The sequence below is a fragment of the Nomascus leucogenys genome, chromosome 14 (genome assembly GCF_006542625.1).
Source record: "Nomascus leucogenys isolate Asia chromosome 14, Asia_NLE_v1, whole genome shotgun sequence".
Classification (NCBI taxonomy): domain Eukaryota; kingdom Metazoa; phylum Chordata; class Mammalia; order Primates; family Hylobatidae; genus Nomascus; species Nomascus leucogenys.
Window position 1 is genome coordinate 20,778,910 of NC_044394.1, and position 288,358 is coordinate 21,067,267.

General features: G+C 38.7%; 1 protein-coding gene across 7 annotated transcripts; it reads left to right on the top strand.

Moving 5' to 3' along the window:
• The first annotated feature begins 10,869 nt into the window (after positions 1-10,869).
• Positions 10,870-213,681, top strand: CCDC85A (coiled-coil domain containing 85A). Of its 7 annotated transcripts, none has more exons than XM_030827276.1 (7): positions 10,870-11,882; positions 19,333-20,305; positions 171,359-171,435; positions 199,824-199,958; positions 203,320-203,439; positions 207,249-207,347; positions 211,771-213,681. In XM_030827276.1, exons 1-7 carry the CDS (start codon positions 11,592-11,594, stop codon positions 211,858-211,860), a joined length of 1,785 nt encoding a protein of 594 aa, XP_030683136.1. In that variant the 5' UTR covers positions 10,870-11,591; the 3' UTR covers positions 211,861-213,681. The 7 variants fall into 7 exon arrangements, with proteins under 7 accessions (XP_030683136.1, XP_003262452.2, XP_030683138.1 ...); XM_030827277.1 differs by having other exon boundaries at positions 11,506-11,882; positions 210,543-211,918; XM_003262404.3 differs by lacking the exon at positions 207,249-207,347 and having other exon boundaries at positions 10,872-11,882.
• The last annotated feature ends 74,677 nt before the right edge of the window (positions 213,682-288,358 follow it).

The following is a 288,358-nucleotide window of genomic DNA, read 5'->3' on the forward strand; positions in this document are numbered from 1 at the left end:
CAGAAGCAGATCTCAGTCAACTCTTCAGGTTTATCTTTACTTGACCTGTCACTGCTTACCAACTTTCCAGTTCTAGTTCACAGGGCTGCACTCTGTAAGAACAAGAAGTTTAATGAACACTCCCTTGCTCCGGTGAGCTTATACTCTCCTTGAGGAGCTGAGATGCTCAGGAATGAGAGAGTGGTTTGTTTCCCCAGTCAAATTACCCTTGCATGTGACTGAGGTTTGGATAAGTTCATAGTAGAATTTCCCCCAAGCTAAGAAACTTCTTAAATTTTAAGGGATTTTTCTCTAGTTCTCCATGTCTCTACGGCACTGGCTTAGGTCAGTGCTTGCTAAACTCTGATGTGCTTACAAATCATCTGGAGATCTTGTCAAAAGGCAGATTCCATTCAGTAGCTCCAGGGTGGGGACACAGACTCTGAATTTATAACACGTCTTTAGTGAAGCTGATGCTGCTGGTCCATGGAACACAGGCTGCATAGTTAGGACCTAGAGTAAAGACTGCTTCTCAGGTACTCCATTTCTTTCCTGCTCTTTTATTTGATGCCACCTCCATGTGGCTACAGTCCCTGCTCCCTACTGCTGCCATTTCTAGCTTCATTCTCCAGCTACTGCTAAAACGGGTTTTAAAGTTGGTTTCCTCTCACTCAAGCCTGTGTCAAGTTCATTTAGCCAACGTTAGGTGGTCTAGCTTCTGAGAGAATGAATTCTTTTGTAACCTTCTAGAGGATGTGTGTTGCTTTTAGGTTCTAAGGAACTTAGAATGAGTCTTCTAGAAAGCGGAAGTCCTTGGCTGCCCTGAATATTCCCCCCAAAGATTGTGGTGGCCCTTGTCTCTCCTTCTTCCTTGGGAATGTTTACTCACGGTGTATAGGAGGTAACAGTAGGCCTAAAATCTCATTCATGGATTCTGATGGGTAGACAAATGGCATAAATGCAAACAGGATTCAAAGGATACTCCCAGGGACCCCAAAGACCCAGAAATGAATGTGTGAATTATTGTTGCTGCCATGACTCCCACTGCAAAGACAACAAGTAAAGATTGTGTGAGGGAGGCAGGTACAGGGGTCCCACATGTTCTACTGACTGCATCAGAAGCAGCCTTCAGTTACACTTTTCCAGGGTCCCACTCCTGACCAATGGAATCAGAGTTCCTGAGGGGAATTTGTACTGGGATAAAGCACAGCATGGCCAGGAGCTCACTATGTGCTGATCAGCAAATATTCAAAACCTGCGATCCATCTATTCAACAAAAGAGTTACTGAGGACCTAGTACAGGTCAGGCATAACACAAACACAGCTCTTCCCCTCATGCCTTCCACAGCTGAAAGCAGAATATGAACAAACAAAATAGAAAATAACTGCAAATGGTAAGTGGTATGAAGGAAACAGACAAGGTGATGAACTCCAGATAAAGTAGGCACTTTAGATAAGCCAGTCAGTGATAGTATATCTGGGGCAATGCCCTTAAGGCTGAGACGTGAAGGTGTAGGAATTATCCAGCAGCACAGTGGTGCTTAGGCACAGAGCATGGTATGTGAACATTCCCAAGTGGGAAAGAGCATGTTTTGGGAACTTCCATAGATGTGACCAGAGAAACCGGAATCAAGTTATGACTCCCTTCTATGAAAATTATCCTACGATTAGGACTCCTTTCCCAGGTGACAAAAACATAGTGACTCCTTTTCTGTCACTTTCAGAACCTGTTCTCATTCTTGGCTTGCTCCACTCCAAATGCCTAAAACTTGGATCTCACTGCATATGCCACTGTGGACCCCCTTTGTCACTCCTTGAAGGCTGCCATAGAGGTCAGGGTCCTGAGAGCCACCTACAGTCCTCAGAGCACTCCTGCCTTTTGTGATGAAGGTGATCATCAGGATGCCACTCAATGTTAGCTACATCTGTCTGGCCTGAGCCTCAGATTCCTCTTCTGCAAAATGGAATAATAATGTCTGTTCCATAGATGGTTCCAAAAGATGATGTGCCTCATCCATGATAGTTCTTGTCCAGTCACAATATGACCATGGCCCCTTGGAAGGTTTCATTCTGAAAGGCAATGAGTGTACCTCAACTTTTGGTTTATCATTTATAACTTTTGATTATATGGGGGGCATTTGAAGCAAATACCTTAGGGGTGACACTGATTCTGTCAGGGCCTGAACTGTTTGAGAAATAGGCAAGAGCAGACTCCCTAATCAAACTTGCACATCCTCAAGGCAGCTGATTTCTGTGTTAGGAGAAAAGCAATCTTGAGCAAATGTGTGAAGAGGAATTTTCACTTCTGAGGCTCTTCATTAAGTCTATTTCAGGAATTTAGCAAAGGGACTGAAAAATTCCAGATCCTATGGGGGTGGGATTGCACTGGGACAAGCAGAAGCTGGCCAGGCCTGCCAGGAATTTGCCTTGCAAGTCAGACCTGTTAGGCAGCCCCTGCTTTTTAGCATTTTCTTCCCTTTGCTATTCTTGGAGTTATGGCTTCTCAAAAATACAAGTGACCAGGCAAGCAGGCGTTACAATGGCTGTGTGGGTTGTTTGTGATCTGCAGCTCTTCCATATGGAGATCTCTTCAGGAAGCAGCCTTCCCTTTGTGCTTTCCCTGTATGCACACAAGAATATGGGCACCCCAGAGACTGAGCTTCAGATCCATTTGAACAACCTTTACTGCACTCCTATGGCAAACACTTTAGTTCCCAGGTGCAGCAGAGTATTCATTCATGAATAAGACAGATCCCTGCCCTCTAAAAAAAAAAAATCAATAGGTATCCATCAGGTATAAAGTAAGAAAGACAGTGATAACTATGCTAATACAGATAAAATCATAGTGATTTGTTATAAATGGTGCTATATTAGTTTATTATTGTGGTCACAAACTTTGTGGCCTAAAACAACAGAAATTTATTCTCTCATATGCAGCCTAAAGTCTGAAATGAGTCTTATAACGCAAAAATCAAGGTGTCAGAAGGGCTAGGTTTTCTCTGGAGGCTCCAGGGAGAGTCTATTCCTTGACTCTTCCAGTATCTAGTGGCAGCTAGCATTCCCTGACTTGCAGCCATATCTCTCCAATCTTTGCCTCTGTGGTTCTTGCCTTCTCCTCTTTCTTTGTGAAATCTCCTGCTTATAAAGAAATATGCAATTGCATTTTGGTCCCACCTGGATAAGGAAACATGCAATTGCATTTTGAGCCTATCCGGATAAGCTAAGGGAATCTTACCATTTTAAGATACCTAAAGCAATCACACCTACTAAGTCCTTTTTTGCTATACATGAGAACAATCACAGGTTCTAAGGATGAGCTGGTGGTGGTGGATACCTTTTGGATGGAGGGCATTATTTAGTCCACTACAGGTGCCACCCTCATTTTGCTACTCACCCCTCAAATAGTCTCTAGCTATGCTGTCCAATATGGCAGCCACTAGTCACATGTAGCTACTGAGCACTTGAAATGTGGCTGGTCTGAATTGAGAAGTGTCGTAAGTGTAAACTACACACTCCATTTTGAAGTGTTGGCCGGGCGTTGTGGCTCATGCCTGTAATCCCAGCACTTTGGGAGGCCGAGGTGGGTGGATCACCTCAGGTCAGGAGTTCGAGACCAGCCTGACCAGTATGGTGAAACCCTGTCTCTACTAAAAATACAAAAATTAGCCAGGCGTGGTGGCAGGTGCCTATAATACCAGCTACTTGGGATGCTGAGGCTGGAGAATTGCTTGAACCTGAGAGGTGGAGGTTGCAGTAAACCAAGATCGTGCCACTGCACTCCAGCCTGGGCGACAGAGTGAGACACCATCTCAAAAAAAAAAAAAAAAAAAAAAAAACAAACTGAAGTGTTAATAAAAAAGTATAAATTTCTCAATAATGTTTATGTTGATTACATGTTGAAATAACATTTTAGATACATTAGGTTAAAGAAAATATATTATTAAAATTAGTATCACTTTTTTTTTTTTACTTTTTAAATGCAACTACTAGACAATCTAAAATTACATGTGCGGCTTGCATTTGTGGCTTGTATTATATTTCTACAGGGTGGTGTTCTATACTATCCACAACAGTAATTCTCAAATTGCTGCATATTAGAATCACGTGGACAGTTTTGAAGTACCTAGTGTCCAGACTGCACTCCACACGAACTAAATCTAGTGAGGGGCCATCTGAAACTCCCCAGGTAATTCCAATATGCAGCCAAGATTGACAGTCCATGCAGTAGAGACCTGGAGGAAAGTTAATAATACAGATAGCATTACTGGTCCAGGGATTATTACACAGAGATATGCCAATTTTCTTTACAAACAACAGAAGATACAGGCTCCTAAAGTACCCTCTGCTTTAGGCTTTTCTCTCTGGAATGCATGCTTCAACCTACCCACAGAGTGTAGCTGTGAGTCTAGGGTTGGGGAGGGGGCAGAACAGCTGTTTCCATGAGCCAAAAGACACCTGGCATCTTAACAATCTGAGAGGCAGGCTGGCTGGACCTCTCTTCTTTGGGTACTCCTGGTGGTTAGATAAACCCTTCCCTGGCCCTTTCTGCCATAGTACCTGGGGGAACAAAATAGGATAAAAGGCAGCAAGCTCCTAAATGTTCAGTTTGTAGGGCTAGATAAGGCAAAGCACTTTGGGAGTAGCTCACGGTGGAAGCATCTTTGGGGCCATCCATCAATAACATCACCACCAGAGGTTTCTGTTATTTTGGGGGAATTCCCAGCTACTTACTAGTTCCATACGATGACTGTGTTCTCTGGATCTCAACTCAGAATTAGGTAACAAAGCTAAAATTGAATGTACTTCTATTGAGTTTTGAGGTATTGCCTGGGAAATTGGTTCTTGATGGAGCAAGATAGGGCATTTCAGTGGCTGCCTGTGTTATTTGATGCAACACAGAAAAATGAGATAAATCTCAGCCTTGTTCGTATATATGATTATTTATGCCTGGCATCAACAGCAAATAAACTCATTGCCTGAAGTGCATTTTTGCAGAGATTTGAGGCTAGCTTGTTAAAGCATCATATTATCCAACACTTAAACAATTTTGAACCACTAAAAAAGTTTCTGAACTACGTATCACTCTTGTGACTTCCAAAATAGCATATACTGAACAGTAATGATATTTTCAAAAGGAACAGGTCTTGTGTATGTGTTTGGGTGGTGACCCAACCCAAACAAGAAGGATATTTAAAAAAATCTGAATGAAGGCCCTTGGAAAACTTGTTCTCTCCTCCCTTCCCCTTCTTTCTTTCCTCCTTCCCTCCTGTATTAATTGAATACTAACTCTGTGTTAGGAAATAGACCTTGTCCTCAGGGACCTTAGGAGCTAAAAGAGGAAAAAGACATTGTCTTAGCCCATTTGTTCTGCTATAAGAAAATACTTTAGACTAGGTACTTTATAAATATTAGAAATGTATGTCTTATATTTCTGGGGGGCTGGGAAGTCCAAGATCAAGAGTCCAGTAGATTCGGTGTCTGGTGAAGGCTCACTCTCTGCTTCACAGATGGCCCCTCTTACTGTGTCCTCACATGGTGGAAAGGCAAAAGGGGCAAAAAGGGACAAATGCTGTTTCCCCATCTGGTAGAAGAGAAGGGTGGGCAAAAAGGGACAAACTTGCTCTCTCAAGTCCTTTTATAAGGGCACTAATCCCATCCATGAGGGCAGAGCCCCCATAGCCTAATCACCTTCTCAAGGCCCCCTCTTAATGCCATCACCTTAGGGTTTAAGTTTCAACATACGAATCTTGGAGGGATACATGTTCAAGCCAAAGCAGACACCAAAGTAAGCGAGAGACAGAAAACATTATAGGGTCTATAACTGAAGATGAGACTCTTCTCCCCCTCCCTCCCTGCCTCCCTGCCCTCCCTCCCTCCCTCCCTCCCTCCCTCCCTTCCTCTCTTTTCTGCCTTACTAAAAATGCCAACAGTAACTTGCAAAGATACATACACACAAGTTTAAAAAGAAGAAATCATGAGGGAGAAATTTGAAAGTGAGAAAATGATGGAAGTCAGGTTAGTCGACAGATTACATTCCTTACGTTTTCTCTAAATTACTGAAGGTGGGCCGCAAATTTAGATCTAACTTCCTAGAAGCCAGCACAAAGAGGAATACATAACCAATTGCAAAATTCAGTGTCCATAGGATGAAAATTATGTAGTTCCCCCAAAGAACCACAGGGATTAGGTGCAGTCTTTATAAGGCATTATGGGATGTCGTGAGTAATGTCCTCAATAACATCCCTAATGGCACCAAGGAGTTCCGTAGAGCATGACAAAAATCTGTATGGTTTGGAGAAAGCAGAAAAGCGATAATATTAAATCCTGGCTGGAGCTAAACCCTTTTGTTGGGATTGGACTGGATTAGTCTGAGCCTCTGCTTATATTTTCCTGTAATTCAGCATTCTATTTTAGGTACTGCACTAGAGGTATGCACTGGAGGTTATGGGAGTGGAGAGGGACACTCACCTTTACCTCTGCCAGGGAAATGTGGGTTGATGCCAGCACTCTGGAGAAGACGATGCCTTTTGAAGGATCTGGTTGGAAGTTATTCAGAAGGATAAGGCAAGGAAGGCATTCCATGCGTGAGAAAAGAGCATCAGTGTGGCACAGAAGTATATTGAATGCTGACAGGGAGCTACAGGCAGTTTGGAACTGAAAAAGTATGAAATATGAGGCAAAGTATGGTAGGAGGTGGTGCTGAAAAAGTAAGCAAGCATCAGACTGTGTCCGTCTTATATGCTCTGCTAAGAAATGTAGCTTCACTCCACAGAAAGGTGCTGAGATGCCACCAAAGGGATTTAGGCAGGGGAGTTGTATCTGCTAACTATTGCATTAGTAATGCTGCATAATAAATCTCCCCAAAAGTCAGTAGCTTAAACAACAGTCTTGTTTTCTCACACACAGATCTGTGAGTCTGTGAGCATGGCTCTGCTTCACGCTGCAGGTCTTCAGGTTGGCTGGGGTGGCTGAGTGTGTGGCTCAGACTGAAGGAACAGCAGCTACCCAAGGTTAGCTCTTCTCCTGGTGAAGCGTAGGAAGAACAGACGGGCGAGTGGGCAGACAGATGCCTTTTGAGACCTCTTCAGAGAAGGGGTACATTGTCAGGTGCACACACATGCATTAGTACAGCAAGTCATATGCCTGCAATACGATTTTCAATACCAGTGGGGAGGGGAGAAAAACTGCCCCCTGTAGGGGAGGCACTACATCACATGGTGGAGGGTGATGTTAATTTTTTTTTTTTTTTTTTTTTTAAGACAGAGTCTGGCTATGTCACCAGGCTGGAGTGCAGTGGCGCGATCTTGGCTCACTGCAAGCTCTGCCTCCTGGGTTCACGCCATTCTCCCACCTCAGCCTCCCGAGTAGCTGGGACTACAGGCACCTGACACCACGCCCGGCTAATATTTTGTATTTTTAGTAGAGACGGGGTTTCACCATGTTATCCAGGATGGTCTAGATTTCCTGACCTTGTGATCCACCCGCCTCGGCCTCCCAAAGAGCTGGGATTACAGGTGTGAGCCACCACGCCCGGCCGATGTTAATTAATTTTGTAGGGAGGTTATGAAAAATTATCAGCAATAATTCAATCTATCTCAGGGGTAAAGTAGCTAGACTTGACTTTTTGAGATGATTCACTTGGGAAGTTGTGTGGAAAGCAGATTCGAGAGAGATGATGCTGTAGTCAGAGGGACCAGTGAGAAGGGTCAGGTGAGACTTAGTGAGAACCTAGGCTGAGCAACAGTGAGCTGGGATGAAATACAGTTGACTCAAAAAAATCATGTGATATAAAACCATCAGGACTAAAGACTTAGGATCATTTATGGCTGGTTTTCAGAAATCTCCATTTAACTTACTCAGAGTTCAGATTGCATAAGAAACTGCTAAGGTTTGCATAAGAAACTGTTAGTTGCCTACCTAATATTCATTTTATTCTTTCTTATTAAAACAACCCAGATTTTACTTGTGACATTAACATACCCAACTTAGAAAAATGTCCTAGCTTCCCTTGCAGCTGGGAGGTGATCATATGGTAAGCTCTGCCTATTAGAACATAAACAAAATTCACTGGGTCAATTACCAGGAAAACTGTTTTTTTTTTTGTTTTGTTTTGAGACAGGGTCTCACTCTGTCGCCCAGAGTGGAGTGCAGTGGCACGAACCTCCGCGTCCCAGGCTCAAGCAATTCTCCTGCCTCAGCCTCCCGATAGCTGGGATTATAGGCATGCACCACCATGCCCAGCTAATTTTTGTATTTTTAGTAGAGATGGGGTTTCACCATATTGGCCAGGCTGGTCTTGAACTCCTGACTTCAAATGATCCACCTGCATTGGACGCCCAAAGTGCTGGGATTACAGGTGTGAGCCACGGCCCCCGGCCACCAGGAAAACTTTTTAAAGGGGCATGTGCCCCTTTGCAGTTGTTATTATCTTCTTCCTGCCTTACATGTAGCTTGATGGCTAGAGTTCCAACAACCATGTTATGGACACGAGGCAATCATCTCAAAGGGGACTGAGCAGAGAGAAGGAACCTAAGATTTTGACGACCTCATGAAGACACCATACCAGCCCTCAGCTGCCTCTCTTTAGAATACCAGGTAGGTGAGAAAAAATAAATGACTTTTTTAAAGTGACTGTTTGAGTTTCTGTTTTTAGCAGTCAAATGAAGCTCTTGACACCATATATGACCTTAGCAACATGAAGCAAGATTATTCATTCATGCAGAAAATTATTATTCTGAATCAATGACCAAAATTAGAAACATCAAAACCTTAAGGTGATCTAGCTCAACTGTAATCCACTGCTAGTGTATATAATTTGTGGAGACTTTTTTTTTTTTTTTTTTTTTTGCTTTCCTTCTTCCTTGTCCTCCCAACACAAGTCTAATTTCTCCTCTCAGCCATCTATCTGATTTCTCATATCTATTAGGTGTTAACTGATCTGAGGGAGTTAGCAGAGAAGGGGGCTGGCTGTTTCATTTTAGAATAGGACTCTTGAAGAACCCCCTGATGGAAGAATAAACAGAAGTCCTGGTTCCTATTTCTAGACAAGAGGCTGCCCAATGTAATATGTAATATCAGTAATAATAAGGTTGCATTTCTGTAGGGAGGCTCGATCAAGCGCTTCGTGTATATCATATCATTAGCTGCCCGAGGGCCAGTAAGGTCAGATGATTTGTTCAAGGACAAGAACTAACAAGTAACAGAGATAGGACTTATCTTTTTCTGACCTTCACTTTCCCCTTCTGTGACAAAACTGGTCTTAGGAACTGTGTTGAGCAGAGCCTTCTGTGGGCATGAGAGCCGCTTGGAGGTGTCAAAGAAAAATTGCATCCGATATAGTTAAACAGACAAGGGGGATTTATTCAAGGCTATTGCAATAGGGATGAGAGAGAGGGAGGGAGAGGGGAACTAGGAGAAGACTAGTGGAGGAGGAGATTAGGATGGGAAGTTGGTCAGTGTAATGAGGCCATTTGTGTTTCCTAATTGGAACTTACTAAAGTTAGGCTCCTCCTCTCCACAAACACTGGGAGATAGGGACCCTTTTTTCCTTGATGATTACATTTCAAACGGATGCCTCACAGATCCCTGAGAAAGATCCCCAAGCTGTAAAACCCAGCAAGAGGCAGAGAGATTTACATGTCAAAGGGTCAGAGGAAACATTCATCAATGGAAGTTTGCTAAAGTAAACGCTCTGAGAAAAGGAAGGTCTGGGGTCTACAGTTAGGAAGAAACCTGTCTAAAGTTTAGTCAAGCTGAGGGGAATGTTAAGGCCATCTTGGTCACAGTAAGCAGTACCACCTTTCCTTGCCTCTCCTGGGAGCCAGGTCTCAGTGTCCCCAATAGGGGACACACACTGACCGGCGGGTGAAGGGACTGATTTCGATTATCATCCTACCAGCTAGAGATTATTCCCTCTGCACCCGGGTTAACTGAAACCCGGTGGGGGGTAGGTCCTTGCCATTTTCCGGCCCCGTCCCCCACTGGAAATAACATGCGGTGGTCAAGGGCATCCCTCTTTAGGCAAAAGCATGTTTTCAGCCCAGAGACGATTCCACCCAACTTTACAAGAGGATAGCCCAAAGATAGAAGCCAGGGACTCAGACTTCCTCCTTCCAGAAATAACCATCACAAAAAAGCCGACCCAGTAAACGCCTGGCAGCCTGCGGCACAGAAGAAAATGGAAATCTCCTTGGCTGGCATTTCAGCTTGCCTGAGGGGGCTTGCTTTGCTCCGAGGGGAGGTGACTGTGCTGACCTTAAAATCCAGGTTTCAGGAAGCAGGAGATGAAGGTATTTTATTTTCGCCTAAAGGCTTTGATATTTTTCAAATAAAAATTTAAAAGATCCAGTACCTTCTTCCGAAGCTTCTTCATAGAGTAGTGGATTTTTAGAAAAGACAAAGGCCTAGGGATGGGGCGAGAGTCGGGGGTGGCGATGGGTAGTCCCATAAGAGCAGTGCCCTGAAGCCTCTTTTCCCCCTTTTCAGACCATTTGGATTTTCTTAAGCTCCCCCTTCCCCCAACCCCTGTTTTTGCCATTTGCCTCTCCTCCCATTCTCCAAAGTGCAAATAACTGGTTATCCCTCAGGTCCTGCTACCCTATCTTTCTTGATCCCCAATGCCTCCAAATACCAAGCACCTCGCATTTGGGTCAGCAGCTGTTTTCCCTGCCTGGTGACAAGGCCGGTGTGCAGAGGGCAGAGGAGGGAGCTTCTTCCGCCACACGGTGGTGCCCGCGAGCCTCCCAAAGCCCGGGCGGCCACAGCTCCTCACCTTCTCCCCATTCCAGCCCCACCCGCGCCCGGGGGCAGAAAGAGCCGCGCCCCCAGCCCTCCCGGGCAGGACAGCGGGGGGCGCACCTCGGGGGCCCGGGCAGCGGTCGAGTGGCAGCTGCGTCCAGCCCATGCGGGAGCTGCTGCGGGTTACGGGTGGCCCCAGCTCCAGGCTCCTCCTCCAGCCGGTCCCCCACCCTCCACCCCTTCTCGACTCGGCTCTGCAAATCGAAGGCTTCCCGGAGCAGCCTAGGAGCGGCCGCGGGCGCAGCGAAGGCGGCAGGAGGAGCGCAGCAGCCTTCGGGCAGCTGCGGCGGCATCGCTAGAGCAGCCGGGGAGGCGCCGCGGAGCCCGGCGCGCCCTCCGAGCTAGGAGAGGGGAGAAGCCGGGGGCTGCAGCTGGGCAAGGGGGAGGAAAGTGCGTGTGCGTGCACGCCTGTGTGCAAGGCAGAGTGTGCGGGGGAGCGACAGTCTCGGCTTAGGGCGGAGGACAGGGCAGGGGAACGGGGGTGCAGCTCCCCCGCTGTCCCCGAGGTTTTCCCGTGGCAGCCCCGGGCTCCCCAGCGCCCCTCACCATGGACTTGCGCGGAGTTGGGACGGGCCTCGGCAGCAGCCAGCGGCTGGCTGCCGGGCCCTGGGGGAGCGCGGGCGCGCGCGCGGGGATGGCGAGGTAGGATGGCCACCCAGCGCGACCCCCGCCGCCCCAACCCAGCGGCCCCTGGGCGGTGCCGCTGACTCGCTGGAGCGCACAGGGGTGTGGGCGGAGGCGGCCCCGCCGCGCCCGCGCCTTCGGGAGTCGCCTCGCTTCTTCCACCCACTTGCACCTGCCACCGCGCGGATACCATGTCGAAAGCGGCCGGAGGCGCGGCGGCGGCTGCAGCAGCAGCGGCGGCGGCGGAAAGTTGTTCCCTAGCCCCGGCCAGCTCGTCCGCGGCCGCGCCCGCGCCCGCGCCCGTTGAGGACCTGGCCAAAGTGTCGGACGAGGAGCTGCTGCAGTGGAGCAAGGAGGAGCTGATCCGCAGCCTGCGGCGCGCCGAGGCGGAGAAGGTGAGCGCGATGCTGGACCACAGCAACCTCATCCGCGAGGTGAACCGCCGCCTGCAGCTGCACCTTGGCGAGATCCGCGGCCTCAAGGTGAGCGCGGGCCAGGTGGGGACGCGCGGCGCGGCTGGGAGCGGGGTGCCCCGAGGAGGAGGCGGGGCCAGGCAAACTTTCCCTCCCTCCCTCAACAGGTGACCCTCCCCTTCTCCCTGTCGGCACCCCCTACCCCCAGTCCCCAGCCCCTGTGAAACTTTTCCAAACTTTGGAGGCGTCTGCTCCCCTCCTCTCCTCAACACGGGGCGCGCCACTGTCTGGCTGTTCGAGGTGTACTGCGGCGAGAGGCGCGGAGGACGCTGGAATGCAGGGAGGGAGGTGAAGGGCACGCGAACCTTTCATTTCTTAAGGAGGCTGGAAAATCAGTGCTTGGGGAGCCGGGTTTCAGTCAGTTAGGGGGAAAGGCCAGTGAGGGGGTGAATCCAGGGGATCTTCGCCTTGGAGGGTCGGGAATGCGGCTGCTCTGGGCCAGCAGCTCTTGGGCGGGCAGAGGGCGAGGAAAGGGCGCCACTGCCAGGGAGAGTGGCTGGCGGGGCGCCCGGGAGAAGCAGCGGGCGCCACCCTCACAGCAGTCTTATGTCACCGGGTACATAGGAGTTCAAGCTCTGCCTTCACATCTTCTACCAATTTCTGTGCTTTTCCTCTCCCGGAGTTTGGAAGGCATCGCCTGGAGTTGCCTTACTCCCCTTCCCACTTAACCCCAGGTTGACTGGGAGAAAGAGGAGGAGCAAAGAGACTCAGTATGGAAGGAGCAGGGTTTTGACAGGGTACCCCAAGTGTTGGTCAGTGATGCTTTCTTTCTGAGCCAGCCCCCCTGCCACCCTCTTCTAGGAAAAGAAGGGAAACGTTCCCCAAGCCCACTAACTTTTTTTTCTCCTTGGAGAGCGCTGGGTCTGCGAGGAGTGTGCCTGCCCAGCTGCAGTACACGGGTGGCCGGGAACCGCCCTGCTGGCGAGCACCGCAAACTTCCTCTCCTTCCAGCTAGCGCTGGTGCCTCCTGGTATTCCTTCCTCTCATTGTTCTGCTTTGTTTATAGGAAGCCAGACACAAACGAAATCACTGCAGGGACTTCAGGGAGCAAATTCCTGAAGGCACAAGCTGTTCTTTTCCCCTTTCCACTCCTATCCCCACACATCAGGCAGTAGATGCTGTTCCTGAATTGCCTCAGTGCTTCAGCTCTGGGATTCTGGGGCAAGGAAGAGTGGGAAGGGTGGAATGCTCAAGGCTCACCTATGTGCTGGGCCCAGTTCAAGTGGAGATGGCCCTCTCCTGAGGCCGGAACTCATTGTCATATAGTCCCTAGTGTGGGTGCAGGTAGGAAGATTCCTCCAGTCAGAAAAATGCCAAGGCTTACTCTCTCCTTTGGTTGAATTCATTACTAACAGTGTGTTTATTGAGTGCCAGGCTCTTTGGGGAATAGAGGCAGGCTAGTGTAGTAGGCAGATGATCTCGGAGGTGGGTTTGAATTCTAGAAACCTCATTTGCTAGGAGGGTGAGCTTGGGCAATTACTTTCTCAGATCCTCATTTTATTCACCAATGCAATGCAATGATAATAACTTTCTGAGGGTGTTATGGCAATAAGTTATGATTATGTAGGGAAAGGTTTAATACTTGACTATAAAATGGTAGTTACTGTCATCAGGAAAGGACTTACAAATCTATGGCTGTGTGTCTCCAAGATTTTGGTTTCTTAGGCAGAGCTGGACAAGGGGGCATTAGTTTGTCACCCTCTAATTTGAGTTTCTTCCATGGTCTGAACAATGGTGTGATTTAGAAGAGTTGGAAGAGTTATTATTAAATGCTTTAATAGTATGGAGCATCAAAATAATAGCTCAGAAACACTTGAAAGTTCCTTTAGGTTGTGTGGATTGACTGTGTGTGAGGTCTATGTGTGGGTAGGGGAGGGGGATGGTAGAGTGGGTTGGTAGAGTGCCTGGGCTTCATTCCAGTAGCTTCATGTAGAGAAGTAGCTATTAGGTCAGCTAAGGGCACTTACACCCAAGTAGGAAAGTCTCCTTGTGATCTAGATTCACGACCTGGCGTTAAAAGACTTTCCAGTCTACTTCCTTATCAAGTTCAGAAGTGACAGGGTCAGGTTGCTTTCTGATGCAGCCTCTACTCTTCTCATGTCATCCCTGGGCCGCTGCAAGGAGCTGACTCCCAGGCTTCTGACCCACCCTGAGTGTGCTGTGGTTTTACTCTTCGGAGAGGCCAGCCTTCTCCCTTCTCTTTTTTATTTTGGCTCAGAGCTTCCTTGGACACCATAGTAATCCATACATGTGGCTCACTGAATAAATGATAGGTACATATGTTTATTTTGGCTTAACTAGAAGAAAAGAAGTATTTTTTTTTGTTGAGGGTGGGGGGTGGGGAGCGTCTGAGTGCTTGACATTCTCAGTTGAGAACTATAAATGTAGGGGAATTAAGACCATAATACATTTTCTTTTTTATGCCTCTTTCTATGAGCTGACTTTGAAATTGCATCTAAATATTTGTAAGGCTACTAGGTGTTATTGTAGCTGTGGACACAGGAGATGACAGCATCAGTTCTTTACTTTTCAGGGGCCTGTGGCCGGGTCCTAGCACTGATTGACTTGTTTGTGTTTAAATATTTGGGAGGCAGGGCAGTGTAGGGGCCCCGAGAAGTGGAAAGACAAAGAATTTGGATTCTGATAATTTGGGCAGCTTTGGCCAACTGTTAAACTCTCTTGTCTCTCGGTTTTCTCATCTGCTCGTGGGGATTTTAATTCCACATGAGGTTTTATGAGGATGAAGTATACTATAGATGAAGAAACCCCAGTGAAGTTAGGTAGTTTTCTCAAGGTCACGGAGACATAAAGTGTTCAAAATCGGCCTGCTTTCCTTTTCTTTTGGCTAGTTGACATTCTTTGCTTAGAATGTGTGGTCCTGGAAGGGGTGGACAAGGGAGATTCTAGTTAGGGTTATGTTGTAAGGAACTGGATTCCTGAGAACCATGTCTTTGGACTGCTGAGTATATACCAACACTTCAGGCTGCTCTGACCCAGTATCCCGGTTGGGGGCTGATTTGGGATGAATCTCTGTAGATTTGTTTTCTGCATTGCATTAATTTCCCTCCTTGGTTCCTAACCCAACCACCCACCCGCCCACCACCCTGCTCTGCAATGAAGCAAAATAACAAATTACAACAATTATTTAACTGTAGATACAGTACTTGATAGTCTTCAGGCATAAGATTGAAATTTTGGTTGGTGTGCTACGAAGTGGACTTAAACTTTTAAAAGTCCACTTAGACACTTGGATAATTTCTGGTGGCCAGTGGCAATGTTAAAAGGACACCTAGTGTTTTGCAAAAGAAAGCCCAAGTCTTAATGAGGCAGATTTGAAGAAGCTGGATCACAAGGTTATTATCAAGCTGGCTGCTTAGCTGTTCATCAGAAGGCAAAGGAAATAGCTCAGAACTGAATAGTAAATAATATTCTCAAGAAAACTAATAATAGAAAGAAGGAACTGTGATATAGAAATGGGAGTGGGCCAATACTCACTCCTATCTACTCCATCTGGAGTGCTGAGAAGTATATGTTTCACTCCTTTTGGAAAAGGCATTAGCTTCATGAAGCCGAGGGTAGCACCAGTCCTGTTTACTTTCCAGCTCTAGAGAAATCAGAAGTAGCTGTAGGATAGTCAAAGGGAAGTGTTTTCATATGAAAATTTGTTTAGATGAAAGAGAACGTGACTTGAGCTTTCTATCAAATGCCAGGATTAAACTAAATGTTGAATAATTTTTGGAGCTTAGAAAGATTAATTTTGTTTGTTATTGTTTTCTCCAAATATCCACAGCTTCTGATTTCCTCTAAAGCATCAGTATCAAGGGATAGTTTATTCTCTTACTACTGTACACTCTGACATAGCTAGTGCTTGCTGAAAACAATAAGAAATTCTTCTCAGTAGCTATAGCTGTAGCCTGTTTTGGCCAGAGGCCTGGGGCTTTATATGGTTGATCAGTCCATAAACACATATGGAGTGTCCACTGTATGCAAGGCACCATGCCAGATATGTTGCATATTCAAAGAAAGACTTTTGGAATAGACCCTGCCCTCCAGAAGCTAAGATGTCCACATTAGAAAGGAGAAAAAATTGATGTCTAGTGATTGTTCTAGCTAGAGTGTGATACAGGCCTTAAACAGTGAGTGGGAAAGTTACTTCGTTCGTTCATTCACGGGTACTTTTCTGTGCCGGGGGAAACTTCTCAGAGGAATCTCTCCTGTTAGGTTCATATGGGGTAGAAGATGATATTTTCTAGTTGGAATGCACAGATGTAATCGTAGCTCATAATTAGCTGACAGCTAAAGGTGGAAAGGCAGGGGACAGCCTTTCAGGCCTGGCTGACGGGTTTATTCATTTTCCCTGGCAAAGGAAAGGTGATGGGGATTGATAAACAGGAGAGGCAAGTATTTTTGGTGTTTCTTTTCTTTTTTTTTTTTTTTTGAGACAAGGTCTCACTCTGTTGCCCAGGCTGTAGTGTATCGTGATCTTGGTTCACTGCAACCTCCTCCTCCCAGGTTCAAGCGATTCTCCTGCCTCAGGCTCCTGGGTACCTGGGATTACAGGCACGTGTCACCATGCTTGGCTAATTTTTGTATTTTTAGTAGAGACAGGTTTCACCACGTTGGCCAGACTGGTCTTGAACTCCTGACCTCAAGTGATCTGCCCACCTCCGCCTCCCAAAGTGTTGGGATTACAGATATAAGCCATTGCACCCAGGTGTTGTTGCTTTTTGTTTATTTTAAATTTCAACTTTTATTTTAGATTCGGAGAATACATTGTGTGATGCTGAGGTTTTGGGTATGATTAATCCTATCTTCCAGGTACTGAGCATAGTATCTAATAGTTTTTTAACCCTTACCTCCCTTCCTACCCCCCAATAGCCCCCAGTTTCTGTTGTTGCCATCTTTATGTCATGACTAGCAGGGAGTATTTTTGAAGGTCTGATTGAGGAGTGCTTGTATTGGAGTGGGTGAGGGGAAGGAGTGGATGGCGCAAACGAAGGCAGGGAGGCTGCCTGGGAGGCTATTGGCAAAGGTCAGGCCTGAAAACAGAAAGTGGCAACGAGAAGCAAAAAGGAGAGGTAGGAATTAGAAACAAAGAAACAGAATTATTGGTGATGCCAAGAGTTAGAACTGGAGTTAGAAACTAAGCTGCATAAGCTTCTTCCTAATACCCACAAATTCACTCCCATGACTGCAGGAAGTGGAGGATGTGGTTGACAGGTGTTTTATAATTTGCTTTTTAGTCTGAGTTAGGGGCAGTGTTGAAATCAACCTGAGTCTAAGTGAATTCAGTCCCCTTTCTGAGTACCTCTAGTTCTGGATCGGTTCGCAAGACCAGAGATTTTCAGGCTTTTTGAAGCAGTGAAATCTTAGGTAGCAGCCCTGTAGCTGCCCCTGTTTCATCCTTACCAAACTACAGTGCCTCAAGGAACTGCTGGCTCCTTGACTGTGTGCATAAATGGAGAATAGGTGGGAACTCCACTAGTCATCTTAAAAATTCCTTGGCTTCAGGTATTTACACAGGGAGTGCTGTGTTCTCGATACACAGAAGTAAATAGATGAGGTCTTTGTTCTTGTGACTCTAGAGAAGATGTAGTCGAGAATGAATGGTCATACTCACACATTTCTTCTTACAAATTGTAGTAAGTCTGAGAGATGATGGTAGACCATAGATTGGGGGTGGACCTTCTATAGAATGGTGTCTATGGGGAAGTGACTTATAAAATGAGACCCGATGGTTGTCTAGAAGGCTGGGGAGAGCATTCCAAGTGAGAGAGGGAAAGGCCTTGCCCTTTGCGGACCTGAAACACAGCCTCAGTGCATGATGAGGAGGGGTGTTCCCACCTTCTCCACTGCTACCACACGTCCAAGCCACCATCATCTCCCTCTGCCTGGACCAGCCCCGGAGCCTCCTTGTTGATCTTGCAGCTTCCACTTTATCCTGACCCTCCCTTCTTTCCTCCCCTACCCTAGTCAGTCTGTTTTCCACACAACTATGGAGATTCTTTACAAAAGGAATCATGTAATGTCACTCCTCTATCCTCAGCTCCCTAACAACCCAAAGTCTTTCCCGTCGCTGACCATGCCCTGCATATTCTAGGCTCTGATGCCTCTCAGATCCCCTTTCCCATGTCCGTTGACTTGCTCTCTGTTGTTTAGGTATGCTCACCTCCCTGTACTTGAGCTCTTGCTCTCATGCTGGTCTCAGCTCTCATGCTGCTCTCATGCTGATCCCTCTCCCTGCCTGGGATCATCTTCTCTCAAATGTTGGCTCCTTCATTCCACCCAGGTGTCTGCTCAAATGTTTCCCTTCTCTGTAGCAGTATCTTCTCCTGAAAAAGAGTATTCTTTAATCTGCTTCAATTTTCCTTCCAGAACTTTTCACTGCATGACATTATGTTCTATAGGTGTTTTTTGCCAGTCTTTCCCACTGCAATAAAAGCTGTACCATGTCAAGGTCTTTGCTGTGTCCACTGATATATCCCTACCACCTGGACTGGTACCTGGTACAGTAATAGATGCTTACTGAATATTTGTGAACAAACAAGTGAATCATCATTCATGCAGGAGAAGTAGGCAGAATCAATGTATCTGGGGCCTTGTGTGACTTAAAGGATTTTGCATTGTATCCTAAGGACCGTGAGGTTAAAGGATTTCAAAGATGGGAATGACAAGATGAGCTAAATTTTGGAGATAGAGCTCCAAAGCCTTGTTTGGTTTTGAAATGGAAGGTTGAAGGAGAAGGAGATGCCAGAGATGACCCCAGGTTCATATAAAGAACAATGGAACAGAAAGAGGAAGCATTTGCTGAGAGGTGCAGTTTGGGGAGAGAGGTCTCTTAATTTAAGGCTCAGGTTGCTTGAAATAAGTGAGAGATGCCTGGGAGATGTTCAGGTGGGTGTGGCAAGTAGGGGTTGGATGTGCAGGGCTGAAATGCCACTAGAGGGCAATTGTGCCTTTCCCTACCAGGGGAATTGGGGCTGCATATTCCATGTCAGGGCTGAAGATCTAAGCAGTGCTTGCTGTTTACTCTGTTGAAAGGTCTGTTGTCTCAGGGCTTTTAAGCATTTCACAGGTCACAAGCAGTTATTTTTCTTTCTTGAGGGTGAGGCAGGGGAGCCTTGTTTTTATCTAGTGACTGATTTCTTGATAATGAGCTGGTTGTGAGGTCCGGTTTCCTCTTCTGTATAAGAGCCATAATAATTATTATCCCCTAAATGTTTGGGTAAAAATTAGATGACATAATGCAAGTAAAGTATTGTGCAGGGATAGAACTGATACTTAAGTTAGTTTAATTTTTATGGACAGCTACAAATCTTCAGCTTCCTCCTACTCCCTCACCTCCTCCCCTAACCTCACAGGTAATTCGCCAGTTACAGGCTCTCCCTTTCCAGGAAGTCTGAGCCTGCTGACACCTCAGATGTGTACTTCCCTTGAATGGTTGTGTCTCTCTTTTCAGGATATCAACCAGAAACTCCAGGAGGACAACCAGGAACTGAGGGACCTCTGCTGTTTCCTGGATGATGACCGGCAGAAAGGCAAGAGGGTGTCTCGGGAGTGGCAGAGACTGGGTCGCTACACTGCCGGGGTGATGCACAAGGAAGTGGCCTTATACCTGCAGAAGCTGAAAGAGCTGGAGGTGAAGCAGGAGGAAGTGGTGAAGGAGAACATGGAGCTCAAGGAGCTCTGTGTGCTACTAGATGAGGAGAAGGGTGCAGGCTGCGCCGGCAGCCGCTGCTCCATCGACAGCCAGGCCAGCCTGGGCCAACTCACAGCCTCCACCGCACCCTATGTGCGGGATGTGGGTGACGGCAGCAGCACCTCCAGCACTGGCAGCACTGACAGCCCGGACCACCACAAGCACCACGCGAGCAGTGGCAGCCCGGAGCACCTGCAGAAGCCCCGGAGCGAGGGCAGTCCGGAGCACTCCAAGCACAGGAGCGCCAGCCCCGAGCATCCACAGAAACCCAGGGCCTGTGGGACCCCAGATCGCCCCAAAGCACTCAAAGGACCTAGCCCTGAGCACCACAAACCCTTGTGCAAGGGCAGCCCCGAACAGCAAAGGCACCCGCATCCGGGGAGCAGCCCCGAAACGCTGCCCAAACACGTGCTGAGTGGGAGCCCGGAACACTTCCAGAAGCACCGGTCAGGGAGCAGCCCTGAACACGCCAGGCACAGTGGAGGGAGCCCGGAGCATCTTCAGAAACACGCTCTCGGGGGGAGCCTAGAGCATCTCCCCAGAGCCAGGGGCACCAGCCCGGAGCACCTCAAACAACATTATGGAGGGAGCCCTGATCACAAACACGGTGGAGGCGGTGGAGGAGGTGGAGGAGGTGGAGGCAGCGGCGGAGGCAGCAGGGAGGGCACCCTAAGACGGCAGGCGCAGGAGGACGGGTCACCCCATCACCGGAATGTCTACAGTGGCATGAACGGTGGGTCAGTATGTGCTGGGGTGCTGCTTGGGCTGGGGAACTCAGTAGAGAGTTATGAATGATGATGGGCCTTCCAGCCATGTAAGAAAGTGCAGGCGCTAGCTAGGGAGTGGGTTTGGGGAAGGAGCAAATGTTGGACCCAAAATCATGATTTGGGGTTCTTCTCCTCCATCTGTTTTTATTCTAAACAGTTATAAGTCAGTGTGAAGAAGTTTGGGACGAGGGTTTATGGGAGGGAGAGGAACAGTAATTCCTTAGGACCCTGAGTTGTCAAAGGGAAATCTTTGGGTATTGGTGATAAAAAATAGAACCATTCTAAGAGTCTTTCATCTTAAACCTGAGCATTTTCTTAGTGGTGTGTGCTGTTTCCTACTAGAGCTTGTTTGTAGAATGGTTGCCAAAAGGATTTTGAATCCAGTTAATAGGTTATGTACAAGAAGAAATGAATATTTCTATGAAAAACCAATAACATTAAAAAAGAAGTGTGATGTTTCTAAACAGGCTTGATGCTGGTTTGCCCAAATGGCTATAAATATGCCTGACTTCACCTTAAGGATTTTTTCCATTGTGTTGGAGGCCTGAATCTGTGACATTTGTTTGCATCTAAAACGCATCAGCTTATTCCCTTTCTACTCACTCAAAATCCATCAACACTGTCATCAAACTCCCTTATACATATTCCAAATAATGTGCTCTCTTACACTGCAAGAGACATCTTTCCTGGTTGTTCGAAAGTACCTTTTTAAAATGTACAGATGTGTTTGGACACTCTTTTGGTTTCTAAAGCATAACATCCACTACATTTGCTGAGGCAGTGCTAAACCTGAGCTTTTAAACCTTTTCGAAGAGGTTTAATTTTCTGCGTCTTGGATCTGAAACCACTTTGAACTTAAGAGAGAAAAAATCATTTCTTAAAGAATAAAAAACAGAAAAACTCCACAATCCTTTTATGTTACCTATGGTTGAGTTGGAGCTAAAACGATTGATTTTATATACTGTGGGGTTTTGTTTTCATTGAAAATATCTGAGGGTTTTTGCTTTATTTAAAAGGTGCTCTGGAGTCTGCAGCCAGCTCCAAGCAGTAGTGGAGGAGGCTGGCAGTTTTAGCAGTGACAAGAAGGGGTAAATTTCAATATCGTATCTGGGGATTTACCTGTTGGATTCCATTTTATCCTAGTCCTTTTCTCATAGTGCTGAAAATCGACTCCTGAAACTTGACTTCAAATGCATGCAATGTTCTTTTAAGCAGAAGTTGAAATAAAAAGGTTGGGAAAGATGGGAGGCTACTGCTTTCTCTGTCGTTGGGAGGTGGAGGCCCAGAGAAGCCAATTCACCTGTTGTGTTGAGGCGTCCTGGCTGGTGCCTTTCCAATGTTGAACCTTCACTCACTCTTTCCAAGAGCTGTGGAGATGCTGCCCCCACCCCCACCCCATTGCTGTAGGCAGTCTTGGCTGCCCAATTCTGTACAAGAGATGCAAGTCATTTAAAAAGAAAGTTTGGTTGTGTTACTATCATGAGATTGGTCATTGGACATGAAGCTTGTCTTTGGAGGAGGGATAGTGGAATAATGGGAAGGTAAAGTTAATGATTTTTCCATTTCTTGATTACTTTTTAATGAGCTTGAGAAGTAAATATGTGCACCATTAAAAGGAAACTTTGTCTCTGAAACTAAAAAGAAAATATTAGGGACAAGTGGGTCACTTAAAAAACAATTTCTCTTTACAAAAGGGCTTCTTTATATAAAGAACTCTAGTTTAATCACCATATGATTTGACTTCTAAGAAAAGTTTTTAGATGCAGCTTTTAAACAATGCCTTGCATTGTAGGTAAGGTGTATCTCCTAGTAAAGATGGCATTACATGATAGCTTATTGCCTGGATACAGATAAACTTAGTGGGCAGGTAAATGTTTCTTAAAATTTAACAATTTAATTCAGTTAAAACTGATGTAATAGAATGATAGTGAAGTTCAAATCTTATGTCTACTTCAAGTTTTCTCATTCTTATGTGACCAATCTTATGCTGACAGTTGATATCCTCAGAGTATATTTGCAGTGCATTTGCATTGTATTTTAATTTCAGTAATTAATTGGTAAACGAAGTGGCACAATAAGATGTTTATGGATCATCAGCCTATAAACATGGGCATTGGTAACTTGTATTTATCCTTCCATTACAAATTAATTTTTGATACGGATGGTAAGACATGCTTTTTCATATTTTTAAATCCTCACACAATTTGTTTGAATCATTTGTGTGTAAATAGATAGGAAGCAGTATCAAGGTTAATTCAGAATTGCAGATTTGCTGACTCATTTCCAGAGTCATTCTGCTTGGGGTTGGTGTGAAATACGAGTGTTTTGGATGAGCACTTGCATGTTTTTACGTGAACAAAAAGCATGTGAAAACAAATGGGAAGTGTGTGTGCATTATGGCAGACTGAAACAGAAATGAAATATACATTGGCAGGATATTGTCCTACCTGTGAAGATATGCATTTCCTCCCAAAACACACACATATGCACACTGAGAGGACATCAGTGAAAAAGATGACTGTTTTCGTTGACTATGCCTTGAGCATTTATAAATCTTCTTGTGCTTATAATTACAAACTCAGTGGATGAAATAATTGAATTCATTCAAGAGTTTCTTTTGGGAATGCAAAGATAAATTTTAGCTATTTTTTCTCTCTTAAAAACATCTTAAGTCTCTATAATAATTTCTTAATTAGTAGGTGTTTAGAAAACAACAAAAGCAAAAGCAAAAGAAATATTTAAACAAATCTCCAAACTAAACAAAATTCTCAAAAATGCATGTAATTCTTTAGAAGTTACTGTTCAATGATTTCTTTCTAGTTTGTGTAGAGTTCCATTTTCAGATAGGAAGTAGATTCAACACTTACCACATCTAGGCATTCAGGCATTTGTCCATTCATTCAAATTGCTTGCTTATTTCATATTTGTAAATTAAGTAATTAAATAACCATTGCCATTTATAAATGTTCATAAACTGACAGCCTCAACTATTGAGAATGGGGGTTTGACTTACTTGATTCCATTGACATCCAAGGTTGAATGGAATTTTCTTAGGTGAAAGTGTTTCCTTCCACAACAAAATGAAGTTTTGCTTCCAGATACTAGCTGGCAGGGCTTTGCTTTTAAACAGGTAACTATTTAGCTCAGGTCATGGATGTCTTGGATGATTTAGGCTCTTCTAGCCATAGCTGTGTTTGTTATTGGCCGTCAAGACAAAGAAGATTCTGATGATCACAGATCCTTACAAGTAGTTCGCCCACTGGACATAACGAATGCAGAAGAAAAAAGAGTAAAAATAGTTTGATATTAATTCTAGAAGCACATATTTCTGGTGACCGGCAAATGACAAGGAATAAATAGATGAAGAAATGGTACTCTTCATTATCTTCTTTCTTCTTCTCCATCTTCTAAAAAAAAAAAAAAAGGAATTTGTTTAATTATCCTGGTGGGTCTGATTCCCTTTGCCTTGTTAGAGCAAGTTTCAGTGAGCAGTAACATTGCGCTCTCCTTAAACATCACTCCAGCCAATGAGAGCAAGCATGAGGAAATCATTCACCTGCATTAAACAAGGTCCATTTAGAAATACTTTGGTCTTGCTGAATGGAGTGTCAGGGTTGTAAGTCTTCCTCCTGAAAGCTTCCTATTCATTCTTTTCTTGTTTTGTGAGGGTATCTCTAGAGATGGGAAGAGCAGGCTGTTTCTCCCAATGAACTCTTCTAGTTTAGGGTTTCTTTACAGCAACACTATTACTATTTTGGACCAGATAATTCTTTGTTGTGAGATGCTGCCTTATGCATTTCAGGAGGTTCAGCAGCATCCCTGGGCTTTATCTCTGAGCATCCCCCTAGTTGTGATAATAAAAAATGTCTCTAGACACTGCCAGACGTTCCAGGGTTGCGGGGGTGGGGGGGTGGTAGGCAAAATTGCCCCTGGTTCAAAACCATTGCTTTAGAGCAGTGGTTTTCAATCTAGCTGCAGATTAAAATCACTATGATAGCTTTGAAAAAATACTGGTGGCTGAGCCCTACACTGCACTCTGAGATGCAAATTGAATTGGTCTGGCCCTGGACTTGGGCACGTTGCAAAAAGAGCTCTCAGGTGATTCTGATAAGCGGACCAGTTGGAAACCATTGCCCTCAGTGAGTGATTTTGCTTCAGGTGGGTTGGTGTGAGTGAAGGTTTCAAACACTCAGGCTTCCTGGGAAGAAGAAAACTTCTCCTTTTCCTTTGCTTAACTCCAGGACTGAGAAGGACTGATCCCAGCTGTTACCGTAAAACTTCACTCCATTCTAGACTAAAGTTGTCTAATAACATACTATTTTGGGATATGGGTTGAAAATGTGTGTTTTTGTTGGGTGGAATTGTTAGGCTAATTTGAGGGAAACTCTGGCATATGATTAGGCTCATGACTGCTTTACTTTTTAAAGCCTTTACATCCAGATGGAAAAAGAAGCACATGAGTTTCTAACCTATTTACGGCGGTTGTCGGTGATGCCTGCCCTGCCTGCAATGCTAGTGGGTATTTCCCACAAGAGAATATTGCATTTCAAATCTCCCACTTCATAGGTTTCACCCTGAGTTTTAAGACTGCTCCTTATTCTCTGTGGAGGTTATTAATGAGTAAACGAAAAATGTTAATAACACAAAGTGGACTTGTCTACGAGGGGTCAGATAACCTGTGTGTGGAAGACCCCAGCAGTATTTCTCTGAAGCGGAATTGTCTGTGAATTAAGTAGCGTGTGCTGTAACATGAATAATTACTCTCATAAATCTTTTATTTTGCTTAAAAAAGTCAGCACATCACTTGTGAATGAATTTGGACAATAGAAATTGAACGCCTCCTGGGAGAAAAATTTTAACAGTTACAATTATGGAACACCAGAACTGATTTTAATTCAGGCCCTCTGTGTGTGTTTTCTATTGTGTGAACTGACAGATGGTTAAAGAAATAAATAATGGTTTTTCTTCTTCAAACTTCAATACTGTAATTTGGTAACCTTATGCACACTTTGATAAGACATCAACTTAAGTTTTTGATAAAACTGATTTATTGTACCATACTTGTATATGCAAAACATATTACATTTATCATAAGGATACGTTTTGACTTAATGACATAGAAAGCTTAATATTGAAAATGTAGTTTAAGAAAATTGCAATATATATCAGAGGAAAACTATTGGAAAACCTAGATGGCTTAGAAAGGTATTTTCTAGTACAATGTAAGGTTTTCAACTCCACTGACAATGATAGCACAATGCTATAAACGTAATTTAAATCTGGAGGGTCATTTTCATCTTTTTCCTATGGAGATTGCCTATCAACTTTGTATATATATGTGTATACATATGTTTATATACATTTCAGTAACTTTAATATTGCATCTGCACAGTGCCAAACATTCAATTGATTTCTATTTGGTCAAACTAATGTTCAAATGCATCTGGCATCCTGTCACATAAGCTAGTTGCTGCCATAAAGTAAACCAAGAATCTCTTTCAACTGATTATGATCCTGTCCTTTAGACTCAGTTGAAACCAATGAAATGTTTATATCTTCTGGCTTGTTGCAATTTTTCAGAAGATATAATAGAAAAAAATGTGACCATTGAATTAGTGATGCGTTTATCATTTCATTTTACCTGAAATTGGTTAGGACAAAGGTTGGGGAAGTGAAAAGCTATGGTGAGTTATTCCATTTCATCAGGTCACAGCCTTTCACAAGTGTCAAATGAATCAGACACGTGAATACAAATGCATAAGTACATGAATAAATGAATGCAATACAAATACAAAATGTCTAGGGCTATACAGTTAAGTCATAGTAATGATAGATTATTCTGGAGGCATGGATGTAGGGATGTTAGTCGATCTCCACTTTACACTCAGAAATAACAGTGTAAAGTCAAAGTTTGCCAAAGCTTTAAGAAAATAAATAATTATAATGTTTTACTTGTGTCGCAACTTTGGGCCAGTGTATCTGTGATTGGAGTAAGTTTTCCAGGCTGAAATTTATCACCTTAGGCTCTACGACTTACTTTTGATGGTTAGAGATAGAACTGTGGATTCCTTCATTAAATGGCCCTATATGAGTATTCTTTTTTTTTAAGTCTCCTAAAAATAGATTTCCAGTCACTTCTAGTACTGCCATGATGTCAGCTGCCCTCCTTGCTGACCTCAGCAGGCCTGACTTTAACTCATTTTCTCATTGTTTCTAAATTCTATTCTGCTGTTTCCAGTGGCTGGCCATAGCTTGGGAATGCAGATAACTGCCCTGCTTAGAAATGTGTTTAAAATAAATAACCATGAGGTGTCCTTCTAAGAGTAAACTGCATGAGCTTCAGTGTATAGTCCATGTGCCATAAGTATTTTAGATTTTCAAGGTTCATTTTTGCTTGCTTTTTTTTTTTTTTTTAATTTGAGATGGAGTCTCGCTCTGTTGCCAGGCTGGAGTGCGGTGGCGCAATCTCGGCTCACTGCAACCTCCGACTCCCTGGTTCAAACGATTCTCCTGCCTCAGCCTCCTGAGTATCTGGGATTACAGGCGCATACCACCACACCCAGCTAATTTTTGTAATTTTAGTAGAGACGGAGTTTCACCATGTTAGCCAGGATTATCTCCATCTCCTGACCTGGTGATCTGCCTGCCTCTGCCTCCCAAAGTGCTGGGATTACTGGCGTGAGCCACCGCGCCTGGCCCATTTTTGCTTGTTTGCTGAGTCTTGACTACAGATAAGTGAGGCACTATGTTTCTATAATATTATCAACTGAAATATTTGCTTCTTGGATACTTTGGTATAACCAAGTTGCCCTTGATAGTACTTTAATACATAATATTTATGGTGAGCATTGAGCATATTTGGAAAATATATTTATTTTGAATTTGATTTTGGGACCTATTAAGAATTGTTCCATGTTCTGAAATGGGCTGATTTTCAAGAGAGCTGGGAAATTTGAGATTCAATATCAAGAGTAGACCACGGGACACTTGAGGATACAGACATAAAATCTCAGCTCTAATTTATAAGTCTCTAATCTGCAAAAGAGTGAGGTTCAAGTTACTGCTGCTCCTGACACAAATTGCTTTCTCTTTAGAGTGCCATTCAAGTGTTTCCAATAGAAAGAACCTCTGCTCTTTCTTAGATAGAGGATACTTTAGCAGCAGAGAGGCAGAAGAGGTGTTTTCAAAAAGGGAAAATGGCAGAGGAGTAGCAGGTTACATTGTCATCCTTATAAAGGCAATACTGGTTTGGTGTTCCAGAGATAAAAGGCAATAACTGGGTTATTCACAGATGGCTGTTCATTTACCATTTTTACATAATAATATTTATGTGTATTATGGAATTTTTGTCTGAAATCATTATGGAAGAATACAAGAAGTCTTGGGACTTCGTTCTGGCTCCTGATCAAAATTAGGCAAATATTCAATTACCGGATAAATGAAACTTCAGGAATTATATCTAGTAGTTTTATTTTTTTATTTAAAAATTTATCAGAATCTTAGTTGTTTAGGCCTTCTGTAGGCTTTTCCGTGAGACGGGAGATATCTAAGGGAAAAAGAGTGGATTTGGTAATTGCTCAAAAACTATATTTCAATTATTTCATCTCTCTCTCCACACACACACACACACACACACACACGCACATACACACAGCATTTAGTGTTCTTGTATGTATATTTAAGAATGTTAAATGCATTACATTTAAAGATATTGAATGGCTTTTTTTATACCTCCTTCACCTTCATTTTCAGCCATATGAAGGAAAGTAAATCCTTTAAAAATTTTAAAACCTGGCAAACAAAATTTTTATAGCACCAGTTTTGCCTGCTGTTATGGTTGAGGAATAGAACCTTTAGATTAACTTTGGAAGACTAGGCATTTGAAAGTGGTCTCTGATACTCCCTGGTGAGCTGGCTTTTCCAGTGAGATCTAGTCAGATATAGTCATTGTTGCATTAAACTCAGAATTTTGCCTTCTGGTCTTGATTATAAAGAAAAGTGAAAAGTCTTCTCATCTTTCTCCTAATTATTGAGGGACTTTTTGGCTTTTAGGGAAACCCCTGATCTAGGCTGTATATAGCTGTAACTTCCTAAGTGTGTCCATAATTGCTAGTTCTTAAATAATGTTAAAAAGCATGAATTGCTTTTGGGGTCATGGTGTGTGTTTTCTTACCAGTAGGAAAGAAACCCAGTTGGTAGTCAATATGTACATGCATATTTATATATGCACATGTTGATGCATATAGTTATTCAGTTAAATGAGAATAGATGTATATATTAATGCTAAAGAATAGCTAGAAATGAGGGCAATATACCTGTATTTAGTTTAGAACATCATAGAATCATAGAACTTAAAGCCATAAAGTATACTCTATGTTAGAGCTGTGACGTACTCAACCCGCCCATGTTCTGAATGAAATGATTGACTTCCAAAGAAGGTTAGTGAATTGTCCAAGGCCAGATGTCAGTTAGTAGAGGACTAGAAAGAATCAAGCTGACTCCCAGGGCACGGGGTCAGTGTCTAAAGAAGACATTTATTCTTCTAGACATAGAGGCCACTTGAGGTAGAGGTAATGTTAATGATAGAGACCCTAAATGGAATAAGGAACCAGTTTTTCTCAATTCTTATTGGAAATCCCAGAAAATTAGACACATGCAGTGATGAGAGTGTGAGATAAGATGAGTATCACTAGCCTCTGGCTTAGAAAAGTATCAGAGAAGACCTGGTGATCTATTAGGTGAACTCAGAGCTATTGCCTGGAAACCTCTGATTCAGCCAGATGGGACACACAGTTCACAGCTGGACGGACAACTCCCAAAATGCATTTTTAATAGAAGGAGTGTTCCTATTCCTAACCTGGGAGTTCAACAACCTTAGTATCCTTTTTCCTCCCACACAGACTCTCCTTACCCCAGGGCCATATTCCTTCCAGATAAACATTCTTGAGAAGATGGTCTGACCTTAGTCTGGTCCTTACATAGCCACTTGCATTCACAGCCAAAGTGCCGTGTCTGGGGAAGTGTTGGTTTCTGGAATGCAAGAAACAGAAGGGAAAGAGACCAGGAGCAAAGGGATGGGCCAGATGGCAACACCAAATGCTCTCAAGGAGTTGCGTTTTTTTAATAACCCAGCTTACTGCAAACAAAACTAATTAAGCCAGTTATTCTGATTTATGCTACTATAGGCAGAAGTAAAGTACACTTACATTCCTCTTTTGAAGGCATTTAAAAGGTCAGAATACCTGAGTTGCAGATTTTTGTTCATAGCAGCCTGGTCTGTTGAACCACTCTTGAGAATTCAAATTAACCAAGCTCATTAATTCAGCATCTCTTCTGTTTCCCTAGACAGCAAGTGCCAATTCACCCATCCACCCAAACAGGATAATAAGACCCTGAAAGGCAAGCCATTAGTCATATCTGCGGATGATGGATTAGATGTGATTTAACAGGAAAGTGAGGTAAGAGTCAACTTATAGTAAGGGAGAGTGAAAATAACAGACAAAGGCAATTGTGAGACATCAGTTTTTGAGGGGGATGCTGTGAAGAATTTAAAGGAATCTGTTTGGCTGTGCGTGTTGTTAATTGTCTTATGTTGATTGGCAGGGAGTCCTCTTCACTGTTACAAAAGCTGACCAGAATTGCTCTGGTTATGGAGTCATGGGAGAAAGTGGCTGAATTTAGCTGCTTATTTTACATATGAGGACACTTACGAAGAGAGTACATTTATAATTATGATCAATTTGAGGTCTAGGAATAAACGTTATCCAGGTGGTTTGCCATGAATAGCTCCCCCAGTATAGTGACTTTCATGAGAAACAGTTTGGAATCAAGCTTTTCAAAATCTTGAAAGAACAGGCTTGAAAATTGTGTGTGTGTGTTTTTTCTATATCTCTTTACCACTTAAATGGAGATCAAGTTCGAGTCTTCAGTCCCTTATTCTAAAACTGTGTGCCATGTGGTTTTCATCTTTAATTTCTTTGGCTTTTTTCCCATTGCAGTCTCAAAATTGCCCACTTTGGGGCTTATTGGCCTAGCACGTAAATCTATCTTCAGTGGAACCATTTTTGCCAGAGTCTGCACAGCCAGGTATACAAAAGACATTGATTTGAAAAAGGGAGCTAAGCTGGTTCAATTATTTCTATTCGCAAAGCATATGTAGTTATTTTTACATTTCGAGTATCCCTGCGGACTTTCACCCATATATTAAGGTAATATGTGGTTACCTTAAATTGACATATGGCATCTAAGCTTTATTTACAAGCTTTACAGCAATGAAAAACAATTTTATAAACCTCCTTTAGATAAATTCTATTTTAATTATGAATAAAAATGACATTTATTAAAATGTGTTTAAAACACTTTAAAATAAGTGACTTAAATTCCCATGGAGTTTAAAAAGAATAGTGTGATGTACCAACTTCCTAAAGGGCTTGATAATGGCATGCCTACCCAGCTGGAGTTTTAGATTCGGAACTGGCTTTGCCACTTTCTTGCTGTGCAGCCTTTAGTACACCATCAACCTCTGTGGGCAAAATAATTTATCCATCAAGCAAGGGGCTTAGAACAGGAATTTTTCTGAGTCAGTAGTACCAGAATTTAGATTTCACAGGTAAATAAAACCTGAGAATAAACCTGGAATTGCCAACTTTTTACTTCATTAGGTGTAGATGGTAAAATAATCATCTGTTAACATCATAATTTCATAGAAGAAGATCCTTTAAACACTTACAGTGAAAAATTACATACATTTACTAAAGGGCAATCTTTTTCTCCAAAGAAATACTGATAACATTGTATTCTTACATGTCTATTCATTGTTTTGGAATAATAACAACATATAATGAAGTGTTCAGATTCAACAATGCAACAAAGTTCATTTATAGTGCTGAATACGTTTTAAGACCTTATTTCTTAAATCTCATCCATCATAGAAAGTCTGATTTCAAACAGGTTTGTATGTTGATAAACATAGAAGCCACAGTGTTAACTCAGTTTTATTTAGGCAGGTTTTGGGTGAGGAAGCCAGAAACCACAGTCCATGCTGCTTCCAGCTTCTTGCCCTTCCTCTTCCAAGGAAAGGAAGAAAGGAGATTAGTCTACCTGTATGTCTAATTGGCTTGGACTGGCGGCTTTTCTCCCTACCTGCTACTCACCTGACTTCCTCCAGGGGTTGTGCATCTGGGCCTGGACTTCTGACATGGAGCAATGAGGATATGTTTGTTCTGACAGGAATTCTGTGTGTAGGTGGAAAGTTCACCATGCATGGCATGGCCTATAAAGAACCATTGTTCTACATTCTCTCTGCACTCCTGTGCCTGGTCAGAAACCTGTCAGGATTGCAGCAATTCATCTAGCAATATCTGAATAAACTGAATCCTCTTTGAAGCACCACAGTGATGAGTCTGAACACCTCTCGGCAAACAGGGAGCTAAAGAGGCTATAGTAGAAGTGACTTGGGATTTGTAATTTGTATACTTCCAAAATCTGTGGATAATAGCTTTCTTTTGCTTGGTCAGGTCTCAGATGGCAGACAACAAATGGACTGGCCATGTGTATAACATGTGCATTCTATGTCTAGTCTCTTACATAGTGCTCCACGTTGCTTAGTAGGATGGTGCACTGGAAAAGAGAGAAGGATTTCACTTTCTACTCCATTGTAGATCTGATTTTCTCAGGCCTCTTTACTGTCTTTGTACTAGATGGGAGAGTGTGGCTTATCAACTAAAGTTTGGAAGAGAGTAATCTAATGATGAAACAGTGGCACCAGGCTCTTTGTATGTTTTAGTTATGTCCCATTTAAATGGGTTTTGATGATTTTTTCCTGGAAAAGACCAGACATTTTCTCCTTTCTTTGGCACTTTACTTCTATTACTTTACAGCTGACATTTGAACTAGTTTGGAGTAAGGCTCTTCAGTGAAATGGGGAAGGTAGCATTAACTGAAGGGAAGGGCAAAATCTATGGCAATTTCATTATAAATCATTGCCTTGACTAATTAGGCAGCCATGCATGCTAAATAATGTCAGGGATAATAGAGATTTATTACAACAAATTAAAGACTAGTCAGAGTGTGTCCTGAGATAAACAACATAGTAAAAGAAACATAAATGGCAATAAGGGGAAGCATAAGCTGATAAGACTCATGGATGTGAGTAGTAGTAGGAGACCAAATTATGTTCGTATTTCATTTGCTTTGTATAAATCTCTGCACTGTTCCATGTGTAGATGAGAGATTGAGAATAAACACATACTCATTTATTCAACAAATATTTATTGTGTATTCCATGTGGGTACAGCATGGTAGTAGGTATTATGTGAGGTGTTCATGGTCTGACATGTCCATGGAAGGAGGTAAGTAACAATAAAGATGTGTGGTTAAGCAAGAAAATGGACAGAATTAGCAATTGGTGCTGTGAGCCTGGGAGATGCGTCATTGGCTGCCATTGTCAGGGATGGCTTCTGAAAGGTTGGTTGTGAGGTTGATTGTTAAGGAATGCTTGAATTTAGATAGGCTGGCAGGAGGGGTGAGGAAGTCTGGGAGAGAAAGTGTAGAGGTGGAAATGAGAAAATTGTGTTAAAAGAACAGTGAGGAGATGAGTAGGTCTGTGCTTAGGTATTTGTTAGGTGGTGGCAGATAATTTTGGAAAGTGAGTCAAGGCCAGATTACCTAGGGAATGAAATACAATCCAAGAATGTTTTCTAATAGCAACATTAGTTTCTCATGCAGATAGGAATATAAAATGTTTGTCATTCTTTAAACTTTGTGATTAAGTGGACAAGGAAGGCTAGTTCCTTAGCATTAAAAAAATCTTGTTGGGATTTTAAATTGAACTCCAAGTTGAATAGTTTGTTTTTAAAATTTCTTTTCAATGTCTTAGTTCATTTTGTGTTGCTATTACAGAATACTACAGACTGGGTAATTAATAATGAACACACATTTATTTGGCTCATGATTCTGGAGGCTGGTAAGTCCAGGAGCATGACATCTATCCAGGGCCTTTGTGCCGCATCATCCCATGGTGGGAGGCAAGAGGGCAAGAGGGCACAAGAGAGAAAGCAAGCAAGAAGGGGCCAAACTTGCTTTTATAACAGGCCCACTATCTTGATAACCCACTCCCATGATAACAATATTAATCCATTCATGAAGGCAGAGCCCTCATGACCTAATCATCTCTATTAGGCCCCATCTCCCAACACTGCTGCACTGAGGATTACGTTTCTAATATGTAAACTTTGGGGAACACATTCAAACCATAGCATTAAGGGTTCCTGAACAAAGAGATTTTACAATGATCAGTGCTTGAGGGCTTTGTATACCCGGATTTGTACCATGATTTAATCCCTTTTCACTTATTTTATTTTTCTGTAAAGTTTATGCTGAATTACTGGAGAGTTTTTACAATGAAGAGTCATCAGTTAAGAAAATCTATCTTCTGACTAATATCTTCTGAGTCAATAATGAAGATGTACTGTTTTTTGGGGAAATAGGACCTAGTTGCCTGGGAGGCAGAAATATTCTAAATATTCTGCTAAGTGAAAATCAATAAACTAATTCTGTTAAAACAATAAAGGTAAACAAATAATCTTGCAACCTTGTGGACCCTTTGGCTAGTCTAGTGTAGTAAAATTAATTTAGCTTTTACATTTCATTTACTTTGATGTTTTTCCACTTTAGTATTTTGACCTCATTTTAGCTTGTTGTGTTCTATCTAAATCTCAGATTGTTTTCAAACTGTGCTCTTTTCAGCCCTGGAAGGTCTGTGGAGCCTCCCTGGGGCTCTTAGGAGTGCATAGGGAAGAGTAGGCAGGCTCTGCCACCCCATTTATCCCTAGCACAGCTCCAGCTTCAACTGGAGCAAACTCTACATTTGACTGGTTTGTTTGTTCCCATTTCTGCTTAAGCTCTTAATTGAACAAAGCTGACTTTACAAAGCTGACTTGAAAACCTCTAGTGTTACCCAGTGACACCAAAAGAAGCAAACATTTTGGACACATCGGACATATTTCTAGTCCAGTAAATGGATGGTCCCACATAACATTATTTTTTGATTCTCCTTGTCACCTGATTTCAGCTGCAATGATAGGTGTGTTGTGAAAAACATACAGTCAAGTTAATTTTCAGGCATAGGGCTTTTGTTTTTCAGAGACAGTTACATAAATTGGTGTATCTTTGAAAACTTTCACCTTCAGTTTCTCCTCCTTCATGTCCACCATCTGTTCTTTATTTCCTCATGCCTTATGGGGCTGTAAAGGAAACAAAATATAAATTCTTTAAAGGAAACCAAGCTTTTGCTGTTTTCTACCTATAGCTGCTGAGGTGCTGATAATCTTGAATGATCACTGTAAGAAACAATAAACTTTTACTAAGAAACATATTTATATTTGAATCCACCAACTCAGCCTTTTTCTCCATTATTCACTCTGGAATTCTTTGGACATAATTCATGTTTTATTGGCTTAATTAGATAAAGGTGACTTTTATTGTGACATCAGTAGATTGCCATTCAAAAATGGTGAGTTCAAGTTTAGGTTTCTTAGTCACATGTCTGCTTTCAATTCTGAGTTCTTATAAGAATATGTTATATTATTTCTTAAGGACTGGTTTTTACAGTATTCAAGATACCAAATTTCATTAGCCCAGAAGAAACTAAACTAAATTTCTAATTGTATCCATACAATGAAGTTTTGTTTTAGCACAATCTCCCACTATCACCCCATTGCACACACATCCAGATATACACATCAACCGACACTGACTTTGGTAACTCACTGAAGATATAGTTCCACTGCAGCAGAGTATTTTGAAGTAGTGGTATAGGTTACAACACATATTTTATTCCCTGTAGTCTCATCTCCTGGAATCCTGTGTTGATGTAAATCAAGAAGTGCCTGGTTTGGTGAGCAGGATCTTGGGATCATTTATTGGGCACATGGTGAACCACTTGCCTGCAATAGGGTCGAGGAATGTCTTAAACCCAGCTTGGTTCAGAGAGAGAAGCTTTCACAGTGATTTTATAGGCTTCAGACTAATTTTTTTTTCAAGTTTTCCCTTACTTTTCCTCCTCTAGGCTCACCCAACACATGTGATAAAGGGCAGGCACAGCAAAAGGAACATTATTAGAAGAGCTGGCAGCCTGGGATTTGTCTCAGGATGTTTCATCTCATCTGCTTGTAAATTCTTAACATATCATGGTCTTTAGCATTCATTTATAAATACCATATAAAACAAAATTTCCTTGGTACCCCATAGCAGACCTCAAAAACTCTTCATTTATAATCCAGCTAAGGGGAAGCAGGCAATCTTCATCTTTCTCAAGGATGTCTTCGTGCATACTGGCCCAGGGTCTGGTTTAACTCGAGCAGCCCAAAAGGGAAGGAAGGAATCTTTTGGTCATGGTGTCAAATCTGGCCATTGTGAGCCACTCTGCTGTGAAGGCCTGGTGGTAGATTTGAATTTGCTGCCTGAGTACATGTCCAAGTCTTTTTAAATATTCAATCTTGATATGATAATTTATATCATAGCTCACTAGTACAGATGGCTGTGGTACAGTGATTTCACGGAAAGTAAATAGAATGCTAATTTGTTGAACGCAACCTATTTGAAAGTAAACACTCTTCCCAAGTCTCATGTGACTTCTTTTCTGTGCTCCTTATAAAGGAAATTAAAACAAACAGACGAACAAATAGAACCCTAGTCACTTACAAGAAGATTAATTTAGGCCTGGATGATATTTGGGGAAAATTGCAGACATGCAAATAGAAGTCTGTTCCTTCTTTTTTTTTTCCTTTTTCTTTTAGCACTAAATGTTGACTTGTATGCAAAACCTTCAACTGAATTGTTCACGGAGAATGGCCTTTTTTGTTGGTTGCTTAATACTTTGGGGCAAAGGTTTTAATCTATAGTGGTCTATAAAGAGCTAGTTGTACGGATAGGTCTGCATTGGTAGTAGGAACTTCTGAGAATTTGTAGCTTCTGTTTTACAGAGTTAAAAATTTACATTTGTTTAAGACTGAAGGGGACCTAAGTTAGGTTGCGATTTTGACTTTGTGGAGATGCCAAAGTACAGTGTAAGGGAAGGTAAGATCAATCATTTGTTGAGATGGTTATTTCTTCATTCATTTATTTATATATTTATATTTTGTTGAGTTATTGTTATGTATGAGGTTCACTTTTTATTCAACAGTGAAATTCCTGCTTTATAGGTTCCAGGCATGCCACTTGAGCTTTTATTTATGACTTCCAAACTTACCGGCCCTTGATGTCTGTTGCCATCATCATGAGTTTAAGGTGTCAGCAAATGGACCTTCAAACCCATTAGAGATACAGAACTAGAGCACATCCTGGAATGTTTTTGGAAATATCTCACTCTTCACTAGAGATGATTCTTGCCTAACATTATCTAAAGAAAAACAACAACAAAAGCCTGTGTGGTACAGAGTAGTAATGGCAAGGTGGTCTGAACCACTGACTGTATCTCGTTGGAAGTAGCTGTCTGTGAAGACACATATCTGCCTCTATGTAATCTACGTACTACATGAGGAGTTGCAACTGTGGTCCAAGGGCCAAATACCGTCACAGTCATGTTTTATTTGTCCCAAATGGTGTTTTGACAATTGGAAAATTCATATACAAATCTAAGTGTCTGTTTCCTGTTGGTAAACTGGAAGATCACCTAACACTGGCCGGGCATTGCCACATGGCTACAGTCAGTGGAAAGAGTACAGTGGCTGCCTCTTTAGTGGAGGTGTTCTGGTTTTCTGTTGCTATGTGACAAACCATCTCAATACTTAGTGTTGTGAAACATCAGCCTTTCATTACGTTCATAGATTCGGTGGCTCAGGAATTTGGACAAGGCATAGTAGGGATGGTTTGTTTCTACTCCACAATGTCTGGGGCTTCTGCTGAGGAGACTTACATTCTGAAGGCTGGGACCATCTGGAGGTAACTTTACTCATGTATCATATGCCTGGGCTGGGATGGCTTGGAGTTCCTTGAGCATCCCCCAAATTTCGATGCAGGTTCCAGAATTTCCATGTGTTCTTTTCATGTATCTTTTGCAACATGGTGCCTCAGGATAGTCAGGGCTCCTACAGTGTGGCTCAGTGATCCAAGGTCAAGTGCCATAGCAGAATAAGGCAAAAGCCACCTGGCATTTTGTGACCTAGTCTCAGAAGTCATACTGTGCTACTGTCTTGTACTGTATTGATTGAAGTAGTCATAAGCCCATCAAGATGCAAGCAGAGTGGTCACAGACACCTCTTCTTGATGAGCTAAGTGACAAGGAGTTGCAACTATGTTTTAAAACCACTGATGTAAGGGACAAGCATGTTTTCATTTGCTGTAGTCTTCACTACTCCCTATTACATTGCATCCAGGCTGCTTTACCAACTTACGTTATCTGACCATTGTCAAGAGCATTTGAGTTAGAGATCACTGTTCTTCCTTGGTTCTTCCAAATTTAGATAAACTCTAAATTCTAGTTAGGGTTTGTTTTTATCAGTGTTCATAAGGAGGATAAATCTGAATGTTCCCTTTGGGGAAAAGAGTGGGAGGCAGCATGGACTTACAGTGCAAACTTCCTGTGGGAAACTGAATATGAATTTTGGCTGAAGAAGGTAAATCCACTGAAGTATGAGTCATGCTCATTTTGGTCCTGTCTTGTATTTGCACTTGCAGAAATATATTCTTCATATACTTATTTCTTATTCTTGGTTATGTGCATTTCCTCCTGCGTTTCTTTATTCTGGGGAGTATGGGCAAAACCATTTGCTTGACTATTATTTTTAAAACATCCTGTGGGTGTTATCACTATCATTGTAACTAATGGAGTCTTATTTAGTAGTGCTACACTACTAGGAATGTTAGAAATAAAGCAATCAGAGTTTTTTTTAATTAAGGAAAAACAACTGAAACTAAAGATATTCCTTTTCCTTTTTACCAAACTCTGTTCTTTGAGAGAAGGCATCACAATTTCCCTGGTTGGAATGCTGCATGTTATCCCAGACTCTTCCTTATCCATCATCCTAGAATGTCAACAAATTTGGGCAACTTATTCTCCAAAATACTCCTTCTACGTGTCCCCTATCCCCTGTTACTCAGATGCACACAATCAGCCTAGACCCACATAATTTTTCACTTGGGACTTCCAGTATTAGGGCACCTACCTTGATGTTCTCCTCATCACTAGTATCTCCCATACTCCAAACGGTTCTCTGTTTTAGAGCAACCTTCCTAAAACCTCCCAGTTTGTGCTTATTCTCTGGTAACAAGGCAGCAGTCCCATCTCTGTGCCTCTGCATAAAACTCAATGTCTTTTTGTAGGTGACACAGGAGGGCCTATAATATCTGGACTCAGCTCAGCTCATAGACCTTATATCCAAATTGCTTCCATATCCTCTAACACATTCACACCCCAAGTTGGTCTGGTTATAACTGGCTGCTTGCTTCTGAGGACTTGCCAGCTATGCTTGGCCAAATTCTGCACTGGAAGCCTCTGCTGGTATTCTGTCATTTTCATTGTGTGGTAAAGGCCTCATCTTTGAGTTTTTGTGGCATTCCATAGCATTTATCCCAGTATAATAGTTTGTTTACTGTGTATCTTCCCAATTCTAATTCAGATTTTTTGAGAGTAGAAGCTATATTTTGTCTACATATCCCAGTGCTTGGCTTGGCATAAGTAGGGCTCTTGGTAAATGTTTATGGAATGGCCAACTGATTGAAGCCCATGAACCCATTCCAAAATTACTGTTGTTGAATGGCAGTGTTCAGAGTATTCATAATGGGAGAGAGGACCCTTTGGCTTCATAGTTGACAGGGAGAATGCATCACTTCCCGTGCTTTCCACACCGAAAGAGAAAACATAAATATATATTTGGGAGGAAAACTATGAAAGAGCTTTATCTAAAATTTATGTATCTTGATTATATATTTGTGTGTATTTCAAAAGTAGAAAGTCTTAAATACACTCCTCATTGGTATATGTCAAGAAAAACATCCTTTCTGTGTACCCACACTGGTGACACATTTCTTAGTGCCCTCAGTGTGCAGGCAGAATTTTCCCAAAAATCCTATCAGAAGTCACCTGGTATAGTGAGAGAGACATGAGCTTTGGAGCCACACGCACCCTGTACAGATCTTGTTTCCAGCTTCTTCCTAAGTTTCATGTTATTGGGGACAACTTATGTCACTTCTCAAAACCTCACCTTATCTATAAAGTGTAGGTAGCAGTTAATAGTGGCTGTTGATAAATGTTAGGTCCCTTACTCCGTCCAAAGAGGAAATAATAGTCTGCCTAATTTATATTTGTTTGACAATTAGATAGCCATCTCATTTATCTCTTAGCTCCCTATTTTTGCATTGAAATCTCAGCAACTTAGAAGTGAATAAACCTCATATGCCAGGTAATTATTATTAACTATGTGTAAAGGAGATATAATTTCCCAGAATCAAGGAAACGAGAAGTGAAGAGCTCTCAACTGATTCCAGTCTTGGTTAGGCCTCCATATTTTTATGTCAGCTCTGACAGCTTTCAAATGGATCACCTTGGTCACTATTATTTATAAAAGAAGAAATCCGCACTTAAACAAGCTTTCAGTGTGTCCAGAACTTCACAGTTTCAAGCTCACTTAGTCCTTGGACCCCTTTTGCCTGCTATTAGGGTGTTAGGTCAATACCTCAAATTAATTTGTATTATCTCACACCTTATAAATACATGTTCAGAATGGCTTGGGTGGCAAGGTAGTACTGCAGCGATTGTGATCCACAATCTTGTTTTATGAAGAGTTCAGATTTGTGTGTAACTTGGAGCAGGTTCTTTACCAAGTCAAAGATAAAATTACCTATGTTTCAGACAAAAAGAGTTGTTCTAAGAGGTTGTTCTGCATTTTTCTAGGAGGTTAGGGGAAAAGGGGAGATAAATGAGTTTGGCTTGAATCCCCAGGCTCTAGGATCTAGGCCAAACAGAGATTGAACTGCCTCTTGAAATTTTTATTATTGTGCACTCTAGGAACCCCTCGAACAGAGACTAATGTACTTTTAATGACTGGATATTAAAGAATATTTATTTCAAGTATAAAAATTTGCTGTTAAAGTGATTTTCTTTTCTCCCTTGCCTCAACTCAGGCATAGAAGGAGCAAAGTCTAATAACTGAAAATAGAACAACCAAAAATACCCCCCTCTCATAAATATGACATGATTATAGATGGCACAGTTTTGATAGGATAACCCTGTATAGTGAATTGTAATTTGGGGAAGGAAGATATACAGTCAGCAGCAGGATATGACAGATGAGTAGAGGGCCAAGATGTGGCAGCAGACATGTTCGGTGAGGCTGGAGAGACATTGGGGACCAGGTTTGGCTGATAGTAGGTGGTGACCTTGAACACTTTACTGAGACAAGACTACACGGATAAGTACAGCCTTCTAAGGAAAAAGTTGACATTAGTATATATAATATGTTAAGAGTATGAGATCTGGGGCCAGACAAGGTTTGAATCCTAGCTTATCCACTTGCTACTGTATGACATTGGACAAGTTATATAACCTCTTTGGGCCTCAGTTGTCTCTTTGTAAGAAGAGGATGGTGATAATTCCTACCTCATAGGGATATTAAGTGAGTATGAAGAGAGTCAATAGTCAATGTATGTAAAGCATTTAGTTTGATACCTGTGCACAGTAAGTGCTGCATAGAAAATGTCTACTTTGAATTATTAGGATTTTCCATTGATTACCCCACCACTTGGACACTGTAGATGAAGATCAGTGGTCATGTATTTGAAAGACTTTGCCAGGATGCTTATAATCTAGTGAGTGATTTTGCAGTGTAATTTCTTGAGTTAATTTTTGTAAAAGATATAAGGTCAGTGTCTACAATAATTGTGTGTTTTTTTTTGGAGGGGGGAGCGGTACAGGTGGACATCCAATTATCCCAGCACCATTTGTTGAAAGGACTTTACTGAATTGACTTTACTTCTTTGTTAAAGATCAATGGACTGCATTTGTGTGAGCTCTCTGTCCTATTTCATTGACATATGTGTTTGTTCTTTCACTAATTCCACACTGTCTTGATTACTGTAGTTTGAAGTAATTACAGAAATTGGGTTGTGTGATTTCTCCAAATTTGTCCTTCTGTATTGTGTTGGCGATTCTGGATCTTTCGTCTTCCCACTTAAACTTTAGAATCAGTTTGTTGATATGTATAAAACAGTTTGCTGGGATTTTGGTTGGAATTCCACTGAACCTACAGATCAAGTTGGGAAGAATTGATACTTTAACAGTATTGAGTCTTCCAATCCATGAACACAGAATGTCTCATCTCTCTGTTTATTTAGGTCATCTTTGATTTCTTTCATCAGAGTTTTGTAGTTTAGCACATATAGACCAATTTTATTGGGTTTATACCTAGGTATTTTATAGCTTCTTTGGTGCTATCATAAATTATATTTTTTTCTTACATTTCAAATTCCAGTTGTTTGTTGCTGGTATATAGGAAGGCAATAGACTTTTGTATGTTAACCTTGTATCCTCTGACCTATACTCGCTTACTAGTTTCCGTTCCAAAAGGTTTTCTTATTGTTGTTGGCTTGTTTTTTGTCATTTCTTTGAGATTTTCTACATAGGTAGTCACATCATCTGCCAGTAAAGATAGTGTTATTTCTTGCTTTCCAGTTTTATACTATTTATTTGCTTTTTTGGTCTTCTTGTACTAGTAAGACTTTCAATACGGGGTTGAATAGGAATGGTGGGAGAGGACATTTTTGTCTTGTTCTGAATCTCAGGGGGAAGACATCCAGTTTTTCACTGTTAACTGTGATGTTAACTGTGGATTTTTAAAAAATCAAGTTGAGGAAGTTCCCTTCTATTCCTAGTTTGCTGATAGTTTTTTTTTTTTCATACTGGATGTTGGATTTTGTAAGATGCTTTTTCTATGTCAATTGATATCATGGTTTTTCTTCTTTAGACTATATTCTCTTTGAACTTCATCACTTTTTAAAATAACCCAATCTTGTGTTTGAAGGTTCATTAATCTTGTGGAGATAGTTGTGCTTTGTATATTTTTGTATTGCTGTATAGCATGGGTCAGTAAATTATGGCCAGTAGGCCATGTTTAGCCTGTTGCCTGTTTTTACATGACTTGTAAGCTGGGAATGGTTTTTACATTTTTAAGTGGTTGGAAAAGAGCTAAAGAAAAATAATATTTTATGACATGAAAATTATGACATTTAAACTTCATTGTCCATAAGTAAAGTGTAACTGGAACACAGCCATGTGCATTGATTTATTTATTCACTGTTGCTACATTTGCACTACAGTGGCAGAGTTGAATATTTGCAACAGAGATCACAGACTTTCAAAGCCTAAAAAACTTATTTAGTGTCTGGCTCTTTATGGAAAAAATTTGCTGACCTCTGCTATATAGTATCCCATTGGATGAATATTCCACAAAATGTGTAGTTTTGGCAATTGCAAAAAAAGCTATCATAAGATTTTCCCATGTGCATACTTGTGCATCTAAGCATGTATACCTTGAAGTGGCATTGCAGGGTCATAACAATGTGTCTATCTTCAGCTTTACTAGATAATGCCACATGTTCTGGAGTGGATATTCAGGATTACATTCTCACTAGCTGTGCCTGAAACTCCTTATTGTTCTGTGTCCTCACCAACAACGACTATCATACTACTTAAATTTTTTTGCCAATATGATGGGTGTAATCTAGTATTTCATTTAGGTTTTAATTTGTTCCTTCCTGGTCGCCAATGAAGCCTTTTATATATTTGAATGTTTATCCACATTAATTCTTTTTCTAAAATACCAATTATCTATGTTTGTTGTCTTTTTTTCCTTAACCTCCCATTTTGATGACTGTATCCTGTCTACCTTGTTTTTGATTTTGAGTTCAGTTGTATTCATTTCATTTATTTCTCCTTCTAATATGTTTTTTCATTTCAGTAATATTTTCGTCTTTCTATTTTATTTTTTATTTGAACTTTGCCACATTATTTTTATCTTTTTTTTTTTTTTGAAACTTGTTTCTCCTTTTATGAGCTCTTCTAGCTAAAATATATCTGTGGTCATGGAGAACTATTTGCCTGAAATTTTTCCCTGTTTCATTGTGTTTTTCTTTTTGCTATGTTCTTCATCTTTTGCTCATGGGGCCAAGGGAATGTGAACTTGGGCAATCTGAAGTTTCAGTTTTGACTTTAGTTCAAGGCAACCAAATTGTTGCATTTTCTTTGCCCTGTGGGTTTGTGTTGCCTTAGCATTTAGCCTTTAACAGGTGATGTCATGCGCAGCAAAGTTGCCAATGTCAAAGGCTGACTTTATAATCTCATGGTCTTGCTGCTTTTCCTCTGTCAGACTCACCTCTCAAAAGTTAGGTTAGAGGTAATACAAATGAGGATGTAAAAAAAGGTTTAAGTTTTATCTATCTCTCCCCTGATATTCTGTGACTTTTTCTGTGTCTTTTTATTGCTACCAGATATAGTCCCTGTGATTATCACCTAGTCCTTTTGTCCCCAGACATACACCTCTTCGTCTCCCTAATCGTTGGGTGGGCCTCCCCCTGGAGGCCTAATCTGTGTTGAACTTTTAGGAACACCTATTTCCCCTGATGCCGGAGGAGTATGTAGTAACAGCACCTTCCATTGTTTAGGTGTGCTTCACAGTTTGCATTTTGTAGTTGTCACTGTGTAAGTTTCTTCTATCTTTAATTTTTTGATTTATTTTTTGTTGGTTTTGAAGGAGGGGAATTCCTTTGCATAGCCATTTTTAACTGGAAGTCATGACATACTTTTTTTGGTGCTTTAAAATAGGAAGACAAAATAAGTAGACAATTGTTTTATTTCACTTTTTTATCCATATTTGTTGATGTCATGTAAAAAGAGCCAGCATTGGTAAGGTGCTTTTTTTTCTAAAGGCATAAATATCTGGAATGAAGGGAAATTCTTTTTCTATAAGCAATAAAAGCAAAGTGCCCAGAATATTGATTTTCCTTCTAAAAGCTTGATGTAGTATGTCTTAATTATGTAGGAATTAAAGCATATGATGTAGTTATTATATTAATTGTACATGAAAATCGTGGCAAACATTCGAATATACATCTCTGAATGTGATTTGCCAGCTTTTTTGTTAGTCATAATTATCTCTTTCTTAATTAGGTTTGCCTGATTACTGGTTTCTTAAAATATGTGCATATTTTAATGATCCTAGGGAAGTCAGTTTATGGAAAAGCACCATTAAATTGGTTTTACAGACTCTGAGTTGCTCCTGCTGAGGTTTGGCAACATATGGTACCTTGTCTGATACAACATCTTGTGTGAAAAATCATGCTCAGAAACCAAAACAAAAACAACAGGAAATAAGAATAAACTACAGCAACATAAAATTTTCCTCAGTGAAAATGCTCTTAAGTAATTTCAGCAAATCTATCATACCTTGTGACTGCAGATAAACAGTGCTAAATATCCTCTTTTTATTTATGAGAAAGAAGAGTTTAAAACAAACTGGACACAGTAATCTACCATATTTTAAAGCAGAACTATATATGTAAGAGAAAGAATAAGTTATGTAGTTCTCTATTTTTTAAAATAAAAAATAACCTTTTAATTATGCCAATAGTAGTAGGTATACATTGTAGCAAATTAGAAAAAACACTTAAAATTCAAGAAGATGAAAACACCATCTTTCAATCACACAGACAAGATGAAAACACCATCTTCCAGCCACGCAAACATAACCATTGTTAGTAGCCTATCGTACATTTTTCATATTCATTTCTATATACATATGTTTTATAAACAAAAGTAAAATGATACTCTATATGCTGTTTTGTAGTCTACTTTTAAGTTAATAATCACCAACTTTATAATATCACCACCATGTCAACAAATTTACATCTTACTTATTACCTGGTCCATATTTAAAATTTAACATTTGTCCCCCAAATATCCTTTAGAGCTTGTTTGACCAGCCAGGATTCTATCCCAGACTACCCTATCATCATCTAGTAATGATGTCCCTGAAATTTCTTTCATCTGGTGCAATTCCTACATCTTTCCGTATGGCACCAACTTATTGAAGAGGCTGGGCAAGGAGAGATTGGGCAAAATTTACAGATTTTTGACATTAAATTTTTCTAAGGTAGTATTTAACCTCTTGAGCAATTAAAGACTCACATCTTAAAAGGTTTAGATATAAAAAAAATAGTCCATGATCTTGCATTTTAAAGTCAGTTGTATTGAGTTACATTGACATATAATGAAAATTGCAACCATTTTAAGTGTCTGGGCTCATTTTGAACCCCTATTCTGCTGCAATGACAAACTGCTTGTAAAGTTTCCTACAAATCCCATCTTTCCTTTGCCTTCCAACTATTCAGTATACTATGTGCTTGCCTATTTCCTCTGTCTAGAATGCCCTCCTTCCCACTTGCTTTGCAAGTTTCACCCCTGGATGCTTACCCTCCCCCATGCTTTTAGAGATCCATGTGTATAATACCTTTTACCAAAGAAAGTGAGTGAACAATGTCCTTCCACCTCACTTGAATAATATTTTAACTTCACTTTGTCCCCTATTACCAAACATTTTCATTTTTCTTTTTCTATTTCATCCATTTTATAATATAGTTTTCCATTGACCATTATATATCAGGCTTGCTGCCAGACCCTGGAGCAGATAAAACTTAGACCTTGTCCTTGCTTTCATGACACTAAAATATAGTAGAAATGACAGAGCCAGAAACAATGACAGTACAGTGTGGTAAATGTAATAGAGATAAGTGCAGTGATCTATGGAACAAGGAGTAGGAGGTGACCACCATATGGGGAAGAGGGAGAGCTTCACTAAGGTGACAACTGAGTTAAATCTAGAGACAAATGTGATTTGCCAGGTAGAGAGACAAGGTCATTGGTGTAGAGGGAACAGTATGCATGCATGGTGGTCAGAAGTCAAGCTCTATTTGGGGAATTCTGAGATGTTAGTGTTCTTGGAACATCCTTTCGTGCATATGAGTATATTTGTCAGTACAGGCACAAATACTCCCTTCCATAATCCCTTTTGATTTTGCTTTCTACTTAATCTTAAACTCCTTCACTCCAGTGCATTATTATATTCTTTCTTTAAAAGGCTGTTAAATCAGGTATACTACACATGCTGAATAGGTATTTTAGGATTTTTTAAAATGAAGTCATGCTTGTGTTATATAAGGATAAAATACTAAACTATTAACATAAGGGAACAAGATGTGATTATTTATAGAAATTCAGTAAGCTGTCATTAAGCTTTTGAAAACAGTTTACCTTTATAATAATGATTCTAAAGAAAGACAATTGTACTTTCAACGAATGAGGGCAGAAAACCACAGACAGGGAGTGGTTCTTTGTTCTCCAGAAACTTTATCACTCCGTATTCCTTAAATTGCACATAGTTTAGCAGGTCAGACATTTCCGAGAAAGGAAGCTTTGTACTTCATTATTTCTTCTCTGTAGTGAAATGACATTCCGGAAGATCAGACATCAGAAATGTCAGTGTGCTTAATGATAGGACAAAGCCACAAATACATTGTCTAAAAGCTAAGTAAGATTGGCTTAACCTACAAAATAGTGATAAAAGTTAATTTCCATTGATATCCTCTTTGATACATTCTCTTTTGTCTCCTCATTACCAAAAATAGCACGTAATAAAATGTTCCATAAATCTAGAGGAAAAAATATGCAGGTGGTCAAGGATGTAGGGTCTCTTGATTGGCTCTTAAATGGTCTCTCCATTCCCATGAAATTCCCAAAGCCTCCAGCCCTGCTCCCCATCAGTACCACATTTGGCCCACTGGATTGGACAACATGCTTTTTTTGAAACAAATTCCCATTTTGTAAAAAAGTCTGTGTTGAAGGTCCTAATTTTCTTGGCATTTTATGTGATTATTTGCTTTTCTGATTTCATTTCCTAGTATACCAATGGCAAACACTAGCTTATGAATAAGCGATTAGCCACGTAGAACTGTCTTAAGTGGGTTTGGATTCATAGATGGCTACTCAAGAATAGAATCAGCCTGTGTACAAGGTTCTCTTGGCATCATGAAGTTTTATACCATATATAAACTTACTATGTAGTAGATGTGCACTTAACCAGCTTCCATTTAACCTATTTAACAGATTAACTGATACTTCCTATTTTTTTCCTGTGAAACATACTGACTGATGCCCATGGAACTCATAATACTTGCAGCTAGAAGGAGAAACTCTCTCTTATGTTTGCACACTTTTCTCCTGAGTTGAATTTTGCTTACTAAGAGTTAACTGTATGTATTCCCAAACCTATTTATATCAGTTGCAGTTATTATTGTAATTTTGTTATATAATGAAATAATACATAGCTGATGAACTATAATTGTAACACAAGAGTTATTTTTCTATGAAAAGTAAATCAAATGCTAAGGAAATATTCAGTAAAGGTACTTCATTTCATGGTAATTGCTATCAAGTTAGAGATATGAAAGAAAATAGTAAAATATTTGAAAACAGAATCATAAAAATCTAGAATGAATTTGTTAGGTTATAAATTTCTCACCCCACATTTAAATTTTTCAGTGTTTTTAATTTCTTACTACATGTGTTATCTTGTTTTCTGCTGCTATAATAGAATACCACAACAAAAATTTATTTCTTACACTTCTGGAGGCTGGGAAGTCCAAGAGCATGGCACTGGTATCTGGCAAGGGTCATTCCATGGTAGAAAGGTAGAAGGGTGGAAAGTGGAAGCAAGTGCACAAGACAGAGGAAATTGGGCCAAACTGTCTCCTTTTATAATTAACCCACTCTCATGATAATATTCTTAATCCATTCATGAGGACAGTGCCCTCAAAAATCTAACCATCTCTTAAAAGCCCCATCTCTTTACACTGTTGCTTTGGGGGTTAAGTTCCCAACACATGAACTGTGGGGGACATATTCTAAGCATATCACTATACTTTAAAGAATAAAGCAAAACTGGAAAATCTAGGTGATGCATTTTGCATTGGTTTATATGAGTATTACAGTGTAGACACTGAGAAAAAGTTTTTGCTTTTATATATCATTTAAAAAAGATTCCCAATTTAAAAATTTGTCATTGACATTGTACATATTTAAGGTATATAGCATAATGTTTTGATATACGTTAAAAATGACTTCCAACTTTTAAAATTAATGGAATAACCCATTATGCCATATCTTAGACAAAAGACTTGGAATGCTTCTGAAATACAAAACCTTCCTATTTTTATGTGCAGTCATACAAAGAGGAGTATTCCCTGTTAGACCCACTGGGCTGGAATTTTTCACTTTTATTGAAGAATGAATTTCTGGACCTAGTCAGAGAAGGAGATGTACAGGCCCTCCAGCTATTAGGGAACCCATCATGGGTAATTGAGCCATGGAGAGTTAATGTCTTTGTAAATCTGTTTTCTTGGCACAGAATATTCAGGGGCATATCAGACACATTTTCCCACCCGTTGATAACAAATATATTCTAAGTCTCCAGTATGAGATGTGACTGGGAAGTAAAGAGACAGATGTAACCAATATTCCAGAATTTATATATCCAAATGAACTTTCTTTTTCAAAATAATGACAGTAGGAGGTTCAGTAATTATTCCAAAGATGCTATCTCTACTCAAAATCATTTTTGGAACTCATTTGAAATTGCTTTCAAAGACAATTTGCATGCTTCATGGGAATGCCAGCCGAATTGCTTCAGATACATTCCTGATTTTAAACCAATGATAGTTTTACCTATCTTGATTTACCATGTTGATTCCAAATAACTACCCACCTACACATAAGTGCCAAGGTTTTCCATTGGTAGGATATGAAAAAGCATGTATTTAAGACCTTAAAGACAGTAGTCCACAAAGGGAATTTCAGACAAGCCTTGAGCAATGGCGGCATCACTGAAATAAATATAAATTATTGAGGTGAATGCTTTGAAGAGTTTTCATTTGGATGTATAAATTTTTAATTGTTAAAAAGCTGAATCAGTCATATTTTTCTAGAGAGAGGGGTTAGCAAACATTTTCTGTAAAGGGCCAGATAGTTAGTATTTTAGACTTTCTGTGCTGTGTATGTCTGTGTCACAACTATTCAACTCTGCATGCAAGAGCAGATATAGATAGTACATAAATGAATGTGCATGACCTGTTCCAATAAAACTTCATTTACAAACACAGCCACCAGGTTGAATTTGGCCTCTATGGACCATTGTTTGTCAACTATTGCTCTACAAATTGGAGTCCCGAAAAACAAATGATCCTCAATAATTCTATCTCACTTTCATCCACTAAAAATACAGATTCGAATCATTGCTTTCATGTTTGATACAATAATCACCATTTTACAGGACAGTTACTTGTGTCAAAGAAGGCAAACATTTCCTGACCAAACTAACATATAATTACAACCTGATATGCTTAGCCTGTAGCCTAAAGCGTAATAAGTCTAAAGGAGAACTTACTTCTGTATTTAATCGGCGAAAAGTGCTCACTACCTCTATATTATTCTGACCATCAATGTTTTTGCCCCAAAGCCTGGCCATACAAATACCTGGAATGGCTACGTTGGGGATTTGAAAAGATATGAGGGGTCAGGTCTTTCCATTTCCCTAAATAACGCTCTGTGATCCACTTCAACTCTCTGATGGCACCTTTAGGCTGCTGACTGGCTTTCCCTACTTCCCTCTTTCCTTCTCTTCCTTTTCTCGCTTAATATCTTTGTTAAGATATAATTCACATATCATAACATCTACCAATTTAAAGTGTACAGTCCAATGGCTTTTAGTATATATTCAGAGTTGTACAACTATCACAAATGACTTAGAACATTTTTATCTTCCCAAAATATCATTTGCATTTAACCCCATACCCATTAGTAGTTATTTCCCATCTTCTCTCACAATCTCAAAGAAACAACTAGTCTACTTTCTGTCTCTATCAATTTTTCTATTACAGACATTTCCTATAAATGGGATAAGATGCTATATGGTCTTTTGTGACCATCTTCACTCATTTAATATGTTGTTTTCAAGGTTTATTCATCTTTAGCATGTATCAGTACCTCATTTCTTTTCATTGGGGACTAATATATTATATGCATATACCGCATTTGAAAAAATCCATTCATTGATTGATGAACATTTAGGTTGCTTTCACTTTTGGCTGTTATGAATATTGCTATTACAGATATGAACACTTATATACAAATGTTTTCGTATTTCTTAGATAAATACCTAGGAGTGGAATGTCAACATGTGGCAGCCACATGATCTATGTTTAACATTTTGAGAAACTGCCAGTTGTTTTCCAAAGTGGCTGTACCATTTTACATTCCCATCAGCAGTGTATGAGGGTTCCACTTTCTCCACATCCTTGCCAATAGTTGCTATTTTTTGCCTTTTTATTATAACCTTCATAGTGAATATGATGTGGTATCTCATTGTGGTTTTGATTTGTATTTCCTTGATTAATGATGTTAAGCATCCTTTCATGTGTTATTGATTGTATATTCTTTGGAGAAATGTCTATTCAAGTCTTTTCCCATTTTTAATTGGTTTGTCTTTTTATTATTGAGTTATAAATGTTCTTTATGTATGTTTTAGATATAAGTCCCTTATCAGATATATGATGTACAAATAGTTGTTTCTCATTCTGTGGGTTGTGTTTTCATTTTCTTACAAGCACAAAAGCTTTTAATTTTGATGAAGTCTGTTTTTTCTTTTATTGCCATGCTTTTAAAGTCATAGCTAAGAAACCATTGCTTCACCTAAGTTTATGAAGATATATGCCTATTATTTCTTCTAAGATATTTATAGTTTTAGTTATTATAGTTGGGTCTACAATCCACTTTTGTTCATTGTTTTTTTTTCATGAAGTGCAAATTCATTTGTTTGTGTGTGGATATCCAGTTGTCCCAGCACCATTTGTTGAAAATACTATTTACTCCTGATTGAATGTTGAGGCGGGCGGATCACGAGGTCAGGAGTTCGAGGTCAGCCTGGCCAATATGGTGAAACCCCATCTCTACTAAAAATGTATAAAAAAATACCTGGGCGTGGTGGTGCCTGCCTGTAATCCCAGCTACTTGGGAGGCTGAGGCAGGAGAATCACTTGAACACAGGAGGCGGAGCTTGCAGTGAGCCAAGACTGAGCCACTGCATTCCATCCTGTGCAATAGAAGGAGAGTCTGTCTCAAAAAAAAAAGATTATTAACCGTAAATGTCGGGGTTTATTTCTGACTCTTTATTCCATTCCATTGACCTATATGCCTCTCCTTATGCCAGTACCAGAGTGTCTTTATTACTGTACCTGTGTGGTAAGTTTTGAAATCAGGAAATATGAGTCTTTTAACTTTTTACCCCACACCAAGGTTACTGTGGTTATTCTGGGTCTTTTGAATTTCCATATGTATTTTAGTGTAGGCTTGTCATTATCTGCAAAAATGGCAGTTGGGATTTTGAAAGGGATTGCATTGAATCTGTAGATGAATTTGAAGACTATTGCCATCCTAACAATATTAAATCTTCTGACTTGTTAATATGGGATGTCCATCTTGCTACTTGCTTCCCCCTCTGCATTATTTTCTCTCCTTGATCCTGCTCTTGTCTCAAGGCTGCGTAGCGTAAATCTCATGCTTTGTGTATGTAAAAATCCTTCTGTTATGTAAAGATGCTTATCATATTTCCAGCTAACTCTTCTCTTGTGGTTAAACAATGAGGAGAATTGATATGTTTTCCAGATATTTCATTTTCCTGCTCAACACATTGGAATATATGGAGAGGAACTCAGTGCCTGTCTTAAAATGTGTTGCATAGAACTGAACACAGTTTTCCAAGTGTGATATCATTGCAAGCTGCAATGGGATTATCACCTCTTGCATTCAGGGCATGTGTAATGAACTGTGGTTAAGACTCCAAGTTTTGTAGTCAAACGGACTTGAGTTAAAATTCCAAGCCAGCCATTTACTTGCTCTGAGAGAAATTTACTTGACATTCCTTAATTTCCTCATCCATAAAATAAATGTAATAAACCTTGAAGCTTCACTCAATAATAGATGTTATGAGGGCAAGGACTGTATCTGTTTTGCTTTGCTTACCGTTGGTTACCAAGTTCTTAGTACAGTGCCTGGATCATAGTAGACACTCATTGAATATATTTTGAATGGATGAGAGGGTAGATACCTGTCCCAGATAACTAAGGCTGAAAGGACTTACCACAATGTCCAGCACTTAGTAAGCATTTAGTCATTTTCTAAAAGGCTCTTTTAGCAACTGTGTCATACTTTTGTTTTCCTATTAAACCTCCTTTCAACTGAAACTGCATGATTCTTTGCAACTGAACTTTTAAATTGTGTTTTCCCAATTCCTGCATTTTAGCTTCATTACATTTGGTGTGTTGTGAACCTTGGTATTATGAATTTCATCTCTTCCTTGTGTTTTGTTACATCTTCATCTTTATGTCTCCCAAATGTAGTAATGGCAGCCATTCCCCAGCCCTCCTACTCTTCCCATCCGCTTCATAGGATTAAGGAATTTAATGGCCATGCTAGTCACACCTTTAAAATATCTCTCTTACATTTCTGCTACAGTTTGGAAATCTGAGTTCCTAGCACAAGTAGAAGGCTCTTGGGATGGACTAGATCTGCATCTTTGGAATTTTGTAACTGAGTATTGGTGGCTTTTTCTTTGTTCTAGAAATACTGAGAGGGGATGCATCCTGAGTAATTTCAATAGGCAAATTTTAGCACCTTTTATTCTGAGAAAGGGGTAAAAGCTAATGAAAACCATTCAATAACTAAAAATTTTAGCTAATGTGGGAAGAGTGACATTGTTCTGTTTTTATGTCTTTAGTAACTTGAGTAGCTGCATAGAATCTTCTTTTATTATTAGTCAGGCTTCTGAAATCCGAGAACCAATGGCTTGTTGTTTCTAGTGTAAAAACCCACTGATTTGATATGAGTTCTATGTCTTTACATTCTTTTTTCTTCCATTTATTTATTTTTAAAAGTCTCATTCTGTAATCAAGCTATCCTGTTTCTATATCCTTTCTGTACAACTGAGAATGTTAATCAAGGTCTCAGATTGTATTGTAGCTGAAATGTGTTGCTTGGCAACAGAGGGAAGGATACATGTTTTCAGATTTTAAAAATAATTCAAGGTTTTATGCTTTTTTATTAAATGATTTTATTAGTTGTGGAAAAATAGCCTGGAGGGGAAGAGAAATGGACCATGGCAGCAATATCTTTCTTATGTTTGTCTTTTAAGAAATGTTCTAAGCGGGAATTGGTTTTTGTCCTTTCGGGCTACATAGATAGCATGTGTGGATCTCAGGTTTATTCTCTGAAGACTTGTCCAGTCTACCTGTGTGTGTGGAGGAATATTCTTTTACTTTTCACTGTTCTCTTCTGAAATATTATAGCCCACAAACCCTCTTTCTCCAGGAAGCCTTCCTGGAATTATTCATAGCCATTGTTTGACACATGGAACCACCCCCATTTTTTTTTGGTGTATTTTAATAGCTGTGTGTTTATGGTGATTACCTGTTGGTCCAGTCTCTCTTTCCTGTCAGAGTTCACGGCCTCTGAGGTCGGTTTCACAAGGCCCTGTGGGTTTGTTAATGGTCTGATTGCCCTTGTCCAGTGATGCTCATCTAGATTTCAAGAGCTGTGAAAGATTCTATAATTTGGAAACCAGTGCTCTCTGCATAGTACTTATCACTCTGTTGTGAGCCTATACTGTGACTTATAAGACAGATCAGTCCTATTTCACAATTGCAGAAATGACTGAGTTGCTGAAAGATTGAAATACTTTTTCCAAGGACATAGCACAGAGTAGAGCTGAAGACTAACATTCCCTCATTGGGCATCAGAGAATAACTCTTAACTGAGAACTTCCTTTGTGAAGTCAGCCAGTCCAGCATTATTTTCTGGCCGTGTCACCTACAAGCTCTGTGATATGGGCAAGTCTCTTAACTTCACTGTGACCTAATGTCCTTATCTGTAAATTGACGAGTTGATGGGTGCAGCACACCAACATGGCACATGTATACATATGTAACAAACCTGCACGTTGTGCACATGTACCCTAAAACTTAAAGTATAGTAATAATAATAAAAAAATTGAGGATAATAATAGTACCCATCTTACAAGGTTGTTCTCAGGATTAAATGAGACAATACTAGTTGGCACATAGCAAGGGTACAATAAATATTTACTTTTATTATTGCTGGTGTTAGTATTTTCATGCAATAAAAGTCTATACATTGTCTTTCTTCCTCCTCTTTCTCCCCTTTATTCTTTATTTTTTTATTTTTTTTGAGATGGAGTCTCGTTCTGTCCCCTAGGCTGGAGTGCAATGGCACGATCTCGGCTCACTGCAAGCTCTGCCTCCCAGGTTCACGCCATTCTCCTGCCTCAGCCTCCAGAGTAGCTGGGACTACAGGTGCCCACCCCCACGCCTGTCTAATTTTTTTTGTATTTTTAGTAGAGACGAGGTTTCACTGTGTTAGCCAGGATGGTCTCAATCTCCTGACCTAGTGATCCGCCCGCCTTGGCCTCCCACAGTGCTGGGATTACAGGCGTGAGACACCATACCCGGCCCTTTCTCCCCTTTATTTCCACTATACCTGGCCATATTAAATTTCAAACTCAAGTTGAGATATGTTTTTAACTACCTTCTAAACTTCCATTTATTGGACAATAATACATTTAAATAACAAGCCTTCTCATTAAGGTTTTCCAAATGCACAGTTGAAATACAGGAACTGGATACCTGTGATTGCAGTCTTCTGAAGATCCTTTGAACTTCTGCTGGCTTTTGAGTCTCTTTATGAAAAACCAAGCCACTAACAGGATTTTTCTACCACAGTCTATGATTGCTGTGACATGGGTACATGGGTACTTTTACCAGCAGAGTTCAGGACCTAGTCCCTTTGGCAATTTTGTTTTCCTTGGATAGGTATATCCAAAGCTTCGTTTGTCATTTTATTTCCAGTGTTTTTCCCGCTTACCGTATTAGCTTATGAGGAGCTTAATTATATGTGATTAAGATGTAGACTTATGTCTGTAAATTTGTACTGTTGTGCATTTTAATTTTTCCTTTGATTGGCTGAGTTTTTTGGACATGTGTAATGTTTTCTTTAGTTTTTATAAAGGACTTTAAAGAAGTATTTTTAAGGTAAGACTAGTAACATTGTTGCTTGTAATTATGGAAAAAGCTGTGGGTCAGTGATTGCCCACCATTTTAGACCTTAGTTCTTCAAGCTTTTCTAAGACTTTGGTACTGGTAGCAAGCCTGGGCTATAGGAAGAAGAGAGAAAAAGATAACTGAAAAGGAAAGAGAGAAAGAAAAAGAGAAAAAGGAGAGGCAAACTTGGTGGTATCATGGACCTCTGGTTTCTGCTGTAGGTGGCCATAAATTTTTTTTTTTTTGTTTAGTCTATTTGTCTTTAAAGATAATAGAACCATATTGAAGCATAGTCAAAACAGCCGGATCTACATGTCTAGATATTTTTTTCTAAATGAAACATGAAAAATGATCAATTTTTCAAAACAATATAGAGTACAAATTAGTCAGAAAGAGCCTACACTGTGTTTTGTCTGAGGCAAAGATGAATCAGCTCCAACAAATGGGTTTTCACCAGGGAATTAATATGACTTTCACCTTGAGGTAATTTTGCTTTAGCATAAGCAGGATATAGATGAATTTTGCCTGTAACATTTCACTGGGAAAATTTGTTTCTTTATGCAGTTGCCAGAGAATCTTAGTGAGGTTGATACAAATATTAACGATGTCAGTAAAATTATGCTTGAGTAAGTATTGCTGGGCCAATTTTGGGCAGGCGGCAATTCATTGTCAGATTCAGCAGTGAAAGGTATTTGGCAACATCAAGCCCAGCATATTTAGTACTCTTTGTATCTCATGTTTTACTTGCGTTTTCTGTGTTTTGAACATTTTCTTGAGGCTGGATGAAACTTGCACAATTACTTACACTAATTGAACTAAACCCTTCTTTGCTTATGATATTGGTACTGATGACTGATAATTTAGGAACATAGACTTACTCTAGGGACAGATACCTTGGGCAGATGATGTAATTCCTGAACACAGGCAGTAAAAGTACAAGCAGTTATTTTTTTGTGTTCCCTACTCTCTTAATTAGTCATTGAAAACATCATAAAAGAGATAATGACTCATTCCCTTTTATAGGCAATCCCAGGAGTTCGTATTTATTTTCCTGCTATTAGAAATATTGCTGCTAAACTACAGAGCCCAGCTTATTTTCCAGTGGTTTGAAGCTCTATGTTGGAAATGTGCTTTTAAAAATGTAAATTGAATGCTCTTCCTCACATCTGCCCATGGCTGATCCTCGTTGTCACTGAGGTCTCAGCTCACATGTTACCTCCTCCGAGAGTCCTCTTGTGATCATCCATTTTTAAAAATTCTTTGTGTTCTGATCCTTGTTTGATTATTCTTTTTAAAACAACAAAATGTCTCATTTGAAAATTTATTTCGTTTTTTAACTTTGACTTGTTTATCATCTGAGCCCTGTGAGTGCAGGTACGGTGTCTGTCATTCGTCTCTTGACCTTGGCTCTGGCACCGGCCCTCTGGAAGGGTCTAGTAGGTGAGTGCTGGAGGAAATTAGAAGAATGAATTATTTCAGGTTCACAGTCGACTTTTGTCTTATTCTTTTGCTACTGAGGGTCTGCTTGGGTGCTTAAATGAGCTGCAAAGTATGATCCACATATGCTGTGCTTGTATGTTTCTTACATCTTAGTATTGCTTAGTCTGGAATATTTCCCTTATACTAAAAGGCATAAGATTTAGGAGCAAGCTGGAGGCATAAAAAATTAGTTCCTTGAATACTACTTTGTCTTTATGAAATTCTGACTCTGTAGGATCTGATGATACGATATTCTGGCTGCTCATTCAACTAGCATGACATTCTCTCATGGAAGAATTTGGAAGAATAAAATCATATTAATTGCTTTCATGGTAAAACAGCTTATGCTAATCATAGTGTCTCTAGCCTGAGACGGAAAGAAAAGCAAATTGGTAGCAGGATAAGGTACTGCAGCCTTTTATAGAAAGTCTCTCAGGAGCCTGGCTGTTGCACAGCCTCTTCAGTCTAACAGTGTCCCTTACAGAAATCAGTGAAACAGCTGGAGTCAAGCAGACTCAACTCGCCGTAATTAAGTCTATGGGTTCTGAATCCAGGTAATTCCGTTTGGTGGAAAAGAGACACATTCTTAAAGGAAAGAACTTCTTAGGCAATACAGGAGGCCTTATAAAATATTGGAATTGTCTATAGACTCATGACTCTTGGCTTCAATCTAAGAATGAGTCAGTTGGGTAAAAGAATTTAGCCTTGGCAGTATTTTTTATTTATTTATTTATTTATTTATTTATTTATTTATTTTTTTACTGTCGACCAAGGTTTTTTAAGGGGTGCCTAAAACCTTAGAGAGTTTATGGCTTTAGAGGGGTCTCTCTATAATGTGATCAACCCTAATATTCGATGCTGCATGTATTAGTGTACATTATTATTGTACGAAAAAGATCCTGAACTTCATCAGAGATGTTTGTAGTTACCGTTTTCACTTCTCACTACCTGTTCTTGTCTCATCCTACTCTAGTAGCTCTTCAGTTCCCCCTACTTTACTGAGACAGCTCCATGGTGATCCAGAGGGTACAGCTCTCCTATTCAACCACCCACAGCATTGGACAGGGATGGCCATTCTGTCCTTGTAACACTTCATCTCTTGGTGTTCACGATGTCACGCTTCCTTTGCCTACTTCTCTGGTTGTTTGCTATTACTCCTCTGCTTGAATTCTCAGTGTTGGAAGGTCCCAGGGCTACCTTATGTACATCTTTCTTTTCTTCCTGCATTTTACATAATTTCATCTGGTCCCATGGCTTTAAATTCTAACTTAATGCAGATGACTTCCAAATCTGTACCTATAGCCATGACTTTTGCATAAGACTTTGAGTGAACACCTGATACCTATTCACCATCACTACTAGGATATCTAATTGGCATCTGAAATGTAACATGCCCAAAACCAGACCCTGGATTTCTTCCCCTTAGCTATTTTCCCCCTGAGACTCCTGATATTAGAAAATGGTACCACTCAGTTGTTCAAGCCAAATATCTCCTAGTTGCCTTTGATTGCTTGCATTTTGATATGGTTTGGCTCTGTGTCCCCACCCAAATCTCACCTTGAATTGTAATAATTCCCAAGTATCAAGGGCAGGACCAGGTGGAGTTAATTAAATCATGGGGGCAGTTTCCTCTGTGCTGTTCTTGTGATAGTGAGCCTCAGGAGATCTGATGGTTTTATAAGCCTCTGACATTTCCCCTGCTGGCCCTCATTCTCTCTCCTGCCACCCCTGTGAAGAGGTGCCTTCCACTATGATTGTAAGTTTCCTGAGGCCTCTAGCCACACGGAACTGTGAGTCAATTAAACCTCTTTTTATAAATTACCCAATCTCCGGTATTTTTTCATAGCAGCATGAGAATGATCTAATACACATCCCTTCGCCACTCCACATCCAGGTCATTCCCATATTTCTCCATCTTTATTATAACTACCCTAGTCCAAGGCATCACCATTGTTCTTGCCTGCACAATTTCATTTAATTTCTAGTCTCCCAACTGCCCCTCTTTTGTCTCTATATAACAGGTCACATTGGATCACTCACTGCCTTGATTAAAACTTAATGGGGTGACATAGTAATACCACAATTTGCTTACCTTCCCCTAGAGGGTTCTGCCTTGCCTGCAGTGCTCCAGCCTACATTGTCCCCATTTCTTTTTCCCAAACCCACTGAGCCTTCCCCCTGTAAGGCCTGTCTGCATTAGGTAGTGCCTCTGCCTGGGAACCTCTTTGTTCACTTCTGCAGGACTGTCTCTTATTGTCATTCAGATCTAAGCTTAACTCTCACTTCTTCAGAAAGTACCAGCCTGTCTAGCTCCTGGTACACCTGGGCTACTGATTGGCTGGTGCACATTGACAGTACTTACCCGGATAGGCAAGGAAATTGAGACTGACAGGGTTAAGTCAAATTACGTAACAGGGGACTGAGGGGCCAGGACTGGAACACTGTCTTTCTCACTCCGGAGCTTGTACCATAATGATGAGACTACGTACCTTGCTTGTCTCATCCTTTGAAGAATAGCAGAGGGAATACATGCTAAACATTTGTGTTGAAGAATCATAGCATGCTCAAATTAGACGCAAATATTAGGCTTGCTTTGCAGGGCCAAAAGGTCTCCATTGTAACTACCCAACTCCATTATTATAGTGAAAATAAACTGTAGTCAATATGTAAATGAATGGGTATGACTGTGTTCCAATAAAATTTATGTATACTGAAATTGGAATTTTACATATTTTACGTCATAAAATATTTAAAAAATTTAACCATTCTTAGCCCGTGGGCTGTACAAAAACAAGCAACAGGTTGGATTTAGCCCAAGGGCTGTTGTTTGGTGACTCCCGCTGTAAAATATTTTGTAGTAGTACTCTCATGTTATATTAGTAAATGTGAGAATGGCCTCTGGAACCAACCCCTGAATTGCAGCTTCTGAAAGTTCCTTGAGGGAAGGGCCTTGTATTTCTCTTCCCTTTCTTTCACTGATGCTTACTTGAATTGATTCCATTTTGTTGAGTCCTGTTTTGCAGTCTAGGTGGATAAAAGATGTTCCCTAATTTCTGTCAAAAAGGGGAAAAGTTGGCTGATGCATAATCACATTGGAAATGCAAGGGCTGGGTTGTTTCTCAAGCATAATTTTCAAACTTTTTGAAGGATAAAATTTTTCTAAAAGCTCAGTTATGAGGACACCTGAAAAGTACTGTCTACACTAAAAGGCTAGCTAGAACATCTTTTATTTCTTGGTGTTATTTCTCAGTATTTAAAATAGAGGATGTCTGTCCATGTAGTTAACATCCAGTGCTGCATCACTGCTTTCATGAGGGGGTGAAACCATGAGCCCAGAGACTTTCACTTTCTTCTCCTCATGATCTCTGGCTGCTTCTCTTTTGACAGGCATCTTGATCATGCCATGTATCATCGGTGCAGTGCTAACTTTGTTTTTGTCTTTTCACTGGGCTTCTGGAGGGCAAGGTCTCTTTGGAGGGCAGGATCTGCTCAGCAGCTCTTAGCATGGTGTCTTGCCCTGAGCAGAACCTCAGTGAATAGCCCTTAAATTGAACTGGCTCCTCTTGAGCTTGCCTAGCTTTTCATTTCTCAGCAGCTGCTCTTGTCACTTCAAAATGTCTTGGCTGCAATTATCTTTATGATTAAAAAAAATTAAACCACCACATATTTTCATTGTCTCTTGTATTTCGTTCTTATTCCTGTATCGATTGATCTTGCAACTCCTCAGTCTTTTTCTCGAATGTACCTATTTCACCTTTGTCACTAATTATTTATCCTACCTTTTTTTCTTCTCTGGATTTCATTTCCCTTTCAAATGTTCATGTTCTCCAGAGCCCCCTTAGATCTTCACTAAAGATATTCAGAATCGATTTAGTTGTCCTTACTCCTTGATTACGTATTCATCTTCCTTTACCTGAGTGTTTACACATTCTTTTCTTGTCCTGCCTGTTTGCTGATTTTAGGGAAGACACTGTGTTTTAATTATTTTTGAATAATAATTACCACATTATGAAAGGTTGAATAGTTTTTATCATCTCTTCTGGTAGAGATAGCTTCTTAGTAGATGTTCCATATACCTATAAGCCTGAGTATAAATGAGTTCATCTCAGGTTGTGAAAAACAGTTTACTAAATTCAGAATCTAATCAAAACAGATGTAAGCTTTGAGGATCATTAATTTCCATTAAATTTCCATGGAGACCTATGTAAATGCTAAAAATACCATCAGTGAATTACATGAAATGCTGTCTTCAGTGATGTGCAATGTGGTAAGAGAAAACTATGAAGCTAAATACTTATTCCTAATCTGCAAGCTTGTCTAAATGAAAAAGTGGATAATCTCATTAGTTGGAATTGTTAACAAAGTAGGCATAGGTAGTTTTCGCCCATCCAAGTACTAAGCAGGCCTGACCCTGCTTAGCTTCCAAGATCAGAGGAGATCTGGTGCATTCAGGGTGGTGTGACCGTAGACAGCATAGGTAGTTTTATATACACTTCCTGTAGAACCAACCAGAGCCCTGATTAAATAGCAACCATTAGATGTAGTTTGAAAAATAACTGAATACTGTAGGAGGCTTACCTTGATACGGTTTTTTGTGCATGAATGAAAAAGGTAGATTAGGGAAAAGACTAAAAAAACCAATCAATGAGAGAAGCAGAATGTATAAGACACTGAAAATAGAGACTAAGTTTTCTTTTCAAACTTGGTGTCCATCCATAAGACATTCCTGCAGCAGATGTGTATTGTGCACCTAATGCTGAGCACAGGCATCAATGTCATAATATTCAGTCTCCTGAAAATGGGCTGCCTAGCAGAGGAAAAAGAGATGCACAAAATTCAATGTAAGTCCCATAAAAATGGTACAACAGAGATCTTAAATAATTAAGAGAGAATGTTTAAATTTTGAAAGGAATGTGTAAAATGTGGGTGGAGGGTTAATAAAAAATAAAAATAAATTCTCATAAAAGATCAAGAAGTGTGAGGTCTCTTCTGGCTAAGAAAAGCTGGACAAGACAGATTCTTTTCTCCTTCTGGATAAGAGAAGTCCTGGTGGAGGATATGTGTTTGAGATCAGCTTCAAAAAGGTGATACATTCCTGCTGGAGGGAAAGCCACCAACTAGCAAGGGATCAAAGGGAAAAAAATACAAAATATGAATAAAAAAGAGTGAGATGTTCAGTTTGGTTGGGGTTCAACAAATGATGCTAGAAAAAAGGCTGAAAATACAGATGTGACCAAATATAGTGTTTGAATAATATTAAGAATAATAATACAATAACAGAATTGTAACAGCTTGCTTCCAGTGTCATTGTAAGCATTGGGAATAATGAAGGAACGGCCCCTGTGCAGTACCTGGTACCCAGTGGGCACTCTAGTAGCATACTATAACCGGTATGAGGAAGGCAGTAGGAAGCTGCTCCCTGTGTTTGAGCAGAGAAGCAACACAATCATGACCACTGAAAAAGGTTAGGGAATGTGCCTGACAGATCAGAATGTTGAGAGACTTGAGGCAGCCGGGAGAATGGGACAGATGACAAGGCATGATCTGTGCCTGACTTCTATAATCCTTTTCTGACTTGGCCTTCTTCATAAGGTGGAATTTAGGTACAGCTAACAATGAAAGAGGAGATGAGAGGATTTGCTGCATAGGGAAGAGGAAGAGCAACTAATGAAGGGTAGAGGAGGCGTGAGACCTCACACTTCTTGACCTTTTATGAGAATCCATTTTTATTTTTTATTAACTCTCCACCCACATATTTCACATTTCCTTTCAAAATTTAAAAGTGTCCTGCAGAGTATCAAGGGGTGATAACTCAGGACAGACAAGATTAAATAAGCATTAGACTTACCTAGTGGAGGCATGACGAGAATCCAGATCTCCTGCGTGGTCCTTTTTTCTTTGTAAATGGCTGCTTCATCATTTTTGCCTCACATTTGCACAAATTTGTCAGGTCTCTTATGTCTCCATTATCCTTATTCCTGTTCTTATGCCTGAATACCCAAATGGTGCTGAGTTACCAAAAAGGTATTAGATTGTCTTTCAGGGAAGTAACAAGGTAGGGCCCCTTCCCTGTAAGAATGATGATTCTGTTGTATTCTTTTCTGTCTTGTCCAGCTTTTCTATGAGTTTCTTTTTTACGAGGCTCATCAAAATGTATTTCAGTTGGTTATCTAATTTGTGAAAAATGCTGATTTGATGCGAAAGGGCATTTCTTAATGATGCTTATTTCTGCATTTTTCTTATGTTGGGATTCTCTCTGAGGATAGACTCAGAATCTGATGGCTTCACCAAGATGGCTAACTGCAAAGCTTGCTCATTGTGAAGAGTCACTCACTCAGATATAGCTCATGCACTTCCATCAAAGGCAGATATCCTCTTTAGATTACTGGCATGTCTTAGAGAGTACAGGTAATCTACTAGTAATTCACCAAGATTATCCTTGTTACAGTTATAATTACATAACAGGCAGGCCCAGCTCATTTGGTTGGGAAAGTTGGGTACAGGAGGCAGAAAGCAGGTGTCAGTATCTGTCTTGATGTTGCTTTCATGTAACATCATAGAGATTCAGAAGATTTATACATGAATTCAGAAGAAAAAAAATTTGTTAACAGTCTTGCTAAGTAATAACAATAACCGCCAGTGTATGGCACGCCCTTCGTTAAGCAGCTTACATGAATGTCTTATTTAAACCTCATAACAACCCATTAAAGGAAGTACTTTGTTGTCCCTATTTTAAAGTCAAGGAAACTGAATTTGAGAGGTTAAGAAATTTGGTCTAAATCCACTGAGCAGTATGCAGTAGAGCTAGGATTCAAACTCAGATCTCACCATCTTTTTGCTGGAGCTCTTAACTGTGATGCTGTACTAACCCTAACCATTAATTAATTTTTTTTTTTAAGAGAGAGAGAACAAAGTTTGCTATGATTGAATGCTGAATATAGTGTAATTTCTTTTGTCAATGAAGAGAAGGATATTTATGGGATGCCTATTCTGAATGGTCTAGTAGGGATTGGTGGCTTCATATAGTGCCGTGTGCTGTGTTATGCATGAAAGGTTTCTCTTATTGTATCCTCATGGTAACTTTGAAAGGTAGATACTATCTACACATTACAGAGTTGAAAGCTCAGGGTTGAAGCTTTCCCAGTGACTTTCCCAAATTCATACACAGTTAGTTCATGAAAACTCTGGACTTGAATCCCTGGTCTGCCTGACTGTATTATTCATCTCTGCTTTTTCCACTATGCATACTGCCAGAGGGTATCAGGATAGTATAAAAGTGTGCAGTGGCTCACACCTGTAATCCCAGCACTTTGGGAGGCCGAGGTGGGTGGATCACCTGAGGTCAGGAGCTCGAGACCAGCCTGGCCAACGTGGCGAAACCCTGTCTCTACTAAAAATATAAAAAATTAGCTAGGCATGGTGGTGGGCGCCTGTAATCTCAGCTACTCAGGAGCCTGAGGCAGGAGAATCGCTTGAACCCGGCAGGCGGAGGTTGCAGTGATCTGAGATTGCAGCGCTGCACTCCAGCCTGGGTGACAGAGTAACACTCTGTCTAAAAAAAAAAAAAAAAAAAAAAAAAAAGGGGGCACTCAGCGTTCATTTTTTTAAATTAAAAAACAAACATATTTATGTTTAATATCCTATTAAAAAGGTTTATTATCTATGACTTACTTCTGGCACAGCCTGTGTAGCCCATATTTTCATTTGTTGGACATTGTACAGATCAAACATTTAGAATATAAAAAACATCTTGAAAGTTATTTGGAAGCTTCGTCTTTATGAGGATACTAGGTTAATTGGAGTGACTAAATTGTAAAATTTAAGTTTGTTCCCATAGTCACTGAGATTCTTTCTTGCCAAGGAATTGATCATTTTTCTACTATAAGACCACTATATAAGAGTAAAAAACTCATACTGCTTTTGAAACATGGGCCCAGTCTACATAAAACCAGTCTTATTTATTTATTTATTTATACAGAGCATTGAGCCATTTGATAGATGTCACGTATAACCTTACTTCTATGGGTCTGCGATGGACTTTGCTGAAGATTATTTAACTCTTTTATATCTCTTTAAAATTGCATGTTATCCTTATGAGATGGAGCATGATACTGATATGCTCACTACTTGTCCAAGAGTATAAAGGATTGTTATAATTAAGAATTTCTTTGGCAGCTGAAAATAAATGCAAAGAAGGTTGAAAAGAGAAGACAGGTTTCCTCTCCCAAGTGCACTGAAATTTAAAATGTTGAAGAGAGAAGAGTATACTTTTTGAGGTTCCCTAAGCAGACATTTCAGTGTCATTTTAATCAGCCAGATGTGAAGGTCGTTATATGACTGCAGAGTTTGCACAGTCAGCTTGTTTGGGTCAGAAAAAGAGATAATTAAATGTCCTCATGCTCAAGGTACATGTCATACTATTGTTTGTTTAAAAGTGGTGGGCAGGAAAGAGACACCTCTGGATGATGAAGCCCCAAGGAGAGATGGCATAAAGGGGTACGCTTACGAAACCTGGCGGACTAAAGTCTTGTGTTTGCTAACAAATTACTCCATAGGGTTAATCTGGCCTGTTCCTGTTCCCTCTTTAAAATAACATGGTAGCAAACTACATGTTCCTGGGAGGTAGCCAAGTGCATTTCAGTTTGAATCACTTAGGTTAAGATCTGGAGCCTTGTAAAACAGCTCTGTCCTACACGGAGGCACATTATTTACTTGGGAAATGAATTGGCAGTATTCATTTTTATAATGATGATTCATTGAACAGTGTTTCTGAGGGTGAGTTTTGCTTTGCTAAGGGGGTTCATCAACAGTTATTGAGCTTGATTTTTCAGACCAAAGCAAAGATTATTTCTGGGAATTGGAGTTTGAAAAAGGCATGTTCTGCCCTCATTCAGTGAGGATATTTTCCAGATCCTTCCAGTGGCAGTTACTGGAGAGATGATGTGATAATTTTGTTGGAGAGTTCCCTTGAAAGGCTTCTGAAATCATAGTTTTAGGGCTCATTATAACTTAAGATCTTTTTTTCAACTTGTCATTTTATATATTTATATATGTTTCATGGTAAGTTTATAATGGAATTGCTTGAGTTTTACCAAGATTTACATACTTTAAAGATCTGTATACCTCCCAAGTTTGAATTTTTTTTCAAACTTAGGGTATAATTGGGATGTAATGCATGTATCTTAAAATTCACCCTTTTACAATTAAGTGGTTTTAAGTATATTCACAGAGTTGTACAATGATCACCACTATTTAATTTCAGTACATTTTCATCATCCCAAAAAGAAACATCATACCCATTAGTAGTTGCTCCGTTTCCCCTTCCTTCAGTTCCCAGCAACCCACTTATCTACTTTTAAGTCCTCATTTGCATAGGGTATAAGTTTGTAACTTCACTTCAGCCTCCGATTCAGCCTCCTGTGATCAATCAGATTGGCCGCTGGCTGAGTCTTCATTTACATAGGGTATAACTGAGTAACTAATGGGAAACCTCTAGAGGGTATTTAAACCCCAGAAAATTCTGTAACTAGCACTCTTGAGCCACCTGCTCGAGCCTGCTCTCACTCTGTGGAGTGTACTTTTGTTTCAGTAAATAAGTGCTTTCATTATTTCATTTTTCGCTTCATTCTTCATTCATTCTTCATTCTTTGTGTGTTTTGTCCAATTCTTTGTTCAAAATGCCAAGAGCCTGGATGACTTGTAGTCAGTACCCTCCACCAGTAACACTTTCTGTCTCTGTGGATTTGCCTATTCTGGACATATCATACAAATGGACTCGTGCAATATTATGTGGGCCTTTTGTGCCTGCAACTCCTACTTAGCATACTTAGCATGATGTTTTTAAGGTTCACTGATGTCGCTTTCAATATTTTATTTTTAGGGCTAAATAATAGGTGAATGCATGGATAATATACCATTCATCAATTGATGAAAATTTTAGTTCTTTCCATTTTTTTCTTTTGCTATTATGAGTAAGGCCACTATAAACATTGTGTACAAGTGTTTGTGTGAACTTTTGTTTTAAATTCTCTTGGGAGTGGAATTGCTGCATCATGCAGTGAATCTATATTCAACTTTTTGAAGAACTGATAAGCTTTTCCAAATTGGATGCACCATTTTACATTCCTACTAATAATATATGAGGGTTTCAATTTCTCCATATTCTTGCCAACATTTGCTATTATCTGTCTGGATCATAGGTGGTACCTCATTGTGGTTTTGATTTGAATTTCTCTAATAACTAAGAAACATTCTATTATGTCTTATTGACCATTTGCATATGTTGTTTGGAGAAATGTCTATTCAAACCCTTTGGCCATTTTTTATTTTTATTTTGTGGGAGATATATATATATATATATATATGGCATATGGGATATTTTGATACAGACATACAATTTGTAATAATCACATGATCACATCAGGATAAATGGAGTACCCATCACTTCAAGCATTTATCCTTTGTGTTACAAACAATCCAATTATACTCTTTTAAGTTTTTTAAAAATATTCAATTAAATTATTATTGACTATAGTTGCCGTGTTGTGCTATCAAATACTAGATCTTAGTCATTCTTTCCATTTTCTTGTGCCCATTAACCATCCCCAATTCCCCCCCACCACATCCCCCATTACCTTTCTAGGCCTCTGATACCCATTGTTCTATTCTCTATCTCCATGATTTCAATTGTTTTAATTTTTAGCTCCCACAAATAAGTGAGAATGTGCAGTTTGTCTTTCTGTGCCTGGCTTATTTTACTTAGCATAGTGACCTCCAATTCCATCTGTGTTCTTGCAAATGACAAGATCTTATTCTTTATGATGGCTGAATAGTACTCCATGGTATATATACCACATTTTCTTCTTCCATTTATCTGTTGGTGGACACTTAGGTTGTTTCAAAATCTTGGCTGGTGTGAATAGTACTGCATTAAACATAGGATTGCAGATATCTCTTTGATATACTGATTTCCTTTCTTTTGGGTATATGCCTAGCAGTGGAATTGCTGGATCATAAGGTACCTCTATTTTTAGTTATTCTGAGGAACCTCCAAACTGTTCTCCATAATGTTTGAACTAATTTACATTCCCACCAATAGTATACAAGGGTTCCCTTTTCTCCACATCCTTGCCAGCCTTTGTTATTGCATGTCTTTTGGATAAAAGCCATTTTAACTAGAGTGAGATGATATTTCATTGTAGTTTTGATTTGCATTTCTCTGATGATTAGCGATGTTGAGCACCTTTTCATATGCCTATTTTCCAGTTGTATGTTTTCTTTTGTGAAATGTCTATTCAGATATTTTGTCAGTTTTTAATTGGATTATTACATTTTTTCCCTATAGAGTTGTTTGAGCTCCTTATATAGTCTTGTTATTAATCCCTTGTTCAGATAGTGTATTAGGCCATTCTTGCATTGCTATAAATACCTGAGACTGGGTAATTTATAAAAAAGAGAAGTTTAATTGGCTCTTGGTTCTGCAGGCTTTACAGGAAGCATTGTGCTGGCGTCTGCCTGGTTTCCTCAGAGGCCTCAGGAGGCTTACAATCATGGCGGAAGGCAAAGGGGGAGTAGGCACATCACATGGTGAGAATGGAGCAAGAAAGAGAGAAAGTTGTGGGGGGAGATGCTCCACACTTTTAAACAACCAGATCTCATGTGAAATCAGAATGAGATTTCACTTTTCACTAAGGGAATGGCCTAAGCAATTCATGAGGGATCTGCCCCATGAGCCAAACACCTCCCACCAAGTCCCCACCTCCAACACTGGTAATTACAATTCAACATAAAATTTGAGTGGGGACAAATATCCAAACTATATCAGGTAGGTAGTTTGCAAATATTTTCTCCCATTCTACAGATTGTCTCTTCATTTTGTTGATTGTTTCACTCACCGTGCAGAAGCTTTTTAACTTGAGGTTATCTGATTTGTCCATTTTTGCTTTGGGTACCTCTGCTTGTGGGGTATTTGTCAAGAAATTTTTGCCAGTCCAGTGTCCTGGAGAATTCCTTCAATGTCTTCTGTTACTAATTTTATAGTTTGAGGTATTAGACTTAAGTCTTTAATTCATTTTGATTTGATTTTTGAAAATGGTGAAAGATTGGGGTCTAGTTTTATTCTTCTGCAAATGGATATCCAGGTTTCCCAGCACAATTTATTGAAAAGACTGTCCTTTCTATGTTGTTTTTTTTTTTTCCTCTTGATGCTTTTAGGATCTTTTCTTCATATGTGATTTTTGGGTATTTAGTTATTAAATGCCTTGAAGTAATCTTCTTTGGGTTAAATCTGCTTGGTGTTCTATAACCTTCTTGTACTTGAATATTGATATCCTTGTCTATGTTTGAGAAGTTCTCTGTTATTAACCCTTTGAATAAACTTTCTACCCCTGTTTCTTTCCGTACCTCCTCTTTAAAGCCAGTAACTCTTAGGTTTGCCCTTTTGAAGCTATTTTCTAGATGTTGTAGGAGTGCTTCATTTTTTTTTCTTTTTTTCTTTTATCTCTTCTGTGTGTTTTCAAATAGTCTGTCTTCCAGCTTGCTAGTTCTTTCCACTCCTTGATCAATTCTGCTATTAAGACACTCTGATGCATTCTTCAGTATGTCAGTTGCATTTTTCAATTCCAGAATTTCTGCTTGATTCTTTTTATTTATCTCAATTTCTTTGTTAAATTTATCTGATAGAATTTTGAATTACCTTTCTGTGTTATCTTGAATTTTTTTGAGCTTTCTGAAAACAGCCATTTTGAGTTCTGTGTCTGAAAGGTCACATATCTTTATCTCTCCAGGCTTGGCCCCTGGTTCCTTATTTAGTTTGTTCAGTGAGGTCACGTTTTCCTGTAGGATCCTGATGTTTGTAGATGTTCGACATCTTGGCATTGAAGAGAAGATATTTACCGTAGTCTTCACAGTCTGGACTTGTTTGCACCTACCCTTCTTAGGAAGGCTTTCCAGGTATTTGAAGAGACCTTGGTATTGTGATTTTGGTCACTGCAGCTGTGTCTGCATTAGGGGACACCCCAAGCCCAGTGACACCATAGTTCTTGCAGACTCATAGAGGTATTGCCTTGGTGGTCTTGGGTAAGTTCTAAAATAATTCTATGGATTACGAGGCAAGATCTTTGTTCTCCTCCCTTACTTTGTCTCCAACAAATAGAGTCTCCCTCTCTTTCTTTCTTTACTAAAACCAGCACAGCACTGGGTCTTGCCTAAGGCCAACTATAACCACTACCTGTCTACTGCCTATGTTCACTCAAGACACTAGGGCTCTACAATCAGCAGGTGGTAAATCCAGCCACTCTTGTGTCTTTCCCTTTAGGGCAGAAAATTCCCTTGGGCTCCAGGCAGGTTCAGAGATGTCTAGGAGCCACGGCCTGGAGTTGGAAACCATAGAAATCTACTTGGTGCTCTATTCTGCAGCTAAACTGACCCTGAAACCACAAGACAAAGTTTTTCCCATTCTTCCCTTCCCTTGTGCCAGCAGAGGAATCACTGCCTATGCCTACCACCACTGCAGGCCCATGGGAAGTACTGCCAGGGTACCATTGACAATTCATTTAAGGTACAAGTGCTTTTCAGTCAACTTGTGCTGAATGCTTCTAGGCCTGGGACTCTCCCTTCAGGGACCTAGGCTCTCTTCTGACCCAGCGTAGGTACAGAAGTGCCATCCAAAAGCCAAAGCCTGGAACCGGGGACCCTAAGAGACTGCTGGGTCCTCTCCCCTACTGTGGATAAGCTGGTACCTAGGCTGTAAGACACAGTCTCCTCTGTTTTTCCCTTTCCTTTCTCAAGCACAAGGAGGCTCTCTGCAGTCTGAATATGCTGTGAATATGCTGGGTCACATTTGAAGTCAGCACATCTGAGTCTCACCCAAGCCCCACAGTATGTATTACTTGGTTACTGCTGCTAATTATTCAGGGCCCAAGGGCTTCTTTAGTCAGCAAGTGATGAATCCTGCCAGGATTGAGTCTTTCCTTTCAAGCAGTGGGCTCCCTTCTGGCCAAGGGTGTGTCTAGAAATGTTATCTGAAAGTTAGGGCCTGGAATGGGGGCCTCACAACTCTGCCTGATTCCTTGTTCTACTGTGGCTGAGCTGGTATCCAACTTTCAGAACAAAGTCCTGTTTACTCTTCCTTCTCCTCTCCTCAAGCAGAAGGAAGCAGTCTCTTTTGGAGCTGCAAGCTGTGCTGCCTGTGCTTGTAGAGGGGGTGACAGAAGCACTCCCTTTGCCACCCTGACTGGTGTCTCACTAGGTCATGTGCCCCACAAGTCCACTGGCTGTGAGCCCAGCACAGCACTAGGACATGCCCAGGAGTTGCAGTCCTTGTGGTTTAGACAGCCTTTCAAGTTTATTTAGAATCCCACAGCACTTTAGCCTGCAGTGGTGAGGCTTGCTGAAACTCAAGTTCCACCAGCTGGGATGGGTGATTCCCTTCTTTCCAGGGCTGGTCTAAATGCTCCCTCTATGAGCACCAGCTGAGTTCTGCCCAGTGTTGGCAGCGCTGAATTCCAAAATCCCGCAGTTGCCTGCTCTCCCTCCCACAAGGCCACAGATTCCCTCCTCATGCCACACAGCCTCTGCCAGGGGATGGAGGAGGGGGTGGCCTCAGCAATTCAAGACTATCTTTCCTATCTTCTTCAGTGCCTCTTTCAGTGATATTAAGTTAAAACCAGCTACTGTGATTGCTTACCTGATTTTTGGTTCTTATGAAGTTGCTTTTTTGCATAGATAGTTGTCACATTTGGTGTTCTGCAAGGGGGACCACTGGTGGAGGCTTCTATCTGGCCATTTGCTCTGCCTTTCTCTTCCTGCCCATTTTTAAATTGGGTTGTGCTATGGTTTGAATACGTCTTTCGCAAAATTCAAGTGTTGCCAATATGATGGTATTAGGAGGTGGGTTGTCTAAGAGGTGAGACCTCTTAATAGCCATGAGGCTATTAAGGCCCTTATAAAAGAGGCTTCATATAGCATTTGGGCAGCTTACCCTTCTGCCATGTGTGGATGTATCAAGAAGGCCTTCACCATACCAAATGCCATCTCCTTGATCTTGAACTTCCCAGTTTCCAGAACTGGGAGAAATAAATTTTTATTCTTTATAAGTTACCCAGTCTTGGGTATTCTGTTATAGCAGCTGAAAACGTACTAAGACAAGTTATTTGGCTCACTGCAACCTCCACCTCCCGGGTTCAAGTGATTCTCCTGCCTCAGCCTCCCAAGTAGCTGGTATTACAGGCATGCACCACCACACCTGGCTAATATTTTGTATTTAGTGGAGACAGGGTTTCACCATGTTGGTCAGGCAGGTCTTGAACTCTTGACCTCAGGTGATCCACCTGCCTCAACCTCCCAAAGTGCTGGGATTATAGGAGTGGGCCACCACGCCTGGCCCAAGTTATTTGTCTCTATTGTTTTGAGTTATAGAAGTTCTTAATATAATCTAGATACAAGTTGCTTATCAAATATGACTTGCAAATACATTTTATCATTCTGTGGGTTGTCTTATTACATTCTTGATAATGTCCTTTGAAACATAAAAACATTTTTTGGTGAAATCCAGTTTTTATTTGCTTATGCTTTTGGTGTCATATCTAAAAAAAAAAACCCCCGCATAATCCAAAGTCATGAAGATTTATGCCTATGTTTTCTTCTAAAAATTTTATAGTTTTACCTGCCACTTTTAAGATCTTTGGTCCATTTTGAGTTAACTTTTGTATATGGTATGAGGTAGAATTCCAACTTGGTTCTTTTTTTGTGGATATCCAGTTGTTCTGGCACCATTTGTTGAAAAGACTGTCCTTTCTCCATTGAATTGCCGTGACACTGTTGTTGAAAATCATATGACCATAAATGAGAGGTTTTATTTCTGACTCTCAATTATATTTTGTTAACCTATATGTTTATAATTAGCTTAGGTTTGAACATCTTATTTTCCAGTGCACAGATTTCTTTCATTGATCTTTTCTTCAAAAAAAAAGCTAAAATTTCACTTGTTGGATAGGTTTCTGCCCGGTTTCAGAGGTTGATGGTTTCAGGACTTTTTACTTCTGGCTTCATGGTTTGAAAATATATTTATTTTGAGAAAGGACAGTTCATTCCAATCATCCTTACAATCCAAGTATGTGTGAAGTCCTTGAAGGAGTTGTGATTATTATAATTTTCAACATTTTTCTATGAAAATTCATAAGATTTTCACTCAATGATATTTTTATTATGAAGATTCAGATGTGCTGCACTCTAAATCATGTCCTCTCAAAATGTGGTTATGCTATAGTGCAGGTTCTGCCCAGGAACCAAGACTGTGCTGGATATGTGTAAAGAAAGTGATTGCCCCACATTAGTAGTGTAATTTGAAGGCAACCAGAACACAGTGGTCACTAGGGCTCTCTTGATATTGGGTTGCAATGAAAATATGTTGCTTGAGAAGAGTAATAGTAACCCTCTCATATCCAGTGATAGTGAATACAGCGAAATTTAAAGTTTATTTTAATACTTATCTAGATTGCAGACATGGGTCTTTTTTTTATTCCTGGGAGAAAGAAGAAACACACTTGAAAGATATATTTTCCTTCTGCAATTTTTCCCCTGTGTACATCATGCAACTGGTACTTTTCATAGGAGGTTCTTCTGCAATCTTAAAGTAACTGGAGGGTTTTCCTCCTTTAGCTCCTTGAGACCATTTAGGCTTTTAATGCAATAGGAGCTCACAGAGCAAAATGCGGTCCTTGAAGCCACCTTGTTTAAAGTTGAAGTGTTTCGTTTGAGTGTTTCCAAACTGTGTCTTATTTTGAAGGCAACTGATAAAAGTGGCTCCTTTGTGCTTTGATGAAAATGTGAAATGGAAAAGACTAGGCCGTGAAAAAACATAAACCTATAAAAAGGTATCATGGGGGATGTGAGGGACACAGAAGATAGATGATATATTGTTCCTTCTAATACAATTTTATAAAATACAGCCTTGTTTAATTCTCTCCTTTAGATCACAGGACAAAGAAAAGAATACATTGATTCAAATAAACAAGTGGAAAATTTGAGGATATTGGAATTGGGGCCAATCTTTTGCTGGTACTATAAGCTATTTAGAGAGGCCCAAGCCATTCAGAGAGAAAAGACAGAGTGCTATCAAAATGCTCCAGTGTGCAATGGGGAGCAGGGAGACTTGTCAGGGGTACCGATGCTTTAGAGTCACAGAACTTTATCTTTCTCTCTCACTGGATCATTTCAGAAAGTGATGGGGGATATAAGTGATATTAACCAGATGGCTGTTTCTAGATGTCTCAATTTCTAGAAGTAATGTTATGTCATTGTGATAAATGCTTCTGCTCTCTGAATATTCCGTAGAAACATTGGCACTACAGGAAGAATATTCTGCCAGCCAGCAGGAAGGATGATAGATTTAGGATGGAAGGTGTATTCTGGGGTTGGCTGGCTCTGGAACGGTCTCCCTTACTTGGGTCTCCAGCCTTGCTTACTTCTGTTCTGGGGAAGCCCTGGTATCATAACCAGGGGCCAAGTGGAGCAGTGTACTCAGATGCTCCTTGTACCAGTATGGCCTGCCCTCACAGAGACAGGGAAGCAGACAGGCCCTTGGTGTCTACCCACCTCCCTGCCTGTGCTGTCTTCTCTGCCCTGTGGCTGGCCTATCTCCGGAGGCCTCAGTTTCCACTCAAAGTCCCTGGCATGCTAGGGCTCCCACTGTGGCAATTGACTCAGGCCTGCCTGGGGTGCTTCTGTTTTAACAAGTGGCTTTTGACAAGCAGAGGCTCAACACAAATGTAGCAATTTCAGGCAATAGGGGAAGTCAGAGTGAGGAGTTAGGGCATGGTAATTGTAAATAACAGTGGAGACAATAGTAAGTTCATTTTTATCAAGCACTTTACGTGGCAGGGCTGAGCTGAGTGCCACCTACATGATTTCATTGTCAGGACACTGGTCTGAACTGGGTTTCATTAGAATCCTTATGGTGAGGAAGCCTGAAGAGGGAAGGTCACTGGCCAACGTCGTATGGATATTGATTAGAAAAAATGAGAATTCATGTCAGATAGTCTGATGCCAAAATCCATACCCTTAGCTACCATAGTTGTCCTAAAGATCATATCAGGGAAGTGCCTGTATTGGCAAGAACAGATGGGATTCTAGAAAAGGCTAGGGTGGGGCTGTGACCTTCAGTTAAGGAATGAATGCAGCCCAAGATGACACCGGAGGGAGGAAGTCTGGGAATAAATACCGGGACCTTACTCTCTTCCTTCTGTCTAGTATCCTGCAGATGCTCGCCAGTGACTGAGCCCAGTGGGAAGCTAGCAGTCTGGACAATCCATTGCTGTAACTCATATAGATCAGAGCTGCTGGAACAAGGGGAGGAAGTGGCTGTCACTATAGGAGCAGGGCCGCCAGACATGAGCTCTGCCTTAGGCAGAGGGATGCACCAATGCCAGACCACAGACCGCATTTAGGAAAGAGGAGGAAACCCCCGTTACTTTCTGTTTTTCTTTGCTCCCATCCCTTGCCAGGGACACTTATTGGCCATGCCCAGTGAGATACTAGAAGGCAGGGAAGCTGGTTTGATGCAGCCTCCTGAAGTACAGAACAGGAGGGTAGAGTGAATCTGAAGAAGCACATGAAAACAATCTCATACGGGGCCCATATGTGACTCTGTCCCTGAAGAACAGCCTCAGAAGACACACTGTGGAAGCTTTGAGGTCACTGGGTCATTGGTCAGCAGCTTTATTTAGATCAGCTGCCTTTGCATATGCAGCATCTTTCATTGACACAGAAACTTGACCTTGTTACATATCAGTTTTCTCTGAGCCTTCACGAAGTAGCTTTTATCAATTTTCTTTGCCTTGTAAGTAAAAGCCAGCAAATTTGCAGAGGGGCTGGTCTCCCCACATCTGGTTATCTGTATATTTTGCAAATTCTTGACCTTGAGTGGTCCTGGCATGTAGTTATTCCTCTGTGTCTACACCTGGGCCCTGGGGCATTGGTGTCCTTCAGATGCCCCTTCCTCTGATAAACTTTCTGGAGGTTCAGCATTTTCTGCGTCCCATTAAAATTTAATTTGCTGTAACATTGCCAGGCCCTGCCATAGCTATATTTAAATGGCTTCATTGCCTCATTCTTTGCATTGCCTCTGCTTTTGAGGATCTTGAAACGGTAAATGCCTTCAGTTGTGCCAGCAGCCATGAAGGGCGGGCAGGGGCTTTGTAGATGATATCTGTGTACTCATAGGTTTTGCTTCTCTAAAACGTGTAAGCAAGGACTGTGAGGTTATTGTGAGAGTGAAGGGCATGGGAAGGGCATTTGGGGACAGCAGGAAGCATTTGGAAACAAATGTTAATTCATTTAAGAGTTTGGTGCCTGTTTAATTTTTGGTAAGCCCACTTAAAATATAGTAAGATTTTTAGTTGGAGTGCTTTTCCAAGCATGAGCAATAAAAATGTGCCCTGGACACTATGCTGTAATTGGCACAGAGACTATAGTGGAGTTTTACCATTCATACCCAAGCCTGTGTCTCTGCAACCTTTGGAAAATATTCTTAGTTTGAAGTGAGAAAACAAAGTAAACTGTCTGCTTGAACATTGTTGAAAAAGATATTGTACTAGTCTATCAAGGATAAGATGATACAAACCAGGTCAGGGGAAAGAAGTTAGGAAATGCTTAGTGACATCTGTATGGTAGTCGGCTTTCCTAGGGTAGAAGCTGAGTGAGAGAGTCGGGAATACAGGAGGAGACAAGGGCAGGACATTCTGGGTTTCCTGAGAAGCAGTGGTTGGCAATTTCTCTCCTGAGTTTCCAGAAATGATATATTATAGGAAGGGTTGCAATGTGATTCAAATTGCTAATGTGTGCTTCTTGAAAAAATATCAAAACTCTCCCCCAAATTGAGGTATTTGGTTAATAAACAATCAAGTCTCTGTTCATTGAGTTATCATTTGTCATTGCTAGAGTTGATCTATTGAACTAGAGCAAATTGGGGAATATTAGAAGTACATTTGAAGGACTTTAGATACAGTGGTCTCTTACTGTAAATGTCATCTTTTTTTCTTTCTGTCGTATTCCCAATACTCCTATCTGACCTCTCTTCTCTGCTATTTTGTCTTTCATTCGAGTCCCTTTCTATTTACTCCCTTTCTTTCCATTTTAGTTTAGTTCTGTCTTTTGTGTGTCTATGTTTTCCATTCATTTTATATGTTTCTGGTCTGACACTTTATTACCTAATGTTGTCTGTGGTGTATGTTTCATCAGTTCTTTCCTTCCCCAGAGGTCTCTCCTGGGACCTATAAATAATACTGCCACAATGCGTTGGTAAACTTTGGGTAAACAAAGGGCATGGGTCGCTTTAGACCTTTCTTAAGGCAGCCCTGTATTGAGGGCTCTGCTTTCTCCTGTAGGCCGCAAATGCTTTGTGAGCCCAAGTTTGCCCAGTGCCTGGTATATATTGGGTACTTAGTGAATATTTGTTGAACCCATGGATGTATTATCTGAAAATGTCGGGCCCGTGTGAGTGGGAAATAAGGGTTGCTCTTTGGGAAAAAGTTGGTGAGTTTCATGTGAGTTTTCCTCTGGGAATAGTGGCCTTGCCAGTTTGGTTGCTATTTAGTCTTGACACTTTCTTCTACAAATGCTTATTTTCTGTGGGTTCTGCTGTTTCTTTTTCCTTCTGTATTAATAAATATTGTTTGTATCATGTTGCAACCTCCCCTTTGGCTTAACCTCCCTTGGTCTGTGTTGGTGGTGGCAGGGTCTGTTTGCTCCTTCCTTCATTGCTGTCTCAGTGGCAGCTCCTTTCTTCTTCTTTACCTGCTCTGCCTCTTCTTGCTGTTCCTGTTCTTATTATTGGGACTCCTTGCCTACTGTCCCTTCTTTGGTCCTTTTATTGATTTTTTTTTTTTTTTTTTTTGCCTTCTTGAGCATCATGGGGCTTGGTCTTTTTAGGATAAGGAGCAGGAAGCTCTGCTGCACTACTCCAGGATGGGCACTGGAAGTGAAGGGAACCCCGAACAAGTGGAATGCCCGTAGCAGGGGAGAAGGTGGCTAATTTCTTTTGTTGGATAGTCTGTGCTATTCAGTTTGACCTAGTCTTTTATGTCTCTGTGGGCTTCATCCCCTCATAGTTTCTCTGGCTGTATCATCAACTATTTTTTTTTTTTTTTTTGAGATGGACTCGCACTGTCCCCGGGGTTGGAGTGCAATGGCTCGATCTCGGCTCACTGCATCCTCTGCCTCCCAGGTTCAGGCGATTCTCCTGCCTCAGCCTCCCGAGTAGCTGGGATTACAGGTGCCCACCACCATGCCCAGCTAATTTTTTGCATTTTTAGTAGAGACAGGGTTTCCCTGTGTTGGCCAGGCTGGTCTCGAATGCCTGACCTTGTGATCCACCTGCCTCGACCTCTGAAAGTGCTGGGATTATAGGCGTGAGCCACTGTGCCTGACCTCATCAACTATTTTTTAAGTACTTAACTAGGCCAGGTATTGTACGGTCAATGGCAAGGAAACTCAGCCTGCTTCTGTGGAGCTTAGGCTCTCATGGGGGCGTGTCAGGCATTAATCAAATAACGTAAAATTGCAGCTGTGAAAATGCATAGTATGTAAAAGGAGAATTGCACTGTGATCAGGCTGCTCTGGGTATTTTTTTTTTTAGTTTATTATACTTTAAGTTCTGGGATACATGTGCAGAACGTGCAGGTTTGTTACATAGGTATACACATGCCATGGTGGTTTGCTGCAGCCATCAACCCGTCATCTACATTAGGTATTTCTCCTACTGTTATCCCTCCTCAAGCCCCCACCACCAACTGACAGGCCCCAGTGTGTGATGTTCCCCTCCCTGTGTCCATGTGTTCTCATTACTCAATTCCCACCTATGAGTGAGAACATGTGGTGTTTGGTTTTCTGTTCTTGTGTTAGTTTGCTGAGAATGATGGTTTCCAGCTTTATCCATGTCCCTGGAAAGGACATGAACTCATCCCTCGGTATTTTTAAAAGCCTTTTATGCTACTCGGGAGGCTGAGGCAGGAGAATCACTTGAACTGGGGAGGTGGAGGTTGCAGTAAGCCAAGGTCACGCCACTGCACTCCAGTCTGGGTGACAAAACAAGACTCCATCTCAAAAAAATAAAAAAATAAAAAAATAAATAACCAAAAAAAGTAAAATATACAGAAAGAAGAAGACTGTTCTTATTATAGGTGTATAGCTCAGCAAACTTGCACAAACTCAACACTCCTGTGTAGCTTTCACTCACGTTAAGAAACAGAATTTTACCAGCACCCAGAAGCCCCCTCTTGTTTTCTTCAAGTCCCTACCCCCATCAAGAATAAACTGTGATTGAAACTTCTAACACCATAAGCTGCTTTAGAGATTTTTGTCTAGAACAAGAGGCTAGAAAAGGTTCTTGAGGAAAGTATTGCCTGAGCTGAGAGCTGAAGAATGAGTAGAATAGGAGCTAGGGTGAAGATCAAGGGAAGAGTTTCCAGGCAAGAGATCTCATGGGGGGAGGGAGCAGAAAGCATGTAAAGAACAAGAAGACCAGAGTGGGTTGGAAAAAGAAGGGCTCCTAGTACAGTATGTGGTAGGGTCTCCTGAGCCATAATACAGGTTTTGTCTCATCCTAAAAGCAGTTGAGTTGGGGAGGGGAGAATTAAATTTGAATTTGAAAGAGATCACTCAGAGAGGAGAATGGATTGAGTAGGGGTCAGGGTGAATAAGATAAGACTAGTTAAAAAAGTTATTGCAATATTCTAAGCTGGAGAGGAGGTGGCCTAGTCAAGGCTGATGGTAGCAATGCGTAGAAGAGAGTGGATTCAAGAGATGTTTCGGAGCAAAGACTGATAGGACTTATTGATGGATTAGCCATGGATACCACCAGGAAGAGGTGTCAAGGATGATTTCTAAGTTTCTGCTTGGAAACATGCAAGAATGGTGATGCCAGTTGCTGAGATTGTCTGCTAGCTTAAATAAAATGTTTCCTCAGAATGTAGATTTGGGACAAAGGACAGGTGTGATTGGTTTTGTGCCCATCTGAGTGAACATTGGCTTTGATGGCTATGAGTCATGATTGGCACATTTGGGTATTAAATGAAAGTGCCATGTTTACTTATGTATCCCCTTGCTTATTTCCCTCAACTCTACTCTTAAGGAAGATACATGTGCATGCACACACATATACACATATACATATATGTGCACATACACATATATATGTGTTTCAATGCGTGGTTTACATATATTTTCCCTCTTAGCAGGCAGGGTTAGCTGGAGTAATTGTTCAGGTATTTGAAGAAATGAGAAAGGCTGTTAAATTTGATGAATGTGAAAAAATTAATACCTATCTCCTGTTCATAGTTCATAAAGTCGTCTTAACATTCTCGGAGCGTTCCCAGCAGTTTCTTTGGTGATGCTGTGTAGGTGTTATTGATGCTGTCTCCTTGTTCTTGGGGTGGTGGTGGTAGTGGTGGTATCAAGGACAAAAATGTGGACCCCATCCTCAAACAATTAAATAGAGATAAGACATTTATTCCTATATCTGTCGTGTATGATAATGTCATATTGATTAATTAATTTGTGTGAAAAACCAAGTATTTCACCAAGCACTGTGTTAGACATTGCAGAAACAAAAACGAGCAACATTGTCTCAGTTCACAAGTGTTTATTCCTTTCTTACTTTCTGCTGTTCTAGACTGGGTTTTAATGGTGAACTAAAATATGCATGGTGTCCCTGATCTCATGGAGCCCATGGCTAGAAGAGGAGATGGACATTAATCAAAGAACCAACAAATAAATAACACTGATGTGTACTATAAGGGAAAAATATATGGTGTCATGACAGTGTATAAGTAGGGGACTGGATCTAGCCAGGGACATCAGCAGAGGCTTCCCTGAAGAAGTGATGATTAAGTTGAAAGAAGAATAGTATCACTTGGGCAAGAGAGGATGGAGAGAAGAGCATTTTGTCTGATGGAGTAGTCTGATGAGGCAGGAGTGAAAGCAGGCTAGGTTATATGTGAAGAACACATGAACCCCTTGATTCCAGGGGCTTAGCATCACAAAGGTTTGCTTCTTCCTCTCACTACATGAATGATGTAGCTTGGTGAGGAGGTTCTGATCTTTATAGGTATTCTGGGACACCGCTGATGAAGGCTTCCCTCTCTGAGCATTGCTGTTGGTGTGGCACAGGAGAAAACATGGACTTACCACACCTCGCTCTTCTCTGTTCCCACCCGGAAGTGACCCACATTACTTCTGCCCATGGTCCATTGGCCAGACTGACCACATGGCCCCACTTCACAGCAAGGAACTGGGTAGTATAGTTTTCTGTAAGAGGTTATAATAGCATTTACTGAAGTGATGCTTATGGCTATATGGAAGAAATAAAGCATATCAATGACTATGCAAATAATGTCCCAGAGTGATTTGTTGGCTGCTAAAATGTGGGTGGTGAAGAAGGAGAGGGAGTCAAAAAGAGGGAGGTAGCCTTTAGCTCCTAGGTAAGTGGTAGAATTAAGGAACCATTCACAAGGTTGAGGAAGGGATAGAGGCTTTTGGTAGACAGGGCGATAAGTAAAAGATGGTAAGAGCTGTACCTTGGGGAACACAAAGATATAGCTGGCACCAGCAGAAAAAAGAGTCATCAGAGGAGACAGAAGAGGAGCAAAGGATAGTGACTGGGAGTTTTGACAGCCAGGATAAGGGGCCTTTCAGAAGGAAGGAGGGCCCAGCTGTGTCAAATGCCCTACACGTTAAAGAAGATGGAGAATAAGACCAGGTCATTGGGTTGGGAATCGAGGAGGTCATTGATGATCTTTTAGGAAGGAGAAAGAAATGATGGAATCATGTGAGACTCTTAAAGTCATGGGTTGGGGTTTTTGTTGTTCTTGTTGTTGTTGTTTTGTTTTATGAGGGATAGAGGAGAATAAATCCTGAACATGGTGATAGAGAAAATGAACACAGGAAAAATAAGATTTAGAAGAGACAAGAGTGGAAGAAATACAGGGTTAACATTGGTAATAAGGAGTCACATTTCCTTCTTAGAGGTAAGAGCAATAGATGGGAGGAGAGTTTGGAAAAACAAATATTTGAGATAATGAATGGCTTGAAAGGAGAGATGAACAGATATACATATCCTATGTAGAATTCAAGATCCTTAGAAGTTAACTGCTCATAATCCTGAAAGATACAATAAATTGCATGGCAGGACTGCAAATTTAAGTTAGCTCAAAAAAGGCTCAGAATTCAGATATGCTTTGATTACAGGTCAAAATGCAGAGGACCCTATGAAAGGGCTATTGTTGGAAAATTAAAAACAATAGTAAATGTTGCATTTTCTGTAATTGTGCATTGGTTATTATATTATTTCTGTGGGAATATAGAACGAACCTGCTGGTTGGAATTGACTACACATCTTTTTAAGCAGAGTCAAAGCACCTTTTAGGATGGCATATGAGAATTAATTAATGGGAATATCTTTCAGATGTCAGAAATCTGCTTATTATTACTATTTATTAAGTGGGCACAATGTGTCCTTGGTGGCCTATTGATCAGTGTTAACAGTTTAAACCCTGTCAGTCTAGCTGTGAATTACCTAAAGAAAATTCAATTATAAAGTAGTGCACTAAAATAGCTCATACATAAGGAGGGAATGAATTGTACCGATCAGAATTAATTTGCAACTCAGATATGTTCTAGGGGATAGGTCTTCTTTGTTCGCTGTAAAAATTCAAAGTAGAGCAGGCCCTTTTTATCCTCATTTAGGAGCCCTGCGGTTGACTTAGGTATTGTTTCACTGGATTTGACTCCCTTGCCCAGGCAGATAAATATAACCTTCCTGGCCTAATGTCTAAGTGGCATGAATGACTGCCACTTACATTTGGTAAATTCCCTGTGACTTCAGAAGTTGTGAAAAGACTGAACAGCCCTGCAGACTCATCTGAAAAGATTAAAAAGTAAATCAGTTACCAATTGTAAAGTGTTGCTGAATGAGGGCCATTTATTTTTCGTTTTGTGCTTGAAGGTTTTAAAAATAACTGGTAGTAATTTCAAACAGATTCAAATTGTCAGATATGTTTGAGAGGGAAAGGGAAAGAGCTTGTTTATAGGGGGAACATTCAACTGAAGTCCATATAATACCGCCATTCTGATACCATGAATGTCAATAAGCTCAGTCTCCATGGCTCAGTGTATGATATACCTCAGTTCGCTTTTATTCAGTTTGTAAAACATTTAGTGAATACCCTCCGCGTGAGAGATGCTATGGTGTGAACATTCTGAAAGCACAAACTCAAGTACATTTCAGTCCTTGACATAAGGTATCTTACAGTACTACTGTGTTGGGGAGATGGTGGCAAGGCATTAGTTAATTATAATGCAGTCCAGAATGTGATGGCTGTCACAATGGGACCCAACGTACTGTAGGAGTTCAAAGAATGAAGGCAATATTTTCAATTAAAGGATTAGGAAAACTTTCATGAAGAAGATAGTATTTGAAGTGAAACCTAAATTAAGAGGCGAACCCATGTTATGGTGGGATAGTGAAAGATGAAAATAAACAGCTAGGGGCAAGCATACAATGAGGGGCCAAAAACAATGGAGGAAAACATGAGAGGTGGGAGAAGTTAGGGTTGTGGAGTCAAGCAGTCGAGCAAGTCTAGTGGGGAGGAAGTTACATGAAAAACATCTGGGAGGAAGGTTTGGGCATATTGTGGAGGTCTTAGGTGATTGTGTAAGGAATTTTGACACTCTTCTGAGTGGAGGAGTGAGATAATAAAACATTTAAAAGAAACTCAATCAGGTGATTATTCAGGTGTCTACAAGGCGAATTAGAGAACAGATACTGAAGGCAGGGAGATGAGTTAGGAAGCTATTGTGATGTTATACATGAGAAACGATGAGGATCTGAACAAGGAGAGTCCCTCTGAACCTGATGTAGAGGAGAAGATATAAAAGATGTTGTAGATGCCAAATCTTTGAATATTAGCAACTGATGGAGGGGGAGAGAAAGGTAATGAAGATGGTGGTAAGATGTTGACATCATTTTCACCAACAGAAATAAAAAATCAGCAGTAAGGGCTGTTCTTTAATCAGCTATTATAATGGGTCTGGATTTATACTTTCTTAAATCATAGCCATGTTAGGATGTATCAGAGATGTTCTCCTTTGAGGTGTTGACTTGGTAGCCGTACATGATATTGAAGGAGTGAATTGGCTTCTGAGGAGGGAGTGCGAGGATGTAGGGGATGGAGAACAGGGTCCCACAGCAAACCTGCAGGTAAGACGTGGGGGAGGCCGTGGAAGCACGGCTGTGGGAGAAGATGAAGAAGAACGAAGCTGGTGCTGTGGTACAGAAGCCAATGGAACAAACAGTTTGGAAAAGGAGGGTACTGGAAAGAACATAGAATGAGAAAATGTCTGTTGATTTATTCATTAAAATCTCACTTAAAACCAGGGTGTAAGAAGTTACGGGGTGAGAGGGTGGTGTAAAAGGAAAGACAGTGTGTTTTTCCATGTCAGCAGATAGGCCACACTCTCCCTGCCATACCTCGCCACCCCTCGTCAGACTTCATTATCCGATATGGCCTGAGCTTGACCTGAGTCCTTCTCCACAGAGAGTTATGGAGAGAGTCTACCAGACTTGGCCTGGGATGAGACTGTTTGGCATCCCAGTTTAGACTCTCTCATGCAGAATTTTGGTAGAATGGGATGATAGTTTGAAAAGCAAAGCAAAATCTAGGACAGGAGAGACCGGAATATATCTGTGGCAGGGATAAAGTTTGCAGACAAAATTTAAATTGAATTATAAGAGAAAGTAGTTACCTAATAAAATTAGATGTTTGCAAAGGCAAGGGGGAAAGAGATCAGGTCTGGGTTTGGCTTGATGAGGAGAGGGGCCATTTCTTCTTGAGAAATGAGAAAGAAACTGAAGTACAGAGATTTTGAAGCAGAATGAAAGGAAATATGGAGGACTTCCAGTTGGATTTCTTCAATCTTCTCTGTAAAATATGGAATGAAGTCCTCTGCTGAGAGTGAGTAGGTGGGTAAGATGTGGAGCTAAGGCTTTTGAGAAAATTTAGGATAATTGCTGAAGGTCGGGTGACTTAGGGCCAACACCAAATGAATAAAATAATGGTTGGACCACCTTGAAGGCCCAGGTGAGGTTGGATGTCATATGGTTATAATGACCTAGGTTATGACTTTTTCCTGCAATGATCATTAACTGAGGAGCCGTGCTGTGCTGACCAGTTGGGGTTATCATGTGCTAAGGATGGAAAGAGCAAGGAACTTGACAGAAACAGGAAGCCTAGAATGGTGGGGAGTACATTTTTGACATTGTTTTTGGGTAAGGCTTGTTTTTTTATGGATGAGATCATATGCACTGATTGCCTCACTATCCGTACTCCTAGAGGCTGGCCTATTGGAAGTAAGTCCTTCAGATGGCAAAGAGCAGAGGAGACATGAGAGAAAGCTGTGACCAAGGAGCCAATGGCCCTGGCTTCCCCAGCACCATATCCCAGCCTTTTGCTCCAGTGCCTCCGTCGCTGGGCTCAGGCCTCTCCAATCCCTGGCCATACTGAGTAGGACAAGGAATGTGCCCACTGGGACTTCCAGTCCATGGTGGGTGAAGGTAGAATTAGTTCTGCTTCTGTACTCCTGTGTCTGGTCCTTGGATGCCCATGAGGTTGTAGCCTTCACCTGATCCTCTTGGCATTTTCAGAAGGCACATGCTTCAACTTCAGCTTAGTGTTTCTCTTTGAGTCTGGGACCATTCAAAACTCTGCCTGCATGGCTGGAGCTGTGTCACCTTCCTAGATCTTCCCAGAGCCTATTCTCCAAGGACGAGAAATTTCACCATTAGCCAAAGTTCTGCCCTTAATGGACTTAAAACCAGGAAGCTTCTTTGCCTTTCCTGCCAAATTGGGCCTCTTCAGTACTGATGATGACACATGTCAGACTTGATTTCTCCTTGCCTTTCTGGACACTGAATGCTAAACTTCTCATTACTCATCTTAAGGGCCAGTTTGATAGCTGGATCATCTTCACCAAACTCAAGTGGGGCCTTTTCCTTATGAATCTGTGTTGCAGGGACTTCCTTGGCTATCCTGCTAAAGTGTTGTCATATTTGAATAGGGGGATTTAATCAAGGTAGTTAAGGTAGTGAGTTTAGCACCCAAACTAGCATTTAAGACAATAAAAGGGAAGTAGGATCTGAAGGGAACCAGATGGTCAAAGAGCAGGGAAGACTGATGGGAACCAGAAAAATACACTGTGAAAATCAGTGTGCATCTTGGAGGCTGCACAGGTAGTGTGGGACCACAATAATATGGGAAAATGGACCAAAAAACAGACAAACTCATGCCGTCCCTGAAACACCATTGGTCTCCTGCTGGAGTAGTGATTTTGTTGAGCTTGGCTTTCCCAGGGATCTCAGCTAGAACTGGGGTAAGGGTGGGAGTAAAAAGAATCTGACAGAGAACCACAAGAATCTTTCCTTTGATCAGTGTTCTTTTCAAGAAGATGTTTGCCACTGTCCATAATATAAGTCATGCTTGAAATAAAACCTTAGTGGAAGAAATTTATTCAAATCTGGGCTTACACAAACATGATAAATTTGTCCAATCTTTTTTTAGCTGCTCTAATGTCATGGTAGCTTTTTTTGCCTGCAGGAGTAGCAATGTGATTTGGCTCCATAGTTCAGCCTGTTGAGCAGGACAGGGCTGTATTAGTAGTCACATTACATTCATGACCTTCACTAGGCGTTGCTGCCAGGAAGCATCATTTGAGGGTGACGTTGCCTGGAGTTGGCATAAACCTCATTGGCTGTGGAATGTATATGTGTATGGTACTTACATGTTCAGACAACCTTGTTCAGGTTATTACTTTAGTAAAGGAAAAGGTCATTTAGACATATAAAAGAGTGTCCTCTTTTAGAATAATGATTCTATTTGTTGGCTAACTATCTTATTTAGCCAGAATTGTCTCTCTATTGCTTGAGGGAGTTTAACCTTTGATTATTAGATCCCCTATTTCTTATAGATCTTGCCTTCACAAAAAATAAAAATTTTCAAAATGCACATTGGCATTACAAAAGCATCTTGTGCAAATTTAGTGAGTTCTTTCAAAGACATGAAAACTGTCTGATTTAGTAATGAAGTTGACATAGTACTGAACAGGCATCAGGACCCCTGGGTTTGCATCCTAGATCACTTTTCCCCAGGTGATCTTGGGAAATTTACAAAGCCTCTTGGAGAAGCAGCTTTTTCATCTCTTAAATGGGAATAATGAAACATCAGGGAGAATGTGAAAGAAACTGTGGTAGCACTTTAAAAACCATGATGCCATTCTTATAGAGAGACTCTATACCTTATAGAGAGAAACAGCACTGTAAAATAGGTAGTTTATAAGCCCAGGTGTTCTCTCTCTTTTCCCTTTATTGGTGCTGTGTGCACATCACCAATGCATTTGAATGTATTTTACATCCAAAGTGACTCTGGCACAGCCCTGCTGCCATTTTAAACACTCAAACGTTTATCAGTTAACCAAATTCATATGCTAAGATTGTTCTCATTTAAGCCAGTCTGAAATTCAGCATACATTGCACCCTGATAGTATCACTTTGGTCGTATTCCCACAATGTGTGCTTCATCTTGCTTACTTCCATTTACCTGACATTTACTGAGTGAACATACAGTATATGCAAAATATGGTGTTGGATGGTGTCGAGGATGCAAACAAGCGCATGTCATGGTCCCTGTCCTCAGGGACTTACCATCTGATGAAATGAGAATAAGCTAGCAGTACATTTGCTGTTTGGAAAGAAGAAACAATGCTAGTGACTTGAAGATGCATCACCTGGATGCTGAGGAGGGTGAGGCACCATGGGCACAGCGAGAACTGTCCTGGAGGCTGGTTGGAGGGTGCAAATTGTGTTGTAGGTGAAGTGGGTGTTGGAGCACTCTTCCCACACCCTTTCGTGATATCCTTCACTCATGCACTTTAGCTCTCAACTGCCCAGAGGCCCAGCCTAAGCCAGGTTCTGGCCCTTCTTCCTCAACCACCTTCTTAGGATCCAGTGTCCAGGTGGGCCGCAGTGAAAGAGCCAACGAAATGAATGATTCATTCATTCATCCAATAAGTAGCGAACATCTGCCATAGGATGTGTTATAGGGCTTTGGAGTATTTTCAGTTAAGAAAATACTCTAATTTCAGCCCAATTTCAGGTGGTGAGATTTTTAGGATTGTTGAGGAAATTTGAGAGGTCAGTGGGAAGATTCAGTCTCCTGTGGCTGTGCAATTACCCCTCCTAAAGGTTAAGCTGATTTTTTCTACTTAAGCCTTAATTGAGGTGTGGATAATGGAGGGGTAATTATTCAGAATTTATTATTTGTTTCAAATTTTCTCATTGTTATTTTAGTATGAATAAGAGTACATCAGATGTTCTGGGAATTTACTGCAACCAGAATAATAAGGTTCACGCATAAAGACTCAGTTTTTCTGTAACTAATTGCCAGAAATGTTTCTTTTTCTCAGTCTAATACAAATGGACTTCTGCCCAGATTTCCTTGGCTTCTTAGGGTTTTCTCATGAGAAGCCCTGGATTATGAGAGTAGGTGCTTCTGAATAAGTTGGTGTGACTCAAATGTCCCTAGGTTATCAAGAGGTGTCTTCACCTCACTGGGAGATGCTCATGACCAATGGTAGCCATCAATAAACCATTCACGGATTGCTAGGTTTCATTAAATTCTCTGTGGTATGTCATAGCAAGTGGCAATTGTATTTGTTAGATACTACAGCAGGGTCAGATCTCATGCTCAAAGTCAGTTTAAGGCAGAGTATTGCTAGCTCTTGCCTCTCAAGATTCTGCTTTCCGATAGAGCCATCACAGGCAAGTTCTTTGGAATAGAGAATGTTCATATGATGCCAGCACAACAGTTCACATATAGAAAATACAAGTATTCAGCCACATATATGTAACCAGGGCATTTGGTTTGCCCACTTCTCTTCCCACTGGATTACTCCATTAGTTTGGCAAAATATAACTACAGCTTCAATTCCATTGCTTCAAAAATAAGAGGTGCCTCAGAGAACATTTTTGTTTTCAAGACCACTTAAAGCATTGATTAACAAAGAGACTAGTGGAGACTAAATGAATACTTAGTTAGGAAAAGCACTAGAAATGCTGCCAGCAGCACAAAGCAAGTGAAAATACTTAATTAGAGTGTGTAAAACTTGACCTTTCTTGGGCACTGTGACATCCTGTAGAAATACAGTATAATCCTAAAGACAGAGTTCCTGAAGACAGCCCAACACCCTTAGGATTGCTGTAGCCTGATGTATAAGGGGAGATGATGCCATGGAATTCCTTGTCTTGCACTGCCCATACACATTCAAAGAGAGCTTCTAGATAGTGTTCATAAGTAATAAAACTTGATTAAGAAATCCATTCTTCTTTGAAACTTGAATGAATGCTTGGAGACAAGTAGAATAATTTACTTTTTGCCTTGTGCTCCCTTTGGGAAGACATTCTGTGTAATTGAATTGAAACAGAGCCTCAAACTTCCAGAGTGAGTTTCCATTCCACGCCCCCTCTCTGCCTGTCTGCTCAGAGCCCTGGCTAGGATATTTCCAAGAATGGCCTCCTAAGTTTGCACTCTAGCTGTATATTGGGCTGGTCTTGTGGATGTGCAAGCTGGGTGTGAGGGGGTGTGTATGAGTGTGTTTTCTTGAAAGTCTGTGTCTGTATATATAAGAATATGTGCTAGACTGAAAGATGAGTGGGATGATGTAGACACTTGAGCAGCCTTCTTCCTATAGTAGAGAGCATGGCTCTTAGGAACTGCAAGTTGATTCATTCTCCTTTTACAGTGGGGCAAATAGGATAATTTATGCAGGATTCCTTCCCAGACTTCTTTACTTATTTCCTTTTATCTCCTCCAGCTTACACACTATAACAGTGGGTTACCTGGGGTTTTAGTCCTTGGCCTTCTTCCTTGTTCTATCTTTCTTCATTCCCTAGGTCAGGGGTGTCCAATCTTTTGGCTTCCCGGGGCCACACTGGAAGAAGAAGAATTGTCTTGGGCCACACTTAAAATACACTAACAATAGTGATAGCTGATGAGCTAAAAAACAAAATCACAAAAAACTTTCACAATGTCTTAAGGAAGTTTACGAATTTGTGTTGAGTCTCATGCAAAGCTATCCTGGGCTGCATGTGGCGCACAGGCTGTGGGTTGAACAGACTTGCCTTAGGTGATTTCATCCAGTCTCATGCCATACATCTAATCTTTATATTATTTCTATGCTATCAGTGCTCAAATTTTATCTCCAGCCTGAACTTTCCTTCAGAACTCCAGATTCTTATATCTAACTGCCTATTTGATATTTCTTCTTGAATATCCAGTAGGTTTTCACACCTAACATCTAAAATCAAGCTTCTAATATCCCCATCTTCCCCAAACCTGCTCCCCTGGCTGCCTGCCCTGTCTTAACTAGATGGCAACACCATCTTTTCTACTTCTAAGACCAGGATCCTAGGAGTCACCTTTAATTCTCACGTCTTGTTTATTTTATACCCAAACCACCAGCAAATCCTTTCAGCTCTATTTTCAAAACATATCCAGAATCCATTCACTTGTTCTACCTATACTACCAACACCCTGGTCTATGCCACCATCATTTCTCTCCTGCATTATTACAGTAGCCTTTGAACTGGTCTCCATGCTTCACCCTAGCTTTCTACGGTTTAGTCTGCGTACAACAACCAGAGCCATCCTGCCATTATGTCACTCTTCTATTTACAGCCCTTCCAATTGACTTCAGCTTCTTACAGTCTAAATGCAGAATTTCTTGTAGGACTTAAAAGACAGGCCCTCTGTGATCAGGCCTCTGCCTTCTTTCTGCCTCACCTCCCAGCATGCTCTACCTCACTCATTCCTCTCCAGGCCATCTTTGCATTTCTCTTCTTTAGTCACACGAAGTACGCCCTTGCATGCGCTTTTCCTTCTGCCATTCGCCTGCAGGTACTTGCATGATTCAGGACTTTATGTAATTCAGGTCTCTGGCAAAATGTCACACTTTTAAGGAGACCTACCTGGACTTGCCTGTATAAAATAACACAGTAACAACACCCCCCACCCATCCAGGTTACCTCTGCCCCTTACCTTCCTTTATTTTTCTCCATAGCACTTGCCAGTATGTGACTTTATGATCTGTGGTGCTAGACTTTGCTCATGGATGCTCCTGGCATTCCCAGGCCTTAGACAAGGAATAGGAAGAGGGAAAGGGAAAAATGAAAAGGCATTGAAAGGGGAAGGACAAGCCAGAGAAAAGAAGAAAAGCTGTCTTTCAGATGCCCCTTTGCCAGATGTGTCAAAGTTGCCTATAGTTGAACAAACTAACTAGAGTAATCTCTTCTATGGAGAGTTCTACCTGTGTTCTTAACACAGCTACCTGTTAAGATTAACTGTGCTAATATTGAAAATATATAAGGAACTAAATCTACTTCATAACAAGAAAACAAATAACCCTATTTTAAAAAGGGCAAAGGACCTGAGTAGATATTTCTCAAAAGAAGATATACAAATGGCCAACAGATATATGAAAAAATGCTAATTATCTCATCATCAGAGAAATGCAAATTAAAACCACAGTGAGATATCACCTCATGCCTGTTATATTGGCCATTATTGAAAAGATGAAAAATAAAAGTGTTGGTGAGGATGTGGAGAAAAGGAAGCGTTGCACACGGTTGGTGGTATTGTAAATTAGTACAGACGTTATGGAAAACAGTGTGGAGGTGCCTCAAAAAACTAAAAATAGGATCACCCTTTGATCCAGCAGTCTCACTACAGGGTGTATATCCAAAGAAAATTAAACCAGTATTTTGAAGATATATCTGCACTCCCATATTTATCATAGCACTATTCATAGTAGCCAAAATATGGAATCAATCATCTGTCCAACAGTAGATGAGTTAATTTTAAAAATGTAGACTATATACACAATGGCATACTATTCAGTTTTTAAAAGGTAGGAAATTCTGTCACTTGCCACATCGTGAATGAACCTAGAGGACATTATGCTAAGTGAAATAAGCCAGACACGGAAAGACAAATATTGCATGATGTCACTTACATGTGAAAAAGTAGATATGATAGACAGAGAGAGTAGAATGGTGGTTACCAAAGGCTAGGGGTACGAGAGTTGCAGGATATGGGTGGGGAAAGGGGAAATGTCAGTCAAAGAGTACAAAGTTTCACTTAGGATAAATAGGTTATAGTGCTCTATTATATAGCATGGTGACTGTGATTAATAATAATATATTGTATATTTCAAACTACCTGGAAGAATCTGGTGTGCTGGTGTGCCCCTATAGTCCCAACTACTCAGAAGGCTGAGATAGGAGGATTGCTTTAGCCCAGGGGTTTGAATCCAGCCTGGGCAGCATAGCAAGACCCTGTTTCTAATAAAAGCAAACGAAATAGCTAAAACAATGGATTCTCAGGACAAAGAAATAATAAGTATCAGAGGTGATTGATATATTATTAGCCTGATTTGATTATTCCACAAAGTATACATGTATCGAAACATCACATTATACCCAATAAATATATACAATTGTCAATTAAAAATAACGTGCCCCCCCCTCCCCCCAATAATCTTCTTCCTCCAAAAAAGATCCGTTGTGATTTATGTGAAATGAATTGAAGAAAGCCTTGGGTTTTGCAGATTTCTGGTTTATGATTTTAATTTTCACTGAGAGTCTTACATGGGATGTCAGCTTCCGGATTACTGTTGTTATTTGAGTTTCTCTGTCCCTTTGCCTCCCTGTGGCATCTAGTGTTGCCTACTTATAGACCTGACCCTTAGTTATGTCCTCTTTACTGGAAAGAAATATTATCAAGTTGTTCAAATGAAAGTCTTTAAAATACATTAGCAGTAAATTAAGGCTGAAACTATTAACATTCAAGTGAGTGGTGTGGTTTGCTTTGGAGAAAAAGTGAGTAGCTGCCAGACCCATTCCCTACTGAGAGCAAGATATTTGTGGTTTTTCTATTTGTGAGTGTCCATGTGCTTAGGCAAATGAAGACAGCTTTAGCTTTTTTTTTCTAATATACAATGTAGGGATAGTGTTGTATGTAATTATGGACAATGAAATATGTTCTTGGGCTTGGTTTGTGATATTTCCAACTGAGAAGTAGATGCTGTTCTAAAATGGAACAATTTTCACTGGCCCTAAAAATAGCAATTAACTCCTCCTCTTCCACCCCCCAGACCCCACGGTCTTGCCAGTTCTCCAGTTCTCACCATCCCTAGCCAAGGCTGCAGAATAGATTTCAAGCCAGCTCCCTGGGCAGATCTCTTTAACAACCAGTACTGCTATTTCTGATCCTTTTTTTTCCGAACACGACTAGGATCTATGAAAAGATTGATTAAATATTTTGGGAACGATAGTGTTTCAAGTGCTCATTACCTTTTTACATATGGCGCACACTTAAATCATTTTAACTATGTTTTTATCCATGTTTTAAAAAACTCTTATTTAAAAAGATATTTGGTATATTCAACATAGTACACAGGCCCTTGAGTTCATTCTGACTGGGACCAGATGGGATGACTGTGGAGCGCCAACATAGCTCGAGCATGCTGGCATCCACAGTGAGCCCTGGAGGCTTTTGAGAAGGTTTACTGAGTGCACGTGGCCCTCACGCAGCATGAAACTGGCTGTGTTTTAAACAGTTAACCTCAAAGGAGTGCCAAATAGACCCACATTTCATTGGGAACACTGGAGAGTGGAATTCAGTGTAATTCAAGGCTATTTTGAACTTCTGCCTAGAATTACACTTACAATAAAAACTAACTAGCCAAAATCTAACTATCAGGATTTAGAGACATCTGAAATTTCTCCTTGAACCCAATTCAGAGAAACAGGTGAAATGGGTAGTGGTGTTAGACCTCATTGTGTTTGGTGTGAAGTTTGGTAGGCTCAGAAAAGCTGTATCAACAATTCTTCTTAAAAAGCTATTTCAAGGACAAATCTCATAGACTTTCTATGTTCATATTCTTTTGGGTGATGGTTAAGTGATGCCCCTAAAGCTTTATACATAAATGAAAGAAAATCTTAGATCAAATTATGCTTTTTAATACTTCTCAGGTTAATGTATTCTATATTTTTGGAAGGTTTACATGAGCTGTTCAGTTAACATTAAGTAAGGTCAAGTTTCTAAGTTTTTAAGGCTTTCACATATATATCAGGAATAAGAATCAATTATCTTATGGAACATTGAAGACAAGAATCTATAAGGATCTGCAGAGGCAGATTCAGGTTTCATGGGGCTTGAAACAAAGTTTTGGAGGACCTCTTAAAGAAAAAATTGACAGGCCAGGTGCGCTGGCTCACACCTGTAATCCCAGCACTTTGGGAGGCCAAGGTGGGCTGAGGTCAGGAGATTGAGACGATCCTGGCTAACACGGTGAAACCCGGTCTCTACTAAAAATAGAAAAAATTAGCTGGGAGTGATGGTGGGCGCCTGTAGTCCCAGCTACTTGGGAGGCTGAGGCAGGAGAATTGCTTGAACCCGGGAGGTGGAGGTTGCAGTGAGCCGAGATTGTGCCACTGCACTCCAGCCTGGGCGACAGAGCGAGACTCTGTCTCAAAAAAAAAAAAAAAAAAAAGAGAAAAAAATGACAAAGTTACAAGTAAGTCAGAAAAGAAATCACAACAAATTACAGATTTTCAAAAAACTGACATCATTGTCACAAAATATCTGGGAAGATTGTATAATGTTTTAAATAACCTCTATTGTCCTTTTTGAAAAAAAACATTTTTGGCTCCATACTCTTTGATCATTTCATACAATAACAATTTTTCTAATATCTTCTATAGAGAGAATAGAAAGATAATACAGTATTCCCTTTGACAATATTGATTGAGCTTTTTTTTTGTTATTGTTAGTTTAGAAAATTTTAGCTTTCATTCATACTGCCGTGTACATTTTTTAGGATTGCTGTCAAATTTGGAAAATTATCAGGTTTCTTTCACTGTAAGTATCTTTCCATAAGATTTGGAACAGTTTTCCATAGACTAGTTTTTGGCTCCAAACACTTATTTCAGGCCTTGTTTTCTCTTTTTTTACCTCATCCCTTCTTGGTGCTGAATAACGTAGGCCACGTTTATTTTACATTCTCTGGCTCTGCATCTTTGGGCCACAACACGAGGGGAACTGGGACAGTAAATGGTAGGAGCATCCTCCACCAGGACCCATAGCAATAATTTACCTTACCTGGGGCACGTAAACATATCCCAGTCATTCCCAATTAAATGTTACTCCCAGCTCTGCTGCTCTTCAGCTGGCTCCCAAAATGCCCATGCACACTACCATACTCCTTGGCAAGGGTGTGTGTGTGTGTGTTTGTGAAGGAGGAAAAGTTGGAGTGGAAGGAAGCAATCTTAATGGTTGTGGTAGTAGATTTCATTGTCTCAGGATTTAGAAAAACGTAAGTCTGTGTGAAAACATTGCTAGGGCTCCTTCTGTGTTCTTGGAAGAGGCCCTTACAAGTGCGGGTGCCAAGGCTTAAGCTTCACTATCTTTACAGTAAATTTGTCTTTGCTAACATGTACTGAGGATTCATCAAATTCTCCGGAGAAAAGGTATGGCACTTCCCCTCACCAGCAACTCCATCTCTCAGGCTCACATTCAGTTGTCATAAGTCAAGCATATGCTTTAAAATCTCTGTTTTTAATTGGTGCTGTCTCAATTCTCCTATTAGCACCATCATCCCCCTCACTACAAAAGCCTTTCATTTTTTTTAAGTGAGCATATGCAAATATTAGGCTGACTATGGACATAAGGTAGAGTTAACATCCATTTTCTTTCGTGTTATTTCAGATGATCCATTTCAATAAACGGCACTATTATATTTTCTTTTTTTTTATTATACTTTAAGTTTTAGGGTACATGTGCACAACGTGCAGGTTAGTTACATGTGTATACATGTGCCATGTTGGTGTGCTGCACCCATTAACTCGTCATTTAACATTAGGTATATCTCCTAATGCTGTCCCTCCTCCCTCCCCCCACCCCACAACAGGCCCCGGTATGTGATGTTCCCCTTCGTGTGTCCATGTGTTCTCATTGTTCAATTCCCACCTATGAGTGAGAACATGCAGTGTTTGGTTTTTTGTCCTTGCGATAGTTTGCTGAGAGTGATGGTTTCCAGCTTCATCCATGTCCCTACAAAGGACATGAACTCATCATGTTTTATGGCTGCATAGTATTCCATGGTGTATATGTGCCACATTTTCTTAATCTAGTCTATCATTGTTGGACATTTGGCTTGGTTCCAAGTCTTTGCTATTGTGAATAGTGCCGCAGAAAACATATGTGTGCATGTGTCTTTATAGCAACATGATTTATAATCCTTTGGGTATATACCCAGTAATGGGATGGCTGGGTCAAATGGTGTTTCTAGTTCTAGATCCCTGAGGAATCACCACACTGACTTCCACAATGGTTGAACTAGTTTACAGTCCCACCAACAGTGTAAAAGTGTTCCTATTTCTCCACATGCTCTCCAGCACCTGTTGTTTCCTGACTTTTTAATGATGGCCATTCTAACTGGTGTGAGATGGTATCTCACTGTGGTTTTGATTTGCATTTCTCTGATGGCCAGTGATGATGAGCATTTTTTCATGTGTCTTTTGGCTGCATAAATGTCTTCTTTGGAGAAGAGTCTGTTCATATCCTTTGCCCACTTTTTGATGGGGTTGTTTGTTTTTTTCTTGTAAATTTGTTTGAGTTCATTGTAGATTCTGGATATTGGCCCTTTGTCGGATGAGTAGATTGCAAAAATTTTCTCCCATTGTGTAGGTTGCCTGTTCACTCTGATGGTACTTTCTTTTGCTGTGCAGAAGCTCTTTAGTTTAATTAGATCCCATTTGTCAATTTTGGCTTTTGTTGCCATTGCTTTTGGTGTTTTAGACATGAAGTCCTTGCCCATGCCTATGTCCTGAATGGTATTGCCTAGGTTTTCTTCTAGGGTTTTTATGGTTTTAGGGCTGACATTTAAGTCTTTAATCCATCTTGAATTAAGTTTTGTATAAGGTGTAAGGAAGGGATCTAATTTCAGCTTTCTACATATGGTTAGCCAGTTTTCCCAGCACCATTTATTAAATAGGGAATCGTTTCCCCATTTCTTGTTTTTGTCAGGTTTCTCAAAGATCAGATGGTTGTAGATATGCGGCATTATTTCTGAGGGCTCTGTTCTGTTCCATTGATCTATATCTCTGTTTTGGTACCAGTACCATGCTGTTTTGGTTACTGTAGCCTTGCAGTATAGTTTGAAGTCAGGTAGAGTGATGCCTCCAGCTTTGTTCTTTTGGCTTAGGATTGACTTGGCAATGTGGGCTCTTTTCTATCCACATTAGCTTTGCTGGTGAGTTTTATTTTATACTCAACACAGAGCATGCATAGCTGTCGGTTGTTCTGCTATTACAAGTCCTGTCTGCTATATGCTTTCTCACAGTAGTGGCATTGCCAGGCTGAGTGAGTGTCAGATTCATTTTGTGCAGAAATAGCATGTCAAGTACGCCCTACCTGTTTTCATTTCATTGCAGAAATTATTAAGATCTTGGTGGGTGAACGTATATATGTGTTTATGTCAGTCTGGATTGTTGATTTTCACCTTTCCTTTAGACTAATGAGTGGTAGACTCCAGAGAGTTTTGATGATTTATCTTTGCAAATGGAAATTGGTGAAATTTCAGGAATTGTGGAAAAATTAGCATTAATTTAAAAAATATTATTTATATAATTTCATACTTTGATAGCAAAGAAAAATACCTAAAAAGAAAAAAATTACTAGATATTTTTGAAAGCTGATTTTTTTTTTTTATGAAGAGTCCTGGATAGTCAGTCATGTAGAATGTTGCCACTAGCCAGATTTTCAAAGAAAATGTGATCATAAAATGCCAAAGAAAGGCTTTGAGTTAAATAGTATCTTCACGTTTTCATTTAAACACCCAGGATGAAAAGTAATAGATACTTTGTGGGTATCTGCTATATTATATAAATTACTGGGTACCCCTGAGCGTAGCTGCTTTTTCTATTTAAGTCAAGAACTGTTAAACCTAGAGGAGTCATTTTTGTCGTTGTTTTTACAATTTCAAGTTAATTTTAGTAAACTCTCTTTTTAGGTTTTTTATTTTTTATTTTTAAGGCCCATCGGATATTGCAATGGCTTTCTAAATTTAGCTTTGCATGTGCAGTTGAAGACTGACTGATTTAGAAGTGTCCAGACATCAGCAATAAAGACAAAGATGTTTAACGTAGGAACTCAAGGCAGACAGGGTCCATGTGATGCTTCGTAGGCAGTTTATGCAGTCCACCATGGGAAAGCCACTAAATTTATTACCAGTTCAAGTCAGCTTCGATGGGAGGGGCTAATACATAATCAAGTGCCTTTTCTGTTTCATGCACTGTGTTAATTACTAGTTGCTGTATTATTTCTTCAAATCCTAACAACTTTTGAATTAGGATTTATATTATCTCCATTTTCTAGATCAGGGAAATAGACTCAAAGAAATGCAGTGGCTTGCCCAGTGTCCCACAGCTTGTAAGTGGCAGAACTGCAGTTGAACCCAGATCTGTCTGGCCACAGCATGTAATGTGTTACTAGTACACTATGTCACTTCTTCTGTAGGATTTACTAAACAGAAGTTATGAGGCAGGGGTCAAATGTGGGTCAGTTATGTAGGGCTATAGAGTTTGGTCTTCCGTAGGGATCAGAATAATTTGAGTAAGGAAATACCAGCGAACAGAGCAGGGATTGGCATATAGCATGCGTGTTTAGGTGAGTGAGGAATTGGATCCAGGAAGCTAAGCCAAAGTGAAGAGGGGCAAACAACTATCACTGGCTAGATTGGCTGGACTCAGAGTCCAGGAAGCAGGAGAACTAATTGGAGGTGGGGGGCATTGTGTGTGAGCCAGAGCTGCTTCCTGTCTGTGTTATGCAAGCTGCTTGCTTTGGGTTCACAGGCCCTACACAGCAGGTGTCAGAGGTATACAGGTGAGTTTTAGGACAGAGATGCTGGGGTTGCCTCATAAACTGACAGGCTAATATATTAGGTCATTTTGGCTTTTTTTCGTTCCTGTCAAGCTCCTCCTGATCCATCATTATATCCCAAAGGTTTGGCCCAATTAGGAGGTCTCCAATGCTGAACAACTGTCCATGCCTGATGGGAGGTAAGGCACAGACAAGGGCAATCATTTCCTCTGTTTCTGAGCAGGAGAGATGCACCAGGTCAGGAAGCTAAGTCAAGTACTGGCTGCTTAGAGTAAGCTCAGAGGCAGAAATATATCAGAACTTGGCTAGTCGTATCAGTAGCTTTCTGTCCCTGTCTTTGGCAAATGATGACATTGATGAGGTAAAGGATAGAGACTAGAGTCCCGTACCATTTGGATGTGTGAGCTTCCTTCCAGTCTTTTAATTTCTGCCTAAAGATGGAACACCCTGGTTGAGAGCTAAAGGAGGTGGGTAGTGAGGAGTGTTCATTTCCAAATATGTTTGCTTAGCTCTGGTTGTGAGACTAAAAAGATGGTCTTGGTCCTTTTGTTTAAAAGGACATAGTGTAATGTCACAAATTTACTTCTTGTTTTTAACTCCTTTCCCTCTCCACCTAAATACTACCAGACAAGAGTAAAGTTATGTGTTAATAATAAGTATTAATCCCTAAGGTGAAAGAATATGGGATAGGTGGTGTCAGTGAGTAGTAGGTGTTAATAAAGTTTAACAAGGTAAAAAGCAGAAAGAGGAGTGGTAACCAACTTAAAAAAACAGAGGAAAGTATTACCTACCATCCCACAGAGGGGGATAGAAGCCAGAAGCAAGTAGATTAATATTTTAGAACTCCTAACGGTCTTATAAGTAGTGTGTTTTACAGAAACAGCAGGCAGGTCTGAACACTCCCCAAATGCATTTATTCAGAAGGGTCATAGGAGCAGGGAGTTTTGGGATCCTTGGCCCTCCACCTAACATGGTCATGTGATATTCTCCCAATCACCTCCCATTCTTTTCTTGTAGAATAACTGAAGTTTGTTCTTTGGAGAAATTAACTGGGAAGCTCCACACCCAGGGACATCATATATAGCAGAGAGTAAAAGTAAATTACAGAGCTGAAAACCAGAAGATTCAGTAAGTCTACACAGAAGGTTCAGCACAGGCAGGAGAGCAGAATATTAGCACCTTGGGAAAGAAAGATTCTTGGATAAAAAGTTTTCCAAATCCTTACATCTGAGAGTCTCTCAATAAAAGGCCTTTTTCTGACTGACTACTTTTCAGTGAAGTCTCCAAGGCAACATGCTCAGCCTATATATTCCAACCTTTCAAGGAGAATTTCAGTGGCTCAACTTGTAAATGTGAATATGCAGGCCAATATTACAAGGTATTTGAAGAAAGCTTTCAACATGAAAGACAGACTAACTGACAAATTGGAAAAAGAAAAAGAGAGAGGAAGTGAAGCCAAGAATATGTTAAGATAACCATACTGAATTACTTCGATATAGGATGATGTTACATTTATGAAATAAGAACAGGATGTTACAATAAAAGAGTTATTAAGTAACGGTTAAGAGGTCTTCTAAATAAAACAGTATATAGCCAAAAAATTCAAAGGAAAGTTTGGAAGACAGCAGTCTTAGAAAGTAGACTAAAAGCAAAGATGTAGAAAATATGGTATAAAAGATAAGAAAACTAGGAGATCAATCTGTGAGGTTCAGATCTAATATGAATTCTAGAAAGAGGCCACAAGGGTGGGGGACAGGAAATTAACATAGAAATAATATTTTAAAATTCTCAAAACTGAAAGATGTGTTTCTAAAGGGTGCACTGAGCACCTCAGTATATGGGAGGGGAAATCCTAGCTTGAGGAAAACCATTGCAGTATTCCAATGATGGGAAAAAAGAAAGACGTAAACAGAAAAAATTGGAGTTAGACTTTATAATAATAAAACTGGATTATAGAAAACAAAGGGACAATGCCTTTAAAACTGAGGAAGAATTTAATATTTCATACCCACGAAAATGATCAATCAAGTACGAGATTAATTATATTTTCAGAAATAAAAATATTTTAAAATGTACCTTTCATATAACCTTCTTAGAAGGTTACTGGAGGATGTAACCCAGCAAAATGAATGAGTGAACCAAGAAAAAAGGAGAACATGGGTTCCAGAAAAAAAAAAATATATATATATATATAAATAAATATATATATATATTTCACACTAGAGAAAGGAAAAGGGAAGTCCCAGCATAACAGCTGTATAGCAGAACTGGGGTTGGGAGTAGGAGGACATGGGGTAACTGTGAGGAGGGAGTCTAGAAAAAAAATGGAGTTTGTAGAACATCTGATGTTTGTTCATTATGAAGAAAAATCATTTCTTAGGCATGAGGCATATCTGATGGCAAAGATTAATAAAAAATGAATTACAAACTATGCTAGTGAGAAAACTGGGCAATTGTTATCTCTATGGAAAGCACTAAAATGATACATAAAAACTAAACATGATCAAAGTAGACATTACTAAATGTTTTAATTTAACTGCATCTGGAGGATGGGAGAGGTACTAAATCAGTTGATAAGTATAAAATAGCTATGTTGTACTAGTGAACTCTGTAAAACTACCCAACCCTTGTAGATCATTCATGAAATATCTATATATTGTTTTCTTTACCCCTGCCCCTACCATTGGTCCCAGTCATTGTCTATCCCGTGTTTCTTTTATACTGTTCTGCTTAACCTGTGTATTAGGGTTCTACAGAGAAGTAGAACCAATAGTATGTGTGTGTATGTATGTTGTATGTAAGTGTATATATTAAATATATAGTGGGAGAGTTTGATTTTAAGAAATGATTGTGGGGGCTGACAAGTTTGAAATTTTTAGGGCTAGCTGGCAGACCATACATTTAAGCAACAGTTAATGTTTTGAGTTCAAAATCCACAGGGCAGGACAACAGGCTGGAGGCTCAGGTAGGGTTTCTGTGTTGCAGTCTTGAGGGAGAATTTTTTCCTTTTCAGGAAACCTCAGTCTTTGCTCTTAGGGCTTTCGACCGATTGGATAAGGCCCACCCACATTATGGAGGGTAATCTGCTTCACTTAAAATCTATGGATTGTCAGCATTAATTACATTCACAATACCTTCACAGCAGCATCTAGAGCAGTGTTTCACCAAATGACCGGGCACCATAGTCTAGTCAAGTTGACACATGAAGTTAGCCATCATAATCTATTAAGCGTAAGCTATGTCTTAGTCTGCTCTGGCTGCCATAACAAAATACCATAGACTGTGGGAGTTAAATAACCAGAATGTATTCATCAAAGTTCCAGAGCCTGGAAGTCCAAAGTCAAGACTGCTAGCAAGGTCAGCGTCTGGTGAGGGTTCTCTCTGTGGATTACAGATGGTACCTTCTTGCTATGTCCTCACATGGCCTTCTGGACTTCTTGGTGTGTGTGGGTTAAGCGAGAGAAAGCCAGCTCTCTGGTGTCTGTTCTTATAAGGACACTAATTTCATCATTAGGGCATCATCCTCACGACCTCATCCAAATCTGATTACCTCCCAAAGGCCCCATCTCTAAATACTACCACACTGGGAGCTAGGGCTTCAACCAGTGAATTTTTGTTGTTGGTGGTGGGGGTTGGGGGGGGAATTATTCAGTTCACAGCAACCTGCTTAAACCCACCATGAATCTGTTATATTAATATAAGCCCTCCAGTCTTTATATTAGGCCTGCTGGCCTTGAATGAATGCATCCCCAGCTACATGGCGGCATGAATACAGCAACCTGTATTTGTAGTCCTTTGTAGAGTGCCTGTCTTGGTAAATGGAGTACAGTAGCTCAGCATAGCTAGAAGTTAAAGTTGGAATTGTTTCACTGTGAAATAGATCATCACTGCTAGAGGTGCCATTTAAAGAGAATCAGTTACACCAGCTATTTAACATCATATAGACCTTACACCAGCTATTTAACATCATATAGACCAAATACTCATTTTATTAAATAAATGTTCACTTTTTCGCTGTTTGTCCACATCCTGTATTTACATCACGTGGCAAAGAGTGAAAAATGGAAATTAGGATGGAGCTTTCTACTATTGACCAATACTGAGCCTAAATACAGGGGCCCATGTAATGTTCCAGTTTTAATCTGGCTTTAGAGTGCTGACTGCTTGATGTAATATTTTGTAGACATATACATCCCTGTATACTCTTGGTATTATTTATCTTCATCATGACCTTTATACCTAGATTGATCTGTGATAAGTTAGAGCTTGTTCTGTTATTTTTACCCACAAGCAAAAGCCAAATCCTTTCTCACTTCTGAGAATCAGGAGGCAAAAGTTCATCATGAATCTTCTGAGTAAATCTGCCCTTTTGTTTTGGTATTTTTGTAGGTCCATTTTTGCTAATTAGGAGAAAAGACTGAGCCAGAGCATGAAGATCCTATGGGCTAGCCTCATGATGTTTCCTCACCCTCTATAAGTATCCTGTTTAAATTTGGCTCAAGAAAGAAGGATTTCACAGTTAATCAATTTACTCAGATTGATAGCTTTGAGGGAATTTTACGTCATGTGAAATAGATTTAGGGCATCTCCCCTTCTTATATTCCTATTAGGTAAATTTAGAAACTCATTAATTTTTTTCTTACTGGAACTTCTGAGTATAAATAAAAAATTATTCCCAGGAATATGGCAATTTCCAGGATTGGTTAACGAGGTTATGGACCTAGAAACATATTTTTGAGTGCTTTTTATTTTGCTTACTGGCTCCTGGCATACCACTTTCTGAAGAGGACTGGCTAGAGTGGCCCAGGGTGGTTTTTATGCTTTGGTGAGTGATTCGGTTTGGCTGTATCCCCACCCAACTCTCATCTTGAATTGTAACTCCCGCAATTCCCATGTGTCGTAAGAGGAGCTGGTGGGAAGTGATTGAATTATGGGGGCAAGTCTTTCCTGTGCTAATCTCGTGGTAGTGAATGAGTCTCATGAGATCTGATGGTTTCATAAGGGGAAACCCAGTTAGCTTGGCTCTCATTCTCTCTCTTGCGGCCGCCATGTAGGATGTGCTTTTCACCTTCCACCATGATTGTGAGGCCTCCCCAGCCACTTGGAACTGTAAGTCCAATAAACCTCTTTCTTTTGTAAATTGCCCAGTCTCTGATAAGTCTGTCAGCAGCGTGAAAATGGACTAATACAGTGAGTGTATTTTTTTTTAACTTTTATTTTAAGCTTGGGGTACAAGTGCAGGTTTGTTACATAGGTAAACTTGTGTCATGGGGTTTGTTGTATTTTAACTTGAAGGTTGATGTACATCTGGATTGCAAATGCAAACCAGTGAGTGATGGCTTGCTTAGCCAGGCATCATCTGCTCCAGCAGTGAACTTTGTTTTCAGCATCTAGCCAGTGCTAACTAAGGACACTAGGATCTTAGAATTACTACACAGCCTGAGGAGCAGAGAACATAGTCTTCTAATCCTCCAAGAACAGGCCAGTTCTAAACTGCTTTGAGTTGCTGAGACTCTCTGAGGCTGCACAGTCCTCTCTTTTTGATTATTCTTTTTTCCTTTGATGACTTTTTTCATTCTTTCACAACAGCTCAGCAGCTTAAATGAGGAAGCTGGATCCTGGGTACCAAGTTGGCAATTCTTTGGGAAAATTTCCCCTTGTCTTCCTTGATGGGAAGCCTCTACCTGTACCTTGTATGTCTGTTTTCTAATAATTAGGAAGTGGGAAAGGAGGTAAAATTTAAGAATCATCTTGCATGACCTATCATTTTGTAGGCATGATTAAGCCATTTAGAACAGATCGTTGGTTTTCTCCTGAAAACTCTTTGGGAACAGAAAACCCAAAATGTCCTTCATTTTCTTCTCTTCTTCTTTAAATTAAGCCCCTTTCCATAGAGATCTTGCAAGGACACATAACCATAGAATTTTAGAGCTGAAGAAAAACCTTTAGAGATTCATTTTTCTTTCCATTTGACATTGGAGACATGGACGCATTAAAAAATCACATGACTTGTTTAAAGTTATAGGTCAGTACCCTAACTTTGACTTGCTATATGATGATTGCTTCAGACATTACATTTCATAATTTTCTGAAACTCTCGATAGACTTCATATCTTTATTGGTAAATTCACTTATTCCTTCCTCTAACATTTCCTAAGCACCCTCTGTATAAGGCACACTGCCCAGCATAGGGAATGCTAACATGAGTAAGATGAGACTCTGGCCCTTAGGTGCAGAGTCTCCTAAGGAGCTGTCCCTTAATGTTTTCTTCTTGGAAAATGCCATAAGGTAGTGAGAATAGCACTTACCTCCCCTAGGTTCTAAAAGATGGTGACCCTTGTGCTGAGTTTGGTAAGATAAGCTGGAGTAACTCAAACAAAGACATTAGGAAGGGACGTATTGGACCAACAGAGCAGCATGCATGGAAAGCAACAGAGGCCACAGGTTCCAGACAGCTTGGCATGGGTGGGATTAGGTGAGCACGTGTGAACATGGGGGAGATGAGGCTGGGGAGGCCATACCTTCAAGGACCTTGCCATTGGATATGCTGGCCTAGAGCTCAGGGCATTAGTACTGGCTAGAGATGCAAGTAGGTGACTGTCAGTATAGAAGTGCCATTAGAACCTGTGTGTCTTTAGTATGTTTCCCCCATGCCAGAGTGTCTAGACCCTCTATATTGGTTTGGGTAGTATCTTCACTCTCCTCCCCTTTTTAATGAATAAAATCATGAAAATGATTTCCTCATAAATTAACTGGACTTTTTTTTCTTTTAAGTCTGAATGGGTCTGGGTATATAACATAAAATGGTTTTATTTATTCTTCATTATATCCTTCAACTGTGCTATGTTGAATTGCTTTTTGATGTGTTTTAATGATATCTCAGGTATATCCCAGGGCTTTCTGGCCACTTTTAGACACATAACAAAGTCCAATTCTGTCTTGTCCAGCTGAATACTTCAGTCTGATATCTGACTCAAGGATCATCTTATCATTTTGTCCTTCTCAGCTCAGTCTGAGGGATCAGGCATGGGAGTAGCCCGGTCTGTTTTTATTTTTTATTATTATATTTTTTTGGAGATGGAGTCTCTCTCTGTTGCCCAGGCTGGAGTGCAGTGGCACAATCTCGGCTCACTGCAACCTCTGCCTCCTGGGTTCAAGCGATTCTCCTGCCTTAGCCTCCCCAGTAGCTGGGATTACAGGTGCCAACCATCATGCCCAGCTAATTTCTGTGTTTTTAGTAGAGACAGGTTTCACCATGTTGGCCAGGCTGGTCACAAACTCCTGACTTCAAGTGATCAGCCTGCCTCGGCCTTCCAAAGTGCTGGGATTACAGGCATGAGCCACTGTGCCTGGCCCTGGTCTGCTTTCTTATTTTTCTCATTTCTTCCAGGTTACTTTCTCCTTTAGTGTGTGTGTTAGGGATCAGCAGGAGGCACGAGGGGGAAGGAACAAACCATCTCCTTCTTAACTGATGAAACTGCTGCCAAGGATCAACATTCTTGGGGTGGCCCAAGGCCAGCTGTGATTTGCCAGGGGACCTTTGGAGGCTCTGTGCTCCACAGTCCCCTCTCTTCTGGTCTGTGTCTGTATCCTTGTTAGCATGAAGCTTAATGGACTGTGAACTAGAAAGTCGACCTTCCAGCAGACTCAGTTTAGGTGTGTGGCTAGTATTATCTTCTCAAGGTCTTTGGGAATTTGCATTGCATTTCCAAAGCCCTGGACAGGCTTTTAAAAAAAAATTTTATGGAGTTATAATTCATGTATCATACAGTTCACCCACGTAAAAATATATAATCCAATGGTTTTCAGTTTGTTCACAGAGTTGTACAACCACCACACAATTTTAAAACATATTCATAACCCCCTAAAGAACCTCCATAACTATTAATAGTCATTCGTTATTTCTCCCCCTCCCACCACCTATCTCTCCCCTTCACCCCTGGCTCCAGGCAATCACTTCTCTACTTTCTGTCTCTATAAACTTGCCTATTCTGCAATTTAAAAAATATTTCTCCTATTTTAACTGTAATTATATATCCTTTGATGAGCATCTCCTCCTTTCTCTCCTCTAACCACCCAAGCTTCTGGTAACCATCATTGTATTGTGTTCTTCTCTGAGATCAACTTTTTTGGACTCCACATATGAGTGAGATTATGTGGTATTTATTTTTCTGTGCCTGGGTTATTTCACTTACTATATTGTCCCCTAGATTCATTCCTGTTGCTGCAAATACAGGAATAAAATAAAATAAAAAGAATGAAATCTTTTGAATGACTGAGTAATATTCCATTGGGTATATATACCTGTTTATTCATTCACTGATAGAAATGTAGGTCAATTTCATATCGTGGCTATTGTGAAAAGTGCTATAATAAACATGTGAGTGCAGACTTCTCTTTGATACACTGATTTTAACAAAATTGATGCTGTAACTACAGGTTATTTCCCATGGAGCGAAATTGCCTAATCCTTAAATCTAAAACCTGAAAGAATAAGAAATTCAAAAGGAATATGGCATTTTAAAATTCCTTGTGAACTACATACTATCCTCACCCCCCCCACCTCTAAACACAAGGCATGAATTCACTTAACGTGTTGTGTCTCTCTTAGTACCTTTTCACTCCCTCTAGCACTTTTGAGTTCCATAGAATTTGATGGTTTATTCACTTGTGCTGGCCTAGCATCTAGAGTTGGCTCTCTGTGGGCCAGCTGGGCAAAGGCCCTTCCTTCTTTACTTCAAGGTTATGCAGCTCAGCTAGAGTCATTACCCTTTCTGGACCTTGGCTTTTTAATCCCTTATAAGAGCAATGTAGATCTTATTTAAAGACGTCTCAAGTTCAGTTTACTTGTGTTTGAAAATGCGTCATAGCTTTAGGTGAGCCATTTCTTAGTCAATGAGAGTGAGATGCTTAAAGACCCAAGTATTAAGTTATAAGTAATTATAGTACTATAATTGCTTGACCGTCCATAGTACATGCTGAACCAAACTTCACATTAATTCCTCCTCACCATGCTTACAAGCAAGAACTGAAATACCTTAATTAACTATAACACATCAAATCTAACACTCCAAAGACAATCCCCTCCCCCAAGCATACCAACTAATACGACAAATCCTTAAGAGTTAGGATCCAGCTACTGAGAGAATCACTTGTTCTTTAGTGTTAGAGAGATAGTGTTAAAGAACAATGAGGTGGAGGTGGGAGGCAATGATGTTAGCACATACATCTAACAGATTTTATGTTTCTGGCCCATTCTCTCTCTCTCCCTCACAAACTTTTGGTGAGGAAGTAGTACTACATGTTAATGAAGTTATATTATTGACTAGTTTCACTCATAAAGTAAACTTCAGATTATCCTTTGACATTAGAAATTAATATTTATAAGATGTTGGAGCCACCAGAAATCTTAGATTGTTACTTTTTTTAGGTGAAATTTTAAACAAAGTGAAATACATATATTGTGAGTATACAATTTGATGAGTTTTGGCCAACAGTATGTCCACGTAACCAATACTTAATTAAGGATTTAGAACATTTCCATCACCCCTAAAAGTTACCTTTTACCCTCTTACAGTGAATCTCTAAACCATTTAGGTGACCACTATTCTTGTTTATATCACATATATTAGTTTTGCCTGTTCTTGAGCTTAAAGTAAACAGAACCATACAGTATTTACTTGTGTATCTGGATTCTTTCACTGAACATAATGGTTTTGAGATTAAGCCATGTTGTTGCATGTATTATCTGTTCATTTTTTAAAAAATATTTTTTCTATTCAAATGTGTACCAATTTGTTTATATATGGTTTTGTTGATGGGACTTGGGTTCTTTCTAGTTTTTGGCTATTCTGAATAAAGTCATGGAAATACAAGTCTTTTTGTGGATATTGTATTTTCATTTCTTCTGGATGAGTACCTAGGAATAGAATTACAAGTCATAGGGTAGGTGTGTGTTGAACTTTATAAAAAACTGCCAGATAGCTTCTGAAAGTGGTTATATCATCTTACACTCCCATCGTAAGTGTTTGAAAATTCCAATTGTTCCACATCCCTCATACACATTTGGTATTGTGAGGCTTTTTTATTTTAGCCATTCTAGTGGGTATATAACAGTGTCCTAAAGGTTTTGTTTGCATTTCTCTGATGAATAATGAAGTTGGGCACTTTATATTGTGCATATCAGCCATTTGTGATCTTTTTTAGTGAAGTGTCTGTTCATGGATTTTGCCTTTTTTGATTAGCTGTGTATCTTTTTCATGAATTTTTTGAGTTCTTTATGTATTCTGTAATCAAGTATTTTTTCAAAGCTATATACATATTTGTCAGATATATGTAAATAATAGTGAATAAGAATGTTTTCTCTCAATCTGTAGCTTGACCTGTCATTTTCTTAGTAGTGTTTAGATGAAGAAGAATCCTTAATTTTGATGAAGTTCAGTATATCCATTTAAAAATTTTGTGATCTATACTTGTATCCTAAGAAATCTTTGCATACTCTAAGATTGCAGATGTTATTCCCTATGTTTTTAACTACAACTTTAATTATTTAAGATTTGATCTTTAGGTCTGGGATCCATTTTGTTATTATTATTAGTTCTTAACATGTGAGGAAAGTTTTGAGGGTTTTTTTTTTTTATGGATATCGAGGTACAATTTGTTGAAAAGACTGTTCTTTCCCCCCTTGAACTACCTTGGCATCCTTGTCAAAGATCAATTGGCCATATATGTGTGGATCTTTTTTTAGATTCTGTTGTTATGTTTGTCTGTCCTTACATTAATACAACACTGTCTTGATAACTGTAGCTTTGTAGTAAGTCCTGAAATCAAATAGTGTGAGTCCTCTACATTTTTGTTGTTGTTGATTATTTCAACAATTTGATGTCAAGTATATACTAAAATAATTGTATCAATTTCTACAAAGAAAGACTGATGTTTTGATTTGGATTGTGTTGTGTCTATATATTTTAATAATATGAAATCTTCTTATTGACTATTTATTTATTTATTTATTTATCTATTTATTTATTTATTTTGAGATGGAGTCTAGCTCTTGTTGCCCAGGTTGGAGTGCAATGGCACGATCTCAGCTCACTGCAACCTCTGCCTCCCAGGCTCAAGTGATTCTCCTGCCTCAGCCTCCCAGGTAGCTGGGATTACAGGCATGTGGCACCATGCTTGGCTAATTTTTGTATTTTTAGTAGAGACGGGGTTTCACCATGTTGGCCAAGCTGGTCTCGAACTCCTGACCTCATGTGATCCTCTCACCTCGGCCTCCCACAGTGCTGGGATTACGGGCGTGAGCCATGATGCCCGGCCATACTTTTCATTTATTTGGGCTGCTTTAATTTCTCTTAGCAGTGTTTTGTACTTTATAGAATAGTAGCACTGCACACCTTTTGTTAAATTCATTCCTAATGAATTAATTTTTATAGTATTGTTAATGGTACTAAAATGTTTTCTTTTTTTCTTCTAGTATATAGAAATACACAGTTGATTTTTATATATTGACCTTGTATCCTATGACAATATTAAATTATTCTAGTAGATATTTAGTAAAATATTTAGGATTTTTATGTAAACAATAATGTATCTGCAAATAAAGACAATTTTACTACTTACTTTCCAATATGTGTAGTTTATTTATTTTTATTGCATTGATGTACATAGTCAGAACTCAAACGCTATACTCGGTAGAAGTACTCTTCTACTCATCTACTGATCTTAGAGGAAAAGCATTCAGTATTTCATAGTGTTACTTGTCACTTTTTGTAGATATTCTTCATAATGTTGTTCCCTTCTATTCTAGTTTCTTGAGAGTTTTTCTTAAAATCATGAATGGGTGTTAATTTTGTCAAAATTTTTTTGTGACTGTGGTGACAATATGGGTTTTCTTATTACACTAAAATGTATTACACTGATTCACTTTGACTGTTCAAACTTATTTTTTGAATAAATTCCACTTGGTTATGAAAGTTTCTTTTCTAACATTTGCTGGTTTTGGATTTGCTATTACTTTGACCAGATTTGCTTTTTGATTCTTTTGGTCTATTTTTATGATGAATTCTGATATGTAACTTTTAAACATAAAATTGTTCTTTGGTTGGTTTTTGGTGTTAGAGTTATGCTGATTCTTCTTGAATCAATATTGGTAACTTGTACTTTTCAAGGAAATCTGTTTCCTTTACATTATTAAAATTACTGGTATGAGTTGCGATATCTGTAGGATCTGTAATGACATATCTTTCCTTTCTGACATTTCCAATTTGTATTATTTTCTTCTTATTTTGATATGTATTGATAGGAGTTTGTCAATTTCACTGATCTTTCAAATGAAGAAGCTTTAGCTTTGTTAGTTTTGTCTATTGTTTGTGTGTTTTCTACTTAAGTTAATTTGTATTACCTATATCATTTTCTTCTATTTACTCTGGGTCTAATTTTCTTGTCTTTTTCCATAGCTTCTTAAAAAGGAAACTTAAATCACTGATTTTAAACCTTTTATCTTTTCTAAGTATTTAAAACTCTACATTTCCCTCTAAGCATTGCTGTATTTACATCTCATAAATTTTGATACATTGTATTTTTATCATTCATTACTTTCTATTTCCCTGTGATTTTTTTCTTGATAAATAGGTTATTTACAAATGTGTTGTTTAATTTTTAAATACTTGGGCATTTCCAGATATCCTTATTGATTTCTAGTTTATTTCTATTGTTTTCCCATATTATGATCTATAATATTTCAACATTTTTGAAATTTATTATGTCTTTTATTGCTCTTTCTTGATTGATATTCTGTTTGCACTTGACAGAATCTGAATTCTGCATTTGTGAATATAGTGATTTCTAAATGTTCTTCAAGTCATATTGATTGATAATGTTCAAATCTTCTTTTTTTTTTGAGATGGAGTTTCACTCTTGTTGCCCAGGTTGGAGTGCAATGGCATGATCTAGGCTCACTGCAACCTCAGCCTTCCAGATTCAAGTGATTCTCCTGCCTCAGCCTCCTGAGTAGCTGGGATTATGGGTGTGCACCACCATGCCCAGCTAATTTTTCTATTTTTAGTAGAGATGGGGTTTCACCATGTTGGCCAGGCTGGTCTTGAACTCCTGACCTTAAGTGATTCACCTGCCTTGGCCTCCCAAAGTGCCAGGATTATAGGCGTGAGCCACCATGCCCAGCCCAGATCTTCTAAATCCTTACTAATGTTTTGTTTGCTCTTGTGTGTTTGTCTCTCTGCCTTTAGTTCTATCAGCTTCTTTTATTTTGAAGTTCTTTTCTTATGCACATAAGTATTTATAACTGATAAGTATTTACAACTTATCTTCCAAAAAGTTGACCTTTTAATCATTATGAATTGTCTTTCATTATCTACAGTAATAATCCTTGTCTTAAAGACTATTTTTTGTTATTAACATAACCACACCAGCTTTCTTATGCAGATTATTTGCATGGTATATATTCTTCATCCTTTTACTTTGACCCCATATATATAGCTTTACATTTTATATTAGTTGCTTTTAGACAGCAAAATGTTGGATTTTGCGTTTTCTTCCAGTCTGGCAGTGTCTGCTTTTGGAATAGAGTTTTGACATACCTTTCTTTTCTTTCTTTTTTTTTTTTTTTCTTTGAGGTGGAGTCTCACTCTGTCGCCCAGGCTGGAGTACAGTGGCGCAATCTCAGCTCACTGCAATCTCCACCTCCCGGGTTCAAGCAATTCACCTGCCTCAGCCTCCCAAGTAGCTGGGATTACAGGCTCATGCCACCATGCCGAGCTAATTTTTTTGTATTTTTCATAGAGATGGGGTTTCACCATGTTGGCCAGACTGATCTTGAACTCCTGACTTTAAGTGATTCACCTACCTTGGCCTCCCAAAGTGCTGGGATTACAGGTGTGAGCCAACACACCTGGCCGAGTACATTTCTATTTAATGTTCTTATCGATTAATTATATTAATAATATAATAATTATATTATTAATTATATTATATTAATATTTTATATTATATTAATATTTATTATATTTTATTAATATTATATTATTAATATAATAATTATATTATAAATATAATTATTATATTATATTGTTAATATAATTATATTAATAATATAATAATTATATTATTAATATAATTATTATATTATAATAATTATATTATATTAATAATATAATTATATAATGCAATTATATATTATTTATATAATATATAATATAATATAATTAATAATATTCTTATCTACACTTCATGTTTAAGAATTTTTTATTATATAATTACATTTTACTCCCCTTGTCTTTTGTGTTATGTCATATATTTTACTTCTATATGCATTATAAACCCTATACTATATGCATTATAAACCCTATACTATATGTCTTTAAATAGTTTTCTTTTAATGAAGTTAAGAGAAAAAGGGTTGCTTTTTATATTTACCCACATATGTACCATTTCCAGTGTTTTTCTTTGCTTCCTATATGTGTTCGGCTGGTATCATTTGCCTTTAGCCTGAAGACATTTCTTTTTGTAGTACAGGTCTGTTGGATATAAATCTTCTCAGTTTTGTTATCTCTGCAAATTTTTTTTCAACCTCAGATTTGAAGGATATATTTACTGGATATAGAATTTTGGGTTGACTGTTCCCCCCCCCCCCGCCCCCGACCCGACCCCCAACAATATAACGATGTTTTATTGTTGTTTGGGTCCATTATTTCTGATGAGAAGCCAGCTGTAATTTGAATCATTATTTCTCTGTCGTTAATGTATGCATCTGTCTCAGGCTGCTTGTATGGTTTTTTTTCTGTATCTTTGATTTTTAGCAGTTTGACATTATGTGCCTAGTTGTAATTTGTTTTGTATTTCTGTATTTATGTTTCCCTGAGCTTTTTTGGATCTATAGGTAGATGTTTTTCATCATATTGGAAAATATTCAGCTATTATTTCTTCAAGTATTTTTCTGTTCCATTCTCTCTTTTCTTTTTCTGTCAGCTAACAATTGCACATATTAGACCACTTAGTATTACTGAAGCTGTCTTCACTGAGGCTCTTTTTAAAAAATATTTTAAAAATGCTTTCATCTATGTTCTTCAAATTGGATAATTTCTATTGATTTGTCTTCCAGCTCATTGATCCTCTATGCTATAGTCTTCAATCTGCTACTAAGACTACGTGCTAAATTTTTCGTATTACTTTTTACTACTAGAATTGGCTTTCTTTTATATATTTCATATCTCTGCTGAGATTTCTCCATATGTTCATTTATATGTCCATATTTTTCTTTAAGCCCTTGAACATATTTATAATAACTATGTTAAAATCCCATCTACTCAGTTTTACATCTGGGTCATATCTTGGTCTCTGTATTGGCTGCTTATTTTTCTTTATTATGAGTCATGTATTTCTACTTTTGTATGACTTGTTAATTTTTTATTGTAAATTGGACATCAAGGATAATTCCTGGTAGGGAATCTGGGGTATGTTGTGTTCTTTGAAAGGAAAGTGAATTTTCTTCTGGAAAGCAGTTAGATTACTGGTGGGTTTTCTTGATCCTGTTGGACTTGGTTTTAATCCCCTTTAGGTTGGCGCTATTTTAGGTTTTATCCTTAGTCCTACAGACATGACCTTTACTTTAGAGAGTGGTGTTTTCTCCAACGGGTGCCCTTTCTGTGGTTTTAACTGAATGCTGAGGTATTTGACATCTCTCCACTCTGACTGAACCAGGGCTCCAATGTCTCTCAGCATAGTTATGACATCTGGTATTTTTGTTCATCTCCCAGGCTTGCAGTAGTTACTTTCTGCTCGGGCTGACAGAGTTTCACTCTTCACTTTCGTAACCCAGACTTTTGTCAAGGACTCATGGGAGACCTTCAAGCTAACTTCTAAGTGCCCTGTTTCCTCCTGTGGAATTGTCTTATTTCCAGTACTCTGCCCTACAGATTCTGGTTGCTTCAGTGGCTGCGAGGTTCAATTTGCATCTCCTCAGCTCAGGGACATAGTTCTCTACTTGGGCTTCACTTTCCTGTGCCACAGTCTGGAAAGTGTCCTCAGGCAGAAAACCAGGGCAAACATGATTTCATCTTGACAGTTTCTCTTCTCTCAACAATTACTGTTTTCCATTGCCTATTGTCCAATGTCTGAAAACAGGCCAGTATTCCACCCACTTTCTAGTTGTTTATGGCAGGACAGACAGACCCGGTTCCAATAACCCTGTCATGATCTGAAGTTGAAGTCAGATTCTTTGTGGAATGCATATTAGAGTTGTATGGTTGATTCTCTGTCATTCCACATTCTTTTTCTGTCAGATCTACACCAAACTCAGCCTTTCAGAGACAGTGTTTACAGGGCTCTTCTTTCTTGGCTCTATGGCAATTCTTTCTCCTTTATTTTCTCACTTTACCATTTTCAAATTCTTCCTCTTTTCACAGTTTGCCTGATTTTAAGAAATGGGACATTGTAGCACCCAGCATACAACATTCTGTGCATATAAATGTGGACTAATTTTGGGAGTGTGAAATTTTTCACCTATTTAGAACATGACCATAGGCCTTTTAAGTTCCTTTCCTGTTGTCTTTGAGTTTTTTGTCTTCCACAGAGAGCTGCCATAGGGTTTTTTAAATCATAGCAGAGGCCCTCTGGGGAAGCTTTGGGGTCTCTTTCCATCCAGTCCTTCTCAGAGGCTCCTTTACAGAACCTGGCATCAGCTTCACCCCTGAACCCATATCTTAGGATGATTGACAGTTTACTCCCCACAGCTAGTAGGAGCACTAATGTCATGGTAATTATTCATTACAGAGGGATGGAGTAGACAGAGGTCTTCAGATTTGTGTGATGAATAGTTTTCTACCTGGTCACAGTCCCAGCATTTTTATTTGTGGCAAATTCATCATGACTCACAAAGCTTTATCTTCACTTCCCACCACTCCTTACTTAAAATTTCCTTTGGTTCTTTTTTTTTTTTTTTTTTTTCCTTTTAGCATCAAGATAAAAAGGAACAGACACTTATATATTTCCCAAAGCAGAAAACCGGGAATGAATTACAATGGAAATCGCTGTCAGTTTTTAAGATCTTCTTATAAATACAAACTAGTTTAATGTTTTTGATTGACACTTCATAAATAATGAAGTTATTATGAAGTAAGTTAAAATTAGTTATGTCTGCCTACATATTTTAGCCTCAAAGAGTGTGTCTAATTAGGTACTTTTGATATGTGAGACATAATTATGTTTACCTTTAGTTTGGCATGAAAATGACATTTCCAGAACCAAGTTTAGTGGTGTATTTTCCAGCACACTGATAGAGAACTGCATTTCATCTCCCGGGGCCCTGTTGCTGCTTCCCACCCGCCCCATCATCATTAAAGTTAAATCAATATTTTTTAAAAAACAAATCTGATTGTGCCTAAATTATACATCCTAAGACCAGAGCACCAAAATTAACACCATTTTCCTAGTCAGTGAACCTTGCAAATGTGTAATTCGGTGTCTACATTAATGGTTCAAATGACTTGTGTTGGGGGGAGAAATCACATCTGCTCTCTACAGTGGAGAAGTGATAATTATTTCTAAAGGTCTGTGTACAGACAGCCTTATGACCCTTTAGTTTGCTGATAGTTTCACTAACATGGCAATAAGAGTTTCAGTAATGTAAGCAGAGGTGGCCTAAGTAGCAGTAGGATGAGATAAGGACCTGGAGTGCTGACCCGGGTTCCAGGGTACAGGCAGAACTGCCCAAGCTGTAGTTAGCCTGCCAAATGAAAGTATTCAGGTTCATAAGTCAGTAGGCAACACAGGACCCATGATTTCTTATTATCAGCTGACTTCAGATTCAGATTACCACTCTTTTTTCTCTCTCTCTTCTTTGCATATGGATTTTTAATGTATTTATTTATTCTACCTATGCTTATTGGTTATCGTTTACTATTCAGTATGACAGACATGGGGATATAGGCCTGGCAAATAAGTTGTCAAGAAAATAGATCATCCAACATAGTGTAAGTATTCTGATAGGACTGTATGAGCACTAGGGGATGCAATTACCCCAGATTGGGCTGACGAGGAGCTCATGAAAGGCATCTGAGCCAAGTCTTGAAAGATGAGTAGGATTTCGTTGGGCAAAGGGGGTGATATGGGTGGCAGAAGGACATTATAACCAGAGGGAGCAGCATGAGAGAGGGTGGCACACTTGGGAGTCTATGTAATTTAGTATGCTTGGAGCACAGGGTACAACAGTGGTAGAGGTGGCATGGGAGACTGTGAGAGGTGAGGCGGAGATGTAGGCATAGACCAGATCTTGAAAAGATCTCAGTTGTCATCCCTATCATCTTCTTTCCACTATTCATCTGCTTTCCACCTACTTTTTACAGAGTATGTAAACCTCATCTTTGTTCGAATTGTCATGAGTTTTCAATTAATGAAGCTTAATTTAATGGTTTTGTTATTTTTGAAGGGGGTATAGTTAAAGCCCACCAGGACATTCTAGTCTTATAAGAACATGCTGGCAGTAAAGTATGACATCTTTGTCAGATGGTTTCTATTTTAATACTTAATATTTTATATTTCAATTGCAGATAAAATTGAATAACTTGTCTCTGGTACTAGGCTATGGGTCAAACCTTATCCCAGAGGGGTCGAGGTGGTGATTGTCCTGGTTCAAGCCAGACCCTCATTTCCTGCTATTGTCTGGTTCTGAGTTATTCTACAGTCTGCTGCTCTTCTCTGCCCTATTCTGGTCACATCCTTCTATAATTCTCTTCTCTTATCCTTGCATCAGTGCTGACATTTCAATTGTAGTGAGTCCTCAAGTTCTATGTCTGTAATCACTCAAAGATCAGTCTTAGATTTAAGCCATTATCTTTCTGTCATCCTAGCTAGTTAATTATTAATTATATAATCCATGTAAATGATAGAGGTGTAACTTTTTTGCTAATACTAACATGGAATCTCTATTTTTTCAGTCTGCTTTTTTTTTCTGGTTTTGGTGGGAGGGGCCCTATGAATATGTGTCATTTATAGCTGTGGGGGTGGGAAAGAGAACAGGTTTTTTTTTTTTGCCATTTCCTGTGTTTATAGGTGATCAAATATACCCGATTCTGTGCCTCTCTACTATGGCAAATGAATTATATTTGTGTCCATGGTGAAATTTTGCTGTTTCACTCTTTCAAACTTAGCTGTTTGTTGAATCCATAGTTAATAACATCACTAATGGTGATCATTTAACTATCTAGAAGACAGGCAGAAGAAGCAAATAGTGTAGATAATTCTGAAATTATGTAATCAGCCCCTGGTCTATAGATAATTGATTTTTAATTATCATTGTTAGTGTTTCAAATTTTATCACCAGCTTCTTTACTGTGAACCAAAAGGATGTCTCTCAAGAAAACTACATTTGGCACTTTCCTCTATACATTTATCTAGAAAATTGTTTCCAAATTCTATTTTGAGGTATACTAGTTCGTAGGGATGTTAATTGGCATTAGCAGAAAAATTGGCTCTTTTGCCACGAGCATGGAAAATCTTGGGTTAAAACAAAGTCATGTTTCCTTACTGTAATTCTTTTGGTGTCTTTAATATGCTAAAACACACTGTGGATTTCCAAGCCAAAACCAGAAAAAGAAAAAATATGTGTAGTGTTTTGCAGATTCATTTGACCATGTAACTCTTTTGGGGGATTATTTGAAGAACTTATGTTGCGGGTTATATGGCAGTTGCTATTGGCACAATTGATGATGAATTGTGAAACTTTGGTTTTTATAAAATGTAAATGTATTCCTTTCTTATTTAGAGGCAAATTTTGAGGAGTACACGTAGAATAATGAGAGAACTAAGAAAACCTTGATGTCTTAAGCTTTGAGTAGTGGCTCAGTGACAAAACGATGCATAGATGGATCTAACCATATTGTGGGTTCTCATTTATTCAATCAGCAAGTACTGATGGAGACCTCCACTAGGAGACAGGCGCTGTGCTGAGCACTGGGGTGAACAAGACAGTGTTAGAGAGTGAGATAAAGGCATAATGGACTGAACATATCATTAGTTAGTGAAAACAGCTTGTGGTAAGTGCTGTAAAGTAAGTGACGGTGGCTGCAGAGAAAATAGCAGTGTGGGGGCTACTATGGCTAGGGCAGTCAGAAAAGGCCTCCCTGAGTAGATGATATTTAAGCTGAAGATTTACAGGATAGAAAGATACTGTTCCCTTGAAAATTTGGGAGAAGATCAGAGAGATCAGTAAGTACAAAGACCCTAAAGTGGGAAAGAATGTTTGGTGGGCTATCAGAGCCTGATGTGTTGGGAGCTTTGCAGACAAAGGGACACATAGCATGAAATAAGGTTGGAAATGTAGATAGAACACATTAGGCCCTGCAGGCTGAGTTACATGTTTGGTTTTTACTCAAAGAAAACTGGGAAGGGTTTTTTTTTTTTTTTTTTTTTTTTAGTTTTAGGGAGAGGGAGGACATAACCTGATTTACCTGTGAGAATGTTCACGCTGACCCCTGAAGGGAGAATTGTAGTCAAGGTGAGTGTAAGTAGAGAGCCCAGTGGGAGGCTGGTGCAGGCCCAGGTGAGAGATGGCAAAGGCTAGCTTGCACTACAGTGGTATTTAAAGAGACAGATGGAGGGAATTAGGCATATTTGAGACATGTGTCTCAGTAAAACAAATGCCTGAGTTAAAAACATTTATTATTGCATCACAGGCACATTTTGAGAGGCAGTATAATTTTCTTTTCTTTTTTTCTTTTTGAGACGGAGTCTTGCTCTGTTGCCCAGGCTGGAGTGCAGTGGCACCATCTCAGCTCACTGCAAGTTCTGCCTCCTGGGTTCACACCATTCTGCAGCCTCAGCCTCCCGAGTAGCTGGGACTACAGGCAACCGCCACCACACCCGGCTAATTTTTTTGTATTTTTAGTAGAGACGGGGTTTCACCATGTTAGCCAGGATGGTCTCGATCTCCTGACCTCATGATCCACTCTCCTCGGCCTCCCAAAGTGCTGGGATTGCAGGAGTGAGCCACCGCACCTGGCCTGAGTTGCAGTATAATTTTCAACTTGATAAGGGATACACATTTTCTCCTATTTCCTTTGGTCCAGACCTTTCAGTTTTGGTCTTCACAGGGACCTATATACCCCTCTGCTTTCCACAACCCTCTCTCAGTCTCCTGAAGAGAGGAGAATGATGTGATTATTTAGTTAAAGTAGGGTGGGGAAAAGAAATTAGTTTTGCCTGCTTTTAGTGTTGTAGGCCTCTCGTACCTGCCTCTCACCTAGGCAATAAATAAATACATAGGAAATAAATAACTCTATATGATTCATTCTGGCTTACACTGGGACATGAGACCCCTGGATATATCACTTGTACATACTTCTTCTCAGAGGCCATGAAGACACTGTGGTTGTCATAGGGAAGGATTTTTGTTTCTGGCTGAGTATCATTCTATTCCATTATGGCCCATCAATGACATTTATGATATTGCTTATAAAAAGAAGCTGAACATGAGATAGTGTGCAAACCTATGTTGGCATCACTTTCCTTAGATTTTAAAATAGAGCAGATAATCTTCTAAACTCAATTGATAGCCAAGTTGGGAGAAATCATGGGGGTTTAGAACACCATTTCAGCTTTTCCATGTCATGGCACACGTAGAAATGAGAGCTGGTTTACAGTGCAGGGCAATGAGCGGACCAGGCTACCCCCAGCTGGAGAAGACCAGAGTCAGAGCTCATGCCCCCTGGGTACTGGCTGGCAGCTTTGATAGAAGGGGAGTTAACATCTGTGGCATGTGTTAGGTTCCGTTAGCTGCCTACCAGATGTACCTGTTACAACATTCTAGGCTGAAGGATTCCATGTGGAGAAAAGCCAAAGTTATACCAGAGATAGGCCTGTAAAATCAGTTTTCCACTGGCTAGCCATACGCAGAAAATTGAAACTGGACGCCTTCCTTACACCATATACAAAAATTAACTCAATATGGATTAAAGACTTAAATGTAAAGTCCAAAACTATAAAAACCCTAGAGGAAAATCTAGGCAGTACCATTCAGGACATAGGCAGAGGCAAAGATTTCATAGCAAAAACATCAAAAGCAATTGTAACAAAAACAAAAATTGACAAATGGGATCTAATTAAACTAAAGAGCTTCTGCACAGCAAAAGAAACTATCATCAGAGTAAACAGGCAACCTACAGAATGGGAGAAAACACCTGACAAAGGTCTAATATTCAGAATCTACAAGGCACTTAAATTTACAAGAAAAAACCAGCTCCATCAAAAAGTGGGCACAGGACATGAACAGACACTTCTCAAAAGAAGACATATATGCAACCAACAAACACATGAAAAAAAGCTCAACATCACTGATCATTAGAGAAATTCAAATCAAAACCACAATGAGATACCATCTCACACCAGTTGGAATGGCGATTATTAAAAAGTCAAAAAACAACAGATGCTGGTGAGGCTGTGGAGAAATAAGAATGCTTTTATAGTGTTGGTGGGAATGTAAATTAGTTCAACCATTGTGGAAGAGAGTGTGGCAATTCCTCAAAGATTTGGAACCAGAAATACCATTTGACCCAGCAATCCCGTTACTGGGTATCCACCCAAAGGAATACAAATCTCATTCTACTATAAAGATACATATATGCATATGTTTATTGCAGCACCATTTACAATAGCAAAGACATGGAATCAACCCAAATGCCCATCAATGATAGACTGGGTAAAGAAAATGGAATATTGTGCAACCATAAAATGGAATGAGATCATGTCCATTGCAGGGACATGGATGGAGCTGGAAGCCATTATCCTCAGCAAATTAACACAGGAACAGAAAACCAAACACCTCATGTTCTCACTTATAAGTGGGAGCTGAACTATGAGAACACATGGACACAAGGAGGGGAACAATACACTCTGGGCCTGTTCGGGGGGTGGCAGGGGAAGGACAGCATCAAGATAAGTAGCTAATGCATGCTGGGATTAATACCTAGGTGGTGGGTTGATAGATGTGGCAAACCACCATGGCACACGTTTACCTGTGTAACAAACCTGCACGTCCTGCACATGTATACCATAACTTAAAATTTTTAAAACATCAGATTTCCAAGTCATGGCATTTTTATTCATTCTGTAGGAATGGTTAAGGCCAGTGTTATGCACTCACTGACCTTGATCTAGGAGTGGCTTCTTGGAATTAGTTTATTTCCTTGTCCATCTCAAGCATATAACTCTATTCAGAGTTGACGATTTGATTCACATCTTTTATCCATCATTTCCTCTATGATTATGTAGGGACTGACTGACAAAGACAGATAAAACACTTTGCCTAAACAGCATCAGAACTTAGAGATGTATGTATGAAAAAGCGATAATGTTTCTGGGTTGCTGGATTATAGAGGAGAACTTCCAGAAAATATCACATTTAAAACTCTTAAGTCACTATAAGTCTTGGTGCTTTGAAGAGGGCTTTGAGTGCAAAGTAGTACATGGTAACTACTAAGGCCAGTACCTCTAATAGCTAGCTCCCTGAAATACCCAGGATGGGTTGGTGGTATCAGTAAGTAGTAATAATTATGACAGTGATTTTGGCAATTCAGAGGACTAAATACATGATAGCATGAACTCAAGTCATTGAATTGTCTGCATTATCTGGTATAAGATTCAAAACACTGTGTTTATGGCATCCAGATTGCTGAAGAAGTGTGTCAGATTTTAGTTGCTATGTATTTCTGTGCTTAGATTTTCACTGAATGGACCAGTTGTTTCGGATTTTTTTAATTTTAATGAATCAGACACCTCCCTAAATGCCCTCTCCCCACCTCCCAATAAATCTTGTCTCAGAGCTTCAAAGAAAGAGGTCAATTCAACCAGTATATTTATTGGACCTTTAAGTATTTACTTTCTGCTCACAGTTTTTAAGATCAGTGTTTTTGAATTTTATAGCAGGGTTTTTATTCTTTTTTGTAGTGGGACTTAAATCAAGGTTTCCATTGACTAAGCCATGATATTCCATGGTGAGTTGACTTCTTCACAAATGGACAGATTTTGCCTATGGCATAAATATAATTGATTAATAATATGCTGATAGCTTTACACTGTTGTGATACAGCAAATCAGCTTCTGCATGGAAAGCGGAAAGAAGGTTGGCTAGTGGAAAGAAGGTTGACCTCTTTGTGAAAGGATGCCACTGGAGTTCACCACCAGGGCCCTCAGAGGGCTGACAATAGGTGTGGGGTGTGCGTGGCAAGTGCTTGGCTCCTATAAAAAGAAATGGCCCATCTTTCTAGGAGTGTGAGTTTCTGCCACTCGCTATTGTTCCAGATCATCTCTCTGCAAATTAAGAAGGTGGTATCTGTTTAGTGACTTTTTCTCTTGAGTATTAGCATCATTATCTAGTGTCAGGAAACTCCTTGGCCGATAGACTGAAAAGGAAGTGCCTGGATGAATCTCCCTCCCTCCCCTATCATATCAGCTTCTGGCTTCAGGCAAAGGCCAGGTGAGAAGGTGAGTTGCAGAACCACCAGTATCACTGCCCAGGTGCTGTGTGCCCGAGGACTTATGTGTCAGGATTCTGCAAATCTAGCTGACAGGTTTTTCTACGACTTTCTAATTAAGTCTGTAAGTGTTGACATCTTTCTTACATATACGATAAAGAGAAAGGAGGCAGGCAGCCCTGAAAATGAAAAAAGAAGTCGATTTTAAAAATGTGGAATCTACAGGCAGCAATTTTCCCTTCCTCTATGTGAAAATGACATCAGGAACTTTAGCACACTGGCAGGATCTCATGGGTATAGCTTTCATTGCCTCTTTTTATTCTCTTCCTCAATATTTCCCACTTATAGAAGCTTCTAAATATGTGTCTGATGGCCTGGGTACCCTTTTTTGCTATTGTAACAGCACCTGTGGTAAAGGTGTATCCCAAAGAGTCACTAATAGTTCAGAAGGCTTTCTTTTTGCCCTACTGTGCCAGGATGTTATGAAATAACTTAAAAACTATTTATAACATACCTACTGAGAAGTTCCTGGAATGTGGTAGTTTTCTTCTTTCCCTTTTCCATAAACAGCAAGTGAAAATGAGAAGAGGACCTTTTGAAGCATATGTAAGCCTGCAGAAGGAGCAGGCAGCTGAACAATCACCAGGCGCCCTATTATTTTTTACTTATATGGAGGTAATCCCTAACCAGTGTGTTTTTCCTTTCTAGAGTAGGGAAAGGAATTTTGGTGGCTTTTGATGTTTGATGCACCTTAAGCAGGCATTATTCAGAAGGGCTTTCATCAGGATTCTGGCCTGTTTTACAAAAGAGTCGTAGGACAGAGCACCTGGGTTGTACAACTGGGGTGTGAGGGAAGAAACAGTTTACTTTGAAAGGGAATTTTCCATTTTCCTTGGGAAGAAGTGAACTGCATGTAATAATGGAAAGAAGAAAGAGTTAGCAATTTAAACAATTTACATAGCAAATTAATAGTATAATAATTATCTATTTGCTTATTTAAAATAGGCCAGAAGTGCTTACTTTTTTCCTGGAAGATTATTTCATTCCATGTACTAAAATAGAACAATGCCATATAGAAAAGCAGTAAAAATGAAATAAGACTTTTGAAAACATATTAATATATGAAATATTTATTATACAGGCTCAGTAGTGTTTGCATTTAATAATTTTTATTGTATATCAGGGCTTAGTCATTTCATTCTGAATTGTGAAAAATGAACATGAGATGTTTTGCAAAAACTGCTTTTTTCTGGAGTGTGCTTTCAGTGGGATTTACTGAGGAAATACTTATTCGTTGAGAGGTGGGGGCACGTGTCTGTAAGTGCATTACAAATGCTTCCCATAGTGGCACTAAAATGATCAGAGGAAATGAGAGGAAAGCCAAGAGCAAGGTTGCTTCTGTGAAATGGATTCTTACCGGTATGCTAAGAGGGCTGTGGATGAGTTGGGGAAACTTACTCAGAACAGCAGGGAGGCAGTACCTCTTTTCTAGCTCTGTGCTTTGAAAACCACATCTTTCTCTTAGGCTCTTTGGATACTAGTCTTTGTACAAGGCTGTTTTTTTTTTTATTGTGTGACCTTTGTGTGAAATAACTATATATTTTTTTCTGTTTTCAGAGAATGTTTATATGATTGTCCAAGAATTAGGGCTAAGAGTTGGAACATTTGTGATTTAGCTATTCAGTAGGCAAGAGTTAACTGACTGAATGATGCTATATTTCAAGTGGAATCACAGTGCAGGGCCATGGAAAGTGGCCCCTCATTGGTATATTTTCTGTGTTAAATTGTGAGTTCTGTTGCAGGGGAAAGCCTTTTCCTCAGTAAGGTCAGTAAAGTTTAATAACAAAGGGCAGTGGACAAAGTATTTGGTCACTAAATCCAGGTGAGTGTCAGAGCTTGCCGTATGAGGTGATGTCGGGGACTTGGATATTGGTGTGGAACTGGGTATAGGACTTCATTCTTTTTCAGGCCATTTGGCCAAAGTGGGTGGCATTTGGCAGATGGTTAGCTGGAGCTTGGCACCAACCACTGGCAGTGTGTAGGGGTGTAAACAGGGTTGTGAAATGGTAGTATCTTCCAACCTGTTCCATGTTTGAGACACCATGATCTGCCATCAACAACATATTCATCTCTGGAAATGGTTACAGCTGTGATTCCTGGCAGGGCCATCCCACACAGACTGCAGAAGAGATTTATAAGGTGGTGCCCCAGGCATCAGAACCATCTTACACAGCCAATGAACCTCCTGGGGTTGATGTTATGTTGAAAAATGGTTCCATTTTAGTGTATGCACTGGCTGAATGGCAGTTTGTGCCAAGGAGGTTTTTCAGGTCATTTGAAGCTGATAGACTAGCACTGGTTGAGAAATGGCAGCAGGAGAGGGAATGCACAAGACTGAAATGATGCCCAATACTCTGAGTTTGATAGAAGGTAACTACAGAAGTGAGGGTTCTGGTGTGTGAATAAATGCCAGACAGACCCCTGCATTGCCTAGGAAGCAACATGGAATTTCATACTGGAAAGGAATTTAAATGAAGGAGAGCCCTCATTTCAATCAAATTATAGGCTGCGTTTGGAAAAAAAGTGATCTTGATCTGCCATTGGTTAAAGAAACATTTTAACACTTTCAATGAGTATTTAGGTCCTAAATTCTGTTTCAGGGCTCAGCTAAATTTGAGTCAAGAAATTCTTAAGAAAAATCTTTCTGATATATATGGTATCATGCATTTCCTGAGGATTTGATGAATTTAGGAAATCTTTTAAGCTTACTATCCCTTTTCTAGTTTTGATTTTTAAAAACTTTTTCTAGGATAACTGGAATCCAGGAGATCACTTAAAATGGTTTGTGATGACATCACTAATCACTAATCACTAATAAACTAACTGAATAGAACATATTTAATCATGCATACCACTTGTGTTTACTTTTGTAGCCTTTGAAATGCTCTGATTTTATTAGCTAGCCAAATTTCAAGAGTCCAGAGGGGAGAGGCCTGGGAGGGGGCTGAGACATATAGTGGGCAAGAACAGCTGGAGACAGCCTAAGGACAGGATCAAAGGTACAGTTTCTTCTTCAAACCTGTCATTCTCATTACCATTTGGGGCACACAGCGTAGCAAATCTAGTCACCTTGTAGCAAATGCAGGGTTTAGGCATACATCAGCGTGGAAGGCCTGAATAAAGCTTTCCCCACCTGTAGTTCTCATGCATTATTTATTTCTGATACCTCCGCTCTCACTGCTGTTACAGCTGTACTCAGTCTGGAAGAGTAAAGGCTACACAGGAAATCCTCAGCTCCTGGCCTAGTGCACTTAGAGAATATTGCCTGCCAATTTAGTCACTACGATAACAGCAATATTCTTGGGTAGCTTGTTTTCAGGACATCTTTAATGAGAGAAGAGGATTTGAGGAGGCTATTAGCCTTGGCTGTACTAAGTTTAGAGTGCTGTCAGTGATCTACTGCATGGATGCCCCCTGCTGATTTCTTCCTTGATTAGTCTTTTCTAATGTTCTTGCCTGGATGCATCTGTGGTGCAATGAGAGAATTAAAATTCATAATCTCTGCTTGGGATCCTGAGGCTGTACTCTGTTCTGGAGCCCAGACGTCTTTTGTTTCCTAGCTTTGCCACTGAAAACAGATTTCCTGGCACGTTGGCTGATGGTTGGATGAGCAGCACTGAACATGAGAAAGAAAATGCTGGGAATGGAGGATGGTCAGTTACAGTCTGTCTGACTCAGAAAAGGACATTCCAGCTGCTGGAATTACGTTAGAAAGGCCTATCATCAGTGAGTACACATACTGAATCAAGAAAATCAAGAAACCGGGTAAAGTAAGGGACAGGTCATTTTAAGCAAAAAGACGATTAAATAAAACCCTGAAGTAATATTACCCATGATTCCCTGCCACTGTCCTCAGGAAATCGGCTGGTGCTTACCTTCCCCTCCATCCATTTCTTTTTACAACTGTATGAAAAAGTCTGACATGGGGCTGAAGAGTGAGTTTTTACCAAGTAAAACTATAAGAAGTGAGCAGCTGTGCAGGTAACATGAGCTTTGCCATGTGTAGCAGGCCCTGTTCTAGAAAAAGGAGAGAAAGTTGTAGGAGGTGAGCAAGAGGCATCTGGGTGACAAAATGGTGTATACTAGCAGTGGCCTGAGCGGCAGCCAGCATTCAGAAACAGAGAGTATACCTAGATCTAGGCAAACTAGGTCCTTCCAAAGCGACTGAGATTCCCAAACCTAGAGGAGCTGGCCTGTTAGGTTATCAATGCACCTCAGACACTGGGGGAGTAAGTTAGGGACACAGCCCTCCTGTGGGATAGGAATGGTTAGAGTTGGACTTTAGTATCTAGACCATAAGATGATCCTTCAGGGTAAATACCATGTATCATGCAAAGTAGGTCTAAATTAATATTTGTTGAATAAGTAAATGAACATGGAAAAATTATTTCTTGCTGCTAAGAATAGATTTCAGATATAGGCCATTAGCAAGGGCAATTTAATGCTAATTTGTTGGTAAGTTGACTTAGGTATGTTGGTGAGTTGACAATCCTCTCTCTCCCCTTCTTTCCCAATAAGGGCAATTTTAGTCATGTAGGGATGATGCTGAATCTGCTCTGTGTAGAAGAAGCTTACTCTAGAATCTGATCCAGTGACACTAGTTAGATGCAAGAAAAACATAGGAGCAGAAAACACACAAATGCCATTATATGCTTAGGCATGCTGCTGCCTGACTTTCAAGAAGGGAGTACCTTGGAGTCTGTGAACTCAGTGAATTTATACTCTTCCTTTATTTTTCTCCAGAGGATTTAAGGAAGCTATCCAAAGTATATAAAACATAACCCCACATGATAAAAACAGGTAGCAGTCTTGGGCATGACAGCCAGTATGAGAGACTGGCCCACTTGTATAATCTCCCACATGGGAACAGTGCTTTTACTGAGCATGATTGCCTTTGTGATGTTTGCCTTGCAAGGTCGATGAATCTTGTTTTACAAATCTGGTTTGAGTCACATTTAATCATATTTATTTTTCCTACAAACACAAACTCCAAAGTTTAGTCTTAAGTATCATCTAAGTAATGTGGATTTTGAAACCCTGGTTCTATTATATAAGCAGTGATGAATGGAAAGTGTGATATTACACTTCCTTTTTGCAATCTTTCCAAGCTGCAAATAAAATAAATTTGCACCTGAAATTCTGTATTTAAAAGAAAAGTCAAATTTTAGGTTTTGGATGCTTTTTTTCTTGAAATAATAAAAAGTTTTACCCTAAAATCTTTTATTAATCACAATAGTATTTCTGTTGTGTGAAGTATTTATGGGGCAAACCAAATCACTTGGTGGTCACTCAATATGTTGTGTTTGTGTGTAAATGTGTGGTGTGTGTCTTCTATGTGCCCTTTAACATGTGAGTGTTCAGAGTCCTGTCGTAAGATGGATTTGTGATAAGGCAATGTTTCTTATAGTATGACCTTCTTACCACCTGTGACAGAATCACCTGGGTGCTGGTTAAAATGTGACTATTTTGGCCACATATTCTCAATCACAATTTTTTGAGGCTAAAATCTGGGAATCTCTATTTTATATAAGTGCCCCTCCAGTGATTCTGATACAGAGGTATATAAGAATGAATAATTTTTTTGATAACATGATTAATACCAAGTGAATAGGAAGTAAGAAGGGGTAGGTCATAGTGTTTAGGATGTTGGAGAAAAGCTTTACAGAGAATGCGGAATCTGAAATTTTCTAGGTGCTAAGGCAGGAAGCAGGCATTTTATGCATAAGGAATGGCTTAACAAAAGGTGGAGTTTAAAAGATCAGAAAACCAAACACCGCATGTTCTCACTCATAAGCGGGAGTTGAACAATGAGAACACATGGACACAGGGAGGGGAACATCACACGTCGAAGCCTGTTGGGGGTGGGAGCAAGGGGAGGGAGAGCATTAGGACAAATACCTAATACATGCGGGTCTTAAAACTTGGATGGCAAACCACCATGGCACATGCATACCTATGTAACAAACCTGCACATTCTGCACATGTATCGCAGAACTTGAAGTGTAATAAAAAAAAATCATAAATAGGCCAGGCGTAGTGGCTCACGCCTGTAATCCCAGCTTTTTGGGAGACCAAGGCAGGTGGATCACTTGAGGTCAGGAGTTGGAGACCAGCCTGGCCAAAAAGGTGAAATCCTGTCTCTACTAAAAATACAAAAATTAGCCAGGCGTAGTCGTGGGCACCTGTAATCCCAGCTAATTGGGAGGCTGAGGCAGGAGAATTGCTTGAACCTGGGAGGCAGAGGTTGCAGTGAGCTGAGATCATGCCATTGCACTGCAGCCTGGATGACAAAGTGAGACTCCATCTTCAAAAAATAAAAATAAAAATAAAAATAAATAAGTAAGATCATAAATAGATCTGCCTCAATAAACTGAAAGATTTGTTTCGCCTAGGGTAGTAGAAGGAGATATTTGTATGGGTAAGATGAAGCAAGCTGTAATAAGGGGCTTCTGAGAAATAAATTTACTGGAATTGAGCTCAAGGGGAAAGCCACTAAAGGTAACGTGTAATATTTGGCCCACATGAATTATTTTTCTGTCACCTGTCAAAGACAGAAATGGGCATGCTCTCTAGAATTTTGGAACAGAAAAATGAACCCACATGATTATAGGAGGAAAACCATTTGGGAAAAATGTATTTGGTTTTATACTACTTGTTTAGCACAAAGAGATATGGTTAGAAATTAGTCTGTCCAGACACCATCTTTACAATACAAAGTCACCTTTCTTTATCTTAGTCTCATGTTGTGATTTCAACATAAAGCTCATTTTTACAAATATCTAAGTCAGAGTCACTGTGTGTATGTGTTCCATTTATTTGTATACGTTACGTAAGGTCTTTTTCACCTTTCTTTTATTTTCGTCTCTGTAGCCAGTCTAGTGTAAGAATTGAGAATGGGTCCCTAGTAAATCACGATTTCTTCTTTTTCCTCTCATTTGATGTACATACTAACCCTGTGAGACAAATTAACAGGCTTCATTGGGGCATTTTAGCTGTGAAAACCAAGTTGGGGGGAAGTTAAGTTCCGTGGTGTGCTCAGCGTCATGCCTGGCTCCGTGAAGCAGGTCGAGCCAGGTTTCTGGATCCCCAAGCCAGTGCTTCTTCTCTTTACATGCCATGGCTTCTTTGAATGGACTTGCTGATTTCTCCGACCTCATCCTCATCCCAGAGAGAATCTTTTACAAACCCATCTCGCTGCATTGCAATTCTTTGTTGACTTCATTGTCTATCCCCTGTACTTGATTCGGAGTGTGCTTTTTGAGGCCTGGGGTTATGTCTCTTTCCTCTGTATCTCCCCAGTCATGGCATGTAGTAAATAGTTATGATGTAATATTAAATGAAAGAGTGTGTATAATTTTGTGGTTAAAACTAAAAATAGTCAAAAAGACATAATACTGGACTACGAGAACCCAGGGGGCATCAGTTGTTATTTTTCTCTCTCTTGTATTCTCAATTCCTGGCACAGTACAGCACAGAGTAAGTGCTTAATCAGTATTTATTGCATGAAGAAGTAGAGGAAGATGAGCAAGGACTGTCGTAGGTAGAAAAGAACTTGATTTGAACCCTGAACCTGGTAGAATAAGTAGGCATTTCCTAAAGGGCACCAAGCAGGAAAGGGATTCTAAGGATAGTAATTGCTGTGAGCAGAAGACTTGGGAGAATGAATGAGGAATTGGTCCTTATGAGAACTAAATCATTATTTTTTTTTCTGTCTGAATGGTTGCTATGTTTATAGTGCAGATGAGAAACTACCAGATGCTTTTTTTAAATTGAGAGTAGAAAATTACCATGTCCTTAAAGGTTTTGAAATGTCCTTGGTGAATGCAACGATCAATTTTTTGACAAGTATAACGGGTGGTTTAGACTGTTATGTTCTGGCATCATTAATGGACAAGCAATATGTTGGTTGATGTGAGTGTCTCCGAATGGAGATTGGTTAGGAGCTAACGGTCTGCACGAGCATTTTGGGGAACTGACACTAAAAGCTGAGGAAGTTCGTCATCTCAGGTAAAGCCAGAAGGATCTGTGAAAGAGATAAGGATTGGAACAAATGATGGAAGAGTGGATGTTGGATCTCTATGTCCTAGTGATTTTCATCAAATGAAAGCAGTTACATAAGTTATCTCAGTTAGGTGGCAATTGTGATTGTTCCTTGCATTTCTATGAACGAGGCTGTTGTAAGTGCATTCTTACTAGGAAATATGGCATGTTAACTAAAATCCAAAGCCCTTTCATGACTAATGCCACTTACAATAAAGTTGACCTTTGACTCTGTAGTTTTAATTGGATATAGCACCTGTTATTTGGACTTTCTTGACTTAATTCATAGAACTGACATTTCAAACAAATAATGTTTCTGAAATGCTGTCATACTGAATGATGGCACTGAAAATGTATTCTGAGTAGAATTTTAAATCTGAGAAATATGATATGCATAAAAATTTGACTTTTGTGCAGTGGCATCAAAAATTTTCTCTAGGACTGGTGCATTTATGTGAGAGTTCACCGGGCCAAGTAGACTTAATTATGAAACTAAGTGATTTTATTTGCATCTGTGCTGGTGGCAGAATAGGAAATTCAAATTGTGAGAAGAACTGTGGGACGGGACCACCCACAGTAACATTGTGATGAAAGTAAAACTGAGAAATATTGAAATAGTAAATGTTCAAAAAATAGGGTTCACCTATTGCTCACTCTCTAAACTTTTATCCATGGGGGAATCTGGGAGATAGATTCTCAAATATTTTAAAGAAAATATCTGACCTCAGTATACTCCTTTTAATATGCTTACAATAAAACTGTATGGGATAAGGCTGGGCGCAGCGGCTCACGCCTGCAATCCCAGCACTTTGGGCGGCTGGGGTGGGTGGATCACCTGAGGTCAGGAGTTCGAGACCAGCCTGGCCAACATGGCAAAACCCCATCTCTACTAAAAATAACTAAAAAAAAAAAAAAAAAAAAAAAGACTGGGCGTGGTGGTGTGCAGTTTTAGTCCCAGCTACTCAGGAGGCTGAGAGAAGAGAATCGCTTGAACCCAGGAGGCGGAGGTTACAGTGAGCCTAGATTAAACCACTGCACTCCAGCCTGGGCGACAGAGCAAGACTCTGCCTCAAAAAAAAAAAAAAAAAAGTATAGGATATTATCCTCAGGATAGTTAGGAAAATAAAAAAAAGTATAATGGTGGTCATTATTATATTTATGACGTTATACTACTGATACATGATCATTTTAAGGAATGGAGATGAATACATATGTTTACTAGTAATGGCTAGTGTTTACTGAACAGTTAGTTTAGCAAATATAGTATAAACTTATTTGATCTTCCAACAAGCATGTGAGGTAAGTATTATTTATTATCCCCATTTTACTGATGAGTACAATGAAGCACAGAGAGGTTAAGTAGCCTGCCCCAGGTCAAACAGCTAGTAAGTGGTAAAGTGGAGATTTGAACTTAGGCAGTCTTTGGTTCCTGTGCTGTTAAACGTTGTAATCCCTCTGTGTTTATAGAACTGGAAGTTGGAAGAGTACTCTGTAGTATGCAACGTCTACTGCCAAAGTTATTCAGAAGGCAAGGGCACAGCCCATAGATAATAATGTTTTCAAGAGATTCTATAATTTGTATATTTGCCTCACAGGCAGCAGGATTAGGTTTCAACAATGACACAAGTTTCATTACAGGCAGAATCCAGCAAATTTTATCTCAGCATTCACTGATTAAAGTCATGGTCTTGGGTTTAATTGATTGGCTGGTTTATATGCTTAAAATTCAATATTGATATTTACAAGTGGGCACATTGGCTTTGATTAATTGCTGAATTTATTTCAGTACAGCGTACTTCTGATTGTGTAATCAGCATTGCTGATTTAATAATCAAGTCCTCCTGCTTCCCAGATAATGACATTAGGTACCCAAAATGACAATGTGAAGACTGACAGATTTCTTTTTAATTGAACTATAAATTCACTCCAAGAAGTGATTCTCTTGTCTCTTGCTCTCTTCCTTCTTTCATTGCCTTGACAAACATCATATTAAGTCTTGCTAAGTGCCAGAACTATGCTAAGTGTAATGGCTACAATGATGAATATAACACAGGAAGGCTGTGCCTGTCTCTCCTTTTACTGTAAGTTTTGCGAAACTTCCAATGTATGAGATCATTTTTTTTGAGATGGAGGCTCACTCTTGTCGCCCAGGCTGGAGTGCAATGGTGCAATCTCAGCTCAGTACAACCTCCGCCTCCTGGGTTCAAGCGATTCTCCTGCCTCAGCCTCCCAAGTAGCTGGGATTACACGTGCCTGCCACCACACCCAGCTAATTTTTGTATTTTTAAGAGACTGGGTTTCACCATGTTGGCCAGGCTGGTCTTGAACTCCTGACCTCAGGTGGTCCACCTGCATTGGCCTCCCAAAGTGCTGGGATTACAGGTGTGAGCCACTCTGCCTGGCCCAGATCTTTTTAAACAACAGTTATTTTTGAGTTGGCTTGAAAATGCTTTATAGAAATATTCAAATTTTAACTCACATTATATAACCAGTTATACAACCATACATCCAAATGTCAGAAAAAAATGTGGGGTTTCTCAATTAATGACATTTGGATGTATGGTTGTATAAGCGGTTATGTCATATGAGTATAAATTATAAATGCTTTATTACTGTATGTTTATTGCATACAGTAGTCTTATGAAATTAACGACCCATACTATTTGTAACTGGAGATCTTCTAGGTATACTAAAATTTCAAGTAATTTTTCCATCACTTGGCTGGGCAATAGCTGTTTGTTGAACCCCTACTCTGTGCCAGGCCTAAGCTAGATGTTGAGTTACAGCAGTGAGAAAGATGCAGTGCCTTATCCCTCTCAGACGAGACAATCTAGTAGGATACTGCCAGACTTGATGAGGATATTGTCTGATATGAGTTAATTTTTTTTTTCTAGCTGTTACCATGTTAGGAAGACATTTTTTCTAGTTCTGGAAATTTTAGCCTATTTTGGAATGATTGATTGAAAATTTAGAATAGTGGTTTTGCTTCATCCAAAATTTATGTGACCCTCTACTAATTTTAGATATAGGATTAAGCATTTTATAAAAATTCAAGAACTACAGCCCAAATCAGAAAAATCTAGGGGATTATCTTTATAATTTAGTTCCTATGCTTTGAATAGAAACAAGCCTTTATAAAGAAATTGTTTCTTATAAATAAACTGTTCTCAAACTCATTTGTCATTTTATTGCACGATACAGTCTTGTCAGTTAGAGGGATTATCTACTTTTAAGTATGCAAAGCAAGAAAAAATGATAGATAAAGTTTGTCATGATGAAATATATTAATTCTAGAGTGCAGAAATTATCATATATGATTTTTTGAAAAAAGCTGTGTTCAAGTCCCAGTGCAATCAAGTCATTGTAATCAGGCTCCTTTGCAGTCTCCCTTCATTGACAGGAGTAACGCCAGTGCCTAACCCAGTGATAGGAGGTAGTGTAGAAATTTAATGAACAAAATAAGTTTGTGTTGAGTAAATGGTCCTTTTTCGCGTACTGAGTGACACTGACACATGAAAACTGGGTTTGCTCTTCTTCATTGATGTAATAATTAGCATATCATTAATTGAATGTTTATTTCATGGCAGTTATTTAATTTGGTTATTTCTTATCCTTATAGTAATTCTACAAGGTATTCTTATCTTTATTTTACAGGTGAGGAAACCGAGGCTCAGGGAGATTAAAGACTGCCCAAAGTAATATACCTGAAAATTGAAAACACCAGGATAAAAACTCATGTCTCCGTGGCTTTAAAATTCGTTTCTTTTTCTCATGCTCTGTCATTTTACTTAGCAAGGCAAGATGGTGGGTATGGACAAGTGGATGTAACTCATAGATAGGACTGAGTGCTTTGAGCAATGTATTTTGCCATTTAAAGTGAGCTAGGCTGTGCATGAGAATGCAGAAAAGAAAAGCCTTTCTGAACACAGCTATGATGACATATTTTCAACAGTAAACACTTAAGTGTCTTTAGGAAGTGTGTTTTACATGTGTCACTGTAATTCTGAAGTTTACCCCAGTAGCTTCCTATTTTTACTGTCATAGCATGAGTCGATCTTTAAGGAGAATATCTGGAGACTTGGTGGTTTGACACTACCAAACCATTTCAGGCAACTCTTGACACTTCCTCAAACTAGTTGTGAGAAGCCAGTATAGTTCACCATTTTCAGACATTTTGTCAAGCAAGACGTTTCATATTTATCAAAATGTTTCTGTTCTGAAACCCAATCTTTGAGCTGTCTGTACCTCTATAGAGACAACTACTCCCTTCCTCCCACTCAAACTATCTTGGACTAAAATGGAAGACAGTGTTGGGGGAACTTTCAACAAATTTATCCAAGAGGTCTGGACCCATTCAGTGTGCGTTTGAGGGAGTGGGTTTTATTTAGGAAGCTGCTGAACTTAGAAGATCAACTTAATGTTGGAGGTGGCAAGATGAGCTTTCTTTTGGATTCAGAAAGCTGAAGTTCAAAATCTGGCTCTGTTGCCTTCTAGGTAGGCAGACATGGAAAACAACAACAACAACAACAATAACAACAACAACACAATTTCTGTGAACTTTGGTTTTTCTCAACTGAAAAATAGGACCTAATAATACTTACCTTGAATATCTGTTGGAAGGTTCTGTTTCTACTTGATACTGACATTCCCTGAAATTTAAGAGGAAACTTCATCCCAAATGGCATTTGTTTATAAGGAGGAAGAAAGAGAACTCATATGTATTGAAAATCCACCTGGCCCGACTCCTTGGCAGATCTGTTGCATACACTCTCATTGATCTGTAGTAGAGACAATGTGACTGGCTTTGGAGTCACATAGACTTAGGATTGAATCCTGGCCTTGTAAATTCCAGGCTGTTGGATGAAGAGAAGAGAAGGTGGTGACAGTTGCACCTTTTGTCAAGAGTGAGCTGGGAAAAGTGAGGGGCAGCTCTTCTAGAAGCCAGAACTCTCTTTTGGAGGAAGGGAGATCTGTGGGTTCCTCAGCTTCCAAAATTCTCCAACTGGGACTTGGGATTGTGCTGTCTATAGAAATAATAGGAAAATACCATTATTAATATGATAGTTCTGCTGTACTGAGAGTTAAATATGATATGGGAACATGGGCATTATTTCTATGTAAAAGAATTAAACTTTTTATAAGAAGGGTAGCCACCTATAGAGTAAAATTTCAGAGTTGTATTTCTTGTTCAAGGAGAAAATAATCAATTTATGATATGAGACCTTTCTGTGATGGTTCAAATTAGATTTCTTGACATCAGACCTAGCTCTTAAATCTAATAGGCAGCTACACACATCGTAGCAGTTTTGCAAATGTGGTTTATGGACTTCAGCTTGCAGCACATTAAACGACACTGCCAGCTTAATTGTAATAAAAGTTTCACAGACCCTAGTTGGCATTACAGACTAGGTTTCTAGAGTATTTTATGGTATAGTGATAGTTTATTTAATGTCACAATGTAAGATATTGCTCAGAAAATAATGGTGATCCTAAGTGAGATGTGACAAGATTGTGTATAGTGTTTGGTGAACTATAAAAGCGATTTTACAAATAAAGTTTGGGGCAGTTGGATGAACTAGGACAGATTAGTAAACTGGGTAAGAGGAACTTCCTTGGTAATGGTTCATCTTTGGACAGTCACATTTAGAAAACAGTTTTAGGAAGGTTTTTGAACAAATTAAAGAAGCTACTGTGTATCCCAATGTAAAAGGTTGTCATTGACTTTGACTATTGTGCTGAGGACCTAAAAGGATGTGTGCTGAACATTTGAATGCTTTTGAGGATGCTCTGGGGTTTTGGCAGTGGGGTTTGAGGCAGGCTGCATCACAGCATGGTTGGCTGAATTTCAGCTTCATGTGCCAACTTTTTATGGCTGCATCTTAAGTGATTATAATATAATGTGCACTTTGCCCAAGAGAGAAAAATATTATTTTTCCTTATCCTTCAGTTCTTTGCCCTTTATATATTTGCACAAGGCCCTGGAGGAGTCACACTATCACACCATCACCTTTTACCTGTTTGTTTCATATGAGATGTGAGGAACCAAAGACCTAAATAAATTATTTTTTCAGCTCTCATCCAACTTGTGACAGGGGTAGAGCCATTTTCTGTCTCCATTTTTAACCACTGTTTAACTACACTTAGAGTTTACAGTGAGACAGGGACATACCTTGGGTAAAATGTCGTGACCATGTTGACTGATGCACTTGATTGTTGAGTGGATGCTGGCTTATTTTGACAAGGGAGAAGTCTAGGTAGGAGAGCTATATCCTAATACAGGCCACAGTTTCTGACTCACTGAGGACCAGCTTAGGATACTGAGGAGGTTAGCTCATATTCTTGCAGGAATTTAGTTTTCTGGTACTCAGTCCTGTCAATTGCAGCTACTAGAAGCAACGAGAAATCCCAGTGTTTATCCTGGATGTGAAAGACATCTCAAAATAATTCTTTTTAGACAAAATGGCTTTCCTTTATTCCAGCTTATAACGTGGCCTAAGCAAGTTTGGACCACAGTGATGATTATACATTAGGAACCAAGTCAGTCCAGACCAGACCCAGTCAAGCAAACAACAACAAAAAATTTGATCTACTTCAGCATTTGAGAATGCCCATTTAAGGATGTGCCCCAAAGATGACAAAAGAAAAATGGAATTTCTGTTATCAGAGCTGTTCCTCTGACATCTCACTATAAGGTCTACAAAACTGTGTATTGTTAAGAAAAAAAAGCACCCGGAATTTTTCCAGGATGCTAGATGGAAGCAAGGTTATATGGACAACTGCATGTGCTTTTCAGATAGAGGATTAGTTCCATCTATTTTCCACCTCAGTTTGGTAGGTGTGAATTGACAGAAACCATGAAGACTGCTAAAGTCCTGTTTTTCCCAGAGCTTGAGCCATTTGTCTCCCTTGAATTCAGATCATCAAGGAACTCTTGGTCCTTGCAATGCTGGTGGCTTTTGGGGAGAAAATATAGAACATGACTTTTGACATTCACATTTCCCCTAAGTTCAACGGCAGTGTCCTTAGACCTTACCGTGGATATATTATTTCTACATGCTGGTGTTTTGACTTATGACATAAGCTAGAAATAATGATTTTGATTCCTATTTTGTTCCAGTTTTAAAAATTCTTTAGAATTCCTGGTTCCCTGGTGATAAGGCTGACAGAGATGGAAATACACACACTTTCATATCTCAAATTCTATAGTCAATTATTTGGAGCAGCCTTCCTCTTCCACTGCTTCCTATTTCCCTCCTGCCCTCATTAACACTGCATAATTCATAACATTCCACAGGTCTCAATGCCTTAACCTGTTTGACAGTTTCCATCAATGCTCAAACATAGGATTTTGGCTTTTGCTGGTTTTTAGCTATTCTGGTGAGAGTTGTTTTGAGACTGCTTTTAAAAGCTTAAGCTAATGATCTGTTCATCGTTGTTGTTTTTAATGACTTTGCAGTGGAGAGAAAGTAACTAACATTTAGTGAGAATCTAACCGCATGTTCAGGCACTGTGCTAAGAGCTTTTCTATGAGTTTAATTTATCTTTATAGTAATTCTCCCAAATGTAGCAATATAATTTCCCTTTTGCAGATGTAAAACCTGCTCTAAAGGCTGTGTAACTTGCTCAAGGTCTCACCATTGGTGCAGAGATTCAGGGTTTCATAGTGCTCTATTTCTGCTCCTCAAAGGGTTGTCCATGGAAAAGCAGCAGCAGGGGTTACATCCCAGCACAGACCTCCTGAACCAGCATTACATTTTAACAAGATCCACAGGTGATTTGAGTGCATATTAAAGTTTGAGAAGCCCAGCTGTCCTTGGAAGCTCAGATAAACTGGAGGCTGCAGTAGATAAGGACGGTCAGGGGCACTTGCTTCCGCGTGGCACTGTTTGGCTGTGATATTGGGCATCTGCTTTTCTATCTTTGAATGAAGCAAAGGATAGGAAAAAATGATTAAGAGAAGCATTGAGTGAATGGTAACTTGCAGACTAATTTTTGAGGTGTAGGAATGTGACTGTCACTATCATTAATTACAGCAAACATCTATCAAGCACCCTAAGGGCAGCTCTCAGTTTATGGAATGATTTAGAGTGCCTGTTTGCACTCTAAATTTTTCAGGAGAAAATGTGACCTAAATTAGAATTTCCTGGACTATGTTGGAACACCTGGATACAGTGCTAAAAATGCAAGAAATCATTAATAATTAAGTGTTTAATGTTTATTATAGTGACTCCAGAAGTTTAGGTTTGAATGTATAATGTAATAAAGTTGTATTTTCTGATGTAGTTACAATTTATGATGCATTAGGGCCCTTTGTATAATCAGTATGTACCATGCATGATGCCCATAATACAGGTTTTGAAGAATAACTACTATTTTACATGATTATAAAGATTTATGATGATTTTATTTTTGCTTTTATGACATTATAGATCATATCTGTGACAGCTATAATCCCAAATACTTGATCAGAAACAAACACCCAATTACAGTACAGTCCCAGTCGGAAAACACGACTGGTTTTTGAATATCTACTTTATAAAGTGATTTATAAGGATTTTAACTTGGTAAAAAAGAAATACTTTCTGTGCAGCACTTTCATTTTAACATTCATTTATTTGATAGTTATTCAGCACCTATTATATACTAAGTAAACTGGTACCTAATTTTGAAAATCTGACCATTTACAAGTCTTAAAACTGATTTGATATAATATTTCTAGTTTTATATATTAAGGATAGACTTGTTAGTCTATAATCCTGACATACAAAAGCAGGATAACTAAGTTTGCAGAGAGCACTGTATGCTTCTATATACATTGTCTTATTTAATTGTCACATTGGCTAGGTCTTAACATGCTCATTTTATGGAAGGATAGATGATGCATTAGGTGAACTTGTTGCCGTTTGCATCCTGAAAGTCTTTTATTATGTTTATAGATGAGGACTTATATTGTCCTGTGCATTCATGGCTGTTACTCTTTGTACAATCCAGTTGGCAACTAGTCATGTTCTTTTTTGTTGTAACTCTGTCTTCTATTTTTATCTTAATATCTTTAAGTAAGACTTTAAGTAATATTTATCTTTTTATACATTTCAGTTTTATTTTCCCAACTAGCCTGCAAATCTCATGTATGCTGTATCTCTTTATAATTATAAAGCAGTATTAACTATTTTTTATATTCCTTATAGTACCTGGCACATTGTAGGCCTTCAGTAAACGTAATTGATTCTGAAGTGGGAATAAGGAGAACTGATACCTTGATTTGCATCCTACCTTCATTTGTTTCATTCTCTGAGCAGTACTTTTGATTTTAGGCCAGTCAAGCCTGGGGCTTCCCTCTCTTTTTCCAGGCTCTTGCTTTAAGCCATGTCATTGCACAGCAGACCATGGTGCAACAAAGAGGATTTGGAGCCCTGTATACTCAGTTTTGCCAAACGTTTACTGCTCTGATAAATCATCTGTTGGCTAAGCTAACTTTGGGGAATTGCCTATGGACTTTACTTCTATTTGCCAGCCCCATCTGGTTGCCATGGATACTTGTTGTGGCAGAAGGTTGTCCTACAGGCACTGGAACATGATGTTGCCTGTGGCAACAAATAGCTCAGTGGGCAGCAGAAGGAATAGGGGTGGGACAGGAGTACCAGATACTCACAGGGAGGGCAGGGACTTTGGTTGGACTCAGCAGAAGCTATAAGAGGCATTCTAGTCAGATAGTCAGGGCTGGGCCTGGCCTGTTCAGGGAGCATGTGATACCAGGAGATAGTGTTGTTGCAAGCAGGTAATAAGCATTGAGGAGGTCCATTAAGGGCAACAGGTGAAGTTTTGGCTGGTGATCAGCCATGTTGTCATGGGGATTCTGGAAGCAGGTAATCTGCAGAGATCAGGTGAGCTAGGAGTTGAGATTGGATCTAGTATGAAGCAGAAAAGACCAGGGACAGGAATCAAGGGCTGTCTTGAATGAGCTCGGGCACTTAGCCATAGTGGGAGGGTGGAAGCAGAGCCTCAGGATTGTCAGGAGAGAAGGCAGGGCTAAGGCATAGCTGCCAAGCAGAATTGAACCTGTGGTCAGAGCTAGGGTCAGATGTGTGATGGTACAGAAGAGATAGCACTGACCTAGAGTAGAAAATTTTGACTTCTGATCCCTGTTCTTCCACATAATAAGCCTGCAATCTTTAGGAATTTTTTTTTCTTTTTGCTTCTCTAGGCCTCAGTTTCCTCATCTGCAGAATGAGAAGGGTGAGTTGATGTGTATTTTGCAACGTATGACCTGTGTAGAGTTCTCCTTTCCAAAAAGCATTTTGTGTTAAAATAGTTTTGGAAGTGCTGTGTAGTGTATGTTCCCCCATCATTGCCAAGATTTATAATGCTCATTATTATCTTAAAATAGCCAGTGATGCACTATGATTTTATTTCGTCTAGCAATTCTGAAACTGATTGACCATGGAATATTTCTTCCATGTTGATTTGGTGAGGGATTCTCGAATTGGAAGGGATATAGCTTGGAAAAGACTGGACTCACTGATTTCTCAGATGCCTGCCATTTGAGCATACCCATGCATTTATGAGGCTGTTGATACACTAATGGCCTGTCCAGTTGGGTGGCCACAGATGATTCCTTCCTTTCCCACAACTTTAACTTGGTATTTCCTTCTCCTTTTCCTCTTGAGAGTTATAGTATAGACGCTACTGCTGTTTGGAGTTTCCTGTCTCCCAGCACTAGAGCACTGGTCCCTGGTTCCCAGATCATCACTTAGAGGAAAGGGTGTGGATAGAGACTGTAATTGTTCCTCCTTCCCTTCCCGGAGCCTGGTGTTGGTCTTAAAGTCAGCCTCCCCACATCTGCTTCTATTCCCTTCCTAGAAGAACTCTTTCTCCCATCCCCCTTTGCTTCATCTGTCACCGGCTTCTGGAAAACTAACCTCCACATAGAGCATTATTTTTGCCACTGGGAATGTGTTTTCCTCTTTCAAAACAACTCATTTACAAATAAACTTTTGGAATTCTGCCCATCTCATTCCACCTCCCATGAGGTTGACTGAGGTAATTCCTTACATACAATCTGTTTAAACATTTTGTTATCAAGAGTAGGAAAAAATACTAATTGTTTTGTCAGACTGCATTTTGGATAAATAACTAAAGAACAGCTCACTTTTTCTCCCCCCTCCAGCAGCCTTTTGGGAATGGGAAGATTTTATAAAATAAACTTGGTGCAAATAAAGGTGACTTTTTTAGTGGTTGAATCAAGTTATGGTGATAATTTTGAGACTGAAAATATTTACTCATATAGCAAATACTTATGCAGTTTATACCATGAGAGTAATATTGTGCCAGACACTGTGGGATATCAACCAAATGCCCTCAAGGAATGCATGTAACTGAGTAGGTAAGACCACCATATGGAATCAATTAGAATGGGATTCAGTGTTAATCTGTATGATATTCCATTGAGTTAAGGGAAAGTATGGTATGAATTCAGAGATGGGACTGAAGCTTACAGGCTGATTTAGTCAGTGGGGGCTCAGCCAAAATAGAAGGCTATGAGGGCCAGCTCTTGAAAGATAGGTAGGATTTGTAAATTTTGCAAAGGGGTAGTGTTTAGATGGATGAATGCACACAAGCAAATCAAACCTTCTCAAATAAAATATATTTGAGACTCTTCTGTGTGCTAGGCAGTGTATTTCATATTATGGATAACAGTGAGAATTCCCTCTTGGAGGCAGGCAGTAGGTGTGTAGGACCCGTAAGAATGAATGTGTGTAACTAGAGTAACTGAGAGAGCAACTAATCCCAACTTTCCTCCTTAGTTTGAAGTCAGAATTTTCCCAGCTCGGTGAAATTCTGTAGGCCAGCTACACTAGGGGGTCAGCTTGGTGTTGGGACACCTGGATTCAGATGGAATGTTGACAAGGAACGTAATGTCAAGGTTATCCCTGAGACATATTTGTCAGAATAACTTAAAAAGAGATTTGGGTTAGTTAACAGCTGAGATTATACATTTCAAATACAGTGTTGGCAGTTTTCATTTGGAATCATCCTAAGAACTGCTCCAGCATCAAATTTGGTTTGGAGAGCTTTTAACCATTAATCTCTGGCAGGACACAGTAGGCTTATATAATTCTCCTATAAGCTATTCTTGCATATTAGTGGAAAACTGATTTATATCTTTTATAGATTTTTTTCTCTTGTATATTTAGACAAAACCTCAGAATGTTCTGTTTTATACTGGGTCTGAGGACCCACACAAAGGAACTTTGGTCCTGTTGAGTGCATAGGAAGATCAGCCCAGTGACTTACCTGAACTTTATTTTTAACTTTGTTATTTACAAAACTGACAGGTTATTTTTGAAGCTCAGTGGTCAATTCTTTTGAAGCCGTTGAAGTGGTTTACTGGTGTAGATATGATCTTAGTACTCGAAAAAACTCACTTCACTTAGCTAGATCCCATCTGCCCTATCAGTTGAATAGAGACAATAATTATTGTAAGGATAATTATTGTAAGCAAAAAGTGTTGAGAAATTATTTAGTAAGGGGATGTTCTGTAAAGTATACTCTTAAGGATTTTTATTTTTGTACAGACACGTAGTTGACCACCCATAAATGTTTGCTGAATAAATGTGTGGTTGAAGATTCCCACTTCTGTTTCAAGCAGTTATTCACAAAATGGCAAAATGTCACCTTTTTATGGTAAGCAGGCGTCACTGACATTTATTAAATTGGAAGTATTAACAATAGTTGCCACAGAGATTTTTAAAATGTCTTTTTCTTTTTGTATGTCTTATCGTACATGGCTAGAAAAACATCCCTAAACCAGAGTTATGATTTTTCTTCTATTTTCTGTTAAAGTGGACTTCCTATTCAGAGGACAAATTTTAGCTTCAAATACTGGGAAATTAACTAAGGTTATCTCATGTTATAAGAGATGTACCTGTAAATGGAAGATGGCAAAGTGGAAGATTTTTCTTATCATTAGAAGCCTGTATTTCTCATAGCCAAGTCAATTCAGCTAAGACTTGAAGGCACCAATTATTTTAGATTTTTCTTTCAAGCAGCAAACTTTAATGAAAATATGTAGTTACTCTGATTTCCTTGCTATCAATTTAAGCAATTTATCTGTAAATATATTTTCCACAAAATAAATTCCATGTTAATTGGAGATTTACTTTCCATATTAAGGAACACACCTATCCTTGTATGGAGTGATCCAAAAGTCTACACTGGCATTGCCAGTATAGCATTTCTCCGAGATCTTCTCTCCAAATGAAACGTTATGCCATTTTTCATAAATATTAATGTATAAACTAAGGCTATCTCTCCTGTCTTGCAAAGCTAAGTGGAAAATTAAATACTTAACCAGGCAACTCAGTTCATCTGTCCGCAGACTCTTCTTTTTCCTCATTAAGAGGAAATTTCACCTGAAATATTAGAATTGTATTCATAATTGGAAATTAGTTTTTCAGGAGGGACTGGAAAAGGGTGTTTATTTCAAAGCTCCTCTGCAGATTATTTTGATTGATGCCCTTGAACAATTCTTTGGAGTTTAAACTTTTAGAAGTCTCCATTTTAGTTTGGAGAAAGGAATGAAAATGATTTTTTAAACTCTGAAGTTGTTCAAAAATCTGCTTGCCTGTAGCTATGTAATCTCCAGTTCCCATTTTCTCTATTCACACCACCTCCATTCTCAAGTAGGAGCCTTTATGTATGAAATTGGGGGATTACCTATGATCACTTCACTCTCTCCTTGACTAACCAGATTACCACAGAGTATCCAAAATCCAATCCATCTTCTTTATTCTTGTAGTAAAGGCTGATGTCTGCTATGCATTTCATCTACTCAAACACCTTCTTTTAGCATTTCTGTATAGTCAGTCCGAGATGTTAAAGCCAATATAATTTGTCTTATCTGTGCCTATCAATACATCACTTCCTACAGAGACTTAATAGAATTTTAGAGCAAGAAGGAATCACATGACCTTGATCACTCAGCTGGTTTGAGACATATATAAGACTTAATGCTTAATATTCTTCTTTCTTATTGTGTTCTCTATTTAAAAAATACTTTGCTGTCCTTCCATTGATGGCCTGTGACACTATGCTTGACCTTTCTCTGCTTGTTTCATAGGCTAGACCTTAATGAGGAAGGCTGTTTTTCAGTTCCTCCATCATGCTAAGCTCATCCACACTGCAGGGCCTGTGCATGAGCTGTTCCTTCAGTCTAGAATGCTCATCCTCTAACCACGACTGGCTTTCATTCATTCATTAGTTAACAACTTAAATTGTCATTTCTCAGAGAGGCCTTCTCTGACCATCCAGTCATTCCTTCAGGGCACTTAACACATTTAAAAATATTTTTGTTTATTTTCCTGTTTCTTATCTGTTATTACCTGTTTGTTTATTCTCCATTATATTTCAGCATCTGGAACATTCAAATATTTATTGCATAAATATACTGTTTATTGATGAACTTTTTTGGCCCAATTTAAATGTTTATTAACAGCTAGAGTGTAATTAGTCAGTTTACTAACACTAATTGAACAAATTTTGTGTGCACAGTCATTTATTCAATGGTACTCCAAAACATAAGGCATTCACTTCCCTTTGAATCTTTGTATTCATTTGTATTTATCTGGTTTTCACTCCTATTTCAGATTCCCAGTGCTTATGTTTAGTGCTCCATGCAGTAGTCAGTACACTCACTGAAGACTGCTCTTTCTTGCTGGTGTTAAGTATAGATGGCTGAGTGACACAGCAGCCCCTGAAAGCCAAGGACAGGAAGCTAGTTTGAAGACTATGTGGGCTGCTATGGGTAGAAGATTGTGCACCAATGATGAACATAGTCATAGATCTGCCGTCATCGTGCTGGAGCAGGAGCAGAGTAAAGCAAGCAACCAACTCTACTGGAGAGAGCCAGAAATGGGGAGGTGAGGCATGGGTGGTGATATCAAAACTGTAGTTAGCACTAGAATGGAAGCAGGTAATAATAAATAGCTAGAAGGAGCTACATACCAGGCACTGTCTTTGGTGATTTACACATAGCGACTCAATCTGTACAACAACCTTTTGGGGTAGGTACTGTTATTAACCCATTTTTCAAATGGGAAAAGTGAGACACAGGAGTTCAATAATGTGCCCAAGTCCACAGAGTACATACTGGAGCCAGGATTCAAACCCAGGCAGTCTAGCTCTTACATCCATGCTTGTAACTGCTAGTCCACACCAAGTTCCAGATGATGTTTTCAGGGAGCTGGTTCTTAAAGAAGCATAAAGGGAATATTGGCAAAAACAGGGTAACTCTTAAGCACCAGAACAAATTTCAAAAAGAACTCATTAACTCCTGGTAAATGCTGTTTTGCAGTAAATAAATTTTTCACACTCTTTTTAGATGCTGATAAAAGTCAAATATAACATATGGAAAAGATAATAGAATAAACTAACAAGGAATATAGCTGACACCACAATGATGCTGAATGTATAAGGAATTGATACCAAGTAAATCTGCATTTTATGCATGTACCAGCCATCATCTCAAGAGAGACCTCTGATTTTTCAGTTTCAGCAGTTGAAGTCAAGTAAAAGACCCAAGCTTCACAGACCAGGACCCTGTCTAATGTCTTGGAAATTGACTGGGGAATTCATTGGGCACCACACACAAAGTGACTAGGCAGTCAGCTTAGAACTCAAGTGCAGAGACCACATCACACTTATTCCAAAACTGACCACATAGTTGGAAGTAAAGCACTCCTCAGCAAATGTAAAAGAACAGAAATTATAGCAAACTGTCGCTCAGACCGCAAGGCAATCACACTAGAACTCAGGATTAAGAAACTTACTCTGCACAGCAAAAGAAACTACCATCAGAGTGAACAGGCAACCTACAGAATGGGAGAAAATTTTTGCAACCTACTCATCTGACAAAGGGCCAATATCCAGAATCTACAATGAACTCAAACAAATTTACAAGAAAAAAACAACCCCATCAAAAAGTGGGCAAAGGACATGAACAGACACTTCTCAAAAGAAGACATTTATGCAGCCAAAAAACACATGAAGAAATGCTCATCATCACTGGCCATCAGAGAAATGCAAATCAAAACCACAGTGAGATACCATCTCACACCAGTTAGAATGGCCATCATTAAAAAAGCAGGAAACAACAGGTGCTGGAGAGGATGTGGAGAAATAGGAACACTTTTACACTGTTGGTGGGACTGTAAACTAGTTCAACCATTGTAGAAGTCAGTGTGGTGATTCCTCAGGGATCTAGAACTAGAAATACCATTTGACCCAGCCATCCCATTACTGGGTATATATCCAAAGGACCATAAATCATGCTGCTATAAAGACACATGCACACGTATGTTTATTGCGGCACTATTCACAATAGCAAAGAGTTGGAACCAACCCAAATGTCCAACAATGATAGACTGGATTAAGAAAATGTGGCACATATACACCATGGAATACTATGCAGCCATAAAAAATGATGAGTTCGTGTCCTTTGTAGGGACATGGATGAAACTGGAAAACATCATTCTCAGTAAACTATCGCAAGGACAAAAAACCAAACACCGCATGTTCTCACTCATAGGTGGGAACTGAACAATGAGAACTCATGGACACAGGAAGGGGAACATCACACTCCGGGGGACTGTTGTGGGGTGGGGGGAGGGGGGAGGGACAGCATTAGGAGATATACCTAATGCTAAATGACGAGTTAATGGGTGCAGGAAATCAACATGGCACATGGATACATATGTAACAAACCTGCACATTGTGCACATGTACCCTAAAACCTAAAGTATAATAAAAAAAAAAAAAAAAAAAAAAAGAAACTTACTCAAAGCCGCTCAACTACATGGCAACTGGGCAACCAGCCCCTGAATGACTACTGGGTACATAACGAAATGAAGGCAGAAATACAGATGTTCTTTGAAACCAATGAGAACAAAGACACAACATACCAGAATCTCTGAGACACATTTAAAGCAGTGTATGGGGGAAATTTATAGCACTAAATGTCCACAAGAGAAAGCAGGAGAGATCTAAAATTGACGCCCTAACATCACAATGAAAAGAACTAGAGAAGCAAGAGCAAACACATTCAAAAGCTAGCAGAAGGCAAGAAATAACTAAGATCAGAGCAGAACTGAAGGAGTTAGAGACACAAAAAACCCTTCAAAAAATCAATGAATCCAGGAGCTGGTTTTTTGAAAAGATCAACAAAATTGATAGACTGCTAGCAAGACTAATAAAGAAGAAAAGAGAGAAGAATCAAATAGAGGCAATAAAAAATGATAAAGAGGATATCACCACCGATCCCACAGAAATACAAACTACCATCAGAGAATACTATAAACACCTCTATGCAAATAAACTAGAAAATCTAGAAGAAATGGATCAATTCCTGGACATATACACCCTCCCAAGACTAAACCAGGAAGAAATTGAATCCCTGAATAGATCAATAACAGGTTCTGAAATTGAGGCAAAAATTAATAGCCTACCAACCAAAAAAAGTCCAGGACCAGATGGATTCACAGCTGAATTCTACCAGAGGTACGAGGAGGAGCTGGTTCCATTCCTTCTGAAACTATTCCAATGAATAGAAAAAGAGGGAATCCTCTCTAATTCATTTTATGAGGCCAACATCATCCTGATACCAAAGCCTGGCAGAGACACAACAAAAAAAGAGAATTTTAGACCAATATACCTGATGAACATCGATGCAAAAATCCTCAATAAAATACTGGCAAACTGAATCCAGCAGCACATCAAAAAGCTTATCCACCATGATCAAGTGGGCTTCATCCCTGGGATGCAAGGCTGGTTCAACATATGCAAATCAGTAAACGTAATCCATCATATAAACAGAACCAAAGACAAAAACCACGTGGTTATCTCAATAGATGCAGAAAAGGCCTCTGATAAAATTCAACAACGCTTCATGCTAAAACCTCTCAATAAACTAGGTATTGATGGGACTTATCTCAAAATAAGAAGAGCTATTTATGACAAACCCACAGCCAATATCATACTGAATGCGCAAAAACTGGAAGCATTCCCTTTGAAACCTGGCACGAGACAGGGATGCCCTCTCTCACCACTCCTATTCAACACAGTGTTGGAAGTTCTGGTCAGGGCAGTCAGGCAGGAGAAAGTAATAAAGGGTATTCAGTTAGGAAAACAGAAAGTCAAATTGTCCCTGTTTGCAGATGACATGATTGTATATTTAGAAAACCCCATCGTCTCAGCTCAAAATCTCCTTAAGCTGATAAGCAACTTCAGCAAAGTCTCAGGATACAAAATCAATGTGCAAAAATCAGACGCATTCCTATACACTAATAACAGGCAAACAGAGAGCCAAATCATGAGTGAATTCCCATTCACAATTGCTTCCAAGAGAATAAAATACCTAGGAATCCAACTGACAAGGGATGTGAAGGACCTCTTTAAGGAGAACTACAAACCACTGTGCAGTGAAATGAAAGAGGGCACAAACAAATGGAAGAACATTCCATGCTCATGGATATGAAGAATCAATATTGTGAAAATGGCCATACTGCCCAAGGTAATTTATAGATTCAATGCCATCCCCATTATGCTACCAATGATTTTCTTCACAGAATAGGATAAAACTACTTTAAAGTTCATATGGAACCAAAGAAGAGCCCACATTGCCAAAAGAACAAAGCTGGAGGCATCACGCGACCTGACTTCAAACTATACTACAAGGCTACAGTAACCAAAACAGCATGGTACTGGTACCAAAACAGATATAGACCAATGGAACAGAATGGAGCCCTGAGAAATAATACCACACATCTACAGCCATCTGATCTTTGACAAACCTGACAAAAACAAGAAATGAGGAAAGGATTCCCTATTTAATAAATGGTGCTGGGAAAACTGGCTAGCCATATGTAGAAAGCTGAAACTGGATCCCTTCCTTACACCTTATACAAAAATCAATTCAAGATGGATTAAAGACTTAAATGTTAGACCTGAAACCATAAAAACCCTAGAAGAAAACCTAGGCAAAACCATTCAGGCCGTAGGCATGGGCAAGGACTTCATGACTAAAACACCAAAAGCAATGGCAACAAGAGCCAAAATTGACAAATGGGATCTAATTAAAGAGCTTCTGCACAGCAAAAGAAACCACCATCAGAGTGAACAGGAAACCTACAGAAAGGGAGAAAACTTTTATAATCTACCCATCTGACAAAGGGCTAATATCCAGAATCTACAAAGAACTCAAACAAATTTACAAGAAAAAATCAAACAACCCCATTAAAAAGTTGGTGAAGGATATGAACAGATAATTCCCAAAAGAAGACATTTATGCAGCCAAAAGACACATGAAAAGATGCTCACCATCACTGGCCATCAGAGAAATGCAAATCAAAACCACAATGAGATACCATTTCACACTAGTTAGAATGGCGATCATTGAAAAGTCAGGAGACAACATGTGCTGGAGAGGATGTGAAGGAATAGGAACACTTTTACACTGTTGGTGGGACTGTAAACTAGTTCAACCATTGTGGAAGACAGTGTGGTGATTCCTCAGGGATCTAGAACTAGAAATACCATTTGACCCAGCCGTCCCATTACTAGGCAGATACCCAAAGGATTATAAATCATGCTGCTATAAAGACATATACACATGTGTGTTTATTGTGGCACTATTCATAATAGCATAGACTTGGAACCAACCCAGATGTCCAACAATGATAGACTGGATTAAGAAAATGTGGCACATATCCACCATGGAATACCATGCAGCCATAAAAAAGGATGAGTTCATGTCCTTTATAGGGATATGGATGAAGCCGGAAACCATCATTATGAGCAAACTATGGCAAGGACAGAAAACCAAACACTGCATGTTCTCACTCATAGGTGGGAATTGAACAATGAGAACACATGGACACAGGGTGGGGAACATCACACCTGTTGTGGGGTGGGTGGAGGGGGAAGGGATAGCATTAGGAGATATACCTAATGCTAAATGACGAGTTAATGGGTGCAGCACACCAGCATGGCACATGTATATATATGTAACAAACCTTCACTTTGTGCACATGTACTCTAGAACTTAAAGTAAAATAAAAAATAAAAAAATAACTCAGATGCGGAGATATTGAATAGCAAGACAGAATTTAGCTTCTGAAGGTATAGCAAATGGGGGTGAATCTCACCACTGTGAGAGTGAATGGGTTAGGGCTCCAGGGAGATTTTGTGTTCAAGATAACTTTGGTGCTACTCTATCATCTGCTTGCTATTTAGGTTCGAGTGAACAGAAGATAATGACAGAAAGTTTCTGACTCTGTGGGTTTGAGAAAGTTCCAAATGCCCCCCTTTAGATGCTCCTTCCTGGGGAAGAACCTTCTCTAAGTTTATGTGGATTATTTGGCCGAGCTTCTGAATCCTCCCTGTAAATTTATCAAATACACAATCATGTTGGTTATCACAAAGGAAGTAGTTTTCTAAACCTCTGTGCAAAAGGCTGATTGACTCTTACTAGAACAGGATTGAGGAGCTGTAGCTTCAGACTTATTATGTGTACTCCGTCCAAGCAATTCATTTTTCCTAATATGTATTAGGAACTAAATTCTTAGCTTGATAGCAATGATAGGATATGAAAAGTTGGTGTCTCTTGATGATAAATTGACTTCTCAGTCACCCCCACATAGAGAGCAAATAGAATACATTTCAAACGAATTGTTATTTAGACTACAAAGTTTAATCTCTCTATAGATCAGTTGCTTAAAATGGTCATTTATGGAAAGATATATACGTTTATAAATTGTAGGAGGTGTCCATCATTTTTCATGGATTTGAATTTACAGGGGCCATGGGCCTATTGCTTTGTTCCATCTTAATGTTCTTGGGTACTTCTTAAGGACAAACTGCAAATTAAAAACAATTCATCTTGTCCTGTTCCTGTGTATAACATTATGGTTTAAGAGGCCTTTCTCAGTAAATCTGCTAAGCCAGTAGCCTCAAACAGAAGCCCCAGTTGGGTCATTGGTGCTAATGACAGAAAGCTGAGCTGCCAACAGAGGGGAGAAGGGTGTATTTACGGACAGTTCTGTTAGCAGACCCTCCATTTCTTGCATTGTTTAAAATCTTGCATGACTTTGTCTTCTCTCAAGGGGGAAATAGATTCATAATTCTTTTTATACAGTAGTGATGCTCCTATAGCTATGTACTCCCTGAGGAGACAGGATAGAATAATGTTAATTATTAATTAAAGAACTACAAGCAGGAGACACTCCTCTGGCCAGCCTCCCTCCACCTAGCATGCCCTGAGATATCTTATTAGAATGGAATTTTCCCAAGTGTATTAAAACATCATTTAATTATTATTATCTTTAATTAGAATGTCTCACTCAAACCATGTGGGACCAGGTAGACTTTTTAAAAATAATTTTAATGTGTTCTAAAGGGGAATGTTTTTGTTGTTATTTGCACTTCTACATTATTCACAATTGTATGTATTCCATAAAGTCAACTGCTTGTATTTTCTTTTAACTCTCCTAGTCTTGAATTTTACAGAGATACTTTTAACTCTTTAAATACTCCAAGGTAGTATTTTTATGTCCAAGAGGCATGTACCCTAGTTTAGTGACTCTCTGGGGTTAAAATATTGGTGTCCGACTTGGGCTTACAAACATGAATAAATCACAGTTCCTTCTCCATGGGACATGGATTTAATAGTCTATTCATTTCTTCACTTTTTATTGATATTTTTCTTTTTCATTTATAATTTAGAGCTTCCTCTAAACAGTTGAAATGACTATGCACTGAAAAGAGATAACTAACATGAAAACTTAAAGATTTTCAATTTTATCTGCTTTGAAAGTTAAAGAAGCACTCTTGTATTTTGTGAGGGTGAATAAAAATTATCGATTTAATAATGCGATTTTATAATACAGTACATAATATTTCTGTGATAATATAAAATTAATCTGTTTTGTAAGCAGAACAAAATTTAACAGATTCATTTATGGCCAGCATGAATTTAAAATATCCTTTTGGTCATTATATGTATAATTATAGGCTATATGGAGATATAGTTAGCCTAAGAAACCATCATTTGAAGATAATAGTTACTTTAGGTGTAGAGAAGTTTATTGTATTTACCCTGGTTTCTCAGGAAGCATAAATATTGATATATATTCTCAGAGTCCGTAAGATTTTGTGAACAATGATGGATTACTTTAAAATTAGTGCATTGAGATATTTGATTTGTGGGGAATAAGCAATTTCTGTTCTAATGTCTGTGATGACTTCTCTTGGTGACATACATCAAATTATCTTTTGTTATCCACCAAAAATAATGTTAACAGTATTGATAGTCATCACTTTAAATTGAACAGAGTGAACATTTCTTTGGGTTCCTCAGTTTTCCAGAAGAGACAGAATCCAGGAGAGATTCAGGAAAGCAGCTCATTTGAAAACTAAAATTAGACATTTACAAGCCAGAAGAAACTGCACTTTGCCTTTGTGTGTCATTTTCTTCTAAGTCTTTCTACCTCTGAGAGTTGGGTTGTAAGAAGTTTGTGAAATTTTTTGCAGACTGCATTGTCAGTGGCATCTGTATTTATTAAGCCCACCAATGACTTAGCAGATTCAAGCACTTTGCTTTGGATGGCTCGGTTGTCGATTGAAACTGGCCATCTTCACTTCGGCTGACTCTTGTTTATTTAAAGGCACGACTGAATTGATTAAGGAGATAATGCAGTTATTGTATCTTAGGCAAAATACAGTTTTCATTCCTTCAACAAACGCATCAACTAAGGGATAGTGTTGCATTCAAGTATAATGGTAAGGAAGAGGGTTTAAATCAAGCAGACTTGGTGCCAATCAAATTCTTTGAAACTTGCTTAATTTGGCCTTTACTTTGTCTCTCTGCAGCATCTACGTTCTCCAGCAGTGAGGACTATTTATAATGCTGCAGAAATGGGCTTTGCTGGGCACACCTCAGGTTAAGTCCAGAATTGCAGCCTACTAGCTTTGTGACTTTGAGGAATTACTTAACATCCCTAAGCTGTCAATCTTTTATCTGTAAGATAGGGATAATAATATTTGCCTCTTAGTTTTGCAGTGAAGATTAAATACATGTAAAAAAATGCATGTGCTTTTAGGCAAAGTGCTTGATACGTAATAAATCAAATGTCATTAGCATTATTTTGTGTCATCTGATTTGCTTGCTTGACCAAATTGACTAGTCTGTTGTTGCCTAGTAACTATTTAGTGAAGAAAAAATGATGGAATCCTTGTGAAACTAGAAGGGCCCAAATGAACTTCAAGGTCAGCAGGAATTTTCCTGACCAGGACTTTCCCTCCCTACCACACTATTGTGAAGTGTTTCTAAAATTAAAAGGCATAAAGAACTGGATGAACACATTTAGGTTGCCCTGTGTTGGCTGGATTTAAGAGGACTCTTGAGATTTATTTCTTATTTCAATTTTACTACCAAAAGTTAAAAAAAAACTGGTACATTGTTTAGTTAGAATAGTTTTATCAAATAAAATGCTTATAGTATGTCATTCTTTCATAACTTTTTGACTGTTTTTTGCAAGCATTCAATAATTTGTTCTTACTGGCATCAAGTAATATTCCTTTATACTAGGATTAAGGTGAAGTATTTTTTTTTCTTAATCAGGTAATTTTTTCAGTGCAAAGAGTTTTTAAGCATACAGAGTTCAGGACAGAAATCTGTAAGGAAGTACTTTTAAAGAAGAGTGTTTTGAAATGTAAACAAGCCTCAGCTAAGGATATGTAACTACCATAATCAGAACTGGTATGCATCTATCACATGGGTGTGCTTTATTCTTTTTCTCAGAACATTGTAACATTGTCTTAAATATTTTCTGCTTTCCCAAGGCCTTATATTATACATGGTAGATATTCCATAAATGTTTGTGTAATGAAGAAATGAAAGAATTGCAATGTAATATACATATGCCTTTAGAAAGACTATCTTAGCTGCCTTTAGCAGTTAAACCACTAATAAGGCTTATTGTAAAATGCATGGCAATTGTAACCCAGGAATTGTGGGTGTTAAAGAGTCTGAAAGATCATCTACCTCAGTATTCATGTTTGATTACTGAAAATTAAAACCCAATGATGCTAATATGCCTGGACAGTCACAGAGTTTGAATTAAAAGGGAACACTTCCAACCCAGAGCTGTTTGAACTGGTAAAATCCCTTCCTGTGGTGAGTATGCATTTGGCCTTTGGTCCCTTAAAATGCCCTGATAAAATAACTTCTTTTCTTGTGTATATATTCAGTTATTTAGAATCACTCCTAAAGATTTGTCATATTCGCCTTTTATGTTAAATCAGTATGGTTGTTACATTTAAAACATTTTTAAGCTGTGACAAATGATACCCCAGCCTACAGTATCTTAGTAGTATAATTGTTCTAATTTTAATGGACATAATATTCAGCATGGTATAGTTTACCCAGTTAGTATGCCCCAGTTCCTTAACATAGAGATCTATAGTAATACATGGAATAAAATGTCTGTATGCTTGGAAAGAGTTTTGTCTCTCCTTGATATAAATCAGGAAAGGCAAGGACCAAGTACTGAGAAACATTCAGTAATTACTGAGGATGAGTAGAGTAAGGCAAAAAAAACAAAACAAAACAAAAAAAAGTTTTAGGCATTGCCCGGCTCTCACTTTGACTGCTTAGAAATATTTACTGAATGCCTACTCTGTGCTAGTCCTCGCTTTAAGAACTTTTCATTATTAATTCACTTGATTTTCACAACAATCTAATAAGGAAGATACTGTGATTATCCCCTTTATCTGATGAGGAAACTGAGGTTAAGACACTGGCTAAAAGTTACAAACTGGCAGAATTAGAGCTGTCATCTGAATCCAGGAAGTCTAACAGAACCCACACTCTGTCACTGTGCATAATTCACTCTTTCCAAAATTTCCCTTGAAGAGCAAGGGGTCCCAGATGAAAAAGAATGAGAAGAGCATGCTAAAAGGAAGCAGCAGGAGATAAGCAAGACAAGGAGAGGGTTGGATTTAGGAATAGAACAGAGGTAAGAGTGAAGGATAGAGAGAACTCACTGAAATGCACCCAAGTGGAAGACAGGAGATTTGTGTCTGTGTCTATTGAAGGAGGCTGGATACTTGCTCAGCTTTCTAAGGTTCGAGGCTGGGGAGAAGGGGGTAAAGTGAACTGGGGAAGGGTTTCTGCTTTGTAGCTCTGCCTCTTCCACCTGACTTCTGTCGTCAGACCCTTCTCCATCCTCGTACTTTCTTTCAACAGCTCATGCCGTGGACTTCACATTTAAACCAAGACTGCAGGTCTCTTCTCTGAGCTCCAGACCCACCTATGTAACTGCTTACTCTGCATCTTCCCTTCCTTGTCTGGTGGAAATGTTAAGCCTAACATGAACAAAATAGAACTTTTGGTTTCAAATCCCGGTTGTGCTTCTTCTCCAAGCCATTGCATGATATTCATTCATGCCAAAAATATAGCGATGATCTTTGATTTCTTTTTTTCCCTTAACACGTCACATCTACACTATATGTATGTTTTGTTGGCTCTACCTCCTGGAGACATATTGAATCTGGCTGCTTTCTGCGTCACTGCCCTGGCTCATGCACAACCCACAGTCATCTCTCGGTCCAGTCCCATAGCAGCTCCCTCAGTGGTCACCCTCTCTGCATTCTTGTTTCTTTTCTCTCTGGGTGCCATAAGGCAGCCAGAATGATCATTTTAAAATACAAATCAGATTAGGTTGCTACAGTACACCACATGCCCCCTTCCTCAATGGGTTCCTCCTATAAACAGTACACAATCCAAACTCCTTATGTTAGTTTACTGATGCCCTGGGACTTGTCTCCTTTCCAGGAGACAACTGCATCCTCCCTGTCTTCTCCCTTCCCCCCTCATTTCCTTCACTTCACTTTGAGCATTTCAGCCACTACTCTTCTCTGAATCTCTCAGGCTCATTGCCATCTTGGGGACTTTTCAAGTTCTATTCTTGCCGCTTGGAAAGCTCATTCCCAAATGTTTGTATTACATCTCAACTTGGATACCTCAGATCCTCTCTGATGATGTAGCTCTAAGCTGAAGTGGTGGGGCATGCAGGGCAATGGTGTGCTTATTTATGTATCTGTTTTCCCTACTAGAATGTTCCTGGAGAGTAGGAGTCCTGTTTGCTTGTTTTTCAATGGAGTATCCCTAGCACATAGTTAGTACTTAATAAATATATGTTAACAGAGTAATTACGAAGTATTTGTTGATAAATATATGAAAAATGCCAACGTACAGAAAAGTTCAAAGTATGTGCTTTCTAATTTAGTTTATCTAAACTAACTGGATTTATTTGAAATAATCACTTTGTGTACAGATAGATAATGCTAAGTAAAATGTGAAAACGTCGCTTTTCTTATATAAAGGAACATTCCCCGATTGTTACATTGTGTATGAGTTTGTTTTGCCATCTGTTGTTTCATAGCCAGTACAGAGTATATGCTGGCTAAATTCAATGAATTTGTTTATGAATTCCCAATTGATTAAGTTCAAATTAATGATGCTTTGCTGTATAATTTGATAAAAATTATTTTTGTTTTTCTGAAGAGTATAACTAAAAAGCCAACAATACATAGGCTTTTAAAAGCATTTAAATATGCATAAAAAGGCACACTAATTGTACTAAGAGAAAATCACATTTTTATAGGTTTACTGTCTTGAAAATTTGTTTTTTACAGATTTCCTGTTTTTTACCAATTTCCTTTTTTGTGCATTCACTGACAATACCGACTAGATGCACTTACAAGAGGGCCACATACATTTTTTAAAATGGCATCCACTTTTATCCACTGGCATTAGGAAAAGGCAGTTTTTTTCTCTGGGAAATGACAATAACAGCAGCAACATAACAGTGGAAAATAAGACACATTTTAACCCTGAATAGCTGTTATAATGGTGTTCATGCTAAATAGCTCTTCAGAGATTGAAATATTTTCCATATAGTCCCCAGTTCTGTAGCCCAATTTATTGCCACTTTCCTGGTACCTCCTTTGTGGGGTTGATGCTTTCAAAGGGAAGAGTAAAAGTGAAGGCAATTTTAGGGCATAAAAAAGTTCCTCTGAGCCAGACTTCTGTTTAGATTGCTTGTGTTGTGTGTTTTATAGGTAGAAATTTAACTGTGTCTTGAATAATTGCTTCAAACTGTCCTGGGAGCACAAAACTTTCAGTAGCATCTGGGAACAGAATGATGAGGGCCTTCCTCCCTCCCTCCCTCTTTCCTTTCTTCCATTATTCAACATGTTGTAGCACGTAGCACTGTGCTAGTCATAGGGCAGCTTGGAAACAAACTGTAAGGCAAAGTTTCACCACATGGAGCCCCACATATAGAGAGAAGTGGAAGCTGAAACCACCAAGTACCAATTCCCCAGGAACAAGTAAATAGGTGAATAACAGCACATATGTGACAAAATGCCATTTCCCCCATTTGAAAAACTCCTTCCTTTAGGAACACTTATGTACTGTTCGTGGGAATGTAAATTAGTACAACTTTTATGGAAAGTTGTACAGAAATTTCCCAGAGAACTAAAAATAGAACTACCATTTGATCTAGTACTCCCACTACTTGGTATCTACCCAAAGGAAAAGAGATCATCATATCAAAAAGGTACCTGCACTTGTATATTTATAGTAGCATATTTCACAATAGCATAGATATGGAATTAACCTAAGTGTCTATCAATGGATGATTGAATAAAGGAAATGTGGTATATGTATAGGCACAATAGAATACTGTTCAGCTTAAAAAAAAGAATGAAATCATGTCTTTTGCAGCAACATGGTTAGAACTGGAGGCCATTATCTTGATGAAATAACTCAGAAACAGAAAGGGAAATACTACATGTTCCCACTTAGAAGTGAGAGCTAAGTAATGTGTACACATGGACAGAGTGTGGAATAATAATAAACATTGGAGACTGGGGAGGATAGGAGGGTAGGAGAGGGGATGAGTGATAAGAAGTTACTTAATGGGAATACCTAATGCATGCAGGGCTTAAAACCTATATGACGAGTTGATAGGTGCAGCAAACCACCATGGCACCTGTATACCTATAAAACCTCCACGTTCTGCATATGTAATCCTGAACTTAAAATAAAATAAAATTAAAAACAAATTACTTAACGGGTACAATGTAAATTATTTGGGTGTTGTTTATACTAAAAGCTCAGACTTTAGCACTCTGCAATATATCCATGTAACAAAACTGCACTTGTACCTTTTAAATTCATACAAAAAACCCAAAAAACTGCTTTGGGAAGATTAGGGGGTTGAATACATTTATGGTGATTATCTTCTGGTACAATAGACCCTAATAATTTTTTTCTGGTATCTAAATCGATTTATAGGCAAACCATCAGTTTTAGATGTTCATTTATTTATTCTTTTATAGAAAATACTAAATGAAACAAAAATCACTGCTGTTTCAGAAAACATAGCACTTGCATGGCAGTAAAAGAACAGCACTCATGATTTTTTCATCAAACCCTTCTTGGAAAATGATTCAGTATTTTCAGCCTTCGTTATAATTATACAGGACAGCACATAGCTTTGCTTTTCCCTTCCTTTGAAAATTTTAGATTTTTCTCTTCACAAAATAATGCCCTTTTGATATGGACTGCTGCCCTCTGCCCCCACCCCCCCACACCCCCCCACCCCCCAGGCTGCTCTCTGGCAATGCAGAGCCTCTCAGTGTCTGACACCTGCCCCATGCATTGTGCACAGCTGTGCCTGCTCCTGCTCCCTCAGTACCCCTCCAGCGGGGTGGGATGGGAGGTGCGGTGGGGTGGAATGTTCAGGTGAAGTTTAACTTCCTTCTAGTGGGCATTTGTAACCAAAAGGGAACCTTATTAAGCAGATTTCTAGCTGAGGGGCATTTAGATTGTATTCTAAGATTTTAGTGGTAGAAATAGTCCATATTGTGTAGACCCCCCCACACCTAATTCTGTGTCTCCCTCTCTTCTTGCCACCCCTTCATATTCCTTTTGGGCTGATATAACAGAATACCTTAGGTTGGGTAATTTATAAACAACAGAAATTTATTACTCACAGTTTTGAAGGTTGGAAAGTCCAAGACGAAGGTATCCATAGATTTGGTGTCTGGTGGAAGCCCATTCCTCATAGGTAGCGCCTGCCATGACGGGGAAAGGGCTCCTTCAAGCCTCTTTTATAAAGGTGTTAATCCTATTCTCTCATGACTTAGTCATCTCTTAAGGGCTCCATCTCTTAATACCCTCACCTTGGGTGTTAGATTTCAACATACGTATTTTGGAGGGACACAACACTCAGGCCGTAGCAGTCCCCAACAGGTGCTCTTTTTCCCTCTTTCTGTCTCTCACTGTCTGTCTCTGTCTCTCTATCTCTCTCTCCCCCTCTCTCACTGCCCCCCTCCTTTTCCCCCTCTCTCCCTCTTTTCTCCCTCCTCTACCTTTTTGAGCTTGGTGAACACTTAAGACTTTTTATTTGAAATTACCCACAAGTGGTTGGATCTGACATCATTTGAGAACCTGTCCAAAGTTTCCTTCCAAAATTTAATGTTCCATAGAGTGACTTTCAAACAGCATTACAGAATTGGTATTAGGCCCCATTTAAATACAAATCCTGTTTTGCCTGAAATAATGGAAAAGTATAGATCTGTACAATGAAATAATTTCCTTTAGGGGAGCTTCTACATCACTGGTTGATTCCTTCAATAGAATTTTATTGTGCCAGACACTATTCTAGGCACTCAACTATGTCACTTAACATGATAGACAAAGATCCCTGTCTTGTGGAGTTTACATTTTGGTCGGGAGAAACAGACCTTACACAATACACATAACATATGAACAAGCTAATGTATATGGTAGAAGATGGTGAAGTATTTTGATGAAAATAAAGTCAGTACAGTAATACAGCAGGATAAAGCAGATCAGGAATGTGAGTTGGAGGTGTGGCAGGTGGCAGGATCAAATGAGAGGACTGGGCAAGTCTCAATGAGAAGTTGTGATTTGGACAAAGACTTGTAAGAGGTGAGGAGGTTAGCCAAACAGCTGACTGGGGGCAGAGCATTCCAGGAAGAGGGTACAACAAAGGCAAAATTCATGAGGCAAGAAGACACCTGTGGTGTTCAGGAACAGAAAGGAGGCCCTTTGGCTGGTGCAGAGTGAATGAGTGCATGAAGTCAGAGAGAAAACAGGTAGTCAGATCACATAGGGCCCTGATGGACATTTTAAGAACTTTGGCTTTAATTTGGAGGAAAATGGTGAGGCTACTGCAGGGGTTGGAATAAAGAATGATGTGATCAGACTTAGCATTTTAGAAAGAAAACCCTGGCTGCCATGGGTTTGGAATAGACTGTGAGTGAAAATAGCCCTGGGGGAGGAGGATGCAAGAATAGAAGCAGGTCCTTTGTAAAAAACTATTGTGAGGTTGGATTCTCAAGATATTTTGGAGGTAGGGTCAAAAAAAATTTCCCAATGGAAGGGAAGTGGGGTGTGAGAGAGAGGAACCACGCATATTTCTAAAATTTTTGTTAAAAGGAAAGCATAATACTTGAAGAGTCTAAAACTAGGTCTAAATATAAACAGCCAAAAAGAGCACAAGGCTTTAAAAATTTAAGCAGTGGAGGAAGGTGACAAGACAAACAGATTCCTGTCTCAAGCTGCTGTCACTTCCCTCTCCATGACTAGATTCCAGAATATGGGTCTTCCCAGCCAGTGCTTCTGAGCACCGCCTTTCTTTCTGCCTAAAACCCTCTTCTCCAAGATCTTTGCATAGTTGGCTTTTTCACATGCAGATCTTAGTTCTCTGAGAGCTCTTCCCTGACCCTGCTTCCTGAAGTAGCTGTCTTCCCCAGATCTCTCTATCCTAGTACTCTGGTTTGTTTTGTTGCCTTTGTTGTACAAATCACCTTCATAAAATATCATATTTGGTTTTTACTGCCTGTCTTCCCCGCGGGAATGTGGGCTCCATAAACACCCAGATCTTATCATTCCTGGTTGCTACTGTATCCCCGGGACCCAGAACAATATCTGGCACATAGCAGATAATAACTATTGGGTGAGGAAGTGTTGTAATATTAAAGTAAATTACCAAATATTCATTAAACTCCTGCAGGGAACACAACTAGTCAGTGTTTGAGGGTTAGTGAAATATTTTAATGTAGCATTTTTGGGCAAAAATTGAAAACAACACTATAAGAAATAGGTAGAGAAATCACAAGACATTCAATATGTGATTCACTGACAGATGAGTTGAGGAAAAGGAAAATTGAAAGAGACTTGCAGAGTGGGAGAGTTTGATATTGTAGAATTATTGGCCTTCAGAATTAAAGGGATCAGCCTAACAATATGCATAGGTAGAGAGCTTTGCAAAATCTCATTGAGCTTTCTCTGAATACCTCCAACAACAAGAGTACATTATGGTACAAAGCAGTATATTCCAATCTTTGGCATTTCTAATTATTGGAAAGCTATTTTTCCTTCCATGAAAGGAAGAATAGGGAGTATTTGACTAGGCAGAGAAGAATGAGGAAAGTACTGCTGGCTAGGGGAATGTGTGGGCAGAGACACAGAGCTAAGAGAGCTCTGGGCCAAAGACAAACTGAAAGGGTTTCTGCATGGGAGGAGAGGGAGAGGAACTAACTGTCATCTCTTTTGGGTAGGCAGAGAGAAAAAGGTCTGAGAAGAGTAGAATTTGCTTCATAAATAGTGGACTAGAGCAAAATCTGATATCAATTTTAGATTATTTAGGGCAATTAAAGCCCCATTAAAAAATTCTATTTCTCTTAATAAGGCAGTATGAATTAAATATCCAGGCAAATCTGAAAGTGGTGGTTCCAACAAAATTTTTTTAAAATAAGAAAAGCGTCAAATTTTAGTGAGAAATATAATCACTTATACTTGTGGAGTTAATGTGAATTCTAAGTAGGAGGTTGACCTTTGCTTGCCTGAAGAAGAAAAACACTTTTTTCAGAACAGTAATAATTTTTAAAATACACAGTTCTGAAGTAATTTCCTTGGGATGTGAAAAAGCCTGTGGATAGTAGGATTCATATGGAATGAGTGCAAGCCATGTCTTTAGTGCTTGGAGTTTATTGAAAAATTTGTCTATGAATTGGAAAGCATGTGGCTATTGGCCTCTTTTGCTGAGAGAGACTATCTTAGTCCACTTTTTGCTACTATAACAGAATACCACAGACTGGGTGATTTATAGTAAACAGAAATTTATTGGCTCACAGTTCTAGAGGCTGGGGAATCCAAGATCAAGGGGTTAGTATTCAGTAAGGGCCTTCTTGCTACATCATGTCATGACTGAAGGTAAGACAGCAAGAGGGGGCCAAACTCATCTTTTTTTTTTTTTTTTTTGAGAAGGAGTCTTGCCCTGTCACTCAGGCTGGAGTGCAGTGGCACAATCTGGGCCCACTGCAACCACTGCCTCCCAGGATCAATCAATTCTCCTGCCTCAGCCTCCTGAGTAGCTGGGATTACAGGTGCCTGCCACCATGCCAGGCTAGTTTTTGTATTTTTAGTAGAGACGGGATTTCACCATGTTGGCCAGGCTAGCCTCGAACTCCTGACCTCGTAATCTGCCCGTCTCAGCCTCCTAAAGTGCTGGGATTACAGTCGTGAGCCACTGCGCCTGGCCCAAACTCATCTTTTTATAAGAGCACCAATCCCACCCATGAGGGTGGAACCCTCATGGCCTAGTCACCTCTTAAAGGTCCCACCTCTTAATACTGTTACAATGACAATTAAACTTCAACATGATTTTTGAAAGGGATTAACAGTCAAGCCAACACAGAGGCTAATTCTTAGAGAGCCACATAAAAGCTGACATCTATAAACTCATGGCCACTATAGTCTTCCAGATAATTTTCCTCGTATACACTCTTTATTTATTTATTTATTTATTTATTTATTTTTCAGATGGAGTTTCACTCTTGTCCCCCCACAGGCTGGAGTGCAATGACACTGTCTCAGTTCACTGCAACCTCCACCTCCCAGGTTCAAGCAATTCTCCTGCCTCAGCCTCTCGAGTAGCTGGGAGTACAGGCACGCACCACCACGCCTGGCTAATTTTTGTATTTTTAGTAGATAACGGGGTTTCACCATCTTGTCCAGGCTGATCTCGAACTCTTGAACTCAGGTGATCTGCCCGCCTTGGCCTCCCAAAGTGCTAGGACTACAGGTGCAAGCCACTGTGCCCAGCCTCGTCCTATACACTCTTACAAATGCTGTAGTTTGTGTTAGAATGGACCATTACCAGATTTTATTTTCTGCCCTGAGATTTTGGAGATATGACATCACTTCATCTAATCAAAACCACTCAGAAGTGTGGCAAACCTTAGACAGTTGCAAATACCAATAATAAACCTTTTATATACAATCATCAGTGTAATTCGTGGGTGATTTCAAGGATAGATGTTCTGTAGGGAAACACTGCTTTAGAAACAAAAGGCAAGTAAAGAGGGTTTAGTATTTTTATCAGAGTGTTTTCAAACCAACAGAGAAAATGAACAGAGCTCCTTTATACAATTGAATGCATTGCAGGTTAGCTGAAGTGAAATCAAGTCAAGAATATTGTCCAAGGAAATATCAAGTTACTGTAAAGGTAAATCCATGAAGAATATCTAAAGTCAGGGAGAAAAAAAAGAATTTAGTATTTATCTATGTAGGTTACTTCATGATTAGTAGATCCAATATGAGGATTAATGTGGTGCTCGAGTAATGAAACACAATTATTTGAATATATTTGACTAGTCCCCATTGTTAGCAACCAAGTTCATTGCACTCTGAGCTTTAGTTCTCTTATTTGCAAAACAAGTCAGAGGATTGTAGCACAAGCTGATTAGAAAAGCTCTAAGGTACGTTCTACCGCTAAAATTTGAATTTAGAAGATGTGGAATTTAGTGGAATTCTTATGCATGTTTCTTAATTTGTTTTTCTTGCAACAGATGCTGTGAACTTTAACACGTAGGTTCAAAGAATGATTTCTGCTTTGAAAAGGGGCCTGAGATTCACCCAAAGAACATCTTGAGGATGTCATTGGATTTTCACATCAATATTGTTTGCTTCACCTTACTTTTCTAATGTCTAGATGCCCATAGGTTTCCCAGGGTGGAAAGAGAAATAAAATAACTTTTGGGAGCTTTAAAGCAAATTGCCACTGGATTCTCGTGATTTGATATTTGCTTTTCCAGATAGGTGACTGTGGGAAATAACCTGGCCTCTCCTCCTGCACCCACATGTCCCTTTCTTTCCCGTCATGTGATTCCTTTCTTTCTGTGTTTACAATAGGATCATTTTTGGCTTCTGGCCCAGGTCCATCTGTGGCTCCACTCATATCTTTCTGGCCTATCAAAACTCTATTGATACATTTTAAGCTTGAGTTTCTCCTTCATAAGAACTACTGCCAATGTTGATTTTTTTCTTTGCTTCCCTTTCACAGGACTTAGCACTACATTTCAAATTACCTTATTGTTTTTTCCCTTTTATTTTCTCCCAACTGCTTATAAGTTTCTTGACTCTATAGGCTCCTTTTTTTTTTTTTTGAGACAGAGTATGGCTCTGTCACCCAAGCTGGAGTGCAGTGGCATGATCTCAGCTCACTGCAACCTCCGCCTCCCGGGTTCAAGCGATTCTCCTGCCTCAGCCTCCCGAGTAGCTGGGATTACAGGCAGCCGCCACCATGCCCGGCCAGTTTTTGTATTTTTAGTAGAGACGGGGTTTCACCATGTTGGCCAGGATGATCTTGATCTCTTGACCTCGTGATCTGCCTGCCTCAGCCTCCCAAAATGCTGGGATTACAGGCATGAGCCACCTAGCCAGCTCCTTTTTTAATGCATTATATATTTATGTACTTTGTAGCTGACAATTTGGCTATTTTTTGATGCTCTTTTGGAGCCTCATTCTCAGAGTTCTAAAAGCCAAAAATGGCATTCTGAAATCTCAGTTTTATGAAGCTGTCAGCCAGTGCTATAAAATGTAATGGTCAATTTAAATTATAGTACATTCAAATGCAACTTTCTATTAATGACTTTATGATAAAATGAATGCCAGTTTTAGACACTTCCCTTAGGTACAGCTATCTATCATGTTCCCCGAGTGTACCGGGAGATCAGCTTATTTTATAGTTGACACCCTTGAAAAGGACAGAAAAGGGAAAAGGCAGCATGGGGAAGGGGGTTGTAGCAGATGTGGTCAATGTGTTCCAGTACCCAAAAGGCTTTCTTCTCTTCCTCACACCATGAGAAGTTTCTGTCAATTTTTCCTAATGATTAGCTATGACTGAGATCTGGATTTGGATGTGACTTTTTTTTTTAAAGTATTGAGTTTCTTATACTTTATTTTATTTAAAATATAGCTTACATTTTTAAAAATTTAATTATTGGTTATGCACTACTAGTCAGGCTCAGCTGACCTATGGTAAGTAACAAACCTCAAAATCCCAAGGGTTTAACTAAGCAAATATTTCTTCTTTTTTTCTCATGTCACAATTGGGAGATTGGACTTTTTTTCAATGGCTTTTCCTAAAGGGACTCGGGGACCCAATGCTGATCTCACAGTATATTCCAGAAAAACATTTTTCTACTCCACTCCCATTAAAGGATGGCGTAATCAGTTTCTTTCTGAATAAAACAAAACAGCCTGAGTAGTCTTATTTATACATGTAGATCAGATATTCTTCCTGTGTTTTACCCCCAGGAAGAGTGTATTTTTGTGTGAGTATCCATTAATTGTTAAGTAATAATTGCAACAGGGGCTAAGAGCCTGGAACAGTTAACAGGATCTTCTGGAATGCCTGTAATCTAATAGGGAATGTGTGTTCTGAGAAACTTATTAGGATTTGCAATAACTGGCTTTATCTTCATCCTAACCCTAGAACAGTGCCTGACACAAATCAGTGACACAATAAATATTTGTTGAATGAATGAACTCAAAATGTTTTTGCCTTTGCCTTCACTGTAAAGCTATTTTTTTCATTATTTCACCTGTTTAAAAATATGCTCTGTTTGTTCCTGTCCCAGTCCATATTTGCAGTGAATGCTTTAGAAAAAAGATGTGGACATGATCTATTGTAATTCAACATTAAAAATGGGAGTTAGAGAATATTTTCCAAACTCAGGAATTTACCCCTTTTTTCCTGAACTGACATAATACTTTTATAATATAAATAGAGACTTGGTGAAAACATCAGATATATAAACTGCAAAGATTTTGAAAAGAGAAATAGATAAAGGGATTGAAGACAGTCACTGAATTAAAACAAATTCCATTCAATAGCATTTTTCAAATTTCACCTGAATCAGTCTGTGTAGTCTTTTCAGCTGCTTTAAGTATCACAGCCTTATAGATAGTGCAGCATAGGGGCAATAAAGATAAGGTGTAAATTGTGAACAAAAAAGAATGTAACTTTATTTTTGTGTGGTTTAAATAGAATATTGCTGATGAACTTTTCACTTGGATGGCCTTATCAAGTGGTTTTTTTTCCAGAGGAAAGAGCAGGGCTTGCAAAACAGTGTAAATCAGGCAATCTACATTCACATCTTGATGATCTGCAAATCACTTATTCATTTGCAAGAGTAAAGCAGACTCATGAAATCAATAACTTTGCTATTCATTTATGCTGCATACTTTTTCCCACTTTGAAAGGGTCCATAAAGCAGAGTTTTTAACATTTTATTAAGCTAAAAAAATGAAAGGATATCTTTAGCAAATGTCTTCAATTTTCTTTACCTGTGTTTCTATTTTCTTATATGAGAAATGCTCAAAGGTAATCCTCTCCAATGGTGTGAGGTCTCTGGGTCATCATGTTAATGTCAGTGATGGGGGCTTTCTGCACACTATTTTGGAAAACAGGTCTGCTCTATGCTTGTCAGAGATGAGCTTAATTGTTGTATTTGTGAATTAAGGACTGATGCTTATGTATTTTAGAAAATAAAATGTTAGCTCATTGCTTTAGAGGTCACAAATATAGAATTGGGTTCATATAAACTATTTCCACATAAAAATAATTGTGTTTCCATGATGAATTTCAGATCAGGGCATCAATATCCATCCTAACTGTGGATCCTTAAGGGCTCCAGACACTTAGGTGCACTACCGTATTGCCTCTTGCCCTTTTTGTGTGTCTGAGGCTGAAGAACATGAACACTGAGGAGGTTCTTCTGCTTCAATATTAACTATGGAAGTGTTACCAGTAGCGAAACCATATGAGTCTGCAGCAGCCCCAGTTCTTGCCTCCTCAGAAGAAATAATTTGACTGAGGGGCATAAAGCGGAAGAAGAAGCCGAGGCAAGTTTTAGAGCAGTAGTGAAAGTTTATTAAAAACCTTTAGAATGGCTGGGTGCAGTGGCTCATGCCTGTAATCCCAGCACTTTGGGAGGCCGAGGCGGGCGGATCACCTGAGGTCAGGAGTTCGAGACCAGCCTGACCAACATGGAGAAACCCCGTCTCTACTAAAAATACAAAAAATAGCCGGGCGTGGAGGCACATGCCTGTAATCCCAGCTACTAGGGAGGCTGACGCAGGAGAATCGCTTGAACCTGGGAGGCGGAGGTGTGGTGAGCCGAGATCATGCCATTGTACTCCAGCCTGAGCAACAAGAGTGAAACTCCGTCTCAAAAAAAAAAAAAAAAAAAAAAAAAAAAAGAAAAAGCTTTAGAGCAGGAATGAAAGGAAGTAAAAGTAAAGTACACTTGGAAGAGGGTCAGGTGGGTGACTTGAGAGATCAAGTGCACTGTTTGACCTTTTGACTTGGGTTTTATACATTGGCGTGCTTCTGAGATTTCATGTCCCTTCTACCCTGATTCTTCCCTTGAGGTGGACTGTCCACATGTGCAGTGGCCTGCTAGCGCTTGGGAGGGGAGTATGCGCAGTGTGTTTACTGACGATGTATGCATGCTCATTTGAGGCATTCTTCCCTTAGCCGTCTCACATCCCCACAGGAAGATCATATACCAGTTAAACTGCTATTTTTCCTCTTAGTACACATGCTTGAGACCACTCGCCCAACTCCAGAGATCTTACTGGGGAAGTGCTGATCACCAGTACCAGGTTTTTTCTATCTATTGGGAGACTGCCTTTCCCTGGTGTTGGCTGCAACTAATTATTATTTTAGAGAGACAGTTAACAACCACCTGACCATCCCGTGTGTTGGTTGCCTGACATTCTTGGTGGGTGGGCTCGTGGGGAGCCCTCTCCTGCCTTGCTCGTGTTTGACTAGCTACCTAATGTAACAGAAGTGTGCTCTGGAGAAAGTCTATTGCTGTGTACCTTTCACTGCACCTGAAATATGTTTGTTCTTGTGCGATGAGTGAATTGCTACTATGCGATGACCTTGTATATTTTCACTTTAATGAAGAAGAGTTACTATCAGATTGTTCCCAGAAATAAAATTTCACTTTTCTTGACCTGTGACCCCTTTTCCTGACATAAAGCCATAAACTTTAGAGTTCAGTATGGAACAGAAACTAAGCATGATAACGATTCTGAGCTTTCAGCACATGCCTGAGCTTGTGAAGGAATGAAAAAAATAATCAATTTCAGGTCTGCTTCTGGTTTACCTAAAGATGTGTGAAAAACTTGGGTCTGTCACAGTCAGCTAAAATCAGTCAAAATTCATTCTAACTCTAAATAGCTCTTTCCTGTTTCTTCTGTCAGTATCTGTAAGTTTGTGAAAAGAACAAATATTTTTCTTAAGGCTTGAAATTTTTATTGGGGGAAATAAAGAGAACTGGATGTTTGAAAAATTTTGTTTTATTTTCTGTTTTTTTTAATGGAGCTTTGTAGTTTATTTTGGTTATAGTTAACATTACAAAATAGTCTTGTATATGTAGAACAACTCATTGACAACTCAAAATGTACAAAATCAGAAGAAAAGAGTATAACTGTCTTCAAGATGCCTATTATTCTGAGTCTGGTTGGTGTGCAAAAAGCCTGCAGTCTCACCACCTATAATTTTCTCTAATACTTTTTTTTTTTTTTTAAATTGACCTCAATACACTTTATTGCAGAACAGGAAATACTAAACATTTAAGAAAGATTTGTGAAAAACGATTTGACTTCGGAAAAATATTTGTTCCATCTGAAGAGGATCAAACTTCAGAAATATTTTTAAAAGTCCTTGGCTGAAATGTCTCAATTCTTAGTGATTAAAAATAGCTAAAGGGGCTTAGAGTAGTGGAGAGACTGGATTTTGGTATTAGATTCAGGTTTGAGTTCTGGTTTTGCCCTGTTCTAAGTGTGCGTGATTTTACTAATTAATAATGATGTTGGACTGCTTTTCTTAGGTTTATTTGTCTAGTGTATTTCCACTTCTGAGAAATATTTTCCATACCTTTACTTGTGTTTTCTTACTGGTTTGTAAGAGTTCTGTATAGAATCTTAATACTAATCGTCTGTCAATTATGTGTACTACCACCTGTAAATATGCCAGTTTGTATCTTATCTAATATTTCTTAACATTGTAAAATTGTTCAAAACTGTTTTTAGTTTCAGTGGCTTCTGTTCTTATTTTTCTGGGAGTTTTTTTTTTTTCTTATTTTAAATGACAGACGAAGTAGTCACTATCTGATTTGAATAAATCAAGCCAAAAATATCCTGACAGTACACCAAACAAGACCTGTGTGTATAATGTGAGTTCTTTCTTTTTAATTTTAGAATCAACCTTGTCCTATGTTAGGCAGCTGGAGGCAAGAGTAAGACAGCTGGAGGAAGAAAATCGCATGCTGCCCCAGGTGGGTGACTTCCAGAAGCTCATAGCTAGTCAGTGCCATTTAAGTTGGTAGCATTTTATTTGGAATTTAAAAGCTCAATGACGTTTTCTCTTTTAAATGATAGAAATCATTTTGTAAATAGCCATTCATCAATGTAGAGTGTGATTACGTTCCATGATGGCCATCATCTTTTCCAGATTTCTATGTGTTATACTAAAGGATGCAGATGTCTGAAATGAGAATGTGAAATAATTTTGAAAGGAAGAACAAAGGAGAAGGATAACATAATGAGAAGTAGAAAATAAAGACATGTTGATAGTAGTACTCATATACATCATGCATGTCGTTGGTGGATATAGGGAACGCACTCTTATTTAAATAGAAAATTTGCTAATTTCTGAACTAGGCAAAGCTGTAGGTAGTTGGAAGGTTTCACATTATAATTAAGTTAGTACATTCTAAAATTCTTTGTGGTATAATTGAACTCTTTCAGTGAAACAAAGTGATGACAGTAATTGACAGTTTTTACTTTGGGACTTCATTTCTTTCCCCTTATTAAAGTAAAGTGGCACTTTTTCTAGGATGTTTAATGTCTTCCCATACATTTCACTTATAAAATTCTTTCCATGGGCTGTTAACTTGGTGAGAATCATGCTGGTCTTTTGAGGAGGTGGTTTTCAGAAAACGTTTTGCTGAGGAGTTGAAAAATATGATTCTAGGTTGGTTTCCTTTCCAAGCATGTGGCCAATAATATATTTTAATGTTTTATAACAAGATGTTTTCTAAGAAATTAGTCACTAGGGTTCTTTCTACATTCTGGTTATTATTTCTGTTTCATAAATGGCTAAGGGAAAATTATATCTCAAACAACTAGTAAGCAGTAGTTTAAATAAAAGGTCAAAGATTAACCAGTCTTCAGGTTGGTATTTCAGGAGAAGAAATTTGAACATTAATGCAAAGACCCTTTAGAAAGACATTTTAGGTCTTTTAAATCTTGTTTTGTTTTTGAACTACTTTTGCTCGTTAGTGATGATTTGGGCTATCAGGTACTGCACATAAGAATCCTTTTTTCTTTCTTCCATTGGCTAACAGTCTTCCCAGAAAGCATGAGATTGAGTGAAATAAACCTATAGTAGTCGTCCCCCTTTTCAAGGGGAATATACATTCCAAGACCCCAAGTGGACGCCTGAAACCACGGATAGCACCAAACCCTGCAATACTGTGTTTTCTCCTAACATAAATGTATGTGATAAAGTTTAATTCATGAATTAGACACAGTAAGAGATTAACAACACTAATAACAACGTTATTGTTAGTAAAGTACTATTAAATAAAATAAGGGTTACTTGAACGCAAGCCCTGAGATGCTGTGACCATTGGCCTGATCATCAAGATGGCCATTAAGTGACTAACAGGCAGGAAGTGTAGACAGCGTGGATTCATCCCAGGTGGGATGGAGCAGGACAGCATGAGATTTCATCACCCTACTCAAAACGGCCCACAATGTAAAACTTGTTTATTTCTGGAATTTTCCATTTAATTTTTTTGGGCCCTGGTTGACTACAAGTAACAGAAACTGAGGCTAAGGGTGGAATTCTGTACTTCTCTCTCTTCTCAAACTGTACATGTATTAAAATTCATGATGACAGAAGAGATTGTGTCATGAAATAAAATACTACTGGTGGGTTTTTTTCTCTTTGCTCTTCATTATTTTCCTTTTAAAACTTTTTTGTGTTCCTTTTTGCCTTTTATGTTAAATTCACAGTATGACTGTGCTAAGGCCCTTGACAGAAAACCTCTAACTTCTTACTTGTTACAAAGAAACCTACAAAATATAGTTAGTTTATTATACATGGTTGTGCCATCTCTCAGGCAACTGGGAATGTAAAAGAAATAGAAAAAAAATTCCAAATGATTTTTATTTCTTAGTTTCCTTCTGAGAAGGAATTGAGGCTGACATCAAACAGCAAACTAATAGCATGTATGTCATCTTATCAAAAAAAAAAAAAGAGGCACAACAAATGTGAAAATGATGACAAGGTTGATTCTTAAAAACCTGTAAAAGTGAGTGTTAGAAGTCTTGAAGGAAAATCAGAAGAGTCCTTAACTATACTTGATATGTCTATGTGTATTGGAATACGTAGTAGTTGCATAGTTAAGACTAAGCAAGATTAAACAACTACTCAATTTAAAGTGTTCAGTTATATCCTTTTAAATACATTACTATTTTGCTACCAAGGAAGGTTTTCGGTTCATTTTGTTTTGTTTCATTTTCTTCTCTCTAAGAAATGGCCGAGAAAGATCATGTTTTATTGATTCTAAAATGTTATTGATGTGGGATGCACCATCATGATATGTAGCATTACAAAAGAAAAATGATATCGGTTGTACCATGCCAGATTCTTGCTGATTTCAGCGATGTTACAAATGGGTAAACAATGTTTTCGTTTTAGTTAAACAGCTATTTGTCAAAGTAATTTAATACAAAGAGAACCCATTGTTTGAAATATGCTGTTGGACATATGCAAAGAATGCAGTAGATCTGTCAATTCAAAAACAGTATTTCTGTTAAATTTCTCTATCACAGAGTGGTGCCTTCATTTACTACTAAGATATAATAGAGGTACCAGTTGTAACTACTTCTATAAATACAAACTAACATGAATACAGACAGTAGGTAAGACCCTAGGATGGAACACAATAAATGGATCTCAGAACAGTGAGCATCATGTGGAGAATTCTCATGGGAGACTGAGACTTCAGCTGGATTACACAAAGGCATTTACTGGTACAACTTACTCTTAGATGTTACTGATACTATTACAAATAATGTATCATGAGATTTCCCTGCAGAAACTGTTTCTAACTATGATGTTAGCTGATTTGCAAGGCCAATTCAATGAGATAAGCTGACATCCTAGCCTAAGTTAATCTCAATATTCAAACATTTGATTTTCAATTCTAAGAATTTGTTTGCTATGCCTTGATCAGAAGGTATTCCTTTTCACTCCCAACTTTATTAAAGCATGTCCATTTGTCTTTGAATAAACAGAAGTAAGAATGTAGTTGGCAGTTGGAATCCCAAGTATGTAAAACACCTTTGCAGCTATAGCCAGGATTTTTACTTTTAGTTTAGAGTTTAGACTAATTACATAAAGCACTGTCCTGGAGGAAGAAATCTTCCTCAATGCTCCTTTTTATTCTTTATATAAAATTATGTATAATGAACAGAAAGTCACAACTTTGCCCTAGCAATATAAGTATTTAAAAATAAACACGATGAGTGTAATAAATGCTTGTGGATTTCTCCCTGGTTAGATGCAAAGACCTCAATTTTTTCATTTGTAAATGAAGGGGTTCTTCTCAGCTCTTACATTTTGTGGGCTCAGGTGTAAATAAAGGCTTGCGCCCATGTTTTATACATATGCAAAATGTTCTCAAGTCCCAGAATGAAGGGCTCTTTATTCAAGAACAGATAAAGGCAGTGCAGATTAAGTTAGTTTTATCCAGTGGTGAAGAGCAGCCCACAGGAAGTGCTGATGGAGCCTCTGTACAGCCACCATGGCAGGTCATCCCCAGTGAATGTAGAGCTCCTTGATCTGCCATGGCGTGTACTGTGTCCTGCAAGAATCACTGAGCAGTATTTTAAATCCAGTTTGTGAACACATTTCAAAGGTATCCTAAGGTAAGAACCAGTCTTATTATTCTTAGAAAATGCTGCATTATGTGCTAGTTATTATTATTGAGAAGAAAATGCCTCTTCAAAGTTAGTACAAATGGTAGTTAAAGGTCACCTGGACTTTAGGATATTCTTCCGAGCACATGAACAAATAGGAACATTTTTTACAGGTCACAGTTAAATCTTCTTCAAAGAGTTGCATATAATATCTTACAGTACACATAATACACATAATGCTAAACTGCTCACATTGGCTGTCAGTTCCACTGCATGGATATATGATGTAATGTGAACCTCAAACAAAAATCGTGCTTAAATAAATTGATTTAAATAAATGTAGCTGCTGTCTATGAGATTTCATTAACTTTTGAATCCAGTGAGATGGAGTCACTCTGAATAATGTAAGTAGGCATTTGTAAATAATGACATAGTAGGGTGTAAAGTAGTTTTAAGGAGTTTTGTATCAAAATAAAAAGGAACACAGCTATCTTCTATACATACTTACAAACAAATACAGGTTTTCTCTATACAAAGAATCATCAATTTCCAGAGCTGGATAGAACCTTATGTGTCACATAGGACAACCCCCCTTTTCAGTGAAGGTGTATTGGGTTCACAGAGGTTAGCAGCGTCCGCCTGTCAGGCAGCCAGTGAAGGCCAGGCATAAGATGTAGGCCCGTTCAGTGTTCTTTCTAGCACGTGCACAGTGGCTCCCTTAATCCATTCATACCATTAATATGATTCAGTGTAATTAAGCTACTAAACCTATTTTTATCTTGTTGACAAATTCATTTTTTCCAACATTTATCTTAAAAACTAACATTGGATCTGCTTAGCCATCTGAGATTTGTTAGATGTTGATTGCATTCCTGCTTTAAAATAAATGTTCAGTTTTTCTTAATGCCATGGTATACAACATAAATAAAACAAAAAGTGCATTTTACAGGGTCTTCTCCCTGACACATTTCCAAAGTACTTGAAAATTATAAAGGTTTATCATATACACACAAATACCCACCCCTGCATGGAAAATTTATGCTTAACAGAATGTGGTAAGAGAGGGCCTTTTGGTTCAGAGTGAACTGGAGGAGGGTGGATAGGGGGAACTGATAGTTACAGTCGTGGTTTTAAAATTGAAATTTTAAAATTGAAATTTGATTTTTAGCCCAAATTCAAAAACCTTGCTTAGCTCTTTCTACTCCATTCATTATCCTTTTCTTGATGGTCACAAAATTTTTTAATCCAGACATAGTCAATATGTTTATATGCTGCATCTGTAGTGAGGCTTATTCAACTAGAAAATATCTTTAAATGGATGATATAGAATACCTACCTGATGATTTTATTATAAATAAGTAGTGCTACCCTTTAAGACATCAGTTACTATTCAGATGTAATGCTGAGGTAAAAATTATTATTATTAAACTATTCTCACCTATTTTGTGCTGACTTGGGATTTTGCATCATAAAGAGACTCAACTAGAGACATGAACAAGCAGTTTGCTGTAGCTCCTAAGTCGATTAACTACATTTGTTAAAAGTCCTATTGGGAAATTTGTTCTTTTTGATCAAATGCTCTGGCGCCAACATCTGCTTGGAAAGTAGTATATATTCATTATGCTCAGAGACCCTCCCCAGAACAAACCATCCACCTCTTGAAGCCAACATTTGCAAGCCAGTTTCTGAATCCATAGTGGCACCCGGAACTGCCTGCTGTCATATACCTGCACGTGGGCTGTGGTTCCACAAACCTGTTTGAAAGGCATGGTAACTCAGATAACCGCTGAGTGAGCCCCTTCCCGCAAGTGTTTCTATTTCGTAGTGCTAGCACACATAGAAGAGTCTAATTTTAGGAATGGAAATGAAAAGTCTCCCTCTCAAGTAATTTGGTTACAATGTGCCTTGCAATGCAGTCTTTCAGTGCCTTGGCAAGAGGCAAGGCTGTTGCCAGAGCAGTCTCTGAACAAAGGAAAAGAACCTGTCACTGTTGCCAGAAGTGCTGAGAAGGGTACATAGGAGCTAAAGAAATCAAGCTCTCACTTCTGTGGCAACACAGCGCAGGCCCAGCATCACATCTCTGATGTCCTCCCTCACCTCACCACGGTGCTTATGCAGAATTACTAGCATGGGGGCAGAGAAGGGAGGCTTCTCTCAGATACATTATTCCCCTTATGTGTGTTTCCTTGTTTGCTGTGGAGATAGGTATGTATCGTGTTGCCTCTTTGTCCTTTTCACATTTTCTGACTTTGCTTTGCCTTTTGTTTGTTTTAGTCTCATAGGGCCATAGATGTATGGCTCTTTTAGAGTTGGAATTGCTCTGAAAAATAAAAATCTGTAACTGTTGTACAAAAACTGTCACAGAGTAAGGCTTTCCAGGATCCTTAAAGCAAGTGATGGTATTCCTCAACTGTTATTTGCATAGAAATTACCATTCTGGCACTCCTGAAGAGAAACTCCTGCAGAATTATACTTTTTTTTCTCATGAAGAGCGACCCTAATTATGTTGCACAACCTGTGTAGAATCTGGATGCTACTGATACGAAAAATTAGTTAAATCCATTAAGGATTGGTTGCTGCTGGAGTCATACTTGGGAAAAAATGGACTCTACCAAATGCACAGTGCTTATGGAACAACGTTTTCTCTAAATTGACATAATTTATATAATTAAAGGAAAAAGGCTTTTATGTGTAGTTCAATAGAGCTTTCAGGGGACAGATGGGAGCAGCACAAGTGGTGTGGGTGTGTTGGAATAAAAGAGATAATTAGATATGAAAAGTAAATTTATGGAGAAAAAGTCATGCTAGAAAACCTAAATAAATGGAAACTGGATTAAGGGAAAAGCTAAAATTTGTCAGAGAAAACGTCAGAGAGAGTATAATTCACAGGAAAAATGTCTAAGGCAACATGGAGGGCCTCAAAGTGAGGGGATTCATAACATTCTTCAGAGATTTCCTCATATTTGAGGGTTCTTGTTTGAGAACCTCTGATACACGATGATAAATCTTCGTTCTAATGAGAGAATATAGGTGAAAGGGAAATGAAAATAAAATATGGCCACGCTGCTGATTAAGCGTATTAGTAGAATTATTTAATAGATACTAAACTATTTGGGACTGTGTTATCAATAATTCATATTTAATAGTGTTGCCTTTTTATATTCTATCACTAAGGTACATTCAAAACTTTTTTTATTTGTAATAGCATAAAAATGTAGCATTATTGTTACCTGTCCTTGGCAGAATTTTTCGCAAAAAATTATGGGACCCTATCAGTCTTAGGTTTGGCTATATAGTAATATCAACTAGAAATGTAGATACTTATGAGAAGCAATACTAAGGAATATTTGGAAAAAAATTTGAAAGGGAATTATAAGAGAAGCAAATGTTGCCTTGAACTTATACAAATGCTTTTCTGTTCTTCTTTTGCTTAAAAAAAAAAAGCCAAAACTAAAAAGTTAAAAGTTAAAGATGAAACAGTCTGCTGTTTTCTTTTCCTTTTTTTTTTCTTTTCTTATTTTATTTTATTTTTTTTGAGACACAGTCTCGCTCTGTCACCCAGGCTGGAGTGCAGTGACACTATCTTGGCTCACTGCAACCTCCGCCTCCTGGGTTTTAAGCCATTCTCCTGCGTCAGCCTCCCAGGTGCAGTGGCTCATGCCTGTAATCCCAGCACTTTGGGAGGCCGAGGTGGGCGGATCACTTGAGGTCAGGAGTTCAAGACTAGCCTGGCCAACATGAGGAAACGCCATCTCTACTAAAAATGCAAAAGTTAGCAGGGTATGGTGGTGGGTGCCTGTAATCCAGTCTTCTGTTTTCTAATAAAGTAAGGTAACAGGCTCATAGAAAGTGGAAAACATTGTATAGTGCTAGATTTTGGAATGTAGTTAATTAAATTAAATGTAAACACCATTGAAATGTGGATTTCAAAAAAGCAGTAAATTATGAAATCTTGGCCTCTGGGAAGCTTGTAAAGATGCTGTGATTTCCAGTAGAGCAGTCTTACTTTGATCTCCATTTCCTGCTGGTGGTCACTACATCTCTGACTAATGGAAAATAAGCATCTAAACTAAGCTGTCATCCTCCTCTGTGGTTCAGAGACCTTTTCCTACAATGAGATTTAGGCACTTTTCATTTAAAAGTTTTCTACTTTTCATTTTTTGTTTTCTTTCCTGTAGCCTGAGCAAAGTGAAAATGCTTATAAATATAACGCATTAACAATTTAAGTTGGTGCCTTCTATATCCTTTACATATAAAGTAGACAAATATAAATGTAATATAGGCAATATCTATGTTGCCTAAATATAAACATAATATAGATCAGAAATGTCATATACATAAAGATCTATATTCTTCGACAATATGAGACAGTTTAAGTGAATACATTTTTAAGTGATTTGAGACTTTCTTTTTCTTTTTTCGAGACAGGGACTCGCTCTACAGGCTGGAGTGTAGTGGCGTGATCTCTGCTCACTGCAATCTCCGCCTCCCTGGTTTGAGTGATTCTCCTGGCTCAGCGTCCTGAGTATCTGGGATTACAGGCACGTGCCACCACGCCCAGCTAATTTTTGCATTTTTAGTAGAGACAGGGTCCCACCATGTTGGCCAGGTTGGTCTCAAACTCCTGGCCTCAAGTGATCCTCCTGCCTTGGCCTCCCAAAGTGCTGGGATTACAGGTGTGAGCCACCGCGCCTGGCGAGACTTTCTTAAATTACATTTGAAAAGCTGTCATTGTATCAAAAATAAGCAAAACATAACTGAGCCATGTTTAAGAAGCTGAGACATAGCAGTGACTTTAGACTCTGACAGTAATTCAAAGAGGTACTGTGAATTGCTAGAAATAACACTGAATAGGGGTTTCAAGAACTAGTTCTTTACCTGGCTCTGTCTCTAATCAACTGTTAGACCAGGAGGACACCCCTAACCTCTCTAAGCCTTATATAGCTTGTCTATAAAAGAAAATTGTCACAGGTGATATGGAAAGAGCTACTCAGCTCTGCAAATTTATGACTCTTTATCCAGAGAAAGTTTGTGTTTATGTATAATGAATATACAAAACAGGTGTGTTCTTTTTATTTTGATACTCATATTCCTTAAAACCACAACTTTACACTATATGGGGTCTTTAATTTACAAATGCCTACTTACATCATGGGGGGGTTACTCCACCTCACTGGATTCTACAGTTAATAAAATTTCATTAGATAGCTATTAAGTCTGTTTAAATAACATACAGTCGTGGACATGTATGTTTAAGGCTTAGACCATATCAGATGCACAGATAGGGTGCTCATACGCTGGTCTAATCAGTGTTGGCTTTATGTGTATTTGAAGAGATAATATGCAGTCCCCTTAATGTTTCTTTACATTCTTTATATAAAATCATGTATAATGAACACAAAAGTTCTAGTTTTCCCTAACAATGTACGTATTTAAAAATAAAATGAGTGTGATAAAGGCTTGTGGATTTCTTTCTGGTTAGATCCAAAGAGCTAACTTTCCTTCATTTGTAAGTGTGGTTCCTTTCAGCCCTGACCATTCTGAGACCAGGTGTAAATAAAGGCTTGGGCTCATGCCTTATACATTTGCAAAGCTACCAAGTCTCAGAATGGAGGGCTGTTTATTCAAGAACAGATAGAGAGAAGCAGTGAAGATTGAATTGGTTGTATCTAGTTGGTGAAGAGGAACCCACAGGAAGTGCTGATGGAATGCTGGTACAGCCACCATGGCAGGTCATCGCCCAGTGAATGCAGAGCTCTTTGCACTGCCATGTTCTCTGTGATACCCAATGAAGATCACTAAGCTGTCCTTTAAATCCAATGCAACATTTTAAAGAGAGCCCAAAACTAGAAACAGTCTTATTATTTGGGGGAGATGCAATGTTATTTATTAGGCATTATTTGAGAAGAAAATGCCTTGTAAATGGTGGTATTTACAGCCCAGCCACAATTGTAAACATAGTGTTACTGAGTAGACTGTGTTTCCTCAGGCCACACCAGCCCAGGTAAAGATCACCTGAAGTTAGGATATTCTCACCTGAGTTCATGAGCTAATGTGAAAATTTTAAAAATGTCACACTTGAACATATTTTAAAGGGACCACATATTATCTCATATTGCATATAATAAAAGAAGCCATGACATTTCTCATACTGCATACAATGAAAGGAGGCATGACATTTCACAGAGGGAATTTAAATAATTATGATGAAAGAGAATGCTAACATAGAAAATGCTAAAAAATTAACTTTTATCTAAGTGTAATTTATACCCAACAATAGGTATTCTTTATTTTAAAATGTAGCATACTTTTTGGAAATTCAGTTCTGAGACTGGCCAAAATAAATTGTTATGACAAAGAGACGACAAAGACATGAGGTATCACACATTAGTTTTTTCAGTGAAGCTACACTGAGGAGAATAATGAAAGAGAAGCTGCATATAAATCAAAGTCATCTGCGCTTGTGATACACATGAAGAATAATATACAGAGGAAGAAAATGTTTTTTCAAAGGATACCTGATTTACTGGATTCATTCTGTAGACTAAAACATCTGAAATAGCCACAAAGAAGTGGATGAGGCCTTTCTTTAGATTTTCTGGTTGACATAATGAAAGAATTGTAGGAGGCATACAGTGAGATGGTAATGAGTGTAGCTTTTACTGTTCAGAAGAAGCTCTTGTACATGATCTTTTAGGTTGAGTGCCTTTGAGCCTGTCTAACCTGGTAGCATGTTAACACATGACACTAAAGCATGTTGGAGAAGCAGGATGAAGAAAGAGCATATTAAATAAATTATAGGTGTTAGCTTAATTGTTTCACTACTTAGGGGCCTTCAATGGCTTGGTAAGTAATTCTTACTAGAAGATGATTTAGGGTTTATTTTAGAATTAAAAATTCTACAAAGTATTCTAACATCAATAATCAATGGAGTCTTTTGAAAAACAGCCCAGCCACAGTTGTAAACATAGCGTTACTGCGTAGACTGTGTTTCCTCAGGCCACACCAGCCCAAATTGGGGTCACAGAATTGATAACAGTGTTCTTCATGGGCCCAGCCCCCTATGAGTCTGCTTTTGAGAGCTGTTCCCCCATCAGGTATACAAGTCTTCACCTACTGTCTTAAGTCTAGTCCTGTGGGTTTCCGCACTTCACCCTTCCTGAGCCTGACTTTGGCTGTTGACTGGCTGCCACAGTCTGGCCATTCCCCATGGCTCCTAGGATTGGTGCTCCCAAGTTTTCCAATATTCTCTGGGCTGAGAAAATTCCCCCACCCTTACTTGGGTTCTACCCTATTCCAGGCTCCAAACCCATAGGAAAATTAGCTCCTTACCCAGGGTCTAGTGTTAAGGCCAGGAGATGGAGGTGGGAAGGGATACTTACTATTGGTCAAGAGACAAGTCTATTCAGAATTTGTTTTTCCCTTTGAAAGCACTCTACTCTCCTTAATTCACGTGTGTCTATAGTCTATTTCTTACCTTTGGGAGAACTCTTTGTCCTGAAACTTCATAGTATCTCACAAAAATTTACTCACCTCAGGTACTTGTGATTTCAGAAATGCTTAATTGAGACCCAAAATAATGAAGCCCTCTTTCAGAATTTTTTTTCCTCTTTACGATTTTTGTAACTTATATAGGTTAGTGGTATAGAAGCAACCTTTGAATTATTATTCTTAAAAAAGAGAAAAATAAAATAAGACAGCTCGCCTCTTCACTTTAAGCCCTTGGATTACATTTTTTGTTAGTTTTATTAATTTAACTATTGTTCTTAGAAATTATGTTAGGAAAAAGTTTGGATTGAGAAATGTACAGATTACAGAGGGAGTGTCAATCTGGCTTAAATGTAGTGTAGCAAGTAAAGGAATTGGGTATTGTCTTTTCATGACCTAAAATGTCTCTCACTTGCTACAGAACAACTTGCAAGGCAGGAGTTCTAATGTTTGACAGATAACAAATAACCAATAAACCCAGGACCAGATGGGAGCCATTCTGGACTTATGTAAAAGCTGGCTCTAAGAAGGGAGGCTTTTTAATAGCCAAGCTCTATCAATTGTTTGTGACAACCAAGGCAGGTGTGTCTTAATGTCAAAGGGGGATAATTTTTTTAATGTAAGCATTTTCATATGCGATGAAATTTAATATCTATAACTACAGAAATCTCATAAGAGGAAAAGATAAAATGCACACTCAGATATAAATCCAAGCAGTAAATTTGATCACAACTAAATTGTGTGGGAATGATTGGTCGTTATGCTTTTGGGTGCCTAGCAAGTATTGAGTGCCAAAAGTTAACAGAAGCTATAGTTAAAATTTGGATGAAATATTTCTCACAAAGAGTTTTAAACAAAGGGGCCTTTATCAACTTTGTATTTTGCAATTTTTGTTTGGAACAAGCCCCATTCACTTTCTACTCCTGTTTCTACCACACTCCCATTTTAATACATGATTCTTTAACCAGTGAAACTCACATGCTTTTGTTAGTAAGTTCTCTAAATGGTCAGATAGTTGGTGATGGCAGCCTAGGTTCTTTGCCAATTGAAAAAGACTTTGGATGTGGGAGGCTGAGCCGGGTGGATCGCCTGAGGTCAGGGGTTCAAGACCAGCCTGGCCAACATGGTGAAATCCCATCTCTACTAAAAATACAAAAATTAGCCAGGCATAGTGGCAGACACCTGTAATCTCAGCTACTGAGGCAGGAGAATCACTTGGAACTGGGATGCGGAGGTTGTAGTGAGCTGAGATTGTGCCACTGCACTGCAGCCTGGGTGACAGAACAAGACTCCATCTCAAGGAAAAAAAAAAAAAAAAAAAAAGAAAAGGACTTTGGAGAGGTCATTTTAAGATTGAGCCTTAGGCTGGGCACGGTGGCTCACGCCTGTAATCCTAGCACTTTGGGAAGCCGAGGCTGGTGGATCACGAGGTCAGGAGATCAAGACCATCCTGGCTAACACGGTGAAACCCCATCTCTACTAAAAAAACAAAACAAAACAAAAAACAAAAAAGTAGGTCGGGCATGGTGGCGGGCTCCTGTAGTCCCAGCTATTTGGGAGGCTGAGGCAGGAGAGTGGCGTGAACCTGGGAGGCGGAGCTTGCAGTGAGCTGAGATCGTGCCACTGCACTCAAACCTGGGCAGCAGAGCGAGACTCCATCTCAAAAAAAAAAAAAAAAAAAAGAAAAAAGATTGAGTCCTAAATAGCCACTTGTGAAGAAGGTGTCTTATGCAGTCTTCTGGGCATTGATTCATTGATTTTATTGCAGAGGATTCTCTTGGTTAGGGAAACCAGTCATACTGAGCTGTTGTCACTTGAAGAAGAGATCAAGATAGGCATGAGAGCAGGTAGGGACAGCTGCCCCTCAAATGTTCACTTAAATACCCACTATGCTCAGGATCTTAATATTAATAAAATTCATCAGAATCAGTCATGAGAGTGTGATAAGACATCTTTCAATTCTAGATAAAAGTATTTTGGGGTGATTTCTTGTGGCTACAGTTGATGTCATAATTTATTGGTAATAATTGGTCTTTAAACCATTTGAAAATATTCAGTGTTTTTATCACATTGATTTTAAATACTTTTATTACCTTATTAAACTATGCTTTTTATTTTAGATATATCTTTTGTGTTAATGTTTTTCGAAGGCATGAGTCCTACTGGGTTTTCGTGTGTGTTCAGTATCTTAAGTCTTTAGGGCCCAAGAAGAGGTGTTGTAGGTAATGGAAGGGATAGCGTCCATTTCCGTTTTTTTTTTTTTGCTATGTTCTTTTCTCTTAAATGATGAGGTTGCAGCCTGAAATGGACCTTTCTTTCTGTGAGAAACAGAGCTTATGCCAGAGCAGGATGGATCTGTACAAGCGTCTGTAACCCTTACAGTTGGATCTGACTCAGGTTACAGACAGGGCACAATACAATATGGAGACCCAGTGTGTCATCAGTTCCAACCTGGTGCTTTGTTTCTGTCTCAAGCACTAACCACATCCTGAGTATCAGCTGGGGTCCTGGATACTGGCCCAGCATTGAATCCATCTTGATGATGATTCCCATTCTGACCCTGGCCCCCCATGGTTATTCTGTTTTGCAGGTGAGAGAATGTCACCTATTAATGGACGGGGCAAGGTTTGTGTCCAGATTTTCTGTTACCTCTGGTCTAGTATTTCTATTTTGCTCAGACTTGTCACATGACACTTTTGCATCTCTTGAAGCAAGATAATCTGTGAAAATAACACTATCACCACTACCTCCACCACCATCAGCCAAAACAAACCTCTGCTGTATGTAGTATTGGGGTCTGAATACTGCAGATCCCAGGAAACCTGGGCCAAGAAACCTGGTTTAGTTTCTAGTCCATCTGTTTTGATATTTACTATGAGAGTTCATTTCTCTAATAATGTTTTATCCAGTTGGGAAGGTCTTATCATTTTAGAACTCTTAAGAAATTTCTAGCCTCCAATAAACAGTTACTCAGCAAAGGACGTTTGTCTATTTATCGCTTATTTTCTCGTTCATTTACAGCTTCCGTTTAAGCTTGCCTCCTTCTCCAGAAATGTCCCAGACTATTCCAATCTGCAGTGACTTCTTTATTATCTATACCAGGGTTGGCAAACTTTTTAAGCAAAGAGCCAGGTAGTAAATATTTTCAAATTTATGGGCCATATGGTCTGCTTCAGCTACTCACGTCCTGCCATTGTAGTGTGAGAAGAGCAGAAAACAGCCGCAGAGAACATGTAAATGAACAGGTGTGTCTGTATTAGAACAACACTTATTTACAAAATAGACAGTGGCCTGGATTTAACTCTGACAGTAGTTTGCTGATCCCTGCTTTACACTAAAATAATTTATTCATCCATGACTCTGGGTTATCTCTTATTATTACTGTCTTTTTTCTTTCTTTTTTTTTTTTTGACATGGAGTTTCATTCTTGTTACCCAGACTGGAGTACAGTGGCGCAATCTTGGCTCACTGCAACCTCCACCTCCCAGGTTCAAGCGATTCTTCTGCCTCAGCCTCCCATGTAGCTGGGATTACAGGCTTCTGCCACCATGCCCGGCTAATTTTTTCTATTTTTATTTTATTTTATTTTTTAGTAGAGATGGGGTTTCACTGTGTTGGCCAGGCTGGTCTTGAACTCCTGACCTCAGGTGATCCACCTGCCTCGGCCTCCCAAAGTGCTGGGATTACAGGCATGAGTGTATTTTCATTTGTACATAAAGACTTTATACAAATGCTCTTCCTAGTATTTGCTACTTATTTTTGCATTAGTTCAAATTCTTTGTCCTCTCATCCCAAAACCTGCTCTGAGTTATCAGTACTGGGATTTGAAGTGTGCTGTGATTTAACCAGCCATAGTTGAACAAGAGGCAAGGTATTTTTTTCTAATTAATCTCTTAGCTTTAGGCTGAGAACTTTCTGGAGACCAGGATGCTTGCATTTGACTTGAAAAGGGAAGATCCTCCCATATAGAAGGGACAATTGTTGTGATATTGTCGAATAGGAAATTTGTACTTTTTTGAGACATATGTCTATGGTGACTGTAGGTACCCTTTAGTGAGTGATTGATTATATTAACTTTTGTGTCCTGGCGATCTCTTCCATGTCTTAGAGATATTAGTAAGAAACTGAAATGGCACAGGCTTATCTTTAAAATAGTTACCACATAGGCAGCAGCTTGGAAAGAACATGAATTTCTATATACACCTTCACAGACAAGTGAAATGCTAAATCTCTGTTTATCGATGGATGAAGAAAACTATTTCTGGCTAAGGAGGAGTCAGAAATCAATCTCCCTTTTCTCTTAAGTGAGGGCATTTCCTGAAAAAAGGAGAAACTTGCAGGAAAAAAGTAGGAAGTAAGTGAATTCTGCATTTTTCAGGTTCTTCATATTAATATTCTTCCTTCACTTGATCTTTGTCATATATGTGGGTTTTAGTCATTATGTGTGTGTTCTTGTAAAAGAAAGGTGAAGGTGTTTTGGTTGGCTGTTTCTGCAGCATCTGTTCATTGGGAATCTGCAAGGTGCTTTCAGAAGGACAGAGGAGAACAAAGGCTAGTTCACATCTTCAGCATGTTTTCTGTGGGTCAGTACAAGACTTAGAGGAAAGTGAGAAGAATCCTCACTTGTCCTTGTCACCAGGACTGATTGACATCAGAAGAGCGAAATGGTGGAAGAGAGCTTAAAAAGATTAGCCAGCGTGAGGCTGGGCACGGTGGCTCAAGCCTGTAATCCCAGCACTTTGGGAGGCCGAGGCGGGCGGATCACGAGGTCAGGAGATCGAGACCATCCTGGCTAACACGGTGAAACCCCGTCTCTACTAAAAATACAAAAAATTAGCCGGGCGTGTTGGCGGGCGCCTGTAGTCCTAGCTACTCGGGAGGCTGAGGCAGGAGAATGGCGTGAACCCGGGAGGTGGAGCTTGCAGTGAGCCGAGATCGCGCCACTGCACTCCAGCCTGGGGGACAGAGCGAGACTCCGTCTCAAAAAAAAAAAAAGATTAGCCAGCGTGACGTTCACGTTGTATGCTATAAATACATGTATTTACTATTGGTCAATTAAAAATGAAATAAACTTTTTTTAAAAAAGATTAACCAAATGCATTCACAATGCTTGGTCAGTGACTGATGTCAACCTAGCAATTTTCAAGCCTGTCTGTAGCACTTAATGTTTTCAGAATGCTTTGCAATCAGGCTTATTGGTCTCCCTTCACAGCTACCACGTGAAGCTAATTGATAGGCCTCTCCATTTTTGCGTTGAGGACAAGTGACTTGCTGAGGGTCAGGCAGTGAGTGGTTTATGGAGCTCATTAGTCTGTGGGTTATTTCTCTCTTGAGTTAGCAAAAATGCTTTTCATTTTTTTTTAAAGACATCTCTAACCAGCCTTGGGGAACTTACTACTGGTTAATCAGATTGTTTTTCAGGATAATACTATTGCAAAAATTCTAGTTTTTAAGTTTCTTTTAAGATTTTGCCTTTCCTAAAGCTTTACAGTGTCACTTTTCAGAACTTTTCTGTTAACTTTTCAGAAAGTTTTGGCTGTACGTGTTAAGGGTTACCTTTACCTGGGTAATGCCCTCAAAATTTTGGCCATTTTCTTCCTATCACACAGAGACTTTAGAAAAAATAAACTGTGTTAAGCAAGAAGCCTTAGTTTGTGACAATAGTTGTGGTCAAAGTTTGTATGGAGAGATGAGATGAAAACATTTTTTATTCCAGTTACCTCTGCTGTCTTTTATCCCCAGAATCTCATATAGGCTAAACAGAAGCAGTGACCTCACTATTTGGAATGAGAAAGGTAAACATTTATTGTTGGTTTGGTATGGGAATATTTATTCAGTGGTAGATAATTAGTGGGCTTCCACTGCTTTTCTTAGCATAAGCAAAACATCCCTTATAAATAGCGAGTAGAGGCCAGGAGTGGTGGCTCATGCTTGTAATCCCAGCACTTTGGGCGGCCAAGGCGGGCGGATCACAAGGTCAGGAGATCGAGACCATCCTGGCTAACATGGTGAAACCCCGTCTCTACTAAAAATCCAAAAACCTTAGCTGGGTGTGGTGGTGGGTGCCTGTAGTCCCAGCTACTCGGGAGGCTGAGGCAGGAGAATGATGTGAACCCAGGAGGCGGAGCTTGCAGTGAGCCGAGATCGCACCACTGCACTCCAGTCTGGTTGACAGCAAGACTCTGTCTCAAAAAAAACAAAACACAACAAACAAACAACAACAAAAAACAGTTAATAGAATTTCTGTAGGTCATGGAAGGCTGATGGCTTGCATTGGCCATTCGTTTAATCTTTTACCCCTTGAGTCTTTTTTGAGCATCTCTTATGTACAGATACTGTTTGAGAATACAATCTTGAATAAGAGAGTTAAGGCCTCTGTCTCATGCAGCTTACATTTTAGTAGCTAGATTATTATTTTTAAAACCATAAATGTATAATGCATTACCCAAAAGAGGTAATCACTATGAAGAAAATAAAAGCAGGGCATAGAATGAGAGTGACTAGAGTAGAAGAATATTTAGAAAAGACCTCTCATCTGAGGAGACTTGAATAAAGGAAGTATGGCATGGAAAAGAGTATTCCTGGAAGTGGAAACAGCAAGGATATTTCAGAAAGAGGAATAAGGCCAATGTGGCTGGAACAGAGTGGGTAAAATGGAGAATAAAAGGAGATGAAGTTGAAGAAACAGGAAGACCCTGTGTGCTCTGTTGACCAAGCTCAAGCATGTGGATGTGGATATGAGTTGATGGAAGGCTGCTGGAGGATTTGGTCAGGGATGTGATATCATCAATTCACATTTTTGAAGGATCACTCTCTATGTTGGGAGAACATGAGACTGAAGAAGGTAGAGACAGGGAGAGGGGACATTGGTACACTCATTAGGGAGCTAGCTTGGTAGTCTAAGAGAGCTGACAGTGGCTTGAACTAAGTGGTAGGGTGGAGATGGTGAGAAGGGGTTAGACTCACAGCGTGTTTTCAAGTAGAGCTAAGAGTGCTTAATGATAGATGGGATGTGGACTGTAAAGGAAAGGGACTGCATATGGCTTCATAGGTTGGGCACTGACAACCCCAGAAGGAACTATTCACAGAGACTATGCAGTGAATGGCAGCCCAGGGATGGTACAGAGTGTCAACCCTGGGAAGAATTGAGGATGATTCCTTGGATTTTGATCTCTGCAATCATATGATTGGTGGCGCTGTTTACTGAGATAGGCAAGACTGTGAGGAACAGGTTAGGAGGTGCAGGGGAATCAAATTCTATTTTGGACATAGTCAATTTGAGGTGTTGGACATCAACAAGGAGATGTCACATAGAGTTGGATGTGTACATGTCAAACTCAGGTGAGATATCAGAGCTGGAGATAAAAAATTGGGAAGAATGAAATGTATATATATTTTAACTATGGGACTGAATGGGAACTTCTTGTCAATGAATGTTGAGGGAAAAAAAAGAAGAGCTTTGTGGACTGTATCCTGGACACTCCAAGATTTAAAGATGGAGAAGGAGAGAGGAGCCAAGTGTGGACTGCAAAGAGAGACCCAATTAGCTTTTTTTTTCTTTTTAAGATGAAGTCTCGCTCTGTCACCCGGGCTGGAGCGCAGTGGTGTGATCTCAGCTCATTGCAACCTCTGCAACCTTGGTTCAAGTGATTCTCCTTCCTCAGCCTCCTGAGTAGCTGGGATTACAGGCATGTGCCACCACACCCGGCTAAGTTTTATATTTTTTTTAGCGGAGACTGGGTTTTGCCATGTTGGCCAGGCTGGTCTCGAACTCCTGACCTCAGGCGATCTGTCCCCTTGGACTCCCAAAGTGCTGGGATTACAGGTGTGAGCCATTGCTCCCTGCCCCATTTAGCTTTTTTAGTCTCCCAGAGGTATGGATGATTTTGGGACTTACTTCAATGGACTGACTCTGCAAAGATGTTTCATATTTTGTTTTAACTCTCTGTGCCCTAGACTTATCCTTTTGAATATGATTCAGTTAAATGAGTGTATATATAGTTTGAATTAAAAAATCTTGTTTTCCATCGTATTTTTTTTATAAGAAAGTTGGGCACAGATAAACATATTTTTAAAATCTCTTTATTTTCTTCCCTCCCAGTAAGAGCTGTTTGTGACAATAAGAGCTCATGCTTCCATGATGCTTCCTTTTGTGCTTTGATGATGGTCTCGCTGATGGTGGATTTCATTTTTCCCTGCCAGAGATTTTACTACTACCAATTATGCAAAGGCTACACTGCCTGGATTCTGGATTCATTTTGGCTAGTCTCATTTTTGTAAACATTTAAGCATAAGATCATTGCTAACGCTCCATGATAGATCTTTCAGCAGGTGGCATGGGTGGACCTACAGCCTAATTGGCAGCTGTGTTTGTTTGTATTACTGTATGTATCCTAGAGAGGTAGCTGTAAGGATACATACAAGAAGCTGACTCTTCTTGCTTTTCTGTTGACCTCTCTCATGTCTTGACTTTCCCATTTTGCATGGGAGCTTCATATACTAGAAGATTCATCGAAGAACTTAAGACCCTTCTTTTTGCCAAAGCTAGGGCAGCAAACACTACCTCACAGTGGAATATTTCTTAGTCAATTCAGCCAATATTTATTTTAAGTCACTGTTTAGTTCCTGGGGCTCTAGTTCTGTGCATGTGTTCCACTGGGCCCTGATAGCATGCTAAGATGTTTAACACAATTATTAATTGGCTCTGGTCTGCAAGTCAGATGCAATGTTAATTAGCATGACTTCTTTGCCATTGCATCCATACTGGCGATTCGGTTCCATGCCCTTACACTGTCTGTCCTACTTGTGCTTTCCTTTTCTCCCTTTTAAAAAGTAAGCCCCAAACCTGAAAGTATTCAGATATGTTCTCAGCAACAATGCCATAACCTTTTACTATTTAATACCAGCCTGATTGAAAAGCAATTTAGAAGTATCAGTCTTTTTCTGTAGGAATTTCAATGTTTCTCACTGGGAGTTCTATAGTTAATAAAAGTCAAGTATTAAGCACATAGACTCATTGCCTAGAAGCAGTTGCCTGTGTTTCCTAGGTATTGTTTAACAGCCTCTTTTTCTTTTTTTCAACCAGGCCTTCATTGTTATTCTTTATCTGCTGTCACTCTGGCTACAGAGACACTAGGTGTTTGCTGTCTTAGCCCTTTCAAAAGATATTAATTCTTTTCTTCCTGGGGTTTGCCCTTTGTAATTTTTGTAAAAAGGCATCCTGCCAACCTTCTGTAATTACTTTTATTTCATTTTATTTTTTTCTGGGAACTATATTTCTGTATCTGTAAGTTTCACCTGGAGGAACAGGTATTTCAAAATTACTTTCTTTTCCTTCCAATAACATTTTATTGTTTGCAGAGATATTTTCATCAGTGATACAGTGAGCACTGCATGAAGTTAAAATCATTTTAAATTTAAATGTTTTGCAAACTTTCTTATTTCACATGTCAGAAGAAAACCTTTTGGAGGGTATTTGTGACAAAGAATGCTTGAGGGCTTTGCATTATTAATCACTTCTTTGATCTTGATTTTAAAAATCTGATGAAAGAGTTAGATCTGTTACTTCCCCCGGTATTTTCTATCCTGGTTAATAGCATGACCATTTAGCTAGTACCTAACCAGAAAGTTGATAGTCATCCTGGATAACTCCTTCAACCTTGCTGCGTACATTCAAATAGAATTAAAATTCATAGGGTCTTGCCCTCTAATCCATCAATATTGTCCTTTTAATTTCTTCTGCTATTTTCCAGTGTAGGCAATAAGTAATATTTTTTTCCCTTCAAATTCTTTGTTGATCTCCTAATTGGAACTTCATCCCCGGTAGTCTGGCCTCATCCAAATCATTCTCCACACTGTTACCAGATCAATCTGTCCACCACCAATCAGTTTCTGTTACATCTGTGGCTCCACATAGAATAAATTTCAAATCCTTCTTACGGCGTGGGAGATTTTCTATACAGCTCCTGCATGTCATGTTGGACTCAGCTTTTGCTACTCTGGGCCTCATATCCTGTGCTCACATCCTTCTACTACAGGAACATAGAACTAATTTTATTTTCCTGAACATGTCAGCAGCCTAAGATTTTTGGTTCTCTGAATTGAAGCTGCTTACTACGTCCACTGTGACTCCACAGACATCAATCTCAGCCATTATTTGGCATAATAAATGAGGGGTGTGTGAATTAATATTACTTTCATTTGTTTATTAGGATAGATACACATTTTATGTAATGGTTGCAGCCACAGTTATGTGCCTGGAGTGGAGAAGGTGAAATGAGCACAGAGCTGATGTTAATCTGGTGTGTAGCAGTTCATCTGTATCAGTTATTCATATTAACATGCTTCTAATCCAGTTCCTTCGAAGGCTGCTGAGCTGTTCCAACCAATCTGACCCTCCATAGGATCATCTGGATCTCTCTGCAACCCAGGGGCTAAAGAATGAGTGCATAGACTAGAAGGAGACTTCTGGGACCCAAAGAAGGAGAAATCACTCTGGGGTACAAATTACTGAAAACATTACCAGGCCCACAGTTAGTATCTTTAAAAAAAACTTTTTTTACATCGATAGATAAAATTATGTCTTTACTGTGTACAACATGATGTTTTAAAGTATATATACATTGTGGAATGACTTAATACAGCTAATTAACATACATCACTTCACATAGTTATCATTTTTGGGTGAGAACACTTTACATCCACTTTCTTAGTATTTTTCAAGAATGCAATAAATTATTAATTATAGTCGCCATGCTGTACAGTAGATCACTTGAAATTATTCCTCCTATCTAACTGAAATTTTGTATCCTTTGACAGACATTTCCTTCTCCTTCCCAATCCCCCCAACTCCTGGTAACCACCTTTCTCCTCTCTAAGTAGAAATAAACTTGTTTTTAGATTTCATATATGAGTACGATCATGCAGTATTTATCTTTCTGTGCCTGACTTATTTCATTTAGCGTAATGTCCTCCAGGTTCATCCATGTTGTGACAAGTGACAGGATTTCCTTCGTTTTTAACGCTGAATAGTATTCTGTTGTATATATAGATAGCACATTTTCTTTATTCATCCATTCATGGACACTTAGGTTGTTTCCATATCTTGGCGATTATGAGTAATGCTGCACTTAACATGGGAGTGCAGATATCTCTTTGACATACTGATTTTGTTTAATTTTAATGTATACCCAGTAGTGGGATTGCTGAATCATATGGTAGTCCTACCTGTAATTTTTTGAAGAACCTTCGTACTGTTTTCCATAATAGCTATACTTATCTACATTCCCACCAGCAGTGTGCAGGGCTTCCCCTCTCTCCATATTCTTGCCAACACATCTTTTGTCTTTTTGATAATAGTCATTTTAAAAGGCATGAGGTGAGATCTCATTGTGGTTTTAATTTGCATTTTTCTCTTGATTAGAACTGTTCAGCATTTTTGCGTATATCCCTTTGCTACGTGTATGTCTTCTTTTTAAGAAATGTTTATTCAGTCCTTTGCTCATTTTTCAATTGGGTTGTTTCCTTGCTATTGAGATGTTTGAGTTATTTCTATATTTTGGATGTTCACCCAGCATTTTAGGAACTCAGATTAGCCAGTTTTATTAATCTTTTAATGGACAGCACTTAGGGTAGTCCTAACGTGGTAGGAGCTTAGTGATTGAGAGCTGTTATGTCAAAAACAAGCCCTCAAGAAGTCCTCTGCCCGCCAAGGAGTCTGTACGTAGGCTACAATCCTTCACCACGTGTGACGGAGAGAGTAGTCGCCTCCCGGTCCAGATTTCTCCTTCTTATTTCTTTTATCTTTTATGACTTAATCTCCCTTTTGTCTTTTTATCCATTTAATCTTTTGTGATTATCTTATAATGCTCTCATTGGCACTGTGTCAGGGCCCCCACTTCTATTTGCTGGCAATTTTATTCTTTCCTAATGTGACTGCTTCAAGTTAAGTGCAGAATCTTTGCCCAGCAAATTGTTAAGGAAGCTTTATGATCTTCCATAATTTCCACAGAGCCCCTTCCACCAATTGTATTCTCCATGTGGGATTGGTGTCACGATTTTCTAGGTACTGTAGCATACTATATGTCTCTATTTCAAGAACTCTCGTTTGGACCACTGCCCTGTGCCTGCCCACAGCGTATTCTCTTTCTGCTAGTGTTGTTACAGTGGGATGATATGGGTATTTTCAATTCTGTTTCTTTTGTTAGAGTAATTTCTTATTTGGGGGTGGAAATGTGGCCGCCTTTATACTTAGACCACTTGAGGGCTGAAGCTTAAGGAGTTTCCTTCTAAATCCTTTCAAGCTCCAAATCCTGTGGGCAACATGTCCTCATATGCAAAATCTGCTATAGAGCTGTCACCAGAAATTTTGCTTTGCAGTTTCCCGGCATAGTTCTCTTTCTCTAAATCAAGGTTTCTCAACTTCAGCTATAGCGACATTTTGGGCTAGATAATCCTTTCTTTGTGAGGGGTCTCTCCTGTGCATTTTAAGATATTTGGCAACATCCTGGGCCTCTACCCACTAAATGCCAGTAGAAACTGCATAGTTTTGACAAGTAAAAATGTCTGCAGGCATTTTTGCCAAATGTTTTCTCTTGGGGGCCAAGTCACCCCCGCCCCCATTGAGAACTGACACTCCCAATAATAAACATGCAGACATAAATTGACAAGTTATAAAATATGTTGACAAGCAAAGCAAAAACATTCATGATAAGGACAGCAAATGCTTATAGAGCACTTATGTGGGCCAGACACTGTTTTAAAAGCTCTTTCCATATAAGTTTCCAAACCCGTAGAGTGACTGTACCACTTTACCATTATTATTTACACTGTACAGACGAGGAAACTAAGGCACAGAAAGGTCATATAGCTTGTCCAAAGTCATGCAGCTCATAAGTGTCAGATCAAGAATTTAAACTCTGGCACTGCAACCCTGGAGTCTGTGATTTGAACTCACTGTGCTTCTCTTTCAACAAAAATTTGTTGGAATAGATATCTATATGTCATTGCATGCAATATCACCTCTCATAGTTACTAAGTTAATGTTTGTTAAGTGAATAAATGAATGACTATACATCCAGGAAATTACTTATTATTTTAAATCAGTATTGAATAGATTCTTTAATTTAAATGAAAAATGCACTTTTCTTTGGATATAACCAACTAAATATTATCATTAGAGTAAGGCAAGAGGGTCTTGGCATTTCTAAGCCTATGCACAAGAATCTCTTGGAAAGGGTTTGCCAAGGTGACCTTTAAAGTCTCTTCTAATCAGAGCTTCTATTTATTTGCTAGGACAGTTTTACAATATGTCAGAATGAAGATTAGCCAAACTGAACAAAATATTATTTCCCTGATGAGATTGAGCAAAGTATCTGCCTTGCCCTATAATAAGGGAAAACTGAATTTATCCTCCCCCTTAAACTAGGCATACACTCTGATGAGGTATTAAGCATTGTATGATAGTTTAACCAACTTCAGAAGTTATAAAAAATTAAGCATCTTTACGTAACAGGAAACCACTTTAGCTGATCAATCTTCAGGCTTCCGTAGTTGGCCTTCTATAGTGAATGAGAGGGCTGGGCTCTCAAATTTGTTATAAGTGCATTACATCTGATATATATCAAAGTGAGAAACTATTCTATGTAACACTATAGTATTACTCTATTGAATGTGAGTTTTAGTCAATTGGAAATATTTATATAGTGTATATATATTTTTATATATACACATTCATATGTACATAGATGTATATGTATATATTCAATAAGAAACCCAGTATATCTGTTTTCCATTTTTCTGGCATGCAAACAAAACTTTTTTTAGGAAGAATTTTCATTAAATTAAAAAATTTCCTTGACTTCTTTACTAATTAAAACATTGTAAAGGATTTTTCTGGGAGCTTTATTTTTTAAGGTAATTTTCCCTACTGCAGAGATGACACATCAAATTCTGAGTGATCATCATTTTGTGATTCATGTATTTCAGATAACATATAATATTGGACATTTCTTAGTGTTTTTCATCATTTCTGTGAGGAACAGTAACACTTAATTCACGCAAATTTGAGAAAAGAAACACGACAGTGTAAAAGACTTAAATGGTCAATTTTTTTGCAAAATTGGTTTTTGTTTACTTCATTTACATATATAGCTCATTGGGCGCAATAAGGGAAAGATAAACTGTAATGTCTTAGAGAATCTTGTATATCTTTAAATAAATAGATGAGAACTATTTATTATTAGAATGGTCATAGTTTGAAGAGAAAATGTTGCGGATGTAGTTGTTGAAAACTTCATGTTGATTTCATGTTTAAGTATAGAGAATTTTATACCCTGTTGAAGTTTGAAGAACTAACTAGAATCTGACCCCGAAAGTCCTGAGGACTAAAGGCTATGACTCATGCTAAACCCATGCAAATGCCCATGTGTGAATTCATTTGCCCATCTTTATGCCTTTCAAAGTCAGCAAGGTAAAAGTCTTCAAGTCAGGCTGACTTATTCTTCTTCTTAGCTTAAAACATAGGTCACTTTATGCTTTCTTTATTACTGAGGTTTCCAACAAATAGTTCTTGGGGACTTTTTCTATTCATCGTTCAATAGGAACCTTTATGTGTGTCTGAAGTTTGATGAGAAGCCTGGTGAGTGAGAAGTACAGTTTGGATTTCCCCCTTTTTCTTCCTTTCAGTACTTGATTTTCACTTTTCCTTCATCCTCACAAATTTTGGAAATACTTCATTTTCTGAATAACCCTACACTATCACCTGTATAGAAGTTTCCAGAGTTTTCAAGGAATACAAACTATTGACTATAGTACAGTGATAGCAAAACTTAAAGAGACTCAGTGATTCATACTTCTTCATATTCTTTTATGATTTCTAGGAGTACTTACCACAGAGTAAGTAATCTATAATTTACTTCCCACACAATGAGAGTGTTAGGGTCATTCAGGAATTCTTTTTCACAAACTTGGAATTTTAGAAAACTACAGAAAACAAAACTAAGCAAAACAGAATTCCTCAGAAAATAGGAAGTGACCATCTTAAGACTGTTTGGAGTTGTTCTCCCAATTAGTGACCATAATCTGAGTTCCACCATTTTGAGCCCCAAGTTGCCAGAAACGAGTTTAACGACTGAATTACTGAAGGCTTCTCATGTTTTATGAAACTGTCTTCAGAAAACACTATAATTGGCGATTGTAGGCCCTGTGAAACTGAGCCTTCATTAGTGTATAAATACCATTTCGATGTAGTTTATTTGAAAGTCAAAGATGATGGCTGGCCCAGAACACATTTTTTCTATGTACCTAGATTAAAAAAATATATTTGCCGACATGGGAAGAAAGTTAATTAATCCTGGTTCTAAAAGAGTACTTTTTCCTTTAAAATGGTTATATCATCAGTTTATTCTTCCACAAAGATCTGGCCCCTGTTTATTGTCCCCCTTATGAGATTAATAAGACTATAAAATACATACTTAATATATTTTAAAGGAACATTTTACAATACTTAAAGTATAGCTGTTGTTTTATGTAGTATCTACTTTCTGAAAGTTGGAAATTATTGTGAATTCTCAACATCGTAGCTAAATGGCGCTCATGCCAGCTGGCTTCTAAGTGGGCATAGATCCTACCTTAGATTTAATGGGTATGATGACAAGCTTTGTTACAATGGGGAGGCATTGGGATTTAGGCTTGCTACTCATTAAGAAAGAATGAAAGTAGAATTCCTATATGTTTTACTCAGTTGTTAAATCCAAAAAGGATAAGATCTGAGAGGTGCATGTTATGGAAACAATCAAATTCAGATACTAGATCTCCTTATTTGTAAAAATAACTATAAAATTTGCATTACTCATTAATGATCATCTCAGAAATAGAACTATGCAGATTGGGGTGGGAGGTGAGTATTAAGCTGTTAACCATATTATAAATTTTTGGAGATAATTCTTTTGATGATGGAAACAAATTAGGCACTACACATGGAATAATGATCAAAAGGGCAATGTTCAAATTAATGTTGCTATGATGAAATTATCATTATGACCCAAGTGAAAATATATAATTGCCTCTGTTATATGTGAGAAATAGAGTATGTGTGACTTATTTTTATAGGTAACTGGTGCCAATTTAATAGGTTTAGAAAAGAGTTTTGTGAGTACCAACTACTGGTCATTATTTCTTCTCTTTCTTACTTCACTTAAGACCATGGTGCATTTTCTTTTTTCAACCTCCAAAAATTAAAGAAGAGTGAAAATTGGACCAGTACTATTCAGATATAGAGTGCTAACTTCAAAAAAAATGAATTGATGAGAATTAAAATTTTATGTTCTTATTTTCAGTCTTCTAAAGTCAACCTCAACATTTAGACACTAGAATTTTGGGACCATTTTGTGGATTTTCCATAATTAAAATTATTAAATTATTAAAATTATTTTCTTATTCCTTGGGACATAATATTCTTAGTTATAGGTTTTAGTGAAAGTTGGCAGGAGAGGAAATCATGTTCTAATAAGTTCATTTTATTTCTGATCATTTTAATAGGATTATACAGTTTGGTGACGGAAAAAGCTAAAATTAAGGACTTTTTTCTTTTCATTTCAATTATGTGATGCCTCTAGTTCTAATAAATACAAAAAAATTTGGTTAACTTATTAATAGAAAGTTTGATGATTATGTAGATTTTTCTATGTAAAATATTTATTTTAATGCAGTGATGACCTCTTAGCTCATTACATACTCTTCAATGTGCAGAAATTTTGTTAAAACTTTGATGCAGTTTTAATTTTCTGAGTGTTATTGAATATGTATACCCAAATCTCACTTCGTAACTAAAGGGCATAGTGCTCCCAGTTGTATTTCAAATGACTTTTGTTAAGTTCTGAAGTTATGTAGTTTATTTCTGTATAATATCCAGGTAAAACATATTATTATTTTATGCTGGTAAAACCCATAAAATAAAGTTAAGTACCTTCAAGTTTTTTCTGTAATTTTGACTTTATCATCTACTTTTTGATAGAATTGATAATGTAGTTATATGTTTACCAGAATCTTAAATCAGGATTAGGTCTAATATATAGGACTTCAGATTGTTTTTATTTTATTTTTTCCCTAGCTACAGGTGCATGTTACAGCTTGCCATTGTGGTCATTGTGGTTCATCTCATTAAGCTTCATATTCTATCTGCTTTCTTGAGACTTGGGAAACAGTATTTTTCTGAGTGATTGTACCATATTGTTCCAAATATAAGGCCAGCCAGAATAGAAGGCAACCTCCAACTAGAAACAGCTCAAATATGGAGAAAGGCTGGGGGCCCAGAGCCCGGCGGGTCTTGCAGTGGTGGCAAGGGTGCCGAGGAATAGGACGATGCCTGCCCACTCTCCCGGTGAGTGAAGATGAGTCAGCTGGATGCATTTGCTTGTGCATAACCAGATGACTTCTGTTGCTAGAGAAAAAGTTATACTGGGGGGTAGAAAACAAGTTCATACACGTGAAAGAAAGTTGTATGTCTAAGTCTGGGAAGGGAGGATGGGAGTAGAATTTTTCACCTCCTAAACAGTTTTCTTGTTTTTTCCCCCCACATCTGGGGGTGAAAGTTGAGCAACCCCATGCAGGAGAGAAGAACAAAGGTACCCTGGACATTTCATGATAAAAGGAGTTTAGGTCAGTGGTCTTGAAAATCATGGCTCTAGACAAGCTCAGAAAAGTACTCCTTTGCCCTTTAAAATTGTCTACTGACAGAGAGGTGATGCATGCACTGTGTGATCATGTGTAGCTTGAAAACAAGCCACTCAATCTGGAAATCACATTTCCAGTTTTCGTAAGATTTTTTCTCTTTTTAAATTCTCTTTTTGGCTCAGTAGTATATTTTTTAAAATAGTTCAGTGAAAATGTATTAGTCGACTGAGTATATGTAAATTGAACCCTCATAATTCTCCAAATATTGGTCTGATTCTGCTAAGTGCATAGAAAACTAACCTTTTATTTTATAGTACTAAATGAGATATAATAGAATGAGGTGCTTCATTCTGTTAACTGCAGTCTAGAAAATTATTTAACATCTGTTGGAAGTAAACTTCACCAGGCACTTGGTTACCTTTGTGGCTTCACAAAAACAAAATAAAATATAAGCCTTGATCTTTCCGGTTGATTTGTAGTCCATGGCTCCCAAAGCTAGTTTGAAGTATAACTTTCATCCCTAAATGATGAATTTCCCCCCACTGTATACTCTAGGCAAAATACTATTGTAGCCCCCATCCCATTTTTTAAGGAAACTACTTTCATAAAAAAAATATATGTTTTTGAATAGATATGGCCAGAGCAGGACTTTGTTTACATTTAAACAATGGAGAATGGCTCAGATGATTTGGTTTAAGGATGTTGTTTACATTGATTTTTAGAAGTCCTCTTAAACCAAAATGCCCTGAACGATAGAGGCCCATGCCCAAGCAAAAGGATGGTATTATTGATACGCTTATCTTTTTACCAGGTCTGGAAAGAGAACCTTTGAAGCAGAAAGGCTGGGCAGAAAAGGATTTGAAAGTAAAAACAGGAAGGAAGTAGCTCAGAGTGGGAAGGTTTATTGCCTTCTAAATTAGAGGAAATATGACTTCTAAGTCAGAGGAAATATGGCACTGCAATGGTGGGTCCTAAACAAGAGGTTTGAAGCAAATTCTGTATAACCTGAGAAATCTTTTGAAAAGCATTCGTAAGAGTGGTACCAGGAGGAAAAGTGAAGAGTAGAGGACCAGGGTTACTCAGGAAAGGGGAGCTTCCTTTTATAACTCCTTAGTTTTGGAACCATTTGATTCCAAAGGATCCCAAGTACAGAGGAAGAAGATGTCCAAAATATGAGGGTGGGTGAAGGGTGTGTCCCTTAACCATCTTTAAACTTCAGATAATTTCCCTTCCATTAGATGTATTAGGCATTATTGTTTCTGATTTGAGCTGGGTTACAAATACAGGAAAACAAATTTTATAATTTCCTTTCCCACAGGGGATTGGGGCTGTTCTAATTGACAATCCTGTTTCATCACCTGCTGTACATTTTAGTTTTAGTAGCAATGGAGGACAGAAGCTGAGGAAGCGACGTACATGCCATATTCTACTGCTTCCTCTCTTTGTTGGCTAGTGAGGCTGGGTGCAGTACCTGACTGGATTGTAGAACTCTTTGAGCAGGGAAAAGAATGTGGCCTCAGTAGGCTAGTGAGGTGGCAGGGGGAGCCTTTGAGGACATAGGAGAAATGAAAGCAAGAAAGAAAGGGAGAAAATCTTCCAAATTGCAAAAATAATAATCTGCAATAATAATAATAACATTAAGTTAATAATACAAATAACATTAAGTTAATAATAATAAACTTTCCTTATAAAGCATGGTTTACATGTAATCCATACCTATAATTGCTGGGTGCAGATTTCTCCTCTTACCTCTAAAATGTACAGCATAAAAATTCTCTTGGCTGAGCATTATTGCTCATGTCTGTAATCCTAGCACTTTGGGAGGCTGAGGCAGGAGGATCACTTGAGGCCAGGAGTTCAAGACCAACCTGGGCAACATAGCAAGACCCTGTCTCTGTGAAAAAGATAAAATGTCACTAGGCATAATGGCACATGCCTGTAGTCCCAGATACTCAGGAGGCTGAGATGGGAGGATTGCTTAAGCCCCGGAGTTGAAGGCTGCAGTGAGCAATGATCGTGCCACTGCACTCCAGCCTGGGCGATGGAGAGAGTCTGCAAGTTAAGATTCCAAACTACCGTTGTTTCTCTCTTTATGAATTCTCATGATACGCCTTCAGTGACTCCTCTTCGGGTTATTAGATTGATAGAATCAACTTGAATGGAGCAATTACTAATCAATTAGACATGAAAAATTCTGTAAATAGGTTGATAGGCAGAAATTAAAATCTCAGGTTCTCTAAAAGTGTAATGATCTACATAAAAATAGATTTGGAAAATTCCCATGTGACTGCTTTTTCTAGGAGAGTAGATAACTGATACTCTCTTTTTCTTTGCTGATCCATTAGTCTTCCCCCAAGCACCGTTTAGAAAAAGTACAGATCCTTAGGGGAAATTTCCAGTTCTTGTACAGAAGAATGTGGCCTGCACATGTCAAATTAATCATGTACAGGTTCTAGTTTCTCACCAATTAAGTTGAAGAACCACTAAACTAAAAATATGTAGTTTATATCTATTCTGTTTTTCATCTTTAAAAAGAGCAGAAAAGGACAATTTTCAGTTTTTAAAGAAAACGTTGAATTTGGATAAATCTTTTTTGAAAATGCTTTATTATAGGTCTTTCCCTCAAAGAAGGGTTTTGTAAGAGACACAGTTTCTCCAACACAAGAATGTGATGTGTCTGCATATTCTGAGACATATGGAATATGGCATTTGGCTTGCTGAGTGAGCATGTTTAACTCAGCTGTGGAGTAACTCATGAATTTCCTACTCTTAAGTATCTTTGAGTTTCAAAAATCATTCTTGAAATGTGTTTAAGGGCCATTCCTTGGGGGTGGGGCATTGCAGAGATGGCATCTGACAATGTACTGAGGTGGCTCTTCATTATGTTTTCTTGCTGGTGAAGCAGCAAGTGTGTTCCAATAAACAGATTGATAGCATTGTAGACTAGGTTAGGAAAAAGTAACAAAATGGCTAATTCTCATTTGGTAGTGAAATTGAATATTGAATGACATCTTTGTAGTTATAAACGACTTTTGTTTTAATAACAAAGTTGTTGATTTTCTACTAAGGGTTCTTTTAGGTTGTCATCAGGGGCTGATGGGAGTAACAGTTCACCCAACTCTCCAGCTAGCTTCAGTGGACATGCCACACCTTCCCAGCAGCCTGAACCTGTGGTACATTCTCTTAAGGTAACCAATCATGTGCAACCATTTATCCAGAGCTTCAGTTGTGTCGTGGCTTGTTCGCTGTAGTCTAGTAGTCCTCACAGTCTTGCTTGAACCATAGATATTTTATTTTTTGACTCCTTATGGTGTAACTTTTTAAATCTTAATTTTTGAAGTGTAATTTTAATTGTTCTAAACTGACAATGAGTTTGAGTACTTACGGTTGAATCTCTAATTTTATCATTTTGTTTTGAGTAATGTGATTCATATCTATCAGCATCGAAGTTGAAGTCTGTGCATGTATATCCATATTTGTAAAAAATTGTGATAGGTATTTTATGTGCAATGTTTGTAGCATGAATGTCTTCAAATATAGGAAATTAATAGTTGGTCAGAATATGGAAGGATACCACATTATTCTTTCTTGATGCAATTGAAGTACATTATACAACTTAAATAAAATATTGAAATAAATAAAAACCGACTCTTTCCTCTTCTAAGTAGAAATTGGGTTCTCGAACTCCAGTTAATACTCCATTACAGAATAGCGGAAAATAGATACATGGTGTTATACATAAAGCTACTTTACTTTTGTGTCTTTCTTCACATTTTTCAGTGATTTCACAAAAATTTGCCTAAAATTTGTCATCTATTTTCTTTACCAATAATGAGCTTTCCAATAAGTAAAATTAATGAAAAATCAGGACTATAGGTACAATTAATAATAAATAAACAATATAAATATTTACCTATCTCAGAGAAGAAACTAACGCAGGCAATAAAAATCATCTTAAAAATTGAGACGGTTTCTTGAAATTTTATCAATTTCAAAGTATGAAGCACTGTCTAACAAATCTATCATAATTTCTAACATGTAGCTTTGATCAAAGCTTTCTGACCCATAAAACAGGTAGAGTGCTTCCGATCTGCTTTTACCACGAGTTTCACAACTCTTCTTAAAATTGTTTCAATTTCAAAATGATTTATCATCAGCCTGAAGATGCACTCCTCTTTTGGAGTGGGCCACACTTTCTGTGACATGCACAAAACAAATACATAGATGAGAACTTCAAAATGTTTATTTCACTTTGAGATGATTACGTTTTAGCAGAAGATTTTGCTCCCTCAGGATATTTTGCTTTAGCTTATACAAAATGAATTTGCTTTTCCTAAACATATACTGATTATTGATGAGGGAAGGTAGGGCAACCATGCTAGTGGCCACTGACAGTGCACTTGGCATTTTCTCTTTGTTGGGATAATTCACAAAGTGAGCAACTGAGAGGAATTCCTGGGAAGGCACAGCCAGTGTGAGGGGGCACTGCTTTGCCTCTGGTGGGTGTTGGTTTATGGACTGTTGAATATCTTGTTCTCTGTGGCAGCACTTGGATGAACTTTAGCATGAATCAGGCACTAGCCATCTGAAAAGCATTTTAAAAGTAGAAAATGGACCAGAGATTGGCTTCGATCTTGTAGTATTATAGCATCTGCACACGCTCCAACAGTAGCAACTTGTCCTCCTATTCAAACTGTTTGAAAGCCATTTCAGCCTGTTGCCTTATTAAATGGCAATTGCTATTTGAATCAGATCAGCATAGTGTGTCACACTGAAATATTTTCCAGATTTCTCAATGCAGCTGTTAGTGTGGCCTAAAAGGAAGGGGAGGGCAAGGAAGAGCTCCTCAATTTTCTCTGAATTTATTTCTAATTTTCATATAAAATTTTATCTCTGGGAGGCCAAGGTGGGTGGATCATGAGGTCAGGAGTTTGAGACTAGCCTGGCCAACAGAGTGAAACACTGTCTCTACTAAAAATACAAAAATTCAGCTGGGCTTGGTGGCAAGCACCTGTAATCCCAGCTACTTGGGAGGCTGAGGCAGGAGAATTGCTTGAATCCGGGAGGCAGAGGTTGCAGTGAGCTGAGATCGTGCCATTGCACTCCAGCCTGGGTGACAGTGTGAGACTCCTTCTAAAAAAAAAAAAAAAGTATTTATATATATATATATTTCAAGAGAGGGAGATGTTATGTTATATTCAGTACACATAAGTTTCCTTGGTTGGCAGATGAGTGATACTGAGCAAGTGAAACATCTTTATTAGAAAACTGGGGGCTCTTGAATATCAAATGTGTTTGCTTCCATGAGTTAACTGTGTTAGGACACAGAAATACGTACAAACATCATTTTTAGGAAATGCATCTCAAGAAGATTTCATTATAAGAGAAAGAAATTATGGCCACTTGACATGTTTTGTGTTTGAGAGCCAGATATCTAGAGCTGATTTATATCATGAGATATGTCTATTCTGAAAATAATTAGTACAGTGGCTTAGTTTCTCACTTTCTGATAGATTTTATAGAAGACGCTAGGCTTTATAAAATCTATGGTCATGGTTTGTGGGGAAATGTAAATCACTGTAAGGAATTAGTGCATTTGTAATGACACTATATTTTTCTTGTTTTAAAATTTATGATAACTATTAATTGAAGCTTTACTTCATTTAGTAAAAATTAACTGATTCGAAGTACACTTCTCTGAGGTGCATTACAAATCAAATTTGTAGGTAAATGAGCTTGCTCAAGGAGCTCTTTATGTTTTCTATGAATATTCACCAAGCACAGTCAGTGATTTTCTCTAAATATGTAAGAAGGTAAATTAACTGTAATCTGAGGTGAGTATCAGGGCTCAGAAGTGGCATTTTTATAATAATAATGGCTAGAAGTTTCAAATTAATGAGAGTAGTTTGTGATCAGATTATTTATTACAGGACTGAACTCTAGTTAGATTCAGATAATGTCTATGAACTTGACCTGAAGGTCCCACTTCATGCTTAAGTCATTTAGTTTGGCTCAATTGGTGTAAATTCACAGGTAGCAGATGTGACCATCAGCATTGACCCTGACGACAGTAGAATCCAGTAGCTTAGCAGTGTTGCAGTTGGTGTGGATTCTATGGGAACTTCTAGGAAGAGCATTAGTTTTTTTGTATTACTTCAACACTTTGATTTATAAACTGATACAGATAAAAACCACAAACAGCACAGAAAGCCAAAGTTATTTTCTCCTTTTGTAGCATAAAAAAGTACCCACAATAAAACTTTAGACATTTTTAAAGGAATATTATTTTCAACCTGTTTAGGGCTAATTTAGAGAAGTGGAAACAAGCCTCTAAAATTGTTTAAAAGGCATTTTATTCCAAGACATTTTGCTTTCATGAAAAATATTTAAAGCGTTGTTCAAATATTTTCACTATAAGGAGCCAGTGCTTCTCTTTGATACTATCAAAGAGCCACTTCCACATGCCTTTTCTTAGGCACTGGGAACATGTCCAGGCAAGAACTGCGAGGTCAGTAGTTCTTATGTGCATATTCCTGGGTTTTGACCAGTTTCACCTGTCACTATCATCTTTTTTAGTCATCTTCTATGCAGGCCATGTCTACATATCATTTGGACCATTTGGCACATAGTTATTTATATTGGTCATCATTACAGTGGAGCAAGAGTTATTGACTATATCCAAATGGTTGACACAGTGAGGTTATCTTAATGACCAAAGTAAATGCATATACTTATTTTAGACACTAATGAATTCCATTGATTATTAGTGATGCAATGGATTGCTTTTAGTGGCCATTTGAAAATCAAATAGAATCATTCCAAATAGATTTCAGAACAATCAGCTATTTAAAAAATATGTTGCCATATACTAATCCACTCTGATATGCAGACATGGAGAAAACTAAAGGTTTTACAAAGTGGAGCTCCTTGATGGTTTTATCATAACTAACAAGCTTTTTTCCGTGTGAAATTTGCTTTTCTTTTTCAACAAATCCAGGTCTTGGATGTTCAGGAAACTATAGATCGTCAACAGGGTAAAGAGTATGAACATGACCTTAGTGAGACAGAAAAAGCTATAGTCAGAGAAATGTGCAATGTAAGTTTAATGTGCTTTATTGTGTATTCTGTGTTGAAAGCCACATCGTAGCTTAGCTATTGTTTTATGAATATTTTTAAAATGCTGACCAAATGCCTTTATGTTTTTATATGAAAATAAAACCAATTTCCCTTGTTTTTATATTCAGTATATTTTGTTGTAGTTTTATTAACACAATCATGTTACAGAATATTCAATTTAGAGATGATCAGCCAATTCCGTTTTTGAGAAGACTCTACAAACATTTCTAAATACTAAATTTATTGTCTAAACTATGTTTCTAATTTTGATAAAATATAAATGGGTTTCTATTTTATACTTCTAAGAAGTTTGTTAAAGATCAGTGTTTAAAAACCTATGATAAAGAAAATACAGCCACCTTTAGATTTACTTGTAACTATTCTTGGAAAAAATCTCCACCTTACTAGGTAATTTTGCTTAGTTCTTCATATATCATATACGTGTGCTTCATGTCATGCAAAGTATTATCTTTAGCTTTCAATTGTTGACCCGAACTCAGAATATAGTAAGGTAAGAAAGACAGATAAGAACCTAAAAGATAGTTAGGCCAGGCACAGTGGCACACACTTATAATCCCAGCAATTTGGGAAGCTGAAGAGGGAAAATTGCTTTAGCCCAGGAGTTTGAGGCTGCAATGAGCTATGATCATACCACTCCACTCCAGCCTGGGCAACAGAATGAGACCCTGTCTCAGAAAAAAAAAAAAAAAAAAAAAGAGGATAGACATAGAAATCTATCCATGAAGTCAGAGACCACAGTAAAAAAAAAAAAAAAAAAAACAAAACTTTTTTCATCATGCATATTCAATGCAATCATTAATATGGCTTGGATTTTTACTATTAATCCCTGACTAAATTTTAATTTTTTGAGTAATATACATGGGATGTATCATTTAATCAATAATATAAATTGTGAGGCTTTAAATAGCTAAATGGAATATTGTAGAGGAAGCCATTGTTAAATGCAAGAAATCATGGTTAAGCACTGGTCATATTAAACGCTGATTTTAATTGGCTGTACATTATACTTTTACCCTCATATTCTTTTCTCTATCCTATCAGGATGTGAAAATTGCTTAGAAATACCCTTTAGCTTTAGATCTATTAGGACCAGATATTCTCAGACACTTAACGCATCTACCTCCTCGAGACGTTTCTGGAATTCAGTAAATGTTACATAAGTCCCCTGGGCATTTTTTATGTGCTGGAATGAGATGTGTAGTCTCTTGCTTGCCTGTGTTGTGGCTGATTTTTCTCTTCCAACCCTTCCTAAGTTACTTGTTTTTCTTTCCTGCATATCTGTTGTCTGTTTTCAAAAGGACATCTAGTTCTAGATGTCATCTTTCCTAAACGCACCACCATTCACCTTCTGTAGCTTTTCAACCTGTGCTTAAGATTTTCAATTTGAATATTTCCCTCAGATAAATTTTAAAAAGTGAGCCACATACCTAAGAACGCCTGTTGCTTCTCATCTATTGACTATGGAATGAGAGAGAAAGTTCAGACAATAGGAACTGTTGAACTAGAAGGGGCCATAGAGGTCATTCTCCAGTGTTTGTCCAAAGAATGGTATGTGGACCTCCTTCATAATTCAGATCTCTGAGTTTACCATCAGACCTCAGGCAATTCAGTTATGAACCTCCGGGTAAGAACCCGAACACTCTAATTCTATATTTGAAGAAACTAAGATCCAGAAATTAAGTTACTTGCTCGAACTATTTTTTAATGAATAGTGAAGTCAGGAGTACACCAAGATTTCCTTTGAGGACCTTTCCTGAGGAACGAAAAGTGAAAAGCACCGTATCTTACAGAGGGGGCCATCTCCACGGTGCTTCATGCCAGAATTTCTGTAAAAATTTCCAGGATTGTTTCTTTCCCTTTTCCTTTCCGTTCCTTCCTTTCAATTTCTGGACATTAGAAAATTCATATCTTAGTCTCAATAGAGACCCATTACTGGATTGGATTTTGATTAGTTTTATGTTGATCTTTTTGTTTGCCTTCATTTTCAAAAATGAATTGAAAGGCACCATACAGTATTATTTTTATTTTTTACTATATAAGATACTTTCAGAAAGCCAAAAGCTTGCCCTCCTTGTTTACCTTTAAGTTCTCTAGGAGTATGTTTTCTGTCTCCTTTTATCTCTGATCCCCAGAATTTGAGGAAAAAATGCAAACAAACCCAAATCTGATTCTTAAGCAAATTTATATATTTGGAAACAATGAAAAAATGTTATTGTCACCATTATTAATTACATGATCAAAAACCCATAGTCAATGCCACAGAATAAGGAAAAATGCAGATCGTAAAGCAGTTTCACAGATAAGTTGTGAAACTAGCGAAGATTATGAAGGCTTGGCTTCTAGTAGAGAAATTATATGCCTTTATAATAATGTCACAGAAAAATAAAGTTTTCCCATAATATGAGATGGGTTATAAGACTCAGATATAACTTGGGACAATAGAACTTTTGCTGTCATTTCTAGTATTGCTCCTAGAGATTAGGTGTTGTTGACATCTACACAGCGAAAAGATTATTATTCATATTACCATCATGTGGGTTAGTATGTAATTAGCTATTCTCTTCCCAAACTGTGCTACAGAAATAAATATACCGCCCCCTAAGAAATAGTAAATCTGCCTTTTTGTAGTAGTTGTTTTATTTTAGGTTTGTCTGTTTGGCTCTTATAAATTCCCTGAGGACAGTTGAAATACCTGATTGGTCATCTCAGTCACAGTCTCAAACACACACCTGTTATGTCTTTTTAGTTAATAAGTCACTACTCCTGTGTCAACCTTGTTATTGTTGGTTTATTTCAAAGTTCTGCCTTCTTTAAGAGTTTCCTTTCACCACATAGTTATATGTGGGTTAAGCTCATTGTGTTCTACATTTCAATATTTGAAGAGGAGTTGCACTTTTGAGTTGTAACCATCTAGTGCTGGTGTCTGTTATCCTTGTGAGGTCCTTAAGTCTACCCTCTGCTTCTAAACCACCCATTCAAAGCATTCTGGATAGATATAATTGTATTTAAGGGCTAGAAAAGGAAAGTCCGTAGCATCCATTGGCTCCTTGATTCAGTGTTTGTGTCTGTAAATTTATTAAGAAATGAGACTTTCCTAACTCTCTTGTGTATAGCTTGAGCCATCCATTGCTATATATTAATAATTCCTTTCCAGATATTTAAGAACCCTAACTTCAACTCCTTTTGAGTACACCGGGATATTTATGCCATGTATTGGTATATGCTGAGACATTGAGATTAACAGTTTCTTTGGCTTAGAAATGAAGGTAAACAGAGCCCTATATTGTGTATTGCTATGAATGATACTGGGTTTCCCTGTAGTATCCACTTCTATTTAAAAGCAAAACAAAACCAAACAAAAGAAACAGTTTATGAATAATTAATGAACAAACTAGTTTTGTGTTCATGTTAGAGTATTGTAAAGTTTTGTGCAATCAATCAATCTGATCATAATCCTTAGTGTGAAATAATCTGGGAGGGTATGGCTGTTATCGTGCATGTGCACATACATGCATGTGCATGTGTGTGTATTCCAATCAATGTTAGTGTATTGATATATTATTGGTTAATTCAGTAGTTTTACGTTTATGCTTACATTATTCTTGATTGCACCTTTTGTCCCTTTGTGTGTCCCAGCTTCTAACATATTGTAATTGTATCTCTTTCAGTGATTCTTGAATTTATTCTTATCATCTGCCTACATTTGGATGCTTTCTGTTTTGGAAATCCAAGAGATCATATTGCTTGGTAGCTAAGATTTGTGACAACTGATGACCCCACTCTGTAGAAAAAAACCAGAGAAATTTACTAGTGGCCATAAGACTACCATACCACCTCAGGACTTAAATAGCTCAATAACAAAAGCTCCTTCATTTTCCTCAGCACATTAAACACTGATATCCTTTGTTATGGATGTATAATATAGGAACCAGGATGATCTTGCCAAGGTGTTCTTAATTCTGGCTACACATTAGAATTACTTTTAGAGCTCTTTTTTTTAAAATGCAGTTGTCCATGCCTCACTTCTCCCAGTGAAATCAGAATCTTCAAGGGTGGGGATTACTGTTTAAGAGTTCCTCAAGTGCTTAGTGTGCAGTCAGAGTTGGGGACCACTTATATAACTACAGTAAGTTAATAAATCATTTTAAAATTTTGACCCTGGTTACTAACAAGGTTTAGTATTCCCTACTACTAAGTAGTTCTTGTGTTTTAAGAAGCTTGTCATCACATTTTATTTTGTATTTGAACTCATTCATGTAGATATTTTGTCTCTTGTCTTTACTTCATCTTTGCTCCTCTCTTAATTTACCCTTAAGAAACGCAAATCTCCTTGTGAAAGAGGAAAAGTAAGATACTCACTCCTTCTTCTTTTCTTTTTTAAGGTTGTGTGGAGGAAACTTGGAGATGCTGCAGGTTCGTGTCCTGGAATTAGGCAACATTTGTCAGGAAACCAGTACAAAGGACCAATGTGAGATGCACTCTTTTTCAAACAGGAGATCACCACTGCCAGAAAGTGATAGAAGACAAGAAGAAGAAAAAGGAAAAAGTGGGTTTCCACAAACCTGGACTCATGGAATAACATGGAGTGATTGTATATTGCACATATCTCCCCTCTAAAACCTGTAGTACAACTTCTCCCCTCAAGCTGATATTCTGTGTCTCTCACCTCAATGTCCACAACAGTCAATCTCAAACAAGGTAGCTTTGAAAATCTCAGAGTAGCTTTGAAAATCACCATTTTGGTACCAGTGTTTTCATTAGAACTAAGTGTTTTTAACTCCCCAGATATAATACTGTAATTGGGAAACCTGCATAGTTTTAAGAGTCCAGTGGAGCCTCAGTGTTTTGAATAGAGATGACTCATTACACATAATGGTGGGAGTTTTCTACCATGTCATATTGAAGATATGAAGAGGTATTTTCCAGCTTCCCAAGTTTGAGAGTTGGGCAGCTACCTCTTATACTTCAGTCAACAAACAAACTACTAATTCCTGATGCATAATTAATTTGGATTGGCAAGATAAGATTAAGTTTCTGGAGTTTTGTTTTGACTTCTGAGGTGCTAAAAAATACCATGTAAATTCTCCCTACCAGCTAGAAGGGTAGCAAGACTTTGTAGAGTGCTTATCAGAGAGTACCATTTACTTCAATTGATCAATATAAATATATCTTGTTTTCATCTTAATGAGTTCCTCATAAAGACTCATCTTGGGGCATACCAACCTTCATATTCATTCAGTGTATCCATTGGTGTTAATATTAACAATTTCAACTAAAAACAAGCAAACATAATTTTTCTAAGTGTTTCGAGCTGTGAGATGTCAATTTCTACAATTTAGTTTCTAGACATGCTGTATATTTAATAAACTTTATGTAAACTTTAAAATATTGCACTGCATTTATGAAAAAAGCTTTCTTTGCCTACTGCAGCTATCTAACATTTTATGAAACTGACGCATGTCCTTCATTATTGAGGCTAAAAGCTCTTGTTCAGATTGCTTGAGGTTTGAAAAAGAGGTGTGCTAGCTTTGCTTAGTTTATTTCTTATTTTTGGTATACATATACATATATATAATATTAGAATGTGTGTACTGGAAATGCTATGATAGGTATTTTGTGTTTATCCAAATGCAATGATAGTTTATTGTATGAATGTGCCAGAGGCCTGTGACCGAATGCTACGTTTTTATGGTAGTTTAAGATTATAAAAGTAGAAGTGCAACAATTCCCAGTTTTTGAATAGGTTCTAAATTTCTGAGATTTGATTCATAGCAGATATTCTCTGTTGTTGTTGTTTTAGATGGGCTCATTACATAATGAGTTAATTGTCACTAGTAGGAGACTGTGAAGGAATTTTGTTATACTTTCAAAAATGTTACTGTGATGAAAAATCATCCCTCTATTTTCAGAAAATATTTATGAATTAATTTACTATAGAATTATCTCTCTAATTATGATAATTGGGTTACAATTTAAGCTCCCCTTTTAAATGTTATATTTTAAAATGTTATTACTCTATAAAAGAAAATTGCTTGCTATATTTACACCTTCTTTCCTAGGAAAGCTTTCATCCTTAAATTGTTGTATTCCTACACTCTGAAGACGTTTAAAATAAGCTTTTGTGCCCGCAGCAGAGCCTGCAGAAGCTAATACAAGGGACACTGGTCTTTTGACAGAATAAACTTGTGTAAATTTTGATACTGTATTAAAACTATTTTTTTAAAGTTCTGCATAAAATTGAGTATTAAGTATATGTGTTCATCTTAGCAATGGTAATAAATTATTTAATCTCACAGTGTTTTTGTCTTCTTCAAAATGTCTTTCCTAAATCGAGTCCATTTGTAATAGTCATTACATGTCCTAATGCTCCTGTGTGATGGTAGTAATAATAGTAATACAGATGATTCATTATCTTAAACATAAACCAAAGGCATGTTTTAAAATATGCCCATAATGAGGGATTAAATATTCAGATATTCCTCAACTTGCACCATTCTCTATTAAAATGGAATTAAAGCTTTCAAATGACATTTAAAAATATTTTAAAATGTTTCTGTTATAAAATCCTCTTAGTCTTTTAATTTATATAGATTAAAATTGAACTTAATTATTATCTACTTATTCTTAAAACATTAGTTATCAGAAGGAAATACTTTGGAGAGGAAATAAAAAAAAAAAGGAAAACTTAGCCTCTTTAAGAAACTTACACATTATTCAGAAAGGCATAATATATACATGTGACTAAGAGATCAATAGGAAAACACACACACAAATATGCTCAGGGAACACACACACTTCTTGGATGTCACTAATAAGATTGTGGAATAAGGCCTTCTACACTTAGTATTAGCCTCAACTTTAAATGACAGAGAAGATGGACAACTAAGTGCCTGAATCTTGCTATTGCCTAATACCTTTATCAATCAGAATGAATGGCACCATTCACTTGTGTGACCAGGTTATTAGTTTATGATCTTATCTTCCCTGGGACAAAGGTTAATGTATCTATCTTGGCAGAATATTTTTACCAGCCTTGAAGCTGATAGACTGACAACCAGAATCTGAGCTTTTAAATGAATGCCTTTCAAGTTTCAAACACATGCTTAAGGCACTATAGGAAATTCAGATCATCTTCTGTAATACCCGGTAAAATAGCGACAGTCTAATTGGGATGATTGTTCCTTAGGTCGATGAATATTTAATGAATGCCTATCACTGCCATGTGAGTAAACACAGCTTTGGTTCCTGACTCATAGTGTGGACTACTCTCAAGAATTACATGTGAGAGTAGTATCTGGGATGCTAGCTGGAGCTTTTTGATCTTTGAGATCGAGATAGGATTACCTCAAACATCCAGTTTCTTGATCTGAGTAAGTAGTATCCAGATGATTTCCACTAATTTCCAGAGTTCACATTCTTTAGTAAGCTTATTGTTGCCTCATTCCACCTCTACATCAGGGGCAAACTGATGTCTCCAGTAGAAACCTTGGTTGGAATCTATTCCTGGAAAGGATCTGCCTACCTCTAGCTGGCTTATCAAGGTAGATGCCCAACAAAGCTCAAGGCACTGCTATGAGGAATTAATATACTAATATACATTTTTAATTCTTTTCCTTCTAAAGAATAAGAATTATCCACCGTGTTACACAATTACAGACAGTATATTAAGTTGAACCATAGGAAATTGCCAATATTTGACCACTTTCGGATTATTAAAACAGTAATTTCATACGGTTCAACCTCTCAAGATGAAGGTATTTTTTGGTTGGAATTATATAGTGAATACAGTAGAAGTTATAGAAGAGTCATCACATTGGGCTGGGGCTATCTTAAAGTATGCTGTATTAAGCGCAACATTGAATAAATAACATTTGACTTTAGAGAGGCAGAATTTGGGCCAGCAAGTTCAGTATTTGAGTTTATAATTAGCTTTGTGAGTTTGAGCAATTTAACTTCACTGAGACTGGTTCCTCACGTGGTGTATGGAGAGAACATCTATATTGCTGAGTTGTTGTAATGTTTTTATTGCTGCCTTAATTTTAAAGTTCAATGGTCTTGACAGTGAATGAGGAATAATAGCAAGTCCTCAAAGACAAAGGAGCCCAGACCCTGTGGTCCGATGCAATTTATATTATTAGAATAGAAGAGAAAAATCACGTAAGTGCTGAAGGGTCTGTCACTACTAGATAAAGTAATTCTAGCCACACAGTTAAATACTATGAAGTTATATCCTTTTTACATCATCCAGGCTACCACAGGCTCTTTCATGGCCAAACACAGATGGTGATTGTGTGAATGGAGGGGGAAAAAAAGGACATTGGTCTTATATTCACGTATGAACAGTAGGTTTTACAAACAAAATCCCTACAACTATTTAATTCTGTATTTGTTTTTCATCTCACGGAGAAAACAAGAAAAAACTTTCATTTCAAAATGGCAGGATGAGTACCTGCTGCAGCTTCCTCTTCTTGCCTCAAACCTTAAAAATGATTTAAACAGTATTTCGATAAATAAATCCATAACCCCACTAGGCCATAAGGAATAATGTGCTCCATGGGCCAGCAGGTATGATGAATTTTGGAAAGAAGGGAGACGAACAGTATCTGAATGAAGAACGAATCGATAATTCAAAGTAAATGACGAAGGGTATTGTTGAAAAAGGAAGATGGCTACAAGGGCGCTCCGAACAAGGAAGAATTTGATACACGCATTGTGTGGTATCCTGGGGTAACTGACAATAGCTAGGCATTTTGACTCCTGCATATAACTGCTCTCTCCTTGGCTCAGGAAGAGAACAATAAAAATAGATTCATTTTGCTAGAATTCAGCAGATTTTTTAATGTCTGAAAATGAAGGGAAATAGAGTCTGCAATTGTAAGTATCCAGAGTTGCTTTCTCTCGCTCTCTACTCTCTTCATCCTCCTCTCCTTTTATTTCCTCGTTGAATTTTAATTGACCTATTTTATTATTTATTTATTTATTTCATTATTTCAATAGCTTTTGGGGAACAGGTGGTGTTTGGTTACATGACTAAGTTCTATAGGTGTGATTTCTGAGATTTGGGTGCACCCATCACCCGAGCAGTGTACACTGTACCCAATGTGTAATCTTTTATTCCTCATCCCCTTCTCCTACTTTCTCCCCAAATCCCCAAAGTCCATTATATCATGCTTATGCCTTTGCATTCCTCATAGCTTAGCTCCCACTTATAAGTGAGAACTTAGACTGTTTGGTTTTCCATTCCTGAGTTACTTCACTTAGAATTACGATCTCCAGCTCCATCCAGGTTGCTGCAAATGCCATTATTTCATTCTTTTTTATGGCTAAGTAGTATTCCATGGTGTGTGCGTGTATACATGGGTCATTGGGTATACATTGTGTATACATGGTTCATTGGGTCATTGCCTTGGAAAGAGGTGGTGACTCTCGGGTGTTGCCATGGCAATGATAAATTGACATGGCAGACTGGTGGGCATGTCTGATTGGAAAGCTGCTTCTGCCTTCCCCCCTTTGTGTATGCACACACACCATGGAGTACTACTTAGCCATAAAAAGGAATGAAATAATGGCATTTGCAGCAACCTGGATGGAGTTGGAGACCATAATTCTAAGTGAAGTAACTCAGAAAAATATATATATATATATATATATATATATGATTCAAGGGCAAGCCAGAGGTAGAAGAAAAGAGCTTTATGGAAGAGGCAGTGTTACAGCTCCCTGACTGCTCCTACAGAGCAGGGCTACCCCATAGGCAAAAAGTGGCAGCTCAGGGCAGCTTTGGAGTAATATTTTTACCCACTTTTAATTGCATGCAGATTAAGAGGTGGTTTATGCAGAAATTTCTAGGGAAGGAGTAGTAACTTTTGGGTCATCGGGTCATTGCCATGGAAAGAGGTGGTATCTCAGGTGTTGCCATGGCAATGATAAATTCACATGGTAGACTGGTGGGCATGTCTGATTGGAAAGCTGCTTCTGCCCTCCCCTCTGTTTTAGCTAGTCCTCAATCTGGTTGCTTGTCCGAGCTCTGCATCTGGAGTTGAGTCCTGTCTCCTACCTCAGTGTCATGTAGAAGTAGGAGCTGTGATCACAGGTCCCATTATATATTCATTTACCTTTAAAAAGTGCTACTAAGCCAAAACCACTTTATGCCATGTGAGGTTGTCAACCTTTGTAGTTTATTAAAGTTTTGGGTCAGATCTGAAATTTTTCTCCTTACAAAATTATCGGCTTTGCTAACAAATGCCCATCCAAAGGAGAATTATAGATTGTTCATCAACTGTTACAAGAGAAGATCTATTTATCCACCTGCTCATTCAGTGTACAAAACATTTGGAGATTACTTTAATGCACAGTCAGTATAGAAATGTGTGTTTCAATCACTGGTCAGAAAGTATGATCTAATTTTTCTATCATCCACCTCTTTACAAAAGCCCGAGTGAGAAAAGTTTCATTTAGGGAAAATAAGGTACCCACTATTTTTGATAATTTAAAACTGTAATTAAAACATATTAGATACCAGAGTTTAACATATAAACTCGGCTTATGGAATCACCTTCACTCAATTGCACTGAATATTTAATCAATACCATTTTATGAAATGGCCATGTGTTTGCTACAAAAATGTTGCCAAGTGTAATGTTCACTGATGAAAAAGGTTTCTTAGCTGCAATCCCAAATGAAAAATTCAGTATATAATTTATAATTGGAAAATGGTTGTTTCATATGAAGTCGTTCCACAGCGAGGTTTTTTTCCTCTTCTTTCATTTGGTATGTTTGGACTTACCAGCCTTTTGCCTGGCTGTCAGGGAGTCTTGGGCCAAGTTAGAAGTTCAGTCACATAAACAGGATTGACCCCCATGGTTGGTATCTGGATTCCTATTTTTTTCTTAGTCTCTATTTCCTTCTCTAATTTACTAATCTCTATTAGCCATGACATCATTTGTTTTTGTAAGCTTCCTGAATATTTTTGAAAAAGCTGTGGTATTGATACATTCAGTAGTTAAAAATGACTGTCATGCCACAAGAGGAGAATTAAGGAAATACTAAGCCATCCGCAATAAAAACAAAACAAAAATAAAACAACTCTGCTTTTTTCCCCCTTTTTTTGCATTTGCTGTTGTGAATAAACTTTTCATCTAAAGTTTGGAATAAATGTGTCGTATATATGTATGTGCGTGTGTGTGTGTGTATGTGTATATATATGTGTGTGTATGTATACACATACATATTTTTTAAGAATTTGCATTTATAGTTAAACAGATTTAGTAATTGAGTTAAAAATATCCAAATAATATATTTCTGTAGTGGATAAAGTGAAACATAGTCCTCGTGCTTTTCTAAGACGGCATAACAACCTCTAAAATTTTAGCATGAGGCTTTTATAAAGATACCTTTACACACAATGCACATTGAATTTTCCTCACCAGGACCCTCTGCAACTTATAGCAGGGGGCCCAATTTATTTTATCTTAAGCAAAGTTTCTTTTGCTCCTAAAGGGGAGATGGTACAAGTGGAGCCAAGGTATCATGATTAATGCACATGTCTTTTTCCATGTTACAACCTAAAATTGGCATTTATATTGGATGAAGTGTATTCAGCTCACAGAGGAAGAAGAAGACTTGAGGAAAGATTTTAAAAACAAAGAATTCAAATTGGTTCAGTTTGGTAGTTAGAATTCCAGGCATGCTAACATAGAAAACTACTCTGATTTTTTTCATTTGTTCATCTCTTCTGTATTCTTTGCCTTAAAATTATTCTGAAACTCTACTTGTAGCAATTTGGTGTCATTAAGTGACTGAGAGCACTCACCAGTCAGTTCCTTCTTCAATGAAGAGCTCCCAGTGTGTGGATTCACGTACACATTTTCTTTCCTATAGTTACCTCTCTAATGACTTGAACAATTTGTTAAGGCCCCGCTTAGCAGATGTGAACAGCAACTGTGGTGATTTTGGGCTCACCTATGTGTTGTGCCCTGCTGATGTTATTCAAATAATCAGATATTCTGAACATCATAGAATTCACTGCAACTTTAAGGATGGAACCCATGGAGAAGAACGCCCAGGATAACTTTGGTAATGGGTGCAATTAGTACCAACTTTGCTTCTGTTGTGAGTCTGTCTTGTCTTTTAAAAAGAATAATCAGACTAGAAAATATAGAACAAACCAATAACAGTTACAGAAAGGTGCCCAGAGGCGTTGAAAAATCACAAGTGAATTCCTAAGGACTTCTATTTTTAGTACTGGTGTTTGCTTATCTATCCTAGGTCAATGCACTAAATCCACTTAAAAGCAATAAAGCATTTTTACGTATAAAAGCCTTTTTATGTAAAAAGAAATAATGTTTCTTTTTAAAACACCACAAACATATCGCCAATTCACTAATTAATTGTGATACTCTTGGTTTGTTTTCATTCATATATCATACAACATGTGTTTGAATCTATGTGCCACAAAGTAGTTTAGACACTAGGGATGACAAAAGCACCCAGTCCCTCTACTTATGTACTTTACACACTATCAGGGAAGTTAGGCTTTGAACAAATCATTGCCCATGAGTTGAGTAATATGAAGTAGAAATATAAGGTGTTGTGGAGGTTTATAACAAAATATTTTAGGTTGGGTGTCCCAGTACCAGACTCTCCTCTTGTGCAAGGAAAGCACTCTCCAGAGAAACCAGAAAGGAAATGGGGGAAGTAGGAAAGGAAAGGGAAGAATCTAAGCAAGAGTAAAATATTTGGAAGGTAGCTTCAGCCTGATGCTGTAAGGAAACTATGGAGTGTAAATTGCACCTCAGAGTTTGTCCTGAGCAAGTAAGATGGGCTTCATTCTGCCACGCTATCTCTCAAGTGTAAAGGACCAAATGAAGAGAAAGAGTGTAGGCATGGAGTTGTGAGAATGTAAGGTCCAGACAATTCTAGCTCTCTGCACAAGTGGCTCTGGTAACCTGAGGGCAGTAGGCAAAGAAGAGCTGCAGGTGTAGCGCATCAGTGGCAAAAATGTATAGAAACTGGGATTAGGGAAAACAGAAATGATAAAGTGATCTCAGGGGATCTGTGCACAACAGGAGCAATTTCCATTAGTGTCCCTCCTCTTGCATTTCTCTGATAGTTTGCATCTCACATTAAGTTTACTCTACCCTGCCACAGCTTAATTCATCAAAATTTCTTGGAAAATTTTACAAGCATTGCCGGGAAGAGCTACAACTCTTGTTGCTGCTGTTGATCCCAAGGCCGTAACTGATTTTTATAATCTTTCTCCTCTCACCTGTGTTAAATTTTTTAGCTTTCTCATTTTTAGCTAGCACTTGTGTTGGTTTGGGTGGCTTGGTTGGTGGGGGCAACCTAGACTTTCATTCATGACAATCATCTTGTTGTCATCATGCCCTTATCAGGCTCTGGTTGCTATAATTGTCAAGTCACAGTTCAAACTAGGTGTAGGAGTACCAAGACCCTAGTTGGTGGAATTTTTTAAATCATTAACAGGTATTGAATTTTGCCAAACGTTTGCATCTACTTTGTTGATTATCTGATTTTTCTCTTTTATTTGGTTATTGTGGTGAATTGTATTTATTAATTTTTATATGTTGAATCAAGCTTGCTGTCTCAGATTGAGCTCTCCAGCAGCCAATGCTGACATGGATTTTGGGATGAAAAATGTTTTTTAGTGACCAGCATCCATGTAAGGAAGAGAAAATAAGCTATATCTTTCTGAGGAATTGCTCATTTATTATTATGAAATGTCTCCAGATTTATAACATTTTTTGCCCTGAATTCTACTAAATTTGATATAAATTTTAGCCACACCAACTTTCTAAATCTTGTTAGTTTGCATAGTGTCTTTTTTAAACTTTGTACTCTCAACTTATTTTTGTTCTTCTATTTATAGTGCATCACCTATAAATAGCATATATTTGGGCCTGGTTTTTAAAAATCTAGTATAACAATCTCTACTTTTCCTGAAAAATATTTTCTTTAGAATTACCAATTTCTTTAGTCTTTTAAATTAGTGAACTAATTTTTAGAGTAGTCTTAGGCTCACAGAAAATTTGAGCAGAAAATACAGAGTTTCAATACCTCTATTTCCACATGGGTACAACCTCTCACTAATGACATCCCACATCACAGTAGTACAATGGTTACAATCAATGAATGACTGGTACATTACCACTCGAAGTCCACAGTTTACATTAGGGTTCATCCTAAGTGTTGTACATTCTATGGGCTTTGACAAATGTATAATGACATGTATTCACCATTATAGAATCATACAGAGTAGTTTCACTGCCCTAAATGTCCTCTGTGCTCTTGTCTGTTCACCCTTCCCTCCCAAACAACACCTGGCAAACATTGATCTTTTTACTATCTTCATAATTTTGCCTTTTTCAGAGTGTCAGATAGTTGGAATCATGTGACATATAGCTTTGTCAAATTGGCTTCTTTCACTTAGTAATACGCATTTAAGGTCTCTCCATGTTTTTTTTATGGCTTGATAGCTCATTGATTTTTAGTACTGAATAAAATTCAATTGTTTGGATGTATCACAATTTATCCATTCACCAACAGCAAGACACATTGATTGCTTCCAAGTTTGGCAGTTATGTATAAAAGCTGCTATAAAAATTTACGTGCAGGTTTTTGTGTAGACACAAATCTTCAATTCATTTCAATAAATACAAAGGAGTGGGATTGCTGGATTGTATGGGAAGGGTATGTTTAGTTTTGTAAGAAACTGCCAAACTGTGTTTCAAAGTGGCTGTACCATTATGCATTCCCACTAATAATGAATGACAGTTCCTGTTGCTCCACATCTTCTGTAACATTTGCTGTTATCAGTGTTTGGATTTTGACCATTCTCATAGGTGTGTAGTGGAATCTCTTTGTTGTTTTAATTTTCAATCCCCTAGCAATTTACAACGTTGAACATATTTTCATATACTTACTTGTCATCTGTATATCTTCTTTGATGAGGTATCTTTGCCCATTTTTAAATTGTATTGCTGCTTTTCTTATTGTTAAGTTTTGAGGGTTTTTTTTTGGTATATTTTGGATAACAGTCCCTCTTCAGATGTAGCTTTTGAAAATATTTTCTATCAGTCTGTGGCTTGTTTTCTTAGTCTAATGACATTGTTTTTATGTTTTTAATTTTAATTAAACATACCAACTATATCTTTAACAAATCATGACTTTGATGTTGTATCTAGAAAGTCACTGACAATCCCCATGGCCATTTAGGTTTTCTTTACTGTAATCTTCTAGGAGTTGTAGAGTTTTGAACTTTACATTTAGGTTTATAATTTATTTTGAGTTAATTTTTGTAAAGGGTGTTAAGTTACATGTCTAGATTATTTTTTTTTGCATGTGAATGACCAGTTGCCCCATTACCATTTGTCGAAAAGACTCTTTGGTCCATTGAGTTGTCTTTGATCCTTTGTCTAAAATTATTTGACTGTATTTACGTGGGTCTGTTTCTTGGCTCTCTATTCTATTCCATTGATCTGTTTATTCTTATGCCAATACCACATTGTCTCGATTACTATAGCTTTTTAGTAAGTCTTCAAGTTGAGTAATGCTGGTCCTCTCACTTTGTTCTTCTTCAATATTGTGTTGACTAGTCTAGGCCTTTTGCCTCTCCACATGAACTTTATAATCAGTTTGTCAATATTTCACAAAATAACTTGCTGGATTTTGATTGGAATCAAGTTAGGAAGAACTGATTTGGTAACAATATTGAGTGTTCCTATCTATGAACATAGGATTGCTTTTTATTGATTTAGTTCTTTGTGTTTGTAGTTTTTCTTATATAGACTTATACATATGTTGTTGGATTTATATCTAAGTAGTTTATTGCTTTGGATGCTAATGTCAGTAGTATTGTGTTTTAAATTTTAAATCCCACTTGTTCATTGATAGCATATAGGAAAGCAATCAATTCTTGCATATTGACTGTGTATCCTTCAAGCTGTAATTGCTTATTTGCTGTGGAAGTTTTTTGTTTCTTTTGGATTTTCTACAAAGACAATTATGTCATCTGTGAACAAAGACAGTGTTACTTATTTCTTATCAACTTGTTTATATTTTATTTCCTGTTCTTAACTTGTATTATCTAGAACTCTGAGTATGACTTTAAAAGGAATGGTGAGAGGAGACAACTTTGCTCTGTATCCAATCTTAGTGGGAAAGTTTCTAGTTCCTCACCTTTAAGTACTATGTAGCTGCAGGTTTTTTTTGCAGATGTTCTTCATCAAGTTGAGGAAATTCTCCTCCATTTTCAGCTTGAGGAGAATTTTTATCATTAATGAGTGTTGAATTTTGCCAAATACTTTTTCTACATCTAGTGATATAATCATGTGGTTTTTCTTCTATAGCCTGTTGATATGATGGATTACATTATTTAACTTTCAAATGTTGAACCAGACTTTCATAGCTGAAAGAAATACTATTTGGTCATGGTGCATAGTTTTTTTTATAGATAATTGGGTTTGGTTTGCTAACATTTGGTCGATGATTTTTGCACCTATGTTCAAGAGAAATATTTGTCTGTACGTTATTTTCTTGTATTGCCTTTGTCTGGTTTTGGTATTAGGATAATGCCAGCCTAATAGAATGACTTGGGAAGTATTCCTGCTGTTTATATCTTCTAGAAGAGTAATATGGTTAGGCTTTGTGCCCCCACCTAAATCTCATCTTGAATTATAATACCTATAATCCCAATAAGCCCCATGTGTCAAGGGAGAGACCAGGTGGAGGTAATTGAATCATGAGGCTGGTTTCCCCCATGCTGTTCTCATGATAGTGAACGAGTTCTTACGAGATCTGATGGTTTTATAAGAGGCTCTTCCCCCTTCACTCGGCATTTCTCCTTCCTGCCACTTTGTGAAGAAGGTGCCTTGCCTCTCCTTCCTCTTCCGTGGTGATTGTAAGTTTCCTAAATCCTCCCCAGCATGCTAAACTGTGAATCAATTAAACCTCTTTTCTTTATAAATTACCCAGTCTTGGGAAGTTCTTTATAGCAGTGTGAGAATGGACTAATACAAAGAGATTTTAGAGAATTAGCATAACTTATTACTTAAATGTTTGATAGAATTAACCAGTGACTCAATCTGGATTTTATGCTTTCTGTTTTGAAAGATCATTAATTATTGATTCAATTTTAAAAATAGATATAGGCATATTCAGATGATCTTTTTCTTCCTGTGTGAGTTTTGTCAGATTTTGTCTTTCAAGGAATTGGTTCATTTTATCTAGATCAAGAAATTTGTGGGCATAGAGTTGTTCATAATACTCCTTTTTATTATCCTTTTAATATCTATGGGATCTGTAGCGATATCCCTTATTTTATTTCTGATACTAGTAATTTGTGTCTTTTCTCTTTTTTTCTTGGTTAGCCTGACTAGAGGATTATCAATCTTATGGATCTTTTCAAAGGACCAGCTCTTGCTTTTATTGATTTTTCTCTATTGATTTCCTGTTTTAAATTTCATTGATTTCTGCTCAAATGCTTGTTATTTCTTTTATTCTGCTTAGTTTGGATTTAACTTGCTCTTCTTTTTCTAATTTTCTAAATAGAAAATTTAGATAATTTACTTTAGATCTTTCTTCCTTTTTTTAGTATATACATTCAAGGGTATAAGTTTTCCTCTCAACACTGCTTTTGATGTTTCTCACAAATCTGGATAAATTCTATTTTCTTTCTCATTTTGTTCCGAATATTTTAAAATTTTTCTTTGGATTTCTTCTTTGACTTATGTTATTTAGAAGTTTGTTGTTTAAGCTGAAAGTATTGGGGGGGGAGCGGTTTCCAGCTATCTTTCTGTTACCGATTTCTTGTTTAATTTCGCTGTGGTCTGGGAGCAGGTCATTGTATGAGTTTTATTCTTTTACATTTATTAAGACATGTTTTATGACCCAGAATGTGGTCTATCTTGGTGAATGTTCCATGTGAGCTTGAGAAGAATGTGTAATCTGCTATTGTTAGTTGAAGTAGTCTATAGATGTCAACTATATCTGGTCTATTGATGGTGTTGTTGAATTCAAATGTGTCTTTACTGACTTTCTGCCTGAGTTTGTTTTGATTAGTGTTAGCATGATATATTTTTTTCCATCCATTTACTTTGATCTATATTGTCTTTGTAACTAAAGTGTATTTCTTGTGGTCTTGTTTTTTTGATTATTCTGACAATTTCTGTATTTTAATGGGTGTATTTAGACCATTAGCATTTAAAGTGATGACTGAGATAGTTGCATTAATATATACCGTATTTGTTACTCTTTTCTATTTGTTATTCTTGTTCTTTGTCCCTAATGTCTTCTATACTTTTTCTGCCTTTTGTGGTTTTAATTTAGACTTTTATATGACTCCATTTTTTCTTCTTTTTCATAATATAAATTATACATCTTATTACCTTTTTAGTGGGTGATTTAGAGTATGCAATGTACTTTTACAATGAATCCAAGTCTTCTCATATTTTAATTTATTTTAAATTTTAAATTTTCGTGGATTCACAGTAGGTATATACATTTATGGAGTATATAAGAAGTTTTGATACAGACATGCAATGCATAATAATTACATCATAGAATATAGGGTATCCATCCCCTCAAGCATTTATCCTTTGTGTTACAAACAACCCAGTTATACTCTTTTAGCTATTTTAAAATGTACAGTTAAATGATTATTGACTATACTCACCCTGTTATGCTATTGAATACTAGGGTTCAGTTATTCATACTATCTTTTTGTACCTATTAACCATCTCCACACACCTTCACCCCCCTACTACCCTACCCAGCCTCTGGTAATCATCCTTCCAAATCCACTTTTAAATAATAGTGTACCGCATAGCGGGTAGTGGAAGATAAAAAAATGTTTCTAATTTTTCCTTTCTGTCCCTTGTATCATTTGTTTCACTTATATGCAATCATACATAAGCCTCTATGAATGCACACATAACAATGCATAATTGAACGCATTGTTGCTATTATTATTTTGAACAAAATATTATTGTTAGATCCATTAAGAATAGGAAAAATAGAAGTTTTTATGTGACCTTCATTATTTATTCTCTGATAATCTTCCTTTCTTTATGTAGATCTGAGTTTCTGATGTATCTCATTTTCCTTGTCTCTGAAGAACTTTTAACATTTCTTGCAAGGCAGTTCTACTGACAACAAATTATCTTAAGTTTTGATTGTCTAAGTCTTAACTTCTTTGCCTTTGATGGATAATTTCACAGGGTACAGACTTTTAAGTTGATTATTTTTTTTCTCTCAGCACTTTAAATATTTCACTCCACTCTCTTCTTGCTTGCATGGTTTCTTAGGAGAAGTTAGATGTAGTTCTCACCTTTGCTCTTCTGTAGGTGAGGTGGCTTTTCCTGTTTTCCTTCAATATTTTTTTCTTTACCTTAAGTTTGAATATGATATGTCTAGATGTAGTTTTTGTTTTAGGGTATACACATTCTTTCTTTTGACATTCATCTTGACTGATGTTCTCTGAGTTACCTGGCTATGTGGTTTGGCGTATGAAAATAAATAATTATGGGAACTCCCTCAGTCATGATTGCCTCAAACACTGCTCTATTCTTTTCTCTTCTTCTTCTCCTTCTGCTATTTATATTGTGGGTATATTATGCCTTTTATAGTTATTCCCAGTTCTTGGATATTCTGTTCTGTTTTTTTTTTGTCCCACTGCTTTTTTTCACTTTGCTTTTCAGTTATGGAGGCTTCTATTGCCATATTCTCAAGCTTAGGTCCTCTTTCCTCAGTTCTATCTACTCTAGTAATGAGCCCATGGAAGGCAGTCTTCATTTTGTTACAGAGTTTTTAATGTATAGCATTTCTTTTTAATTATTTTTTAGAATTCCCATCTCTCTGCTTACATTATCCGTATGTTCTTACATATTGTCTACTTTTTTCTATTAAAGCCCTTGGCATATTAATCATAGTTGAAAAAATTGCTGGTCTGATAATTTCAATATTCCTGCTATATCCAACTCTGGTTCTGATGCATGTTAAGTCTCTTCAAGCTGTTTTTTTTTTTGTTTTTTTTTTTTTGCCTGTCAGTATGCTTTGTAATTTTTTGTTGAAAGATAGACATAATGTACTGGGTAAAAGATCTTTAGTAAGATAGTGGTAGGGTACTGGGAGAGGGGAAACATTCTACAGTCCTATGATTAGGTCTCAGTATTTTGGAGAGCCTGAGCCCCTGGGCTTTGGCAGTGTTTCTCAGTACCCCAGGTTCCCTGGACTTCAGTGGGACAGAATGAATACATGCGGCTGGAATTCGCTATTTCTTTTCCCACACATGGAAGGCTAGAACTGGCTGGAGTTCATATTTTCCTTCCTCCAGGTAGGCTAGCCTCTGACAAAACTTCTGCATGTTAAGCTCTGGTACAACAGTTTCTCCTAAGGGTAGCCCTCCTGTAGAACAGAATGCTCAGGCATATTTCAAAATAGTTTCTCTCCCCTTCCCCATCCCAGAGGGAGGAATAAATTTTTGTCCAACATTCACTGGGAGGACCTTGTAGAGCTTCTGGAGGTAAAACTCATAAAAATGTACCACTTGCCTCGTGACTGGGTCCCCTAGGGTTTTTAATTATCTGATTTTTCCACACTGAGCCTCCCAATTTGTCAATTACAGTTTAGGTTTTCCTACCTCAGTACTGATTCTCATGGAAGTTTGTGGGTTCTCCCTGTAGGTTGTGATGTTTTGTATTTTCTTACCTGTATCTCCAATTCTGGGGGAAGCAGTTTGCCCTGTGACCTCAATTCTCTGATGGAAATAAGAAGAGTTGTTGATTTTTCAGTTTGCCTAGGGTTTTTACTTGTTAAAACAGAGTAGCAACTTCTAAGCTGCTTACATGCTGAATCAGAAACCAGAAATCCAACCTATACTTTTTAATTAGAGTTCTTGATTTGTTTAAGTCTACTTTTTTGGCGATGTGTTTTCCAAATGTTGACATTTCTATCCTTCTGGTTGCTTTGGCCAAAACCCTTGGAGTCATCTTTGACTCTCTTTTCTCTCTCTCCTGTACGCAATCCATCAGCAAATCTTGTGGCAGTACTTTTATAATATGTCCAGAATCCCATCACTTCCTATTATCTGTTCATCTATTTTTTTAAGGCTATGTTACCATGTTCTCTCATCTGGATAACAGCAACAGCTTCCTATCTGGTCTTCCTTCCTCTATCCTTTCCCTCACTTCCTACAGTCCGGTCCCAACAGAGCAGCTACAGTGATCTAATTATAACCTAAGTTAGATCGTGTCAGTCCTTATTTCGAAACCCTCCAATGGTTTTTCCATCCTACTTAGAGTAAAATCCAAATTCCAGATAGAGGCTGATAAGTCTTCCTATCTTCTGACATTTTCTCCTATTACTCTTCCCCTGGCTTACTCCATTCCAGGCACACTGACCTTCTAGTTATTCCTTGAGCTCACCTGATGTACTTCCACTTTATGTCATATGACTAGCTGGCTGTCCTTCTCTTTGGGAATAGTCTTTTCCCAGATATCTACATAGATAATCTCCTCAACTCCTTTAAGTCTTTCCTCAAATATCATCTCAGTGAGGCCTGCCCTTACCACCCTATAGAAGATTGCAGCCCCACTCCGACTGTGTCCTCTCTTGCTCTGCTCTACTTTGTTTTTCTTTTTCCATAGCACTAATCACCTTCTTATATTTTAACATACCATTTATTTGTTATATATTAGGTTGTATATCTCTTACTTATGCAAATATAAGCTCATGAGGGTGGTGACCTCTTTTGATTATTTTTTTCATTCCAGGTATGGTCTACATATAGACAACTTTATGCATAGTCCCGAGTAAATGACAAATACAGAATTTTAAGCATTAAAATGACATTAATAGCATGCCAGTCAATTCTCTGAAGACCAGCATGAAGATCTGTATAGATATAGACATAGACAGAAATTTCACTTTTTATGCATGGGAATACAGACAAATTATAGGAAATATATACAATATAATTGTAAAATGTGAATCGGTACAAAACATCAAAGTAAGAAATAACTCTATCCCTCACTCTCATCAGTCTCTAATATGGACCCTTTACTACATTCAGATTATTTTTTTCAATTGTTTATTAGTACATACTAAGTAACATACCATGCTCCTTCTTACCCACAAACCTTCCTTGTGTGTTTTGAATATTGTCGTCATTCCTATGTAAAACTCACCCATGTTCAGACCCAGATTAAGTGTCATCTTTCTCTGAAGCCATATTTAACCTCTTAATTTTGTTCAGTGAAGTGTCCTGGGTGCCCCAAACAGTGCCTGGAATGTAGTAGATGCCCAACAGATATTTCTGGATGATTAAATTGGTTATTATGGTCTTCTTTAATCTCAACTACAAAATAACAGTTCAGGTTATTTAGTGTAGCAGATGGAGTATACTATGTCTTAAAAAAGCCAATGGGTTTGGAAATAAACAAAACCTTTCCAGTGTCCAAAAGCAAAATAAAAAAAAAACTAAGCTGATAAACAACAAAAACCATAACCTAGAATATCAATAAGCAACAGCAACGATAGACAACAAAATCTCACCCTAGTGCTGCCATAGTGTGTTTTATTATCATAACCGATGATTTTACATAGTAAACTCTTCTACAAAAGATTATTTCCATGGCAACATCTTCAATTTCTACCTTATGATATGAGCTTATAAAAACAGCATCAAAAACACCACCAAACCACAGAAAAACAGAAACAAGAAAACATTGTAACATACAAATAATTAACATACACTGACTACAAGTTAAAAAGTAGCACATATGAAGCTCTACGTTTAAAATTAAGCCATTTATAGCAAAGTAGGTGGAAATTTCTAGTGCTTTAAGAAAAGATTATAGTCTACTTTTTTTGCAATCAGTATTTGAAATTAAATACTTGTAGCTTACTGACACTTTATATGCAAGTATTAACTTAATATGTCAGTTCTGATTTCTTACCGAAAGATTTCAATCCCGAGTGAAAGATCAATGGCATTCAGCAGGGATTCTCTTTTAATTACCATTTCTTTCCCAGTCTGAAGGGACTCTTCTGACTGAAAAAGCAACTAACATTTTATTTTGACAGTTATTTGAGTTACAGTAAATAATAGGAGATAGGAGGCTCTTACATGACACATTTATGGTTTTGGTAAACAGTCTGTTGAGAAATCATTTTGTATAGCTTTAGCAGAATTCAGTAGGCCCACTAGAAAAGGGAGAGAATAACGGGTCCTAATAGAATACATAAAAGTAATTTCATTTTTAAAGTTGAGCCTTTGTTCTTAGATCACACTGGAGACTCCACTCTTTATGTTCCAGTCTTCTCACTTCATTTTTCACTGCCAAGGAAAGCTTTCTTCACTTTCCAATCCCTCCCTCAAGTTTTCTAAAAATAATAAGCAATAATAATAATTCTCTCTCTCTCTTCCCTGCGCCCCCCTCACCACTCCACCCCCGCCATGTGTGTGTGTGTGTGCATGTGTCCATGTTTTTGAGCCACTATTTTTGTGAAGTCGCTGGTCTCTCTCCTCATTTAGGACCAACTCCAAAATTTTTCTCGGAAGTCCCTCCCAGGTCGTATTAATTACTCCCTGATGATCTCTGTACATTTCTGAGAGGCCTCACTACCACTTCTCAAGCCTATCACCCAACGTGCCAAAGCCGTAATGGGTTTTAGCACTAAATTGGATAGGATTTGGTGCTCTCTTTTGTATGTTTGTGGTTTTCTCTGTTACACAAAAGCAGCCTGTGTTGCATTCCAATTCCCCATAAGTGTGTAATCTTTCCAGTACTCCCACCCTTCAGCTTCCACTACCATAGGATTAGAGTGGATGGTTGGGACAACAGGCAAAGGTGAGTACACGACTCTGCTATAAGATTTTTTTAATACTGCAAGGTTGCTTTGACTGGTTCTTTCTTCCCTTAGAAATGAAGTTCTTGACCTGAGTCCAAGAGCTCTGACTGGGTCTAAATAGGCTGCAGTAGATATATGAGCCCTGTGAATTTCTACAAATATTTTGTGGGTATGTGAATTTAAGGGTTTAAAAAAATCCCCCAATAATCACAGCAAATTAACTTTAAGTTACCTCATGGAAATATATGTTACTATGCCCATCCTACCAGTTTTGCAAATATGCTGGGAAATATCTAAATTCTGCAAATTTTGGTTCAAATTGGGACAATTCTCCACTTCTATTCCCATCTCTAACACTACATTAGTACAAAGTACTTGGTTACAGCAGGAGGTGATGTCTGGTAATTGCTATGTATACTAATTTGGAGCTAGGCAGAGCTGAACTGGAGTGCCAACTCTATCACTTTCTAACTAAATAGACGTCAGCAAATCTAAGCCTAAGTTATCAAATGGATGTAAGTATATGTGTCTCATAGGGTGATTGTGAGGAATGTGAAAAATGCATGAAAAAGCACTTGCTTGTAATGTATGGTGATATGGTTTAGCTGTGTCCCCACCTGAATCTTATCTTGAATTGTAACTCCCACAATTTCCATGTGTCATGGGAGGAACCCACTGGCAGGTAATTGAATCATGGAGGCAGGTCTTTCCTGTTCTGTTTTCGCGATAGTGAATAAGTCTCATGAGATCTGATGGCTTTAAAAATAGGAGTTTCCTTACACAAGCTCTCTCTCTTTGCCTACTGCCATCCATGTAAGATGTGACTTGCTTCTCCCTGCCTTTTGCCATGATTGCTAGGCTTCCCCAGCCATATGGAAGTGTAATCCATTAAACCTCTTTCTTTTGTAAATTGCCCGGTCTCAGATATGTCTTTATCAGCAGTGTGAAAATGGACTAGTACACATGGTACACTTCATACTACAGGATTAAAAGAAGTATACTTAAAAGTACATTGATAGACAGATTAACTAACTAAATCACCTTTTATATCTCTTCCCAACCTTTCACATTTCCTCAAAAGTACTCAAAAGGCAGAGAGAAAATAACAGGCAAAAATTGGATTGAGATTGACAATGTCCACTGTATTTGCAAAGCTTTCTAGTCTTCCTCCATAAAGTGAAAAAGAAGCACTCTGAGCGCTGAGCACTCAGAGTTAGAGATATGTGTTCATGCTTTATCTATCTTTAACAAACTCAGATTCCTCTGGCTTGGGCTCCTCTTTTATTTTACTAGTTTGTGTATATAAAATACTGTTAATAATAAATTATAAACACATTTAGGATAAACATAGAGTTTTATTCCTTTAAATGATTAAAATATATTTATATTTGTTGTGAAGTGTGAAAAAACATTGTCATATTATGGTTCAAACAATACTGAGTTCTGATACTGTGAGAGGCACATGTGAGTATTAAATATTATTAGTATTACTAGGTGTTAAAATATTTATAGAAAAAAGTCAGTAAGAGCATTTGGTAGTTAATAATCATTGCCTTATCAAGATGTGCTCTTTAAATGCCCCCACTACTGGGGAGTCCAGTGTCTCTGTGTTTAAGAGACCTGGAAGAAGATGAAGTATTCCAGCTGGATGGTCCTGGATTTAATACTCAATTTGATGGGCAGCTCTTTGGGCCAAGCACAAATGTCCTGTATTAGTGCCAGTGGCAGGTGTCTCAGCCTGGCCACATAATTCTACTGTACCCTCTGTTTTGAGAGATTTTGATTGTAGATAGTCACCGCAGAGTAAAATGACAAATCTTGTGATTAAGGAAGAAAATTATTTTTCAATTTGAACTAAATGGGAGACTTTCTTCCACTTGGCTGATTCTACCAGAATGCTATGTATAACTGCATCCTCTATTATTGGCTACCTTGTTATCCTCAATTGCTTTCTTAGCCTATACTTTAGTTTTTTCCAGATCTTCACAGCTATTTCTATAGATATATCCACATAAGGGCTCAATCCTAGGTCCAGTTCTTGGCGGAGGGAGAGAATACATTAGTGTTACCTCACTGGGGCTCAGCGTTAAGCATTTGATTCATGCAGCTTTGAAGCAAATCAGATTCAGGGTTTCATAACACAAGGGTGTGCATTTTTACCCGTTCCACAGGCCCAAACTTTTGTTTAGATTTCCCACCTGCTACCATATCTCTCTCAAGAACTGGAAGCTATAACTTATGATCAGATTCTAGTTTAACAGTTTGTCCAAAATAGGTTTTCATTTGTAATCTCTTTTGATGCCATTTGTAGAAATCTTGATCATGTTCACTTAGAGTTGAACTAGGAATATAAACTAGATAGAACTTTAGGTTTTGTTTATTCAGGATGCTGGATAGTAAGAATTTTCCAGTCTTTCTATTTTATTAAATTTACCTTTAATATATGGGTTGATTCTGTTTGAAGAGACTCACTGAAGATTTGGATTAGGTAATGTATTATGGTCCATGTATAACGGTACATGTTTCACTTCCACACCTAGATGGAGGCATTTTATGTAGATGGCATGTGTAGGTAACTCCTCTGTCTTTCCCTGTTCTCCAGCTTCTTTCTACCTGTGACACAAATACATGACATCAAATTGGCAGGATGGTTTGCATTCCTGATTAGGTAGACCTAGTACTATGAGGCTATAAAATTACAGATGGCACACTGATGCCTTAAAAAATCAGTTTTAGAATAAAAACAAATAGATGCCTTTTATATGGAGAAGTTGCCTTCTTTTTCAAAAAGCAAGCCCTGGTGTTCTTCATGAATTTTTGCTTTTTTTGTTAAACAGTACCGAAAGAAGGAGTAAGACCTTTTTATGTTGTTCAGAGAGCTCCATTAGTACTTCCATTGCTAGCAGAAATTGAAAGGCTGAATGCCTAACAGACACAATAAAAAGCATAAGCATGGAAAATGACTGCAGGAGTTTCAGAGGGTCCCTCTCTGGGAAGCCCTAGATTGAGGGAAGCACAGCAGAACATGGCAGAAGCTGAGCTTCAGTGTCTGCCATTTTCCTCTTCAGATGGTCCTCTTCATGACAGATAAGGTATCAATGAACTGAGGGGGCTCTAGGGAGTCAGAGAATAGACGTTTCCATGCTCTGCTGGTTCTTACATCCAGCATGAAAAGGTGAGAAGAATCAGGACTCTGTCTAGGCTTTGCAGCCTGGCTTGCGATATATCTAAGGATTTCCTAGTAGAATGTCATGGTCCTCAGCGTGAGTTCAGAATCAGAACTGAGAAAGCAACAAGAACAAAAAACCACATACACACATATTGCGTGTGTGTGTGTTTGGTTGTGAAGTTATTGATTTAATTCAGATTATTCTGGGAACCCACCAGAGAAACAAAGGCCATTATCTAAGATCAGTGGTTCTTAAACATTCATGTGCAGAAGAATCACTTGAGTAGTTCGTTAAAATGGGCATCTTATCCAGAAATTTGGATTTGGCTCATGGCACACAAACATGTACTTTGAATAAGCACCCTGGGTAATTCTGATCTGAGTGTCTAGAACCACAGTTTGGAAAAGTCTGACAAAGTGGAACCTGAATCCTTATGGCTTCAGTAGCCTCATTTATCATGGTTTTGGCAGCCATTCTGGAAAAGAGACTCTTTTTTGTTTGTTTGTTTGTTTGTTTTGGATGCAGATTATGGAGAACATAGATCTGAAACTATCCCGAGAAGGCCATGTACCTACAAACTGTTTCCTGACTCTCAGCATGAGCACATGAGTGTGGCTCAGTTGGTAATGTCATGGACACAGGTTGAAGGAATGCTATTCTACCACGTTGTGTATTTTCTGCTGATGTTGAATCTTCCTGAGGGGGTAGATACGGAAAAGTGGCTGAGACTAGAATTCCAGAGACTTAGTGTCAGTTTCTTCAAATATGAGTGAAGTTGAATCACAGTTTCCTCCTATGTAAAGTTAGAGGGTTGTTGTGGATTATTCTAAGATTTGTTTAAAATCTTGTATTGTGTGTGCGTGTGTATCTTCTTTTTATGAGTTTTCTGGTACCTGAAAGAAGGAGTAAGGGTACTCATATTCTTGTGTTATTGCCGTGTCACAGTTGTCATTGTCATCATTTTCTTCTCCAAAGAAGAAATTTTATAGTGCGTGTGAAGTCAAGAAAGTGACCTCACAGCTGCTAGGGCAACAATATACTTATTTGTTTTAGATTTAGCAAGTCTCCATGGTCTATTTGGAGACTTTCCATTTTCTTTCTCTGTTCTCATTAGGCATATATATTTTTTTCTGCTCTGAAATTGATTACTATAATCCTATCTATTCAGAAGGTAGCATATAGGAAACAGTATAGTGTAATTGTTAAACACGACTCTTTGGGCATAAAGACAAGATACAAATTTCTGCTTCTAAAACTTACTGGCCATTTAATCTTAGGAAAATTGCTTAATTTCTCTGAGTTCAATTACCTCATCTATGAAATGGGTATAATAACAGTAATTATTTAGTAGAGTTGTTGAAAGATTGCATAAGATAATGCTTTTTAAGAATTTAATTTAATGCAAATTTAAATTTAATGCAATGTTTGGCATAGGGCAAGAACTAAATAAATCATAGTTTTTCTGTATATGCTAGAGGTCTTTAATTCTGGCTGTACAATAGAACCACTGGGAAAATTTTAAGTAAATTCCAGTGCCTGTGCTCCACCTGAGGCTAATTAAATCAGCATTTCTGAGGATGAAGCAGGACATATGCATATTTTGAAAACCCTCCAGGTGATTTTGTGTGGCAGAGGTTGAGAGCATCTGGTATTTCCCAAGTGTAATATATGTATCAGACAGGAGATGATTCTTTTGGCCTCTCATGTACGTATTGAAGACATAGTCAATGCAGCTGATATAGATCTCCACACAGACACAGGGCTGATGCCTTTGGTAATCATGACAGTATTAGTCCTTAACTAGTTGGTGGCTGGTGCTCCAGTGGCCAAGGCCATCATGGGATAACAAGAAAAGAAAACATATGTTGGGTCTATTTTAACCTGGAGACCCCAACGTATCATTCTGAATTTTGTGACATCTGGTTTTGAGATAATTTTCTATTGGATCCTTCTGATCCAATTTCTGTTAAAAAACAAAGCACAACAAAAAGTAATCCACTGAAGCTGTGAAAGATATACAAGGAAGGTAACATTTTCTTGAGGATAAGGGAAGGTAGATTTGGGCCTTTTGGGGGTTTGTGATGTGTTTTTCTTTGGTTATGAGTCCTCTGATCCACTCTGAGCACAGAACAGGCTCAGAGATGTTGATTAGATTCTGGGGGACTTTCCCTTGAGTGAGGGCCCTGAGAGGCCACGGCCTAGCCTTGGGGGAAGCTGTTTCCAGGCTCTGGACTCCATTGGTGTAATCTTAACTGATTCTTAAATTGGTGTTGTCTGAATTGGTAAGGCAAATGCCAGGCTTCCCTAGAAGCTTTCCAAGCATATGTTCCAAGTATTTTGCTAGGGCTCACCTCAGAGAGGATGTATTCCTAAACTTTTGACATGAATTCAAATAAAGTAAGACCTTGCTTAACGATGGAGATAAGTTTTGAGAATGCATTGTTAGATCATTTTATTGTTGTGCAAACATCATAGAATGTGCTTACACAAACCTAGATGGTATAACCTACTACATACCTAGGCTATATAGTATAGAATATAGCTCCTAGGCTGCAAATCTGTACAGCATATTACTATACTAAATACTGTAGGCAATTATAACACAGTGGTATTTGTGTTTCTAAACACAGAAAAGGTATAGTGAAAATATAAAAAAAATGGTACATCTGTATAAAGCACCTACCATTAATGTAGCCTGTCAGACTGGAAATTGCTCTGGATAAGTCAGGGAGTGAGTGGTGTGTGAATGTGAAGGCCTAGAACATTACACTACAGTAGACTTTGCAAACACTGTACACTTGGGCTACACTACATTTATAAAAACAGTTTTTTTTTTTGGTGACAAATTGATGTTAGCTTACTGTTACTTTTTAACTTTATACACATTGTTTTAAACCTTTTTGACTCTTTTATAATAATACAGCTTAAAACGCAAACACGTTGTATTGCTGTACAAAAATATTTTCTTTCTTTATATCCTTGTTCAATAAGCTCTTTTCTATGTAAAGTTTTTAGCTTTTTAAACTTTTTGTTAAAAAACTGAGACACAAACATGCAGATGAGCTTAGGCCTACACAGGGTCAGGATCATCAACGTCGCTATTTCCCACCTCCACATCTTGTCCCAGCGGAAGGGCTTCAGGAGCAGTAACACCCAGGGAGCTGTTGTCCCCTATGATAACAGCCTATAAGAATGCCTTCTTCTGGAAAACTTCCTGAAGGACCTACCTGAGGCTGTTTTACAGTTAACTTTATTCTTATTATTGTAGTAAGAAGGAGTACACTCTAAAATAACAATAAAAAGTATGGCATAGTTAATATACAAACCAGTCATATAGTCATTTGTTATCACTACCAAGTGTTACATGCTGTACATATATGTGCTATACTTTTATGTGACTGGCAGTGCAGTAGTTCTGTTTACACCAGCATTACCACAGTGAATAATGCATTGTGCTCCAATGTCAGGGCAGCTACAATGTCACTAGATAACAGGAATTTTTCAGCTCCATTGTAATCTTATGACACCACTGTCGTACGTGTGGTCAGTCATTGAAATATCCTTATGTGGCACATGACTGTAGATAAAATCTCATCTTTTGCTAGAGTGAGCTGAGTCAGTACACACTCACTGAGGCAAGGCAACTGCCTAAATATTTCACCGTGATACACTCTATCCTTATCCTTTTAGTTTTTCACCCAAGGAGGCTCCAAGTATTTCTGTCACAGGCTCCCAATTTGTGCATTCCATCCCTAATAGGGAGGCGGAGGGGTTGAAGGATACAGTTAAAGTTGGAGCAGAAGGAAATAGGTAGCTGTAAATCCAAAGAGAGCAGAGGTGAGTGCTGGATGGTGGATAAGTAGTGAGAAGATAATAAATGACTAGAGGGAGGAGGGTGGAGAAAGTAGTGCAAAGCCCTAAAATAACCTCACTGTCTAGTAGACCTCTGTGGCTTTTACTGTCCCAGTAGCCCTTCCCCTCTTCTGGCATCCAGAATCAGAGACAATAGTGGGCTTGTCTTCACTCTTGACTCCTGATGCTCTGATGGGTCCATAGGTAAAGTTGTGATGCATGTAGGACCTATCAGAGTCCTTTCTTGGGGCTGATATAAACAATGAAAATTCACAAGAGCAAAGATATGTAATCAACCTAAGTATCCATTGATACATGAATAAAGGAAATGTGGTATGTATGGTATATATGCACAATTTAATACTATTCAGCCATACAAAAGAAGGAAATCGTGTCTTTTGCAGCAACATGGATGGAATTTGAGGCCATTATCTTAAGTGAAACAACTCACATAGAAAGACAAATACTGCGTGTTCTCATTTAGAAGTGGGAGTGAAATAATGTGTACATATGGACACAGAGTGTGGAATAATAGACACTGGAGACTCAGAAGGGTGAGGGGCAGAGGTGGGGGATGAATGACAAGAAATTATTGAATGGGTACAGTGCATGTTATTTGGGTGAGGCACTGACTTTACCATTACACAATATAAACATATAACAGAATTACACTTGTACCCCACAAATTAAAAAAAATTAAATTTAAAATAAGATGCTGGTGATGACTGACTATCACTACAAGGAAAGAGTGTACCTGCTAATGAAACAAACGGAAGGTAAGAGGACGGAGAGTGAAGGAGAGACCTGATGATTCTGCTATGCTTGAACCAGCTCACCCCTTAGTCCTTGGTTTTCCCAGTGATGTAAGCTATTCAGTCCCTTTTTCTCCCAAGCTAGATGAGTAGGATTTCTGTCAAAGAAAAGTTCCAATACAACTAATTTCATAATTTTGGTAAGAATTTGCCTCCCACAGACAGCAACAGTAGATTTTTTTCCTCCGAGTTATTTTGAATAGGTCGCCTCTCCTAACAGGAAAGTTCTTGAATGGTACAGTTCATCGGGAATGACTCCCTTTGTAGACATTTTTCTCTGGTCTTTTCTTTACATATATCCTTCCCCTGTTAGGTTAAAATCTCCTACTTGCACTTCAGATTTTGGCCCAGAACATCTAAAGTCAGGGCTGGATAGAGGCTTGTTCCTGCCCAATTTCATTCGTTCCAGCTGAGACAGCTGCCTCAATTAAGTGCTGCCTGGTAAATAGAGCATGTATAAAAGGTGAAGGAAGGAGGAATCAGGACTGAAGCAACCAGAACATCTGATGATCAGAAGCCCTCCCTGACCTGTCCTACTTCCTCTTCACAGCAACTCAGTGTTGACATTTTTGGATCCAAAAATAAGCGGCATTTCTCTGAGAGTAGAAACGGGTTTTTAGAAAGAGACATCCTATAGATTATGGTGGCTAAATAGAGCTAATTGGATGCTGTTGAAGAACAGTACTAAAAACAAGCTTTCAAGGAATTTAACATACCCCTTCATGAGCAGCCTGGTGCTGGAGTGGGTGTACACTGTTGTTGGGGATTGATTTAGAGAGGCATGGTTTAGGAGAGACAGCCTCCCAAGCAAGCAGTCCAGGCCAAGAAGAATCTTAGAGTAAAAATGTCAGGCTAAGTGATTCTTAACCAGGAGTGATTTACTCCGCAGGAGACATATGCAATGTCTGGAGATATTTTGGTTGTCATAACTGTAGAGGGTGTCGCTGCTGCTTAGCAAGTAGAGGCAGACATGAAACTAAGCATCCTAAGTACACAGGACAGCTCCCACAATTATCTGGTCCAAAATGTCAGTGGTGTTGCAGTTGAGAAACTGGGCTGAAGCCATTAGTGATACCTGGGTGATATGGGGAGATCAAGGACAGACACTCTTTCCAGAGGGTCAGAGGTAGAATCCACACCAGGACCAAGCAAGAGATTGCAGCTGGGAGAATAAAGTGTTAAAAGAAGTGTAGGTCAGGAACAAAAAAGTCCTATGATAGCAGCAAGGCATCTGAGTTGGTTGTTCTCATTTGGGAAGGGTGAGCTCATTTAATGGTCTAGAGTATACTTTCTTCCATTGTTTTATTCATAGTTAATATACTAAAGTAATTCACATTGAGGGCAGTGGTCACTTTTCATTTTTTTCTGTGTCCTTGGTACTTGGCACAGAGTAAATTCAATAAATGGCTATTAATAAAATGGGAATGAATGCAATGATGTGTTTCTCCTCTGGGAAACACACATACATTTTTAGATATAAAAATAAGGATACTCACCTACATATATGCATATATATGTATATATATTGTCTTGCAATGTAAAGCACACATACTTCGGAGTCATAAAATCTAAGATAACCAGCTATGCGACTCACTTACACTAGATAATACTAACACTGATCTTACAAGATATTTTCTTCATTTTTTAAAAAAAGATACTAACACTGACCTTACAAGGATATTTTCGTTTTGAAAAATTGAGATATAATCATGTATCATAAATTGACCTTTTAAAAATGCACAATTCAGTGGTTTTTAATATATTCAAAAAGTTGTACAACCATTTCCACTATCTAATTCGTGTACATGTTATCACTCATCAGGATACCCATTAGCGTTGACTAATGAGCCCTATTCTCCCATTCCCCATCACCTAGGAACCACTAATCTACTTCTGTCTCTGTGGATTTCCCTATTTTGGACATTTCATGTTAAAGGAATCATACAATATGTGGCTTTGATATCTAGCTTCTTTCACTTAGCATGTTTTCAAGATTCATTGATATTATAGACTATGTCAGAAATTTATTCATTTCTAAGGCTGAATGATAGGCCATTGTATGGATATGCCATATTTATCTGTTAATCATAAACCATTTGGCTTATTTTCACTTCTTGGCTATTATGAATAGGCTGCAATGAGCAGTTGTGTGCAAAATTTTTATATTATCTTTGGTATTTACCTAGGAGTGAAACTATTGGGTCATATAGTAACTCTGTATTTAATCTTTTCAGCAGCTGCCAGCTGTTTTCTATAATAAAGCATCTATACCATTTTACATTTCCACCAGCAGTGTATGAGGGTTCTAATTTCTCCACATTCTCACCACTTGTTATTGTCCTTCTAATATAGCCATTCTAGTGGGGGTGAAGTTGTTTCTCACTGTGGTTTTAATTTGTATTTCCATAATTAATAATGATGTCAAGCATCTTTTCATGTGCTTCTTAGCCATTTGCTTATCTTTTTTGGAGAAAAGTCTATTCAAGTCCTTTGCTTATTTATTTATTTATGAGACAGAGTCTTGCTCTGTTGCCCAGGCTGGAGTGCAATGTCCTAATCTCGGCTCACTGCAACCTCTGCCTCTCAGGTTCTCCTGCCTCAGCCTCTTGAGTAGCTGGGATTACAGGTGCCCGCCACCACACCCTGTTAATTTTTATATTTTTAGTAGAGATGGGGTCTTGTCATGTTGGCCAGGCTGGTCTCGATCTCCTGACCTCAGGTATCTGCCCACCTCGGCCTCCCAAAGTGCTGGAATTACAGGTATGTGCCACTAGGCCTGGCCCTTTGCTCATTTTTAAATTGGTTTGTTTATGGTTTTGTTGTTGAATTGTAGAGTTCTATAGATATGCTACATACTAGTCCTTTATTAGACATACGCTTTGCAAATAGTTTAATAAATAGTAAAATAAATATTTTGAATTTTGATGTCTAATTTTTTGACTGTTTTGTTTTGTTTGCTTGTGCTTCTGGTGTCATATTTAAGAACCCTTGCCTAATCCAATGTCATGAAGACTTGAGCCTACATTTTTGTTAAAAAGTTTATTATAGTTTTAGCATTTACATTTAGATCTATGATCCATTTTAAACTAACTTTTGTGTGGGGTGTAAGGTATGGGTTCAATGTGTGTGTGTGTGTGTGTGTGTGTGTGTGTGTGTATGTGTGTGTGTTGATATCCATTTAACTCAAGCCTCTATATTGAAAAGAATATTCTTTCCCCTAATAAATTATCGTTGTACCCTTGTCAAAAGCCTATTGACCATAAATGTATAGGTTTATTTCTGTAGTGTATTTCATTGTTCTTTATGCCTATCCTATGCGAGTACTACACTGTGTACTTGATTATAGTAATTTTGTTGTAAGTTTTGAAATTGAGAATTTTTTCCTACTTTGTTTTTCATTTTCAATGTTGTTTGTCTATCCTGGGTCCCTTGCAATTCCATATGAGTATTAGGATCAACTTGTCAGTTTCTGCCAAAAAAAAGCAACTAGGATTTTGATAAGAATTATGTTGACTCTGTAGATAAATTTGGGGAGCATTGTCAACATAACACTATTATATTAAGTCTTCCAATCTGCAAAGATGGGATGGCTTTCCATTAAATTTTCATTAAAGTTCTTCTTTAATTTCCTTAAGTGATATTTTATGGTTGTCAGTACACAAGTCTTGTACTTCATTTGTTAAATTTATTCTTAAATATTTTATTTGTTGATGCTATTGTAAATGGAATTGTTTTCTCAATTTCATTTTCATTTATTCATTGCTGTATATAGAAATATGGTTGATTTTTGTACATTCATCGTGCATCCTACAACAGTTATTAGTTATAATAGTTTTTTAGTGAATTCTTTAATATTTTCAATATATAAGATCATGCCATTTGTTAGTATACATAGTTTTATTTCTTCCTTTCCAAATTGGATGCCTTTTTTATCTTTTTCTTGTCTAATTGGCTTGGATAAAACCTCCAGCAAAATGTTGACTGGAAGAGGCAAGAGTTGAGATCCTTGTCTTTTTTCTGATTTTAGGGGAAAGATTGCAGTTTTTCACCATTAAGTAAGATGTTAGCTGTGAGTTTTTCTAAATTAAAAAAAAATAAGGTTGAAGAAACACCTTGTTTCTACTTCAGTGAGTGTTTTTATCATGAAAGGAAGTTGAATTTTGTCAGATGCTTTTACTGCATCTATTGGTATAATTATATTTTTGTTATTTATTCCATTAATGTGGTGTAATTACATTGATTGATTTTCTTGTATTGAACCAAGCTTTCATTCCTGGGCTAAATTCCACTTAATCATGGTGTAGAATTCTTCTTACATGTTGATGGACTTAGTTGGTTAGTGTTATGTTGAGAATTTTTACCTGTATATCTGAAAGTGATACTAATTTGTAGTTTTCCTGTGGTATCTTTGTCTGTTTTTGGCATCAGAGTAATACTGGTCTCATTAAATCATTTGGAAAGTATTCTCTCCTCTTTTATGTTTTGGATGAGTTTGTGTGTGAATAATTTGATGATTGGTACTAATTTTTTTTTTTTAACTCACCAGGAATGCCATCTGGTCCTGTGACTTTTTCTGGAAAGTGCTTTTTTTTTCTGGAAAGTCTTTTTTTTTGTTTTTTTTTTTTTTTTAAATGCAACCCCTTTACTTGTTATAGGTCTCTTAGGACTTTCTATTTCTTTTTGAGTCAGTTCTGCTAATTAGTGACTTTTTAAGAAATTTATTGAATTCATCTAGGTTATATAACTTGTTGACAATTATTCATAACATTCCTTTCAAATTGAATATGCCATCTTGCTGCTTTCTGGCCTCCATGGTTTTTGATCAGAAATTAGTTGTTTTTAATTAGCTTCTTTCTTGCTGGTTACAAGGCTCTTTCTTTTTCTTTGATGGTTTCATTATGGTGTATTTATGTGTGGTTCTCTGAGTTTATCTCATAGGGAATTTGTTGAATTTCTTGAATAGTAGATTAACATTTTTCATCAAGTTTGGAAAGTTTGTTTTTTGTTTGTTGGTCATCACTTGAAGTATTCTTTCTGCTTTCTCTCTGTCCTCTTTTTCTGAGACCCCACTCATGAGCATGTTTGCAAGTACAATGGTCGCTGAAGATCTCTTCTTTTTTCTTTATTCTCTATTGCTTTCTGTTTCTCAGACAAGCTAATTTTAATTCATTCTCTTTAAGTTCAGTAATTATTTTCATGGTTTAGTGGGGGCTGTTGCCACACACATAACTGGATACACCATCTTTAGCACAAACGCTTACCACTGGAGAGCTTTCTTCACAGTAGGAAGTCACCCATGAGAATGACAATACATTTGTTTGTGCAATTGTTGCAGCACAATCTATGAGTAGAAAAATTGAGTTTCAGGTTTCTAACTTATTCTAATTACTTTTGCAAATGAAAACCAGAAAAACAGACCCAATGTGTTTATTTTTTCAACAGAATTAATTACATGATAAAGCTTTTAGGTGTTGGGAATTGTTTTGTTCAAGGAAGTCAATGATTTTGCCACAATGGGATTAGTGATGATAGAAGTAATTCTAATTTGTATTCTGCAGTCATTATACTACTGCAGATAACTAAGTCTCTCCAGGAAGAGAAAACTTTATAGATTGGAGCCAGGGCATTTAGTTCCAGACGGAATAAAAGAAGAAATAAAACATTTACATTGAACTTTTTATTGTAATTTAGCCCAAGTTGATGAGGGAAAACTCTTCATTCCAGAAGAATAACAGCTGGTGAAAGTATAAGGCATAACTAAAGTAGAAATTTACCATTTTGAAACCCTTAGTAAAGTAATTGATTACAGGGATAACAGGTCAATAATGAATGTTATACATTTAAGAGAGAGGCCATTAGGGAACAAGTCATTCTAAAGTAGCAAAGAAACTCACAGATTACTTGATAATTGCAAAAAAGAAAAATATACCTATACAGTGGAGACACATGGTTGTCACCAACTTAACCAAGCAATCACACTTAACATCACACTAATAGTCAGACAACCTAACATTATGACTTCCCTGATATGATACATTTTGAAGTCCATGACATCTTTCCAAGAAAATATCAAACCTGAGTGTAATCAATGCTTTAGCTCTAACTTAGATTTGATAGGAAATAGGAAATGCAAGAAATAGAGAATAAAAATAAGTGACCCATCAACAAACAACTAGACAAATCTAGACTATGGGACACTCACATACAACTTGTCTAACTTCTTCAAAAATTCATGAGAAAGGAAAGGTAGGATGACAGTTTTAGATGAGAAGAAACTTAAGCTCAGACCAACCAAATACAAAGCATGACTGATGGGATTCATATTGAAAATATTTTAATAACTGTTTTGACAATTAGAACAATTTATATATAGAGTGGGTAGTGAGTTTAATTATTGCTATGTAACAAGTCACTTTAAACCTCAATGGCTTAAAGCAATGGTTTATTATTTCTCCTGATTATGTGGGTTGGCTAGGTGGTTTTTCTCCTGGTCTCATCTGGGTTCACCCTTGCTGCTGTTTAGCTGGCAGATAGGATGGGGCTTGAGTTCAGCTGGGGCATTGGCCAGTGCATCTAAGATCTACTCTAGATGGCCAGCTTAAGCTTTCTTATAGCTTGGTAGTCTTACAAAAGCACTCAAACAGGTAGCAACACATTCTAAGGTCATGAAAACAGAAATTACAAGGAATTTTAAAAGCTTAGTCTTTGAAACCACACAGTGTCACTTCAGCTGGATTTTATTGACCAACACATATCACAGTACAAACTTAGATTCAAGGGAAGCAGAAATAGACTCCATATTTTGGTAAGAGAAATGCCAAAGTTTCATTGTAAAGGGTGTTCTGGATGAAAGATATTGGTGCAACCACTTGGTGAAACACTCTACAACAATATGGATTGGTGGTTGTGGACATTGTGTTGACATACAGACACAAAGTTTTTAATGCATTTTCACTTTTCCAGAATCTGAATTATGGTCCAGATTTAAAACAGAATACCAAGGCTTGTTTCTTGGATACAAAGTTTTCACCTGCTTTGCAGGAAAGAGAACAATTCCAGGCAGTGGGAGAAGAATAAAGAAATATATATTCAAGACACAATAAATAGAGAAATTTGGCTGGAAGAGGGGCTCATGTAGTACAGTAGTAGGAGATGTTAAATAGGTCTTTGGCAGATTTTGGAGGCGATAAATCAGAGAAATGTGAAAGCTATTGAACTTGAGTATGATCTGATCTAGGTAGAATGAAGGCTATATTAGAGAGAAGGCAAACTGCAGACAAAATGATAGGAAGCTCGCCTGTTCAACTGCTTATCTACTGAGAGTTGAGCCTGAATAATGGAAAAACCCACGGGAGTAAGATTTTGCAGCCCTGGCTAATGTGACAGTGGGAGGAGACAAATGTGACTAAAGATCTGAATCTAAGAGTTAAGAGACAATAGAGATAAAATTGAGAATATAAAGCAATGAAGAAGAGCCAATTTTATGCAAGGAAGATAACTTTTTTTCCCTCAACTTTTATTTTAGAGCTGGGGGTGCATGTGTAGGTTTGTTACATGGGTGTATTACACTCAGGTAGTGAGCAGAGTACCCAATGGGTAGTTTTTTGGCGCATTCTCCTCTTCCTCTCTCCCCCCTCTAGTAGTTTGTGCTGTATATTGTTCTCATGTGTATGGTCTTGAGTTCTCAATGTTTAGCTCCTACTTGTAATTGAGAACATGTATTTTGTTTTCTGTTCCTGTATTACTTTGCTTAGCATAGTGGCCTCCAGCTACATCCACATTGCTCCAAAGGACATGATTTCATTCTTTTTTTATGGCTATGTAGTATCCCATGGTATATATGTACCACATTTTTCCCATTCAATGCACCATTAATGGGCACATAGGTCAATTCCATGTCTTTGCTATTGTGAATAGTGCAGTGATGAACATACAAGTGCATGTGTCTTTTTGGTAGAATGATTTTTCTTTCTTTTGGATATATCTCCAATAACGGGATTGCTGGGTTGAATGATCATCTATCTGTTTTAAGTTCTTTGAGAAATCTCCAAACTGCTTTCCACAGTTACTGAACTAATTCACATTCCCATCAGTAGTGTCGAAGCATTCCCCTTTTTCCACAGCCTCGCTAGTATGTGTAGTTTTTTCACTTTTTAATGATAGTCATTCTGACTGGTATGAGATGGTATCTCACTGTGATTTTGATTTGCATTTCCCTAATGATTACTGATGTGGAGCATTTTAAAAATATGTTTGGTGGCCACTTGTATGTCTTTTTTTGAGAAGTGTCTGTTCATGTCCTTTGCCCATTTTTTTTTTTTTTTTGAGTTGGTTTCTCACTCTGCCACCCAGGCTGGAGTGGAGTGGTGCGATATTGGCTCACTGCAACCTCTGACTCCTGGGTTCAAGCGATTCTCCTGCCTCAGCCTTCTGAGTAGCTGGGATTACAGGTGCCTGCCACCACCCCTGGCTAATTTTTTTGTATTTTTTAGTAGAGACAGGGTTTCACCATGTTGGCAGGCTGGTATTGAACTCCTGACTTGAAATGATCCACCTATCTCAGCCTACCAAAGTGCTGAGGCACCATGCCCAGCTCCTTTGCCCATTTTTAAATGGAATTATTTTTGTTTGCTTGTTGGCTTGTTTAAATTACTTATAGATTCTGGATATTAGACCTGTGCCAGTTGGATAGTTAACTTTGGTTTTTGATGTTGAATTTGGACCTTTTAAGAAAAAAGGGAGGAGGTTCCAAGATGGCTGAATAGAAACAGCTCCAGTCTACAGCTCCTAGCATGAGCGATGCAGAAGACAGGTGATTTCTGCATTTCCAACTGAGGTACTGGGTTCATCTCACTGGGGCTTGTCAGACAGTGGGTGCAGCCCATGGAGCATGAGCTGAAGCAGGGTGGGGCATCACCTCACCCGAGAAATGCAAGGGGTCAGGGAATCCCCTTTCCTAGCCAAGGGAAGCTGTGACAGACAGTACCTGGAAAATCGGGACACTCTCACCCTAATACTGTGCATTTCCAACAGTCTTAGCAAAGGGCACACCAGGAGATTATATCCCATGCCTGGCTCAGAGGGTCCCACGCCCACGGAGCCTCGCTCACTGCTAGCACAGCAGTCTGAGATCAAACTGCAAGGTGGCAGCGAGCTGGGGGAGAGGCGTCCACCATTGCTGAGGCTAGAGTAGGTAAACAAAGCGGCTGGGAAGCTCGAACTGGGTGGAGCCCACTGCAGCTCAAGGAGGCCTGCCTGCCTCTGTAGACTCCACCTCTGGGGGCAGGGCATAGCACATCAAAAAGCTTAACCACCATGATTAAGTGGGCTTCATCCCTGGGATGCAAGGCTGGTTCAACGTATGCAAATCAATAAATGTAATCCATCATATAAACAGAGCCAAAGACAAAAACCACATGATTATCTCAATAGATGCAGAAAAGGCCTTCGACAAAATTCAACAGCCTTTCCTGCTAAAAACTCTCAATAAATTAGGTATTGATGGGACGTATCTCAAAATAAGAAGACCTATTTATAACAAACCCACAGCCAATATCATACTGAATGGGCAAAAACTGGAAGCATTCCCTTTGAAAACTGGCACAAGACAGGGATGCCCTCTCTCACCACTCCTATTCAACATAGTGTTGGAAGTTCTGGCCAGGGCAATCAGGCAGGAGAAAGAAATAAAGGGTAGTCAATTAGGAAAAGAGGAAGTCAAATTGTTCCTGTTTGCAGATGACATGATTGTATATTTAGAAAACCCCATCATCTCAGCCCAAAATCTCCTTAAGCTGATAAGCAACTTCAGCAAAGTCTCAGGATACAAAATCAATGTGCAAAAATCACAAGCATTCCTATACACCAATAACAGACAAACAGGGAGCCAGATCATGAGTGAACTCCCATTCACAATTGCTTCAAAGAGAATAAAATACCTAGGAATCTAACTTACAAGGGATGTGAAGGACCTCTACAAGGAGAACTACAAACCACTGTTCAATGAAATAAAAGAGGATACAAACATATGGAAGAACATTCCATGCTCATGGATAGGAAGAATCAATATCGTGGAAATGGCCATACTGCCCAAGGTAATTTATAGATTCAATGCCATCCCCATCAAGCTACCAATGACTTTCCTCACAGAATTGGAAAAAACTACTTTAAAGTTCATATGGAACCATAAAAAAAGCTTGCATTGCCAAGACAATCCTAAGCCAAAAGAACAAAGCTGGAGGCATCACGCTACCTGACTTCAAACTATACTACAAGGCTACAGTAACCAAAACAGCATGGTACTGGTACCAAAACAGAGCTACAGACCAAAGGAACAGAACAGAGCCCTCAGAAATAATACCACACGTCTACAACCATCTGATCTTTGACAAACCTGACAAAAACAAGAAATGGGGAAAGGATTCCCTATTTAATAAATGGTGCTGGGAAAACTGGCTAGCTGTATGTAGAAAGCTGAAACTGGATCCCTTCCTTACACCTTATACAAAAATCAATTCAAGATGGATTAAAGACTTAAATGTTAGGCCTAAAACCATAAAAACCCTAGAAGAAAACCTAGGCAATACCCTTCAGGCCATAGGCATGGGCAAGGACTTTATGACTAAAGCACCAAAAGCAATGCAACAAAAGCCAAAATTGACAAATGGGATCTAATTAAACTACAGAGCTTCTGCACAGCAAAAGAAACTCTCATCAGAGTGAACAGGCAACCTACAGAATGGGAGAAAATTTTTACAATCTACATTTTACAATCTACCCATCTGACAAAGGGCTAATATCCAGAATCTACAAAGAACTAAAACAAATTTACAAGGAAAAAATCAAACAACCCCATAAACAAGTGGGCAAAGGATATGAACAGACACTTCTCAAAAGAAGACAATTATGCAGCCAACAGACACATGAAAAAAATGCTCATCATCACTGGCCATCAGAGAAATGCAAATTAAAACCACAATGAGATACCATCTCACACCAGATAGAATGGCCCAAATTACAAAGCTAGGAAACAACAGGTGCTGGAGAGGATGTGGAGAAATAGGAACACTTTTACACTGTTGGTGGGATGGTGAACTAGTTCAACCATTGTGGAAGTCAGTGTGGCGATTCCTCAGGGATCTAGAACTAGAAATACCATTTGACCCAGCCATCCCATTACTGGGTATAAACCCAAAGGATTATAAATCATGCTTCTATAAAGACACATACACATGTATGTTTACTGTGACAGTATTCACAATAGCAAAGACTTGGAACCAAGCCAAATGTCAAACAATGATAGACTGGATTAAGAAAATGTGGCACATATACACCATGGAATACTATGCAGCCATAAAAAATGGTGAGTTCATGTCCTTTGTAGGGACATGGATGAAGCTGGAAACCATCATTCTCAGCAAACTATTGCAAGGACAAAAAACCAAACACCACATGTTCTCACTCATAGGTGGGAACTGAACAATGAGAAACATGGACACAGGAAGGGGAACATCACACACCCGGGCCTGTTGTGGGGTGGGGGGGGAGGGATAGCATTAGGAGATATACCTAATGTTAAATGATGAGTTAATGGGTGCAGCACACCAACATGGCACATGTATACATATGCAACAAACCTGCACATTGTGCACATGTAACCTAGAACTTAAAGTATAATAATAAAAGAAAAGAAAAGAAAAGAAAAAAATAGAATCTGGGGACATAAATCTAAGAATTGAGTTCTTGGGAGTGGTGACTTGTCCTAAGGAGTGTAGGGAGAAAAAAGGGGAGAAATTTGATTAAGTTTTGAGGAAAGGCTGTTAACTGGGGTCAGGAGGAGTGATAACATTATTAATAACAAAATATTTGCTAAAATATACTGTGCACCTTCTATGGGCTAGGCACTATGCTAGGAATTTTACAAATATTTTCTTTTTTAATTATCAGGCAACCTTGTATTATTACTTACATTTAAGCGTAAGGAAATTGAGGCCTAGCAAAGTCAACCAGTTGGTCCAGATGTGGATAATTTTAAGTACAAGGTAGACAACTATGAAGCACAGTAATAATGCAGTCATGTCCAACCACTTACTGACATCTCTCCCCGTGGAGATTGCCAGCCTTCGGAAAAGCACTGTATTATCTGCAGAACTAAACAAAATTTTAAAAGCGCTTGTAGATCATTTAAATGTCAAACTCCAGCTTTGCAGAAGTAACAAACTTGATTCTCAGCCATCTATATCTCCCTCCCAAAATGTTGGTTCAATTATTGCAATTTGGTATTATAAACCCATTTATCGCCTCATCATCAAGGGATCCTCATTTGAGTCCTTTCTTGGCTGAATTCTAGGGACTAGATATTTCACCAAGGACTATTAACATTCATTTGCATCTATAAGATAAGACCTTATCATTGTATAGTGTTATTATAACATCTGTCTTTTGACTTAAAATAAACCAACTGTTGTTTAGGTGGCAGGTTTCTTGGATTGTTGCATGTATTCTGGAGACATTTATTAAAAAATAATAGCTACCACATACAGTGTTATGTGGGGAGTGGCTTCAGCAGGATACAAGTTAGGAGAGGGTGCATGAGGCCAGGGACACTATCCAGGACAGCTTTTTCCTGTTGAGCAGAGGTCACCAGCCATCCTCTTGATGCCTGCTCTTTGAGTCTAGGTATGGTCTTGGTCCAAAGAGGTGTGGTCTCAGGATCTAAAGCATGGAAATCTATGTATGAAAATGAACTAACTTAATTAGTCTTAAGAGACGTCTGGAGGTGGCAGGCACTCAGGGTATATGCTAATCCAATAATGATAGTTTTTTTTTTTTAAGTTTGATTTGCCATATGAAGTGAATGGTACTCAGAGATATGAAGAATTCTGCTCAGAAACAAATCTTGTTACACAAAATTGGGTATTAGAACAAGGCTTCCTGACTTCCCAGTTCTCTGTCCATGCCATCTTGTCACATAATTTCTGCTTCTTTTCTTTTCTTTTTCTTTTTGTGGGGGACTGAGTTTCGCTCTTGTTTCCCAAGCTGTAGTACAATGGCCCGACCTGGGCTCACCACAACCTCCGCCTCCCAGGTTCAAGAGATTCTCCTGCCTCAGCCTTCCGAGTAGTTGGGATTACAGGCATGTGCCACCATGCCCGGCTAATCTTGTATTTTTTTTTAGGAGAGACGGGGTTTCTCTGTGTTGGTCAGGCTGGTCTTGAACTCCCGACCTCAGATGATCTGCTCACCTCGGCCTCCCAAAATGCTGGGATTACAGGTGTGAGCTACTGCACCGGGCCCTGTTTTCAAAAGATTTGATGAAACAAAAATCTACTTTATACAAGGAATTCGAATGAGTCCTGGAGGTTTGTTATAATAGAAGGTCTCAGAAAGAGAGGATGTTTGAATTGTTGCTATTTGGGGTTAGATTTAAGGAAAGATAATTTCATCAATGCCATGAACAAAACAGTTATACTGGGACCAAATGGAAATATATTTCATCTCCTAATGGTTCCCTGACTGGTCTCTCACTGGGGTCCAGGCATGTCTTCAGGCCACCATTTTGTTCTGAACTCCTTAACAGTCAATCTAGGCTATTAGCTTATTCTTATCTCTGCTATGGAGGATGCAGCAGTGAAGCTATCTTCCTCTGCCATTTACTGCATAACTACAAGATAACCTCTTCACTAAAGGTAGCTGGTATTGGCTTGCCTCAAGCAAAAGAACTCATAATTTAACACTCGCATTTCAGATTTCATGACTTTTCTTGTTGTAGGCTGCTTGAAGATTCAAACTAAAGACTTTTGATTCGCCCTGAGAGGAGGACACATTCTGTAGGAGAAAGAATATGACCTGGAGTCATTAGTGCATCTTACTATCTGGATGTCCTTTGGGATGTTATTTGGATATCTGAATATTTATAATAGGGATAATAATACAGGCAATAATAGAGGATTAAATAAGATTATGTATGTAAAGATCCTAGCAGTATTTGGTATGTATGTGTAACACAATATTTTTGTCCTCCAACCTTGTAAAACACCAACTTGTGGAAATTATTTAATTATCTCACCCACTTTGACAGGCAAAGTAAAAAAGAGGTTTAAATATTTTAAACCTGCTCAGAATGAAAATATTTCCATTAGATTTTTTTCTTTGATAATGACAGGATGACTGGTTATACTGGCAATTTTCTAGTTGACATCAGGGCTGATCTGAGGCCAGAGAACAGGAATAGGAAGAAGAGACTACACAAGTTACATCTGTGATATCGATCAGGGATCACAGTGAGAAATAAGAGATCTTCTGGGGCTGAGGTCCAAATACAACATTCAATCATTCCTTCAGCAATTATTTCTTGAGCATTTTTTATAGCCTAACCACTAGACTTGACACTGGAGCTATAGTCACAAGTAAGTAAGATTAATTGCTAAATTGCCTCTAATTTTCACTCTTCTTTGTATCTATACCTTTTGCAGTGGGACCTGGTGGCTATAAAATGGTGAATATTTGTTTACATCTTGAATCTGATCTCATCTTGGGACTTGCTTAGGTCAACAGAGCACGGCAAAGGTGACAATGTGCTAGGTAATCTTAAGCCTAGGCCTTAAAAGGCCTTGCCACCATCCCCTTGCTGGAGGTAAGTGACCACGTGGGGAGAAACAAGGATATCCCAGCCTATAGGCACTGAACTTCCAGACCAGAGCTGCTCAGCTGACCTGCAGCTGACTACAGATGTCTAACGGAGACCAGCTGACAGCAGAACTCCCCACTGACTTGTAGGATTATGAGCTGTTGCTTAAAGGTATTAAGTTTTGGTGTGGTTTACTATGTAGCGAGAGCAAACTGATCCTTAGTTCCTGACCCCAAGAAACTTAGAATCTTGTGGCTGCAGAAGCCAAACACAAGTTTTCAGAAAAAGAAAACTCTTCTCTAGTCTCTTAGAAGACAATATAGAGCCAAAGCACTTTCCTGATGAAATATTCAATGGCCAAGCTGTTTTGTGTGATCAAATCAAGGAAACATGCATAAGCTGAGTAAAAATGTATTCTTCTTTTACAAGGACAGAAGGCAGAAGAAATGCTCTAAAAGAAGGAAACTTTAGAGCATGTCACATTATTAAGTGTCCCTTAGTGTGTTCTTGGTAATATTCTTGCAACCAGGTGGTGCTTGTGGGTATAACTTCAGAACTGTGGCCCAGGTCTCTTGATCCCAACATGAAGTGAGTGCTGCTCTCTCTGGTGTTAGTTGAACCGCAAGATCTGGAGATTTTCTTCATAAGCTTGCATTATGAATTTTAAGTGCTGTAGCAAGTTTTTTTTTTTTTTTGAAAGAAGACAGGACATTTCAAATTAATTTAAATTCAGTTAATTTTTGAAGTAGCATATTTTGATCCTTATGATAGTTCAATATACACATTAAGTCTACTCCAAAGATGGCCTGATTTCCTAATAATATCCCAGATATTGTAGCTCCTCTCTAATTCATGGAATTGGGTCAATTAAGTTTCTGGGGAGCAGCATCCAAAGCCTACTGTAATACTACAGCCCCATTGTGATAGACAAAGTTTAGATAATAAGAAAGTGGGTGATTGAGGTTGAGATTTTAATTTGATGGGGATTTTCATTTTTAGTAGTGTTTGTTGTTTAAGCATTTGGCCAACATAACAATTTCAAGGCTCAAATTCTCTTTCATTTGAATGTTAAATTGCTCTGTACTTTGTTTAAATATTACTGTTACCACTGCTACCTCCATCACACACACCCTCCCACACACCCCCCCTACACACACCTGCTGTTTACCACATTGATATTCTTACGCTGTTTACATACTATCTCATTTATCCTTATAGTAAACTCTTGAGGTTGATATAGTACAATTGTTACTATTTTGCATGAGGAAATTGAGGTATAGAATAATTTAGAAACTTAGAATTACGCAGCTAATAAGAGTATGCATCTATGTGTGATGTCAGGATTCCTGGGTACAAGTTCAGTTTTCTTCCCACTACCCTGTTACTCCCCTGTTTAAAATCCATTAAATATTTTCCTTTGTATAAAGAGCAAAATCAACTTCCTCATGAAGGCTTCAAAAATTCTGTATCATCTGGCTTCTGACTTCATCTTGTATCACTTTCTCCCTGGCTCATGAAATTTCAGTCAGCTCCCTGTCTTTTAAAGGAAAAGTCTACATAAGTATTCTCTTTAGCTTCTGCTTTATATGAACGTGGGTCCTTCTCACCCATAAGGAGGACATCATCTCCTTTGAGAAGAGATACCTGGACGCACCAGCTAATGCAGACCCCTCCTTTGGAATTCCAGCACTATTTGTTACTTTCATAGAATTAGGTGTGACTATAACTTGCTTAATGGTTCAATTACTTATATATGGCATTTTTCAGTCCTCAAAATTTCGATGCGGTAGATGTTAATATGATTCTCAATTTGTAGATGAGGAGAAAATGTGGAGGAGCTTAAGTACTTCGTCAATAATACATGATTAGTAAGTAACAGAAATCAAATCTGAATGCTGATCTTTTTCATTATAGAGCTGAGAATCTTTGCCATTGTGTTGCTGTCACAGCTTGCCAAATTTGGAGCATTTCTTTTTGAAAAATTTTTGTGAGTGCATAGTAGGCACACATATTTATGGGGTACATGAAATATTTTGATACAGGCATACAATGCATAATAATCACATCAGGGTAAATGGGGTATAGATCACCTCAAGTATTTATCATTTCTTTGTGTTACAAACAATTTAGTTATACTTTTATTTTAAAATGTACAATAAATTAATGTTGTCTCTATTTACCCTGTTGCACTATCAAATACTAAATCTTATGCATTCTATCTACCTGTATTTTCATGCCCATTAGTCATCTTCACTTCCCTCCCCCGCCCTCTACACTTACCACCCTCTGGTTACCATCATTCTATCTATATCTCTGTGAATTCAATTGTTTCAATTTTTAGCTTCCACAAATAAGTGAGAACATGTTAAGTTTGTCTTTCTGTGCCAGGCTTATTTCACTTAACATAATGGCTTCTGGTTCTACCCATGTTGTTGCAAATGACGGGATCTCATTCTTCTTGTATGGCTGAATAGTTCTCCGTTGTGTATATATACCACATTTTCTTTATCCATTTGTTTGTTCATGGACACTTAGGTTGCTTCCAAATCTTGACTACTGTGCATAGTGCTGTAATAAACATGGGGATGCAGAGATCTCTTTGACATACTGATTTCCTTTCTTTTGGGTATATGCCTAGCTGTGGGATTGCTTGATCATAAGGTAGCTCTATTTTTATAGTTTTCTGAGGAACCTCCAAACTACTTTCCCTAGTAACTGTACTAATTGACATTCCCACCAACACTGTACATGTGTTCCCTTTTCTCCACATCCCTGCCAGCATTAGTTATTGGCTATCTTTTGGATATAATCCATTTTAACTGAGGTGAGATAATATCTCATTGTAGTTTTGATTTGCGTTTTTCTGATGATCAATAATGTTGAGCACCTTTTCATATGCCTGTTTGCCATTTGTGTGTCTTCTTTTTAGAAATGTCTATTTAGATCTTTTGTCAATTTTAAAATCAGATCATTAGATTTTTTTCTATAGAGTTGTTTGAGATCTTTTTATATTCTGGTTATTAATTCCTTGCCAAATGGATAGTTTGCAAATATTTTCTCCCATTCTGTGGGTTGTCTCTTTACTTTCTTGATTGTTATCTTTGCTGTTCAAGAGCTGTTTAACTTGTGATCTGATTTGTCCATTTTTGCTTTGGTTGCCTGTGCTTGTGGGATATTACCCAAGAAATCTTCGCCCAGACCAATGTGCTGGAGAGTTTACCCAATGTTTCCTTGTAGTAGTTTCATAGTTTCATAGTTTCAGGTATTATATTTCAGTCTTTAATCCATTTTGATTTGATTTTTGTTTATGGCAAGAGATAGGGGTGTAGTTTTATTCTGCATAAGAATGTCCAGTTTTCCCAGCACAGTTTATTGAAGAGACTGTCCTTTCACCAATGTATGTTTTTGGCAACTTTGTCTAAAATGTGTTCACCATAGGTGTTTGGATTTATTTCTGGGTTCTCTATTCTGCTCCACTGGTATATGTTTCTGTTTCTATGCTGGTACCAGGCTGTTTTGGTTAATATAGCTCTGTAGTATAATTTGCAGTCAGGTAACATGATTCCTCTGGTTTTGTTCTTTTTGCTCAGGATACTGTTGGTTATTCTGGGTCTTTGGTGGTTCCATATAAATTTTAGGATTTTTTTTTCTGTTTCTGTGAAGAATGCCACTGATATTTTCATAGGGATTGCATTGAATCTGTAGATTCCTTTGGGTAGTATGGACACTTTAATAATATGATTCATAATTCTTCCAATCCATGAACATGAAATATTTTTCAATTTGTTGGTGTCCTTTTTAATTTCCTTTATCAGTGTTTTATAGTTTTCATTGTCAAGATCTTTCACTTCTTTGGTTAAGTTAATTCCTAGATATTTAATTTTATGTGTGGCTATTGTAAATGGGATTACTTTTTAGTTTCTTTTTCACATTGTTTATTGTTGTCATACAGAAATGCTACTGATTTTTTATGCTGATTTTGTATCTTGCAACTTTACAGAATTGTTTATCAGTCTTCACAGTTTTTTGGTGGTTTTTCCAAATATAAGATCATATCATCTGCAAACAGGAAAAATTTGGCCTCTTCCTTTCCAATTTTGATGTCCTTTATTTCTTTCTTTTGTCTGATTGCTGTAGCTAGGACTTCCAGTACGATGTTGAATAACAGTGGTGTACATGGGTATTCTTGTTCCAGATTTGAGAGGAAAGGCTTTTAGTTTTTCCCCACTTTGTATGATACTAGCTGTGGATCTGTAATATACAGCCCTTGCTGTGCTGAGATATGTTGCTTCTCTACCCAGTTTTTTAAGTGTCTTTTTTATCATAAAGGTATGTTGAGTTTTATCAAATGCTTTTTCGGCATCACTTGAAATGATTTTATGGTTTTTGTTTTTCATTCCATTGATATGATGTATCACATTGATTGACTTGTGTATTTTTTATTTTATTTATTTATTTTTTTTAGTTTTTAGATGGAGTTTCACTCTTGTTGCCCAGGCTGGAGTACAATGGTGCAATCTCAGCTCACTGCAACCTCCACCTCCCGGGTTCAAGTGATTCTCCTGCCTCAGCCTCCTGAGTATCTGGGATTACAGGTGACTGCCACCACACTCAGCTAATTTTTGTATTTTTAGTAGAGACAGGGTTTCACCACGTCAGCCAGGCTGGTTTTGAACTCCTGGCCTCAGGTGATCCACCTGTCTAAGCTTCCCAAAGTGCTAGGATTACAGGTGTGAGCTGCTGCACCCGGCAGATTTGTGTATGTTAAATCATCCTTCCATCCCTAGGATAAATTCCACTTCATCTTGTTGACTGACCTTTTTAATGCATTGTTGAATTCAGTTTGCTAATTTTTTTAAAAGAATTTTTGCATCAATGTTTGTAGAGACACTGACTTGTAGTTTTTTTTTTTTTTAAATGTGTCTTTATCTGGTTTTGGTATTGGGGTAATACTGACTTTGTAGAATGAATATGGAAGAATTCCCTCATTCTCTATTTTTTGGGATAGTTCAAGCAGGATTGGTATTAGTTCTTTAAGTGTTTGGTAGAATTCAGCAGTGAATTGCACTGGGTCCCAGGCTTTTCGTTGCTGGAAAACCTTCTATTACAGCTTTGAGCTCATTACTTGTTATTGATCTGTTCAGGTTTTGGATTTCATCATGGTTCAATCTTTTTTTTTTTTTTTTTTTTTTTTTTTTTTTACCTAACTGGTACTCAAGCTGCAAGACAAAATCCCCTTTACATTTCCCTTTCTTTTCCTCAAGCAGAAGAATTCTCTCCTCATAACCAACACAGCTGGGAATGTGCTGGGTCACATCTGAAGCCAGCACAGCTCTGAATCTCACCCAAGGCCTGTGGCAAGTAGTGCTTGTCTACCCCTGTTGATTATTCAGGGCCCAAAGATTCTTTAGTAAGCAGGTGATGAATCCTGTCAGGACTGTATCCTTTCCTTCAAGGCAGTGGGTGACCTTCTGGCCCAGGGTATGTCTAGAAATGTCATCCAGGAGCTGGAGCCTGGAATAGGGATTCTGCCTGGTGCCCTATTCTCCTGTGGTTGGACTGGTATCCAAGTGGCCAGACGAAGCCTTCTTTACTTCCTTCTTTGAACTTTCTCAAAACAGCTATTTTGAATTATCTCTCTGAAAGGTCACATATCTCTGTCTCTCTAGGATTGGTCATTGGTGTCTTATTTAGTTTGTTTGGTGAGGTCATGTTTTCCTGAATGGTCTTGATACTTGTGGATGTTCATCTGTGTGTTGGTCCCCACTTCTCTCCTCAAGTAGAAGGAAGGTGTCTCTCTTGGAGCTGCAAGCTCTGCTTCCTGGGGTTGAGAGAGTGGGTGACATAAGCACTCCCTTGGCTGCCCAGGCTGGAATCTCACTAGGTCTCATGCACCTCATTTCCACTGTCCCTGAGCTCAGCACAGTACCAGGACTTGCACAGGAATTGCAGTTCTTGTAGTCTAGACTACTACATGAAACTACCTTTCACGTTTATTTAGGGCTGTAGCCTATGGTGCAGGCCTTGCTGGAACTCAGGTTCTGATGGCTGGGATTGATGATTTACTTCTGGCTAGGGCTAGTCTAAATGCTTTCTTGGTGGGGGTTGGCTGAGTTCTGTCACATGTTGCTTTGTGCTGTGACAGGGCAGCACTGAATTCCAAAACAGTCACATGTTGCTTTGTGCTGTGACACGGCAGCACTGAATTCCGAAACAAAGTCCCACAATCACTGTGCTCTCCCTCCCACAAACACATAGATTCTCCATGACACATAGCCACTGCCAGGGCATGGGAGAGGGGTGGTGCTGGCGATTCAAGGCTGTCTTTCCTACCCTGTTCTTGGCCTCCTTCTTCAATATTATGTTAAAACCAGGTACTGTGATTGCTCACCTGATTTTTGGTTCTCATGTAGGTGCCTTTTTGTGTGGGTAATTTGGTGTTCCTGCCTGGGGGACGATCACTGGAGGCTTGCATTCAGTCATCTTGCTCTGCCTCTCTCTGGAAAATTTCTTTTTACTGGTAATATCGTTCTTCACTTTGATTTTTTTCTTTAGTTCCCCAGATCCTTGAATGTTTTCCTTCTATTATATATTATTTATATTTTTATTTATTTATTTATTTTGAGACAGGGTCTCATTTTGTTGCCCAGGCTGGAATGCAGTGGTTCAGCCTTAACCTCCTGGGTGCAGGTGATCCTCTCACCTCAGCCTCCTGAGTAGCTGGGACTACAGGTATATGCCACCACACCTGGCTACTTTTTTGTATTATTTGTAGGGATGGGGTCTTGCCATATTGCCCAGGCTGGTCTCAAACTCCTGGGCACAAGTGATCCTCCTGCTTTGGACTCCCAAAGTGATGGGATTACTGGGGTGAGCCTGTCTCCTATATTCTTAAAGATAATTGCCCCAAGAAAAATATATGCCTGTAGATGTAGGTGGGTGGTGGTGATAAAAAAATTCGAGTTTTTGCAAGTAGCCAACTCAGAAGCTTAATCTTTTAATTTGAGCTTTCTTTTAAAGACCTGTGTCAGGAACACATGTTTCTAGGAAGGATTGACCAAAACCATGGCATCGTATATATTATTCTTTTGAAAGGCTTATAGATTCTAAATATGGAAGCAGGGCACTTTATTTATATCATTTCTTTATCTTTTATTTTTACTTGACATGTAATAGTACATATTTACAGGGTAAAGAGCAATATTTAAATGCATATATACAATGTGTAATGATTGAATTGAAGTAATTAGCATGTCCATTACCTCAAATTTGATCATTTATTTGTGTTAATTACATTCAAAATGCTCTTTTAGCTATGTGAAAATACATTGTAAATGTTATTGACTATAATCACCCTACCATGCTATAAAACACTAGAACTTATTCCTCCTATATAGCTGTAATTCTGTATTTATTAGCCAACCTCTCACTACTCCCTGACCTTCGTGTACTATAGTAACCACAGTTCTACTCTTTATTTCTATGGGTTCAACATTTTAATTCCTACACAGGAGTAAGAACATGTGGTGTTTATCTTTCTGTGCCTGACTCATTTTACTTAACATAATATCCTCCATGCTCATGAATATCATTGTGAATGACAGGATTTCATGCTTGTTTATGGCTGAATAGTATTCTACTGGGTATATACCATATTTTCTTTACGCATTCAGTGTCTATAATAGCCAAGGTATGGAATCAGTCTAAGTTTCTATCAACAGATGAGTGGATACTTATGATATTTCTAATCCTTCCTCTGACTTTTGTGAGGTGGGTATTTCCATTTCACAGTTGAGATATCAGACTCAGAGAGGCTAAGCAGTGTGTTTAAAGTTGCACAGCTAGTAAGCATAAAAGCTAAGTCGTGTTCCCGGTTTTTGTCAGGATCCAAAGTTCATGTTCTTTACAATATTGTTCTGTATTTTCCCTTAATTCTGTGTGCCTGAGTTTTCTAAAAATTTAGAACCTAGTAGTTATCTGTGGGAATGTAGTTTTATTATATATGTGTAAATATATATGTATACACACACACACGCATATATATATGTATATATGGAGGGGGAGATTTTTTTCACATCATTTTCAGAAATATCTTGAAAGATAATTTATCCACATGTTTGTATTTTGTGTTTCTTTGTGTCAAATTACAAAGAAAGAGAAAACGCAAATGTGAATATTATCTTTCAAATTTGTGAAATTACAAATATTAAAATCAATGACATTGACACCCTTTTCTGTAAAGAGCCAGATAATAAATATTTCAGGCTTTGTGGGCTATATGGTTTCTGTCACTTCTCAACTTTGCTGTTTTCATAGTTACTATATAAATAGTTTACATATGGTTTCCGTCACTTCTCAACTCTCTGCTTCCATAGTTACTACGTAAATAAATAAGACTTTCTGTGTTCCAATAAAACTTTATTGACATTAGAATTTGAATTTTATGTGAATTTTAATGCATTAGGCAATATTCTTTTTATTCATTTTTCAACTATTTAAAAAAGTAAAAATTATCCTTAGCTCATGAGCTGTACAAAAACAGGAACAGGGAGTGGGCCCAATTTGGTCTGTGTGTTATAGTTTCCTACCCCCAAGCTAGATCAATATTCTGTAGGTTCCAAGAAGATTTTGGTTTTCTTAATTTTTATTAAAATTCCAAATGCTCTTAGAAGGATATGAAATCCTTAACTCACCAATTAAGTGGATTCTGAATTAAAGGCATAAGATTCTTCTTTAACATAAACACTGCATCTGCTCTTCAGTTATAAAAGTGGACAAAGCATTAGGGAAAATATTTTAATAATTAAAATTCAATTATAGTACCTTTAGCAATGTCACCTACTGCTTAGAAGAGTCAAATCAATGAATGTGTAACATTTAGATAATACCTTTCCCACAGAGTCCTTTTACTTTTTTCTTAACACCTTGAATATAAAATAAATGTCACTGAAGGTAAATTGAATAAAAAGTGATATAGCTGCTAAAATGAAAAAATGTCCACAGTGGAATCAGGTGGCATTGATAAGGTAAATTAGGTCTCATATGGACTTTGCTTTACATTGCTAGCAAGAATTTGATACTTGAACTGTGTTTCTTTCCTTCAGATATCTTTTATCTACACAATGGTGTGCCTTTAGCTGTAAAGAGATAGGTATTTTAATTTTTGGTGACTAAAGTCCTTGTTGTCACAAACTGAGGCTTAGTCAGTCTGGCTGTGTGCAATGAACTGGAGCTCTAGCCTGGCTCAGGCTACTCAGCAGGTGCTGATTTGCTTGGCAGGTGTCCAGCAAGGGGCCAGGCTAGCAAAAGTGTTGTGCCTAGGAGAATGGAAGGAACTGTGAACTGCTGCCTCCTTCCAGTCCAGGAAGTCCTGAAGTCTAGTCTGAGCTCTAGCAAAATAACTTTTTATTCCACATTTGTCCAGAACATGGCGTGATTCAAATCCCCTTGAGGCTTGAAGTAAAGACAGCACGTTTTGACACGTGGTGGGTCTTCCAACTTGGGGAGCACCAAGAGCCTGTGGGCAGAGCAGTGATTCCATAGAGGGCCTGGGAAGCAGTGAGAGCTGCGGGGGCAAATCTCCACCTTCTAGTAGCTGTGAGGACAGCAAATATCCAGGCAGATAGGAAGAGGAGAAAGATGGGAGCGGACTTCAGAGTGAGCCCATGTTGGGATGCCTGAGTTTCTGAGAAGTTGTCAAGTGAGACTACCCCTGCTGAGTATGTATGGGTGACAAACCAGATCCACTGCGTGTAAATGCCTGATGTCACTTCATTTAATCCCATAAGCTAGAATTGGGGATGGCAGTGTCAATAGGCAGGCAAGGACGCACAAGTCAGGAACCTAGCTTTTGGGCTGGGTAGTAGAAAACGTTCGAAACAGAATAAAACAAAACAAGACATTTAATGTTTAGCTATAAGATTCCCATTTAAGAGGACTGGCAATGTTGGACATGAACTTTTTAGAACTTAGTTTCTGCATTTCTGAAATGTAGACAATAATAGTATTTAACCTATAGGGTGGGTAAGTTATAATTTAACTTTTAGGAGAGTTAAATTATAGTATACCAATGAAGAGCTGAGCATAGTTCCTGGACATACAGGTTTTCAATAGAAGCTAATTAGTATTGTTATTATTACTATTACTATTAATATTATTAACATTTTTAGTGAGATTTTTTGACTATATTATTCAAACTGACTCTCAGAAGGTAGCTAGACCTGTCAAAACTGTGGTTTGATTACATTGTTTTCAGGCAATGTTAGCTGAAAGTCAGAAAAACATGGGGCCCAGGTGGGTGTCAAAACTCCTTATCCTAAAGGCAATTATATAGAATGAGACATTCATTCTCAACCTCACGTTCCAAACCTGTGCACCAGATATGTTGTTTTCAGATCATGACCAAGTTTATAAGTATGAATGACTTGAATTCATGATAGCTCTACCTTCTGAGTGCCTCAAATTACTATCTTTAATTATTCTAGTAAGTTACAAGCAGAGAAGAGGATTTAGGAGCAGCACAATTTTCTGAAGAGAGAAGTTGGACAGGGAAAACAAGTTAAGTAGGTAGGATTTCCATAAAATGGCATGGATAAAAACTCCTATGTGGCTAGTCACCCCAGTAGTTAGCAGGTCACTGCCACTTCCTTTTGGACACTGTAAATGTAACCATTGCCTTTGGGCAAATGTCCAGGAACAAACCTTCACAAGTTGGAATTTACATCTTCTTCTCTGTGCAGTGGGTTTTCTTCATTTCTGATTATATTGAGACTCCCAACTTTACACCATTCTGGGCATTTATTTTTAAAGATTAATTTTTATTTTGATACGAATGTTCATTGTAGAAAACCTGCGAATTGCACAAAGCCCCCAAATATTTCATAATCTCAACCCCCAATATAGAAATAAAATTATCATTGTGTTACCTTTCTAATTTAGTTTCCATATGAAACACTAATATTACACATGAATGTATTTTTCTTTGCAAAACTGTATCACGTGTGAATACATTCTTCTGCATGCTGCTTATTTTGCTTCTGTGAACCCGACCATTTCCATACCATTTAATATTCTTCTAGAGCATGATTTTTCATGACTATATTATATGAGCACATAATTTATACAACCAGTTCCCTATTGCCAGACATTTAGTTTCTTCCAAATTTTTCACTCTAATGACTAATGCTTAAATGGAGACTCTTGCAGATAAACATTTGTGCACATTGTTGATTATTTTCCTATATTTCTAAAAATGAATGTTTTGGAATAAAGGGTATATATACATTTCAGGTTGTATTCCGAAAGTGTTTTATTAGAAGGTTGAGTCAATGCACATTTTCTGTAGCATCACATAAGAGCATTTGCTTCCTCATACTTTTGTTAACACTGGTAGCTGTATATACATTATATTTCATCACCAAATTTCCAGGCAGTGAATGGTATTTTATTGCTTATATATTTTTACTTTGGTTACCCATGGGATAGTTTTTTGCATACGATTATCAGTCATTTGTATTTCTTTCTTTGTGTTTTGCAATCTGATTCCTTTGATTATTTTCCCATTGTTATATTAATAATTGGTCTAGATGAGCTTTATATGTGAGACTTATGAGCCACTGTTTGTCATCTCTTAAAAAATATATATTTTATTTTTTGCAAATCATCGTTACATTTTACTTTCTCTTATGATAGTTTCTAGCTGTATAGAAGCTTCAAAATATATAGAGCAAAAGATACCAGGCTTCGTTTCTGAATTCCTCTGCTTTTAATCTTAAAAAGGCTTTTATCAACTTGATGTTTATAAACATCACATATGTTTTATCTGTTATTTTATTAGATACCTTATTCACTATTTATCTTTTAAATCCATATATTTATTTTCTGAAACTGAATTATCTCATATTTTTATATAGGTAGATTGTGTTTGAGTCTTCTCCATCTTCAGTATCTTTCTTGTGTAGCTTGTGTGCTGTCTGTCAATGCTACAGGGATATGCTGGTACTATACTATTTACCATATTACAGAATTGTCACTATTTCCCCTTATTTATCAAATTGACTGGCTTCTTTAAATTCCCCTAAAGTTGCAGTCTTGAAAATGTAACCCCACATCCTTTCTTCTGCATTTTTTCCTGCCTCACAGAGTGTCTTGTGGAGTGGTTTTAATGATGTCTCTGGATCTGTCTTGTGGAGTTACAGAGTTGGTGGCGATTCTGGTCTTCTTCAGGGGCATCTGCTCTCTTGGGTATCCCAATCTATCACCTTGACAGGCATGTGGATAGGTCTCAAAGTGTCCAACAGTCTCTCTCTTTTTTAAGAGTTTTTTTTTTTTAAACTTACAAGCAGTCAATGCTGCCTCAATATTAGCCTAAGCATCTTTTATTCTTATATAATCATGGTCCAGAGTCACACAGTAAATTCCAAAGTCTTATTTACATGAGGACCCAAATCCATTTAGGGAGCACAGGAGAAGAATTTTGGCCTCTATACACTATTATGTTAGTTATGTCATAGACTCTATATAGTATACACTAACATAGTAGTGTATAGAGGCCAAAGTTCTTCTCAATGTTTGGGTCCAGATACTTGTCTTAGGCAGGATTTTTAAAATGCACTTCCTCCCTCAATATTTTATGCCTTAATTCCTATGACTGTGAATATGATATCACACCCATTCAAATATAATGTTACCAGAAGAAAAGGATTTGGGATATGTAATTAATGTTGCTAATGGTTTGATGGTTAAAATAGGGAGATTATCCTGGATTATTATTTGGGCATAATCTAATCACATAAACCCTTATAAAGCAGAATATTTTATTTGGCTAGCGTAGAAGAGGAAGTCAGAGATTTGAAGCACAAAGGAGATTCGATGTACCATTTCTGGCTTTGTAGGTGGAGGGAGCCATGTGCTGAGAAATGCAAGTGTCCCTGAGGAATGGAAATCATTCCTCAGGGTGTTAAGGGACAGTAAGAAAGGAACTGGAGACCTCAACTTTACAACTCCGAGGAACAGAATTTGGCCAATAATCTAAATGAGCCTGGAAGTGGGTTATTCCCCCGAAGACTCTAGATAGAAGCCTAGCTTGTCTAACACCTTGATTTTAGGCCTGTGAGATGCTAACCTGAGAACCAAACCACACTGTACTTACACTTCTGACCTGTAGAAATTATGAGATAATAAATGGTGTTGTTTCAAACCACCAAGTTTGTGGCAATTTGTTATGGTAGTAATATAAGCTCCCATATAATACCTGCATTGGCACTCATATTCACAAGGGCATAGATGACATAACACAGTGGGTAGGGAGGGTGAACTGTGACTCGGAGTTTGTGCCAAAGAACAGTTTATAGTTGTGGAAATGGAAGCTCAGAGAGGTTAAGTGACATGGAGTAAGTCACACAGCTGACTAGTGATGTAGCAGAGGCTGAAGGCCATTGCCCGTCAGATAATGATTCACTGAGTGTTCTCACATGCTCTAGACTGAAGGCATATTCAGAGGCAACTCGAGCAAATGAGCTGTGGGTCAGAGGCAATGTGGAAGGGAGCGTTATTTAGAGTCTGGTGTCACTTTCCACGCGATTACTTCAGCTATGTCACTTGGGTCGCCATAAAGCCATCCACTGATTTACTCTGGGCTCATGGGCCTGCCTCATAAAGGCATCTTTGTAATTGTCACCAGAGACTATCCTCTGGAATGACAAATAACATCGATCATTAAAAATGACATCTGTAATTTTGCAGCCTGAGAAAATGATCTTTTAAAGCTGTCAGTGAAACAAAAGAGATTTTAGGAGATGCTGATGCAATCTCTTTAAAATCTTTGGAAATTCTAAAGCATAAAGATGAACTGTCTATTTTGAAATTGCAGGATGAATCGTGTGCTAATGCATGCCCCACGCGTGCCCACTTTGTCGGTGGAGGTGAAGTATGAGGCAACCAGGGTTCCCTGCAGCTCAATTATTAACTTGCTGAACGACCTAAGAGCCAAAGGAGTTAATGGGCTTCATCCAGAGCTGGAGGAATGGAGGGCAGGCGGAGAGACAGGGGGAAAACACAACGTCTGTTGTAGGAAGAAACGGTGGGAAGCAAAGCCACAAAGGGAGGTGAGGGAAACACAGAAGTTCAGGAGACATCAGCTCCACTTTGGGGCTGGTGATCATTTAAGCAATGAAACAAATTCTGTTTCACAAACTCTCAATTTTACTGAAGATAAAGTCCCCTTAATAAATAATATCGTCTCCCTGCCCGCTTCATTAAATTTTCCCGAACAGCAAAATTGCTGAATCATCAGCATGTCAATCTCTACAGCTCTGTGAAAAATAGAGGGAGAAAAGAACAGAAATCAGATGTCCATTTTCCTAAAAAAGGAGATGGAAGAAGAGAGGAATAAGCCTGGATCTTGTGTCCTTTTCTCACCAGAGGCAGGAAGCCAATTAGCTTAAATAAACAGAAGCTCAGAATACCAAGACTAATGAACAGACTTGCTTTCTCTAAGTGGAAAGCAGGAATTCTGCAAACAGCTAAAATTGCAGAAGGGATGGAGCTGAGGGCGTGAAGGTCACCTGTCTGGGGTGGGGCAATGTTGCATCTGAGGGATATATCTCCACTTAAAATCTCCATGTCTGAGTCAACATAAAGCTGAGCTGGAGTGCCAATGTACTCTATGGCCTCAATATACATATCTGCAGCAATTTTGCTTCTCCATGTCAATTCCAAATATGCTTTTTATTACATTGGTTATATTTTAGAGAAAACTAACTGCAACAGTTATTATACAAGAGTCTGAGAAACTGATGACCTACATTGTTAGCTGTACTTAGTTCCTTGAGAGCTTTCTCTGCTTTATAACCTGATTTGATGTTTTCTTTCTGGAATTTTTTTTTTTCTTTTTGTCTGCAGTAAATTGTCAGCTTGCTGCTGGCCCCCAACAGTCAGTGGGATTCTCAGGCTGGGGAGGTGTGTAGTCAACATGTCAGACTCTGCGGTGGAAGTCAGCACAAGGGGGTGGAATTATTTTCCTGTGCCATTGCTCGCTGACTTGGCATTTAGTGTAAATACCTCTTTCTTCCAAGATACCTCTTCCGTAATTACCAAGGATGATTCTATTTTCAGTGCAATAGCTGAGAGGATGTAATTGGAAACCACAGAGGCAGATTATTTTCTTTCTTTAAGAGGCTTTTTGCTATCATCATATAATCTTTTGCTCCCACTCACTCATACCAGGTGCTTCTCATGCTGAATTAGAAAATGCACTGGTTCTGAGAATTTTTCTGCTCAGGTTATACTGCTTAAAATCTGTAAAAGTGATAAAACATGGTTAAACATAGTAGTATTAATGTTCCCTTCAGCTTGACTAAACTTTAGACAGATTTCTTCCTTACCATAGGCTCTTGACCTCCCTTTTCTTAGATCATTTACTTTAGAGAACTTGAATTTTAAAATCCTTTCTCTGCCCCTTTCAGATGTAAATCTCCAACCCAGAAATGTCTTTCTCAAGGACTTGGAGCCACCCATGTGAAGTGAAATGTCATCATCAAGAAAGATAGCACTTGTATCTCTCAGTGTCTGGGATGGTAGAAGCCTAACTTCATTAAGCTCTAGTTAGCAAACAGTGATGACGTAATGGCATTGAATAAACTCCTTCCTAACTTCCTCCAGTAGTTTTCCAGTAGCTCATTCCAGTGCTTAAAAACTGAGCCCTTTGTTTTAATGGTGCTAATTTCAATCTCTCTCCCCTATTGCAACAGTCTTAAATAAAGTCTTCCTTGCCCATTTAACTTGGAGTTTAGCTCAGTTCTATACTGTAGTCTCACTCCCTTACTGACATAGTTCTAATAAAATATGTCTTGCTATTTTTAGCAAGTGTCCAGTGAAAACTCTCTTTAACACTATACACCTGGAATGTCACATTTTCTTGCTGCACAATATAGAAAGGCTAGATATTATTTCTTAATTTATAAAGCTAGCCCTTTTCTAAGCCATCCAGCTGCCATGAGTTAAGGACATTTATTTTCCAATAAAAATTATTTGCTCATAAAAAAACCTATTGAGTTCCTTCTATATATTACCCACTGGGAATGCAATGATAAGAAAAAATAAACAGAATTTCTGTTATCATATGGATCATTGCACAGGAAGAAAACAAACATTAATTGAGAAATCACACAACCCACAATTAAATATAAAATTGTGAATGTGAAAAGTGCTGTGAAGGCAGAGTATATGGTTCTATAGGAGCATGTGACAACAAGAAGATGACCTCGATGGGGAGGTCAGTGTTTCCTTGAGGGATTTAACTGAGTATGAAAGAAGAATGAGAGAGTTGGGTTATTCGCAAAGAGGGAAAAGCATGTATATAGGCCCCCTTTAAGAATTTTGAAAAGGAAATTTGAGGAGAGTCAGTGAGGCTGGAGTGAAGACTCTATATCCCTGTTGATATTATGGTTGTTATTATGTTGTTTGGTCAGTAGTCAAATGCCCACCCTCCCCAGCTTCTTCCTTCTCACTGACATGCATGGTTTCTTGTGGTCTCTCTCTAGACCCAGCCCTCCTCTATTTAATCATTTGTTGACCCAATGCTTTAGAGTCATCTCTTGTTCTCCATTCATCCCTGACCACTTAGTATTTTTCATCCCTGATGATTCGATATTTTAGATGATGTGCTGGTTATACTCCATTTGACCTCTTGTCCCCCATACCCAAGTTCTATTCTGTATCCTCATTCACCCTCTTCTGGGCCCCGGGAGGCCAACCTTCCGAGTCTGCATCATCAAGGCTCCCTTGGTTTTGGTTGGTTGAATTCAGCCAAAGGGAAGCCCCTATTGGAAGTGGACAGGCAAGAGAAGAGGGAGGTTGAAGTTGGGTGCTTGCTTTGGGCTGAATTTCTAGCAGTGGCTATATCTCTTCATTATTACAGCTCCTATCAGGGAGATTCCAGTTCCAATAAGCCTCCATAGCGCTATTTATGCTTCTTGTTCTTGCTTTGGCAGTCTCTGGTTGTCTCAACACTCTGTTTTTTAATGGTGCTTGTATGTCTATGACCGTTTTTTTTTTTTTTTCGGTTTCTTGTGCCGTCTGAATTGGATTTGTTTCCTTCTGGGATCCCGACTGATACAGATGGTCTCACTAAAGTGATCTCTGTTTAGGATAGTGACACAGTTCTCTCTTGCTCTGCCTTCAAAGTTGACAATTAACCCTTGGTCATTCACATTCACAACACCTGGCTTTTGGGTACCTCAATCTAGCTTTTATTCCCAAGCCTCACCTAGCCCAAGAAGGAGTATTGGGTAGTGCAATGATGGTCTCTAGCATGGTGAATCCACTCCAAAGACTTTGCTCTAGAAAAGATTGCTCCTAGTATCTTCATGCTCCTGTCAAAATGCCTGGATCCATTTGTTCCTGAGCCCAGGAATCGCCAGCTGTCCTGAGGATCAATTTTAGGGTTTTTGTTATTTGGGAATATCTTGCTCCTCTCAAATCCTAAAATTCTTAGTGGCTTGACAGTTACATAATTCTGTTACATTCCATAATTTAAGATTGTCTCTGAGGATAGTGCCTCAGTTTGGGGTTATTTATAAACTTTCCATTCCCCTCTTGCCTGCAGGGAGATCAAACAGCTTACCAGTCTCGAGTTTCATTCCCGAGAACTCTTGTCTTCAGATAGTTGCCTAGAAAGCCTGTGCTAGATGAATTCAGGTGGAAGTGTTAAACACTGTGGTTCTCAACACACTTTCATGCAACAGATGAGAAGCTCTGATATGCAACAGAGGGAAAAAAATGCCCTAATTCCAAAAAACAATTTCTAATGTGTAAAATTGTCAGTGTTGTGGCAGGCTAGTAGAAGTAATAATAGAATGGAAGGGGTAAGAGTTTACACAAGAGGGCCTTGGTGAAGCAGATGAAATGTCTACCTTACTGGTTTGGAAATAGGCTTTTTTGTTTTGTTTTGTTTTGAGACAGAGTCTCGCTCTGTCGCCCGGACTGGAATGCAATGGCATGATATCAGCTCACTGCAACCTCTGCTTCCTGGGTTCCAGCGATTCTCCCGCCACAGCCTCCCCAGTAGCTGGGATTACAGGCACCTGCCATCATGCCTGGATAATTTTTGTATTTTTGTAGAGATAGGGTTTCCCCATGTTTGCCAGGCTGGTCTTGAACTCCTGGCCTCAGGTGATCCGCCTGCCTCGGCCTCCCAGAAGTGCTGAGATTATAAGTGTGAGCAACCATGCCCAGCCAGAAAGATGCTTTTTATTAGTAAATCAGAGAGAGACTAGGGAGTTTTAACCTTGTCCTAGATTATTTGTTCCCTAGAATTTCCCACCTCATAATCCTAGCTAAAAAAATAAAAGTGGGCTGGGCACAGTGGCTAACGCCTGTAATCCCAGCTACCAGGGAGGCTGAGGCAGGAGAATCGCTGGAACCCAGGAGGTGGAGGTGGCAGTGAGCTGAGATCTCACCACTGCACCCCAGCCTAGGTGACAGAGCAAGACTCGTCTCAATAAATGAATACATAAATAAATAAAAAAAAGTGGTAGAAAACTTTCATAGAATACTAAGCTCTAATTTCTGTGAGTTGTGATGCCGCTGATATAATTCAAAATTTCATGTTTGATAATACAAAAATAGGTATAACAAGTCAATGATATATATTTTTATCCATGAACCCACCACCCATCTCAAGGATTAGAGCATTGCCAGCACTTTATAACTTTCCATTTGCTCCTCTCTCATCCCATCTCTGTTTCCTCATTAAAAGTAAGCACTGTCTTTTATGAACTGCAGCTTTGCCCTTAGGTAGAGCCATCTTCTAGCACCTACTTCCTCCCTAAACAGCCCCTTCTATAACACATCTCTCCCTGTGATTCTGCTCTTCCTAATGAAAATAGAGGTGACAGAGATATAGGATCATAAAAATAGAGGTGATAGGGATATAGAATAATGAAAATAGAGGTGACCCTCTTTATGAAATTGAAATGAGATTTCCTTTAAGAGTACTTTTTTTTTTTTTTTTTTTTCTGAGACGGAGTCTCGCTCTGTCGCCCAGGCTGGAGTGCAGTGGCGCGATCTTGGCTCACTGCTAGCTCCGCCTCCCGGGTTCACACCATTCTCCTGCCTCAGCCTCTCCGAGTAGCTGGGACTACAGGCGCCCGCCTGGCTAATTTTTTGTATTTTTAGTAGAAACGGGGTTTCACCGTGGTCTCGATTTCCTGACCTCGTGATCCGCCCGCCTGGGCCTCCCAAAGTGCTGGGACTACAAGTGTGAGCCACCGCGCCCGGCCTAAGAGTACTTTTTGTCTGCTAATCCAATTAATCAATTTTTGATGTAACATTTGAAAAAGAAATTCCCTCTTTGGATTGTTTGGAAGATTTTTGTCATCCGTTGTCATTTCACTTCCTTGGGAACAGCCTTGCTACTTCTGTGATACATTGTACATAACTCAACTGATCCTGCACAATTAGCCATTGATGTCTGCCCATCATGAGAGCAAAGGTAAAAGAAAAGGTAACATTAAAACATATGCTGAATTATATGCCATGTATAATAACTATTATCTAAGATATTTAAAAGACATTAAAAACAAATCAAATTTATAAGTCAAAGTGATTGTAGGAGGAGAATCTTCTACAATAGAATTTGTCTGGATTTGAGGGTAAGAGGAAGGATGAGGAAATTGTCTAACTGAATTATTAATCCAAGCGACTTTTTGAAATGTGAGATACCTTCTACTCCATTCTGTCTTCTGCAATTTCAAAGCAAAATAAGTTTAATAATTTCAAAGCAAAAAACAAACATAGACAAGAAAAAAAAATACCACTAAGCTTAACCCACAGGAGAATTAATGGTGGAACAATATAATCCTACAATAATTTATTGTCAATTTGCTCTTTACTCATTAATGTTCTTTAAAAAAATGAGAATAGAAAAAGTTTAGAAGAAAAAAGTTTATCTACAGAGAAATTCTTTATAGAACTATATGTATTTCTGGTTTCTAAGGTTTGTGGCCAGATGTGATAATTTTTTTAAACCTCTATTTTTTCATAGCTTCCTAGCTAATTGGTCAGTAAACCTATACATTTATCATCAGAGAGACACAGTAAATGACTAACTCAGAAAAGGTATGTATTCTAGTGCCATATTGTGGATTGATTCTGTGAAAAGGAACAGTGTATTCTCTCCCGTCACACACATAATACTCTTATCCACGTACACACTCACTGCTCCATTTTTCTGTCTTGAAAATGAGGACAATGCTAGCTTGACTCCTGAGGATTGTATCAGGGTTAAATAAATAATTGAGTTATTGGGGACAAAGAGCTATGAAAGTATGAAAGTGTGATATTAGGCTGTAAAGCGATGCAGGCTGTGAAGGCAATAGGCGAATTTAAGTGCTGAATGAAATACTGGTATAAAAACTGAAACCCATTAGTTCATAAAAATGCTCTTGAGAGTCCAGGAGAACCCAAGGGTCTTTGGGTTGTGATGTGAGATTCCTTTTTCCAGTGTAATCATATTTCAAGAAGCAGCACTAATATTTATAAAGAGAAATTGCTCTGTTCTTGAAGAGATAAAATTTCAGGGGGTGAAGATGAAGTTCTTCTTACGGGTGCAGAGTGCAGACTTGCCAGAAAAAAAAAAAAGAAAAAAGAAAAAAGAAAAACAGCAGCTACTAGTTGGCATATGGCAGAAACAAGAGAAATGTATTCAAGGGTATCCTTTAGCTTAGGAGGTGTCAGAGATAAGAGGCCAGAATTGGGAGACCCTCAAGAGTTTCCCAGTAGTGGGCAGTTTGCACTCACATGTATGTGTTGTGGAAAGGCCACACCCTGGATTGTAACTCCCTGAAGATGATGCTATCCTTGCCAAAGAATGCACCAAATATTGGCATGGCATGCCTACACAGGCTCTGCAAAGAGGTGTGTCCAATCCACATTGCCTGATGCTCCGTAATTGGGAGACACCCTAGACTGTAGCCTAGTTCACAGGTGTGGCATGGGGATGCAAAGGGTTGTTACAATCACCCAGCTCCCACCGTGTTGTGTTGTGCTCTGACATTTCTGTTTGCTGCTCTCCAAAGGAAGAATGTACAAGATGACCGATTTTATCCTTGTTAAACATGTGCCCTCCCTGGCATGAAAGGCGAAGAATAAAAATTTCAGTTACTTTAAGGAGGGGAAATGTCTTGAGGTTTTCTGAACTCAATTAAGTTCACTTACCAAGTTGCTTTGATTTTGTCAGTTTTGAAAATGGTGATAAAGTTTTGCTGCATACTTCATGCTTGGTCTTAATCAATACAATTTTGTATATTCTTTTGCTCTGATGCATCAGAATATAAGACAGGAAATCATTGAAAATTTTTCCATAGCTACTTGGTGCTAAAAAAATCAATGATTTTGCCTCTGTGGGGAGGAAGAATGGAACTTGCAGGGAAGGCATAATGATTCTAGAATTATTTCCCACCATAAGTAAACTACCAAGATGGTGTGATTTTTTTATAATTTGTTTTTTTTGAGGAACAAAATTCCCTTCACTTTGGCAAAGTGATTTTATAAAAAATAACATGAATAACAACAGAATATTTCTTTGTCAGCCAGCCCTGCCACTATTGTTGAAAGTGCTAGGCAGAGTGCCCTAACTTCACATTTGCGGATTAGATCAAACCTGTGTTTATAGTTTGAAACTCTTAATAGAGCCATCTTTTCTTGGGAAACTCTTTGAACTAGACAGACCAAGCTTCAGAATGGTGCCATGTCCTCTGCCCCTTTCTGATGGGATTCTCACATAGCCTGCTGAGAGAGGCACCCAACAAGTGCTTATTTGCAAAATCATTCTATAAAGTAATTCCTGAATCATTAGGGCACACCACCTTTGCAGTAGGACAACTACTAGTTTTCTCTAATCTTTTCTAAGATGACATTAGAACTCTGCTTTCTAGTTTTTTTTTCCCATTAAAAAAAAAGGACAAAACTATAAAGCATGTCTCAAAAGCCCAAGTGGCATTTTGGCACTTGCCCAAGTTTGGCAGTTGAGCCCAAGTGGTTCTCAAATCAGAGTGCCTGACACTCCTTCCCGATTGCATGACCTATTAGTTGTGACTTTGGGCAAGTCACCTTAGGCCCACTCTTCCCTTATTCCAGCTATGTTTTCACAGGACTATAACCCAGAACAGAGCCCACTGGGATATCACTTCTGAGCCTGGTAAATCCTCATAGTGACTCTCAAACCATATCTTCAGTAGCCACATTTCCCAAAGCCACTGAGTAGGACCTTTCAGTTGTTCTGCTTAGAGAGAACACCAGTAAGTTTTCTCCAGAGGGCTTGGTCCTTTTCCTTCAAGCATAACATCTACAACAAACCCCAATCTCTTCACTGGTCTAGAGCAAACATTAACTTCTTTGCTGTGAGGGCAGTTGAATTACAGAAAACATGTATTTTGAGTTTACTACAATCAGTTTATAATCATTCCCTCACATGTCCTCTATATAAGCAATTTCTTTTATTTTTTACATATTGGAAACTCACAGGGCATTTTTTTTCTTATGAATTTAGACTTTTACAATCTTTTCCTCATAAGAGCCACATAATAATGATATTAATAACAATGACAATAGCTAAGTTTACTGGGCAAATACTGTTTAAAGGCCTCTGCAAAATACTTTTACCATAAATAATTTTAATTAGTCCTCTCAACAATCCTATTAGGAAGATATGATCCTTTCAGTTATACAAGCAAAGAAACCGAAAATCCAAGAAATAGAAGTTCTTCATGGCACTTTTTACCACTAGCAATTCTGTCTAATGAAAATTTTCCAACTTCAAGATATAGAACTCTGAAACACTTTTATAGGCTCATCTCACCTGACGGCCAAGATTCAGTGATATTCAGATGGCCTCTCAAGTAGTTTTGGTGGGTACCGTTGTTCCCATTAAACTGGGGAACTAGATGTCTTCTGCTTACACATTTTCTCCTAGGCTGTCAGAATGATTAATGCTCCATTTAGAGCAAAGACAGAGTAAAAACTTGGATTCAGCTTTAAATTTGGAAACTCCAAACAGGGCTGCAAGAACTTTTCCTAAAAATGGAAGAAACTTGGCAACTACAAAATTAAATTTGTCCGATCCTAGAAATAGCACATTAGTTATGAATGTGGTTATCTATTAAGGCCCATAGATTAAATGAAAGCCTTCCATCCTCACCTCTCCACACACACACACACCCCACACACAGGCACACAATTCATCTTTCTAGCCATCAGCTAGTAGTTAAATGGTGTATGTGTGCATATTACAACTGCTATGACTGCCAGCGTGGGTTTAGGCCGAGGCAACTCTGTCGTACTCCCTGCCTTTGCAGTAGCTGATGTCTCCTACCCTTTTTGTATACTAGTGAGAAAGGAAAAGCTTTGAGATTGTCGTAGGGGAAGCTCAATTTCACTTGTACCTTTGGTCCTGTATTTATTCACCCTCATCTGTGAAATGTTAAAAGTACCTGGAGGGGCTGGGTACAGTGGCTCACGCCTGTAATTCCAGCACTTTGGGAGGCCGAGCTGGGTGGATCACCTGAGGTCAGCAGTTCGAGACCAGCCTGACCAACATGGTGAAATCCCGTCTCTATTAAAAATACAAAAATTAGCCGTATGTGGTGGCACACACCTGTAGTGCCAGCTACTTCAGAGGCTGAGGCACGAGAATTGCTTGAACCCGGGAGGCAGAGGTTGCAGTGAGCCAAGATTGCACCACTGCATTCCAGACTGGGCAACAGAGTGAGACTCTGTCTCAAAAAAAAAAAAAAAAGTACCAAGAGAAACTTTCCTAGTATTGGGGGGAGATGAGTGAGCAATGGTACTTTCTCTTCTTTTCCCTCTGCCAATGACTTCTGAGGCTTGTGTTCCTCTCTGTTTTCAAAACAATGACTGTGGCATGGGCTGGGGGAATATGAACCAAACTATACCAGTCATTACATTCTTTCCCTCTAAAATAGTTTTATCACCTCAAAGTAATCTGTTTTGTATGAGTTTGGCTCTCAAATAGCCATGTGTCCCTGGATAAATCGCTGAACCTCTTTAAATGCCCCAGGCTCCCTTTTACAATGCAAAGTGCATCAGACTTGACCTCAGAGGAGCCAAGTTCTTGCCCCAGCCCTACCCCTTACTATCTCCCTGGCATTGGATAAATGACTTTACTTCTTTGATGCCTTTCTTTCTTATGAGGAATAAGAATCACTACTTTCCAGAGTTTTATTGTTTTTATGAAGATTAAATGAAGAGGACACACACACAGGTATATATAAACATAAAATGTAAAGCTATGTAATAAACATTTACATGTTTGTATGTAATGTTTATGTAACATATATGTTTACATAATAAACGTGTGTTCATTGTATACATATTTCTATGTGTATGTGTTCATATATAATGCTTTTTGTGCACTGTAAATTTCCATGTTGGTATAAGAGATTGCTGTCACATTTGTTGCTTGCAGACTTAGTGATGTCTATCTGAGAAGGCACAATGAGCTCTGCTGTCTGCTCCTACCCACTTTTTTGTAATAGCATTGTACTAAATCTGGCAAAGATGGATGGAGCACCAAATTCCCTGGCTGCCCATTAAGTCAGCGTCCACCAAATTATATTCCTTTCTCAGCCGTTTCTCTTCTCATGGGACTTTTGTAAGACAGAGGCATTAATATGACATAGATGGTTGTAAAAATGGCCCTCCTGGACCTCATAAAGGAGCCCATGCTGGGATCCCTATCCACACTTGGTGCCCAAGCTTAGGTCAGGGTTTCTGTGTTTAACTTGTACCCAGAAATGGATTTTTACAAACAGAAATGAGAAGTCTTCAAAGTAACTTTCTTGAAAGTAACAACATACCGTTAGAATGAATAGAAAAAAAATAGAGGTAAAATTAAATAGAAGCTTAAGTAAAAAGACTTTTTTTCTTTTGCTTCCATTAGGACTTTTTAGTTAAGCAACACAGACTTTGAACAGCATTTGCTTTTGAAGAAACCTCATGGAACTTCTCATCTCCTTCCTTTTCTCTCCCTGCCTTTTGTTTTTTTCCCACCTCTCTCTCTCCCTCACCCAGGTACTGATGTACTTGCTTTTTTAGGAAGGGCTATTGAGTATTGCGGGGAAACATGACAACTTTGCCAGGGCAGACTGATTCCACATTTTATTTCTGGCCAGCGTCTCCAACTTGGCGATTTACACACACACACAGACACACACAAACACACACACACAATAATCCATGGATCACGTATTAAGAAATGTTGGTTTGCATCATCTTCCTAGGAGGGTCAAACCATCTTACCATCAGGCCAGGGCCAAACAACCAGAATCATTGTTTGTTACAGAGAAATGTGAGGCAGAATTCTGGCATAGGGTCAGATTGAAGGTAGAAAGGGCTGTCAGATACAGCACCCCATCAGGGTATAACCTGACCAATTACAGGTTTGAAAGGAAGACACCAGGACAGGAATCAGTGCCTTCAGTGGTGCCATCTCAGACCAAAAAGGCACATCTGGTATAAGGGCAGAGCTGACTCTAACAGAAGCTTCTGGTGTATGAGGTGCCTGAACTTCTTCATTGGCTGGCTTGTTTCATGGGAATGTGAAGGATTACCTGCTGGCCACATTTGCTTCTGAGTGATATACAAGAGCAACATGGCACACACTAATAGTAAACACAACTTGTTCAGATTTCATGTGGCAATCTCTGTCACCCTTTGCACCCCAGCACAAACTTTGTAAAATTATATTGATCTGTGTCTGGAACTGTATTGCCTCTGTTTTAACCTGTAAGGGCAATATGATTATTTGATAATATGATTAGAATGTTTCAGAGAGATGTCAGTGAGGCTACTGGCAGCCAAGCAACCTAACCCCACAAGAACAGTCAACCTGCAAATACACAAACATACTCCATAATGGTTCATGTTCAAAGAGCTGGGCCAGGGCACCATTCACATATATGAATAATATTTGGCCACCAACTCAGTGGCCCCAGGTGGGTAGCATCACTCTTGCCATTGCCACTAGACTCTCCAGTAGCTGAGATCGGTGACTTACTGCTGTGACCCAGTAGCCCAGGGATTTCCCACATGAACTACCTCCTGACAGAATCTCTCAACTTACCAGGATCTCCATTGATAAGGAAGAATACAGAGGAGGAATTCAAGGTAGGGGCTCAACTCAGCCTGACGAGTTTTGTTTCTGTCTTTGGTGTTTGGTAGAAAATACTATTAATTTAAAGAGATCTATCAATGGTCTACAAGTAAAGCATATATTGCCCAATTGCCATTATCTTTATGGGCCTGCTATATTAATGAAGAGTATTTGTACTGTATAAAGAGAATGTGAACTTTACTGCTTCACATCTGTGGGCTTGTGCTTATGATGAATATACATTGATGATTTGTGATCTGCAGGGCTTAAGATCAAGTGGTTGATATCACATGTGGTTGATATGTTTGGGTGTGTATGAAAACACTCATGTATATAGACGGACACAGAGTTGTGCTAGGATTATAAGACAGCCTGGCTATGGGTTTAGGCTGCTAACATTGAGTGTGTGTCCATAACATATCTTAGAAAATCTAGATATCTTAGATCCAATTTTATATGTTGGAAACAGACTTATGATGCTCAATGGGTGTACCTAAAATTAAAGGCAACAGGAAGTAGCAGAGCTAGGATTTGGAACTAGGTCCATGTGACTCTGAAGTCCACGTTCTTTCTCCCACTTCACACTGGATTGCATTAGACTGGATGCTATTTTTTTTAATCTGTTCACAGTCTAACTGTGATAATTTGAGGTCAACAGGCAGTAATTATATATCCTTTTCTTACCCTTTAGAAGCTCTGGTGAATGGGATGAACTGTCGAAAGAACACAAAGAGTAGGCCTGGGAAGCTGGGCCTAGCAGTGAGCCACTGGCCTGTTTCTCTTTTGGGGGGAATCTACTAATTTTTGTTCAGGACACTCTAATTTTTCTGGACTATGTCTTTGTGTAAAACACTAATTACTGTAAAGTCCTTGCTTCTAGCCATGTGTGATATAAGGATAAGAGATACCATTAACTATGGCCCATAATCCAGGGGAGACAAAGAGCTTCAGAGGCAAGGGCTCATCCTGGAGCTTTGACCTCAACACATGGCATTGGGCAGGTGGCAGGGCTCCCAGCCTCCACCTCTTTACACCTTGTCTTAGTCTGTTCAGGCTGCTCTAACAGAATTCCATAAATTGGGTAGCTTTTAAACCAGCAGTCCCCAACCATTTTGGCACTAGGGACTGGTTTCCTAGAAGACAATTTTCCCATGCAAGGAGGGTGGGGATCAGTGGGGGATGGTTTTGGGATGAAACTATTCTACTTCAGATCATCAGGAATTAAATTATCATAAGGAGGGTGCAACCTAGATCCCTTGCATGCACAGTTCGCAATAGGGCTTATAGTCCTGTGAGAATCTAATGCCACTGCTAATCTAACAAAAGGAGGAGCTCAGGTGGTAATGCTCATTATGGAGGCTAGGAAGTCCAAGATTAAGGTGCTGGCAGATTTGGTATCTCATGAAAGCTGCTCTCTATTTCATAGATGGGATATTTTAGTGTATCCTCATGCAGTGGAAGTTTGAGATAGATCTCTGAGGCATGTTTTATAAGGGCACTAATTGTACTTATGAGGGCTCCACCTTTATGACCTAATCACTTCCCAAAGGCCCCCTCCTCCTAATAGCATTATCTTGGGGCTTAGGATTTCAACATACAAATTTTGGGAGAACACAAACCATAGCATTCTACTCCCAAAAGGTCTGAGAACCAGAAGCTCTGATATCCAAGGGCTGAAGAAGGTATCTGTCCTAGTTCAGGAAGAAAAATTGCCCTTCTTACATCTTTCTGGCTTTTTCAGGCCCTCAATGGATTGGATGACACCCACCCACTTTGGTGACGAAATATCTTCTACATTCGTTCTACTAATTCAAATGCTAATTGTTTTGGAAACACTCTTGCAAGCATACTGAGAAATAATGTTTTATCAGCTATCTGGGCATCCTTTAGGCTGGTCAAGTTGACACAATATTAACAATCACTCCCCTCTAACAGAGATGAAACAAGTCTAAACTATTTCAAAGACTCGGCTCTTCAGAGCTATAGTCATACACTTTTATTATCTGTTGATTTTCTTGGGGAAAGGATTCTTGCAAGTACAAGAGAAGAGGGGGCATAGATTAGAGTTTAAAAATCATACACCCAGAACATCATTTGAAGAAAGGCTCTGTTTAATTCCAAAGTTGATGCTGAGACATTTGCCTTTACGTTGATTGGAGATAATGAACTGAAAACAAAAACCAGTTTGGATTTTGGATTAAAGGAAAAAGGAACAACAATTATAATGTAAAATTATTACCTTTAAAATTTCAAATTTGGCGATGCGGGCTCTTTTTTGGTTCCATATGAACTTGAAAGTAGTTTTTTCCAATTCTGTGAAGAAAGTCATTGGTAGCTTGATGGGGATGGCATTGAATCTATAAATTACTTTGGGCAGTATGGCCATTTTCACGATATTGATTCTTCCAACCCATGAGCATGGAATGTTCTTCCATTTGTTTGTATCCTCTTTTATTTCATTGAGCAGTGGTTTGTAGTTCTCCTTGAAAAGGTCCTTCACATCCCTTGTAAGTTGGATTCCTAGGTATTTTATCCTCTTTGAAACAATTGTGAACGGGAGTTCACTCATGATTTGGCTCTCTGTTTGCCTGTGATTGGTGTACAAGAATGCTTGTGATTTTTGTACATTGATTTTGTATCCTGAGACTTTGCTGAAGTTGCTAATCAGCTTAAGGAGATTTTGGGCTGAGATGATGGGGTTTTCTAGATATACAATCATGTCATCTGCAAACAGGGACAATTTGACTTCCTCTTTTCCTAATTGAATACCCTTTATTTCCTTCTCCTGCCTGATTGCTCTGGCCAGAACTTCCAGCACTATGTTGAATAGGAGGGGTGACAGAGGGCATCCCTGTCTTGTGCCAGTTTTCAAAGGGAATGCTTCCAGTTTTTGCCCATTCAGTATGATATTGGCTGTGGGTTTGTCATAGGTAGCTCTTATTATTTTGAGATACGTCCCATCAATACCTAATTTATTGAGAGTTTTTAGCATGAAGGGTTGTTGAATTTTGTCAAAGGTCTTTTCTGCATCTATTGAGATAATCATGTGGGTTGTGTCTTTGGTTCTGTTTATATGCTGGATTACATTTATTGATTTGCGTATGTTGAACCAGCCTTGCATCCCAGGGATGAAGCCCACTTGATCACAGTGTATAAGCTTTTTGATGTGCTGCATCGCCAAGTCAATCCTAAGCCAAAAGAACAAAGCTGGAGGCATCACGCTACCTGACTTCAAACTATACTACAAGGCTACAGTAACCAAAACAGCATGGTACTGGTACCAAAACAGAGACATAGATCAATGGAACAAAACAGAGCCCTCAGAAATGATGCCGCATATCTACAACTATCTGATCTTTGACAAACCTGACAAAAACAAGAAATGGGGAAAGGATTCCCTATTTAATAAATGGTGCTGGGAAAACTGGCTAGCCATATGTAGAAAGCTGAAACTGGATCCCTTCCTTACACCTTATACAAAAATTAATTCAAGATGGATTAAAGACTTACATGTTACACCTAAAACCATTAAAATCCTACAAGAAAACCTAGGCAATACCATTCAGGACATAGGCATGGGCAAGGACTTCATGTCTAAAACACCAAAAGCAATGGCAACAAAAGCCAAAATTGACAAATGGGATCTAATTAAACTAAAGAGCTTCTGCACAGCAAAAGAAACTACCATCAGAGTGAACAGGCAACCTACAGAATGGGAGAAAATTTTTGCAACCTACTCGTCTGACAAAGGGCCAATATCCAGAATCTACAATGAACTCAAACAAATTTACAAGAAAAAAACAACAACCCCATCAAAAAGTGGGCGAAGGATATGAACAGACACTTCTCAAAAGAAGACATTTATGCAGCCAAAAAACACATGAAAAAATGCTCCTCATCACTGGCCATCAGAGAAATGCAAATCAAAACCACAATGAGATACCATCTCACACCAGTTAGAATGGCCATCATTAAAAAGTCAGGAAACAACAGGTGTTGGAGAGGATGTGGAGAAAGAGGAACACTTTTACACTGTTGGTGGGACTGTAAACTAGTTCAAGCATTGTGGAAGTCAGTGTGGCGATTCCTCAGGGATCTAGAACTAGAAATACCATTTGACCCAGCCATCCCATTACTGGGTATATACCCAAAGGACTATAAATCGTGCTGCTATAAAGACACATGCACACGTATGTTTATTGTGGCACTATTCACAATAGCAAAGAGTTGGAACCAACCCAAATGTCCAACAATGATAGACTGGATTAAGAAAATGTGGCACATATACACCATGGAATACTATGCAGCCATAAAAAATGATGAGTTCATGTCTTTTGTACAGACATGGATGAAACTGGAAAACATCATTCTCAGTAAACTACCGCAAGGACAAAAAACCAAACACCGCATGTTCTCACTCATAGGTGGGAATTGAACAATGAGAACTCATGGACACAGGAAGGGGAACATCACACTCTGGGGACTGTTGTGCGGTGGGGGGGAGGGGGGAGGGACAGCATTAGGAGATATACCTAATGCTAAAAGACGAGTTAATGGGTGCAGCAAACCAACATGGCACATGGATACATATGTAACAAACCTGCACATTGTGCACATGTACCCTAAAACCTAAAGTATAATAATAAAAAAAAAATTCAAATTTGTCCAGTGATTTGTCTATGACTTTTCTCTTAAGAGACAGATGTGCTTTGGGCATTGACTCTTACTGTTTATGATAAAATGTTCACTGGATATTCTCATTCACGGAGCAGGAAACTGATTATGTCTTTCTGTGTTACCATTTTAAAAGAAACTTCTCAAGAGGGAGACAAGATGGCTGACTAGAAGCACCCAGGAAGCAACACCACCGAGAGGCACCTAAATATCAAGGAAACCAACATATTTCAAACAGATCTTTAGAGAGAAAACACCACGAGTTGATAAGAGGTGATGCAGATTGCAAAGCTGAAGAAGGAGGAAGCCTGGAACCCTGCATGGGGTTGCTGAGTGCCAGAACTAGTTCCTGGCCCTGAACTGCTTCTAGGGAGGGGGTGTGTGAAGTGATGGCAGGGCAGCCCACTCTCTCTGTGGACCTCTGGGATTCTAGCTGTAAGAGATCCAACGACCCTCATAGGCATTTGAATTGGCAGGGAGATCTGTCTAGAGATTAGGGAAAGACAGAGATCCACCCCGTGTGAAACCCAGGGGGTTTTGCGTGTGGGGCAGCTGCAGTGGAACACGGCCATAGGCATCATCCCCCAATGTTCCCCATCTTCCTTTGAGTAGCTCTACTCCCAGCTGACCACTGGCCAAAAGAGAGCAGGGCCATCTTTCCCATGGGATTGGAGTCCATCTGTTCTGCAGACTCCCTTGCCTGCCGTCTCCTCCCATGGTCCCTGCCTGGCTGCTACTACAGGAGCGTATGCATAGTACAACCTTTGCTGCCCAGCCTGAGTGCTACCCTGGTGGCCTGGGGGCATTTTGGATCCCCCAGCATAGCCAGTGCCTGACCCCAAGAGGCCATAGGCTAGAGCCACAGGCCAGATTCCTGTGCCCCACAGTTGCAGTGCACAGCCTGGGAGTGCACAGCTGAGATCCGTGGCCCATGCTTGAGTAGGGGAGAAGCCCCCACCCTTAAAACACTTAGAAGGGTGAGACCATCAGGTTCATACGTTGGCATGGGAGTGACTTGTGCTTCCCTCTGCAAGCCTAGTCCAGGAAAGGTGTGTACTGTCTATCCACTATGACCTCTGCCCAAGCAAAACCCATGGCCCAGGACACTTAACAAAGGAAATGCAGGCACAGCATCAGTGATCAGAGGGGGCTCTCCTAAGGCCTGGAAGTGTACTTGGTGAGGGGTTTATCTCTCTCCCCTCCCTACACCATAGAACACTGCTGGAAACACTTTGAAATACAAAAGAGCTGCCCAGCTAAGTAACAGCCTATCTGCCAGCCAGTACTTTTAAGTGTCATTTACTGGGTTGCAGCCCAAATTACACAACACCAAATATATTCTGTCAGTATGCGTTGCTGATGAAATCCAGTGCAAGAATCTAGTTACAAATGAAAATCCTGTACAGAGGTATGGCCCTCTGAAAGTATCCAGAAGGAAGCCAATTGACTATACTCAACTTACAGCACAGTTAAATCCACAGGAAATAAAGAATATAAACCCAAAAGCCTCATCCGACTGATAGCAATTCCCAAAATACAAGGAAACACCAATCCATTCAACAGTGGCTAATCCAACTTGTACTAAAGCAAATAATAATAATCCATAATATTAAAGGGCAAACCTGATCCCTTATATTGATCTCTCTAATCCTTTTCATTGCTTCAACTAATCTCCTTGGTCTCCTACTCCATTCATTTACACCAACTACCCAACTATCAATAAATCTCCCTCTCAGATGTAAAAGAATCAGTGCAAGAACTCTGGCAATTCAAAAACTCAGAGTGTTCCCTTACCTCCAAACAAGTGCACCAGCTCTCCAACAATGGTTCTTAACCAGATTGAAATGACTGAAATGACAGACATAGAATTCAGAATTTGGATAGCAAGAAAGCTCATCAAGATTCAGGAGAAAGTTGAAACCCAATCCAGGAATCCAGAGAATCCAATAAAAGCATCCAAGAGTTAAAAGACGAAATAACCACTTTAGGGAAGAACCAAACTGAACTTCTGGAATTGAAAAATTCACCATACAATTTTTATAATACAATCAGAAACATTAACAACAAAATAGACCACGCTGAGAAAAGAATCTCAGAACTTGAAGACTAGTTCTTCAACCCAGTCAGATAAAATACAGAAAGATTAAAAAATGAACAAAACATTCATCAAATAAGGGATTATGTAGAGACCGAACCTATGACTCACTGGCATTCTTGAGAGAGAAAGAGAGTAAGCAACTAGAAAATATATTTGAGGATATAGTCCATGGAAATTTCCGTAATCTTGCTAGAGGCATTGGCATGCAAGTTCAAGAAATACAGATAACCCTTACATGATACTAAACAAGATGACCATTGAAAAGCCACATAGTGATCAGATTCACCAAGGTCAATGTGAAAGAAAAAAAAATCTTAATGGTAGCTGGAGAGAAGGGTCAGGTAACTTAAAAAGGGATCCCTATCGCCCTAGCAGCAGACCTTTCAGCAGAAACCTTACAAGGCAGAAGAGATTGGGGACCTATTTTCAGTGTATTTAAAGAAAAAATATTCCAACCAAGAATTTCACATACCATCAAACTAAGCTTCATAAGCATAGGAGAAATACAATTCTTTTCAGACAAGCAAATGCTAAGGAAATGTATTACCACTAGACCAGCCTTACAAGGGGGCCTTAAGGGGGTGCTAAACATGGAAATGAGAGAAAGATATCTGCTACTACAAAAACAGAGTTAAGCCCACAAACACTATAAAACAACTAACCAAGTCTACAAAATAACCATCTAACGTGATTTCAGGATCAAAATCTCACATATCAATACTATCATTCAATGTAAACGGTCTAAATACCCCACTGAAAAACATAGACTGGCAAGATGGATATAAAGACAAGACACAGCTGCTGTCTTCAAGAGACTTATAGCACATGTAACAGCACCCATAGGCTCGAAGTAAAGTGATGGAGAAAGACCTATGCAAATGGAAAAGAAAAAAGATCAGAAGTTGTTATTATTATATAAGATAAAATAGACTTTAAACCAACAATCAAGAAAGACAAAGAAAGGAATTATGTAATGAGAAAGAGTTCAATTTAACAAGAAGACACAACTAACCTAAATACATACACTCCCGTGAATGGAGCTCTTAGAGTCATAAAACAAGTTTTTCTTGACCTATGAAAAGACTTAGACAGTGGCACAATAATAGTGGGAGGCTTCAACACCCTACTGACAGTGTAAGACAGATCATCAAGGCAGAAAACTAACAAAGAAATTCTGTACTTAAACTAAACACTTGACCAATTGAAACTAATAGATACGTAAGAACACGTAACCACCATGGAACATATATTCTTCTCATCTGTACACAGAACATATTCTAAGATCAACTATATGCTAAGTCATAAAGCAAGTCTCAATTTTAAAAAATCAAAAAATATCAAGCACTCTCTTGGACCACAGTGGGATAAACACAGAAATCAATACCAAGAAGATCTGTCAAAATAATATAAGTACATGGAAATGAAACAACTTACTCCTAAATGACTCTTGGGTAAACAATGAAATTATGGCACAAATAAAAAAAAATATTTGAAATTAATGAAAATGAAACAGTATACCAAAATCTTTGAGATGCAGCTAAAGCAGGGTTAGAAGGAAAGTTTATAGTGATAAACACATACATCAATATGCTACAAAGGTATCAAATTAACAATCTAACATCATACCTAGCAGAACTAGAAATCAAAGAACAAATCAGCCCCCAAACTAGCAGAAGAAAAGAAACGACTAAAGTCAG

Coding starts and splice junctions, on each gene's coding strand:
- CCDC85A (XM_030827276.1), top strand. CDS start 11,592: ATGTCGAAAGCGGCCGGAGGCGCGGCGGCGGCTGCAGCAGCAGCGGCG. Junction 20,306..171,358: donor TGTCTACAGTGGCATGAACG/GTGGGTCAGTAT, acceptor TTTTAATTTTAG/AATCAACCTTGTCCTATGTT. Junction 171,436..199,823: donor AAAATCGCATGCTGCCCCAG/GTGGGTGACTTC, acceptor TCCAAATATAAG/GCCAGCCAGAATAGAAGGCA.